General features: G+C 66.9%; 24 protein-coding genes, 3 long non-coding RNA genes and 3 other non-coding genes across 77 annotated transcripts in view; 15 read left to right on the top strand and 15 right to left on the bottom strand.

Annotated features, from left to right (window-relative positions):
• The window catches only part of RPL3L (ribosomal protein L3 like), a 5,951-nt gene extending 5,449 nt beyond the window's left edge, over positions 1-502 (bottom strand). The window contains exon 1 of one of the 2 annotated variants that reach the window (XR_016226326.1): positions 224-381. Coding sequence is in view for 1 of the 2 variants with exons in the window: in XM_017340190.4 (XP_017195679.1) it covers positions 224-346 (123 nt within the window). In the remaining variant the exon portion in view is untranslated. Of the gene's footprint in view, positions 1-223 lie in introns of both variants that reach the window. The other variant, XM_017340190.4, reaches the window with a different exon arrangement.
• A 2,362-nt stretch (positions 503-2,864) lies between these two features.
• NDUFB10 (NADH:ubiquinone oxidoreductase subunit B10) lies at positions 2,865-4,919 on the top strand. The gene is made up of 4 exons (XM_051830257.3): positions 2,865-3,088; positions 4,324-4,462; positions 4,549-4,688; positions 4,767-4,919. Exons 1-4 carry the CDS (start codon positions 2,941-2,943, stop codon positions 4,868-4,870), a joined length of 531 nt encoding a protein of 176 aa, XP_051686217.3. The 5' UTR covers positions 2,865-2,940; the 3' UTR covers positions 4,871-4,919.
• A 58-nt stretch (positions 4,920-4,977) lies between these two features.
• On the bottom strand, positions 4,978-6,711 carry RPS2 (ribosomal protein S2). The gene is made up of 7 exons (XM_051830255.3): positions 6,366-6,711; positions 6,197-6,286; positions 6,006-6,113; positions 5,595-5,768; positions 5,359-5,518; positions 5,174-5,265; positions 4,978-5,096 (listed from the first exon to the last, which is right to left on the bottom strand). The coding sequence occupies exons 1-7, from the start codon at positions 6,540-6,542 to the stop codon at positions 5,016-5,018; spliced, it is 882 nt and encodes a 293-aa protein (XP_051686215.1). The 5' UTR covers positions 6,543-6,711; the 3' UTR covers positions 4,978-5,015.
• LOC127486420 (small nucleolar RNA SNORA64/SNORA10 family) lies at positions 5,847-5,979 on the bottom strand. Its single transcript, XR_007913129.1, has one exon. It is a non-coding gene; the product is annotated as a small nucleolar RNA SNORA64/SNORA10 family (small nucleolar RNA).
• A 120-nt stretch (positions 6,712-6,831) lies between the features above and the next one.
• LOC149120660 (uncharacterized) lies at positions 6,832-7,821 on the top strand. The gene is made up of 2 exons (XR_016226327.1): positions 6,832-6,973; positions 7,193-7,821. It is a non-coding gene; the product is annotated as an uncharacterized LOC149120660 (long non-coding RNA).
• On the top strand, positions 7,011-7,136 carry LOC127486421 (small nucleolar RNA ACA64). Its single transcript, XR_007913130.3, has one exon. It is a non-coding gene; the product is annotated as a small nucleolar RNA ACA64 (small nucleolar RNA).
• Positions 7,822-8,230: 409 nt separating the features above from the next.
• RNF151 (ring finger protein 151) lies at positions 8,231-10,149 on the top strand. 2 transcript variants are annotated; one of them, XM_089321859.1, is made up of 4 exons: positions 8,231-8,448; positions 8,738-8,851; positions 9,058-9,154; positions 9,522-10,149. In XM_089321859.1, exons 1-4 carry the CDS (start codon positions 8,369-8,371, stop codon positions 10,002-10,004), a joined length of 774 nt encoding a protein of 257 aa, XP_089177985.1. In that variant the 5' UTR covers positions 8,231-8,368; the 3' UTR covers positions 10,005-10,149. The 2 variants fall into 2 exon arrangements, with proteins under 2 accessions (XP_089177985.1, XP_051686216.3); XM_051830256.3 differs by having other exon boundaries at positions 8,309-8,448; positions 8,706-8,851.
• A 1,768-nt stretch (positions 10,150-11,917) lies between these two features.
• Positions 11,918-19,577, top strand: TBL3 (transducin beta like 3). The gene is made up of 22 exons (XM_089321857.1): positions 11,918-12,102; positions 13,105-13,156; positions 13,802-13,897; positions 14,016-14,063; positions 14,148-14,289; positions 14,378-14,462; positions 14,553-14,723; positions 14,801-14,876; positions 15,031-15,124; positions 15,212-15,393; positions 15,468-15,609; positions 15,684-15,742; positions 16,055-16,158; positions 16,551-16,698; positions 16,859-17,089; positions 17,172-17,242; positions 17,322-17,478; positions 17,551-17,609; positions 17,709-17,812; positions 17,893-17,964; positions 18,046-18,204; positions 18,299-19,577. Exons 1-22 carry the CDS (start codon positions 12,062-12,064, stop codon positions 18,415-18,417), a joined length of 2,412 nt encoding a protein of 803 aa, XP_089177983.1. The 5' UTR covers positions 11,918-12,061; the 3' UTR covers positions 18,418-19,577.
• Positions 18,499-23,557, bottom strand: NOXO1 (NADPH oxidase organizer 1). 2 transcript variants are annotated; one of them, XM_051830250.3, is made up of 9 exons: positions 23,420-23,557; positions 20,756-21,019; positions 20,573-20,653; positions 20,366-20,441; positions 20,095-20,272; positions 19,786-19,967; positions 19,584-19,697; positions 18,921-19,038; positions 18,499-18,840 (listed from the first exon to the last, which is right to left on the bottom strand). In XM_051830250.3, the coding sequence occupies exons 2-9, from the start codon at positions 20,819-20,821 to the stop codon at positions 18,600-18,602; spliced, it is 1,056 nt and encodes a 351-aa protein (XP_051686210.1). In that variant the 5' UTR covers positions 20,822-21,019; positions 23,420-23,557; the 3' UTR covers positions 18,499-18,599. The 2 variants fall into 2 exon arrangements, with proteins under 2 accessions (XP_051686210.1, XP_051686213.1); XM_051830253.3 differs by lacking the exon at positions 23,420-23,557 and having other exon boundaries at positions 20,366-20,438; positions 20,756-20,965.
• GFER (growth factor, augmenter of liver regeneration) lies at positions 22,869-25,186 on the top strand. Of its 2 annotated transcripts, none has more exons than XM_051830245.3 (3): positions 22,869-23,259; positions 23,443-23,639; positions 24,530-25,186. In XM_051830245.3, the coding sequence occupies exons 1-3, from the start codon at positions 23,002-23,004 to the stop codon at positions 24,690-24,692; spliced, it is 618 nt and encodes a 205-aa protein (XP_051686205.1). In that variant the 5' UTR covers positions 22,869-23,001; the 3' UTR covers positions 24,693-25,186. The 2 variants fall into 2 exon arrangements, with proteins under 2 accessions (XP_051686205.1, XP_051686206.1); XM_051830246.3 differs by having other exon boundaries at positions 22,871-23,259; positions 23,476-23,639.
• Positions 25,187-29,976: 4,790 nt separating this feature from the next.
• Positions 29,977-33,256, top strand: SYNGR3 (synaptogyrin 3). The gene is made up of 4 exons (XM_051830242.3): positions 29,977-30,226; positions 31,294-31,531; positions 31,886-32,028; positions 32,109-33,256. The coding sequence occupies exons 1-4, from the start codon at positions 30,128-30,130 to the stop codon at positions 32,316-32,318; spliced, it is 690 nt and encodes a 229-aa protein (XP_051686202.1). The 5' UTR covers positions 29,977-30,127; the 3' UTR covers positions 32,319-33,256.
• Positions 33,257-43,805: 10,549 nt separating this feature from the next.
• On the bottom strand, positions 43,806-56,029 carry ZNF598 (zinc finger protein 598, E3 ubiquitin ligase). 3 transcript variants are annotated; one of them, XM_070064127.2, is made up of 12 exons: positions 55,732-56,029; positions 50,797-50,909; positions 49,529-49,658; positions 48,690-48,901; positions 47,927-48,144; positions 47,499-47,616; positions 47,034-47,221; positions 46,810-46,894; positions 45,991-46,727; positions 45,591-45,741; positions 45,333-45,483; positions 43,806-44,691 (listed from the first exon to the last, which is right to left on the bottom strand). In XM_070064127.2, the coding sequence occupies exons 1-12, from the start codon at positions 55,960-55,962 to the stop codon at positions 44,338-44,340; spliced, it is 2,688 nt and encodes an 895-aa protein (XP_069920228.2). In that variant the 5' UTR covers positions 55,963-56,029; the 3' UTR covers positions 43,806-44,337. The 3 variants fall into 3 exon arrangements, with proteins under 3 accessions (XP_069920228.2, XP_089177982.1, XP_069920229.2); XM_089321856.1 differs by having other exon boundaries at positions 45,591-45,690; XM_070064128.2 differs by having other exon boundaries at positions 47,508-47,616.
• A 1,616-nt stretch (positions 56,030-57,645) lies between these two features.
• NPW (neuropeptide W) lies at positions 57,646-61,805 on the top strand. Its single transcript, XM_089320835.1, has 3 exons — positions 57,646-57,765; positions 60,901-61,457; positions 61,608-61,805. Exons 1-3 carry the CDS (start codon positions 57,646-57,648, stop codon positions 61,693-61,695), a joined length of 765 nt encoding a protein of 254 aa, XP_089176961.1. The 3' UTR covers positions 61,696-61,805.
• A 4,344-nt stretch (positions 61,806-66,149) lies between these two features.
• On the top strand, positions 66,150-74,786 carry NHERF2 (NHERF family PDZ scaffold protein 2; the record flags this gene model as incomplete). Its single annotated transcript, NM_001082107.1, is given in 7 exon segments — positions 66,150-66,412; positions 68,100-68,300; positions 72,411-72,590; positions 72,880-73,033; positions 73,108-73,151; positions 73,807-74,467; positions 74,653-74,786. Coding segments are annotated over 6 exon segments (951 nt in total). The 3' UTR covers positions 73,966-74,467; positions 74,653-74,786.
• On the bottom strand, positions 74,238-80,622 carry NTHL1 (nth like DNA glycosylase 1). Of its 6 annotated transcripts, none has more exons than XM_051839528.3 (6): positions 80,458-80,622; positions 79,612-79,847; positions 78,217-78,387; positions 77,422-77,581; positions 75,613-75,758; positions 75,347-75,528 (listed from the first exon to the last, which is right to left on the bottom strand). In XM_051839528.3, the coding sequence occupies exons 1-6, from the start codon at positions 80,570-80,572 to the stop codon at positions 75,514-75,516; spliced, it is 843 nt and encodes a 280-aa protein (XP_051695488.1). In that variant the 5' UTR covers positions 80,573-80,622; the 3' UTR covers positions 75,347-75,513. The 6 variants fall into 6 exon arrangements, with proteins under 6 accessions (XP_051695484.1, XP_051695485.1, XP_051695488.1 ...); XM_051839527.2 differs by having other exon boundaries at positions 75,613-75,718; positions 80,458-80,619; XM_070064121.2 differs by having other exon boundaries at positions 75,613-75,718; positions 80,162-80,570.
• Positions 80,623-80,675: 53 nt separating this feature from the next.
• Positions 80,676-112,253, top strand: TSC2 (TSC complex subunit 2). Of its 6 annotated transcripts, XM_051839520.3 has the most exons (41): positions 80,676-81,222; positions 82,181-82,267; positions 83,558-83,668; positions 85,275-85,419; positions 85,974-86,091; positions 86,345-86,393; positions 86,643-86,768; positions 86,995-87,068; positions 88,213-88,339; positions 89,205-89,348; positions 90,046-90,183; positions 91,212-91,315; positions 91,913-91,994; positions 94,324-94,479; positions 94,811-94,927; positions 98,990-99,112; positions 99,708-99,814; positions 99,959-100,109; positions 100,564-100,686; positions 101,070-101,204; positions 102,344-102,533; positions 103,194-103,287; positions 103,370-103,472; positions 103,662-103,756; positions 104,661-104,789; positions 105,907-106,068; positions 106,192-106,347; positions 106,460-106,572; positions 106,931-107,143; positions 107,461-107,664; positions 108,131-108,199; positions 108,915-109,024; positions 109,272-109,777; positions 109,885-109,960; positions 110,070-110,156; positions 110,582-110,768; positions 110,956-111,095; positions 111,464-111,542; positions 111,649-111,740; positions 111,818-111,916; positions 112,039-112,253. In XM_051839520.3, exons 1-41 carry the CDS (start codon positions 81,085-81,087, stop codon positions 112,207-112,209), a joined length of 5,430 nt encoding a protein of 1,809 aa, XP_051695480.3. In that variant the 5' UTR covers positions 80,676-81,084; the 3' UTR covers positions 112,210-112,253. The 6 variants fall into 6 exon arrangements, 4 of the variants coding, with proteins under 4 accessions (XP_051695480.3, XP_051695482.3, XP_051695481.3 ...); XM_051839522.3 differs by lacking the exon at positions 104,661-104,789 and having other exon boundaries at positions 80,706-81,222; XM_051839521.3 differs by lacking the exon at positions 108,131-108,199 and having other exon boundaries at positions 80,706-81,222.
• PKD1 (polycystin 1, transient receptor potential channel interacting) lies at positions 112,250-156,962 on the bottom strand. Of its 5 annotated transcripts, none has more exons than XM_089321852.1 (46): positions 156,521-156,941; positions 139,056-139,127; positions 138,854-138,925; positions 138,528-138,697; positions 137,687-138,358; positions 137,388-137,571; positions 135,844-136,070; positions 135,524-135,639; positions 135,038-135,161; positions 134,569-134,816; positions 133,420-134,175; positions 132,467-132,598; positions 132,140-132,315; positions 131,824-131,957; positions 127,815-131,437; positions 127,465-127,614; positions 126,575-126,718; positions 126,216-126,495; positions 125,930-126,143; positions 125,698-125,857; positions 125,433-125,585; positions 124,780-124,924; positions 123,331-123,951; positions 122,988-123,144; positions 122,635-122,887; positions 122,333-122,528; positions 120,876-121,046; positions 120,660-120,803; positions 120,376-120,586; positions 120,150-120,276; positions 119,436-119,552; positions 119,293-119,342; positions 119,000-119,184; positions 118,843-118,933; positions 116,240-116,349; positions 115,963-116,165; positions 115,686-115,880; positions 115,390-115,607; positions 115,207-115,319; positions 114,936-115,080; positions 114,729-114,854; positions 114,403-114,577; positions 113,997-114,287; positions 113,783-113,917; positions 113,396-113,707; positions 112,250-113,318 (listed from the first exon to the last, which is right to left on the bottom strand). In XM_089321852.1, exons 1-46 carry the CDS (start codon positions 156,733-156,735, stop codon positions 112,899-112,901), a joined length of 12,933 nt encoding a protein of 4,310 aa, XP_089177978.1. In that variant the 5' UTR covers positions 156,736-156,941; the 3' UTR covers positions 112,250-112,898. The 5 variants fall into 5 exon arrangements, with proteins under 5 accessions (XP_089177978.1, XP_089177979.1, XP_089177977.1 ...); XM_051839518.3 differs by having other exon boundaries at positions 112,258-113,318; positions 115,390-115,529; XM_089321853.1 differs by having other exon boundaries at positions 119,293-119,552; positions 156,521-156,962.
• Positions 116,894-117,288, bottom strand: LOC149120659 (uncharacterized). Its single transcript, XR_016226325.1, has 2 exons — positions 117,193-117,288; positions 116,894-117,128 (listed from the first exon to the last, which is right to left on the bottom strand). It is a non-coding gene; the product is annotated as an uncharacterized LOC149120659 (long non-coding RNA).
• A 15,811-nt stretch (positions 156,963-172,773) lies between the features above and the next one.
• On the top strand, positions 172,774-176,116 carry RAB26 (RAB26, member RAS oncogene family). Of its 2 annotated transcripts, none has more exons than XM_017340382.4 (9): positions 172,774-173,148; positions 173,667-173,777; positions 174,911-174,952; positions 175,030-175,096; positions 175,186-175,238; positions 175,328-175,393; positions 175,477-175,533; positions 175,601-175,698; positions 175,781-176,116. In XM_017340382.4, exons 1-9 carry the CDS (start codon positions 172,954-172,956, stop codon positions 175,881-175,883), a joined length of 792 nt encoding a protein of 263 aa, XP_017195871.1. In that variant the 5' UTR covers positions 172,774-172,953; the 3' UTR covers positions 175,884-176,116. The 2 variants fall into 2 exon arrangements, with proteins under 2 accessions (XP_017195871.1, XP_002724256.1); XM_002724210.6 differs by having other exon boundaries at positions 172,777-173,148; positions 175,622-175,698.
• Positions 176,117-176,234: 118 nt separating this feature from the next.
• LOC149120658 (uncharacterized) lies at positions 176,235-176,673 on the bottom strand. The gene is made up of 2 exons (XR_016226322.1): positions 176,536-176,673; positions 176,235-176,339 (listed from the first exon to the last, which is right to left on the bottom strand). It is a non-coding gene; the product is annotated as an uncharacterized LOC149120658 (long non-coding RNA).
• On the bottom strand, positions 176,412-176,493 carry LOC127488861 (small nucleolar RNA SNORD60). The gene has a single exon (XR_007916722.1). It is a non-coding gene; the product is annotated as a small nucleolar RNA SNORD60 (small nucleolar RNA).
• A 315-nt stretch (positions 176,674-176,988) lies between the features above and the next one.
• On the top strand, positions 176,989-191,907 carry TRAF7 (TNF receptor associated factor 7). 6 transcript variants are annotated; one of them, XM_089321848.1, is made up of 22 exons: positions 176,996-177,148; positions 182,345-182,477; positions 182,601-182,658; positions 182,793-182,898; positions 183,808-183,899; positions 185,925-186,041; positions 186,522-186,614; positions 186,727-186,760; positions 187,079-187,262; positions 187,369-187,503; positions 187,698-187,915; positions 187,986-188,059; positions 188,202-188,250; positions 188,461-188,588; positions 188,684-188,766; positions 189,330-189,369; positions 189,509-189,625; positions 189,703-189,825; positions 189,945-190,064; positions 190,159-190,290; positions 190,379-190,498; positions 190,623-191,907. In XM_089321848.1, the coding sequence occupies exons 5-22, from the start codon at positions 183,897-183,899 to the stop codon at positions 190,635-190,637; spliced, it is 1,785 nt and encodes a 594-aa protein (XP_089177974.1). In that variant the 5' UTR covers positions 176,996-177,148; positions 182,345-182,477; positions 182,601-182,658; positions 182,793-182,898; positions 183,808-183,896; the 3' UTR covers positions 190,638-191,907. The 6 variants fall into 6 exon arrangements, 5 of the variants coding, with proteins under 5 accessions (XP_051695496.1, XP_051695492.1, XP_089177975.1 ...); XM_051839536.3 differs by lacking the exon at positions 182,793-182,898 and having other exon boundaries at positions 176,990-177,148; positions 187,369-187,497; XM_051839532.3 differs by lacking the exon at positions 182,793-182,898 and having other exon boundaries at positions 176,990-177,148.
• A 201-nt stretch (positions 191,908-192,108) lies between these two features.
• On the bottom strand, positions 192,109-206,457 carry CASKIN1 (CASK interacting protein 1). Of its 2 annotated transcripts, XM_070064119.2 has the most exons (20): positions 205,926-206,457; positions 201,737-201,788; positions 201,537-201,634; positions 201,231-201,376; positions 201,035-201,130; positions 200,797-200,927; positions 200,358-200,466; positions 200,169-200,277; positions 199,974-200,068; positions 199,760-199,877; positions 198,969-199,070; positions 198,814-198,902; positions 198,659-198,743; positions 198,464-198,555; positions 197,698-197,808; positions 197,522-197,623; positions 196,216-196,354; positions 193,372-195,366; positions 192,587-192,998; positions 192,109-192,372 (listed from the first exon to the last, which is right to left on the bottom strand). In XM_070064119.2, the coding sequence occupies exons 1-20, from the start codon at positions 206,017-206,019 to the stop codon at positions 192,273-192,275; spliced, it is 4,275 nt and encodes a 1,424-aa protein (XP_069920220.2). In that variant the 5' UTR covers positions 206,020-206,457; the 3' UTR covers positions 192,109-192,272. The 2 variants fall into 2 exon arrangements, with proteins under 2 accessions (XP_069920220.2, XP_089177973.1); XM_089321847.1 differs by lacking the exons at positions 197,522-197,623; positions 197,698-197,808.
• Positions 206,458-211,776: 5,319 nt separating this feature from the next.
• MLST8 (MTOR associated protein MLST8) lies at positions 211,777-215,406 on the top strand. Of its 4 annotated transcripts, none has more exons than XM_089321845.1 (9): positions 211,777-211,836; positions 212,270-212,452; positions 212,546-212,594; positions 212,737-212,841; positions 213,369-213,444; positions 213,537-213,689; positions 214,395-214,519; positions 214,630-214,793; positions 214,884-215,406. In XM_089321845.1, the coding sequence occupies exons 4-9, from the start codon at positions 212,795-212,797 to the stop codon at positions 215,000-215,002; spliced, it is 684 nt and encodes a 227-aa protein (XP_089177971.1). In that variant the 5' UTR covers positions 211,777-211,836; positions 212,270-212,452; positions 212,546-212,594; positions 212,737-212,794; the 3' UTR covers positions 215,003-215,406. The 4 variants fall into 4 exon arrangements, with proteins under 4 accessions (XP_089177971.1, XP_008252150.2, XP_089177970.1 ...); XM_008253928.5 differs by having other exon boundaries at positions 212,679-212,841; XM_089321844.1 differs by having other exon boundaries at positions 212,543-212,594.
• Positions 214,992-217,212, bottom strand: BRICD5 (BRICHOS domain containing 5). 4 transcript variants are annotated; one of them, XM_070064117.2, is made up of 6 exons: positions 216,611-216,780; positions 216,395-216,514; positions 216,082-216,234; positions 215,916-216,014; positions 215,551-215,704; positions 214,992-215,465 (listed from the first exon to the last, which is right to left on the bottom strand). In XM_070064117.2, the coding sequence occupies exons 1-6, from the start codon at positions 216,635-216,637 to the stop codon at positions 215,371-215,373; spliced, it is 648 nt and encodes a 215-aa protein (XP_069920218.2). In that variant the 5' UTR covers positions 216,638-216,780; the 3' UTR covers positions 214,992-215,370. The 4 variants fall into 4 exon arrangements, with proteins under 4 accessions (XP_069920218.2, XP_051692182.3, XP_089177968.1 ...); XM_051836222.3 differs by having other exon boundaries at positions 216,395-217,212; XM_089321842.1 differs by having other exon boundaries at positions 215,551-216,014.
• Positions 217,213-217,650: 438 nt separating this feature from the next.
• On the bottom strand, positions 217,651-219,971 carry PGP (phosphoglycolate phosphatase). Its single transcript, XM_051836215.3, has 2 exons — positions 219,233-219,971; positions 217,651-219,119 (listed from the first exon to the last, which is right to left on the bottom strand). Exons 1-2 carry the CDS (start codon positions 219,870-219,872, stop codon positions 218,794-218,796), a joined length of 966 nt encoding a protein of 321 aa, XP_051692175.1. The 5' UTR covers positions 219,873-219,971; the 3' UTR covers positions 217,651-218,793.
• A 3,883-nt stretch (positions 219,972-223,854) lies between these two features.
• On the top strand, positions 223,855-233,716 carry E4F1 (E4F transcription factor 1). 6 transcript variants are annotated; one of them, XR_016226317.1, is made up of 14 exons: positions 223,855-224,132; positions 227,563-227,714; positions 228,115-228,220; positions 230,190-230,383; positions 230,464-230,584; positions 230,712-230,849; positions 230,927-231,096; positions 231,363-231,581; positions 231,786-231,894; positions 232,030-232,221; positions 232,311-232,509; positions 232,588-232,736; positions 232,804-232,866; positions 232,941-233,716. XR_016226317.1 is itself a non-coding variant. In XM_051836210.3 (14 exons), the coding sequence occupies exons 1-14, from the start codon at positions 223,976-223,978 to the stop codon at positions 233,295-233,297; spliced, it is 2,352 nt and encodes a 783-aa protein (XP_051692170.3). In that variant the 5' UTR covers positions 223,859-223,975; the 3' UTR covers positions 233,298-233,716. The 6 variants fall into 6 exon arrangements, 2 of the variants coding, with proteins under 2 accessions (XP_051692170.3, XP_051692171.3); XR_016226318.1 differs by having other exon boundaries at positions 223,856-224,132; positions 231,789-231,894; XM_051836210.3 differs by having other exon boundaries at positions 223,859-224,132; positions 232,004-232,221.
• Positions 233,712-236,606, top strand: DNASE1L2 (deoxyribonuclease 1 like 2). 4 transcript variants are annotated; one of them, XM_051836219.3, is made up of 8 exons: positions 234,280-234,394; positions 234,583-234,743; positions 234,862-234,950; positions 235,043-235,126; positions 235,195-235,295; positions 235,374-235,486; positions 235,579-235,830; positions 236,028-236,606. In XM_051836219.3, exons 2-8 carry the CDS (start codon positions 234,600-234,602, stop codon positions 236,079-236,081), a joined length of 837 nt encoding a protein of 278 aa, XP_051692179.1. In that variant the 5' UTR covers positions 234,280-234,394; positions 234,583-234,599; the 3' UTR covers positions 236,082-236,606. The 4 variants fall into 4 exon arrangements, with proteins under 4 accessions (XP_069920217.1, XP_069920216.1, XP_051692179.1 ...); XM_070064116.2 differs by having other exon boundaries at positions 233,712-234,743; XM_008251976.5 differs by having other exon boundaries at positions 235,195-235,486.
• Positions 236,604-245,554, bottom strand: ECI1 (enoyl-CoA delta isomerase 1). Its single transcript, XM_051836223.3, has 7 exons — positions 245,408-245,554; positions 245,227-245,322; positions 240,156-240,283; positions 238,855-239,001; positions 238,416-238,537; positions 238,142-238,320; positions 236,604-236,834 (listed from the first exon to the last, which is right to left on the bottom strand). The coding sequence occupies exons 1-7, from the start codon at positions 245,457-245,459 to the stop codon at positions 236,668-236,670; spliced, it is 891 nt and encodes a 296-aa protein (XP_051692183.1). The 5' UTR covers positions 245,460-245,554; the 3' UTR covers positions 236,604-236,667.
• A 1,002-nt stretch (positions 245,555-246,556) lies between these two features.
• Positions 246,557-254,573, bottom strand: RNPS1 (RNA binding protein with serine rich domain 1). 7 transcript variants are annotated; one of them, XM_089321426.1, is made up of 10 exons: positions 253,950-254,573; positions 253,283-253,377; positions 252,302-252,391; positions 251,847-252,033; positions 251,489-251,644; positions 250,831-251,022; positions 250,516-250,618; positions 250,213-250,366; positions 247,677-247,818; positions 246,557-247,314 (listed from the first exon to the last, which is right to left on the bottom strand). In XM_089321426.1, exons 4-10 carry the CDS (start codon positions 251,915-251,917, stop codon positions 247,215-247,217), a joined length of 918 nt encoding a protein of 305 aa, XP_089177552.1. In that variant the 5' UTR covers positions 251,918-252,033; positions 252,302-252,391; positions 253,283-253,377; positions 253,950-254,573; the 3' UTR covers positions 246,557-247,214. The 7 variants fall into 7 exon arrangements, with proteins under 7 accessions (XP_089177552.1, XP_089177551.1, XP_069920214.1 ...); XM_089321425.1 differs by having other exon boundaries at positions 254,051-254,573; XM_070064113.2 differs by having other exon boundaries at positions 254,514-254,573.
• Positions 254,574-255,836: the final 1,263 nt, after the last annotated feature.

The following is a 255,836-nucleotide window of genomic DNA, read 5'->3' as shown; positions in this document are numbered from 1 at the left end:
GCCCCATCTTCTGGACACAGCCCACCTCGATAGGCCCACGCTGGGCACAGCAGGCGCACGCGTCCATCTCCTTGCCCTGCCTCCTCCGGCCTCCCATCCCCCACAGCCCTAAGAACTGTTCTCGCTGGGGAGAAGCCAGAAGCCCACCTGCCCTCCCCAGGAAGGCCAGCTTGCTCCAGCCCAGCCCCCACACCACCGCGGCCGCAGCCCCAGCCCCACTGACCATGGCGGCAGATCCCCGTGGTCGGGAAGGGGCCTCCCCTCCAGGCACCAGAGGTCGAGTGGCGGGGCCAGGACAGCAGCAGCCAGATCCCAGATTTAGCGCCTGGCAGGAGAGGCCAGTCATCCCCTGTACCCGTCACGGTCTCTGTGCCAGGAGCAGGCCGGGGAGGGGCCGCCGGGTGGGGGAGGGGGCGCCGTGTTGACAGCCCTGGGACTGGCTCCTCACAACCCTCCCGGGCACAACAGACTTGGCGTGCTGGCGGCTTCTCAGCACCAAAGCAGGGTCTGGGCCTTTCACTGACCAAAGGGGCCTGTCCTCGGGCTGGGAGACCGAGCTGGACACACAGCCGTGGAGAGGAAGGAGGACAGTGGGCTCTGCCCCCGGGGTCCCTGGGGTGGCACTCAGGAGCGAGACCCCTGGGCCGCACCAGGGCACTAGCACCCCCTGCTGTTCCAGCCTCCTGCTAGCGCATCCTGGAGACCCCTGCCTCCCACGTGGGAGACCCCATGGAGTTCTAGCTCCTGGCTCCCCCTGGCTCAGCCCTGGCTGTCCTGAGCACTTGGGGAGAGAATGAGATGGGAGATCCTGTTCTCTGTCTTGCTGCCTTTTAAGCAGGTGAAGATAAATAAATAAGCATTAAAAAAAAAAAAAGACCCCCGACCCTAAAAGCCCGAGACCCAGGAGTAACTGCACACACACTTTTTTTTTTAAAGATATATTTATTTATTCATTTGAAAGGCAGAGTTGAGAGAGAGAGAGATCAGTCTTCTATCAGCTGGTTCACCCCCTAATAGCTGTGACGGCCAGGGCTGGGCCAGGCTGAAGCCAGGAGCTTCTTCTGGGTCTCCCAGGTGGGTGCCGGGCCCAAGGACTTTGCCGAGTTCATTGTTTTCCCAGGTCATTAGCAGGGAGCTGCATCGGAAGTGGAGCATCCGGGACTCAAACCAGCGCCCTCATGGGCTGCAGTCAGCGCCTCCCCTCGCCTCAGTGCCGGCCAAGCCCGCACACATTTATGATGTAAATGTTGAGTTTAAGGGGAGGGCATTGGGCCTGGTGCCTGGGGTGCCATATCAGGGACACCCGGCTTCAAGCCACAGCTCCAACTCCTGATGCACACGTTGGAACACAGCAGGCGGAGACTCAGCGATTGGTCCTGCACCCACGTGGGAGGCCTGGATGGAGCTCCTGGCTCCTGGTGTCACTCCAGCCCAGCCCTGGCTGCTACAGGCATTTGATGAGTGATCCAACAAATGGGAGTCCTCTCTCTCTCTCTCTCTCTCTCAAATTAAAAATATGGGCTTCAGTTTTGACAAAGAGGAGATGATGCCTCTTAGCTTTCAGCTCGAAGCTTCTCCACTGCTAAGGTTCTGCAGCCGTGGGCGGAGTCTGCAGGAACTCCGGGTTTTGCGTGGTTAGATGCTAAGATTCGACGCCGATAAAATGCTAAGAATGTTGTCTGGGGTCTGTGTTTCCAAGAGCCCGTCACTGCAGACCTGGCGTTTCTGTGATTTTAAATTTTCTTTTTAATGGAAGTGTTGGTTTCTGTTTTAATATTCACTTATGGGGCCGGCGCTGTGGCACAGCAGGTTAATGCCCTGGCCTGAAGCGCTGGCATCCCAGATAGGTGCCAGTTCTAGTCCCGGCTGCTCCTCTTCCGATCCAGCTCCCCGCTATGGCCTGGCAAAGCAGTGGAAGATGGCCCAAGCCCTCGGGCCCCTGCACCCACGTGGGAGACCTGGAAGAAGCTCCTGGCTCCCGGCTTCGGATCGGCTCAGCTCCGGCCGTTGCGGCCACCTGGGGAGTGAATCAGCAGATGGAAGACCTCTCTCTCTCTCTGTCTCTACCTCTTTCTGTAACTCTGCCTTTCAAATACATAAGTAAAGATTTATTTTATTTATTTGAAAGGCAGAGTTACAGAGAGAGACACACAGAGATGTCTTCCATCCACCAGTTTACCCCCAAAATGGCTGTTGCAACAGCTGGGGCTGGGCCAGGCTGAAGCTAAGAGCCTGGAACTCCACCCAGGTCTCCCACGTGGGCGGCAGGGGCCCACACGCTGGCCCCGGCACCTGCTGCCTCTCAGGAGCGCTACCAGGGAGCCGGATCTGAAGCGGGCGGCTGGTCCACGCCGGCGGCTCGGGCAGCACCCTGCCGCGGTGCTGGAGCCGACCCTAGAGTCTCTGGGTCCCTAGAGTTGTGGCTCCGTGTTCCCATCCCCGGGCCCAGCCTCTGGGCGGGAGGGTCCAGCACCCGCCATGGACATCCGCCAGAGCCTGGGCCAGGTGTGGAGAGCGCAGAGGGTGACCCACAGGGCCGGGGCCGGCAGAGCTGACCGTCGTCCGTCAGGAGAGCTCCGAGCCCAGGTGCGAGCCGTCTTCCATGTGGGCCAGGGTCCTGAGGCCGGCCGCACGCTGTGCCCACGCAGGCCCGCGCGTGCAGGAGGGGTACCTGGAGGCGCAGGCGCTGGACATCCCGAGATCCCAGCGCCTGACCAGCACCCAGACCGGGGCGGGCAGGGAGGCTGTGCGTGCAGTGACGCCGAGAGCCCACGCGGGGGCGCGCTGCCGCGGGACGTGTCCGCGCGTGCGCCGAGCCGCGAACTCGGCGTCCCATGTGGCCCCGCGGCCGCGCGCGCGCAGGCGCAGCCGCCCTCGGCGTCCTCTGCAGCGGGCGTCCTCGGCCGCGGGTCGCGCGTTGCGCGGGAGCCTGCCGCCGCCATGCCGGACAGCTGGGACAAGGACGTGTACCCTGAGCCCCCGCGCCGCACGCCGGCGCCCTCGCCGCAGACCTCCCTGCCCAACCCCATCACCTACTTGACGAAGGCCTTCGACCTCCTCGTGGACCGGCCGGTGACCCTCGTGAGAGGTACCGGGCCTGGGCGCGCCCTGACGCCCCCGGAGACCCCCGGCCCTCACGGCGCCCCCGGGACCCCCGCCGCCGCCGCGCCGCCGGCTTCCGGTCTCCCTGGACCTGAGCGAGCGTCAGAGGCGGAGCCCCTGGCGCGCTGGACGCGGCGGACCCCGGGCTCCGGCCGGAGGGTCCCGGGCCAGCCCTTGGCCCTAGAGCAGAGGCTCCTGGGGGGCCTGGCCTGCCCGAGGTTCGCTGCTTGGGGCGACGTCTGCGGCCCAGCTCAGCCCGCGAGCAGATGGCAGACCTAGCGTCGCCGTCGTGGGAGCAGAGAGTGTGGTCTGTGTGTGCGGAGCGGGGTGTGTGTGTGAGGAGTGGGGTGTGTGTGTGTGTGAGGAGCGGGTGTGTGCGTCTGTACGTGCAGGTGTGTGTGCCCATCTGCGTGCAGGAGCGGGGTGTGTGTGTGTGTGTGTGTGTGTGAGGAGCAGGGTGTGTGTGTGTGTGCGGAGCGGGTGTGTGTGTGAGTGAGGAGGGGTGTGTGTGTGAGTGAGGAGGGGTGTGTGTGAGGAGCGGGGTGTGTGTGTGAGTGAGGAGGGGTGTGTGTGAGGAGCGGGGTGTGTGTGTGAGGAGTGGGGGGTGTGCGTCTGTACGTGCAGGTGTGTGTGCCCATCTGCGTGCAGGAGCGGGGTGTGTGTGTGTGTGTGTGTGAGGAGCAGGGTGTGTGTGTGTGTGAGGAGCGGGTGTGTGCGTCTGTACGTGCAGCTGTGTCTGTGCCCATCTGCGTGCAGGAGCGGGGTGCGTGTGTGTGTGAGGAGGGGTGTGTCTGTGTGTGAGGAGCGGGCTGTGTGCGTTTGTACATGCAGGTGTGTGTGCCCATCTGCGTGCAGGAGCGGGGTGTGTGTGTGTGTGTGTGTGTGTGTGAGGAGGAGGGTGTGTGTGCGTGTGTATATGAGGAGCGGGGGCGTGTCTATATGCAGGAGTGGGCTCTGTGTGCATGTATATATATCTATGAGCGGGGGCGTGTGCCCGCCTGTCGGGGTGCAGGAGCAGCACTGCCAAGCTGCTGGTTACTTGACCAGTGGGGTGCGGCTGAGGCCCAGGACTGAGACCCTTTAGTGCCTCTGTGCTGGCGGGGCTGGGGTCCCAGAGCACTGGGCGGGCGAGCAGGGCCGGGCCCTTGCCAGGATGGGCCCGTCATGGGGGCCAAGCGCCGGTGCGGGCAGGCTGTGGTGAGCGTGGGGCTCTCTCTGCAGAGTTCATAGAGCAGCAGCACGCCAAGAACCGCCACTACTACTACCACCGGCAGTACCGCCGCGTGCCCGACATCACCGAGTGCGAGGAGGGCGACATCACGTGCATATTCGAGGCCGAGATGCAGTGGAGGAGGGACTAGTGCGTGAGCGGCAGCCCTGGGCGCGGGAGGGCGGGCCCTGCCGCCGGCACAGGGAGGACGCTCGGCCCCTTGTGTTGTGTTTCAGCAAAGTGGACCAGGAGATCCTGAACATCGTCCAGGAGCGGCTCAAGGCCTGCCAGCAGCGCGAGGGGGAGAGCTACAAGCAGAACTGCGCCAAGGAGCTGGAGCAGTTCACCCAGGTGGCCAAGGCCTACCAGGACCGCTGTGAGTGCCCGCGGGGTCCGCTCGGGTCCCCTGGCCAGGACCCACCCTGCCCCCTCCTGACACCCCCTTTCCTTGCAGATCACGACCTGGGGGCCCATTACTCTGCCAGGAAGTGTCTGGCCAAGCAGAAGCAGAGGATGCTGGAGGAGAGGAGAGCCGCCCAGGAAACAGCGGCTGCCTGAGGCCGCCCTCGCGCCCGCCCGGGAATCAAATAAACGGACCGAACCCTGAGCTTGCAGTGTCGTTCATGCCCCCCCACCGCGCGTCAGTACAGGCACACACAAACACATGCAGGCTCCGTCCACTTTATTTCTCTCGTGTAAAAACCTATGTTGTGGCCACAGCTGGAGCCTGGGTCCTCTGCACGGACACCCTGGTGTGCGTCTTCACAAGGTGGTCGGTGAACTCCTGGAGAGAGACAGCCCGCTTGTAACCAGGCCCTCGCCCCGCCCCGCCCCCCCGCCGGTGCCCCCAGTGGGCTGTACCTGGTAGGGAGACTTGGTGAACACGGTCTCTTTCCAGAGGTCGGGGGTCAGGTAGCTGTAGGTCTTGGAGATGGCATCGAAGGTGGCCTTGGCTGGGGGACAGAGAACATCACAACTCTGGCCCGGCCCCGCCCCCAGGAGCGGCCCAGCACGGGGGGGGGGGGGGGGGCAGGGGGAGCACCCACCGAAGTTGCCGAGGGTGGCGGTGCAGCCCCGGGCCGAGGTGTAGCAGTCGTCAATGCCAGCCATCATGAGCAGCTTCTTGGGCACAGGGGCGGAGACGATCCCGGTGCCCCTGGGCGCGGGGATGAGGCGCACCAGCACAGAGCCACAGCGGCCGGTCACCTGGCAGAGGCCGGGCAGGTCAGGACCGCGGCAGCCGCGCCGCGCGGGGGCCCCCGCCAGCCCAGCCCCGGCCCACCTTGCACGGCACGGTGTGGGGCTTGCCGATCTTGTTCCCCCAGTAGCCTCGCCGCACGGGCACGATGGACAGCTTGGCCAGGATGATGGCCCCTCGGATGGCGGTGGCCACCTCCTTGGAGCACTTCACGCCCAGGCCGACGTGGCCGTTGTAGTCCCCGATGGCCACAAATGCCTGCGGACAGACCCCCGGGTGAGGCGGGCGCGGCGGCGGCGCGCGGCCCGGCGTCAGCCCTCCCCGCTCGCGCCCGCGGCTTGTCGCGCCCCCAAGGGCGGGAGAGGCCACCGGGAGGCCAGCCCCGGGTCCCCAGGGGGTCTTCTCTCTCTCTCCCCATTACGAAGGCCGCACGGGTGAGGCCGCTGCGACCACGCAGAGCTGGGAGAGGCCCCGCCCCGCGGCGCGGCGCCGCACCTTGAAGCGGGTCCGCTGGCCGGCCCGCGTCTGCTTCTGCACCGGCATGATCTTCAGCACCTCGTCCTTGAGGGCGGCGCCCAGGAAGAAGTCGATGATCTCGGACTCCTGCGGACACACGAGACCCGCGCTGCGGGCGCCAGGCCTGGGCCCGGGCCCCGGCCGCCCGCCCTCGCCCGGCCGCCCGCTACCTTGATGGGCAGGGAGAACAGGTAGATCTCCTCCAGGGACTTGATCTTCATGTCCTTAACCAGGCGGCCCAGCTTGGTGACCGGCAGCCACTGGGAGAGCAGGGGCGAGGTGAGGGGCCGCCCGCCCCGCGCCGCCCCAACCGCCCGCCCGCCGCCGGCGCGCACCCACCTCCTTGTCCTCCGCCTTGCCTCCGCGGGCGCCGCGGCCTCGGCCCCGGCCCCGACCCCGGCCGCGCCCGCGGCCTCGGATGCCGCTGCCGAAGCCTCCGCGGAAGCCGCCGCGGCCTCCCATTCCAGGGCCCCCGGGGCCTCCGGGCCCTCCTGCTGCACCGGCGTCATCCGCCATTTGCTGCGAGAAACGAGAAAACCCGGCAGTCAGGCGGGGCTGAGGCCGGGAAGGGGTCGCCCGGCACGCAGCGCAGGCGCAGGCGGCCGATGTCCGCCGATTCCCGCGCCCTCCTCGCGGGCCGCCGCCGCCAGGGCCTCACTCACGTGTTCTCTCGGAGAAGAAGAAGGAGCAGGATATCCGGGAGGCAGCTTTTATACCGCTCAAGCACCGCGAGATCTTCGCTGCCCTTGTTCCCGCCCCTCGGCCCCGGGCGGCCTGGGATTGGCTCCTCCGTGCCCAGCCCCCGGCGCAATGTGCGTGCGCCTGCGCGTTGCCGCCGAGCGCGGCCCGGGAATCTGAGTGGCGGGAAGAGCGCTATAAACGCGCGCGCCGTGGCCGGCCGCCTCTCTCGGGACTCCCGGGCGTGAGCTGGGCGCTGTCCCCTCGAGGTGGGTCCGGTGGGGGTCGGTGGTCCGGGAGGACGGCGCCGCTTGAAAATCGCCCCGGCCGTGGCCGTGGCCGCGGGTGAGATTCGGCGCCCACAGCCAGCGGGGCCTCCGCTCGCCGCCCACGGCTTCGGTGTGAGGCGGCGAAACCCAGGCCCCGACAGGCGCCGCGCGGCCGCTGGCCTGGCCGGCCGCTGACCGTGCCCTGTCCGCCCCCCGCAGGACGCCGGCGGAGGACCCTGTGCCGATGGCGACGACAGCGGAGACCCGCGGGGCCCGGGCGGGCCGCGAACGCCTCGGGCCGGGGTCTGCGGCGGAGACGGGAGCGAGCTGAGAGGCCTCCACGCGCCGGTTCCCTCCCCGGGTGGGTCTCCCACGCGGGGGTAGGCGCCGGCGCTGTGGCCTGAGGCGCTGGCTCCCACATGGGCGCCGGTTCGAGTCCCGGCCGCCCCACTCCCCATGCAGCTCCGCTGTGGCCTGGGCAAGCAGCGGAAGGTGGCCCGAGCCCCCGGGCCCCTGCCCCCGCGTGGGAGGCCCGGGAGAAGCTCCTGGCTCCGGATGCACGCGGCGAGGGAGGCCCTCTCACTCCGCCTCCGACCTGGACAGACCTGGGGCAGAGAGGGGGCCCGCTGCAGTGTGGAGGCGGTGGCCGGGGGCAGGGACAGTGGCTGTGGATGCAGCGGGGTCTCCGCGGTCCGCGCTGGACCTTGCCAGGGTGCGTAGAAGCGCCCTCACCAGGCGGCCGTCTCCCGAGGTGAGAGTTCGTGGGGTCTTCCAGATGCTACGTGCAGATGGCCCTTGGTACGGAACAGGTTTTTCCACGCAGTCTCAAATAAAGCCGTTCAACCTGTGTCCTGCGTGTTCTTGTGGCGCGTCATGGCGTCGTGCAGCCCCACCCCTGGGGGCAAGGAGGAGGCCTCGGGTGCCAGGGACCCTGGCCTGTCCGTCCGGGACCTCCCCTGGGCTGGTGTGAGCTAGGATGGGAACGTGAGGTCACGGCCCAGGGGCTCCTGTCCGGGGACAGCTCAGCACCCCAGGGTCTGGCCCGGAGAGACGTGCTAACTGCCAGGCTGCGGGTCTACCTCTACCCACGTGACTGGCACCGGCTGGGGGGGCGGCCTGTGGTGCCAGCACCAGTGGAGTCCCAGCCGCCCTGCTTCCTGTCTGGCCCCTGCTAATGCACCTGGGAACGCGGCCAGTGCCCCAGGACTTGGGCCCTGCCATCCACGTGGGAGACCATCTTAAAGGTTTAGGAGAGACCCCACGGGGGCTGGGGGGAGGGGAAGGCTCTGCTTCCCAGGGCACCGGCTGCGGCCCACCCCCACACAGGAGGCTGCACAGACCCGTCCCGGATGGCACAGGGGCTCTGATTGGCCTGAGCTGGACAATGCCACTGTGATGTCAGCAGACAGCAGCTGTGAAATACCTGCTCCCAGGCCCCGGGGGTCAGTGGAGCTGCCGTCCAGACACCAGTCATGGTAAGCCCAGCGCAGCTTAGCCGTGCAGGGGTAGGCCCCACTGCACTCGGGGTGCCTGGTGGGTTCCAGGCCCTCAGAGCAAAGGGAACCACAGAAAACTGGCTTGAACTCTGGGCCAGCTGCCCCCTTAAAGTCGGTTCCCCCAGGCCTTCTGCGGGGCTCTGTGAGGCCGCCCTCCCTGTCGGAAGCTTGCTGGTCTCCCCCTGGGGTGTGGGGTGGGGGATCCGATCCCGGTCCCAGCCGGCCCGGTTTTGCAGAGTGGCGGGTATGACCTCAACCTCTTCGCCAGCACTCCTGACTGCAGCTTCCTGTGCTCCGTCTGCCACGGAGTTCTTAAGAGGCCGGTGAGGTTGCCGTGCAGCCACATCTTCTGTAAGAAGTGCATCCTCCGGTGGCTAACCAGGTGCCACGGGTCCCTGGGGCTGGGGGGCAGGGTGGCCCGGAACCGGAGCTCACAGGCCCAACGGGCTGCGTTGCTCCTGCGCCCTGTAAGGTCCGCAGCCCCCGGCCCAGCCCTGTGATACCTGCTCCGGGGCTGGGGAGCGACCGCCGGAGGCCCCCGGCCCTTCCTAGCCACAGCTCACACGGCTGTGCCTCCGCCCCTTGCAGACAAAAGACCTGTCCGTGCTGCAGGAAGGAGGTGAAAAGGAAAAAGATGGTCCACGTGAATAAACTCCGCAGAGCCATAGGCCGCCTGCAGGTCAAGGTAGCCCACCCACCCTGCCGCGGGGAGGCACAGGCCAGGAGAGCCCCACCCTCGAAGGAGCCGGCGTGGCCCTGGGGGCATCAGACCCGGCTCCCTGTGTGGCGCCGGGCAAGTGCCCCAGCCTGTCTGAGCCCTTGTGTCCTCTGCTGCACCTGGTGCGCTGGCCATTACTCCCCAGCCCCCCGACTTTTACAGATGAGGGACAGCAAGCTCACTCACAGATGTCCCCGCTCCCCCTTCTCCGGGCCCTGGGATTCACCTGCCTGGCTTCCCACCACCACCTCAGTGAAGTCACAAAAGCTTGGGAGGCGGGACGGGGCCCTGGCCGGCAGGGCCCCACCTCACAGGGCGCTCTCCCTGCCCGCAGTGCAAGAACGCGGAGGCTGGCTGCCTGGTCACCTGCCCCCTGGCCCATCGCAGGGGGCACCAGGACTCATGCCCGTTTGAGCTGACGGCCTGCCCCAGGGAGGGCTGCGCCGCACGGGTGCCGCGTGGGGCCCTGGCTGAACACCAGCGGCACTGCCAGCAGAGCTCCCATCATCTCTGCCCCCTGGGCTGCGGGGCCACCCTGGGCCCGGCCGAGCGTGCCGGACACAACTGCTACCGGGAGCTGCGGGACGCCTGGAGCGAGCGCCAGGAGCGCAGCCGGACCCTGCTGCTGTGCCTGCTGCAGCGCGTGCGCCAGGTGCACCGCACCACCAACCTCATCCGCCGGCAGCTGGCCCAGCTGGGCAACTTCCTGGAGGAGGACGAGGCCCTGCTGGCCGGCACCCCGCAGGAGGCTGCGGCCACCCCGGAAGGCAGTGGGGGCGCGGGGCTGTGGAGGGCCCAGGGCCAAAGTGCCTTATAAACAGAGGGGTAAATAAACGTGGCGCCCAGGCCTGGCCCACCACACGGCCTCGTGACTCATCCCCCGCCCCGTCCCCTAGCCGAGCTCCGGGCACTCCGTCCCTCCTCCCTTGGTCCTCAAGTCCTCTGCCACCCGGGGTCTTGTGCGGGCAGGCCCCCTCACTGTCCTTGCAGAGGGGTGCCCGGGTCAGCCTCTCCCAGCCTCCTTCCTGAGTGGCCAGCCTCACAGCCCGGAGCAAGATGGCTGCTCACAACAGCACCCGGGCGGGCGGCCACTCCGCCCCGGCACCAGAGGTCTGTCTCCCACAGCCACCCCCGCCCTGGCACCAGAGGTCTGTCTCCTGCAGCCAGCGTGCCCCGGCAGGAGAGGTCTGTCTCGGTGCCATTTTCCGAGGCACTCTAGTGTTTTCCTCCCCTCCTGAGCCCCACGGGCGTCTGTGGACCTCCTGAGCACCAGACACCCCAGCCCCCGCCGGCGCGGGCTGGGCAGGGCCAGAAGCAGGGTTCAAGGTAGCCACAGGGGCCGTCCGTGACGCCTCCTCTAGCACCCCAGGTAAAGCTGCATCTTGGGGCCGCCGCCTACAGTGCCATCATCCCATATGGGCGCCGGTTCAACTCCCAGCTGCTCCACTTCCGATCCAGCTCTGCTGTGCCCTGGGAAAGCAGGAGAGGATGCCCAAGTACTTGGGCCGCTGCACCTGCATGGGAGACCTGAAGAAGCTCCTGGCTCAGCTCCAGCCATTGTGGCCAATTGGGGAGTGAACCAGCGGGTGGAAGACACCCCCCCCCCCCCGCCTTTCCTTCTCTCTCTGTAACTCTTTCAAATAAATAAATATTTTAAAAAGCCCTGCATTTCCTGGGTGCTGCCTTGTGGTGCAGTGGGCTAAGCTGCTGCCGCCGGTGATACCCCACATGGGCATGGGTAGAGCTCAGGATTCTGACCCAGCTCCCCGCTGATGCACCTGGAAAGCAGCTGAGGGGGGCTGGAGTGCATGGGCCCCCGCATCCTGTGGGAGACCCAGAAGAAGCTCCTGGCTCCTGGCTTTGGCCTGGCCCAGCCATTTGGAGAATGAACTAGCAGATGGAAGATATCACTTGCTCTCTCTCCTTCTCTCTACACTGCCTTTCAAGTAAATAAAATCCTGAATAAAAAGCAAAACAAAGCGGTACCTCCTGGGCCTGCGTTTGGCCTAATGACGCCTCTGTCCCACATGGGAGTATCCGGCTTCATAGCCGGTCTGACTCCAGCTTCCTGCTAATGTGCGCACTGGGAGGCAGCAGAGGATGGCCCGAGGACTTGGCTGCCTGCCACCTCTGTAGGAGACTCGGATGGGGCTCCTGGCTGCTGGCTTCGGCCTGGCCCAGCCCTGGCTGCTGTGGGCATTTGGGGAGTGAACCAGCAGATGCAAGGTCTCTGTCTCTCCTTCACTATGTCACTCTGCCTTTCCAATGAACCCAATAAATAATTTAAAAAAATAGACCAAGGGACTGGCGTTGCGGCACAGTGGGGAAAGCCACCACCTGTGATGCCAGCATCCCATACAGGCACTGGTTCATGTCCCGGCTGCTCCACTTCCAGTCCAGCTCCCTGCTGACGTGCCTGGGAAAAGCAGTGGAAGATGGCCCAAGCGCGTGGATCCCAGCTACCCATGTGGGAGACCCCGTAGGAGCTCCTGCCCCTTGGGGAAGGAACAAGCGGATAGAAGATCTCCATTTCTCTGTCTTTGTAACTCTGGGTTGCAAGTAAATTAAACACTCAAAAAATTAAAAATCCAAAAAAATATAAAATAAAAATAATATAGAATATAACGCCAGTCTAAACCCAGCGCCAGGGCAGCACCCAGGGAACTCAAAATCCCCACCCCTCCAGGCTGGACACGCCCCCTCCAGCTTCCGCCTCCCGGCGCAGCCGCCGCTGCCCACAGCAAAGATGGCGCCAAGCGCGCTGTGCCCACAAGCCGCCGAGGTCGCGGGTGGTGACGCCATCACCGAGCGCCGCGAGTGCGGCTTCCTCGCCAGTCTCTCACGCGGCGGCGGCGGCGTATCCCGGCAGGAGCGATGGAGGAGCCCGCGGCCGCAGTAGCTCGCTTCAAGGCCAAGTGAGTCCGCGTGGGCGCCTCCCGGGGAGCGGGCTGGGATCGCTGCGGGAGACTCCCGGGGCCCGGCGCAGCGCCGCCATAGGCGCCCTGGGGTCTGGGGCGCGGGGTCGTGGCTGAAGCTGCGGGCGGGATGGCGCCTGAGCCCCCGTGAGGCAGGCGCCGGGGTCCAGGAAGAGGAGCCCCTCGGCGGCTGGCCTGGGGTGCGGGCGGCGCGGGGGAAGGCGGGCAGGGGAGGGGGCGACGCGGTCGGCTCCGTCCCGGGCGGTCGCCGGGCTGAGTCCCAGAGCTGCTGTCCAGAGGAGACTGCGGCCGAGGGCCCGGCGGCCGGCCTGGAACTGACCGCTGCAGGAGGCTGGGAGGACGCCGGGGCCGGGCTCCGGGGTGTGGAGGATGGGGCTCCGGGCCCAGCAGGGGCCCCCAAGGACCCTGGTTGGAAGCAGCTGTGGGACCGCGGTGAATGTGGGGCAGCCCTGGCGGACGCCGGGAGCCAGGAGCTCCACCCGGCCTCGCGCATGGGTGCAGGGGCCCGAGCGTTCGAGCCGTCACTGCTTTCCCGGGCGGCGTCTTGGGGAGCTGGATCCGAGGGAGCAGCCACGACCTGAATCAGTGCTCGGACCGAGGCCAGCGCTGGCCACCAGCTCAGGTCTGGAAAGTCTGAGTTACAGAGGCAGGGGGAGAAGGAGATCTCCCATCTGCTGGGCCAGGCTGCAGCCGGGGCCCACACGCTTGGGCCATCTTCCGCCGCTTGTCCCAGGCCGTTAGCAGAGCGCTGGTTTGGAAATGGAGCAGCCGGGGCATGAACCGGCGCCGAAGACGGAGGCTTTCCCCACCAAGGGCCTCTGTGCCGGGGTAGCAGCCACACCCGGCACTCCTGGCTTTTTCTGGTTCCCCGGGAACTCCTCCAGGGCAGGGGCCTGTCGGCTTCACCCCTGGGCGTGCACCCAGCACAGGGCAGGGCGTGACCCGGGCGGTGACCCCTTGCTCCCTCCCCTCTCTCCCCAGCTACGCTGTCGAGCACAAGATTGAGCCGTTTTACAAGGGCGGGAAAGCACAGGTACCACCGGGAGGGGCACTCAGGGGAGGGGCACGCAGGGCTGGGGCGGGAAAGTACAGGTACCACCAGGAGGGGCACACAGGGCTGGGGCGGGAAGCACAGGTACCACCAGGAGGGGCACACAGGGCTGGGGCACGCAGGGGAGGGGCGGGAAGCACAGGTACCACCAGGAGGGGCACACAGGGCTGGGGCGGGAAAGTACAGGTACCACCAGGAGGGGCACGCAGGGGAGGGGCGGGAAAGTACAGGTACCACCAGGAGGGGCACGCAGGGCTGGGGCGGGAAAGTACAGGTACCACCAGGAGGGGCACGCAGGGCTGGGGCGGGAAAGTACAGGTACCACCAGGAGGGGCACGCAGGGCTGGGGCGGGAAAGTACAGGTACCACCAGGAGGGGCACGCAGGGCTGGGGCGGGAAGCACAGGTACCACCAGGAGGGGCACGCAGGGGAGGGGCACGCAGGGCTGGGGCGGGAAGCACAGGTCCCACCGGGAGGGGCACGCAGGGCTGGGGCGGGAAGCACAGGTCCCACCGGGAGGGGCACGCAGGGCTGGGGTGGGAAGCACAGGTACCCCTGGGAGGGGCACGCAGGGCTGGGGCTGGGCCGGCTGCTGTGTGTTGGCATTAAGGAAGCTCTGTGTTCCAGCTGGACCAGGCCGGCCGGCACCTCGTCTGTGTCTGCGGCAGCAGGGTCAATGTCCTAGACGTGGCCTCGGGAGCGGTGCTGCGGAGCCTGGAGCAGGTGAGGGCTGGCGGGGCGAACGGCCCGCTCCATGGCCCTCGGGGGACCTTGTGGTGCCCTGGGGCGTGGGGGCGGCGAGAAGGGCAGCCCAGCCTCACGGCTCTCCCCGTGCCCCTAGGAGGACCAAGAGGACATCACTGCCTTCGACCTGAGCCCCGACGATGAGGTGGGCAGGCAGGGCCGGGCGGGGGCGAGCCCCAGTGCCTCCCGCCTGCACTTGGACCCATGAGGGTGCCTCACTCTCCCCCAGGTACTGGTGACGGCCAGCCGGGCGCTGCTGCTGGCCCAGTGGGCCTGGCGAGAGGGCACGGTCACCCGCCTGTGGAAGGCGGTACACACGGCTCCTGTGGCTGCCATGGCCTTTGACCCCACCTCCACCCTGCTCGCCACAGGTAGGGCCGCAGCTGGGCCAGGGGCCAGTGGGCACGGGGCAGGGGCTGTGGGCGCATGGGCCCCATCACCGCAGACACGTTCCCACAGGTGGCTGCGACGGCGCGGTGCGTGTCTGGGACATCGTGCGGCACTACGGGACACACCACTTCCGGGGCTCCCCCGGGGTCGTGCAGTGAGTGGGCGCCGCGGCGGGCAGGCGGGCAGAGGCCCCGGGCTCCGGGTAACACTGCTCACCTGTCCCCACCCGCACCCCGGCCTGCAGCTTGGTGGCCTTCCACCCGGACTCTGCCCGCCTGCTCCTCTTCTCCTCGGCTGCGGACGCCGCCGTCCGCGTGTGGTCCCTGCAGGACCGGGCGTGCCTGGCCGTGCTGGCTGCCCACTACAGCACCGTCACCTCGCTGGCCTTCAGCACGGACGGCCACAGCATGCTCAGGTCAGCAGCAGGACTGGGAGGCCCGGGTGGGGGGAGCCGGGCGGGGGGAGCCGGGACTGAGGCGGCCGTCTCCCTAGCTCTGGCCGCGACAAGATCTGCGTCCTCTGGGACCTCCGGAAGCTTCAGGTCACGAAGACAGTGCCGGTGTTTGAGGTGGGGCGCCTGCGGGGGGCTGGGGAGGGGGCCGGGCGGGGGGTGCCTGTGCGGGCGGCTGGGGAGGGGGCCGGGCGGGGGGGTGCCTCTGCGGGCAGCTGGGGAGGGGGCCGGGCAGCAGCGGGGGGCGCCCCCTGACAGACTTTGTCCCCAGAGCGTGGAGGCTGCCGTGCTGCTACCAGAGGAGCCGGCGCCAGACCTGGGTGTGACGTCCCCGGGCCTGCACTTCCTGACAGCCGGTGACCAAGGCACGTGGGCCAGGGCTGAGGTTGGGTGGCACAGGGCTGGGGAGGCCCGTGGGCCTGTGGGTCCCAGCAGCCCCGCTCCTCACGCAGGTGCACTGCGTGTGTGGGAGGCAGCTTCCGGGCGGTGTGTGTACACCCAGCCGCGGCCGCCAGGCCCCGGGCGGGAGCTGACGCACTGCGCCCTGGCCCGCGCCGCCGGCCTGCTGCTGAGCGTCACGGCGGACCACAACCTGCTGCTCTACGACGTGCGCTGCCTGCGGCTGCAGAAGCAGGTGAGTGCCCGCCCGCCTGCCCGTCGGGCTGCGGCGTGGGAGCCTGGCCCGGCCTCACTGCTGCCGCCCCCTAGTTCGCTGGGTACAGCGAGGAGGTGCTGGACGTGCGATTCCTCGGGCCTGACGACTCCCACATCGTCGTGGCTTCCAACAGCCCCTGCCTGAAGGTGTTCGAGCTGCAGTCGTCCGCCTGCCAGATCCTCCCCGGCCACACAGGCAAGTGCCGCCCGCTGGCCCTCGAGTGCCCCGCACTGCTGGGACGGCTGCTGACGCACTTCCTGCTCCCCCAGACACCGTCCTGGCCCTGGATGTGTTCCGGAAGGGGAGGCTCTTTGCCAGCTGCGCCAAGGTGAGGCACTTGGAGGGAGAGGTGCGGGGGCACTGGCCCTCCCGGGTGGTGATGCCAAGGCCACAGGCCCCCGGCCCAGCCCTCCCCTCAATCCCCCCCTCCAGGATCAGTACTTGGAGGGAGAGGTGCGGGGGCACTGGCCCTCCCGGGTGGTGATGCCAAGGCCACAGGCCCCCGGCCCAGCCCTCCCCTCAATCCCCCCCTCCAGGATCAGTACTTGGAGGGAGAGGTGCGGGGGCACTGGCCCTCCCGGGTGGTGATGCCAAGGCCGCAGGCCCCCGGCCCAGCCCTCCCCTCAATCCCCCCCTCCAGGATCAGAGCATCCGCATCTGGAGGATGAACAAGGCCGGCCAGGTGGCCTGCGTGGCGCAGGGCTCGGGGCACACGCACAGCGTCGGCGCCATCTGCTGTTCTAGGTAGTGGGCCCGGGCGCGTCCAGGGGTGTCAGCGAGGCGAGGCCTTGGCCTGTCCCCGGGGCCCGGCTCAGGCAGAGGGCGACAGGGAGAGTGATGGCTTTGAGCCCGCTTGTGGCAGCTCTGGCCCAGGCACGTGGGACAGCAGGAGCCGCAAGAGCCTTCAGGCACTTCGGAAGACACAGGGGCTCACCGTCCGGGGCTCACCGTCGGGTGGGGAGGCCACCTCCCTCGGGGCGGGGGTGGGGTCTGCAGGTGTGAGGACACTGGGGGTGGGCAGCACAGGCAGAGGAGCTTGGACCCGGAGGCATCGGGAGTCCCGGCCCAGGGTCTGTGGTGCACGGGGGCCAAGGCTGGCCAGGCCTCAGCAGTCTCCCCTCCCCGTCGGGCTGCAGGCTGAAGGAGTCCTTCCTGGTGACCGGCAGCCAGGACTGCACCGTGAAGCTGTGGCCCCTGCCCAGGCCCCTGCTGTCCAAGAGCACAGCCCCAGACAGCGGCCCTGTCGTCCTCCACGCCCAGACCACGCAGCGCGGCCATGACAAGGTGACTGACGTGGCTGCCAGGGTGGGCTGTGTCCGAGCCCTCGCCGGGTGGGCTGTGTCCAAGCCCTCGCCGGGGTGGGCAGTGTCCGAGCCCTCGCCGGGTGGGCTGTGTCCGAGCCCTCGCCGGGTGGGGTGTGAGTGCTGCCCGCTCTCATCACCAGGACATCAACAGCGTGGCCGTCGCTCCCAATGACAAGCTGATGGCCACAGGCTCACAGGACCGCACGGCCAAGCTCTGGGCCCTGCCACAGTGCCAGCTGCTGGGCGTCTTTGCAGGCCACCGGCGTGGCCTCTGGTGTGTCCAGTTCTCCCCCATGGACCAGGTGCTGGCCACGGCCTCGGCCGACGGCACCATCAAGCTCTGGTCATTGCAGGACTTCAGCTGCCTCAAGGTTAGCAGCGGCTCCCAGGCCCTGTGCAGGCCCCGCCCCGGCCTGCCCCCCCCACTGATGCCTCACCCTCCCCTCACCGCAGACATTCGAGGGGCACGACGCTTCCGTGCTGAAGGTGGCCTTCGTGAGCCGTGGCACACAGCTGCTGTCCAGGTGCGGGGGCTGGAGCAGGCAGGGGTGGCATGAGGCGGTGGGCAGGCCTGGGCACTGACCAGTCCCTGCTGCATCCCAGCGGCTCTGATGGGCTGCTGAAGCTGTGGACCATCAAGAACAACGAGTGCGTGCGGACGCTGGACGCCCACGAGGACAAGGTCTGGGGCCTGCACTGCAGCCGGCTGGACGACCGCGCCCTCACCGGAGCCAGCGACTCCCGCGTCATTCTCTGGAAGGTGGTGGGCCCAAGGGCGGGGCGTGGCGGGAGTGGGGTAGCCTGGGACCCATCTGACCCCAGCTGACTCTAGGATGTGACGGAGGCGGAGCAGGCAGAGGCGCAGGCCAAGCTGGAAGAGCAGGTGGTCAGGTGGGTGCCGGGCAGCAGCACCCCTGCTCGTGGTCAGGGGAGCGGCCTGGAGCAGCCTCAGCCCAGCACCGTCTGACCCTGTTCCCCCCCCACCCCCAGACAGCAGGAGCTGGACAACCTGCTCCATGAGCGGCGGTTCCTGCGGGCGCTGGGCCTTGCCATCTCCCTGGACCGGCCCCATACTGTGCTGACCGTCATCCAGGGTCAGTGCCCGCCCCGGGTGAGCCAGGGGCCAGAGCAGGCGCAGGGGCCCTCCAGGCGCTGACTCCTGTCCCCCCCGCAGCCATCCGGAAGGACCCCGAGGCCTGTGAGAAGCTGGAAGCCACAGTGCTCCGACTGCGGAGAGACCAGAGAGGTCCTGGGCCGACAGGCAGGGCGGGGGCGGGGGCGGGGGCGGTCCGGCAGGCAGGTAGGTGACCGGCCCTGTCGCCCACAGAGGCCCTGCTGCGATTCTGCGTCACGTGGAACACCAACTCCCGGCACTGCCACGAGGCGCAGGCCGTGCTGGGCGTGCTGCTGCGGCACGAGGCCCCCGAGGAGCTGCTGGCCTACGACGGCGTGCGGGCCGCGCTGGAGGCCCTGCTGCCCTACACAGGTGCTGAGCGCGGCCGGGGCGGGCCGGGGCGGGCCGGGGCAGGGTGGGGGCGGGCGAGAGGCACGGACCCCTCGACGCTCTCTGTCCTCCCCAGAGCGCCATTTCCAGCGGCTCAGCCGGACGCTGCAGGCGGCCACCTTCCTGGATTTCCTGTGGCACAACATGAAGCTGCCCACCCTCCCTGCTGCCCCCCCAGCCCTCTCGAATACATAGAGCTGGCGTGTCCATCTGGCCGTGTGTCTGGGCCCGCCTCCCCCAGGTCCCACAGGCCCTGCCCGGGGCACAACACAGGGCTTAGAGGAGGAGGCGCTGTATTTTGAGGGAACGGGGAATCACAGCTTCCTGGCTCTGCCAGCTAGGGGGCCCCCCACCCCTCCGCCAGCTCCCGGCCCCACTCAAGGGGCTCCCTGGCAGCCCAGGGCCCTGCGGGTGATGGTGCAGCAGCGGCTCTGGATGGCGCTCAGCCGTGGTCGGGTGGGCACCGCAGGCGGAGTGGCCCAGGCCTTGGGGGGTGCCGGGGAGCCGCGGGCCTCTGCTGTGTCCTCCCCGCCGTGGAGCCCGGGCCCACTCAGGAGCGCGCCCAGCCCTTCCTGCTGCAGCAACACCGCGGGCAAAAGACCTGTCTGGCCGGCATACCTGTGAGGGAGGCGGAGCCTGGTCAGGAGTTGGCCCGCCCCGCAGCAGGCTAGGCCAGGCCGAAGCCCCACCCCACGCACCTGCACAGCCACCAGCCGCGGTCCGACTTCTCCAGCACGCACACACGCGCCCCTGCAGGCACTGTCAGCTCATCCGCGCGGCTGCCCTCGAAGGCACGGGCAGCGTAGAACTGGGGCCCTGGCGGTGGGCATTGGGGTCAGTGCTAGGCCACAGAGACGCCCGCCTTTCCCGTTGCCCCTCTGTTCAGGGCCCCGTGAAGCCTGAGCACACGCCCCCAGACCCTCCAGCGCCCCTTGCCGCCTGCGCTTCCCCTGGCCCTCCCTTGCCCCTCACTGCCCAGCTAGGAGAGGAGGGTCAGAATCCTACCAGGGGCCAGCGCTGTGGTGCAGCGGGTTAATGCCCTGGCCTGCAGCACCGGCATCCCATATGGGCGCCGGTTCGAGACCCGGCTGCTCTACTTCCTGTCCAGCTCTCTGCTGTGGCCTGGGAAAGCAGTGGAAGATGGCCCAAGTGCTTGGGCCCCTGCACCCACATGGGGGACCCAGAGGAAGCTCCTGGCTCCTGGCTTTGGATCAGCACAGCTCTGGCCATTGCTGCCAATTGGAGAGTGAACCATCGGATGGAAGACTCACTCTCCCTCCCTCCCTCCCCCGCCCCCCCCCCCCCCCCCGTGTAACTGACTTTCAAGTAAAATAAATAAATCTTTTTTAAAAAAATCCTACCAGTGCTCCCCAGGGACAGGGCCCCCTCCTGGCCCGGGCTCAGGGCCACCTCTTCCAGGTAGGGAGCTGGAAACCAGGCTGTTTGCTGGTCCTCATTCGCCACCAGCCACCAGCCTGTGAACAAGAGGCAGGAGGGCGTCAGATCTCGGCCCACCGGGGTCCAGGGCAGCAAGGCCAGCGCCCTGACTGCTGGGGCCACTACCTGAGGGGTGTCGCAGCAGCACGTCCAGGCTGTCCTGGGCCCGCGCCTGGAAGGGCCTGCCCCGGGTGTCCTGGGTGTGGAAGGGCTGCAGGCAGTGCAGCCGCTGAACCTCCAGGCTGTGGATGGCAAGGCTGCCTGCGGGACGCGGCCTGGGCTCCTCGGGGGCCGGCAGGATCACCAGGCTGGCAAGGAGGGAGCCGGTGAGGGGGTGGGGACGGGCCCGCCACGCCCACAAGCCCACCGGTGGCTCCTCTTCCTCCACTAAGCCTCCCCCAGCGTCCGTAGGCCTCAGGGAGTTGGGTCCAGCACCTGCCAGGCGGCAACGAGGGCTCCAGGTCCAGGGGTTGTGGCGCAAAGAAGCCGGTGAGCGCTGGGCTCTGTGACACCCGCTCTGCGGCCGCCAGCAGCGTCCGGGTGTAGGTCTCCAGCAGCCGGAGGCGCGCCAGCCCGCGGCCAGTGCGTCCCCCTCTTGCTAACAGCGGTGCATCTGCAGGCACCAAGAGGATGCACTGTGGGGCCCACCCCAGGTCTTCCTGGCCCAAAAGCCTTTCCCCGCCCCACCCAGGACCCCAGGCCTGACCAGGAAGCTTGGGGAGAACACGGTCGCACTTCCGAAGCAGGCCCGCCTCCACCGGGAAGGTCTCCCTGAGGGTCTTCTGAGGACGAGAAGCGGGGTGTCTGTCCAGCTGCCCGGCCTCCAGGCAGGGCGTGGACCCCTCCCCAGGGTGACAGGGACGGGAAATCCAGGTGGAGGGTGAGGGAGGGAGACCCCATCAGGGTCGCTCACCTGGAGCCGCCTGAATTCATCCCAGCTCCTGCGCACCAAAGTGTCGCTGCCATCTGACCAGCGCACGGAGAAGGCAAACGTCTACGGGGGGTGGGGGGTGGTAGGGGGAGGTTGGGTGTGCCTGGGGCCCGGGCCAGGGGCATCCACTTACAAAGCCCTCGGGCTGGTAGGGGCGGGTCATACCTGGAGCCGCTCCATCTGCACCAAGGCTGCTGCGCGCACTGACACCGGGTGCCGGGGGACTGCCATGCCCGTGGCCGGCACGACTCAGGATGCTGGGGCAGGCAGGCAGCGGCTGAGGCTTCTGCGCTGCCAGCCGGAAGACTGGCCGAGTGGAATTCCCCGCGGACGCCCCAAGCCAAGTCCCCGGGAAGCCGCCCCGCCCCTGGGCCTTCTTCCGCGACCTGCAGGAGCCCGGCTGCGCAGGGCCAGGGGCCAGAGGCAGAGCTGGTGGAGAGAGGATGAGTCGCCCACCTGGAAGGGCCAGGCTGGGACTGCACCCGCCCAGGGCCCTCCCGAGTCTGGCCTTGGGCAGGGGGAGGAGAAGGAAGGGCTGTCTGAGGCCCACCTATCTGGGCTCACACACCCTGGGTAACCCTCCCCAGGGTGTGCCAACAGCTCCGGCTGTGAACTCACTGGCTGGACTCGGCAATTGCCGTCCAGAACCAATCGTTCAGTGCAACAGGGCTCTGGTGCTCCCTCTGGCTTAATCCTGGTGCCGAAGGAAGGACTTTGTGCCACCAAGTCGGAGCAGGAAGGTTGTGCTAAGTGAATACTCATGGGCTCACCCCAGGGGTTCACCCACAGTGGGGAGGCTGCATCTCCACAGTCCCTGTGGCCAGTGGCACTTGGGGGTGGTCACTGGGAATTCATGGTCTGTCACAGCTTCCGGCAAACCCACCTCTGGCATCAGGAGTGACCCCTTGCCCCTTCAGCCAGGGTCGGGGAGGGAGGCCCTGCACTGGCTGGACAGGGGGCTCACCCAGGGGCCCTACCTCTCTAGGCTGCGGCTTCCTTGTCCAAGCCACATCTAACCCTTGTGCCAGGTGCTTGTTCCTGGTGCCGTGTCAAGGTTGCCCCCCACCCCCCCAGGCCTCCAGGAAGCTGCCCTGCCTCAACAAAGATCCTTTGTGTGTCTGTCCCACCGGTTGCTCTCTAAAGCTGTCTGACCTTGCCGGTGCCAGCCCAGGCAGCCGAGGGGGCCCCAGGAGAGAAGCTGGAGGGAGGCCAGGTTTAATCAGATGGGGCTGGGAAGGATCCGGAGGCCCCCTGCGCCCACGCTGGCTCCACCCAGCTTCCGCTCTCTGGACCCCTACTCTGTTCCCTCACAGTTCAACTCCAGCCGTCACCCACCCCCATCCCTGGGGGGTTTGCTGGCCCCTGTGAAAGCCACTCTCCACGTCACCGCCAGGGGTAGCTTCACAAAACAGACATGGGATCAGGTCAGGGAGGCTGTGCCGGCCCCTGAAGGGCACCCCTAGTCCCCACCCCGCCCCCGTTCTGTGCTGTCCATGTCCCCCGGCCCTGGGCTCCCAGACCCTCCCTCTCTGCCTGCGGTCACCCGGCCCTGCGTGGGCCCTACCACTGCTTGTAGGAACACTGACAGGTGTGGCTTTGGTTTGTCACTGTGCTGAACACCGCACGGAGTGACGGTCAGGGGCACTTTTGCTTCTTGTCCGGCCCGGTGCCGGGAACAGAGCGCGGCCCGGACATCCACGGAAGGACCGCGGGGAGGCGGGCGCCCCGTTGCCAGGGCGCCGGTCGCCGGGGAGGGACCGCGGCCCCGGGGTCCCAGGGAACGCTCTGTGCGGTCACGCCGGCCCCGCGCCGCACGCGCCGTTGCCAAGGCCCCGGGGGGCCAGCCTCGGGCGCGCCCCCCGCTGCGGGCACAGAGCCCGGCCGCGGGCACGCAGGAAGGTGCCAGCGGAGCGATGGGGGCGTCGCGGGCCGCCACCCGCACTGCGACCCAGCCTCAGCCCGAGTCCGCCGCGCGGCCGCGGCGCACCTTCCACAACACGCTGCTCTTCTACTGGAGGAAGCGCGAGCGCCGCCACGGACGGCGCCCGGCGAGCGCGGCGGGCCGGGGGGCGAGGCCCAGGGGCACCCGCAGCGCCCGGGCCTCCGGCGCCGCCCCCGCGCCGGCCCGGGCCCCCGGCCCGGCCCCCGCCGAGGCCCGGCCCTCCAGCCCCGCCGCGGCCAGCGCCCCGGCCTCCGGCCCCGCCCCGCCCCGGGCCCGGACCCCGGCCGCCGGCCCCGCCTCCGCGCCGGGCCCCGCCCCGGACCCCGGCCCGGCCCCGCCCCCCGCGCCCGCGGCGCGCGCCCCCGGCTCCTGCGGCCGCGCGCTGGCGGCGGCGCGCGCGCTGGCCTGGAGGCCGACCTGGAGGCCCCTCTGGCGGCCGAGCTGGCCCGGCAGGCGCTGCGCGGGCAAGATGGCGGCGCCCGGGGAGCCGGGGCGCTCGTACCGCGGGAGCCTCTTCTCCTTCCTGCCGGGCGGCGCGCGCCCCGAGGTGATGGACGACCTGGCGACGGACGCGCGGGGCCGGGGCGCGGGGCGGAGGGACGCCGCGGGCACTGCCGCCGCAGGCCAGCCGCCGGCCCCGGCCCCGCAGCGCGCCGAGGACGCCGCGCAGAGGCGGCCCTGCCGGGCCTGCGTGGACTTCAAGGCGTGGATGCGAACGCAGCAGAAGGTGCCGGCGCCCGCCCGACCTCCCCGCCCTTGGCTTCCGCGCGCCTCGGCCGCCCCGCTCAGCCGCGCGCGGGCCGGAAGCGCCGCAGGACCTGTGTGCAGAGCTGGGGCGGAGGAAGGGGGTGGCCGGTGGGCCTCCGTGTCGGGGAGCGCTAACTGACCCTTAGTCGGCCTACTTCTGCAGCGGGACACGAAGCTTAGAGAGGATTGTCCACAGGACCGCGAGGAGCTGGGCCGCCACAGCTGGGCGCTGCTGCACACCCTGGCCGCCTACTACCCGGACCTGCCCACCCCGGAGCAGCAGCAGGACATGGCCCAGTTCATCCATTTGTTCTCCAAGTTTTATCCGTGTGAGGAGTGTGCGGAAGACATCAGAAAGAGGTGAGCCGCGCTCGCCCGTGGAGCCGGGGCCCGCACTGCCTGCTGATGTCACAGAGCGGGGCAGAGACCATGGCCGCCCGGGCTCTGCGGCTCGCCCCGGAGGGCCGGCTGCCCTTTGCCCTAGGACTGGGGGCAGGCTAGGGAGAGCTGCACTTTGCCCGACTGTCGATGCTGATTGCTCTTTTTATTATTTGAAACAAACAAACAGAGAGAGACAGGTCTTCCATTTGCTGGTTCACTCTTCATGGCTTCAGCTGCCCGCGCTGGGCCAAGCTGGAGCCAGGAACTTCATCCCAGCCTCCCATGGGGGTGCAGGGGCCCGGGCACTTGGGTCGTTCTCCGCTGCTGTTCCCAGGGAGCTGGAGCAGAAGTGGAGCGCCCAGGACTGGGCCAGCGCCCACGTGGGATGCTGGCGTTGCAGGCCGTGGCTTAGGCCTTGCGCCCTGCCGGCCCCCGATTGCTGGTTTGAAAGCCTGGGAACCCACTGCTTTTCCTCACTGAGATGCCCGGGAGCTGTGTTAGGCATCTCCGGGCCGGACGTGTGGGGGCAGCCACGACAGTTAGAACCAGGCAGCCCTGGCTTGACTGGTTCACCAAGGCCTCCCTGGGGTGCTAAGGAGCGGTCCGCTCTGTGCCGGCTCCGCCCCGGCTGCACCTGCCTGGGGCCAGGGGCACAGGTGAGTGTTCCTGATTTCACGAGACTGTAAAGTGGCTGCCTCGTGCCCCGGTGCCTTGCCCTGGGCTCTGCAGGGTCCACCCTGGGGAACGCCCATCTCCGGACGCAGGAGGACGCCCCCCGGTGCCGCTGGCTGCAGTGCCTCTCTCTCCTCCCGCGGCGAGGCGCCGGCAGGGCCGGGGCCACCTCCCCCTTTTGTGTCGCCCCTACTCAGGATCCACAGGAACCAGCCGGACACCCGCACCCGCGCGTGCCTCAGCCAGTGGCTGTGCCGCCTGCACAACGAGGTGAACCGCAAGCTGGGCAAGCCCGAGTTTGACTGCTCACAAGTGGACGAGCGCTGGCGCGACGGCTGGAGGGACGGCTCCTGCGACTAGAGGGGCGGCCGCGGCAGAGGGGCGGGCCGCTCATTAAAGTGCGTCAGAGCCACAGCTGTCGCGTCTTCGTTGGGTGGTCCCAGGACACTGCCCTTCCGAAAGGAAGCTGCCCCCTGCGGGCACTCCAGCGGCCGGCCTCCTCTTCAGCGGGGGGCCTGGGCAGGGGTGTGCAGGGGAGGGAGGCAGGAAGGAGCGTCTCGTCGTCCAGGATGGCAGCCCGCGAGAGGCCGGGGCTCCCTCTTCCTGCCCCGTGAGGCCCGGCTGTGCCTCTCCCTGAGCAGTGCCGTGGCCCCAGTGGCTCTGTGCCGTTGCCACTTGGGGAGTGAGGCCTGGGCCTGAGTACTCCGTTGGGCCCAGCCCCATGGGGAAGTCTGGGGCGGAGTTTTTCCTGAGGTCGCCCAGCGTGCTGCCACGCCCCGCCTGGCACGGGCCCTCTGAAGGTGTGCCAGGACGGTGCCGGGCTCAGAGACCAGAATAAAGTGCTGGACAAGAGACTTGGACCTGGTTCTGGTGTGCTTTGTGCTCAGCTCTGCCCTCCTGTCTGGGGTCTGACCCCGCAGGGGCATGGAGAGGATGCCCGTGCAGGCGGCCACCGTGTTGCCGTGGCCTGGGTGTTCCAGTAGACAGGGAGGCCGATGGCTGCAGCGGAAGGGTCCGCTCTAACGGGGAGGGAGCGGGGCGTGCAGGGTTCAAGACCCCAGCAGATGTGGCTTTCACTCCCGGCTTCGGCAACAGGCAGCCAAGGTCTGGAGCCAAGGAGTGGCGTGGAGCGATGTGACCCAGGTGGCTGAGGTGGCCCCCAGCAGCACGCAAGGAACATAGACATGCTTATTTATTTAGCGTTTAATGATTTGTTTATTTGAAATGCAGAGTTACAGAGGAAGAGACAGAAATCTTCCATCCACTGGTTCACTTTCCAGGTGGCTGTAACAGCTGGGGGCTAGACCAGGCTGAAGCCAGGAACCTGGAGCTCCATCCGGGTCTCCCACACGGATGCAGGGCCCAAGCACTTGGGCCATCGTCTGCTGCTTTCCCAGGCCATTAGCAGGGAGTTAGACGCAGAGCAGCCAGGACTCGAACCGGCACTCATGTGGGATGCCGGCATCTCAGGTGGTAGCTTAACCCTCTTATCACAATGCTGGCCCCTCGTTTAAGGTTTATTTATTTGAAAGAGTGACACATGGGAGAGACAGTGATCTTCCATCTACTGATTCATTCCCCAAATGACCACAACAGTTGAGCCTGGGGCAGGCCAAAGCCAGGGGCTGGAACTCCATCTGGGCTCCCATGTGAGCCATCATCCACTGCTTCCCGGGAGGTTAGCTGGATCAGAAGTGAGTAGCTGAGGCCGGCACTGTGGCAGAGTGGGTCCCGGCTGCTCGACTTCCAATCCAGCTCTCTGCTGTGGCCTGGGAAGCAGTGGAGGATGGCCCAAGTCCTCGGGCCCCTGCATCTGTGTGGGAGACCCGGAAGCTCCTCACCTGGCTTTGGGTCGGCCTAGCTCCAGCTGTTGTGGCCATTTGGGGAGTGAACCAGCACATGGAAGACTTCTCTTTCTGTCTGTCTCTGCCTTTCAAATAAATTAAAAAAAAAAAAAAAAATGGAGTAGCTGGGACTCAAACTGGTTCTGTTATGGGATTATGGCATCGCAGGGGGCTGCTGTACCTTAACCTGGCCCTTGATTTATTTTTCTCTCTACAAGACAGAGGGGGCTGGCACTGTGGCACAATGGGTTAAGCCACTGCTGTGACACCGGCACAGTGTCAGGGCTGGTTGGAGTCCCGGTTGCTCTGCCAGGCCAGCCTCCTGCTCACGCATCTGGGGAGGGATGATGCTCACGTACTTGCGTCCCCATCACCCCTGTGGAGACCCGGCTGGAGTTCCTGGCCTGTCCCTGCCTGGTGTGGTCACTTGGCGAGTGAACTAGTGTATGAGAGATTGTCTCGATGAAGGTCTGTCAAAGAAATATTTTCAAGAAACGGGGGCCAGCGTTGTGGCATAGTGGGTAAAGCCATCTCCCCGGGCTCTGGTTCGAGTCCCCTGCTCCACTTCTGATCCAGCTCCCTGCTAATGTGCCTGGGAAAGCAGCAGGAGGTGGCACAGGCACTGGGCCCTGCACCTACATGGGAGACTAATGGAAGCGCCTGGCTCCTGGCTTCAGCCTGGCCCAGCTCTGGCCATTGCAGCTATTTGAGGAGTGAACTAGCAGATGAAAGATTGCTCTCTCTCTCTCTCTCTCTCTCTCTCTGTCTCCCTCTCTCTAACTCTGCTTTTCAAATAATAAAAAAAAAATCTTATAAAACAGAGACACACACCAGAGAGATCTGTCCCCAGGTTCACTCCCCAAATGCCCATAAGAGCTGAGGCTGGGCCAGGCTGAAGCCAGGAGCCTTGGACTCAACATGGCTTTCTCAGGGGGGTGGCAGGGACCCACGTACTTGAGCCAGCACCTCTGCCTCTCCAGGCTGTGAGCAGGAAGCTGGGTCACGAGTCGGCGCTGGAACCCAGGCCCTGTGTGTGGGATTCAGAAATCCTGCCATGGACAGGTTTCCAGGCAGAGCCAGAGAATTCTCAGGGCAAGAAAGGAACCAAAGGGGGCCGGCGCTGTGGCGCAGTAGGTTAATCCTCCGCCTGCGGCGCTGGCATCCCGTGTGGGCGCCAGTTCTAGTCCCGGCTGTCCTTCCACTCCAGCCCTCTGCTATGGCCTGGGAAAGCAGTGGAAGATGGCCCAAGTGCTTGGGCCCCTGTACTCACATGGGAGATCTGTAAGAAGCTCCTGGCTCCTGGCTTTGGATCGGCGCAGCTCCAGCCGTTGCCGCCATTTGGAGAGTGAACCAACGGAAGGAAGACCTCTCTCTGTCTCTCCCTCTTTCTGTATTTGTAACTCTCACATAAATAAGTAAAATATTTTAAAAAAAGGAACCAAAGAAGTGGGGGTGGGTGGGGTGGGGTTGTACTAGGCCTAGAGAGGGCAGAGGCTCTGAGCGTAGTGCGTCTGGGCCGACCTGAGCCTGGCTACTGGGCCCCCTCTGCTCCACCCAGTTCTGCCTGTTCCTGGGCCTCGGCTCCCACTGGAATAGCCCAGCAAGCCCCGGCCCTGCATTCCTACCGCGCCCCCCTCCCTAAGCTTACAGTGCCGCAGCGCCTCCACGCAGGTGGCCCACGGCCGGCGCTGCTGTCCTCTGCCAGGGGTTGCCCCGAGGGGCCGAGCGGCACAGATGAGACATCTCACCGCCTAGTAAGACTTCACATCACCTTGGGCTCTTCCAGGGATCTAGGAACAGACCCAGGATGAATGGAGGTCTCTGGCCTGAGCTGTCAGCACAGAGACCCAGGGAGAACCCCAGAGCATTGCCCCACAGGTCAGAGGTCAAGCCAAAGGAGGGGGCCCATGGCACCGGGGACACAAGGAGACATGTCTGGGTGGGGGGCTGCTGTGGCAGACTTGTCACTGAACAGCCCTGGGTTTCGGTGGGGCTGTGAGTTGGACCCCAATGAGGGTGGACAACGCGAGTGTGTGGCCTGCGTTTGTGACGCCATCCAGCTCCCTGCTAATGGCCTGGGAAAGGCAGTGGAGGATGGCCCAGGTGCCACCCATGTGGGAGACCCGGATGAAGCTCCTGGCTTCAACCTGGCCCAGAGGGGTCAAGAGCCGTGTGTGTGTGTGTTTAAAGGTAAGTCAGAGAGGTCTTCCACCCACTGGTTCTCTCCCCAGATGGCCGCAATAGCCGGGCTGGGCCCAAGCTGGAGGCAGGAGCCAGCAGCGCCTTCCCGGGCTGCCCTCACCCTACCTGGCGGGAACCCGAGGACTTGAGCCATCGCTGCTCCCAGGAAGCTGGAGTCAGACATGGAGCTGACCGGTCGGCGCCGCGGCTCACTAGGCTAATCCTCCGCCTAGCGGCGCCGGCACACCGGGTTCTAGTCCCCCCAGTAGGGGCGCCGGATTCTGTCCCGGTTGCCCCTCTTCCAGGCCAGCTCTCTGCTGTGGCCAGGGAGTGCAGTGGAGGATGGCCCAGGTGCTTGGGTCCTGCACCCCATGGGAGACCAGGAAAAGCACCTGGCTCCTGCCATCGGATCAGCGCGGTGCGCCGGCCGCAGCGCGCCGGCCGCCGCGGCCATTGGAGGGTGAACCAATGGCAAAGGAAGACCTTTCTCTCTGTCTCTCTCTCTCTCACTGTCCACTCTGCCTTTAAAAAAAAAAAAAAAAAAGACATGGAGCTGGGCCTGGGCCCCACACCGACGTGGATGTGGGTGTCTTCACCACTAAGCCAAACACTTGCCCCTGTTTGGGATTTATTTAAAAGGCAGGTGGACAGCGATGTCGTCTGTCCACTGGCTCACTCCTCAACTGCCCACGACAGCTGGGGCGGAGCCAGGCTGAAGCCAGAAGCCAGGAACCCCATCTAGGTCTCCCACACACGTGGGGGGTCACCCGAGCCTCCCAGGCACATTAGCAGGAAGCCGGGCTGTGAAGAGGAGCAGGCGGGGGTCAGCCAGGCATGCCAAGGGGTGGCTGAACCTGCCTCTCACTGTCCGCCCCTCCCCCATTTATCTCTAACAAGGTGCAGCATGTCTGGGTATTAATGCAAATGATCAAGGCTTAGGGGGCTTCAGACGGCCACAGCAGGTTTCCCAGGGCGGGGCGGGGGTCTCTGTCCCTCCACCCACACAGCGGGCACCGCGGGTACTCCATCGAGTTCTACCTCTTCACGTAATGCCTTTACCAAGGCACTCCTGGACGGGGTAAGAGCAGCCCGACCCGCACGTCTGTGAAGTGATGGGCATTCCCGTGGCCACCACACGCAGGCTTCCTACACCCAGCGGCCTGGCCTGGGAAGGACCCCAGGGAAGGGGCCCTGTCACTGGGGCTGGGGTCCGGGCACCGGCCAGCTGGACACCGGCCTGGCCTGTGATGCCGCTCCCCTCCTCGGCTCGGGGAGCAGCCATAAAGCACACGCGAGCCACAGAAGGCCGTGCCCCGTTACCCACAGGGCTGGCTGCCGCAGGCTCTGCCCCCTGGCCGAACGCCCCCGCGGGCGGAGCCCACCTCCCCAGCTTCTGGGGGAGCGGCCGCGGTGCAGGGGGAGTCACGGAAAGGGGCCCCTCTCCGCCCAGCTCCCTGCCTCCGCTCAGGGCATACCCTCGGAGCCCCCTGGGTCTGCCCGGAGACGCGGGGTCGCCCAGGTGAGGGGGGGTGGGCGGGGCCAGAGCACGCGAGCCTTCCGGCCTCTCACGCGCGGACCCTGCGGGGGGCGCTGGCTCGGCCCCGCCCCGCGCGCCCCCGCCGCGGCCGGCGCGCGCTCCCGGGAGGCGGCGGCGGCGGCGGCAGCAGCACCGGTAGCATCGGCAGCAGCCCCCGGCGGCCTCGGGCGGGGCCGGCCGGACGGACAAACGGACAGAGGGTGCCGCGGACGCGCGGCCCGCCGGGGCCGGCCATGGAGGGCGCCTCGTTTGGCGCGGGTCGCGCGGGGGCTGCCCTGGACCCCGTGAGCTTCGCGCGGCGGCCCCAGACCCTGCTGAGGGTCGCGTCCTGGGTGAGTCGCCCCGGCCTCGGGTCCCGCGGCGCACCCGCGCCCCACCGCTCCCCAGCCCCTCGCCCCCCGGCCCCTCAACCGCATCCTTGCCGGCCCCTCCCCCGCCGGCCGCAGGTTGGGGTGACGTCACCGGGCTGGGCGCGCCCACCTGCGGTGGGGGAGGGGCGGGCGGCGAGAGAGAGGGACCTTGAGAGGTCACCGCCGGTCGCCCCTTCCCACCCCCCGGCTCCCCCTGGGGTCTGACGCGCTCTCCGTGCTCCCAGTCCTCCCGACCTGGTAGCGGGCACGGGGGTGGGATTTTCGGAGGGGCTGGGCGCCGAGCCCCGGCGCGAGGAGGGGGCTACGGGAGCCGAGAGGTACGGAGCAGCGCCGCCCCCCCCCCCCGCCCGCTCGCGTCCTCCAGGCTCCTTGGAAGGGAGCCGCTCTCCCACCCCCGTCCAGGTGCGAGGTGAGGGAGGGGCGACTGTGCGTGGGAGGGCTTCCTGGAGGCGGTGTGGGAGCGCCAGGTTGGGGGCGGCCTCGGGGGCACCCCCAGGACCGGCGCCGCTGCAGCCGCACCTCCGGCCAGGGTGGAGGAGGGCGGTGGCCGCGCTGGGAGAAGGGGCGGGGTCTTCCGTGGCAGCGACCCTGGCCAGACCCAGCTCGGGCACCGGTGGGCCACTCTCGGGGGCCCGTGCCCCGGGCTCCGGCGTCCCTAGCTGGGCTGGACAGGAGCGATGAGGCTGGGACTGGAGCGGGGCTTTGCTGCGGACTCGGGCGGCCCCGCGCGGGGGTCGCTCGCAGCTGGGGGGCGGCCGGTGCCCGGGAACGGTGGTCACGCTCGGGCGGGGCCCTCCCTCAGCGGGCGGGGCTGCGTGGACGCGCCCCTCCCCGGCGCCGCAGCCCTTGAGTTCCGGATCAAGGTGACAGCTTCGGTCCGCACCGTCGGGAGTGGCCGTGGAGCGGGGGCCCCGGGAGTGCCCGCGTCTAAGGGGGTCTGCAAGGACTCCGCGAGCGGGCGCTTGCCCGGCGGCGCAGTGGCGGCGGCCGGGGAGGGCGCGGGCCCTGACGCCGCCCACTGCCCGCAGGTGTTCTCCATCGCCGTCTTCGGGCCCATCATCAACGAGGGCTACGTGAACGCGGACAGCGGCCCGGAGCTGCGCTGTGTCTTCAACGGCAACGCAGGCGCCTGCCGCTTCGGGGTGGTGCTTGGCCTCGGGGCCTTCCTCGCCTGCGCCGCCTTCCTGTTCCTGGACGCGCGCTTCCAGCAGATCAGCAGCGTCCGAGACCGCCGTCGGGCCGTGCTGCTGGACCTGGGCTTCTCAGGTGGGCGGGGCCCTCGGGGCGGGGCCGGGGCGGGGCCTCGATGGGAGGCGGGGTCGGGCCCTGGAGTACGGAGCGCCTCTCGCGGCTAGGGGCGGGGCCGGGGCGGGGCCTCGCGGAGGGGGCGCGCGCCGCGCCTGGGGGCGGGGCCGGGGCGGGGCCTCGCGGAGGGCGCAAGCGCCGCTCCGGGCGCCGGGGCGGGGCCGGGGCGGGGCCTCGAGGAGGGGGCGCGCGCCGCGCCTGGGGGCGGGGCCTGGCCGGGCGAGGCTCCTCAGGTGGGAGCGCTGCGAGCGCGCGTCGCGGGGCGCCGGTGAGGCGCGCTCGTTTCGCCGCTGACGGCCGCCGCCGCCGCCTCAGGTCTCTGGGCCTTCCTGTGGTTCGTGGGCTTCTGCTTCCTCACCAACCAGTGGCAGCGCACGGCGCCCGGGCCCGGCACGGCGCAGGCGGGGGACGCGGCGCGGGCCGCCATCGCCTTCAGCTTCTTCTCCATCCTCAGCTGGGTGAGTGCGGCCCGGGACGGCGGGCGGGCGGGCGGCCGGGCCGCCTCGGGCCGCCCCCGGCTGACCCCGCTCCCTGCTAGGTGGCGCTCACCGTGAAGGCCCTGCAGCGGTTCCGCCTGGGCACCGACATGTCGCTCTTCGCCACCGAACAGCTGGGCGCCGGGCCGGGCCAGGCCTACCCCGGCTACCCGGTGGGCAGCGGCGTGGAGGGCACCGAGACCTACCAGAGCCCGCCTTTCACCGAGACCCTGGACACCAGCCCCAAAGGCTACCAGGTGCCCGCCTACTAGGGGGCGGCAGGTGGGGCCCCGGGCTCCAAAGCCACCCCGCCCACGCAGGCTCCAAGGGCTCCGGGACACCCCTCGGGTCCTTGCTGCGCAGCCCACTGTGGGCCCTCCGCGGCCGAGAGGGAGTGGCCTCTGGGGTGCCCGGGCTGTCCCCAGGCCTGAGGTCCCGAGGCGGCGGCGGCGGCGGCACAGCCCAGGGCACGCGCGCTGCTGCCTGGAGTGGACGCCCCTCCCGGGCCGGCTCGCCAGGGGCTCGCTGCCCGCTCTGCTGCCAAGTGCAGGGGCTGCCCAGGTCCAGGGGCAGGGACAGCGCCCCTCCCAGGGCCAGGCGTGGCGGCCGCTGGCCCACCTCCCGCGTCCCCGTCATGGTGGTCTGTTGTCTGCAGCCCCCCTGCGTTTGCTCTCAGGCTGGCTTGTGCAGCCCGGCCCTGCCAGTGCTGGGACTGTGCCCCGATCTGCAGGTGTCACCCCGTCGTGCCCCCGGGCTCTCCCTCTGTAGCCCTGCCCAAGGCCCTGCCCCGGCCTGGTCCTTCCCTGAGGCCGTGCCTGGGGCCAGGCCAGGCAAGCCCCTGTGAGCGGAGATGCGCGAGGCTCCCTCTGTCCAGGGACCCCCAGGGGCGGCCGGTCCACGCTCACCTCCCTGCCTTGGCTTCCCGGACGAACCCCTCCCCCCACCCGTAGCCAACCACCCGTGCATCGCTCGAAGCTGGCTTTTCGCGTTAAGTCCGGCCCCCAGTGTGGTTGCCACGTGTCATTACGGACAGTCGAGTGACAGCCCCTGTGCACTGTAGCGTAGACCAGTTAGGTGTGGATTCACGTGACCATGTTTACAGTTTTGTACATATCCCCGCCCCCTGACAGCGTCCGTGATGGTGTACTCCCTGTGTCCGTGTTCTGACCACGACTTCTTTACAATAAAGACTGTAAATGAGTTGACCGTGCCCGGTCCTGGAAATCATTTTCACCCCAGGAAGGGCCGAGGGGTGGCGCTGAGAGGTGCCGGGGCCCAGAATTCAGGAGGGCTCAGGGAGATGGAAGCCAGGCCAACTCCCGGGGTCTGGGGGTCTCGTCCACGAGCCCCCACCACCCAGCACAGTGATCTGGGTAAAAACTGCGCCTCTCAGAACAGGCTCACAGGGCCGGCACCTGCATAGCGGGTACAGCTGCCGCCTGTAGCACCAGCGTCCCATATGGGCACTGATTCCGGTCCCGGCTGCTCCACGTCCGAGCCAGCTCCCTGCTAACGCACCTGGAAAGCAGCGGACGACGGCCCAGCTCCCTGGGTCCCTGCCACCGACGTGGGAGACCCGGATGAAGCTCCTGGCTTCCGCCTGGCCCGATCCCAAGCCTTGTGGCATGAACCAGAGGATGGAAGATTGTCTCTCTGTCTTTCTCTCTTTCTCTATAACTCTGACTTTCAAATAAGTAAATAAATCTTTTTTAAAGATATTTTATTTATTTAAGAGGCAGCGTTACAGAGAGAGAGGCGGAGAGAGAGTGGAGTCTTCCATCTGCTGGTTCACTCCCCAGATGGCTGCAATGGGTGGAGCTGCACCGATCCAGAGCCAGGAGCTTCCTCCAGGTCTCCCACATGGGTGCAGGGGCCCAAGGACTTGGCCGTCTTCTACTGCTTTCCCAGGCTGGAGCTGAAGTGGAGCAGCCGGGTCTAGAACCAGCGCCCGTATGGGATGCCAGCGCTGCAGGTGGCAGCTTTACCTGCTAAGCCACGTGCCGGCCCCGTAAATAAATCTTAAAAAAAAAAAAAAAAGGCTCCAAATGGAGTGACGCTCACCGCTTCTGCCCTTTTCTATAAGGAATGCCTTGTGGACCCAGGGTCCTCTTTGAAAGTGGGTTCCTGGGGTGTGGGCAGCGGGCTAGGCCACCACTTGTGACGCCAGCATCCCATAGCAGAGTGCAGGTTCGAGTCCTGGCTGCTCTGCCTCCAATTCCGCTTGCTGTAGTGTGACTGAGAAAGCAGAGGAGGGACTCCCGGCGTCAGCCTGAACCAGTCCTTGATGTAGATCCTTTAAAAACAAATTGCATTTGAAAGGCAGAGTTACCAAGAGAGGCAGAGACAGAGGTCTTCCATCCGCTGGTTCACTCCCCAGTGCCGCAGTGGCCGGAGCTGGGCTGATCCGGAGCCAGGAGCCAGGAGCTTCCTCCGGGTCTCCCACGCGGGTGCAGGGCCCAAGGACTCGGGCCTCCTCCACTGCTTTCCCAGGAGCATTAGCAGGGAGCTGGATCGGGAGGGCAGCAGCTGGGACTCGAGCCAGTGGCCGTATAGGGTGCTGGTGCCACAGAGGTGGCCCTGGAACGTGGCTTCTTACGGCTCGGGCTTTGCTGCATTTCCACTCTGTCCTGCCGGCCAGGAGTTTGTCTGCGTTCACAGTACCTGACTATACACGTCTCTGTGATCCCCGGGAATCTGCCACTGCGGTCCAGTGGCCTTAATCCCTCAGAATACCAGCCAGCCAGCCTTTGTCTGTTTCCGAAGTGTTTTAGCCACCTTAACAGAAATTGCACCCGTTAGATAAAAATAGTTCCTCATTCTGTCCCTAAATTGCCTGTTCTAGACAGTTCCTGTAAGTGCAATCATAGGATGTCTTTCGTTCTTTGACCCAGTAAAATGGTTCCACGTTCCTGCGGGCTGTAGCACATGTCAGTGCCTCGTCCTCTTGGCCAAATGCTGTTGCATGCTCTGTCCATCCGCTCACCTGTTGCCAGACACTGCCGGCTGTGATAACCAAGGCCCCTGTGGACATGGGCAGACAAGTGTCTGAGTTCCAGCTTTCCTTTTTTCTAAAAAAAATTCCTTATTTTTAAGATTTTATTTATTGGGCCGGCGCCGCGGCTCACTAGGCTAATCCTCCGCCTAGTGGCGCCGGCACACCGGGTTCTAGTCCCGGTTGGGGCGCCGGATTCTGTCCCGGTTGCCCCTCTTCCAGGCCAGCTCTCTGCTGTGGCCAGGGAGTGCAGTGGAGGATGGCCCAGGTGCTTGGGCCCTGCACCCCATGGGAGACCAGGAAAAGCACCTGGCTCCTGGCTCCTGCCATCAGATCAGCGCGGTGCGCCGGCCGCAGCGTGCTGGCCGCAGCGTGCAGGCCGCGGCGGCCATTGGAGGGTGAACCAACGGCAAAGGAAGACCTTTCTCTCTGTCTCTCTCTCTCACTGTCCACTCTGCCTGTCAAAAAATAAAAAAAATAAATAAAAAGATTTTATTTATTGGGCCGGCGCTATGGCGCAGTGGGTTAACGCCCTGGCCTAAAGCACTGGCATCCCATATGGGTGCCAGTTCAAGTCCCGGCTGCTCCACTTCCGATCCAGCTCCCTGCTATGGCCTGGGAAAGCAGTAGAAGATGGCCCAAGTGCTTGGGACCCTGCACCTGCGTGGGAGACCCGGAAGAAGCTCCTGGCTCCTGGCTTCAGATGGGTGCAGCTCCAGCTGTTGCGGCCAACTGGGGAGTGAACCAGCAGATGGAAGACTTCTCTCTCTCTCTGCTTCTCCTCTCTCTGTGTAACTCTGACTTACAAATAAAATCTTAAAAAAAAAAGATTTTATTTGAAATAATTAGAGAGGGGGAGTCAGAGAGGTCTTCCATCCGCTGGTTCACTCCACAAAAGGCTGCAACAGCCGGAGCTGCACCGATCTGGAGCCAGGAGCCAGGAGCTTCTTCTGGGTCTCCCAAGCATTTGGGCCATCTGCTGCTGCTTTCCCAGGTGCATCAGCCAGAAGCCGGATCAGAAGAGGAGCAGCGGGGACTTGAACCGGCGCCCATTTGGGATGCTGCACTGCAGGCAGCGGCCTCCGTTTTTAATTTTCAAAGTCAGAGTCAGACAGGGCTAGAAGGCAGAGATCTTCCATCGCTGGCTCTCCGAATGGCTGCAGCAGCTGGGGCTGGGCCAGGCTGGGCCGAGCCAGGGACTCAATGCACGTCTCCATGTGGGCGACAGGAGCCCAAGCACTTGACCGTCAGCTGCTGGCTCCCAGGGTGCACGGCCGAGACACCCAGGGCTTTTGCTCTGGGCGCAGTGTTTCAAGGTTGTCTTCACCGCCACACCGAGCACCTGGCCCTCGTTCCGCTGCTTTTTGTGCACACCTAGGAGGGAGTTGCTGGGTCACTCCGTAGCGTGTGGGCCTATGCTAACATGTGGAGGAAACTGCGGCCATTGAGAACGGGTCATTTGTGTGCACAGTGTGTTGCTCGCCTGTCTGGCGTGTGACGTCACACTTAGAGTTGTGTGCACACGGGTCTGGTTGCCTGTCCCTGCCACCTCCCCGGGGCTGGGGATGTGGGTGTTCACAGCATTTGCTGCTGCTGGCAGTGCACAGGGAGTTTCTGTTTGCTGTGGGCTGATGTGTCTAGAATATTCCAGAAGGATCATGCTTGTCGTGGGCTCTTTGTTTTTTTTTTTTTTTGTTTTTTTTTTTTTTTGAGACCTTCCATCTATTGGTTCACGCCCCAGAGGCCTCAGAGCAGCCTGGGCTGGGCCAGGCAGAAGCCAAGAACAGGGAACTCAATTTGGGTCTCCCACATGAGTGGCAGGAACCAAAGGACTTGAGACACTGTCACCCCTGGGTGCTAGAATTAGCAGCACTGTGGGTGAAGCCTCCACTTGCAACACTGGCATCCTCTGTGGGTGCCGGTTCGAGTCCCGGCCGCTGCACTCGTGAGCCAGCGAACGCACTGGGAAAGCAGCAGCAGGTGGCCCAGGTGCTTGGGAGGCCCAGAAGCAGCGCCTGGCGCCTGGCTGCCGCCACTGCGGCCGTTTCGGGAATGAGTCAGCAGGTGGAGACCTTCTGTCTGTCCCTCCGTCTGCCTGCAACTCAGCCTCTCTCATAAATAAATAACCTTTTAAAAGACAAAGCTTCAAAAATCAATCAATAAAATAAATGTTATGAAGTGGAGGAGGGACTTGGGACAGGTGTGGACGTTGCAAGCCGCATCTCAATGCTGTCCGAATGTCTGTGCCCTGGGTTTTCACTGTTCTCCTTTATTTGTATCATTTGTTTAAGATTTATTTATCCACTTGAAAGAGTGACAGAGGATGAGAGAGAGAGATCTTCTACCCACTGGTTCATTCTGCTGATGGCCACAGTTGCCAAGGCTGGGCCAGGCCACAGCCAGGAGCCAGAAGCTTCTTCCAGGTCTCCCATGCAAGTAGCAAGGGCCTAGGCGCTGGGGCCGTCCCCCGCTGTCTTCCCAGGCCATGAGCAGGGAGCTGCACTGGAAGTGGAGCAGCCGGGACTCGAATTGGGTGGTGGCCCCCTAATTGAGGCTTGTTAGTGATGATTAGGAGACAGGGGGACACGCCCACAGCACGCTCAGGTCACACAAGGGTTGGAGGTGTGTGGGGAGGGAGGGAGGGGCCCACGGGCATCAGGTCTCCCTTGGAGTCTGATTGGTGGCTTCAGAGCCACAGCCTGAGTTCCAGGCACAGCCTTTTTTTATTATTATTTTTTTTAAGATTTAGTTATTTGTTTGAAAGAATTACACAGAGAAAGGCACAAAAAAGGGAGATCTATGCGCTGGTCACTCCCCAGACGGCCACAACAGCCGGGCTGGGCCAGGCCAAAGCTGGAGCCCGCATGGGTGCAGGGGCCCGAGGACCTGCATCATCTTCCAATGCTTTCCCAGGCCACAGCAGAACTGGGTCGGAAGTGGAGCAGCCGGGACTCAAACTGGTGCCCTTAGGGTGTGCCGGCATTGCAGGCAGTGACTTTACCTGCTACGCCACGTGCCAGCACCTCCAGGTCAGTCTTGAGAGGGGTCACCACAGTCTCTGCCCGTTTCCTGTGACAATGGGGTCAGCAGGTCAGGCAGGCAGGCCGCACCCAGCCAGCGCACAGGGAAGTGCCGGCAGAAACAGGTGCAGAAGGCGGAGGTGGGGATGAGCACACTTAAGAATGAGGGCGGGCAGGACACTGGGTCAAGGGTGACCGCGCCCTGCCCCCGGTATGCGGAAGTCCCACTGGTGCTGGGAACCTAAGCCTGAGCTTCCACCACAGCTCCCGTCTGTCCCCTCTCCAGCCGCGGAGCTCGGGGCCCGCCTCCTCCCCAGTTCTTGGTGCTGACTTCACAGGTTGGCCTGCCTGGCTGTTGTCACCTGCAGAGGGCAGTGTGGTACAGTGGTCAGAACACCGCACGGGCCCAGAGGGCCCCGTGTGAGTGTTACCTCCTGGCTCCTTGACTGGGTATCGGATCCTGATCTATGAATGAACCAAGTGTTAGCAGCTACTATTTCTTTTTTCATTTCTTTGAAGATTTATTTATTTATTTTGAAAGTGTTACACAGAGAGAGAAGGAGAGGCAGAGAGAGAGGTAGGTCTTCTATCCGCTGGCTCACTCCCCAGATGGCTGCAACAGCTGGAGCTGCACCAATCCGAAGCCAGGAGCCAGGAGCTTCCTCCAGGTCTCCCACGCAGGTGCAGGGACCCAAGGACTTGGGCCATCCTCCACTGCTTTCCCAGGCCATAGCAGAGAGCTGGGTTGGAAGAGGAGCGGCCGGGTCTCGAACTGGTGCCCATATGGGATGCCGGTGCTTCAGGCCACGGCATTAATCTGCTGAGATATGGGTCTGGACTCCCTTTTTTTTTTTTTTTTTCATTTAAAAAAAAACTTTTGAAACCTCTTTTTTATTTTAATTTTTTTAAAATTTATTTATTTGAAAGGCAGAGTTACAGAGAGGCAGGGTCCGAGAGAGAGAGAGGTCTTCCATCCACACTGGTTCACTCTCCAAATGGCTGCAGTGGCCGGAGCTGGGCAGATCTGAAGCAGGAGCCAGGAGTTTCTTCTGGGTCTCCCACACAGGTACAGGGGCCCAAGGACTTGGGCCATCTTCTACTGCTTTCCCAGGTCATAGCAGAGAGCTGGATCAGAAGAGGAGCAGCCGGGACTTGAACCGGCACCCATATGGGATGGCGGCACTGCAGGCAGCAGCTTTACCCGCTACACCAGTGCTGGCCCTGAAACCTCTTTTTAAGGACTCACTTCATTTGCTTATTATTTGTCTGGAAGAAATCTCCCATTTGCTTGATCCACTCTCATAATATCCACAGTGGAAGGGCTGGGCTTGACCAAAGCCGGGAGCCCGGAGCTCCATCCAGTCTCCCACGTGGGTCGCAAGGGCCCAAGTACTTGAGCCACCCTTGCACACTGGCAGGAAGCGGGATTGGAGGTGGGGTAGCCGGGACTCAGACTGGCACGGATACAGGTGCAGGCTCAGTGGCCCCATCCACCTCGCTGGTGCGGGGCTGTTTCCCTAGTCACGTGTGTGTGTGTGTGTGTGTCTTGGCGTGTTTCTGAGTCCTTTTGGTTTCATCTGTGAGTTGTATTTCATACCTGTCATTCACGTGTCTCGTACCTGTCGGTCACATGTCTCAGACCTGTCGTTCACGTGTCTCATACCTGTCGGTCACGTGTCTCAGACCTATCGTGCACGTGTCTCATACCTGTCGTGCACATGTCTTGCGTTCACTTGTGGTGTACTTGGACCTCCTGGGTCTGAGTGTTACCAAGGCGGCAGCTCTGTCACCTCTGTCACCTCTGTCATCGCTGACGCCACCCTTGCAGACCTCAGCCTCACGACTGGATACTTCTGGTCCAAGATCATTCCTAACTCCGTGATCATCACCAAGACATTGTCATGCTTTTTACTTTATAAATATTTAATTCCTTTTTTTAAGATGTATTTTAGGATCTAGCACTGTGGCGTAGCAGGTAAAGCCACCACCTGCAGTGCTGAGATCCCATATGGGTGTCAGTTCAAGTCCCGGCTGCTCCACTTCCCGTCCAGCTCTCTGCTGTCGCCTGGGAAGGCAGTAGAAGATGGCCCAGGTCCTTGGGCCCCCGCACCTGCGTGGGAGACCTGGAGGAAGCTTCTGGCTCCTGGCTCCTGATCAGCTTAGCTCCGGCCACTGCAGTAAATTGAGGAGTGAACCAGCGGATGGAAGACCTCTCTCTCTCTCTCTCTCTCTCTGCCTCTTCTCTCTCTGTGTAACTATGAGTTACAGAGAGCAGAGGGGAGAGAGAGAGAAAGATCTTCCATCGGCTGGTTCACTCCTCAAATGGTTACAAGGGCCAGGCTGAAGCCAGAAGCCAGGAGCTCCTTCTGGGCACCTGGGCCGTCTTCTGCTGCTTTCCCAGGTGCATTAGCAGGGAGCTGGATGGGAAGCAGGGTAGGTGGGTCTCGAACCAGTGCTCCTAGGGATGTCGGCATCGCAGGTGGCAGTTGATCCCACTGCACTACAACACTGGCCCCTGTTTAGTTTGTTTTATTTAAACATTTTTTGGAAACAATTTTAGATCCACAGGAATTTGGAGGAAAAGTAAAAGCACAGTGCGCTCCATATGGGGACCTCTGGCACCGCGGCAGTACGCTCGAGCCCACCGTGCACAGACCTCGGCGAAACCTGCCTGCCCTGTGGGCGCCGTGTGCACACGTGTGTACGTGCCGTGTGCTCGCTGCCTGCAGTGGCTCCTACAGCTGCAGCCACTTCCACATCACAGAGCTGTCCCACGAGCCCCCTCTGCCAATCACTCGTTTGTCTCATGTCTGCAACCGTGTGGTTCAAGAACGGCACACAGGGCCCAGTGCTGTGGTGCAGCGGGCCAGAGCCCCAGCCTGGGGTGCCGGCATCCCATATGGGCGCTGGTTCGAGTCCCCGCTGCTCCACTCCTGATCCAGGTCTCTGCTGGTGCCTGGAAGGCCGTGGAGGATGGCCGAGTCCTTGGGCCCCACACGGGGAGACCTGCAGGAAGCTCCTGGCTCCTGGTTTGAGACTGGCTGAGGTCTGGCCATTTGGGGAGTGGACCAGCAGATGGCAGACCTCTCTGCCTACCTCTCTGTAGCTCTTTTTTTTTTTTTTTTTTTTTTTTTTGACAGGCAGAGTGGACAGTGAGAGAGAGAGACAGAGAGAAAGGTCTTCCTTTTGCCGTTGGTTCACCCTCCAATGGCCACCATGGCCGGCGCACTGCAGCCGGCGCACCGCGCTGATCCGAAGCCAGGAGCCAGGTGCTTCTCCTTGTCTCCCATGCTTGTGCAGGGCCCAAGGACCTGGGCCATCCTCCACTGCACTCCCGGGCCACAGCAGAGAGCTGGCCTGGAAGAGGGGCAACCGGGACAGAACCCGGTGTGCCGGCGATGGCCCTCTCTGTAGCTCTTGCAAATGAATACTATAAGCCTTTAAAAAAAAACCAAAACCACCGTGTAGGTGGAGCCGCTCGGAAGCCTCATGCTGCCGGCTGCCACCCGCCTGGCTGGTTTGCTGCGTCGTCCCCCGCCGGTCTAGCAGTCCACCCTGTTGGGGGCATTTCGGCTGCGATTGTCGGTGGAGCTGCCCTGGCGCCCAAGGACGGCCTCCCAGCGGGGTGAGTGTGCATGTCTGCGGCACTGGGCTTACGCTGAGCCCGTGTTTGGGTGTAAGAAACAGCCAGCCGTTTGGCAGTGTGTCTCCCTCCTCTGAGCAGGGTTCTGATGGACGGGCTGTGGGTACTGCAGTGTTGTCACCCTGCGCCCGGGACACCGTTGATGCCGGGGTGTGCACCACATGCGCGCCCGCACTCCCTTCCTGAGCTTTGAAGTTGGAGGTCTTTGAACTTAGCATCGCTGTTATCACACTCGTGAGTCCCTGCAAGGACAGCCAGTCGCTCTGGCCCCAGGAATCCAGTGGGCGTCTCTGCTCGCACACTGGAGTGTCGAGGGGGTCGGCAGTGTACCAGCAGAGATGCCTGCCTCGGGCCGGCTCGCACCCCGCGGCTCCCGCGGCTCGCACCCCGCGGCTCTCGCGGCAGAAGCGATGCTGTGTTCTTCCCGGTCCTCTCCGTGATGCCTGGTCACCCGTCACTGGGGACGTCGAGTTTGATTGATTAAGATGAGGTCCAGCAGGACTCTCCGTTTGCAGGTCACCCTTTGCCCCTCTAACCGGGGAGTGCTTTGTGGAATGGTCTTCCAGGTCTCCTAGTACTTACGCATTTACACCGTGGGTTTGTGAATTCCTGCTTCACACGTGGCTGTCATGCATTGCTGTCAACGTTTTTTACTCATTGTGTAAAATGCGCATAACGGGGCCGACACTGTGGCGCAGCAGGTTAAAGCCCTGGCCTGCAGTGCCAGCGTCCCGTATGGGCGCCAGTTCAAGTCCCGGCTGCTCCACTTCCCATCCAGCTCCCTGCTGATGTACCTGGGAAACAGCAGATGATGACCCAAGTCCTTGGGCCCCTCCCCCACGTGAGAGATGTGGAAAAAGCTCCCGGCCCCTGGCTTTGGCCTGGGCCAGCCCTGGTCATTGTGGCCATTTGGGGAGTGAACCAGTGGATGGAAGACCTGTCTCTCCTCTCTCTCTGTGACTCTTTCAAATAAATAAAATCTTAAAAATAAAAAAATCCATCTTGAAAAGACACGCACGTAACAAAACTTACTTAATTTACTTCTTTGTCCGCTGGTCCACTCTCCAGATGGTCCCGAGCTGGCCAAGCTGAAGCCAGGATTTCCATGTGAATCTCCCATGTGGGTGGCAGGGGCCAAGCGCTTGCACCGTCACCTGTTGCCATCCCAGATGCACCAGCAGGAAGCTGGACTGGAGGCGGAGTAGCCAGGACTTCATTATTTTTTAAAATTTATTTATTTGAAAGAGTTACAGAGGAGAGGCGAGAGAGAGAGGTCTTCCATCCACTGGTTCACTCCCCAAATGGCCACAACAGCCGAGGCTGGGCCACGCTGAAGTCAGGAGCCAGGAGCTTCTTCCGGGTCTCCCACACGGGTGCAGGAGCCCAAGGACTTGGGCCGTCCTCCACTTCCCAGGCCACAGCACAGAGCTGGATCAGGAGAGGTGTGGCCAGGACCCAAACAAGTAGGCCGTCCTCCACTCTTCCCCAGGTGCATCAGCAGGGAGCTGGATGGAAGCGAAGCAGCCGGGACTCCAGCCAGCGCCCACGTGGGATGCGGGTGCTGCAGGCAGTGGCTCTACCCACGGCACGCAGCGCTGGCCCCAGTAGCCAGGCACTCAGATACAGGCTGTGGGCATCCCAGCCCCTCTTCCGCTCACTCTAGGAACCATCTTGTGTTCTCTGCCTTCTGGGGACATGGCCCTTGGGTTGACCACTTCTGCTCTTTGTGTTTGGAACAGAATGGGGCGACCCAGGGTCTGGTCCCCTCCCCCTTACCTTCCTGGGGTACTGCGGCTCTGCCCTCTTGCTGGGGTGCGTCTCCAGTGGCCCATCTCTTGCTCTGTGGATGTGGACATTCTCAAAGGAGGGGTTCACTGGACACAGGTGCCCAGCACAGTGTGACTGTCCCCAGAGGCTTGGCCATGGCTACTAGGGCCTGGGTTTGGCTGCTGCTTCCCGCCAGCCCACCACGGCTGCCCGGCTGTCCCTCCTGGGCCTTCCTCCACACCAGTGCCGCCTGGCCAGCTGCCGAGCTGCACTGTGATGCATGTCCACACCCTGGCGTCAGGATACACGGCACGCAGAGCTCAGGACACCAGCGACGTGCAGTATTGCAAAATAAATTTATTTGAAGATAAACTGTCTTATAAAAGGTCAGAGGCAATTTGAGATCCCAGATTCAGCTTGTCTCATAAAAAGATTCAACTTCAAGTAGCACAATTTCATGTCTGGTTTTAATCCTGAACATTCCAGAATCACAGAACAGCCACCTGTTTGCACGACACACTCAACACCGGGCTCCAGCACCAGCGGATCCACAGCTTTGGCTTTGGGGGTTTCAGGCTGCAGCCCGATGCGGGGGAGCCTAGACGGGACTGCCGTGGCCTCGGCGGTGACCGGTACAGTCTGGGCCTCGGCCTCTCCCGCACGCCCAATCGCACGTGAATCCAAACCAAGCCGGCCTGGTACTGAGGTGGGTGGAGCCTCCGTGGGACCTGTGCTGATGGCAGAGCGGACCTGGCAATGCCCTGGCAGGGGGACGAGAGGCCTGCCGGCCAGCCTCTCCACGGCCTTGCCTGGCTGCCGGGAGGAAGGGAGGCCAACGGTGGGACAGCGCCTGCCCACGCTGGCGGGAGCTACGTGATGACCCTGGCGATGGCCTGCAGGGAGGGGAAGTCGTCGTCCCGGGCGGCGTGCAGCGCCTGGTGGCTGCTCACGTCGCCCTGCGCCAGCACCTGCTGGCAGGTGGGGCACACGCAGCAGTCCAGGCCCGCCTGCTGGGTGCTGGCCTGCCACGCGCTCTTCTTGTTCTTCTTGGACTTGGCGCCGGGAGGCCTCTCGCGGCTGCGGAAGTCTGCGTGCGCAGACAGCAGCTCCTGCTGCTTGGCCGTGTCCGGCAGCAGCACCAGCAGCTCATTGAAGATCTTCTGGAAGTTCTCCCCCAGCAGGTCCCGGCAGCTCTTGTAATACTGGGCTGCGGACACCATGCCCTGCCAGGGGGAGCCAGGCTGACTCAGGCCCAGGCCCGCCTCCCCTCTCCCCCCACAGCCGCCCCCCGCCCAGCCCCGCCTCACCTGTATGAACTACCTCTCCCCCAGCCACCCCCCTCACCTGTCTGAATCCCTGCTCCCCCAGCCTCCCCATGCTGTACCCACCTGTCTGAAGTCCCCTCCCCCAGCTGCCCCATGCCCACCTCTCCTGACTCCCCCTCCCCCAGCCACCCCACGCCCTGCCTCACCTGTCTGAAATCCCCCTCCCCCAGCTGCCTCACGCCCACCTCTCCTGGCTCCCCCTCCCCCAGCCTCCCCACGCCCTACCTCACCTGTCTGAAGTCCCCTCCCCCAGCTGCCCCACACCCCTCTCCTGACTCCCCTCCCCCAGCTGCCCCATGCCCACCTCTCCTGACCCCCCTCCCCCAGCCGCCCCACGCCCACCTCTCCTGACCCCCCTCCCCCAGCCGCCCCACGCCCCTCACCTGTCTGACTCCCCTCCCCCAGCTGCCCCACGCCCACCTCTCCTGACTCCCCCTCCCCTAGCCACCCCACGCCCACCTCTCCTGACCCCCCTCCCCCAGCCGCCCCACGCCCCTCACCTGTCTGACCCCCTCCCCCAGCCGCCCCACGCCCCTCACCTGTCTGAACTCCCCAGAGTGGTTCTTGAACTTGCTGAAGCGGGCCTCGTCACTCTGCAGGAAGTCCTTGATGGACTGGATGAGCTGCAGGTTCCTTTCTCGGAAGTTCTCGGGCACCAGGTAAGCCCGTGGTGTGGGTGTCAGCCTGGGTCTGGGGTCAGGAGGTGAGGAGGTGGACTTCAGCCTTTGGGGCTGCCCAAGGGAAGGGCACCCTTCTACTGGCCCCCAAGGCAGGAGACCGGGCAACCGCCCACTTACGCTTTCATGGTGGTGGCCGGGCCAGGGACGCAGGGTAGGTGGGGGCCGGGCAGGAGGCCGGAGAAGCCGGGTGGTGGTTTGCTGACGGGGGGCGCCAGGCCTGGGGGGGGCGGGGGCAGGGTGCTCTTTAGGAGCAGTGCGCTGTTGAAGCCTGCAGGAGCGAGAGACCCAACACGTTGCCCACGGGCCGGGCCCAGTGCAGGGCAAGCCTCGGCCCGCGCACTCGGGGGCCGTCTGCTCGGGAAGGTGCTAGCGTGTCGCTCTCACAGATAGCAGGTGACACAGAGCGGTTACGTGGTGGCCTTGGTGACTGACCCGGCTCAGGCCGCCCTGTCCACCCTTCGCCCAAGGCCAGCCCCTTTCCTGATACCCAAGACAAGGACGAGTGGGAGACGTGTACCTGGGGGAGGGGGTGTCCTGGAGGGGCAGGGGCCTCCGAGTGCCGGGAAGTCCTCCTGGGGCGTGGGGCAGGGGAGGGGTCCCAGGGGCCGTGGGAGCCCAGGGGGCTCCTTGGGGGTGCTCCGTGCCGGGGCCGGCCCCTCAGCGTGTCCGTTGACGACAGTCACCGGCCCTTCGGCTCCGCTGCCAGGGCCTTCCAGGGCCTGCTCGGCCGCAGGGGGCTCTGCACTGCCGTCGGGGGGCAGTGGTGGGGGCGAGGCGGCAGCGGGCTTCTCACAGCCCACTTTCTTCTTCTTGCCGAGCTTGGTGGCGGTGGGCCCCCGCAGGGCCGCGACAGGGACGGTGGCGGGCGTGCTCCGCAGCTCCTGGGCGGTGACGCCACCGCCCTCCTCCTCCTCCACGCACGGCGCGCCACCCCTTCGGCCGCCCCGGCTCCCCTTCCCAGCCTTCCTTGGGGGCTGGCTGCCCCCACCAGCAGCCTGCGCCCCCTTCTTGCCGCAGCTGCTGTTCCAGGCAGAGAGGAGGCTGGGGGGCGCGGCACTGGGCTTGGCCACCGAGGACACCAGGGCGGGGAAGTCCTCCTCCTGAAAGGCCTTCTTGCCCCTGGCGGGGGCCGGGTACGCCAGCGCCAGCCCCACCGAGCCCGACGCTGCCGCCCCGGAGCAGGCGCAAGAGCTGGAGGCACTCAGACTGGGGAAGTCTTCGTCCTTGAGCTTGGGCGTGGGTGGCGGGAGCGAGCTGAGTCCAGGGAGGGGAGAGCGGTCAGCAGCTCCCCAGGCCTGCCCAGGTGCCCCAGAGCCTCGCCCAGCCCCCCACCTACCTCGGCGGGGCGGCCCCTGGGGCTGGCCCTGCAGCTGGGAAGGCTTCTTGGCTGACGGCACCGTTGGCTGAGGCTTCCTTGGGGCCTGCAAGACAGGAGAGCGAGGGGCACCGGGCAGGCCCCTGGGAGAATCGATGGACGTAAGTGCCCGTCGCCCCGTGAGGCCCTCCGGTCGGTGTGGTCCCTGGAACCGGGCAGAGCCGCAGGCAGAGCGGCTGGCTCACCTGGGCCTTCCCCCTGAGGCCGGGGCAGGCGGCGGGCGCCGCGGGGCTCCTCCTGGCCCCGAGCAGCCGCCTCCTCCTTCTTGGCCCTGCCGCCTTCCTCCCGGTCCTCGCTCCTGCGGTGCTCCTCCTGCTGCTGCACAGCCACCGAGGCCCGGAGGGCGGCCGCGACTTCCCGGTCCTCTTCCTCCCTGGACAGGAAATCCGGCCTCAGGCGGGGCCAGGGCCTGGGGCCAGTCCTGTGTGTGCCTGCCCGCTGGTGCCCTGGCACCGCGATCCCCAGTAGCTCGGCCCCCCTCACCCACCCAACCCCTAGTCAGGCGGACACAAGCAGGAAGAGGAAGACCTGCTCCCCGGGGAGCCTGCTCAGCACCCGAAGCTCTGGCCAGCGCCTCAGCCCTGTGCCTAGTCCCGACTCCACCTTGGGGGAGGAGCTAGGAGAAGTCAGAGGCACGCACATCCTCCCACCTCTTGTACCTCCAGCTTCCTCGGCGGCTCTGCTGGGCTCCGCGCCCACCGGCCCGGCCTGCTCGGCCCTGGCGGTTGTACCTGTCCACCTCCTCGTAGTCCTCGCCACTGACGACCCCTGTGGCCAGCACACAGCCTGTCACTGCCCTGCACCTGGGGAGGGCAGTGGGCCTCGCCCACATGACCTGCGACCCAAGTCCCAGAGCAGCACGGTGGGAGAGGAAGGGCGACCCACTGTCCCGACTCAGGCCGCGGCCTGATGCCAGACGCCACCGCAGCAAGCAACGCCAGGCCGGCGCTGGTCCCACGGCCGACGGGCGGGGCTCAGGTACCTCCTGCGGCCCCGCGAAGCCGTGGGGACTGGGACCTGGCTCTGGGGCATCCAGAACAGGGACCCTGCGGGCCCGTGCCCCGGGCGCCCAGCTCACCGTCGCTGCGGCGGGCGTGCCGCGGCGCATAGCTGAACTGCAGGTCGATCTGGCGGTTCTGGCGGGCCTCGGCGCGGCTGCGGCTGTGGCAGGCCGTCCTGTGTGCCTTGAGGTCGATCTCGGTGCGGAAGGCGTGGGTGAACTGCTCCGCGCTGCAGCGGCCCTCCTCGCACAGGAAGTGCTGCTCCCGGAAGTGCTCCCGCAGATACGCGTAGTCGCTGCGGGACAGACGTGCGGTGCACGGACGCCATCAGTGTCCCCCCCCGCCTACAGTAGTCCCCTGTCAGCGTCCCCCCACCTGTGGTAGTCCTGCCCCATCAGTGTCCCCCCCACCTGTAGTAGTCCTGCCCCATCAGTGTCCCCCCACCTGTAGTAGTCCCCTGTCAGCGTCCCCCCCACCTGTAGTAGTCCTGCCCCATAGTGTCCCCCCACCTGTAGTAGTCCCGCCCTGTGGTGTCCCCCACCTGCAGTAGTCCTGCCCCGTCAGTGTCCCCCACCTGTAGTAGTCCTGCCCCATCAGTGTCCCCCCACCTGTAGTAGTCCTGCGCCCCCTGGCGTCCCCCACCTGTAGTAGTCCCACCCCTGGCGTCCCCCACCTGTAGTAGTCCCACCCCTGGCGTCCCCCACCTGTAGTAGTCCCGCCCTGTGGTGTCCCCCACCTGCAGTAGTCCTGCCCCGTCAGTGTCCCCCACCTGTAGTAGTCCCACCCCTGGCGTCCCCCACCTGCAGTAGTCCCGCCCCTGGCGTCCCCCCCCCCGCCCACCTGTAGTAGTCCTGCGCTCCGTCGGCGTCGCAGAAGTGGCAGAAGTAGTGGTCACGGCGCAGGTGCTTGAGCAGCTCGTCGTTGTCCAGGTAGCGCTCGTCACAGAACTTGCAGAGCGGGTGCCCGCGGTGGGACGTGTCGTCGGGGTCCCCCTGCATGCGGTGCCGGGCCAGGTCCTTGCGCGAGTACCACTTGCGCTCGTACGTGAAGATCTGCAGGACAAGGAGCAGGTCCTGATGGCTGTGGCGCCAGCTGTGCTGTGGAGGAACCATGGAGCCCACACGGCCACCGGGGGCCCAACCCGAGCTACCCCGGGCCACCCCCCCAACCCATGGGGTCCCTGGTGGGCCGCTCCCCCACAACCCGGGGTCCTGGTGGGCCGGGCCACCCCGCTCCCCCACATCCCGGGCCCTCCCCGCTCCCCCCCACATCCCGGGGTCCCTGGGTGGCCGGGTCTCCCCACTCCCCCACATCCCAGGTCCCTAGGGGGCCCTCCCCGCTCCCCCACATCCCGGGGTCCCTCCCCGCTCCCCCCACATCCCGGGGTCCCTCCCCGCTCCCCCCACATCCCGGGGCCCTGGTGGGCCAGGCCACCCCGCTCCCCACATCCCGGGGTCCGGGGGGCCCTCCCCGCTCCCCCACATCCCAGGTCCCGGGGGGCCAGGCCACCCCGCTCCCCACATCCCGGGGCCCTCCCCACTCCCCCACATCCCGGGGTCCCGGGGGGCCGGGTCTCCCCACTCCCCCACATCCTGGGGGGCCCTCCCCACTCCCCACATCCCGGGGGGCTGGGTCTCCCCACTCCCCCCCCCACGGGGTCCCGGGGGGGGCGGGTGCACCTTGAGGTGCTGCAGGCACAGCTTGCAGCAGAAGAGCTCGTGCTGTCGCCGCATGTGCTGCTCCAGGTCCCCGAAGAGGCCGAAGGGCGGCCGCTCAGGGCACCGCGGGCACTCGTGCTGCAGCAGCTGCCTGGGGAGACACCGAGAGCCGCCTGCTGTGCCAGACATCGGCGCCGCTGCCCGCGGCCCGAGCCAGAGGCCAGCAAGGCTGAGAGGCGGGGTCTGACCTGCTGGCCCAGCCCGGAGCCAGCGAGCTCCCGCCCCACAATGCACCTGCCACCTCACTGCCACCCCAGGAGGGTGCCGCAGCGCCCCCGGGAAGGAGGCAGCCCTCGGGCACCCACGGTTGGTCTCTGGAGCCCCGAGAATGGATCCCCGGCACCCGCCCTGCCATCATTTCCCTCGGGGCCATGGGAGTGCAGGAGGTGAGGAAGGGAGGAGGGGTGTGCCCGGCAGAGGTGGGGGAGGAGAGGAGGGGTGTGTCCCAGCAGAGGTGCGGGAGGAGAGGAAGGGTGTGCCCCAGCAGAGGTGGGGGAGGAGAGGAGGGGTGTGCCCCAGCAGAGGTGGGGGAGGAGAGGAGGGGTGTGCCCCAGCAGAGGTGGGGGAGGAGAGGAGGGGTGTGCCCCAGCAGAGGTGGGGGAGGAGAGGAGGGGTGTGCCCCGGCAGAGGTGGGGGAGGAGAGGAGGGGTGTGCCCCGGCAGAGGTGGGGGAGGGGAGGAGGGGTGTGCCCTGGCAGAGGTGGGGGAGGGGAGGAGGGGTGTGCCCCGGCAGAGGTGGGGGAGGGGAGGAGGGGTGTGCCCCGGCAGAGGTGCGGGGGGGGGGAGGAGGGGTGTGCCCCAGCAGAGGTGGGGGAGGAGAGGAGGGGTGTGCCCCGGCAGAGGTGTGGGAGGAGAGGAGGGGTGTGCCCCGGCAGAGGTGCGGGAGGGGAGGAGAGGTGTGCCCGGCAGAGGTGCGGCAGGGGAGGAGGGGTGTGCCCCGGCAGAGGTGGGGGAGGGGAGGAGGGGTGTGCCCCGGCAGAGGTGCGGCAGGGGAGGAGGGGTGTATCCCGGCAGAGGTGCGGGAGGAGAGGAGGGTGTGTCCCGGCAGAGGTGCGGCAGGGGAGGAGGGGTGCCCGGCAGCGGCGGGCAGGGGAGGAGGGGTGCCCGGCAGCGGCGGGGAGGGGAGGGGTGTGCCCGGCAGCGGCGGGCAGGGGAGGAGGGGTGTATCCCGGCAGAGGTGGGGGAGGGGAGGGGTGTGCCCGGCAGCGGCGGGGAGGGAGAGGCCCTCACCTGTACAAGGCAAACACCTTCCCATCCGCAAAGTAGATGTCGTACTTCTTCTCGTGCTGCAGCTGCTGCAGGGGGATGGTGGCGAAGGCCGGAAGCTTCCTCCCAAAGACCACCTGGAGGGAGGCACGCGGGCAGTGAGCAGGCGGCCGCAGCGGCACGCTGAGAGGCGGCACGTGGGGCAGGGGCCTGGCACCGGCTCCCCGAGCAGGTGTGGGCAGGGGTCTGGCGCCAGGCTCCCCCGGGAGTCCTCACCCAGGACACCTCCGCACGGGCTGCTGGACGGAGCCGCAATGCCCCGCCTCTCCACCAGGGGGCAGCAGGCCACATGGCACAGTGGCCGCAGTGCCTGGCCTCAGCCACACCCTGGAAGCAGGCGGGGCCGATCGGCGGGCGGGGCTCCGACCACTTTCCTGAGGGGCAGCAGGACGCGTTCCAGGACACACGAGGGGTCTCCGGTCAGCCCCTCCCCGTGCCTCCGCGAGGTCACAGGCCCGGCATCTGCGCTCAGCAGGCCCCTCAGGGGTGTCCAGCACCTGCTAGAGCCTGGCTCTCACACAGCCCTCCCTGCAGGCCCTGAGCGTGCGTGACAGCCAGGTGGCCAGACCCCTGTCCCGGCGCCCGGCAGGCCCTCGGGCACGCCCCCCAGGTCAGGCCCCCCAGGGCTGCCTCCCCTCCCCACCTCCCTGAACCCTGCAGCCTGTCACAGGCTTGCTCAGCCTGCTCGGTGCTCCCAGGTCTCACCAGCACGCCCGGGGGCGTCCTTGCTTGGAAAGGTCGCATCGACGTGCCCCCGGGACCGTGGGCTTCGCTGAGGAGGCTGTGTGGAGCCAGCACGACCAAGGACTTGGGCCAGCAAAGGCCTGGCCCACCCATACTCCCGGTCCCTGGTGGGCACGCTGTTCCCACGCCTGGGGCCAGGACGGGTGGCAGGCTGGAGGCCGGCCCCGCCACACCCATCCTGAGCCCAGGCTGGAAGAGCGTGGCCCAGGGGTCTCCCGGCCCCTCCCTCCGTACCCCATCACACAGCGAGCGCTGGGGCCGTGCTCCCGGGAGGGTCTCAAGTGGGGGTCTTGGCTCCCCCCAAAGGTGCAGTGACAGAGGGCATTGTTCCTGTGGACGCCTCGCAGCCCCCACAGGCCCCGGCTGCTCCCCGGCTGGGACCTCCGTCCCAGGCCCCAGACTGGGCTGGTCTCTGCACGGTCTCTCAGGCGGCTGCCGGACAGAGCCCCCTCCCTGCTGGAAGGCCAGGGCCACGCCCCGCCGCAGCTGCCAGGCAGCCGGGGAGCAGCCGCGGGAACCCCCCACAGCCGCCAGCCAGGAGGAGCAGCTTCCTTCCCCGGAGGGAGCCCTGGCCAGGGACGCCCCCGTCCCTTCCGCCGTGGCTGCCCTGGAGACTGGCGGGCTGCAGGGAGGAGCCCCAGCTTCTCCCCCACACAGTGTGGCCAGCCTCCACTCAGGCCGGCCAAGGGACCAGAGGCCTGGGACAAGGCAGGGGCAGGAGGGCTGACAGCACCCACGTGGAGGGGGCGGGACCAGGGCACGGAGGCCCCGGGGGCAGCATGGGAGGAGGGAGAAGCCAGCAGCACGTGCTGGCACAGGCCAGGAGGGGTGGCCCCACCAGGCACCTCTGAACCAGGCTGGGAACGGGGGAGGGCGGACACTGGGTCCGCTCGTGAAGGGACAGGAAAGTGGCCGCGGGCACCACAGTCCCTAGGCCCAGCATGCTGGGACGGCTACACAGGCCAGGGCAGGAACTGCTAACTGTGGTGGGTGGAGGCCGTGGGAGACAGGAAGCCCCACCCCTCCCCAAACAGGTAGACCCCGGGAGCCGATGACCGGGCAGCAGTACAGCTGGTGTGGCCAGTGTCCCTGTCCCTAGCGGAGGGGAGGCCAGCGGGTAGATAAGGGCAAGCAGCAGGCCGTGGCGGCCCCTCCCCCCCTCCTTAGGGAGGCTGGGCTGAGGACAGGCACTGGGGGGGTGGGCGACAGCTCCAGGCCACCCCAGCCAGAGGGCCATGGCCCATGGACAGGCACACAGGCCCAGGGCAGGTGAGTCAGCAGGTGACTGAAGGGGAGGGACACCCCTGGGGTCCCCAGGAGCAGGAGTGTGGGGGTGGCCTGGGGCCTTGTGTCCCCACACACTGGGAGTACTCAACAGAGCTGGTCCCAGCTCCCAGGGAGCTCAGAGAGGGGCAGGGCAGGGCTGACCCCAGCCAGGGCCGACCCCAGCACGGGCCACAGCCGTGGGTCAGAGGGAGGGAGACCTGACTGGGCCAGCCCTCGCCTCTGGACCTGGACCTGGGGCAGCCAGGCCCCCTGATGCTTTCCCTGCACTTCCTGCATGGGCGGCCTGCAGCCCAACAGGCCAGGACCAGGTGGGCAGTGAGACTCCAGTGGCACAAAGGCCTAGAACAGAGAGTGAGGGGCTCCACCGGCCGTGCCCCCAAGCCCAGGGTCGCCACTGTCCCCATCGGCTGTGCCCACTTGGCTCCACCCCCAGCACTGGCGGGGGCCTGGCTCTGCACCTGACCGGCAGCTGCAGCCACTCCCAGTCCCGGCCTGCAGCCTGGAGGGAAGGGCCAGGGGCACAGACCAGGCCAACAGAGCCCACCTGCTGCTCCCAATGCGCGCAACTGCGTCCCACGAGGGAGGACACGGATGGGACAGGTTTGGGGCCGAAGGTCACTGTGGGACTTTCGGAGCAGGTATGTGACCCAAGGATTCAGCAGGGACAGGAAGGGCCAGGGTGGAGCTTCAAGTTCAGGAGTGGGAGGCAAACAGGATGGATGGAGAGGGACGGAGAGCACCCAGCACAGTGGGCAGCAGCATCTCACCAAGCAGCAGGCCCTAGGATCCACCCCCTGCTGCCCAGAACCACCCTGGCCAGCACCAAACCACACCCGAGCCACAGCCTGCTGACGGCTCACGCCCACAGCCTCTCCACAGGGCCCTCCGAGGCCGTGCGGTCCAGCAAGAACAGACTACACAGCCACACACTGGTGGACGCCCGGCAGGCAGGGCCCCGTCTGTAAGGACCTCCACGGCACCGCCCGCCAGGGCCCCATCTCTAAGGATCTGCACCGCGCCGTCCACATGGGTGGACGCCCGGCAGGCCTGAGCCCCGTCTGTAAGGACGTCCACGGCACCATCCCACTAGGGCCCCATCTCTGAGGACCTGCACTGCACTGTCTACGTGGGTAGATGCCCGGCAGGCCCGGGCCCCATCTGTAAGGACGTCCACGGCACCGTCCCGCCAGGGCCCCGTCTGTAAGGACATCCACGGCACCATCCACGTGGGTGGACGCCCGGCAGGCCCGGGCCCCGTCTGTAAGGACGTCCACGGCACCGTCCTGCCCGGGCCCCATCTGTAAGGACGTCCACGGCACCGGCCTGCCCGGGCCCCGTCTGTAAGGACGTCCACGGCACCGGCCTGCCCGGGCCCTGTCTGTACGGACGTCCATGGCACTGTCCTGCCCGGGCCCTGTCTGTACGGACGTCCACGGCACTGTCCTGCCCGGGCCCTGTCTGTAAGGACGTCCATGGCACCGGCCTGCCCGGGCCCTGTCTGTAAGGACGTCCACGGCACCGTCCTGCCCGGGCCCCGTCTGTAAGGACGTCCACGGCACTGTCCTGCCCGGGCCCTGTCTGTAAGGATGTCCACAGCACCATCCATGTGGTGGACGCCCAGCAGGCCTGGGCCCCGTCTGTAAGGACGTCCACGGCACCGGCCTGCCCGGGCCCCGTCTGTAAGGACGTCCACGGCACCGGCCTGCCCGGGCCCTGTCTGTAAGGACGTCCACAGCACCATCCATGTGGGTGGATGCCCAGCAGGCCTGGGCCCCATCTGTAAGGACGTCCACGGCACCGGCCTGCCCGGGCCCCGTCTGTAAGGACGTCCACGGCACTGTCCTGCCCGGGCCCCGTCTGTAAGGACGTCCACGGCACTGTCCTGCCCGGGCCCTGTCTGTACGGACGTCCACGGCACTGTCCTGCCCGGGCCCTGTCTGTACGGACGTCCACGGCACTGTCCTGCCCGGGCCCCGTCTGTAAGGACGTCCACGGCACCGGCCTGCCGGAAGGAAGCTACAGGTGCACCGAGACAGCCGGCCGCTGGAGTTCCAGCGTGCAGCTTGCGAGGCTGGCCAGCAGGGCAGGCTCCGGCAAGCACAGCACGGCGTCCCCGGCCACTCCTGCGCCCCAGCCTCCCCAGGCCCGAGTCCCGTCCCACTGCGTTGCCGACTGACCGCACAGACAAAGGCTTTTTCCCTGGAGGGCCCAGAGCGAGTGGCCACGAAATGACCCTGAAATCGCAGCCTCCCTGCGGCTCCCCGGACGTGAAGAACGTGTTCGCCAGCCACGCCGGTCCTGGCAGATGTCACCGGCCAAAGCCTTCCCCGAGCACACCAGGGGCATTTCACAACTGTGGACGCAAACACCTCCAAGGGCAGCAGCCGGGGCGGCCCAGCTCGAAGAGTCGCAACCGGCCCTCCACGCTGGCGGGGAGGAGGGGCGCCTGCGACACCCCCACAGCGGGAGCGCCAGCCGGACCTCCGCCCCGCGGGCAGGTCCGAGCGCGAGTATGCGCAGGGTCACCCCCGGGGCCCGGGTGCAAATGCCCAGGGCGTAACCGTCGGCGTCCATCAGACTGCCCCGCCGCGGACGGGCGGGTCACGGCGTCCTCGAGCCCCCCGTGCCCCTGCCCCCGGCTCGGCAGGCACTCCCGGGCCCCCCAGGCTCCGGCCCCGCCGGGGCGGCCCCTCTCCCTCGGCTCGGCCACCTCCCAGCTGCCCCGCGGGCGGCCCCACCAGGCCTCCCTGAGAAGCCGGCGCCGCCAGGCCAGCGAGCGGACAGCAGACAGGCAAAGTCCCCTTCCGGCCGTCGGCGAGCGGCCGCGCCCCTGCGCCCGCCCGGCCCCCGACGCGCGGCGCGCCGCACCTGGCGCAGCTCCTCGCGGCACACGGCGCAGTAGCGCTGCTCACACAGCACCCGCATCTTGGTGGAGCAGCGGTAGCACACCGGGTGGTCGCAGCGGCCCAGCGCCGTGGCCTCCAGGTCCCCGCAGCACAGCACGCAGCTCCCGCCGCCCCGCTCGGGCGCCGCCGCCGCCGCCGCCGCCTCCACGGCCGCACGCCGCCCCTCGGCGCCCGCCGCCGCCGCCGCCGCCATGGTCCGGGCTCCGGCCCCCTCCGGCCGGCGCGGCACGGCCTGGCCTCCCGGCGGGCCCGCCCCTTCCGGACGACGTCACCGGCCCGCCCGGCAACGGCCCCGCCCGGCGGAAGTGGGCGCCGCGGCTTCCGCCCCGGCCGGGCGCTGGCCGGAGGGGGCCGGGCGCCGGCGCGCCAGACCGAGCCTGAGGTTCCGAGGCCCGGGCCGGCGCGAGCTGCAGAGGCGCAGCGGGCAGTGCTGGTGTTGTGGTCGTGGTCCGGGGGTCGCCCGTTGCCCCTCCGAGGTTTGGCCGGACGTCCTGTCGGAGAGGACCCCACGAGGCGCCAGGGGCCCGGGAGGCCGGGCGCGCCCGGGGACCCCTGGGCCTGCCCCGCGGGGACCTGCCGCAGGTCTGAGTCCTCCCAGACAAGGGGCAGCATCGGAGCGGGAACGAGCCCCGGCAGCGCGGGGCCCCCAGTCCCGCCGTCCCTGCCCAGGTCCTCGGTGCAGAGCAGGGCCACGCCGGAGGGCCGTGGAGGAACGCGCAAAGCTGCCCCTGTGCCCGCAGAGCGCAGGCCACTGGGGGAAGAGAGACTTCGCAGTGAGGGAAGAAGGCAGGGGAGGGGACTCCTTTCACGGAGGATCCTAGGGCCCCCCAGGTGGGCTGCAGCCGGCGAGGGCGCGGCAGTGGAGTCCCCGCGCCGGGCTGGTGGGCGGGAGGCTGGGGTTTTCTGCTGGAGGAACAGCCCTCCCACCAGGGAATGCAGAGTCCCCGCGGCCAGGCCCCAGCATTCGGCAAGCTGCATGGCCGGGGTGAACCAGTCGGCGTGGAGCTCCAGCCCTGGGGAAAGCGTGAGGAACCAGGGACCCAGGCGGGCAGCCGAGTGCACAGGGAAGCCTGGGGCTGCACGGACGGTCACGGCAAAGCCGGCCACTCCGGGGCCGAGGAGCTGTGCCCGGGACAAGTCCCGAGCTCAGAACTGGCCCTCAGGTCCGAGGGACAGCACCGCGGCGCCTGCACCGGTCAGCCCAGCTTCCTGCCAGTATGCATGGCGCTCCCGGCAGGGCAGTGAAGACCTCTGTCTCACTCTGCCTTTCGGAGAAGTGAGCTTTTTGAGCAGAAAGCAGGGGCCGGCGCTGTGGCTTGGCGGTTAAAGCTGCCACCTGCAGCACTGGTGTCCCATGTGGGTGCCGGTTCCAGTCCCAGCTGCTCCACTTCCTGTCCAGCTCCCTGCTATGGCCTGGGGAAGCAGCGGAAGACAGCCCAAGTGCTTGGGCCCCTGCACCCGCATGGGAGACCCAGTTGAAGCTCCTGGCTTCAGCCTGGCTCAGCCCCAGCTGTTGCAGCCATTTGGGGAGTGAACCTGCAGGGACCCAAAGACTTGGGCCGTCCTCCGCTGCTTTTGCAGGCACATTAGCAGGGAGCTGGGTCAGAACTGGAGCAGCCAGGACGGGCACCGGCGCCCATGTGATGTCAGTGTCACAGGCGGCTTAACCCACCGTGCCACAATGCCGGCCCAGCACACGCGTCTTGTGTCAACGGGTCCCAACCAGGGAAAGGGGCCCTTGTGGGGAGCCGTGAAATGCCAGGGCGCCGGAGATAAAGATGCCGAAAGCTCGCTGATGTCTCTCAGAGCGATGTTTAAAAACAGAATTCGTCTACAGAGACGCCAACAAAGACAAATGAGGCAGCTGTCAGTGAGGATGGAGCCCGTGCCCGGCAGAGTGCCGATCGATGTGTTTATCAACGGTGTTCAGTCTGGCGACGGGGGGCGGGAGGAGCCCTCGGCGTCTCCCAGAACAGGAACCGCCATTCACAGCAAGGTCGGGGCTCAGCCCGGGTGCCTTTGCCCCCAGGAGAGAGGTGCAAGAGTCTGGAGACGTCTGTGGCTGGCAGAGCATCCCACGGTGTCCAAAATGGGTCTCGAGGCACTGGAGGGGGGCTGCCTTCCTTCCTGGTGGCACCGGACGCTTCCCAACTCCTCCCCCCGCAGCCCCTCCGACCTCGGGCGTCTCCTCAGCCTCCCTCCCAGCGCCCCCTCCGGCTTTGCCGCCCTCTTCCACACTTAACATCCAAGGCTGCACCTGGGTTGTCAGGCCGACCTGCTGCCGTCCGAGTCCGCTGGCCGGCAACCTTAGCCTTCGTCTCTCCTTGCCACGCAGCACGGATGGCCGCAGGTGGCGGTGCTGGGGGAGGGCTGCTCTCCTGCTCCCACAAATCTGCTGAGCAGCCCGCAATGCACAGGACGCCCCCCAAGCAGCAGAGAGAACGTCTGATGGAAGGTGTTGGCGATGGTTCTGTTGGGGCTTCTGGCCAGGAGGGGCAACGGCGCCGCCCGGAGGCCTGGGCCGAGAATCTGAGCGCATGGAAGCCCCGTGAAGCATGTGGGCTGGGAGGGGCCTGCGTGGCTGCAGCTCCAGCCCACACCCCTGCTCCCGCGGCTGCAGCGCCGGGCCGGCCACCGTGCGGGCTCATGACTGCTTCCTGTCACCCGTGTGGGAGACCCGCGGTCTGTCTCTGCCTCTCAGGTTCAGCCCCTCACCTGGCCCGGCCACTGTGGGTATCGGGAGTGCGCAGGTGGGTAGGAGATTGTCTCTCCCTGTCAATCTACCTTTTGAATCAATCAGTATGAAGCTATTTAAAAGTGGAAGCCCATCCCAGAAGCAGCAGCGAGACGTGCTGGAAGCAGCCGCAGGACTGGGTAATGGGACTGCATTTGATGGGTGACGCCTGTCGCTCGGTGGGCGTCTGGCAGAGAGGTGACACTGCCCGGGACGCCTGCACCGTGTCAGCTCTCGATGCCGTCTCTGGGCAGCAGGCGCCGGCCAGGTAGCGCGATCCCTGCCGTTGCATTCCCAGCTCCCAGCTGTGGCCTAGCCCAGCCCCAGCCATTTCGGGCGTTTGGGAAGTGGGCCGGCGATGGCGAGCTCTCTGTATCTGTCCAGTTTCTGTCTCTCAGCATCCTGGAGGCGGCATTGTGGTGCGGTGGGTTAAGCCACTGCGATGCTGGCATCCCTCACTGGAGGGCGACTGAGTCCCGGCTGCCCCCCTTCCTGTCCAGCTCCCTGCTAATGCGCCTGGGAAGCCAGTGGAAGACGGCCCAAGTGCTGGGCCCTGCACCCACGCGGAGACCAGGTTGGAGTCCCTGGCTCCTGGCTCTGGTTTGGTCCAGCCCCAGGTGTTGCAGCCATTTGGGGATGAACCAAGCTCGCTCGCTCGCTCCCTCCCTCCCTCCCTCTCCCCCCCCTTCTGTCACTGTGCTTTCAAATGAACCAAATGAGCAAACTTAAAAAAAAAAAAAAAAAAAAAAAAAACACTGAGAAAGCGAGCGCTCTGTGCTGATGGGTTCTCAACCTCTTCCTGCATTTTGGGTCAGGACACCCCTGGTTGGGGGTGGGGGCTCTCTGGGCTGAGACTGGGCGGGGAAGAGAGCTGGGAGCCCCCGGGAGCCCCCAGCAGTGCTGTGTGCTGCTCCCAGGCCCTGGGCTTCCCGCCCCCACAGGCAGCCCGGTGTCTGTGCACGTGGCCTTCACCACCCCCCCCCCCATCCTGTTTTGCGTTCAGGGCAGCAGCAGCCCTAAGCCAGACCCTGGAACCAGCCTGGTACCTCAGCTCCACCCCCCCCCCCCGCCAGCCCTCGCGAAGTTTGTCCCTGCCGCTTCTCCCTCCACCCCAGGGCCCTCCCCCAGCACACACCACGGCTGGTCCACCTGCAAGGGGGCTTCCTCCCTCGCTGGCGGGCTGCAGTCCAGGGCGGCACCTCCGTCTGGCAGCCCCAGGGGACAGCAGAGAGTGGCCTGGCTCCAGCGGCGGTGCCGCCGCCCACCACACGCTCCAGGTGGCTCTCCAGGTGGAGGGGCCCCCCGGGAGTGCAGCGGGGGCGGCATTCCGTGCGGGCCCCCGGTCCCCGCGGTCCTCCAGCCTCTCAGTTGGCTCCGGCTGCACCTGCTCCACACCCCCGCCTCTGCCCCCCCCATCCAAATGTTCTGAGGGCTGGGAGGCAGGGAGCGTCCTGGACACGTGCCTTGGCTGCGCACCTACTGCGTGCCAGGCACAGGGCCAAGACCCAGGCCCACAGGTCGGAGTGGGGGGCCGCTGTGACCCCGCCAGCTGCTCACTCACCCTGTGTGGCCCTTGAGGGGGGCGGTGGCTGCCAGGCCCAGCAGGGGTCTGGGACCTCTTAGCTCTGACCTCCAGGGTGGGATTCAGATCAGTAACAGCACAACTCAAGGCACCCCGTGGGGGCCGAAACAAGACCCCCGACAAGCAGGGTCAGGAGATCCCTGAAGCAGGCAGCCGAGGACAGAGGAGGGCACTCCCGGGAGGTGGCCAGCTGGACAAAGCGGCCTCAGCGAGGGGAGGGGGCCGGGCTGAGGTGCGAGGAGGGGCTGCAGCTTTGTGCCAGAGGCCCTGGGGCCGGCTCAGCGGCTGGGGGAGGCCCGTGGGGCCGCACGCATTGAATCCAGGCATCAGCCTCCTGCAGCGGTCACATACGCTGGGGTGGAAGAGGACAGGGCAGCCCTGGGGAGGAGCCCTCAGAGAGACCCTGACCAGGGGCCCGGAGCCCACGCAGCTCTGCCGCCCCACCTGGACACCAGCTTCCCAGCGCTGCCCAGCCGGGCCACACCTGCGGGAGCGCGCGGCCAGCCAGGGGTCTCCCTTTGCTGCTACCCTCGCATCCCTGGGTCCTGAGCCCCATGGTCTCTGGACTTCCTGGCACTCCCACCGCCCGGCGCGGGAGGGGGCTAGGCTTCCCAGACAGGCCGGCAGGACGCCCCCAGGGGAGCCTCAAGACCACTTCCAGCCAGAGGCCGGCTGGGCTCTGCGCTGGCAGCCGGCGCCCCCCCGCCCCCCCGCAGCAGCCGGGGCTGACTCTGCCGCATCCCTCCTGCCACCTCGGAGGAGCCCCGCGGGCACCGCGGGGGCGGCCCGGGGGCGGGGCCACCGAACCGTTATAGCTGGGCCCACGGGGGACCGCCACGCGCCTCCAGCCTCCCGCGCTTCGGCTCCCGACGCCCGGACCCCGCCGCGCGCCGGACCCAGCCGCGTTGGTTGCTGGCCCGCCCCGCCGGGCGGCCGTCGACGCTAGAGCCCTGGCGCGGGGCCAGGGAGTGCGGGGCCCGGAGCGGGGGCCTCCGGCGAGCCGGCCGCTGCTGGCGCTGGCCCTGGCGCTGCTCCTGCTGCCGCTGCCCGCCGGCGCCTGGTACAAGCACGTGGCGAGTCCCCGCTACCACACGGTGGGCCGCGCCGCCGGCCTGCTCATGGGGCTGCGCCGCTCGCCCTACGTGTGGCGCCGTGCGCTGCGCGCGGCCGCTGGCACCCCGGCCTGGGACGCCTTCGCCCCGGGCGCCGCGGCGCGCGACGCCCTCCTCCTGCGTTTCCCGGGGCTTTGGGAGCCGTGGGAGGCGCCACGCCGGAGCTTCACAGCTGGGCGCCCCGTGCGTGCGCCCCGCAGCCCGCCCGCCCTCGAGTGGCGGCCGGGGCCCCGCTCCCCCAGCGCAGCGGACCCAGCCAGGTACGCGGGGGGGTGGAGCGGTGCGGGAAAGGTCGGACCGCCGCGAGCGAGGGCGTCCCGGGAGGTCTGGGCCCGGGGCCCGCGTCCCACCCTCGGGCACAGCGGAGGTCGCCCGGCCCCCTCCCCACGGTGCTGCCCTATTCTTTCTAGACCCTTCGGAGAGACGGATCGCGCCCCGCCGCCGTATCCGCAGCGAATCCCCCTCGCCGGCCCCCGCCTGGCCCGCGGACAGCTGTGAGCCTCCCGGGCCGCGACGCCCCCGCGCCTGCCCCGAGAAGAGCTGCCGCGGCGTCGGCCGAGCCGGGCCGCGTGGTCAATAAAACCCGCCTGGCCGCTGCGCCCCCGCGAGTGACCCCTCTGCGCTGTGTACTTTGCCGTCCAGCTTCGCGCCGCAAACAGCCGTGCCCACGCCCTGGCAAATGTCAGGAGGCCTCTCCGTGACCGGGAGACCGGGAGGGGGCCCTCAGCAGCCCCAGCGAACTGTCCGTCGGGGGGGGGGGTCATTCCGGGATGAGGTCACTGGTCCCCGGGGTGTGGACTCCTAGGAGGGCAGGAGCGGGACAGACCCTGTGCCCTGCCCCAATCCAGGGATGTACAGGAAGGGGGAGAGAGGGAGGGAGCTCGTACCCGCCCAGCTGGACCCCCACCCCAGCCCACGGGAACGCCCTGCACATCTCCCAGCATGCATTCCAGTTCTGGGTCTCCTGGGGACCCCCGCCCCCTGCTCCAGCCAACGCGTCCACCACCACCACGCTCTCCTGGGGATGGGGGAGAGCCTCCCAGTCCCCCCCCCATTCCTGTTCTCCTGCAGCGCCCCCAACACGGGCTCTGCCATCCTGAATACCTGGGGTCTCCTCCGGCTGTCAGCTGGGCACTGTCTGGGCCCCTCCACTCTCTCGCTTCCTCTGGGACCCTCCGACTCCCACAGCCGCGCAGGACCTCAGGCCACAGGGGGGCTGTGCCCTGGCGTCCCGGGCCCTCCCCTGCAGTGTTGCATGGTCTCCCCTTGGGGCCAGGGAGGTGGGGTGGCCCCAGGTGTGCCCCACTAGGCTGGCTGCAGGAGGGCCCTGGGGAGCCAGCTTGGCTCTCCCCGGCAGCGCGACCCATCTCAGTCCTCCCCTTCACGCGGCCCCTCCCCTCATCGCCTGGATTCCGCCCCGCGCCTCAGCTCTGGAGCCGGGGAAGGCGTGGTCACTGGACCCTCAGCTGGACCCCTGCCCCCAGCTCTCACCCAGTCTGACTCTGAGCCTTGTCCACCCAGAAGCTCTGTGGTGCGGGCGTACCCCGGCCCCCTCCCTGCTCTCTGCTGCAGCTCCGGGTGGGTTCCAGGACAGCGTGGTGCTGCCCCCATAAGCAGGGCTCCAAAGTTCCCTCTCCCAGGCCGACATGCACGGAACTCCCCTTTCCTGTGTCTCGGATGGGTCCCCAGTGCTCACCAGTGCCTTGTGCCAAGTGGCCTCCTCCCGCTGGGGGAGGGGCCCGGATCTGCATCCGGGACCAGGTTCAAGGTGGACCCTGGGAGCCAGCTAGGAGCTTGAGGGAACTTGACTTCTCTGCCTACCACTCCCCGTGGCACACCCCATGACGGTAGCATAACCAGCCCCAGGGCGCCGGCCGACCGCAGTCCCCACCCCGCGGGACAGGGCCGGACAGGTCCAAAGCAGAGGCAAACCCTCGGACAGCGCAAGCCACGTACAGCCGCCAGGTGGCGCTGCGCGGCCGCTGTTCCGGGCTAGGGGCGGGGCCGGCCTGGGGAGGCGGGCCGGGCCCCTGCACCCTCCCCGGTCCAGGCTCCGAGTCCGTGTCCCGCCCTTTCGCGGCCGAGTTTGTGTTCCTTGGGCTTCCGTCGCTCTTGTCCCACCTGCCTGCTCCGGCAGCCCGAGGGGGTTGGCCCAAAGGGAGTCATTAGGGAGGCAGCGCCTGGCCCGGAAGCTCTGGGCTATCCCGGACCGCAGACGGAAGGCTCCGCCCTCTGCGGGGTCCCCCAGGCCTGTGTGCACCCCCAGCCCCCAGCCCGGGGTCGACGAATCACTCGGGCCTTGCAGGAAGCCTGCAGCCCACTGTGGGAGGGGGGGCGGGGGGGGCGTCTCCAGGGCTCGCTCTCCACCTCTTTCTTGGTCACCCCACTCCCACCCCACAGAACCCGCAAAACAGAGCCCACCCTCCCAATGGTGCTGGCCCTCCAGCCTTGCCACCCCTCCCAGATACACCAACAGTGGGGCCTGTGCCTGCCACACCCCTGTGTGCCCGGGGTCAGCCTCCCAGCGGGGGCGGGGGAGAGTCGCCCTCCCTGGCCCTGCTGTCCCAGGGCCCCCTCATGCTGTCCCTGTCCCCTCTGGGGTCCCTCCTGCTGGGTCTCTCCTGGAGGCCTCCACAGAGTCCGTGGCTGTCACCCACCCCGCAGGGGAGCCCACGCCCTTCCCTTAATCAGCACTCACTGCGGGTCCCGAGCTGCTGCCTCGGTTCTCAGTGACAGGCAGCCCAGTCCTGGGCATGGGGGGGCGGTGACAGGCAGCCGAGTCCTGGGCTTGGAGGGGGGGGGCGGTGACAGGCAGCCCAGTCCTGGGCATGGGGGGGGCGGTGACAGGCAGCCCAGTCCTGGGCCTGGGGGGGGGAGCGCTGACAGGCAGCCCAGTCCTGGGCTTGGAGGGGGGGGCTGTGACAGGCAGCCCAGTCCTGGGCATGGGGGGGCGCTGACAGGCAGCCCAGTCCTGGGCATGGGGGGGGCGGTGACAGGCAGCCCAGTCCTGGGCATGTGGGGGGGCAGTGCTGTGACAGGCAGCCCAGTCCTGGGCATGGGGGGGCAGTGACAGGCAGCCCAGTCCTGGGCATGTGGGGGGGGCGGTGACAGGCAGCCCAGTCCTGGGCCTGGGGGGGGGCTGTGACAGGCAGCCGAGTCCTGGGCACGGCGGGTGGCGACAGGCAGCTGAGTCTGGGGCCACGGTGGGTGGTGGTGGTCTGCCTTAGGGAGGTGGGACCAGGGCCTTCTGTGAGCGGAGTTGAGGGGTTCAGGCATGCAACAGCGCTAAGTAGCAAGGTTTGCTGGGGACAGGGCGTCCGTCCGCACGGCAGGGAGAGAGCGGGCGCGTGCCTGGTCACTCACACTGGGGGCAGCAAGGCTGCTCGGGGGAACGGGGAGCCTGGCAGGCAGCCGAGTGCAGGACCTTGGTTCCCACGGACGGGTCCAGTTTTCCCCCGCCCCCGCCTCTCTCTCTACCCCCTCCCCCTTCTCTCCAGGTTTGGGGAGCCCTCGGGAGGTTCCCCTAGGGGCCTGCCTTGGAGGAAGGCCTGAGGGTTACTGCTGGGCGGCGGGCGGATTGCCCGGGGAGCGTCCCCTGGGGCAGGGCTCTAACACACACCCAGGCTCATTTCTAACTTCCCACCTAACACTTCCTCACCCCTCAAACAATGTGGCCACAAAGCTACAGCCTGGCAGGTACTGGGCGCTGCGGGGTGGGGGCACACGGTGGGCGCAGGGTCCAGGGTGCCAGCTGCAGCTGGACAGGCGGGTGGTCAGCCCAAGGCACCGACCCTCAAGACCTGCAGAGGTGGGGGTGGGGGCACCCACGATGCCACGAGCTCGTGGAGGTGGGCACCCAGGGGGCCACGGTGTGGGTGGGGGCTGGAGAGCCCAGGCCAAGAGAACTGGAGACGGGAGAGCAAGGGGTGAGGACTGGGGCCCACCTGGGAACTGTCTGGACTGCTGCGCCCCACCCCTGGGGCAGGCTCGGGCAGGGGTCCCTGCTGGGCTGGCGCGGGGCAGGCCAGGCCGCCTCAGGCCTCAGCCGTGAAGGCTGCAGGCTTGGGCCGCACAGCCCTGGGCCTGGGGGAGGGGTGCTTCCCTCTGTGCCAGTAAAACTGCACCTGGAGAGGCCTGGCCAGGCAAAGTGCTGCTGGCGGTTGTCAGCCGCAGGGCAGGGGAGGCGTGGCAGAGGCTGGGGGCAGGTGCCAGAGACCTCGGCTCAGGTGTGCCGGTGCTGACCACAGAGTACAGAGGCCGAAGTCCCGGGGCAGGAGGCCAGCCCCCGACCGACCCTGCAGCCTGGGACTCCGGGGTCTGCCGGGGCCTGGGGTAGGCCTCAGCCAAGTGCGAGAATGGAGGGCCGACCTCTAAGGAGCCCACGGGCACACAAAGCCCACCCTGTCACTACGGCCTCCAGGGGCCTCCAGGCAGGTCGTGGGGCTCTGTGCAGGGCAGCCCTGGCTGCGGGAGGGTCCCGGGGGTGAGGGCAGTGGCTGGGGAGCAGGTGAACCGTGCGGGTGGGCAAAGGACCGCCCAGGGAGGGCAGGCAGGGCCTCACTCCGGGGCCTCCCTGGGGGTTCTGCCTGGGGCCACTGTCTCCCACCTGGCCCCCAGCTCAGGAGCCGGCTCTAGGCCCTGCACAGGAAGCCAGAAGCGCTGGCACCAACGTGCTGCCAGACACAGGGGTTCCCCGGCCCTGAAGCCTCCCCTCCAGAGCCCCTCGGGCAGCTGGGGCCGGGAGGCAGGGCCAGGCCAGCGCGTCGTGGACCCGGGGCGGGGGCGGCCGGGCGGCGGGGGCGGGGAAGGGGCGGGCGCGGGGGCGGTGCCCCAGCCCGAGCCGGAGCCCGAGCCGGAGCCCGAGCCCGAGCCCGAGGCGACTGGAGCCGAGCGAGCGCAACGCCGAGGCGGCCGCCCGTCCCCCGCGCCGCCCCCGCGCTCCGGCCTGCGGGCCCCGTAGCGCCGTGGCCAGCCCGCGGCCGGCCGGTGGTCAGCGGGCGCCATGGCCGCGCCGGAGCCGTTGCGGCCGCGCCTGTGCCGCCTGGTGCGTGGCGAGCAGGGCTACGGCTTCCACCTGCATGGCGAGAAGGGCCGCCGTGGGCAGTTCATCCGGCGCGTGGAGCCCGGCTCCCCCGCCGAGGCGGCCGCGCTGCGCGCGGGGGACCGCCTGGTCGAGGTGAACGGCGTCAACGTGGAAGGCGAGACGCACCACCAGGTGGGTGCCGCGCTGCGCCCCGGCTGGCTGGGCGCTGCCTGCGGGTGGCGGGCCCCGCACCTCCCCCGCGACGCTCAGCCCCGCACCGCAGCGCGGGGGAAGGCGTTCTGGCAGGGAGGGGCCGCACTGCGGCTCCAAGCCGGCCCGAGGCCCCCTCCCCCCGCCTGGCTCCAGCCTGTGTGTCGGTGAACCCGGGTGCTTCCTGAGCCTGTGGGACTGTGTGACCGCGCAAGGCCTCCGGGGTCCTGCCCGTGTGGGTGCCAGCAGCCAGGCCCCTGCGCGTCTGGGCGGTGTAGACCGGCCAGTGTGTCTGCAGCCGGGGTGCCTGGATCCGGTGCGAGTTGGCAGTCCCTGGTGGCACATTCCATAGCTGCTGCGACCCTCACCCTCCTCGGGGCGCTGTGGCCACTGCCCCCTGCTCCTGCAGCTGGAGAGGGTAGGGCCTCTTCCCTTGCAGGCTGTAACCCCTGGGATGTCCGTCTCCCGCTGGCCAGGGACTCACCTCAGATCCTGGCCAGAGTCCAGCCTCCCTCCGGACCGGCTGCTCCGGCTGCTCCGTGTCCCTCACAGCACCGCTGAGCCTGTGGCCTGTCTACGTGGCCAGTACTGGGCCTAGGGGTTAGCAGACAGCTGAGCCACTGGCCGGGCTTCCCGGGGTCCCCTAGCCTCTGTCTTCCAGCGAGACTGGAAGCTGGGTAGAGCGGTGCTGTGTGCTGAAGTGCAGTGGGGGTCAGGGCCACAGGTGGGGGAGGCAGGGCTGGCAGAGCTGGCACCCCGCCTCTGTGTGACAGCCATGGCCATCCTCGCTCCAGCTGCACCTGCTGTTCCGGGCCCCTGGGCACTTGTCTGAGAACTTCACACCCAGCCCCAGCCCCAGGAGGTGCGGCCGGGACTCTGCTTTACAAATATGGAAACTGAGGCTTGGAGCTTCAGTTTGGGTCACAAGTCGGGGAGCAGGGCCGGGCGAGGACGGGCCTGGCTCGCTCCCCCTGTTGCTTGACAGCATCTGGGGAGCTGGGCAGCAGGTGGGAGCCTTCTGCTCCGCTCTTCCACAGGCCGAGGGCCATAGTGGGCACTGCCCTCTCCCTGCTGGCACACGCTGGCACCCTGTGTGCTCCCAGACACACAGCGCCTGGAACGCCGCACCTGTGCCACGGGCAGACCTGCCCCTCTCCCCGCTGTCCTCCTTACCCGACCGTGTGCGGGGGCCTGAGCGGGAACCCAGCTCTCAGCTGTCCGCAGGCCCAGCAGGAGTGGGTCTGTGGTCTGCAGGCAGACGGTCTGTGTCTAGGGCAGGTTGAGATTCCCGTGAGAAAGTTGAAAGCAAGCGAACATGCACAGCCAAACTAACACCCGACAGCACCTCCCGCCTCCAACCCGGGCTGGAAGGCAGACTTGGAAACAGATGGTGCGCACACACGAGCGTGTGCACACGCACGGGCAGACCGAGCCCCTGAAGCTCATTCAGTGCCGTCTTGGTCACCTCCACCCTGGGCTGAGAGCAGCTCAGGGCTGGCTGTGTCAGGGAGCCGGGGGCGGGGGGCGGAGCCGGCGGGGCCAGCCGCCCACCCCTGGCAGCCTGGCTGCCTGTCTGCCTGCCAGCCCAGGCCATCCCGGAGTGGTGCCACCGTCCACGTGCTGCCCGGGCTGCCGGCCGCTGACCTGCCCCCGTCCCTGCCTGCCCCAGGTGGTGCAGAGGATCAAGGCTGTCGAAGGGGAGACCCGGCTGCTGGTAGTGGACAAGGAGACGGACGAGGAGCTGCGCCGGCGGCAGCTCACCTGCACCGAGGACATGGCCCAGCGAGGGCTCCCGCCCGCCCACGACCCCTGGGAGCCAAAGCCGGACTGGGCACGTGCAGGCAGCCTGAGCTCTGACGCTGGCCAGAAGGTACGGCAGCCTCTGCCCGTGCGGCCACCCTGGCCTCTTGACAAGTCTTCACCCCGCCCCGGCTGCCTTCTGGGTCCCTCTTCTCTCAGTCCGAGTTCCTAACTGGGGGTAGACAGGGCAGCTCGGCCCCCTTCCCGGCTCGCTCTCTGTCCCTGCCCTTAGCCTGGCCCAGGGCGATGAGGCCCTTCCTGCCCGGTGGGCGGAGTCACCGGACCCTGGGAAGGAGCGAGCCTGGCCCCTCAGCAGCGTCTGCGTCTCTGTCTGTTTGTCTGGTCTGAGTGTAGGGTGAAGCCCTCGGAGAGAGCTGGCCCCAGCAGCTGCTGTGCGCAGCCTGGTTCAGGAAGCTTCTAGGGCGAGCCCACCCTTCCCCCAGTCTTCAGCAAAGACCCCCCAGCCGCAGGAGGGGTGGGGACCTGGAAGTAACCCTGCGGGGCAAGCATGTGAGCCCTGGGGAAGAGCCGTCTCCTACCTCTTTGGTTGACCACATCCCTTGGGGGGTTCCGCCTAGGGGTTCCCCAGATTCCGCTTTGAGAACCCCCGGCCTGGGGGCAGTGGAGGTATTGGGCCTAACGTGTGGGGTGGGCGGGGGCCTTCACGTGGACCTTTTTCCTTTCCCACCCTCTCCCACCACAGCTGGCTGCGCTGTGAGCTGGGCCCCGGGGGGCCCGTCCTGGGCGGGCTGGCGCTCCCGGTGGGACTCCTTGTCCTGGGCAAGGCCTGGCCTGGGAGCCCACGGGACACTCTTGGCCTTCCGAGAGGTCAGGGCCGCAGGTGCTGAGCCCTGGAGCCTGGACTTTTGCCCCAGGGCCACGAGGGCCAGAGTCTCTGCAGGGAGCCCTGGCCCGGCTGCCTTGCGGGAGGGCCCCCGGGCTGAGGCCTGGAGCCGCAGTCTTTCTCAGGCACCCCTCCCTGTCCCAGGAGGAAGCCCCCCCACCCCGCTGCATTTGTCCATTGATTTAGACACAAACGGCCCGGTTCACCTTCCTGTGGAAAAATCCGCCCAGGGTGGGGTGGCCCTGGTGCCCCGGGTCGCGCCTTCCCCTCCGCTCCTTGGAGCTCTGGGGGCTGCAGGAAGCCCTAGGAGCGGCTTCCTCTGGCGATTCTTGGAGGAACGAGGCGGGCCCCGGCTGGCAGGTCCTTCTGTGCCAACCGGGCTGGCCTCGGGGACAGGGCCAGGAGGCCGGGGGCAGGGTCCCCCCAGCAGGAGGTGCTGGGCTCACTGTGACCTCCAGGAGCAAGGCTCAGGCCTCCCAGGGCTGGGTGTGGGGGGTCCTGGCCTGAGGGCAGCTGGCCGGCCAGTGCCCACCCGCAGGGACAGGGACTGGAGAGTGCCCGCTCTGCTGCAGCAAGGGGCCCACGGCCGGTGCCCCGTGTCCGGGGAGGGCCGCTCTCGCCCTCTCTGCCCTTCAGCGTCGGGACGACGGGAGGTGGGCAGGGGGATGACGGCTGCGGCAGCCCCTCCCCCTGGGGGCTGTGAGGGCCTCGTCAGTGGTGACTCAGCCCTGGGCCACACCGGGCTGGGGTGGCTGCAGCTGCAGTGCAGCTGATCCCAGCCATGACGACAGGGACAGCCCCCACACCACGACAGGGCAGCCAGCTGTGCCAGCCCCAGCCTGTGCCCCCAGCCACCCCGCACTGGGAGGGCCTTGGGGGGAAAAGGGCAAGGGGCTGGTGCTTCTGAGGAGGGTGCGGCGTCTGCACCTGGGCCCCTGCCCCCCCCCCCCGAGGCATGGCGGGGCTGCCCTGGGCTCTGGGGCCGGGTCCTCTCCCTGGCCCCCGTCTTCCCAGCCTTGGGTCTCGGAGCAGGGCGGGGCCTCCCAGCCGCTTCCTTCCTTCCTTTCCCGGGACGGAAACTGAGCTGGGTGGGGGGCGCCCGGCTGGAGCCTCACTCAGCAGGAGAGGGGGCTCGGGCACCACCCTGCTCCCCAAAGTGACTCAGCCCCCAGGTCCCCACCCATCCCCCCGGGAGCCTGGGTCACAGTGGGAGGGAGATAAGTGGGGTGGCAGCCGGCTGTCCCCAGAGCTTCGGTCACTCCAGCTGGACACCCGCTGCCTGCCACCTCCGTCCCGCCTCTCATGGCCCGCTCCGGCAGTGCCACACCGCCCGCCCCTGTCCCGGGAGCCCCTCCACGGAGCCCCTGTCGGGGGCTTGTGCAGGTCAGGTGGGGCTGGGGATGGCAGGACGGCGGGGGCCCCCCGGGCCTGGCTTAGCCCCACAGCATAGGGAGAGGGGACGGAGCGGGTGGCAGGGGGGACCTCGGGGGAACCGCTGGCCCCTGACAACAATGCTGGCCTTTCTCTGCCAGGGCTGGTGAGTCACCACGGGGGGCAGCATGGCTCCCGGACACCCCCATGCCAGCCTCTGTGTGTGCTGGGGTTTGCGCGGCTCTGCAGCTGACTGGCCGGGAGCCCATGGGAGCCGGAGGGCCTGGCGGGAGGCTGCAGGCGGCAGGAAGCGCGTGGAGCTGGGGCAGGGAGCAGGAATGCGAGCAACGCGGCCTCGCGTGGGCTGCGGCGGTGGCTCCGTGCCCCACCGCTGGACGCTCTCTGCTGAGTCCGGAACCCCTGGGCCCTGCTGGTAGCCGGGGGACTTAGGCCGCAGTTAGGAGCAACCCTCAGCCTGTGCCGTGAGAGCCGGCTCTTCTGGACTCCGGCAGAGGCCGTGGCCCGGTGGCCCCAGATGCCTGCCAAGTCCTGCTTCCCATCTGGGGGCCTCTTGAAGTCCCGCCCTGCGGGCCACGGTGGAGGGCGTGGGAAAGGCCTGGCGGGCCGGCACGGCCAGCTCGTGGTGACTGTGCGTGCCTGGGGGCCGTGTTTACCCGTGCTGCACACACGTCTTGTCTCTGTGACCACGTGATGACCTCTGTGACCTGGGCCTGTGTCCCCCGCCAGGCACGGCCACGCTCCACGTGACTGGGTCCTGTCTCTGCTGTTCCTGTCCCTCGGCTGGGCTCCACGTGTCTGTTTGTCTGAGAGGCTGACCTCTGTGGGGAGGTCCCTGGCTCTTGTCCAAAGCCCTGCACCTGGGCCCGGGCCCCCGAAGGTCTCCCCCACCCCAGTCGGCACGTGTGCCGCTGTGGAGCCAGGGCTGTGAGGTGCAGAGGACGCGGGCTGGGCAGGGGAGGGTGTTCCAGACCCGTGGGGGAGACCCAGCCTGCCTGGCCGGCAGACGTGTTTGTACTGAGCCGGGCAGGTGCCTGCGGACATGGGCTCCTTCCAGACTGAGGGTTTGCGGTGAGCTTGGGGGCCTGGAGGCCAGAGTGGTCAGCGAGTGATCCAAACTGCAGGGGTCGGGCGCCTGAGACCAGAGCTTGCCCCCGAGGTCTGAGAGTTCTTCCCGCGCTGTCCCCAGCCCCAGCCTGGCCCAGGGTCCCTGGGTGACGGGGAGGAGGGGCCCCGTGAGCGCCCTGGCCCCAGTCACCTGCACACGCCCCGGGCACTCCCGGAAACCCGAGCTGCCACTCACCTGCTCATTGCGGCTACGGCCACGTGTAATTGGGCACCAGTGGCCGCTGGCCTTTCAGCACTGCAGTCGCTGGCCGGCCGGGGCCCGGTGGGGGACACTGGGCCTGGCCCTGAGTTTGGCCCCTTGGTTCGGAGCCCTCCTGCAGGATGCCAGAGGTAAAGTGAGGTAGGGTCCCCTGGGCAGCGGAGGGGGTCCATCGGGGGCACCATGAGGCCTTCAGGGTGTCCGGCGGGGGGGAGCCAGGCCCTGATCTCCGTCCGGCCCAGCCCTTTCTCTCGGGTCCCCTGGAACGGGGTCGGCGGGGCTGCAGATTGCCTGGGATCTGAACGCTGACACGGGGCAGAGGTGTGGGGCGTAGGGGCGGCAGGAGGGGAGTGCACAGGTGGACCTGGGGCCCGGCGCCCCAGGAGCTGTGAAGGGAGGCAGGTCAGCGGCTGGTCTCACACGCCCGGCCCGTGCCACGCCCGGCCTGTGTGCACGGAGCCCCGAGGCCCCCGTGAAGCAGGACTGGACGTGGGGGCTCCGTCACAGGCAGCCTCAGCAGGAGCCGTCCCCTCCCCTGCGGCCGCCGGAGGCACTACAGTGAGTGTGTGGCCCAGGCAGGCTGGCGGCAGAGCCTGAGCCAGCGTCCCCTGCACGTGCAGGACGTCAACGGGCCCCCAAGGGAGCTGCGTCCTAGGCTCTGCCACCTGCGAAAGGGACCCCAGGGCTACGGGTTCAACCTGCACAGTGACAAGTCCCGGCCCGGCCAATACATCCGCTCCGTGGACCCCGGCTCTCCGGCCGCCCACTCCGGGCTCTGCGCCCAGGATCGGCTCATTGAGGTACGAAGCCCAGAGGCTTTGGGGTGCCGGGTGCCCGTGTGTGTGCCTCCCCGCGTGTGTCTGCAGGGATTTGCCCTCAGCCCTGTGAGGGAGGGTATCGGTGCCCTTGTCTGTGTCCGGCCCCGGGCCCCTGCTGGAGGGAGCTGCCGGGAACCTGAGCGGGCGCCCGCTCCTCTCCAGGCCTTGGCTGGTGGTGGCTTTGATGAATATTTGATGCCACACCTGGCGGGGCCACGTGGGGGCTGGCTGGGCCCCTCGGGCTGCTGACCTGTGGGGATGCTGGCGGCAGGTGAACGGGCAGAATGTGGAGGGGCTGCGCCACGCCGAGGTGGTGGCCAGGATCAAGGCCAAGGAGGACGAGGCCCGGCTGCTGCTGGTGGACCCCGAGACGGACGAGTACTTCAAGCGGCTGCGGGTCACGCCCACCGAGGAGCACGTGGAAGGTGGGCGGCGGCCCCGGGCACGGGGAGGGGCGTGTGTGGGGGCCAGAGCAGCCACAGACATGCTGTCCCCACAGGTCCACTGCCATCACCAATCACCAATGGGACCAGCCCTGCCCAGGTGAGAGGCTGGGCCCACGAGGCCGCAGGGGCACCTCTGGGGGTCCTCTCCCCGGCAGTCTCTGTCCTTGGATGGGGGTGGGCGTGAGACCGAGCTCTGACCCATCCGTCTGTCAGGCCCAGCTTTAATGCTATTCTGGGCCACACACGGTGGGCAGAGGCCTGGGGTCCTGGTGCCCCTGCCCTGTCTCCTACCCCACCGGCACTCCCTGGCTGTTGAGTGCCCCAGGTCAGGATGCCAGGCTCCCCAGGGCCGGCCAGCTGTCTGGGCACTGCTGGGCACCCCGTGTCCTGCCCGGCTGGGCCCGCAGAGTAGCAGAGCCGTGGTGCCCGTGGCTGAGAGGAGCGGCAGATGCAGCTGTGGTGTGCGTGGGAGCGTCTGTGTGCACCTGCGGCTCCCCAGGTGGGAACCCGGAGCACAGCCTGCCCTTGGTTTCCTAGCTCAATGGGGGTTCTGTACGCTCCTCCGGAAGCAGCCTGCCCGGCTCAGACAAGGACACCGAGGGAACCAGACGCCCTCCCGGCTCCACTGTGGTGCTCACACACACGGGGGGCCGGAGGCCTTGGGCAGCGGGGGCCACCACCTCCGGCCCCGCCCCACCGGTGTCCCCAGCCGGCGCGGTCGAGGGTTCACTTTTGCTTCCTGCCCACCCCAGGATGCCAGTGCGTGGAAGCGAGACCCCTTCCAGGAGAGCGGCCTGCACCTGAGCCCCACGGCGGCTGAGGCCAAGGAGAAGGCGCGAGCCACGCGCGTCAACAAGCGGGCACCGCAGATGGACTGGAACCGGAAGCGTGAGATCTTCAGCAACTTCTGAGCCCCCACCGCCTGCTCACCGGACCTGGGCCTGCCGAGTGCCCCACGCCTCAGTGGACTGGGGGGTGGGCCCACCGCCACCCAGAAACCAACCGTGCCCCCGTGAGCCCTCACCCCGCCCCTCCCACCCACTGGGTGCTGGGGACCAGGCAGCTGCTCCTAGTTGGGTGGGGAGAGACCCAGAGAGGCCGGGACCCAGAAAGATAACGCAGAGACCGAGAGAGAGAGAGAGAGAGAGAGAGAGAGAGAGAGAGAGAGAGAGGGGTTTGGTATGGGGGCAGGGCACGGCCCACGGGGCCAGGGCCTTTGCTGTGGGCCCAGGCCTGCTGACTGAAAGGAATTTGCGTTTTTGCTTTTTTTTTCCCAAAAAGATCTTCAGCTGCACACATGTTTCCACTTAATACCAGAGCCCCCTCCCCCGCTCCCTCGGGACAGGCTCTCTAAATAATTGCAATAAAACAAACCTTTCTCTGCAAACCAGTTCCTCCCCACCCCCTCGGCAGGCCTTCCAGAGTCCTGGGGGCTTCCCGGACACAGCCAGCCGGGGGAGCCGCCCCTCTGCCCCAACCCTGCGCTCCCTGGTGGGGGCCGTCGCTAGGCCTGGGGCCCAGGCTGGAGGATCCCCTCTCCCGCGGAGCAGCCTCTGGACAGGCCCTTCGTCTTGCTCCGCAGCTCCCACAGCTCCCAGGCCTGGGCACGGGGGCACGCCAGTCGCCCACCCCTCCCCGAGCCCTGGGCCCTGCCTCGTGCCTGCCTGGCACCCACCGCTGCAGAGTGGCAGATGCCTCTGCCTGTCCTCCCACCCCTGAACCCCCGAACCGACCGACCAGCACTGCTGTCTGCCTTGTAAGCCATAGCGCATGCGCGCCCTCGGAATAAACAGGCCTGCCTTGGACCTGCCACCGTCCTGTGTGTGCCTTCAGCAGGGGGCGGGGCGTGGAGGAACGGAGCCATTCCTGGGGGCAGCCTGGCTGGGGCGGCTGTGTGTGGGGCTTCGGGGAACCAGGTCCCCTCTCCTCCTGGCCGCACCCTCCGGGGGAGTCCAGCCTCCAGGTGGGCCCAGCGAGGCCACGATGCCACTTTGGAAACGTGGGGGTGGGGGTCCGGGAAGTCTTAGGGCTGAGAGGTTGCTGGGCTGCAGCCCCCGCGGTGGGAGGGGAGAGCCAGGGGTTCAGATCCCCAGCCAGTGGCCCAGAGGCTGCCTCCCCCCATTTCCTCCCTGCAGGTTCTCTGCCCGCACTCCCTGCCCACTGCAGACTCAGCGCGGGCCGTCCTGTCCCCACCCTGGCCTCCATGGCTACCCCCTCCGGACACGGGTGCGTCCACGTGACACGTGCACACACGGCTCCTGGCCCTGCAGACAGAAGTCGCCAGGCCCCAGATACAAACAACCCCCACGCTTTATTAAACAGGCGGTGGCTCCCAGGCGAAGGCACTTCACACGCGGCCCCGGGCAGCCGGGCACAGGGTCTGGTTGAGGCAGGACTGGCAGCGGGGGTGGACGGGCAGGCAGGTCTGCTGGCCGAAGCCCACCAGCAGCCCGTTGATCTCACTCCACAGCTCTCTACGGAGACAAAAGCTGGGTGAGCTCCGAGGGGGGGACCCACGGTGGACCCCACTCCCCCAGCTGCCCCTGCCCCAGCCGCACCTGGGCAGCCAGCTCTCCAGGGCGGCACGGGTCTGCTCTGGGGACTTGGTCGCCTCTTTGGTCCACCGCAGGCGGTTGGCGATTCTGTGCACGTGTGTGTCCACTGCTGCTTGGGGGTGGGGTGGGGTGACCAGGGCGCCCTGGCCCTGTTCATAGCCCTGAGGGCTGGTCCCGAGGAGGCTGAGCCCAGGGTCTGGGTCCCCCACCCCGCTGCCCGGGCCCCCGGAGCTGCACGGCCCTCGTTGCTGCTCTCAGCCACCCCAGGAACCGCTGACTACATCCGGGGAGGGGCAGCCCCACTCCCACCACGCTGGAGCCCGGCGGGGCAGTGCTGGGGGCGTGCGTGCGTCTGTCTCTTCGGGACTGACTCACTCCCCCTAGCGTGGCACCCACTGAGGGGTTGGGGTCTTTCCCTTAGCAGGGAGTAAGGGGACAGCGTCTCTGCTCTGTGCTCTCCTTCCAACAGCAGGAACAGCCTGCTTGGCTGAGTGCTGGCTCGCGGCCGAGGCCGCAGTGGGAAGTCTCGGGCCCTCGCCCACCTCACAAGGTCCTCGCTCCCCAGCTCCCAGCCTCCCCGGGAAGGAGGCCCTCGCCCAGGAAGGGCCTTGCCCTGCTTCTCACTGCCTCACTTCCCGGCCCAGCACTGGCTGTGGGCACCCAGCGGACGAGGTCACTGCCCGCACAGCCACTCCACCAGGGCCAGGGCAGAGGGCAGGGCCAGGCCAGCGGCAGCCGCCACCCCGCTGGGCTTTGAGCCCTGCTCCCGTCCTCTGGCCTCCCCGAGGACCTAGCGTGGGTGCCTGTTGACCGGCGCCTCCTCCCTCTCCGGCTAGGCCGCCCTGGCCAGCTGCAGTCCTGGCCCTGCCCCTGCCCCTGCCCTGTTGTTTGCCACAGCAAAGGCCCATCCTCGCGCCAGCTCCCTCCCTCACGGCTAAGTGTCTGGGAAAACGTACCATCGTGCGGGTTACCCTCAGGGCCCGGCACCCCAGGCCCCTCCTCTGTGATACAGGGGTGACCCCCTGACGGCCAGCTGAGGCCCACCGTGTGCGGCTGCTGAGGGACACTGTTGGGCCTGCTTTGTGGCTACAGCTCAGAGAGGCCGAGTGTCCTGTCTGAAGCTGCCCAGCCAGGAGGGGCAGAGTTCCACCCTGCAGACCCCCCGGGAGGGTGACGTCCCTACTCCCGGGTCTGTGGTGCCTGCTGCTCCCAAGGCGCCCCCACCAGGCCACAGGCAGGGGCCCTCCCTCCCCCCCAGACCAGCCTGGCCGGCGCGCAGCGCTCCTGGGACACGGGCGGCCGAGGACAGCTGCCCGGGGAAGCTCAGGTGTCTGCCGAGACAGTCTGGAGAGGCAGCAACGTGGGGCGTCCCAGTGGGGGAGGGGCCCCGCTCTGCCCCTGGTGGGGCAGCCGCCAGCTCAGAGCCGAGGCCTTCAGTCCAGCGGCCTGCTAGTGGGGTTCCTACCTCTCTCTGGGCCCCTGTGGGAGTTCCAGAGGAGGAGTCCGGGGGGAAGGGCACAGGGAGTCAGGGTCGAGGCTGTGTGGCCCCAGCAGCCCCGATTCCTCTGGGCAAAGCTCTGAGGAAGAAGCAGCCTCGCCCCGAGCCCAGGGGTCTGTGGGAGATGGCTCATCCTGCCCCCGCCCCGCCCCCACTCTGCCTGCCTCGCCCCTGCCTCTAGCCCCTGGCCTCTGGGCTTTGTTGTGAATGTGGTGGCTAGAATCTAGCTCAGGGTCACAAGGAACCCCGACGGCAGTCAGCGAGCCTGGCGCCGGTGCCAGCCCCGGCCCGCATCACGGGCCTGCGCTACTCACCGATGCCCGACACGGTGCCCCAGGCAACAGCCATGGCCAGGTGTGCCATCTTGGGCCCAACCCCCGGCAGTGCCACCAGTTCTGCCACGGAGGCTGGGATGTCCCCGCCGTAGCGCTGCTGCAGGATGGCGCTGGTCTGCTTGATGTACCTCACCTTGCTCTGAAAGACGGAGCGGAGAGGACGCCGCTCAGCGGCCGGGAGCTGCCCGGCACCTGCCCAGGACACAGGCAGAGCCACCTGCTTGCCTCGCCCTCTCCACTGGGCAGCAGGAGCCCACGGAAGCCTGGGGCAGCGCCACAAGGCTGGCCCGGCCCTCGCCTCCCACCTGAGGCCCAAACACGTCTGTGCGTGTGGGGTCTGGCTCCGGCCCCCGTGCCCCGTCATCCCCCAGAGGCCGGGCAGGCCGGCCGCCCCAGGAGCGGGGCTCAGGAAGGAAGGCTGGAGCCCGGGGATCCCCCGCCAGCCACTGGAGCCAGCAGGGCGGTTCCCATCCTGTGCTGAGCGGACAAGGCTATTTAAAGCCCATCTGAGAGCCTCCGGCCCACGCAGCGCCAGTGCCAGCGCCAAGGGATGCAGCCCCACCCGCCGCCCGGTGCTCCGCAGAGTAGGGGGGCAGCTGCAGGGAGCCGTGGAGTAAACACACGGCACAGGGCGGTGGGCGGGTCGACGAAGGGAGGGGGAGCAAACAGGAAGGGCCAAGGAGGGACAGGGAGGTCCAGCCCCTGTGGCCAGAGATGCCGCAGCCACCCGCACCGCATCTCTCTGGCCGTGCCGAGGCCCCGGGCCGGGCTCACCCTCCAGAAGCCCACGGGGTAGATGAGCCGGCCCAGCGTGTCGTCGTCCATCTGCAGGACGCTGTCGAGGGTCAGGCCCCGGGCCCGCAGCCGCTGCATGGCGCCCGCCGTGACCTGGTCTTTGGTCTGGCTGGATAGCATCAGCGACAGCAGCACCTGGTACCTGCGCACCTGTTACACGGGGACAGAGGCCGCGGTGGCAGCAGGACTGGGTGCTCACCCGGTCCCACTGCTGCCTGGCACCCTGGGCCACCCATCCGCTCGAGCCAACAGGACGTGGGGGGGCCGAGGCCTGTTTGGGACCTGCAACATGGGGACGGCGAGGGGCTGGCCTTGCGGGGTCAGCAGGAGATAAATCGTCACCGTGCTTAGCGTCCGGCACGGGCCACTCTGCAACAGCTGCCATTTAGCACTACTGCTTTTTTTTAAAAATTTATTTGGGCCGGCACCGCGGCTCACTAGGCTAATCCTCCGCCTAGCGGCGCCGGCACACCGGGTTCTAGTCCCGGTTGGGGCGCCGGATTCTGTCCCGGTTGCCCCTCTTCCAGGCCAGCCCTCTGCTGTGGCCAGGGAGTGCAGTGGAGGATGGCCCAGGTGCTTGGGCCCTGCACCCCATGGGAGACCAGGAAAAGCACCTGGCTCCTGGCTCCTGCCATCGGATCAGCGCGGTGCGCCGGCCGCAGCGCGCCGGCCGCGGCGGCCATTGGAGGGTGAACCAACGGCAAAGGAAGACCTTTCTCTCTGTCTCTCTCTCTCACTGTCCACTCTGCCTGTCAAAAAAAAAAAAATTTATTTGAAAGGCAGAGTTACACCGAGCAAGTGGGAGGAGACAGAGAGGTCTTCCATCTGCTGGTTCCCTCCCCAAATGCCCGCCATGGCTGGAGCTGGGCCAGTTGGACGCCAGGAGCCAGGAGCTTCAGGAGGGTCTCCCGCGTGGGTGCAGGGGCCCAGCACCCGGGCCGTCCTCCGCTGCCTTCCCAGGCCCATTAGCAGGGAGCTGGACCGGAACGGAGCAGCCGGGGACTTGAGCCAGCGCCCGTGTGGGATGCTAGCATCGCGGCTTCACCCGTCACACCAGCACTGGGCTCTGGCACTAGGTGCCGATCGCTTTGTTGACATTCTCATTTTACAAACAAGCAGACGGAGGCTCCGAGGGGCAGGTACCCCGCTTCCTGCTGCAGGGCAGGGATGGGGGCTCAGGTTGTTCTGGCCCCCCCCCCCGTTACTGGAGGGCTCTGAGGAGCAGGGCAGCATGCCCAAGCCACGGGTCCCGCAGCCCTGCTGAGTGGCCAGAGAGGCCAGCCACTGCCCAGTCCCCCAAGGTGAGGCTGGCAGGGAGGGGCTGCCCTTGCAGGAGGGGCCGGGGGCGCCAGGGGAGCAGGGGGTGTTGCTTACCTTTGGGGGGGCGCTGGCGTCGTAACAGTGCTCCACCCCCAGCTGGTCCACGGGGGCATCCCTCCCGCTCCTCATGACGCGGACGTTGGCCAGCTGCTGCCGCCAGTTCTCTGGCTCCCAGCTGGGCGCGGGCAGGGGCTCGGCCCCCACATCTCGCTCACCCTCCGAGGCCTCGTAAGCCACCTGCAGTCTCCGTGCCTTCCGCTGGCGCTTCCCGAGGCTGCGGCTTCTCCCTTCTGCAAACAGGCCCACTCAGTGCTCCAGTGGGGCAAACAGGCCCAGTCAGTCCCCCAGTGGGGCCTGGGGGGTGGACAGAGGCTGCCCCCTGCTCTCTGGTCCCCAAGTGTTCACGCAGCAGCCTTCCACCGCGCACGGCTCTTGGGGCTGCCCTGCTCTGCACGCCGCGGCAGTCCACCTCCCTAATGGCCCCTGACAGAGTTTGGGGCGTCAGCACCCGGGGAACCTTGCGGGTCCCCAGCGTACCCCTGCACTGCATCTCAGGCCTCTCTCCTTCCCAACACTGCCGTGGCTCCCCCCCGGCCCTCCTCACCCGCCTGCTCCGCACTCCAGCCGTTCCTCCCGCCCGGGGTGTGTGTGGGGTCCTTGGCTGCCTATGGACACCCCGCTGCGGCGGGATGGGACAGGTGCGCGGGCACCGGTCCTCAGCGGCTGAGAGAGAAGCAGCGGGGGCGCCCGGCCGGCTCACGGGAGCCCACGCGGAGCGGGCCGGGGACGGCTGCGGGCTCAGCCCCGGCAGGAGAGCCGCAGCGCGGGAACTCGGGCCGGGGCGGCAGCCTGCCGCCTCCCCGCCCCGCCTCCCGAGCGCCGCCCGGGGCGCGGCGCTACCTGCCGCTGCTTCTCCGCTCCGGGGCGGCGGGGGCCCGTCCCCGCCGTCCAGCGGCCCTGGCCCGGGCCCCCGGCTCCGGCTGCGCGTCACCATCCTCGCGCCCAGCGCGTGCATGCCGGGTCCCCGCGTCCGCAGCGCGCCGCCGGTGCGCGCCCAGAACTACAACTCCCAGCACGCCCCGCGCGCGCACGGGCCGCCGTCCCGAGGCCGGAAGTGCGGGTGGCGCTTCCGGCGGGCGTCTGGGGCTCTGGGTGCGCGCTCCGCTCCCAGCCCGGCCTCCCCGGCGCGCGGCGGCTGCGGCGCCGGCACCGTGTGGTCCGGCGGGGACGCGGGGCGCGGACCTCGCAGCGCCTGGGGCCCGGGCCCCGGCCGCGCCCTCCTCAGCCTCGCCCGGAGTTGCGTCCCCGCTCCGCCTGGGGGACCCCGGGCCCCGCTGCCGCGGGCACCGAGGTGGGCGGCCGTGCCCGAGCAGGCTTGACCGGCAGGCCGGTTTGTGGCCGGCCCCGTCTCCCCGCGGACCCCCTCGGGCAGGCGGGACAGAGACCCCGGGTGTGCGCGGCTGGCGGTCGGCGCCCCCACGCGCGCTTGCTCTGCGCAGGGGAGCCCTCCGCGGAGGCCCGCTCGCCATGGCCAAGCCGACGAGCAAGGACTCCGGCCTCAAGGAGAAGTTCAAGATACTGCTGGGGCTGGGGACCCCGAGGCCGAGCCCCAGGTCCGCGGAGGGCAGGCAGACCGAGTTCGTCATCACCGCCGAGATCCTGAGGGTGAGCGAGCCGGCGCGCGTGGGGCCGGGGTCTCGGCGTGCGATGCGGGTGCCGAGGCTGCATGTGGGCCGGCCGTGGGAGAGGTGGCAGGGGAGCAAGCGGAGCCCGCGTCAGCTGAGGACAGGGTGGGAGTGTGTGGTCCCGCGGAGGGAGGCCGGCCGCGCCGAGGCCGAACCCCGAGGGCCTGGGGTACCCGCGTCCCTTGCTGGGAGGTGTCCAGGCCGGGCGGGGCCGCGGCCACAGCAGAGGAGGGGGCGCTCGGTGCGGCGTTCGCCGAGGGGGTGAGGAGAACGTTCAGGAGTTAGTGGACGCGGTTGCAGACGGTGGGGATGCGTCTTTAAAGAATGGTTTAAAAAGGTGGAATTGGAGGTTCTTCGCGCTGGGTCACTCCCCAGATAGCTGCTATGGCCAGGGCAGGGCCAGGCCAAAGCCAGGAGCTCCATCCGGGTCTCCCACCTGGGCGCAGGGGCCCATCCGGGTCTCCCACCTGGGTGCAGGGGCCCAGCCACTTGGGCGGTCTCCTGCTGCTCTCCCAGGCCATCAGCAGGGAGCTGGATTGACGTGCAGCAGCTGGGGTTTAAACCGGCGGCCGTTTGGATGCCAGTGTTAAAGCTGTCTGGCCCCGCGTGTTTCTGTTTTTTAATTAAAGATTTATTGGAAAGGCAGAGCAGCAGAGGGAGAGGGCAAGATCTTCCTCCACTGGTTCAAAATGCAAATGGTTACAACAGCCAGGCTGCAGCCCAGAGTCCTGGCCCCCCACTGGACTGTAAGGGCCCGAACCCTCGGCCAGCTTCTGCCTTCCCAGGTGCAGCTTAACCCAGCCAACTGCTGTGCCACGGTGCCTGCCCCTGTTGTGTGAGTTTTGTCTCAAGAAGTTGCCCACGCTCAGGAAAGACCTGCCGAAGGCTCCCGCCTGTCCTCGAGTGGTCTGCGACGCGCTGGTTTCTTCTTTCTCCAGGAGCTGAGTGTCGACTGTGGCCTCAACAATCGCATCCGGGTCATAGGGCAGATCTGCGAAGTCGCCAAGACGAAGAAGTTCGAAGAGGTGGGTTTGTCTCCGCTGGGCTACGGGAGTCATGTACGCTGCCTAAAGCCGAGTTGAGGCACTGGCTTTGCCAACGACCACTCGGTGCTGCCCCGTGGTGGGCAGGTGTAACTCGGCTTTGCCAACGTCCACTTGGCGCTGCCCCGTGGTGGGCAGGTGTAACTCGGCTTTGCCAACGACCACTCGTTGCTGCCCCGTGGTGGGCAGGTGTAGTTCGGCTTTGCCAACGACCACTCGGTGCTGCCCCGTGGTGGGCAGGTGTAGCTCGGCTTTGCCAGCGTCCACTCGGCGCTGCCCTGTGGTGGGCAGGTGTAGCTCGGCTGAGTGCTGGGAACCTGTGTGGGGTTGAAGCAGAGATTGGGCTCTGCCAGCGAGGGGTGTGGTTTCACAGGGTTGGTGCCTTCTGGGAGGGGTGGCTGTGGCTGGCTGTCGGCGCCGGGTGCCCTCCCAGGTACAGGCAGGCTGCCCTCGGGCGGCTGCACCCTCTCCCGGTGTGCTGTGCGCAGAGCCGCCGTCAGCCTGGGGGTGCCGGGGTGCTCCGCCCCGGCCTCTCCCACCTCACGGGGGTCTGCTGAAGGAAGAGGGGCGTGGCTGTCTCGGCTGAGCTGAGCGTCGCGCTGCACACCAGCAAGGATGGGTGTGGGAAGTGGGCTCGCAGGAGCCCGGGGCGGCCTCAGCCCGCAGCAGTGGGAGTGCCGTGAGCAGGACAGGGGAGCTGAGAGGTGGGTGTTCCGCGCTGGCCGGGCAGTGTCCAGAAGGCCATGGCTGTCTTGTCCCCCTCCGAAGGAGGGCAGGCCTGGAGGCGCGAGGCGTCTGGCTGAGGTGGAGGAGCAGTGCAGGCGGCCCTGCCTGGGGGGCTCAGACACTGGCAGCGTAGGCAGTCCTGGCAGGTCTAGGGACAGTAATGGGCTCCCCGCAGGCTGGGGGGGTCCGTGGGAGGCAGTAGCTGCCCGGAGCTCTTCCTGGGCAGGCCAGAGTCTTGGGGTGGCATGGTGGCGTTCAGGCAGAGTCCTGACCCTGGTCCCCGATGCTCTGCGGAGCCGGCTGGGTTAGCGAGGGCAGCGTCCCTGGCTGCCTGCCGTGCCCCCCTTGCTCCCAAGCCTTCTTGGTTTGAAGGGACCTGAGCCTCCCCTGCTGTGGGGGGGCACGTGGGCTGTGAGCCTCGCGGGGGAGCAAGTTCCACGGCGGATGACCCCGTTGTTTGCTCTGTCCCTTGCTGGTGGGACTGTCCTCGTGCTGTGGGGCCGGGGTTCTCGGAGCCACAGCCTTACTGTCTCTGTGCTGCCGCAGCACGCCGTGGAAGCCCTGTGGAAGGCCGTGGCTGACCTGCTGCAGCCAGAGCGGCCTCCGGAAGCCCGGCACGCGGTGCTGGCCCTGCTGAGAGCCATCGTGCAGGGGCAGGTGAGCGGGGGCAGGTGTGGGGAGGCCCTGGGCACGCAGGGGAGGTGTGGGGAGGGCCTTGGGGCATGCAGGGGAGGTGTGGGGGAGGCCCTCAGCACGCAGGGGCAGGGGCAGGTGTGGAGTTGGCCATGGGGCACACGGGGCAGGTGTGGGGTTGGCCTTGGGGCACGCAGGGGCAGGTGTGGGGAGGGCCTTGGAGCACGCAGGGGAGGTGTGGGGAGGGCCTTGGGGCACGCAGGGGAGGTGTGGGGTTGGCCTTGGGACACGCAGGGGCAGGTGTGGGGAGGGCCTTGGGGCACGCAGGGGAGGTGTGAGAAGGGCCATGGGGCACGCAGGGGAGGTGTGGGGAGGGCCTTGGGGCACGCAGGGGAGGTGTGGGGTTGGCCTTGGGGCACGCAGGGGCAGGTGTGGGGAGGGCCTTGGGGCACGCAGGGGCAGGTGTGGGGAGGGCCATGGGGCAAGCAGGGGCAGGAGTGGGGTTGGCCTTGGGGCATGTAGGGGCAGGAGTGGAATTGGCCTTGGGGCACGCAGGGGCAGGGGCAGGAGTGGGGTTGGCCATGGGGCATGCAGGGGCAGGAGTGGGGTTGGCCATGGGGCACGCAGGGGCAGGAGTGGGGAGGGCCTTGGGGCACGCAGGGGAGGTGTGGGGGAGGCCCTCAGCACGCAGGGGCAGGGGCAGGAGTGGGGTTGGCCATGGGGCACGCAGGGGCAGGTGTGGGGTTGGCCTTGGGGCATGCAGGGGCAGGGCAGGAGTGGGGTTGGCCTTGGGGCACGCAGGGGCAGGGGCAGGAGTGGGGTTGGCCTTGGGGCATGCAGGGGAGGTGTGGGGTTGGCCTTGGGGCGTGCTGTGGTGGAATCGATGAAGACACCTGCAGATCTGGTGGTTAATGGACTCTGGAGTGAGATTACCTGGTGTCACTGCTGGTGTCTGTGTCCCTGTGTGGGTGTCCTGGTGTCCCTGTGTCCCTGTGTGAGTGTCCTGGTGTCCCTGTGTGGGTATCCTGGTGTCACTGTCTCTGTGTCCCTGTGTGCATGTCCTGGTGTCACTACTGGTGTCTCTGTGACCCTATGCGTGTCCTGGTGTCACTGCAGGTGTCTGTGTCCCTGTGTGGGTGTCCTGGTGTCCCTGTCTCTGTGTCCCTGTGTGGGTGTCCTGGTGTCCCTGTGTGCGTGTCCTGGTGTCTGTGGGACCCTGTGCGTGTCCCTGCAGCCCCTGAGCTAATGCTCGCCTGTAGGGGGACGGTGGTCCTACCTTCCTCCTTGCCGTGCTCTGGGGATTAACGAGGGCATCCGTGCAGAGTGAGTGGCGCTGGACATGGCTGTTGATACCTTGGTCCTGCTGCCTGTCCCCAGCCAGGGCCACTCCTCCACACGGCAGCAGCCCTACTGGTTCCCGCCGCCCCGGAACCCTGTCGACCGTCCCTGTCCCTGCCTGGAACGCGCCTGCCCAGGGGCTGCATGGAGAGGCCCGGCCACCCTGCTGCGGCACAGCGGTGCTCAGCACACCCACTCTGCAGGGTGTTCCTGTGGGAAGGGGAGGCTCAGGGCCAGAGTCTGGACGTCCCGGTAGCTGTGGGCGCAGGTGACCCCGTGTTTTTTCCTCCAGGGGGAGCACTTGGGGGCCCTCAGAGCCCTGTTCTTCAGGGTCATCAAGGATTACCCCTCCAACGAGGACCTGCACGAGAGGCTGGAGGTGTTCAAGGCACTCACGGACAACGGGAGACACATCGCCTACCTGGAGGAGGAGCTGGGTGGGTGCCGCGTCGGCGGTGGTCTCGGGCCTTGGGGGTTGGATGCACTCCTGGGAGTCTCCTGGGAGCTGAGGGTGCAGGGTCCGGGATTTTCTGCAGATACGCTGGGCTGGGGTCTCTGGGCTGGTGGAGGGCTGAGCCTGTCGTGCGCAGAGGACGCTGCCACGGGGTCTCCCCCAGGCCAGACTTCAGCCTTCCAGGCTCCCTCCCCGACCTTCCTCACGAGAGGTCTGAGTGGGGTCAGCTGTTGTGCTGTCCGGAGAGGGACAGCGGCAGTGCAGGGCAGGCAGGTTGGCGAGCCCCGGTCAGGCTCAGCCCGGCGGGTATGTGTGGCTCCCTGGTTGCGACCCCTGGTGACATTGCTGCCGCAGCACCACATCCCTGCCATCGCTCTTGGGCCTGGGAGCTGGTGGCTTCCAGTGTCCCTGCGGTTGGCCTGCTTGGGCTCAGCGGTGCCTCCGTGGCCCTGTGCTGGCCTCCGTCGCTGGGAGGACCACGTGGGAAGGGGAAGTGTAGGTGTGGCTCCCCACAGCCACCCTGGTCTTCTCCCCCAGCCGAGTTTGTGCTGCAGTGGATGGACGTGGGCTTGTCCTCGGAGTTCCTCCTCGTGCTGGTGAACTTGGTCAAGTTCAACAGCTGTTACCTGGACGAATACATCGCCTCCATGGTTCAGTAAGAAAGACTGTAAACAAAGTTGCTTTCCCGGCAGTAGGGGGCTCTGCAGGAAGTGGATGTAACCATCTCCCGGGTAAAATGTTACCAGACGGCCTCATGTTCTCAGAACATGCTGGGGGGAGGGCCGGGGCTGTCTCCCTTCTGTACACCTGCACCAGACAGACCCCAGATGCTTGTGCGGGACCGGGACCCCGGCGTGGAGGGGCCACGTGTTCCAGACTGTCACTCAGGCTATCGGGCTTCCCCACAGCATGATCTGCCTGCTCTGCATCCGGACGGCGTCCTCTGTCGACATAGAGGTCAGTGGCCTCCCTCCCCAGGGCCACGTCCTTTGCACCCTCTTGGGCAGTGTGGCCATGAGCAGGCCCCTTGGCCTCTCTGAGCCAGGAGTCTCCCTACCAGGTTGACTGGTGGCCTTTGTGCTGGGTGACCGCTCAGGTCAGGGTGGAACATCTGGTGTGAGACGTCACTGGCCTGAGGGGCATGGGAGAGCCCGGGCATGTCGCCTCCCTGTGGGCAGCAGGACTGGTGTGGACCCCCCCCCCCAGGTCTCCCTGCAGGTGCTGGACGCCGTGGTCTGCTACAACTGCCTGCCGGCCGAGAGCCTCCCACTGTTCATCGTCACCCTGTGCCGCACTGTGAACGTCAAGGAGCTCTGTGAGCCCTGCTGGAAGGTGAGTCCCCGCCCCGGGCCAGCCTGTCCCACCTCCACTGCTGGTTGTCGGGGCCGGGCAGTGGCGTCTGTTTCCCAGGCGTCTGTTTTGAGGTCAGGGCTTTCGGGAAGGAGGGTTGAGAGCCCGCTGTCTGTGCAGGGAGGGGGCAGTGGTGGGCGAGGAGGGCTGGGGCTGCCTGCTTGGAGCTGGGCTCTGCCAGTGCCTGTGACGTGTGTTCTGTCCGCAGCTGATGCGCAACCTCCTGGGCACCCACCTGGGCCACAGCGCCGTCTACAACATGTGCCGTCTCATGGAGGACAGGCGAGTGGGCAGCGCCAGGAGCAGCCTGGCCTGTGTGCGCCGTGCCTGGTGGGGGCAGCCCTGGGGTTTCCTGTTCTTTTTGGGTGGCCCATCCGGGATCTCTGACCAAAGCAAGGCCGTGTCCTGCACGTGTCACCTCCATCCTCTCCTCCTGCCAGTCCAATCAGAGGATCCAAAACTGAACTCAAGCCCCCTCGCCTGCCCGCGTGCCGCCCGCGGGCTCCCACCGTTACCTGTCACAGGCCACACTCCGGTCCCGCGTGCCGCCCGCGGGCTCCCACCGTTACCCTGTCACAGGCCACACTCCGGTCCCGCGTGCCGCCCGCGGGCTCCCACCGTTACCCTGTCACAGGCCACACTCAGGTCCCGCGTGCCGCCCGCGGGCTCCCACCGTTACCCTGTCACAGGCCACACTCCGGTCCCGCGTGCCGCCCGCGGGCTCCCACCGTTACCTGTCACAGGCCACACTCCGGTCGCTACCCCACAGCCGGGCTCTGCCCTGGGAGGTGCCTCAGACTCGCGCCTGCTGTGTCCGCACCTGCACCCCTGAGCCCTCACGTCGTGCCGCCCGCCCTGTGCGCACTCCTGCTCCTCCACGCAGCCGCTGAGCGGAGCCCTCCTCACTTGGAGCTGACTGTTGTCTTTGGCCGGCAGCGCAGCAGTCAGTGCCCTCGGGACAGAGGCGTCCCCGTGGGCCTGTGGCCCTGGTGGTCCTGCCTGCTTTAGCCCAGTGGGCCTCTCCGTCCCCACCTGCTCTTGCCTGAATGTTCTTCCCGCCTCGCCAAGCTCCCCCGAGTGTCCTCGGGTCTTGGTGTGGCTCTCGTGGCCTGTGGCTCTTCCTCGGAGCCCGAGTGGAGGTTCAGCACGTTGTTCTGCCTCCTTGACTGGCGCATGTGCCTCTGGGCCTCTGCTCTGGTTCACCCTCACTGCCTGGTGTGGCCCCTGCCTGTGGCCTGGGCGGCAGTGATTGGTGCCTGGAGGAGTCAGGCGGTCACTGCTGCCTCTGCCCCACAAGCACAGGGACGCCCAGCGGTGCTGCCGGGAGCCCAGGTGTGTCCTGGGGCCCCACGGCCGCGTCACACGTGGGGCAGCTGGCAGGGTGGGGGACTTGGCTCATTGCAGTCTCTGTGGGGCTCACTTGCAGAACCTACATGGAGGACGCCCCACTGCTGCGAGGGGCTGTGTTCTTTGTGGGCATGGCCCTCTGGGGAGCCCACCGCCTCTACTCGCTCAAGAACTCGCCGACGTCTGTCCTGCCGTCCTTTTACGAGGTAATGTGGTTTCCTGGCTGTGGTGAGCTGGTGAGAAGGGGCCTCCCAGGCCCATCCAGCCGCAGCTCAGCCATGTCCCTGGTCAGTCGCTTCTCACCGGGGCTGCGGTGGGGCCACCGAGACGTGGTCTCGGCCAGCGTGCTGCCCGGCACGTTCGGCCTCCTGCGCGTCGGCCTGGGACTGTGTAGGCTCCCGGGCAGCTCTTCCGGGTTGGCTTTAAAGGTTGAACGGCAGAGCGGCTCTGCTGGTTCACCCCTCGGTCAGCTGCAGCAGCAGGGCTGGGCCAGGCTGAAGCTGGGAGGCAGGAGCCCCGTCTGGGTCTCAGAGAGCGGCTGCCTCCCAGGCGGCTCAGGGCGCTGGGTCGGAAGTGGAGCAGCGGGGTCGCGCTGGCCCTCCCGTGCGGGTGCGCGGCCTAACCTGCTGTCCACGTTCACTCTGAGTGACAGCACTCCCTTCCTCAGTGTGCGCACACGGCAGAGTCCCTGCCGGCGTGTGCCGTGGCTCGTGTGCCGGGCTGTCACGTCACCCTCTGGTCAGCCAAGAGCAGCTGTACAGGCCGCGTGCCCTGGGTTACGCAGAGGCCCTGCCCCCATGTGCTCTGTGCCCCTCATCGGGCAGGGGCTCACTCAGAGCTTGGGTGGGGGTGCCAGCACACCGGCGCTGGGATGCCTGGGGACCACCCTGGAGCTGTACGGAGACACCCTCGGCTCCTCTAAGCCCGCTCCGTACCCGTGGTATGTGTGTGGTAGGCAGTGCCTGCCCGGGCACCTGCTCCGTGCCGGGGCTCTGTGTGTGACACGTGGCTGCTGGGGCTCTCTGTGAGGGACACGTGGCTGACCCTGGGCGCCCGGGCCTCCTGTTCCAGGCCATGACCTGTCCCAATGAGGTGGTGTCCTATGAGGTCGTCCTGTCCGTAAGCAGGCTCATCAAGAAGTACAGGAAGGAGCTGCAGGCCGTGACGTGGGACCTTCTGCTGGACATCGTTGAGCGCCTGCTGCAGCAGCTCCAGGTGCGGCGGGGCCAAGGCCCGGACCCCAGGCACATGGGGTCTCCCACCTGTGCGTCTGGGCCTGCTTCGGGGGCTCTGCCTACAGGGCTGTGCATTCTGCCTTCTGATGGGTCTTGGTGGTGCCCCTGTCTTCCTGGGACACAGATCCGGTGTTTGCAGCTGAGCCCCATGGTTGGTTCTTGGCCCAGATAGGAGTGTGGGGTCCTGGAGACAGCTTCAGGGCGCCCGGAGTGCCGGCCCTGATCTCGGCGAGACTGGACGGTGGTGTTAGCCAAGGAGGAGGCCCAGCCGGCCACGCAGGGGCTGGACGCCGACCCGCTTGGCATCTAGCTCATGGCCTAGGGCCTGGCCTCCTCACAGGGGCCTGGGCCAGGCGACGGGAGGGCAACCAGGCCAGTGGAAGGGAGGGCCGGGCCCTGGGCTAGACCATGCCACTGATAGGCTGGCAAGTGGTGCCTGGGCTTCAGAGGCAGGCCTCGCCCAGGGCCCCTAGGAGGCGTTGGGCCTGGGGCAGGAGTAAAGGGGTCAGTCTCGCTGCTCTTGGCCTTCTCCCTGTTCCCCTCCTGGGCCTGGGCACATGGGCACAGCCAAGACTCCCTGAGCAAGGGGCAGGCAGCATGGTGGAGAGGGCCTGTGGGTCCAGGTGGGTCCTGGGGCCATGGACGGAGACGTGTGTGATGGGTCCTTGGTCTTGTAGAGCCTGGACAGCCCGGAGCTCAGGACCATCGTCCACGACCTTCTGACCACGGTGGAGGAGCTGTGTGACCAGAATGAGTTCCATGGCTCCCAGGAGAGATACTTCGAGCTGGTGGAGAGATGTGCAGACCAGAGACCCGTGAGCTCCCCCAGCCCCCACCCCGTGCCTCTGCTGCCTTGGGGTCAGTCCAAGAGGGGGGTCTCGGGCTGTGTGGAGGGCCCTCCTAGGAGCTCTCGCGACTGCTCAGCTCACCCGGGCCTGATTGTCACTCCTGACTATGTGGAGCAAGGTTCCACCAGGCCCCCTGGGCACTGGTTTTCCCACCAGGCCCCCTGGACACTGATTCTCCCCCATGTCCTGTGGAGGCCGGCTTTTCCCTGGGCCCCATGGACGCTGGCTCTGCTGTGTCCTGTGGAGGCTGGCTCTTCTCTGGGCCCCATGGGCACTGTCTCTGCTGTGTCCCGTGTACACTGGCTCTCCCCTGGGCCCCCTGGACGCTGTCTCTGCTGTGTCCCGTGGACACTGTCTCTGCTGTGTCCCGTGTACACTGGCTCTGCTGTGTCCCCTGGACACTGTCTCTGCTGTGTCCTGTGGACACTGTCTCTGTTGTGTCCCGTGTACACTGGCTCTCCCCTGGGCCCCCTGGACACTGTCTCTGCTGTGTCCCGTGGACGCTGGCTCTGCTGTGTCCCGTGTACACTGGCTCTGCTGTGTCCTGTGGACGCTGGCTCTGCTGTGTCCTGTGGACGCTGGCCCTGTCGTGTGTCCCGTGGACGCTGGCTCTGCTGTGTCCCGTGGACGCTGGCTCTGCTGTGTCCCGTGGACGCTGTCTCTGCTGTGTCCCGTGGACGCTGGCTCTCCCCTGGGCCCCCTGGACACTGTCTCTGCTGTGTCCCGTGTACACTGGCTCTGCTGTGTCCTGTGGACGCTGGCTCTGCTGTGTCCCGTGGACACTGGCTCTCCACCACTTCCCGTAGACCCTGGCCCTGTCGCGTGTCCCGTGGACGCTGGCTCTCACGGCGGCATCCGTCTCTGCAGGAATGCTCAGCCTGATGCTGGGCTTCTCCAGTGGCCAGGGCGCCTCCGTCCCTGTGTACCCGCCGCGGGAGCTGCTCTCAGCGGCTGAACCAGGCAGTTGTCAACACAGCCTGTTCTTTTTCTCACAGGAGTCCTCCCTCTTGAATTTAGTCTCCTACAGAGCTCAGTCAATTCACCCAGCAAAGGACGGCTGGATTCAGAACCTGCAGCTGCTGATGGAGCGGTTCTTCAGGTATTGGGTCTCCTGGGCCCGGCGCCTCGGCCCGCCCTGCGTCTCTGTTCTCTGAGCCCTGCCCGGGGGCCGGGTCTCGGGACCCGCCCTGAGTCAGGGCCTTCCTTGCTGGCTCTTACTGTTTCTTTTAGAATTTGTATTTCTTTGCGGGTCAGAGCACGCCGGCCGCCGTTTGCTCCCCGACCCTGGTGTTTGGGCCTGGGCTGGCTGTGAAGCCGGGAGGGGGGACCTCAGGTCAGGTCGCCGCGTGGGGAGCAGGGATGTAGAGCTGCAGTTTGTCAGGCTGCGCTTTGGCTGGAAGCCGGAGTCTGGAGCCGGAGCCGGCATGGAGCCGGCACTCGGACAGGGGACGTGGCCGTCAGGTGCCGGGCCAAACGCCTGCCCCACCTTGCTGCTCCCTGAAACTGGGTCTCGTGAGTTCTTGGTAGCCGGTGTCTGCCGAGCTGGCGGCAGGGCTGGGGCGGGGCTGGAAGGACAGCAGGCCGGGGCGCACGGGGGAGTCCAGGGCCAGGCCTGCCCTGCGCAGGCTGGGGGAGGGCTGCCGAGGCTGCTGCGGGCGGAGGTGTGCCCCGTAGCCACGGGCCTGCCGTTCCCCAGGAACGAGACCCGCAGTGCCGTGCGCATCAAGGTGCTGGACGTGCTGTCCTTCGTGCTGCTCATCAACAGGCAGTTCTACGAGGTGAGCACCCGGCTTCTGCTCCCCACCCCGGCTTCTGCTCCCACCCCGGGCTTCTGCCCCCCACCCCGGCTTCTGCTCCCCACCCCGGCTTCTGCCCCCACCCCGGCTTCTGCCCCCACCCCGGCTTCTGCCCCCACCCCGGGCTTCTGCCCCCCACCCCGGCTTCTGCCCCCCACCCCGGCTTCTGCCCCCCACCCCGGCTTCTGCCCCCACCCCGGGCTTCTGCTCCCCACCCCGGGTTCTGCCCCCACCCCGGGTTCTGCCCCCACCCCGGCTTCTGCCCCCCACCCCGGGCTTCTGCCCCCACCCCGGGCTTCTGCCCCCCACCCCGGCTTCTGCCCCCCACCCCGGCTTCTGCCCCCACCCCGGGCTTCTGCTCCCCACCCCGGGCTTCTGCTCCCCACCCCGGGCTTCTGCTCCCCACCCCGGGTTCTGCCCCCACCCCGGCTTCTGCCCCCACCCGGGCTTCTGCCCCCCACCCCGGCTTCTGCCCCCACCCCGGCTTCTGCCCCCACCCCGGGTTCTGCTCTCGGACGGCCGGGGCCCCGCGCACCCCCTGCTGGGCTTCCAGCCACGTCTGTCCTGTGCTGCCTTACCCGTGGTGCCCCTGCCAGGCGCCCTGGGGACCCAGGACACAGGTGCCTCACACGGTGCTGCTCCCGGGCTACAGTCTCGGGCAGGGCTCCTTCCTCTTGCTGTTGTCCCCCCCCCCCGCCCCTGTGCGCCTGGATCTGCTCCGCCACTGATGGCCGTGGCCAGTTTGTCCCCCGGCCTGCCCTTTGTGAGGTCTGTGCACAGCCTGCCCCATGCCCTTCCCCCTGCCCCCCCCCCCCCCCCCCAGGCCTGCTTGCCCCAGCCTTGCCTGTCTGCTCCCTTCTTCCTGGTGCTGCTGTGCCCGCCTCTGTCTCCTGCGACTCCACCCTCAGGAAGCAGAGCTCAGGGATGTTCGTTCCTCCCAGGAGGCCCCTCTGGCTGGCTGGTTCCTCATCTGGGTTGGGCTCTTTCTTTTTTTTATAAGATTGATTGATTTGAGAGACAGAGGTCTTCATCTGCTGGGTCACTCCCCAGATGTCACATAGGCCAGAGGTGCACCCATCCAAAGCCAGGAGCCAGGAGCCGCTTCCTGTCTCCCGTGCAGGTGCAGCCCATCCTCTACTGCTTTCCCAGGCCGTGGTGGAAAACTGGGTTGGAAGTAGAGCAGCTGGGACTCAAACTGGCACCCTAGGGGGTGCTGGCACTGCAGGCGGCGGCTTTTACCCGCTACGCCACAGCGCCGGCCTGCCGGGTTGGTCGTGTCCTGCTCTCTGCTCCTGTGGCACTTCTCACCTGCTTCCGTCACACTGTGTGCGCATAACGCAGGTGCCCGTGCGGCCCTCAGCGTAGGAGGCACTGACAGTGACGCCGAGCGCAGAGCATCAGGGACGTTGCCGGGCTCCATCTTTGTGCCATCACTGCTGTACCGTGGGGTGGCAGGTGCTCTGGGGCAGGATGCTGGGGTCCTGAGTGAGGGCTGGTGGTGTGGCTGACGCACACGTATGTACACACCTGCGCACTTGCACACACACGCACACACAAACACACTTGTGCCTGTGCACACACATGCACACACAAGCACAGACACATACACTCATGCACACATATACTAGCACACGTAAACACACTTACATATACCTGTGCACACGCTTACACAGACACGTAAACTCATGCACACATATACTAGCACACGTAAACACAGACTTACATATACCTGTGCACACGCTTACACAGACACGTAAACACTCATGCACACATATACTAGCACACGTAAACAGACTTACATATACCTGTGCACACATACGCTTACACAAGCACACACACGTAAACACTCATGCACACATATACTAACATAAACACACACACCACACATAAACGTGCACACATGCATACATACACATGTACACACACTTAAACACCACACAAACACGTGCACACACATAACTTACACATGTATGCACATGGACACATGCACACATACGCATTTATGTGTGCACAAGCAAGCACTCACACATGCAGATGCACATGCGTGCACAAACACGCACGTACACATGCACACACTAACACACACGAGTGCACACATTTACATGCACACAATACAGTATACATACACACGAGTGTACACGTTAACACATGCATTTACATGCACACACATAACACATACATATGGGTGCACACATTAACACATACATGCACACACACATGCACTCGGTGCCCACGACGTGGGGTCTCGAAGGCCTTGGCTGCTGCTGGGTCACTGAAAGGCGCCCACCTTCCTGCCCCGTGCCCTGTGCAGGAGGAGCTGATCAACACGGTGGTCATCTCCCAGCTCTCCCACATCCCCGAGGATAACGACCACCAGGTCCGGAAGCTGGCCACCCAGCTGCTGGTGGACCTGGCCGAAGGCTGCCACACTCACCACTTCAACAGCCTGCTGGACGTCATTGAGAAAGTGAGCGCTGCCGGGGTGCTGGGGCTCCTGTAGACAGCGGCCTGGGGTGGCCCTCCTCGGGGCGCTGTGTGCCGCGGTGCCTCATCCCAGCAGAGGTGGGCGGTGTCAGACCCTCGCCCGGCTGCCTGCTGCACAGCTTGTGCCCTTCCCCAGGGCCTCGGGAGCTGGGGGACAGTGGCGTCCACGCAGCAGCAGCATGGCGGTTGGTGGACGGTCACTGTGGTACGCTTGGGCTTCTGAGAAGTGCAGGAGGCGTGTTCGTGGGAGGCGGCACTGGCTCCTGCTGCCGCAGGGGGCTGGTGGCTGAGGACTCCACCCGTTCTCTCTGAAGGTGACGGCCCGCTCCCTCTCTCCACCTCCTGAGCTGGACGAGAGGGGCGCGGCTGCCTACTCGGCCTCCCTGGAGGACGTGAAGACTGCGGTCCTGGGGCTCCTGGTCATCCTTCAGGTGAGGCCCTGCGCAGGTGGCCTCTGCCGGGGCCTGGTGGCCAGTGCTGCTGGGGCTGCTCTCTGGCGAGGTGGGGATGTCCCAGGGGTCGTGATGGTTACGGTGGGCAGCCTGGGTGTGTCCTCACTCCCCCAGTTACAGGGGACAGGGAACAGGGACGAGGCTTCCTGTGTCGGAGCTGCGCCTCAGCAGATGAGGCGGGAGAGGGCCCCGTGCTCCCCACCCCCACCCCACTGCTGGGATGGTGTTCACACTCTGCACCCTCACACTGGATAACCCGGTGTGGTCCAGGAGAGGGCCCCGTGCTCCCCACCCCACCCCACCCCACCCTACTGCTGGGATGGTGTTCACACACTGCACCCTCACACTGGATAACCCGGTGTGGTCCAGGAGAGGGGCCCCCGTGCCCAGAACTCGGGTCTCCTGTGTGGAAGGCGGGAGCGCAATCCTGAGCCGTGTGCCCCTCCCGGGTCTGTGTCAGTGGGAAGCTGAGGTCAGCCAGGGCAGCGGCTACGGCGGGGTGCTGGCTTCGTGCCTGTTCCCTGCGGTGAGACCCGCACGGACCCCCCTGAGGCCAGCCCTGCTGACCCCAGGACCTTCTGCCAGCCCCGCTCTTAAAGGCCTGCTGGTTCTCAGCCTCACTGCGCTAGGAGCAGGTCTCTGAGGCCTGAACCGTGGTGTTGGGGTGCACTCAAACCACAGGCCTCCCCACTGCCCACTCCCCAGCCCCCCGTAGCCGCTAACCCGTCTCGTGTGCTTGTTCTGGGAGCTCGCGAAAGAATGCAGCACGTGGCCTTTGCCCCTGACCTTCCCAGGAGCTGGGCGGTCGGTCCTGCTGCTTAGTGACCCACGCGCCGTGTGCAGACGGGCTGTGAAGACACTGCGGGGACGCTCACGCACGGAGCTGTGGCTGCATTGGGCGTGGCCCGTCTGCGCCTGCTGTCCTGAGCAGCTGCCACACTCGCCATGCCACAGCTGGGGGTTCCGGCCTCGGGAGTTGTCCTCGACGGCACGTGGCCAGCCTCGTGGCCATTCCATCCCGGTGTGCTGTCTGTCTCCCCGAAGGCCGACGGCCTCCACACTTCCCCGGGGGTGTGGCTGCCCGTGTCTGCGGAAATGGCTGCTCGGCCCCCCCCCCTTTTAAAAATATTTATTTATTTGAAAGTTACAGAGAGGGGTGGGGAGACACAGAGCTTCCAGCTGTTAGATCATTCCTTAGAGGGCTGCAACGGCCCAGGCTGGGCTAGGCTGAAGCCAGGAGCTTGTTCTAGGTCCCCATGTTGGTGGTAGGGACCCGAGCCACTTGGGCCATCCTCCACTGCCTCCCCAGGCCATGAGTGGGGAGCTGGACTGGAGGTGGAGCAGCCGAGATGTGAACTGGTGCCCTTGGGGGATGCCAGCACCGCAGGTGGTGCTTTGACCTTCGTGCCTCAACGGCCCCGGCCTCTTCTCATTTTTAATTGGCCTTTATTACTTTATCATTGACTTGGCAGAGTTCTCTGTGTCTGATACAAGTCTCACATAGGGCAGTTTGTAGCTGTTTTCTCGTCCTCAGGACTGGTTCCATAGCCTCATTCTCAGTTCTCCCAGGACCTCGTCCCCTCACATCTGCAGGTCCCCTCTGCCTGGCTGGCTGGTGGGTGGGGCTTTCCCTCTGATCACTGCACCTTGGTCCCTGGCCTTCAGTGTCGGGCCTGGGGAAAGTGTGGTGTTGGAGTCTGCCGGCCCGACGCCGGGCGCTGGACGGGCTCCTGTGCTCCCGTGCGTGGAGGACGTTGATTTCCGGGCATGGACAATGGAAAGTGTCTGGTGATGGCCCCTCCCGGGTGTGTCTGGCCCGAGAGCCGTGTGTTGTTCGCTGCCGTGCCTGCGGGAGCCTCGGCTGGGCTGTGGGACCCCGTGGCGTGGGTGCACGGACAGCTCCTGAGTCTGGAGAGGGCAGGAGAGACGTGTGGCTGCCTGACCCTGACGGGGAAACCGAGCCCCAGGGCCGGAGCGTGGGGCCTCCAGACGGCGCTGTCCTTGCGGAGGCCCGGGCCCCAGCCTGAGCCTGCTCGTTCTTTTTCTCACGCCCCTCCCCCATCTCTTCTGTTTGCATTTTTAATTTATGTATTTCAGAGGCAGAGAAAGAGCAGAGTTCCCAAAGGCCTGCGAAGAGCAGGGCTTGGCCAGGCAGAAGCTGGCAGCCAGGAATTCAGTCGTGGTGTCCCCTGCGGGACCCTGGCCCCGAGTGGTCGAAGCGTCACTGTGGCCTCTCGGGGACAGCCAGGGAGCGGCGTCACACCTGACTGTGCAGACGTGGGACGCGGGCACCTTACCCTGCCTGCCAGACACCAGGCCAGACACCCACCCTGCTGCCTTCCTTTCTGTTTTTAAGAGATTTTGTTTATTTCTCTGAAAAGCAAAGTGATGGAGAGACAGAGTGAACTCCCAGATGGCCACAACAGCCAGGAGCTGACAGCTCCTTCTGGGTCTCCCATGTGGGCCGTCCTCTGCTGCCTTCCCAGGCACATTAGCAGGGAGCTGGATGGCAAGTGGAGCAGATGTGAGACACCAGTCCCCGTGTTCTGAGTGGTGGCTCAGCCCGTGGTGCCGCAGCACCGGCCTCCTGTGTTTTTTGTTTGTTTATTTGTTTTAATATTTAAAAAGGACTATATTTGTTAAAAACAAAACACCTGGTGCTGGCATTGTGACGCAGTGGGTTCAGCCTCTGCCTGAGCTCCCAGCGTCCTGTGTCATGGTGCCGGTTTCAGTCCCGGCTCTCTGCTTCCCACCCGGCTCCTTGCTAATAGCGCCTGGGGAAGATGACCCAAGTGCACGGACCCTGCACCCACGTGGGAGACCGGGTGGAGTACAAGCGCCTGGCTGTGGTCTCCCCGGTCACTGGGGCCTTCTGGGAGTGAACCAGCTGATGGAAGACTTCGCTCTGTCTGCCTTTCACATATGGAATTTTTTTTAAGATTTTTATTTATTTGTGAGGTAGAGTTGCAGACAGTGAGAGGGAGAGGCCTTCCATCCACTGGCTCACTCTCCAAATGGGCACAGCACCCAAAGCTGCGCCAATCCGAAGCTGGGAGCCAGGAGCTTCTTCCAGGTCTCCTACATGAGTGCAGGGGCCCAAGCATCTGGGCCATCCTCCGCTGGTTTTCCAGGCCATAGAAGAGAGCTGGGACTCGAACCGGCGCCTGTGTGGGATGCCAGCACCACAGGCTGAGACTGAACACACTGGCCTGTGACCTCTTTAAAAAAAAAAATGAAATGGGGGCCGTTGCTGTGGCATGGCAGCATAGGGGCGCTGGCTCGAGTCCCGGCTGCTCCTCTTCCGGTCCAGCCCTCTGCTGTGGCCTGGGGAAGCAGGAGAAGGTGGCCCAGTGCTTGGGCCCTGCAGCCGCGTGGGAGACCTGGAGGAAGCTCCTGGCTTGATTGGTGCAGCTCCGGCTGTTGTGGCTGTTACATGGGAAGAGAACCAGCGCATGGAGGACCTGTCTCCCTTTGCCTCCGCTACTCTGCCTTTTAAATAAATAAGTGAATCTTTTAAAGACAGTTTTCTAAAAATACAATAAAATGTGTTTAAAATCGAGTAGGTAGATCTCAAGAAAAAGCTCGTAATGCAGCGAAGGTTGAACTTGCTCTTTGCAGCTTAGCTGTTTCCTGCGTCGCAGCCGAGTCCTGGGCTGCCCGTGGCCTCTGTGTTGCCCTGTGTGTGACAGACTGCATTTCGGTTTTGTCAACCAGAGGACGAAGGACTCTGTGCTGTGATGGTTGTGAGACGAAGCAGCTTTGGGTGTTCGTCATTTTCTACCTCTGAGCTTCAGAGACCACGAAGGGTCCCTGCTGCAGCCCGGGCCGGCGGCCGTACCTGCCGCACACATGCCCTTGGTCTTGCCAGGACAAGATGGGTGCGGGCTCCCGGACGGGGTGGCCCAGGCTCTGGGGGAGCAGTCCCTGCAGGGCAAAGCCCCCTGCTGTGCCTCTGTTGGTCCAGCGCACGGGTACCGGGCCCCTCCCTGGTGTCGCCCGATTCCCCTGCTGGGTGATGCCTCCTGTCCCCTCTGTCTGCAGACCAAGCTGTACACCCTGCCGGCCAGCCACGCCACTCGTGTGTACGAGACGCTCGTCAGCCACCTGCAGCTGCACTACAAGCACAACTACACCCTGCCCATCGCCAGCAGCATCCGGCTGCAGGTAGGACGGCCGGGACGGCCCGCGCCACAGCTGCTCAGGCTCAGGTGTGCTGTCGGGGGCTGGGGGTGTGGTGGTGACTGTGTCTGTTCCCTCCTGGCACTGGTCGGAGTGGTCCCCCAGCACCTGAGGCTGGTCACTGAGTCACGTGGTAGCCTGGGTGAGGTTGGGGAACGGGGTGCCCTGACTTCCAGGGTGCACGCTCCTGGTGTGTGGAAGCCGCGGAGACCTGTAGCTGAGCCGAGCTCGCGCTCTGGATGCCGGCACCAGGCCCAGAAGGTCCCGGGCAGAGCGTGGCTTCCTGGCATTTGGGACTGCAGCGAGGACGCCAGAGGTGTGGGCTGGCCTCTCCTGATCCCCGAGACAGGCCCAGCTCTGTGCGTCGGCACAGCCACACGGGCTCTGAGGGAGGAGGCTGTGGGTGCCAGCCTGGGAGTCAGGGCTTCGGGTGTGGCCGGGACAGAGCCCGCCGGCTGCAGGGCACGGCTGTGCGGTGGGAGGCCTTTGCACACAGCAGGGCCAGGACGCTTGGGCCCGAGACGTGGGGGCCGCCGCCCGCTCCTGGCCCTGCTGGCTGCCACAGCTCTGCTCTCTGCAGGCATTCGACTTCCTGCTGCTGCTGCGCGCCGACTCCCTGCACCGCCTGGGCCTGCCCAACAAGGATGGGGTGGTGCGGTTCAGCCCGTACTGCCTCTGCGACTACATGTGCGTGCTCGGGGCAGCAGCAGGTGCTGAGCGGGTGGCTGTGAGCGGGATGGTTCCAGGAAGGATCCGGTGGCTGCCCGCGCTCGCGGAGGCCTGTGCCAGCCCTGCGCAGGGAGGCCGCCTCAGCTGCTTCTCCCTCCACAGCGAGCCGGAGCGGAGCTCTGAGAAGAAGGCCAGCGGCCCCCTTTCCCCTCCCACCGGGCCGCCTGGCCCTGCACACGCAGGCCCCGCTGTGCGGCTTGGCTACCTGCCCTACTCCCTGCTCTTCGGCCTCCTCCTGCAGTGCCTGAAGCAGGTGAGGCGGGCCTGTCCCTGGCGCTGTGCCGGGTCGTGCCGGGTGAGCCCACTTCTCGGCCCCTGCACTCAGCACCTGGGGGGTGGCGGGAGGCCCAGCTGGCGCAGGCACGGGGCTGAGGATGTGCCGCTCAGCCGGGCCTTGCCGCAGGGTGCCGGGGCCGGGAGGCGTTCCTGGCACCTGCTCCTCAAAGGGGGCGGGAGCAGGGTTGCTGCAGAGACAGGCCGGGGCGAGGGCCACGAGTAGGCAGCAGCCTGTGGGGTCGTGGCTGCGGGGAGAGGCAGGGCCTGGATCCTGGGGGTGCCAGGCGCTGGCCCGCGCCGAGCCCGCGGCGCCCTGCCCTCTGCTCGGCTGTCCTGGCCCGGGCGTGCTGGAGCTGCCACGCGGCTGGGAGGCGGCAGACGGCCCGCGCCGAGCCCGCAGCGCCCTGCCCTCTGCGACCCCGTCCCTGCAGGAGACGGACTGGAAGGTGCTGAAGCTGGTGCTCAGCAAGCTGCCCGAGTCTCTGCGCTATAAGGTGCTCGTCTTCACCTCCCCCTGCAGCCTCGACCAGCTGTCTTCCGCGCTCTGCTCCATGGTAACCTGGCAGGGAGGCGCTGGCGGGGTGCGCGGGAGGCAGTAGCGCAGCTCCTGCAGAGGGGCGGCCCCGGGGCGTTGGGCGAGACCTGAGGACTGCTGGCCCCATGCAGCGCAGAGTGCGCACCCAGGGCTGTGGGGTGGCCAGAAACGCACCAGGGCCGCAGCCCTCTCCAGCTCAGTCGGGCAGCTCCTGAGAGTGGGCCTTGTTTCTCCCTCTCCCTGGCTGAGGCCTCCAAGATGTTCGAGTCTCAGCCAGTCCTCACCCCCACGTGTCTCCCACAACCTCGAAAAGGCAGGGGTGCAGGTGGGAAGGCTGCCCAGCACCCTTTGGCCTCCCGGTGTGCAGTCGCTGGCAGGCCCCATGGCTGCTCTCGACGTCAGCTTTCAGGCCCAAAGACCCTGGAGCGGCTCCGGGGCACTCCAGAAGGCTTCTGCAGGACCGACCTGCACCTGGCTGTGGTCCCAGTGCTCACGGCGTTGATCTCCTACCATAACTACCTGGACAAGAGCAAGCAGGTGGGGGGCATGGGGGGCGTGGGGGGCGTGGCGGGGGGGGGCACAGGTGGCCCTGTGGTGGCTGGGGTCTGGACGCTCGGCCTGCAGTCGCACGCTCACCGTCTTCATAAGCTGTCCGCTGGGCCAGGGTGAGGGCCGTCGGCCTGCCCTGCCCTGCCCTGCCCAACGTTGCAGGGCTCTGCGTGCTGCCCGTGGGCCTCTCTCCCGCTCCGCGGCTGCTCTTTGCTCTAGGAGAGGCACTGCCTGCCGCCCTGCTGCAGCTGTGGGACAGGTGCCCACGCTGCCGTTGAGACAGGACTGGCGGGCTGTGGCCCCGGCTCTCGGCTCCCCCCACCCTGGCCCCCAGAGCGCGCAGCTGGTGACACCCTCCCCTCCCCCTGCTCTCGCGCACGCACTCACAGCTCCCCGCATCCGAGGTCAGGCACCTGCTCCGTCCAGCCTGTGTGGACCTCATGCTGAGCTGCCTGAAGGGAAAGCCCCTCCTCTGGGGCTGGCCATGCTGGGGTGAGGGTCCCTGAGGGGTGAGGCTGGCTTCCTGGGCCATCAGTGCCGTGGCCCGAGCCGCCGCACCGGGGGACGCTATCCAGGTCGCTGCGGGACCCGTGGCCTTCACGCACCATGGGTGGCCGTGAGCCCAGCATGTCCGTGCCAGGTTGGGCTGGGGAGCTGGACCCTGCTGCCCAGGGGGGCAGGGGCAGGAAGCCCATGTTCAGGGCCCTTTCTAAGCCTTGGCCCCCGTCCTCCGTGGAGAATTCCTGAGTGGGGACGGGCTGGCCCTGCGGAGGCCCTGTGGCTGGGGCACGTCCACTTGGACCCGAGGTGTCCTGATTTTTTAAATTATTTTACTTGAAAGGCTGAGAGAGATGTTCCACCTGCTAGTTCACTCCCCAAGTGGCCACCACGGCTGGGCCTGGGCCAGGCCAAAGCCAGGAGCCAACAAGCTCCGTCCCGGTCCCCCACATGGGTGTCAGGGCCCAGGTACTTGTGCGGTGTTCTGAGGTCCCAGGGCACTAGCGGGGAGCTGGACTGGGAGTGGAGTGGCTGGGACTCAGGCCTGTGCTCCAACAGGGGCCGCTGGCGGCGCAGGCGGCGGCCCCGCCCACTGCAGCCGGCGCCGGGCCTGTGTCTGTTTCCAACAGCGGGAGATGGTGTACTGCCTGGAGCAAGGGCTGATCCACCGCTGTGCCGGCCAGTGCGTGGTGGCCCTGGCCGTGTGCAGCGTGGAGATGCCCGACATCATCATCAAGGCCCTGCCCGTCCTGGTGGTGAAGCTCACGCACATCTCCGCCACAGCCAGCATGGCCGTCCCACTGCTGGAGTTCCTGTCCAGTGAGTATCTGCGGGCCGGGGGCAGGTGCGTGCGGGCGCCCTGGAGACGGGGACTGTGCCTTGCCCGAGGTGCGCCTGCTGCTCCCCGCCTTGTGTCCCCGGGCCACTGGGGCACCTGGTTGCGCTGCCTTCCGTTGCCTTGGCACCGCTGCCCTGAATGCCTGCCTTCCCGGCCTTCCACGCCAGAGCACCTTGCCAGCCTGGGCCTTGTGCCCGGCTGGGCCCCTCTGCCTTCAGGCACGCCCCAACCTTGTGTGTGGGAGCATGGGGCTGTGCTGACCGCCCTGCCCCTGCCTGCCCGCCACTTGCTGGCGGAGAGCCTGAAAGAACAGCGCAGTCAGCACTTTGTGCAGGGCCAGAGAGGGTCGGCACGTGGGCACTGTGGCAGGAGGTTTTTATTGGGTTTGCAGCTTTCTAAAGACTTGGGCCCTGGAGCTCCTAGGTCAGGCTGGCCGGGGATCTCTGGTTTGTCAGAGCCTAGAAAGGACACGAGGCTGGGGTTGGGAAGGGCGTGCACTGGGCCGTTGTTTCCGTCCCTCCCTCCGTGGTTGCTCCCTCTGGGCCAGGGCGGCTGTGCCCTGTTGCCCGCGTGGAGAAAGGCAGCGCGGGGCCCTGTGCCAGCCGGCCTGGCCCCGCGCCGACCGTCCTGTGCCGCCGCAGCTCTGGCCCGGCTGCCGCACCTCTACAGGAACTTCGCCGCAGAGCAGTACGCCAGCGTGTTCGCCATCTCGCTGCCCTACACCAACCCCTCCAAGTAAGCGAGACGTGGGGCTCGGCTCTGGCTGGGCTGCGTCCCTGGGGCGGGACTGAGGCCGCTGCGCCCCGCACTGCCGCAGGTTCAACCAGTACATCGTGTGCCTGGCCCACCACGTGATCGCCATGTGGTTCATCAGGTGTCGCCTGCCCTTCCGCAAGGACTTCGTCCCCTACATCACCAAGGTGGGCCAGTGGAGGCCCCCATTAGGGCCGGGACCTGCTGTGCCTGTGGCTGGGGTGTGGGGTGACTGGGGTAGGGGCTGGGGGGCTGTGCTGTGCCTGCAGAGCCCAGGGCTCAGCTTGCCGTGGAGGTGGGCGCGGGAGCTGCCCCCTCGTCCTGGGCGCCTCCCAGCTCGGCTCTGCCCTGCGCAGGGCCTGCGCTCCAATGTGCTGATGTCTTTTGATGACACCCCTGAGAAGGACAGCTTCAGAGCGCGGAGCACCAGCCTCAACGAGCGGCCCAAAAGGTTTGGGGTCTGCTGGGGGCCCGGGCTGGGACCTGGAGCGGTGTGGTGTGTGCAGGAGCTGGGGCTGCGGGTCACTCCCAGGCCAGTCCAGAGACGTGGGGCCCAGGGCTGAGGGCTGGCCCGGGGGGCTGAGAGAGACTAGCGCTGGCCGCACTAGGGCGCCCCGGCTGTGCCGTGAGTACAGACTGTCTGCCCTAGGGATCAGGTGCAGGCTGTGTCGGGGCCGCTGTGGCTGCGCAGACCCCTTCCCAGGCCCCTCCCGCTAGGCTGCCCCCTCCCGCAGAGCTTGCGCCCTCCCCGTCACAGCCGCTTCTGCTGGTCCGGAGAAGCCACGCTGGGCCTCTGGGTTCTCATTTGCATTCGTGGACCGCTGCCCCCAGCCCCGCCTTCCCGCCTCCCCGCCCCAGCTTGTCTCCCTCGGGGAAGGCGGCATTTTCCAGGGTGACCTGAGCTCACGAGCCTCTCCAAGCCCCCAGTGGCTGGGGGCCAGAGCTCGGCCGTCGGTGAGCCTGGTGTTGGGCTCCCGGCTTGTTGTGCGGTGTCCGGGCCTCAGTGCCTCCGCGCCCCTGAGCTGGGCGGCTCCGCCTGCTGTGGGTGGGCGGGAGGCCTGGTCGGCACAGCCTGGAATCTGCCGCGCAGCAGCCCCGCGTTGACTTTGCACGAAGGTCCTTTGTTGTGGTCTCACGCGTGCAGGCTCGCCTTCCGTCGTGTTGACGAGATGTATCTCATGCGTTTTGTTTTCTGTCTCCTCCCCGCTAACTGCCCTGTGGCCTGGCTCTGTTCATGCACCCGTGGGATCCATCTCCACCCTGTGGCCGGGGACCCTTCCTCACCTCCCGTGGCTGCTTCCCCTTTCCGGGAGCTGGGCTCTCTGGGGCTGGGGGCTTCCTTCCTCACCTGGTAGTCTGAGGATAGCCCGAGCCCCCAGACCAGGCTTGGCCCACTCTCCACCCGTGGACGAGTGCAAGGGGAGCCCCGCCGCCGAGGCCTTCCGGTGCCGCAGCGTCAGTGTGTCTGAACATGGGGTCCGCAGGTAGCCGGGCGTGCGAGGGTGGGGGGCGCAGACCCTGCGCTTGGCCCCGTGAGCGCCGGGGTGGCGGTGCATGGGGCTGCTTGCATGTCCTGTCGCCTGCCTGCGCCGCCCTGGCTGGGGTTGGGGACGAGCCCGGCACTGGGCCCAGGTGAGCCTGGAGGCGAGGGGAGGGAAGGTTGCATTCTGTCACGGGGGGGGGGGGGGGCGGCTGCGGGCTGCAGGGGCCTCTGACGGGGGCTCTGCCTGGGCGGCTGCTCGGAGAAGGCTGGAGGGCGCAGCTCTACACACCCCAGCCGGGGTGAGCGGGCGGGGGCGGGGGCCGCTCCTGGGCCCGCTGTTTTGTTCTCCAGCTGGCTTCCTTCTGGACTTTTCTGGAGTCCTTCCGTTACAGCTGAAGGAACAAGGGGCTTTTCTGTAGGAAAGGGGCCGGCCTGGAGCAACCCAGGACCCCTGAGGGGTGGGCCGGGGTCTAGGGCACCAGCCCTGCTTGGTGCCACCAGCCGGGGTGGGTGCAGGTGGAGGTTCTTGGGTGCTGGCTTCTCTGCCGCCACCTGCCTGCCCGTCCAGGCCACCCTAGCGTCTGTGTCCTCAGCCGGCCTCTGAGACCCAGCTCCTGGTGATGCCTGCTGGTGTGGTGGGCTGGGAGATGGGGAGGGACTGTCCGGGCCCTCCCAGCTGTTCCCAGCGGGTTCTTCATCCTGAGCAAGTGCCGCAGGGGGCTGTGCAGGCGTGTCAGGAGTAAACCCACGGAAGCCCTTCCCTTGGGCCCGAGTGTGCAGCCGAGAAGCTGGGTCCAGGCTGAGGGGGTGGGCGGTGGCCCTATGGGCAGAATGCAATCTCCATCCGTCCTGGCCCTGGGAGCCCCTGCCGCCACCCTGCCTAGCTCCTGTGGGCTCTGGTTGAGGGGACGTCCTGTGGTGCTGCAACCAGGAGATTGGGGTCTTCGCCAGCAGGCGGGTCCCCTGCGTCTGCAGGCTGTGGCTCAGCTGGCCGCCCGCCCCCGTGGGGTCCTGAGCGAGGCCCTCCCAGTTGTGCATGTGTTGAGCTTTAGCCCTGGTGGTAGGCGGCTCTGCCCAGCCCTGCCTCGTGCCTGAGCCTGGCCACGGCCCTCCCGCAGGATCCAGACGTCGCTCACCAGCGCCAGCCTGGGGTCCGCAGATGAGAACTCCATGGCCCAGGCTGACGACAACTTGAAAAACCTCCACCTGGAGCTCACAGAAACCTGCCTGGACATGATGGCCCGATACGTGTTCTCCAACTTCACGGCCGTGCCCAAGAGGTAGGCGCCCGCTGCAGAGCGAGGCCACGCTCGGTCTCCGCGGGGAGCGAGGGCGGTCGGGCTGGCCCTCCCCGTCTGGGAGCCCCGGGCACCGGCACCGGCACCGCCGTCCTGTGCTTTCAGGTCCCCCGTCGGAGAGTTCCTCCTGGCCGGCGGCAGGACCAAAACCTGGCTGGTGGGGAACAAGCTCGTCACGGTGACGACAAGCGTGGGGACTGGGACCCGGTCCCTGCTGGGCCTGGATTCCGGGGAGCTGCAGGGCGGCGGCCCAGAGTTGAGGTGACCGCACCGCCCCTCCCTCCCTGACTGTCCTGAGCCCAGCGGGCGGGGCTCTGCACCTGGCAGCCCTGGGGGACTCCCTCACCCTGTGCCTGGGCCCTTCTGTCCCCAGCTCTGACCCTGGCGTGCACTTGAGACAGACAAAGGAGGCACCGGCCAAGCTGGAGTCCCAGGCCGGGCAGCAGGTGTCCCGTGGGGCCCGGGACCGCGTCCGTTCCATGTCGGGTGAGCCTCAGCTCCACGGTGTCTCATGTAGGCGCCCAGCACCCACCACCTGCTTCTGTCCTGCTCCTGCGCTTCAGGAAAGCCGAAGTGAGGGCTCTCAGGCTGCGAGGTAGGGCAGCGCCTCCACAGAGCCCCTCGGCGCCGGTGCTTCCTGTTTGCCTCGGCCCAGCTCTGCCTGGAGTTCTTCTGGGCACGCTTAGCTGGGCCGTGGTCCGGCTGGGGGCAGGTCTGGGGCCCCTCCCACTGCCCTGGGCCTGTGGAGGCCAGCCAGCCCGGCCAGTGCCGCCACGGCCTTGGGCGGAGTGGCCAGCTCTGTCCCTGGCAGGTGGGGTCATCTGCCTCCCACCCTTCTCCTCAGGAGGCCACGGCCTTCGGGTCGGTGCCCTGGACCCACCGACCTCCCACTTCCCCGGCAGCCCGTCTGCTCCGGGAACACAGGCTGCGCCAGCTGCGAAGCCTGACAGGGCCTCAGCAGGCACCCAGGGCCCAGCACAGGAGAGGACGAACCTGGCCGCCTACGTGCCTCTGCTGACCCAGGGCTGGGCTGAGATCTTGGTCCGCAGGCCCACAGGTACGCAGAGGTAGATGCAGAGTGGTCTCCCAGGGGCTTCTGGGAGGCGGCTTTAAACCAAGCCTGCAGAGGTGGGCGGGGGCCTCCCCTCTCAGGTCCTGTCTTCCCATCGTGGGGTCCTGGGGGCTAGGGCTTGAGCACACGAACTTGGAGGGGCTGCCCCTCGGCCCTCACAGAGCAGAGCCCCCGCCCAGGAGGTGCTGTGGGTGTGGTGGGTGCCAGGGCCTGGGCCTGGGCCTGGAGCCAGGCTGCCGGGCGGGGCTGTCTGGGGGGTGGAGGCTCCTGTCTGAGGCCTGAGGCCACTGCCCGCTCCCCAGGGAACACAAGCTGGCTGATGAGCCTGGAGAACCCGCTGAGCCCCTTCTCGTCCGACATCAACAACATGCCCCTGCAGGAGCTGTCCAACGCCCTCATGGCGGCCGAGCGCTTCAAGGAGCATCGCGACACCGCCCTGTACAAGTCGCTGTCCGTGCCGGCCGCCAGCACAGCCAGGCCCCCTCCTCTCCCTCGCTCTAACACAGGTGGGCGAGGACCCCCGCTCCCGGGTCTCCCACAGCGTCTGCCTGGGAGGACGCCATGCTGTGGCCGACATTTGGAAACTGGCTCTCACCCTCTCCCCTAGCTGCAGCTGCCCACTGGGGGGCGCCAGGGGTGGCCTTCGGTGCTGGCCGCCGACTGCCGTGGGTCCCGCTTGGGTTTCGGTTGGGCTGCCCGAGCCTGCCTGTCGGCCGCCCCGCCCTGGGGCCAGCGTGGAGCCTCCTGGGAGGCCAGGATGCTAGTGAGGAGTGGGGAGGTCCTGCCTCCCCCAGGTCCGAGCCAGGAGCCCGCCCGCCGCCCGGGACGCCGCCCGGGACGCCGCCCGGGACGCCGCCCGGGACGCCGCGGGCCCTCTCCTCTCCAGGCTCGGGTCTGCAGGCTCGGGTGGCGCCCTCTGCTGGGCTGCGCAGGCTCGCGCTGAGCCGGCTGCGTGCGGGCTTTCCCTTGCAGTGGCCTCTCTGTCCTCCCTGTGCCCGTCCAGCTGCCAGGGGAAGCTGCACAGGAGCATTTCCTGGGCAGGTACTCGTGCGTCCAGGAGCGCGGTGCTTGCTGCGAGCCCGCTCGGCCTGGGGCCGGCCTCCCCCCGGGCCTGGCCCCCGCTTCGCCAGCCCCGCCCCGCCCCCTTGACACGGCGCCCTCCGAGGCTGAGCTCCGTTCGGGAGCCATACCTCGCCTCTGTGGAGGTCTCGGGCTTGGGTGGCCCCAGTCTGGGGACACTGGCCACGCCGCAGGCGCTGGGGGTGGCAGCCGCCCTTGCCTCGCTCCGCCCACGCCCTGTGAACCCACTCTGGGCTGCATCCGCCCTGTCCGCAGGGGCGGGGCGCGGGCTGCTCCCCCTCAGTTGCCGCTCCCCCCCCCCCCCCCCCCCGCGCCCCTGACGCTGGCATGGACGCACTGCTTTGGGACGTTGCGCCCCCTCTGGCGTGCCGGGCTGTGGCCTGCCTTGGATTTGGAGGCGAGCTCTGCTGCTAGGAACGGGTCCCGAGCCTGTGTGCGCGTAGGGGGCCCCGTCGGCATTTGCGTGGTGCCCGGGGGCCGGTGCCCTGCTCTGCCTGGGCTGAGGCCTCAGGTGGGGTTCCTGCCTGCGGAGGCCCCAGGGCCCGTGCAGCCGTGGCTTGTGTTGGGGTCGCCCTGGCCCGCGGCGGCCTCTGCTCCTCTGGGAGGGAAGCTGGTGCGATGAGCACGTGTGCGCTGGGCTCGGCCTGGCCCCCAGCAGCCCGTGTGCTCCCCCCAGACTCGGCAGTGGTGCTGGAGGAGGGCGGTGCAGGAGAGGCCTCCGGGCTGGCGGAGCCCCCAGAGCTGGAGGACCAGGGGCACTGCGGGCGTGCCGGTGCCTACAGCAGGGTGAGTGAGGGGGCAGGGCAGGGCCTCCACCCACGCCTCCCCACGGCCCCGGCTTGCTCTGCGCTCGGTGTGTCCCCGCTGCTCCGAGAAGTGGCATCCCACACTGCAGCCTGGGGTCCTCGGCGCCCTTCTGGGGGTCGCCAGGTGTCCACGGATCGGTGTGGGGCTCTGGCTGGGGTGGGGTGCCCGGTGGGGGTGGGGGCCCTGCCGGCCTGACCAGGGCTCTCCCCGGGGTGGTCCCTTCCAGTCGTCTTCAGCATCTAGCCAGGAGGAGAAGCTGCACGCGGAGGATCTGGCTGCTGGGGGCGTCCCCATCGAGCGGGCCGTGTCCTCTGCGGGCGGCCGGCCCTCGGTGGACCTGTCCTTCCAGCCCTCGCAGCCCCTGAGCAAGTCCAGTTCCTCCCCTGAGCTGCAGACCCTGCAGGACATCCTGGGGGACCCTGGGGACAAGGTGGACGTGGGCCGGCTCAGTCCTGAGGCCAAGGCCCGGTCACAGTCGGGGCTTCTGGATGGAGACGGTGCTGCCTGGGCAGCTGCTGACGAGGAGCCCCAGGGCCTGGGCCCAGCGCAGCCTGAGGGTGCCCTGGCCTCCGGCTCACCCCGCTCGCCCGGCGGCCTCCGGCCCCGAGGATACACCATCTCCGATTCCGCCCCGTCGCGCAGGGGCCGGCGGGCAGACAGGGTGGAGAGGGACACCTTCAAGAGCAGAGCCGCGGCCACCAACGCCGAGAAAGTAGCCGGCATCAACCCCAGGTGCGGGAGCTTGGGCCCTGGGCACCCCTGGCAGAGCTGGCTGGAGCCAGGGCGCAGGGTGCGGCTGGCACTGCCCGCGCCCCAGGCAGCGTCCCCTCTCGCCGCAGCTTCGTGTTCCTGCAGCTCTACCACTCGCCCTTCTTTGGCGACGACTCCAACAAGCCCATCCTGCTGCCCAACGAGGTATGCGCCCAGGGGGGCTGGCGGGGGGAGGGGCGGCCCGGGGTGGGAGGGCTGGCGGGGGGGGGGGCGCCTCTGCCCTGGGCTCAGGCGGGACACTCTGTGGCTGCAGTCCTTCGAGCGCTCGGTGCAGCTCCTGGACCAGATTCCGTCCTACGACACGCACAAGATCGCCGTGCTGTATGTGGGAGAGGGCCAGGTGAGGCTGCCAGGGAACCTGGGCCTCACGCTTCCCGGAGGCAGCCCTGCACGACCCTGAGCCCCAGGGCCCTCCTTCAGACGGGCGGTGAGGACAGGGCAGGCGTGCCGAGGTGCCGCTGGTGCGGGCTGTGCGGGGCGGGGCCTCTGGAGGAGTGGCAGGTGCAGAGCCCGCGGGGTGGGCGGTTCTGAGCAGGCTCTGGAAGCAGCGCCTGGCTGCTGCTGGCAGACCCGACGGGGTGGCCGTGGTGGTTCCAGCAGGTGGGCGTCCTGGTGGGGCTCTGGGTGGCAGAGCAGATGAGGTGAATGGGAGTGATGCCAGCGGCAGCTCGAGTGAGGTGGCCGTGCCGAGTGGGGGCGGCAGTGACGCAGGCTCAGAGAGGCCTGCAGACCCTGGCGGCCACGTGGGCCCCGCGCTCTCTGCAGAGCAACAGCGAGCTGGCCATCCTGTCCAACGAGCACGGCTCCTACCGGTACGCGGAGTTCCTGACGGGGCTCGGCAAGCTCATCGAACTCAAGGACTGCCAGCCCGACAAGGTGTACCTGGGCGGCCTGGACGTGTGCGGCGAGGACGGCCAGTTCACCTACTGCTGGCACGACGACATCATGCAAGGTCGCTGGCCAGGGACCTGGGGCCCGAGGCAGGCCGGGGCAGCGGTCAGGGTGGCGGAGAGGACCTGCCAGCCGGGACAGTGCTGCGGGAGGCTGGAGAAGCCGAGGGGTGCCTGGGGAGGGGCCCAGGGGTGTGGCGGAGCCCCTGCCCGGCTGCCCCACCCACGCTGGCCTTGCCCACCCCACAGCCGTCTTCCACATCGCCACCCTGATGCCCACCAAGGACGTGGACAAGCACCGCTGTGACAAGAAGCGCCACCTGGGCAACGACTTCGTCTCCATCGTCTACAACGACTCTGGCGAGGACTTCAAGCTGGGCACCATCAGAGTGAGGGAGGGTAGCCCCTGTCCCCTGGAGCACGAGCCTGCGCCTCCTTCGGGCGTGGCTGTGGCCTTGGTGTCGGCACAGAATGGCTCCTGTGCCACCATGGCCCGGCTGAGCCCCTCCCGGGGTCATCTCACCACTACTGGTGACCCCAGTCCCCCGCATGTCCTGGGCAAGGGGTCACGTGGGCAGCAGGCAGGCTCAGGGGACCGGCCAGAGCAGTGCTTGTCCCCTCTGCAGTGGCACGAGGGCTGAGGGGGTCTGTGACGAGGGGACCTAGGGGTGGTGGCTGAGCCCCGTCGTGGCGTCTGGGCTGTGTCAGGGAGTGTGGGCGCAGAGGCAGTGACAGCGTCCACCTCCTGTCTGGGCAGGGCCAGTTCAACTTTGTGCACGTGATCATCACGCCACTGGACTACGAGTGCAACCTTGTGTCCCTGCAGTGCAGGAAGGGTGAGGCCCGGGGCGGGCAGGGCCAGCCCCCTGCACCCACTGAGCACGCGCTCCAGACGTGGAGGGCCTGGTGGACGCCAGCCCCCGCTGAGTGCTCTCTCCCCAGACATGGAAGGCCTGGTGGACACCAGCATGGCCAAGATCGTGTCTGACCGCAACCTCCCGTTCGTGGCCCGCCAGATGGCCCTGCATGCGAACGTGAGTGGGGGCAGCGTCTGGTGGGAGGGTGGCCACGGTGCCTCCAGGTGGGGGCTCAGGCTGTGCTCCGCCCCCAGATGGCCTCGCAGGTGCACCACAGCCGCTCCAACCCCACCGACATCTACCCCTCCAAGTGGATCGCCCGGCTGCGGCACATCAAGCGGCTTCGCCAGCGGGTAGGGAGAGCGAGGCCTCCCCGGGGCGGGGCGGGGTGGGTAGGGAGAGCGAGGCCTCCCCGGGGCAGGGCGAGGCGGGGCGGGGCCCGGGATTGCGCTGCAGCCGTCTCCCCTTGCCCCAGATCCGCGAGGCGGCCCAGTACTCCAACTCCAGCCTGCCGGTGCTGCACACGCACACGCCCGCCCACGCCAAGGCCCCAGCCCAGGCCCCGGCCGAGCCGGCGCCCCCCTACGAGACGGGCCAGCGCAAGCGCCTCCTCTCCTCCGTGGATGACTTCACGGAGTTCGTGTGAGGCCAGGGCAGCACAGTGAATAAAGCAGGCAGACGCCGGCAGCAGTCAGAGCTTCTTTATTTGACTTTGTCTGCCTGGGGATGGGGGGCGGCTGACGCCAGGCGCCCCTGGGCTGCACTTTCTCAAGGGGCGTCACACACCCCCTTCCCAGCCCTGGGAGCCAGCCCCAGGGAGGGGTCTTCCCATGACCACCCTGGGAGGTGCCGTGTCCAGGCCCCCGCCCCCTCCAGGGCCTGACACCAGCAGGTCTGGGGGCGCAGCAGTGTCAGCCATCATTGTCCAGCACCTGCCCAGGGCCAGACTCGGATCCAAGAGGCAGCCATGGCCCCCACTGCCCTAGTGGACACTAGTGACATACAAAAATACACACATTTGACACCGTATAAATTACTGACAGGTGGCAGCCGAGGAGGGCCCTGCGCAGGGCCCACGGGCAATAACTTAGGGGAGGCAACAGGAAGTGCAGGCCAGCCCTCGCCCCGCGCGGGAGCCGGGCCCAGCCCGCTGGACCTGAGGACGCACATGGGCAATAAATTAGCGTGGCAGAGGCGGGCACTCCCCCAGTCCAATACTGCTGTGCCCTCCCGCGCGCGGCGGGCGGGACCTCTGTAAAGTGCAGGCGCTCACGGCTCCCCACAGCCCTCGAAGGCGGCAGAAGGTAATACTGAGCGGTGCCCCTGGCCCAGGGGCTAAGTGCTGCTGGGGTGGACCTTGTGGGCCCGAAGGGAGGGCCTGCGGGGGCCTGCAAGGCCGTCCCTGCCCCGGCTGGCCCGGGCGGGCTGTGGGGGAGGGAAGGGTGGGAGCCCGCGGCCGCGCAGGCTCTGCAGCTGCTGCTCCAGTTGGAACACGTCCTCCGTGGCCTGGTTGAGCCGGTCAAACTGAGCGAGCAGGGCCTCGAACACCAGGTGCAGCCGCGAGGGCTCCGGCTCAGCCCGGGCCCCGGCGCGGCCCAGGCCGCTGCTCAGTGCGTCCAGCTGGCTGGAGGAGGTGGAGGGGTGGGAGGCTTCGGAGCCGGCGCTGGGCGGGCGCGCGTCCGGGGAGGACTTGGAGCCCCTGGACGAGCGGGAGGGCAGCGGCTCCATCCCCTCGAAGCGGACTTTGTGGCGGAACTGGGGGCGGCACAGGGGCTCGTCAGTCCGGCTGCGCCCGGGGCGCGTCCCTCTCCCCCCCACTGGGCCGTACCCACCTCCTTGACCTTGCTGACGCCCAGCCAGAGGCGCAGCCGGCGCAGCAGCAGCTCCGCCATTTCGTAGTCCTGGGGCTCCCAGGCCGGCCGGTACAGCTCGCCCCGCAGCCCGTGGTAGCGCCAGCGCAGCACGACGGCCCCCAGGCTCAGCGCGCCCCACAGCCGCAGGGCCCAGAGCCCCACGCACAGCAGCGGCGCCAGGTGCCAGGCCTCGGCCGGGCACAGCGAGGGCGCCCCGGCCCCAGCCCCGGGGCACAGCACCAAGAGGGCACCCGCCGCGCTCCGAAGGGACTGTGCGCAGGACGACACGAGCTGCGGGGCAGAGCGGGCGTGAGGACCTCGCGGGCCCCGCCCGGCCGCCCGTTCCGCCCCCCAGCCCGCACCTACCAGCATGGCCAGCTGCGTGTAGGCCACGCCCAGCACGGCCAGGCCCAGGGTGGCTCCCGCGAGTTCCGGCAGGGCCCGGCACAGCGTCTTGCCGAAAATGGACCACTGGCGCACGAAGCGCAACTGCTGGGCCGCCTGTGGGCAGGGCGTGTGAGGCTGGGGCCCGCGCCCCGCCCACCCCCACCACGCCGCCCCGCCGCGGCCCGGCGCGCACCTTGACCGAGAGCAGGAAGAGCAGCGAGGCGGCCAGGCCCCGCGCCGCGGCGCTCAGCTGCGCCACCTGGTCGAAGCTGATGAAGCGGCGCAGGCGGCCGCGCACGAAGAGGGCCCACTGGCGGTCAGCGGCGCCCAGCTGAGCCAGACGCACCAGCCCCGTGGCCGCCGTCAGTGCCACCAGCAGCCACCTGGCCCAGGCCCCGGGCCGCACTGCGCGCGCGCGCCCCTCCTTGCGCCAGGCGTGGGCCTCGGCCACCGAGAAGTAGAGCGCGAACAGCAGCAGGCACACCTGCGGGGGGGGGGGGGGTCAGCGCTGGGGGCGGGGTCGAGGGCAGGCAGGCGGGGGCGGGCAGGCCGAGGGCGGGGTCAGCGCTGGGGGCGGGGCGGGGCGGGGCGGGCCTCACCGAGGTGAGCAGAGGCAGCGACAGGCCCGCGCTGAGGCGCCGCAGCGCGAACGGGCGCACGCTGAGCGCAGCCAGGGCGCGGCCGGCCGCGGGGAACTCGAGGCGCAGGGTGACGGCGGCGTGCAGCCCCACGGCCGGGCTGTAGTGCGTGAGCTCCACGAACACGGCGCGGCTCCTGCACAGAGGCCGGGTCAGCGGGGCCGGGTCAGCGGGGCCGGGTCAGCGGGGCCGGGTCAGCGGGGCCGGGTCAGCGGGGGCGGGGGCGGGGCCCGGGGCCGGGTCAGCGGGGGCGGGGGCGGGGCGGGGCGGGCCGGCGGGCGGCCCACCTGTTGTCCAGCCAGTTGTGCAGCCGCAGGAAGCCCAGCCGCGCGCGGCTCTCCTCCAGGCTCAGGCCCAGCTCCTGCACGTAGCCCCCGCTGTCGTACACGGCGCAGTGGCCCCAGGACCAGGTGCTGGGGAGGAGCACGGGCAGCTGGAGCCGGGGCAGGCGAGCCAGGGCCCGCACCCGAGGGACGCCGGGACCCCCTGCTCACCCCAGCAGGTCAGGCGCCGAGTAGGCCCAGGCGGCCGAGCCGTTGGGGGCTGCGCTCTCCCAGCCCACGCCGAAGTCGCTGGTGCTGAAGCCCCCCGCGGCCGCGCACCGGTGCAGCCCCGCGCTGCGGGCGTCCGGGCAGAGCGCTGGAAGGCAGGCCGGGGAGGTCACAGCCCCACGTGCCCGGGCTGCCGTGCCCCCAGCCCAGAGCGGGCACCGGCGTCCCCTCGGGTTTCGGAGTGCGCGGGGCGGGGCGGGGCGGGGCGGCTCACCTTCCTGTAGCCGCACCTGCCGCAGCCGCGGCGGCCCCAGCTCGGGGCTGGACCGGTTCCCGTGCACGTAGGGGAGCAGCACGTGGGACATCCACGGCCAGAACTCCTCAGACCTGCGCCCCGGACAGGAGTCAGAGCCAGCGCCCGGCTCCCCCACCCGGTGGGCCCCCAGCCCGTCCCTACCGGCCGATGGCCAGGAAGGCCCCGCTGTCCAGCTCCTGCTTGATGGCGCTCTGCAGGCGGTAGGCGTGGCCGTGGGCGGAGGCGTCGCCGTAGTTGGCCAGCAGTGTCACCAGCAGGAACAGCATGTACACCAGGAGGCTCTGGGGACGGGGCCCTGCGGTCAGCCCCACCCGGCCACGGCACCCGGCGCTGCCCCCACCTTGGGCAGACACAGGCCACTGAGGGAGACAAGGCAGCAGCTGGGCAGGCTCGGGCGGGGCGGAGCTCGGCACAGAGGCTGGGGGCGGGGCGCTCACCCGCAGCATGCCGTGCAGCCTCTTGACCTTGCGGGCTTCCTCTTTGGCCAGGAAGAGCGCGAAGCCGTGGGGAGGGCGCACGCGGGGCACGCGCTCGCTCACGGGCGTCACGGCCGGGCTCTCCACCAGGCTGTCGTCCTCGTCGGGGTGCAGCCGCTTGGCCACCAGCGAGAAGTACAGGGCTTCCAGCAGGACCTGGGGGCGGGGGCGGCGTCAGAGCGGCCAGCAGGCGCCAGAGGCCGCGGCCCCGCCCCGGCAGCCCCGGTGGCCGGCTCACCTTGAGCGGCTCCCAGCCGAGGAACGAGGCCAGGAAGCTGGAGCTGCTGGACAGGAGCCACATGACGCTGACGCTCGGGGGGAAGCCGGCACCGAGCCACCCCGAGACGCCCACGGCCACGGCCACCAGGAGCAGGCTGAGCCCGTGGGCCAGGGGTGCGCACCAGGCCGGCAGCAGTCGCCTCCGCAGACCCGGGCTCAGGCCTGGAGAAGCAGAGACGTGACTGGCGGGCGAGCCACAGGCAAGGGCGAGGAAGGCGCCCAGCACCCCCGCGCACCTGCCCCGGGGAGCGGAGCCGCCGGGCGCTGTTCCCGGGCCGCGTCCGGGCTGGGCGGCCGCTTCTCCAGCCTCTGCAGCGGCAGCGCCTCCGTCTTCTCGGCGGCAGACCTGCGGCACAGCCAGGGCTCAGTTCGCTTCCCGTGGGCCCCCCGGCCCGGCCTTGCCGCCTCCCCACCTGCGGACGGTCCACACGGAGGCCGTGTGCCGTGGCCTGGCTCCCGGGGGAGCCGCCGGCTGGCGGGCACTGCCGGCTGTCTGCCGAGGCGGGAGGGGGAATCAGTGGATGAGTGGGCGGGACTTCCTTCCTCCAAACGGACTTTTCTGGGTGTAAAAGTGGCTGACCGGCACAGTGAGCATTCCTGTCAGGACCCCCACCCCCGTGTGTCTACACCACACAGCTGGATGCACTCACTCCTTGCTGGGGCCCCTGGTCTTTCTGAGCTGTCTACACTGCGGCAAACCCAGCACCAGAGCTGAGGCCGGCTTCCCACCGGACTCAGCAGCGAGAGAGCAAAGATGGACAGACAGACGGACAGACAGACGGACAGACTGCCTCCTGAGGGGGCACCTGCAGGGGAGGCCAGGGACGGTCCAGGCAGGAGGATGATGTGGCTGGAGTAGGCGGGGACAGAGAGCAGGTGGGGACATGGGCGGGGACCCAGGAGGTGGGGACAGACACAGGAGGCGGGGACAGACACAGGAGGCGGGGACAGAAGAGCAGGTAGGGACACAGGAGGCGGGGACAGACACAGGAGGCGGGGACAGAAGAGCAGGTAGGGACACGGGCGGGGACAGACAGGAGGAGGGGACAGAGCAGGTGGGGACACGGGCGGGGACAGAGGAGGCGGGGACAGACAGGAGGCGGGGACAGAAGAGCAGGTGGGGACCTGGGCGGGGACAGACACAGGAGGCGGGGACACAGGAGGTGGGGACAGAAGAGCAGGTGGGGACACGGGCGGGGACACAGGAGGTGGGGACAGACACAGCAGGGGGGACATGGGCGGGGACACAGGAGGCGGGGACAGACACAGGAGGCGGAGACAGACAGGAGGCGGGGACAGAAGAGCAGGTGGGGACATGGGCGGGGACAGAAGAGCAGGTAGGGACCTGGGTGGGGACACAGGAGGCGGGGACAGACACAGGAGGCGGGGACATGGGCGGGGACACAGGAGGTGGGGACACAGGAGGCGGGGACAGACACAGGAGGCGGGGACAGACACAGGAGGCGGGGACAGAAGAGCAGGTGGGGACCCGGGCGGCAGCAGCTGCAGCCAGGAGCAGCACCAGCTCTGAGCGACGGGGACCTTGCAAGCCCCTGGGAGAGACGATGCAGACGGTCACAGTGACCCCTCCTGGTGTCTTGGGCAGCCACTCACTGGGCCTGAGCCGCCACGGCCACCCCGAGCGCGAGGTTTCCGGCAGAGCGCGGAGGGCCACAGGGACTCGCAGGGGGTGGATCTGCATGTGAGCTGGGGGCAGCTTCTTCGAGAAGAGGCCTGGCGTCCAGGGTCTGTGCAGTGGGGGAGGCTGCTGCCCGTGACGCCGCCAACCCACACTGGAGCGCCAGGTCAAGTCCTAGCAGCTCCCGCCCATGCACCTGCGGGACCAGAACACGGCCCAGAGCTCCTGGGGCCCTGCCGCCCGCATGGAGTGCCTGGCTCCTGACTTTGGCCTGGCCCAGTCCTGGCCATTATGGCCATTTGGGGATTGAGCCAGTAGATGGAAGACCTCTGTCCCTCCCCCACCCACAACTCTGCCTTTCAAAGAGATAAAACAAATCTTTAACAAAAAAGGTAATTGTGTAGCAGTGCCTCAGTATCTGGGGGATTGCATCCAAGACAACCAGCAGGTACCAAAATTCATGGACATTCCAGTCCCTTACATAACATGATGCAATATTTACAAATTACCCAGAGACATTCTCCCATATTATTTATATGTTTTTCCCAAAGAAACCTTTTATTTCAGGGAAAAAAAAAAAAAAAGGTAATTGTATACAAATCTGCTACTCAATTGGAAAACAGCCCCTCAAAAAAACTGGGAAACTCTTAAAAGTGCATGGGGCTGGCACTGTGGTGTAGCAGGTGGGCACCGGTTCAAGACCGGGCTGCTCCACTTCCGATCCAGCTCTCTGCTGTGGCCTGGGAAAGCAGTAGAAGATGGCCAAGTGCTTGGGTCCCTGCACCCACGTGGGAGACCTGGAAGAAGCTCCTGGCTCCTGGCTTCAGATCAGCACAGCTCTGGCTGTTGCGGCCAATTGGGGAGTGAACCATCGGACAGAAGCCCTCTCCCTCTCTCCCTCTCTCCCCTCTCTCTCTCCTCTCTCTCTCCTCTCTCCCCCTCCTTCTCTGTGTAACTCTGACCTTCAATAAATAAATCTTTAAAAAAAAAACCGCGAAATCACCACAACGGCGTAAGAGCCAGCCTGCCCACGACCTCCCGCTGCTCTGAGAAGAGGTGTGATGCCCCCTGCCTCCTACGGCCCTCGGGCCCCCATGCCCTGGCCGCCTCCCCCAGGGCAGGTTCCAGAGCGCTGGGTGAGGCCCTGCCCCAGGCTCCCTGCTGCCCCTCCCTCCAAGGCCCCCGGAGCCACACACTTACAAGCCAGCGAGCAGGTCGGTGTCCAGCCGTGTGTCCTGGGCGGGGGTCAGGCTGCCCCCTGCGGCCAGCACCTGCCCCACCAGCTCTCCGTCTAGAGGGGATAGGACACGTGAGGCAGGCCCGGCTCTGGGCCTCCCCTCTCGCCGCCCCCACTCACCTGCTGCCGACAGGTACTTGGCGGGGGAGCAGGGGCTGACCAGGGACACGCCGTCCTCCTCGGGGCCCGGCACACGGCCGGGGCGCGCCCTTGCCAACCGCTGCAGGGTGCTGCCCACGATGGATGAGTCACTCAGCAGGTCTGGCCAACTGAAGGTCCCCTCGCTGGATGGCCAGCACCCCAGGCTGCAGGTGACACGCACGGTCAGCCGGGGGGCTGGGCAGGCCCACGACACCCCCACACGACTCCCCAGCAGCTCCCCCAGGGCTCACGGCTCCTCCAGGGAACGCCACCTGCTCGCGTCATCCAGAAACGAGTCACTTTTCATTTGTCCGGCAAAGGCCTGTGCAAGAGCAGAGAGCGCTTCCAAGTCTGGCTGGCCCAGGCAGCCGCCCCTCCAGCCCCAGCCCGTTCCTGGCCCTGGCCCGGCCCGCACCTCAGCCCGCAGACCGGCGAGTGTGAGCAGGGCACTGTCCAGCACGGACGAGTCCAGACAGCTGTCCACTTCCAGCACCGGCTGGCTGGTCGCCGTGAGGCCTGGGCCCCCAGCCACCTGCAGGACAGGGCAGGCGCTCAGCCGGCGGGCGGCAGAGGAACGAGGAGCCCACGCCCGTGCTGAGAGAATGTTCTAGATTGGCCAGATGTGTTTTTTGTCTGCCCTGTCCATTACGGCAGCTCCTACCCACGTGGTGGCACTGAGCACTGGAGACGTGGCTGGTGTAACTAAACGTGTTTTTGGTTTGATTAAAGTTAAGCAGGCTCCTGCTGTGGCATAGCGGGTACAGCTGCCGCCTGCAGGGCTGGCGTCCCACATGGGCGCTGGTTCGAGTCCCGGCTGCTCCTCTTCCCATCCAGCTCTCCGCTATGGCTTGGGAAAGTGCTTGGGCCCCTGCACCTGCACCCGGCCTCCCCGGCCTCCCGGGCTGGCGGCTCCTCGGGTCACGGATCCAACCTCTTCACCGCCACACCTGCTGGGGCCCGGGCCTCCTGCCCACCGTCCTGACATGGCGACCACCCCGATCCTGTCCCCGCCTCCCCCAGCGAGCGCCGTGGGCCCCTCCTCCCGGGTTGGGTCTGTCCAGCCCACGCCTGACGCCACGGGGGGCGGGCAGCGCAGCCCCCGAGGGGGAGCGGCCCCAGCCCCGCCCACCTTGCTCCGGGACATGCGGAAGAGGAAGAGGACGAGCAGGTACACGGGGTACACGATGACGCTGGAGACCAGGCCGACGGCAACCGTGCCGACGCTCAGCGGCACCACCCTGGACACAGGCCCTGTGCTGGACGGCAGGAAAGAGACCCGGGCCAGGGTAGGCCGGGAGGGGCGGGAGGAGCCGGGCTGGGCAGAGGGGAGTCACCCTGCCCCCACAGGCACCCACCTGTGGGCAGTGTCCCCCACGGCCCCGTACCACACGGCGTTGGCCCCCAGGAACAGGCAGACCAGGAGGGCGCAGCAGGTGGCCCTCTGCACACGGGTGAAGCGGCTGCGGGGCGGCCGGTCCCAGATGGACAGCCAGATGTGCTTGTCGAAGAACCCACGCTGCAGCTCGGCCACCAGGAGGCGCCGGAACTGCCACAGGGCCGCGTCACCTGGGGAGAGGCGTGGCTGCAGCAGGGGCGCGCCGCCCCTACCCGCCCCGCCCGCCGGCCGGCCGGGCCTTACTCGCCGCCAACACCTCCTTCTCCACCAGGCCCCCGTTGGCCTCCGCCTCCACCGACAGCCAGTCGTTGACCAGGAAGACGGTGCTGCGGGCGCTCTGCAGGTCCCGGACGATGACATGTTGCAGGAACCAGGCGGGGCTGAGCCCTGCAGGGGCGAGGGCCGAGGTCAGGGCCCAGGTCGGGCCGCGGCGGGCCCGCGGGGGCCCCCGGCACGCACCTTTGTTGTCATGCCACACGCGGATTTTCCAGACGCTGCCCAGGCTGTGCGGCGTGGCGATCTGGAAGATGTCCAGGCTGTTGCGGTGGAAGGCTCTGTCCCCGTCCAGGTGCCGGTGGCCGCTCCGGCTGTCCGCCCCGTACAGCATGATGCCCACGTGGGCCGTGGTGCCTGGGGGACGCCGGCTGTGAGCCCTCACTCACCAAGGTCAGGCGGTCTGCTTGGCCAGCGCTGGGCGCCACCGCGTGCAGCAGCCCCTGTGACGGGCTCCATCCCAGGAGCGGGGCGCTGACCAGAGCTGTGCGCCCCAGAGGCGGGCTTGCCAGGCACCGCCGCCAGAGCGCTCCCGCCGGGTGGGGTGCGGCTGTGTGGCCGCCTCTCCTTGGGAGAAGCCCACAGGTGTCAGCAGGGGAAACCAGGGGAAGGCCCGGCGCCCCCACTCCACACAGGCCCCACAGGCACACGGCTGAGTCGGCGCCCCCACTCCCACTCGCGCACGGCTGAGTCGGCATTCCCCACACTGGCGCACGTCCCTGGGTACTGGTAAGCAACGCTAGCTGACTTTCAGTGTTTGGAAATAAACTTGAAAGAGGTGAAAAGCTCCCATCACGAGGGTCACTCCCCAGGTGCTCACGAGGGCCAGGCCTGGGCCCCAGGGGACTCCGCCCAGGCTGCCCACATGGGAGGCAGGGACACAACTACTCCCTCCGTCAGCTACAGGACGCTGCAAGTGGGAGCGCGCCGAGCACAGAGCCCAGGCACACGGGCCACATGGCACACAGCCCACATGGCACACGGCACCTGGGAGATGTGGCACACCAGCACACGGGTCACATGGCACACGGCACCTGGGAGACGTGGCACACGGGTCAATGGCACACCGGCACATGGGCCACATGGCACACGGCACATGGGAGACGTGGCACACGGGTCAATGGCACACCAGCACATGGGCCACATGGCACACTGGCACATGGGAGACATGGCACACGGCACATGGGAGACGTGGCACACCAGCACATGGGCCACATGGCACACTGGCACATGGGAGACATGGCACACGGCACATGGGAGACGTGGCACACCAGCACATGGGCCACATGGCACACTGGCACATGGGAGACATGGCACACGGCACATGGGCCACATGGCACACCAGCACATGGGAGACATGGCACACGGCACGTGGGAGACGTGGGTGCCTTGGGCAAACCTCAGCTCTCAGAACAGCCTGCCCACGTGGCCCACGTGCCGGTCAAGCCCGCTGTGGCAGGGCTGGTGCAGCCGGGGCGGTGGGTCCGTCTGCTCTGGGAGCCAGGGCGCCTGTGCTGACGGCTTCATGCCCTCTCAGGAGTGAGGGAGGGGCGTGCAGCCGCCGCCTCTCAGCGCTGGCTGGGCCCACTGGTTTCCCTGCTCAGGGGCGTGGCCAGACAGCACGGGGTGGGGGCCGCTCTCACCTGAGCCCCTGCCCCAGCCGGTCTTGACCAGAATCTCATACTTGAAGCGGCCCCTCTTCCCGCAGAAGGGGATGACGCGGACCCGGCTGACGTCCAGCTGGTCCAGCTTGTGCAGGATCACAGCCATGACGGCGTAGGCCACCAGGCACACGGCGCAGGTCAGCACGATGACGTAGTTCACGCCCACGGCCAGCTCCTGGGAGGACAGGCCCGTCGGGTCCTCACCCCCCCCCCACCGGAACAGCACCCAGGACAGCTCTCCCCTCCACCGCGGGGCGGGGCCGTGGAACAGGGCGACCCACCGGGAAGGTGAAGTGCACGTGGCTGGGGGGCACGAAGAGGCTGGCGCCGAAGGCGGTGAGGTGGCGGGTGAGGCACACGGCCTGGCTGGGCGAGGTCTCCTCCAGCGGCACGAGCCCCTCCGTCTTCCACGCCATGTCCTCCTCACTGAAGTACTGGCACAGGGACGTGTAGAGGCCCACGGACACCTCCAGCGCGGACCAGTGGAAGTGACTGGTCAGGTTCAGGTAGTAGCTCCCGCTGGGCGCTCCGGTCCTGGGCCGGGACGGGGGCGTCACGGCCCGACCCCGGCAGCCCCGGCCTCACGCGCCAGGCACCCCTGCCGCTGCCCGCCGCCCCGGCCCGAGGCGCTCACCCGGGGGCGATGAAGAAGGTGTAGGGCCTGTGGTCCGCGCCCTGCAGCAGCTCCGGGCTGATCCTCCTGCTGGCCGAGCAGTTGTGCTCGTGGGGCAGGGGCGCCGAGTGCAGGTAAGCGGCCAGGTACGGCTCTGGCTCCTCCGCCAGGTAGCGGCCTGGGAGGGCGGGGCCGCGTCAGCCCCCTTGCAGGCCACCCCTCCCCGCCACAGGGCCCAGGACATCGCGGGAGCAGGGGCCCCCCAGGGTCCCAGGACACGGGCGGCAGCTTCTGCGAGGACACACGCTTCCCCGGGGCGAGGCGGGGGAGGGGAGGCCCACCGCGGCCCCCGCGCGGCACCCACCGTTCAGCACCGTGTACGTGAGCTGCAGGTGCAGGCCCGCCTCGGGGTTGGTGCTGTCCAGGGTGACCACGGCGCTGACCGAGGCCCGGGGCGGGACGATGGCGGAGCCCGCGGGTGCGCGGGGGCCCCAGGAGGCCTGGTCCGAGTTGTTGGGCACTTTCACGGTGATGGCGCGCTCTGAGGCCAGCCGCTCGATGGGGATGTGTGTGCCGGCCTGGGTCTGGAAGGCCATGGACGCGACTTTGGTGGACACGGTGTAGTTGCTGATGTAGCCGAACGGGAAGGGGTTGGAGTCCACCAGGAACATGAGCTGCACCACGTCGCCGAGCGGCGCCAGGGCCCCGCTGAAGGCCTCGGGGATGGAGAAGTGGCAGCCGGGGCCCGAGGCGTTGCCGTAGCACAGCAGGCTCCGCGGGTCCGAGCGCTTGCCCTGCGCCACGATCTCCTCGCCCGCCAGCGTCAGCGGCTCCTCGTTGAGCACGCGGGAGCGCATGAGGATGCCCATGAGGGCCGACGACAGGTTGTAGGCTTTGGACGCCACCATCACGGCGGGCGGCTCCACCCCCAGCTCCGAGAGCTGTGGGCCCTGCATGTCCAAGCTGGCCAGGTGGATGAGGTCACCTGGACACGGGCAGAGGTTAGGGGGGCAGGGAGGCAGGGCAGGACCAGTGCAGGGGGAGGGGCAGGGCAGGACCAGTGCGGGGGGGGGAGAGGCAGGGCAGGACCAGTGTGTGTGGGGGGAGAGGCAGGCGGGGGGGCAGGGGAGGATGGGGGAGGCAGGGAGGATGGGGAGAGGCAGGGCAGGACCAGTGAGGGGGGTAGGAGTCAGGGAAGGATGGGGGAGGCAGGAAGGACAGGAGAGGGGCAGGGCAGGACCAGTGTGTGGGGGGGGAGAGGCAGGCGGGGGGGGCAGGGGAGGATGGGGGAGGCAGGGAGGACAGGGGAGGGGCAGGGCCAGTGCAGGACCAGTGGGTGGGGGAGAAGCAGGCGGGGGGGCAGGGGAGGATGGGGGAGGGGCATGGGAGGCCAGAAGGAGGCAGGGAGGATGGGGAGAGGCAGGGCAGGACCAGTGGGGGGGTGGGGGAGAGGCAGGTGGGGGGGCAGGGGAGGACAGAAGGAGGCAGGGAGGACAGGAGAGAGGCAAGGCAGGACCAGTGCGGGGGGGAGGGGCGGGGAGCACGGGGTGGGGGAGAGGCAGGCGGGGGGAGGGGAGGATGGGGGAGGCAGGGAGGGGCAGGGCAGGGCAGGACCAGTGCGGGGGGGCAGGTGGGGGAGGCGGGGGGATGGGGGAGGGGCAGGGCAGGACCAGTGGGGGGGTGGGGGAGAGGCAGGTGGGGGGGCAGGGGAGGACAGGGGAGGCAGGGAGGGGCAGGGCAGGACCGGTGCGGGGGGAGGGGCGGGCAGGGAGCACGGGGGGGGGGGGGGGGGAGGCAGGGCCCCGCCCCGCACCTGTGATGTTGAGGATGCTGTCGGCGATGGCGGTGGGCGTGCCGGTGCCCGGGGTGGTCTCGGCCTGCAGGATGCGCATCATGGCCTCCAGCTTGTGCAGCGTCCGCTTCAGGCAGGAGCGACACACCAGCTCCCTGCGCGACACCTGCGGAGCAGCGCCGCGTCCACCCCTCACCGCGTGGTCCCCGCCCAGGCCGCAGGCGCCACCCCTCATGCCAGCGCAGCGTCCCCGCCCAGAGCTCTGCCGGCCCCGAGCCACGCCAAGTGGCCACGGTTTTCCCGGGGCCCATGAGCCGCAGAGTAGCGGCCACCCAGGACGCCTCTTCACTCAGCCCTAGGCAAGGCGGGTGCTGGGCCCAGCCACACGAGGCCACAGGAGCCACGTGGCACAGGTCACCCCCAGCTGGAGGGCTGCCCGCCTGAGCCTCTTGGCCGGCCCTGCGGCCCCTCGGGCACGCCAACGCCCTGGTCTGCACCTCGGCGGCCGGGCCAGAGGTGAGCCACGTCGGGGGTGAGAGCCAGCGCGGGCCCAGCAGGGAGGCGCAGAGCGGCCTCTGCCTGCCACCCGGGTGCCCCCACGCCCTGGGCCCCTGCTGGGCTCACAGCAGGGGAAGCCCGCCTTGCCCCGCCCCCGCGCCGGGCCCCGCCCCTACCGTGCACTGGGCCAGCGCCGCCGCAACCTGCTGGATGTCGTCCACCGTGTTGACGCGCAGGGAGACCAGGGTCTCCGTTATGTTCTTCCGCACCTGGGCCCGCAGCTGCTGCTCCTGCTCCGCCCCCGCGGCCCCGTCCGCGGCCTGCTCGTGCTGGGCGGGCAGTGGGCACACAGCATCAGGAGCTGGCGCAGGGCGGGGAGCGGGCCGTGCACGCCGGGCACGCGGGGGCTGCGGCAGGCCGGCGCGCGGGGGCTGCACTGACCTCGTTCAGCACGGTGACCAGGGCCAGCGAGTACTCGATGACGTGCTGGGGGTCGGCCTGCCGCAGCAGCCCGGGCAGCACGGTGGCCGTGAGGCCGTGCAGCCAGGCTGTGAGCCCCGGGGAGCTGCCGTCCGGCTCGGGCAGGGAGATGACCAGAGACCTGGAGGGGCGGCGGCCGGGCGTGAGCAGGCGGGCGGGGGCCCGCGCCCGCGCCCCGGCAGAGCCAGCTCACCTGTTGAGGGCGACCACGGCGGCGCCCAGCTGGTCTTGCACCACCACCGCCAGGCCCACGTGGAAGTGCGGCCGGAAGCCGGGCGGCAGCACGGCCGCGTAGGCGGACAGGCTGCCCTTGTAGACGCAGAACTCCTCGCAGTGGCCCTGGCGACAGCGGCGCAGCAGCAGCGCGTACACCAGCGGCGCGCCCGCGTCCTCGGCGTCCCGCCACCCTGCGGGCGGCACCGTCACCCAGAGCCCCGCGCGCCGCCCCCGCCCCCCCCCCGCCGCGGGCGCGCGCTCACCTGTGCATTCGAAGTGCACCTTGGTGGTGAGCGCGCGCACGGCGTCCTGCGGGAAGAGGCGGCAGGCGCCCCCGAGCGGCGGGCGGTTGGGGGCGAGCCGGAGGGAGGCGCAGCCCTCCTCCTCGCCCGAGCGGCCCAGCACCGTGAGCGTGAACGTGTAACCCTCGCCGTCCCGCAGCGCGCCGCGCCGCACCACCAGCCGCATGCCCGCGCTGCCGGTGGACGTGGTCGTCTCGTCCAGCACCAGCGTCTGGTTGCTGAAGGTGCGTGCCGCCCAGCGCTGCGGGGACAGCCGGGCGCCTGAGCGCGAGCGCGCAGCCGGGCCCCGCCCGCCGCGCCCCGCCGCGCCCCGCACTCACCCCTCGCTTGGAGCCCCGGCTGCAGTTGTAGCAGCGGCCCTCCAGGTACACGTAGGAGCTGCGGCTCACTTCGTAAACCGCCTGCGCCTTGCAGGACACGCACTCCAAGGACACGATGGGCACTCGGCCGCTGCGGATCAGCACCTGGCGGGGGCGGGGTTCCCGGTCAGGCCTCCGCCTCTGCCCACGTGGCCGGGCTGCGCCCCAGCGGGAAAGCGGCGCCCCTGGCGGGGCTCCCGCTCCACGTCCGGTGCCTGCCCGGACAGTGGTGACGCAGGCCTGCAGGAGGCAAGAGCCACAGCTGCGCAGACCTCCAGAGCCATCTCGGGCTCCCGCGCCCTTCTGCACAAGGCCCCTCTGGGTAGGGCCCTCCCAGGCAGGTCAGCAGAGGAAGGCCTGGTGCAGCAGGGGACAGACCCGGCCCAGGTCAGCCGACAGCAGCCACAGTGGCTGCCAGGGGGCCGGGGCCACGGCACGGCGCTGCCGACCCTCCTGGCCCAGGGGGCTGGGGTCACCGCACGGCACTGCCGACCCTCCTGGCCCAGGGGGCCGGGGTCACCGCACGGCGCTGCTGGCCCTCCTGGGTACAACAGTGCAGGGGAGCGCGCAGACAAGACCAGGGCACAGGGACAGGGGCCAGCGGCCGTCTGGGGTGGGACGGGGTGCGGCTGTCAGGACACAGCTGCTTTCGCCAACACCAGAGCCGGTGCGTTCCACATGCAGCCGAGTTGATACCCAGACAAGCAACGTGAACGCCGATGTTTTGCTAATAGAATTGAAGTCGAAATCAGGTGCGACTGGACACAGCCTCTTAGGGGAAGAGGGGGGCAGTGGTGGTGCTGAGCTCTGTGCATGGACACAGGACCCCACGGCGTTGGGGCAGCACCCACCGTCTGGCTGGTGGCCTCCTCCCTCCGGCCTGCCTTCCACACGGTGAGGTTGAAGGTGTATTCCACGCCGGCTTCCAGGCGCTCCCGGGGGATGGTGACCACGCTGCTCCCCCGTGGCCCAAAGTTCAGTGTGCACCCGCCAGCCTCACTCTGCACATGACAAGCAGGGCGGGGAGGTGGTGAGGGCCCGGGCGGCCTTGGAGCGGAGCCTGGCCGACAAGAGCCACAGAGGTCCCCCCGCCCATGCTGGGGCCAAACCCAAGAAGCCAGAGGCCAGGCCCCCTCCAGGCTCGCCGGACGTGGGGCACGTGACAAAGGGGTAGGGCAGGTGGCCCGACGGCACGGCTTACCTGTGTCGAGGCCACGCAGGCCCAGTGGCAGCTCAGGGGCGTCTGGTCACCTTCCTCCAGGTTAGGGTCATAGGACTCACTTCCATCCAGCACCAGGTCCTGCGTGTCTGACCACACGCGATACGAACCGCCCTCGATGATGGGCACCAGGCGCTCGGGGGCCACAGTCACGTTGGCCTGGATGCTGCGTGCCAGTGGCGTGTCCCCAAACGACACCACGAACACAAAGCAGTAGTGGCCCACGGGCAGCGCCAGCCGTGGCACCACCAGCTGGGGCCGGCTCACGTCCACGCCAGGCAGGGCCACGCGAGCCCCATGGCCCAGCCGCTGGCAGCTGGCAGTGCGGTACACCTCCCAGCGGTACTCGGTCTGGTAGGTGACGCAGTCGCGCAGGTCCACGTGCGCCTCCAGGTAGTTGCGCTGGGAGCGCCGCATGAGGACCTGCAGGGGCAGGGCCACGTCCACCTCGGGCTCCCTGCAGGCCAGCACCTGGACGGTCACCGTGGCCTGCGCCACAAAGAAGCTCACCAGGTTGGAGGCGTTCACCTCCACGCGGTAGTCCCCAGGCTGCGAGTAGCGGTGGTCGGCCCAGGGCTCTTCCGTGTCCTGCACAGGAGTGCCGTCCCCAAAGGCCCAGCGGTAGGCCACGCGCCGGGGGCTGGGGCGCGTGGCGGCCTCGAAGCGGGCGGAGCGGTTGGTGAAGCAGCGGCCGCCGCGCAGCGCCACGTGCTGGATGGCGTCCTGGACCTCCACGGCCAGCGTGAGGTTCACGCCGCCCAGCTCGTTGAAGGCGCGCACGTGGACCTCCAGCAGCCCTGCGGCCACGGGGGTGTAGGTGACATCGCGGCCCGCCAGGATGACCAGCGAGTCACCCTGGACCTTCTGCAGGGAGAAGTACCAGGCGTAGGCGACGCGGGAGCCGCGCAGCACCCGCGCCGTGAAGTTCCGCTCGGCGCCTGTGGGGATGCCTGGCTCACAGCAGTTGGGCACCTGCAGCCCACCGACGGGCTCCAACACCGAGACGCGCACCTGCGCCTGGGCCCGGCTCACGTGGTTCTCGGCCTGTACGCTCACCACGTGGTCCCCAACCCAGGAAAAGCTGCGGGAAAAATAGGGCCCGGGAAGCACCTCGGGGCCAGCTCCGTCGACCTGCAGGCGGAAGGTGACGGCCGAGCCGGCAGCCAGCAGGATCTGAAAGTGGACCGGCTGCCCGGGAGCCACCACCTCGCGGCTGGCCCACAGTACCAGGCCCGCGACAGGCTCCTCCACCGTGAGGTTGTGCACGGCTAGGGCCCAGCTGACCATGTTGGAGGCGTTGAGCTGGACAGAGAAGGTGCCGGCGTCAGGGAAGCCCACGGCGACATACTGGCCACGCTTGCTGCCGCCGGGCACAGCCCAGCACCAGCTCACGTTGGTGCCCGAGGCCAGCTGCCCCCAGAAGGGCACGGTGGAGCCAGCGGGCACGAAGCTGCCGTCCAGGCCGCCAGTCTCAATGGTGAGGCCGCTCACAGGCACCTGCACAGCCACCTCAACGGTGGCATTGGCCGAGCCCAGCTGATTCCCCGCAGTGACCGCGACAAGGTGCAGGCCAGAGGTGGCAAAGGCATGGGTTGTGGACGGCGTGAGCGTCTCCCAGCTCAGCTCTTCCCCCAGGGACCATGTGTAAACAACACCACTGCCACCGGCCAGCTCAGCACTGAGGGTGACGCTCGCATTGACGGCAGCCGGGTTGGGGCAGGCGGCCACGGTCAGCCACCCCACGGGCTCCACGAAGGCCACAGTGCGGTTGGCCAGGGCACTGCCTAGCATGTTGGCAGCTCGCAGCTGGACGTGGTAGGTGCCGGGCTCGAGTGCGGTGAGCGAGAAGCACTTGCCGCTGCCGGTGAGGGGCGGGCCGCCCTCCCGCTGGGCAGTCCAGCTGTAGGAGATGTTGGTGCCCTCTCTCACCGTGGCCTGCAGCTGCAGCGTGTGGTTGGTGGGGAAGCAGCAGGCGCCAGCGCCGCCCACCACCTGCAGCCCCACGATGAGCTGCTGCACGTAGATGAAGATGCTGTCCTGCGTGGCGCCCACCTCGTTCTCCGCCGTGACGATGATGTTGAAGGTGCCCACCGAGCGGAAGGTGTAGGAGATGGTGGGGCCCCCGGGGATGGGCGTGCAGCGGTCACACAGCACCCAGGAGTAGCGCACGTCGCTGCCCGCCTCCAGCGAGGTGCTGAAGTTCACGCTGCTGTTGAGTGGCACCGCGGTGCGGCTGGCGCTGACGCTCAGGCCCCGGACGCGCCGCTTCACCGTGACGTTGAGCTGGGACTCGCCGCGGCTCACCTCGTTCCAGGCGGCAACCCTGACGGTGAAGTCGCCGGTGCGGTTGTAGGCGTGGGTGACCTCCGGGCCCTCGAGCCAGGCCCCGTCCCCCAGCTCCCACAGGTAGGAGGCCGGGTGCCCACGGCCCACGGCCGAGAACAGGTAGGGCTTCTGCAGCTCCAGCGCGCGGGAGCCGTTGACCCTGACGCCTGTGAGCACCACGGGCGCCTGCACCTCCACGAGCGCCGAGTCGTTGGCGGCCGACACGTTGTTGGACACGGTGACAGTCACCAGGTAGGAGCCCGGCTCTCGGTAAGTGAACGTCGCGTCAGGGCCCCCAGCACGGGCAGGGGCAGCAGGCTCGGCGCCCGAGTCCCAGGAGTAGCGGTAGGGGAACGGGGGCCAGGCGTGCGCCGCCAGGCGGGCCTCCTCCCCAGGCCGCACACACTGCCTCCGGGGCTGCAGGGTGACGTTGCCCAGCTCGGGCTCCACGCAGACGCTGGTGAAGTAGTGCGCCTTGTTCACGCGGCTCGACAGCACCAGCGCCAGGGGGAACGTGCCGCTCCGCGGGAAGCTGTGCGTCACCGTCGGCCGCCCCCGGATGCTCGTGTTCGAGGAGCCGTCGCCGAAGGTCCAGTCGAAGAGGTAGCAGGCGGGGTCGCCGGTGACGTGGGCCGTCAGCTGGGCGGCAGGCTGCGCGGGGATGCAGCCGGAGGGCTCGATGTGCAGCACCTCCAGGACGAAGACCTGCACGGGCAGCGACTGCGCCAGGCGGCCCGCGGGGCTGGCCGCACCCACAGTCACCGTGTAGTTCTGCGCCCGCAGGTACACGTGCTGCACCTGGGCCTCGGGACCCGTGAACACCGTGCCGTCCCCCATGTCGAACGTCCAGGTGACGTTGTCGCCGGCCTCCACCGTGGCGCTGACCAGGGCGGGGGCGCCCTGCTCCACAGCTGGGCTGAGGCGCACGCTCAGGCCACGCAGCTCCTCCAGGACAAGCACGTCGGCGCACGCCGCCACGCTGCTCACCGTGTTGTTGAGCTCCAGGCAGACGCGGTAGCTGCCCCTCGAGGCATAGGTGTGGTTAACCGCCGGCCGGCTCTGTGCCAGGACAGCGGAGCCGTCCCCGAAGTCCCATGAGTACAGGATGCCACCAGGTGGGGGTGGCGGGTGTGGAAAGAAGGTGACGGGCCGGCCAGCCACCAAGACACCGCTGCTCATGCCCACCGCCACTGCGGGCAGCGTGGTGCGCACGCTCACCGGCACCTGCTGCGTCAGGTTCTCGAAGGTGTTGGACACCAGCACGGTCAGGTTGTACTCGCCTGTGGGGACACCAGAGCCCCTGCCTGGCGCCCGGTGCCAAGCAGAGGGTGCCCGTCCGCAGTGCACGCGTGGCTCAGCCCACACACCCCACACCCAGCCCAGGAGCTCCTGCAGGACACAGCCAGACCCAGTGTCCAGGGGGAGGAGGAGGCGGGCAAGACCAGTCCTGGGCCAGCAAAGGGCAAGATCAAAAGGTCACTTCCCCGCTCTCGTCTCCAAAAACGCTCGAGAGCGGGGACGACCAGCGCGGTTTCCGGCTGACAAACTCAGATCAGGGCCTCTGGGCCCCTCCCTGCCCTCTTCCACCCGGGGAGGCGGCTGCGCCACCCAGCCAGGCCTGGCACGCGTGAGCGGGGCTGTCCCTTGGGGAGTACCTGCCCCTCACCTGGACTGGTGTAAACGTGTGTGGCGTTGTGCTCCACCAGCACCTGGGCCACGGTGGGGTCTGGGACCTGGAAGGACTCATCGTATGGAGGCTTGAACTGGCCCAGCACCTGCTCCCCGTCCCCAAAGGTCCACCTGTCAGGGCAGTGGGCGGGCTGTCGGCTGGCTCCGGAGAGGCGGGGGCCCCACACAGCCTGCCCGACCAGGGACCCCCTGCACCCAGCACCTCTGACAGAGAAGGAGACAGCCTCAGAGAAGCAACCCCCCGGCTTGGGGTCCCACGGCCAAGGTCAGCGGCTGGGGGGCGGAGCACTCACAGGAAGGCCACCTCCACGGCCGAGTCCACCAGCACACTGGCCGTCAGCACCAGCGTGGTGTTGGGGGACAGCACGGCCGGCACCACAGACACCCGCAGGCCCCGCATCCTGTTCATCCGCTCCACGGTGACGTTGTAGTTCACGGTGACGTTGCTCACGTGGTTGGAGGCCGTGAGCTGCAGACAGAGGTCAGTGGGCGTGGGCGGGAGACGCCGCAAGCGCCTGCCTGCACTCACCCACGGCCGCGGCACGGTCCTCCAGGCAAAGCAAAGCAGAGCAGAGCGGGCAGAGGTGAGCGGCCCGAGCCCCCCCACGCCGGCCGCCTACCGAGAGCTTGAAGACGGCGGCGCTCTGGTAGATGACGTTGAAGGCCACGTTGTGGAAGGTCAGCGACTGCTTGTCGTCAATGGTCCAGCGGAACAGCACATCGGAGCCGGCCTCCACCACGGGGCTGTACCTCTAACCAGCGGGGAGGGTAGACGCCGCCTGATCCAGCAGGCCTGCTGACGGCCCCTGCCCACACTAGCCTGGACACGCCTACCCACAGGCCTGCCGATGGCCCCTGCCCACACCAGCCTGGACACGCCTTCCAGCAGGGCTGCACACCTGGCTGAACCACGACGCCCACATGGGGCAGGCACGGAGGTGCCCCAGGTCTGCTCTGGGCATGGGCTACACCCGGTGTGGGAATATCGATAACCCAGGTCAAGGTCAGGTCTCCAACCTCCAGCCACGTGGCCTTGGTTATGCCCTGCCTGTCCTGAACCTCAGTCTCCCCGTCTGTGAAGTGGGCATTATCAGCAGTGGGCACCATTTCAAGTCTTCAAAGCCAGATCCCAGGACTCCCCCGAGCCCCTCGGCGGACGGCTCAGGACTGAATATCTCCTGGGCAGCACACAGAGCAGGTTCCCTACAGCGAGGCCAGGGGCACAACGGCACAGGTCACGCCGAGGGCTGTCAGAAACGCCCTGAGCCCTGGTGCCCGGGGAGGTGCCTGTCCCCACGTGGCGGCAGCAGCAGGCAGCTTGCCACAGGACTCAGAACCCACTTCCTCTGGCACCAGTGCCGGGAATACCCGGGAATACCCGGGAACACAGCTGGACTCAGGGCCAGAGCACGGGGTCTTGTTTTGGAAACGTGGGAGGCGGGTGAAGGGCTCTCAGCTGACCCTGTGGTCACTAGAGACGAGGTGGCGGCCCGGGACTCAGCTGCCCCAAGTCCCAGCACAGGCCGCCCTCTGCATCTTGTCTGCAGTGGGTCGGGGCACAGGCCACACTCACCACCAGGACGCCCTGCAGGACACGGGCTTCGGGGCTGGGCGTGGCACGGAGGCCACGGATGGGCTCCTCCGCGGTCACCCGCAGGCTGAGGTTGGCCTGGCTGGCACCGTTCTCGGCCACAATCTCCACCACGTGCTCCCCCTCCCCGAGCGTGGGCAGCACCAACACCGAGAAGAGGGTGTCGTTGGTCTCCTGAGTGCAGGCAGGCACGAGGACGGCCGTGGCAGCGGGGCAGGCAGCCACGAAGGGGGCGCTGACGTTGCCCCCAGGCCAGCGAGCCGTGGCAGTGGCATTGGCACCAGAGTCCACCTGGAGCACCAAGGCTGAGCCACTGGTCGGCACGTAGAGGCGGCCGTCGTGGAGGGCGGGGTGGGCGACACGCAGTCCGGCCACTGGGGACACCACACTGAAGCTGCAGGACAGGTTGTGCCTGGACACGGAGTTGCCCACAGTGGCTCGGACCTCATAACGCCCGGGATGCTGCAGCCCAGGGTTGGGCCTCAGGCCCAGCAGTGGGGTGAGCTGTTCCGTGGCCGCAAGCAGCCACAGGGTGCAGGCGTGGCCGGCAGGTGCTCCCTCCAGCTGGGCGGGCAGGTGGGCCAGCCAGGTGGAGGCGTTGGTGGAGAGATACGGGGCCTCGGGGCCAGGGTGGCTGGGGGCCAGGGGGCAGTGCAGGAAGGCACCTGGGCCTGCGTCATGCTGCAGGCCAATGAGGTCACCAGGGAGCATGGGGACGTCCTGGCCGCTGAAGGTGACCTAGGACAGAGCAAGGTGGGGCTGGGTCACGGCCTCTGTCGGGGCCTAGAGGGGCCACTGCATGCAGGACCCCAGCCGGCTCCTCAGCATCACTGACCACGCTTCATGGGGGTTCCCCCCCACCCCCCCAACCCCGCTGCCGACCGACAGCCACGCACAGGGGAGGCATAGGGAGGGCGGCCCAGGCTGCGGAAGGCGCCAAGAGGTTGCTGAGAAGGGCAAAGGCCGGGAGACAGCATCTCAGCCTGGGGGAGGGGCTCGGGGGGCAAGCAGCGGCCGGGGGCTGTGCGGGGAACCCGCATGCGTGGCGGGTGAGAAGACCCGGCCTTGAGCAGCGGAGGGGCAGGGGCTGAGGAGCTGGCTGGTGGCAGAGACCTGGACTGGGACACACACCGAGTATTGCGCGGGAGGCCCCGCGGGCACGGAGAAGAGGAACTCCCTCCACAGCGTGTAGGTGGCCCCGGGGCGCCAGGGCCCCCACGTCGACCTGTTGGCACAGGCCTGAGGGTGGCAGGAGGTGCGCGGCCATTCGCAGACATGGGCTGCAGAGCAGTTGCATGCCCCGGATGGGCACCCGGGGGCCGGCTCCGTCCTGTTGTCCAAGGTCCCGCTCTGAGGCTCGCTGCCGTTTCCTGAGGCTCCTGAGGACAGGAAGACCGGCACCCGGACGACGCTTGCAGCCACGGCAGCGCCTCCGCCCCCGTGCCTCCTGGGTCCCACCCCTGCCACCAGGCCAGTGGGATGGCCGGGACCAGTCTGCAGACCTGCTCTCAGGCCGCCTCGAGGTGGAGGCCAGCAGACGTGAGAGAGTTCAGAGAGGCCACCCCGAGCCCCCGACTCCCACCGCCACTGGGAGCCCCACCTTCTCCCGAGGGCCGGTGCACCTGCAGCCGCAGCTGGGCGGGCTGCCTGAGCTCCTGCGTGCCAAACTCAGCGGTGGTGAGGAAGGCTCCACGGCTCAGGCTCAGGCCAGGGAACACCATGACCTGGTGGGGCAGAGGGGCTGCCTCAGCTCTGAGGGCCCCCTCCCCCCAGGCAGGGCTCCCCAGGCCCCAGCAGCTCAGGACAGGAAGAGAGGGCCCCCACGTGGCCACCATGGCCTCATTTCACGCCATCTGGGGGAAATCCCGGCCACAGCCACCCGTGAGCCACAGCCTCCCGTCAGCTTTTAGAACAGCTCACAGACGCTTAGACTTCCGGTGACACGACAAGGTGTCCTTCACCTTGGCGTCGTCTGTGCTCCTCACTGTATCCCGGGCACAGATGTCCTCAACAGCCAGACACAGGGCAGCAAGGGCAGGCAAGGCCCCCCAGCTCTGGGGTAGCGTGGGGAGGGTGGGGCGCCTACCTCCACGGGCTCCCGGGGGACAAGGAGGATTTTCTGTGGTGCCAGTGGCCTTGGGAGTCCCTGCAGGTCCCCACTGGGCATTCCCACGAGCAAGTTCTCAGCGTCCCGCACAGGGCCTGCAGGTGGTGAGCGTGCAGTGAGGCGCTGGTCCCAGGCCGAGAACGGCGGAGGGGTGGGGTGGGAGACCCAGGGCAGGACCCGCCTGGGGTCCGAGGCGCTGGCGGCTGCACCCCAGCCCCCCTGGTGCAGCCTCTGCCCAGGCCCGGAGCAGACCCTCGGCGAGCGCGAGCCCACGGGGACCCTGCCTGGCAGCCCCGCACCTCCAGGCCGCAGCTCGCAGACGTAGCTGTGTGGCGCAGAGCACAGGTCCGTGTTGCACTGCCCCGCGGGCCCGAGCCGCACGCAGTGCTCGGCGGTGGCCGGGTGCGGCTCCCCTGGCAGCCAGTTCTGGCAGCTCTCCAGGCTGAAGGCCTCGCCCTGAGGGGCCGAGCCTGCCTCCGCCTCTGTTCCCTCCACAGCGGAGAAGCCAATCCACACGTCCAGGCTCCTGAGGGCAGACAGCAGGGAACACAGGGAGCTCAGGGGGCTCCTCTGTGCCCCGCTGTGGCCAAGGGGCCCGGTCCCTGTCCTTGCTTTCCAGACAGGAACCTGAGGCTCGGGCACGTGAGCTGGTAGGCCCACAGCAACACCCACCACCCACCAGGCAGTGAGCACGCCACAGACTCCTTGCAGGCCCTGCCGCCAGCCTGACCCGGGCTCTCGCGCCCCACCTTCCAGTGCAGCACGTGGGGGCCAAGACACCCTCCTATCAGCTCCCAAACAGGCCACCCTGCGGCCAGAATCCTCCCTTAGGAGCGCCTTGCAGCCATGCGCGCGGCTCCTGGCGTGCAGGCAGATGGCACAGGCGCTGCTCAGGGGTGCGAGCGCGGGAGGGAGGGGCTGCCCAGGCCACGCTGGGGGCACAGGGGCTGCAGCCCCCGGCACCCAGCTCTGAGTGCTGCTACTGTCCACCAAACAACCCAGGTGAGGCCGGCCGGGGGGCTGGGGCTGCGGCCCCTTCAGACGCAGGCAGAATGTCCCTCACAAGCAGGCCGTCAGCCGTGGCTGGAAGGCCGTCTCCAGCCCCCCCGGCGTCCCCCCACTAATACCTCTGTGCTGCACGTGTGACCTTGCGGCCTGAGATCCCACCTTCAGGGATTCAGAGCTGGCAGGGGGAGGGGCTCTGAGCCCCAAGGAGGCGGGGTCTCCAGGAGACCCTCACTATATCTCTATGAGTCTCAGCCAATCAACGTACGTATGTGAAACCCCGTCCAATGGGCACCCCAACAGGATGACCCAGCGAACAGAGCAATGCCTTCAAAACCTGGACCCTCCCTGAGAGCCAGCGTCCGCCCGGGCACTCCGCCCGCTCGCCTCTCGACCAGACGCTTTCCCCAACGCTTCCAGTCGAGTCTCTGCCTCTTAGCAAATGTTCCGCTTTCTGTCCCCGTACAAAGCTGAGAAAAAGAGCCCAGGAGACCCTCCAGCACCCGCCCTCCCCTCCGTGACCGGGAACACTGGGGCAGGGCCTCACTGCTCTGGGCGGAAGTCTCGGCCCTTCCCAGCACATGGGCGTCCAGCAAGGTGGGGTCTGGCCCCCATCCCACCAACCTCATCATGGGTGACAAGAGGGGGACCTGGCCCAGAGCTGGGAAGACCAAGAAAGGGAGGAGAAGCGCTTGCGGCAGTGGGGTGTGCCGGTGCCCCCCTCCAGGAGGGCGGGCGGGCCCGGGAGAGGAGAGAAGTAGGCAGCGGGGTGGCCTCCGCGGTCACACCTGGACCCCCCTCCCCGCTCATGGCCTCCACGGGGGATGAGGGTGAGTACCTGGTAACCCGGGAGACCAGGAAGTGCTGGACGGCAGGGCTGTCCACCATGGCCAGGGCGGCCCCGGCCCAGGCCCGGCACTGCTCCTGTGCCCGCAGCCAGGGCGCCTTCTCCGCCACCAGGCGGTAGCAGTGCCCGTTGTCAGGGAAGACCTCAGTGTCCGAGGAGCAGAGCGGGTGCACCACTGGGGGCCGGCGGGCCATGGAGAGGGCGTCAGCGTGTGTCCAGGGCTGTGGAGCAGCCTCGCCCCCTCCCCCGGGCTCGCTGTAGGGGAAGGGCTCAGCAGGGAGGGCACCCACCTCGGGCCGGCTCCGCGCCGAGGGTCGTGATGCTGTAGGTGGCCGCAAGGCCGGAGCCACCGCGGTTCTGGAGCCCGAGAATGAGGCTCTCGTCACTGCGCACGGAGGACGGGCACACGAGCTCCAGGGCGGCGGGCGCTGCCTCTATCCACACCTCTGTCCCCAGCAGGGCCGAGCCGGCCCCCAAGGCCAGCACGGCCGTCACACGATAGCGCCCTGGTAGCAGGAAGCGGTGGGCGGCGGCAGGACCAGCTATGTCCATCTTGGGGGAGCCATCGCCAAAGTCCCAGCTTGTGGAGCGGACAGGGAGGGGAGCGGTGATGTGGAAAGCTGCGGGCTGGCCAGAGGCCAGGGGTCCACGGGGCCCCTCCAGGACCGCCCCCAGGGAGGCAGGGAAGACATGCTGCAGCAGGGTTGGGCCCCTGCAGGCGGGACTGGGGTCCAGATGGGGGCCGGAGCACCAGGACAGGCAGGCCGAGGAGCTGTTGAGGGGCTGGGCCGCCCCACACAGGCACTGGCCCTGCTGGGAGAGGGCAGCGAGGCCCTGGCCAGCGGAGAAGCAGAAGGCGCTGCAGGCCTCAGGGGTCAGCGGATCCTCGCGAGCAGTGGAGAAGACCACGGTCGCCACGGCGCCTGAGCTGTCGTCCGGGACGCAGGCGACATACTCCGCCCCTGCGAGAGCCGGCCAGGCCACTCAGCGCCTGGCTCCACAGCACTCGCAGGGCCCCCACCCCTGCGTGGGCCCTCCCGATCGCCCACTCCCGTCTCCTCTGGGCCTCCCGTCTGGCCCAAGTGCCAGCCGGCAGGGAAGAACACTGCAGCCCCACCCACGCGCACTCACCGCAGCCACCATCCAGCAAGGGCACGCTGAGGACAGGCCGGCCGGCCAGAGGCCCCGGCCCCGCACACATGGCCGCCTCGGGCTGGACCACGCGGACCCGCTGCTCCTCCAGCCAGGCTGGCAGCCACGCCAGGCCACAGTCACACTGCAACGGGTTCCTGCCCAGGTTTCTGCAGGGAGGGGCGCGTGTGGGGCTGTAGCTGGCTGTCCAGCCCTACAGGGCTCTAAGCAAACTGCCCCGGGGTCCGGGCTCCAATGTGGGAGGGGCCGGGGCCAGGTCAGGAGGGCAGAGGGGAGGGCAGGGCCCACCAAGGAAAACAACTCACATTTCACTTAAATTAAATAAATTAGCAAATACTCCTTCTTCTAACGTAGAAATCTTGTTGTTGCTTATGTCCCTGGGAGAGAGAGGAGAATTGGGCAGGGTTTTCGGGGAGCCCTGTAACCACACAGTGGTGAGGGGCTACCACTCCCCACCCTATCCCAGCCCACACCTGGGGAGAGGGCACAACAGGGATGGGAACTCACAGCTCTACGAGTGCAGACAGGTTGGCCAGGAGCCTGACGTCCAGAGCCTGGAGCAGGTTGTGGGAGACGTCCCTGGGGACCAGAGCAGCCACGGGTCAGGCCGGAGCCCCAGGACAGCACGCAGGCCGCCCCCTGAGCCCCAGGACAGCACACAGGCTGCCCCCTGAGCCCCAGGACAGCATGCAGGCCGCCCCCGGAGCCCCAGGACAGCACACAGGCTGCCCCCCAAGCCCCAGGACAGCACACAGGCTGCCCCCGGAGCCCCAGGACAGCACACAGGCTGCCCCAGAGCCCCCCAGGACAGCACACAGGCTGCCCCCTAAGCCCCCCAGAGCCCCAGGACAGCACACAGGCCGCCCCCTGAGCCCCGGAGCCCCAGGACAGCACACAGGCTGACCCCTGAGCCCCCCAGAGCCCCAGGACAGCACGCAGGCTGACCCCTGAGCCCCAGAGCCCCAGGACAGCATGCAGGCCTCCCCCGGAGCCCCCGGAGCCCCAGGACAGCACACAGGCTGCCCCCTGAGCCCCAGGACAGCACACAGGCTGCCCCCTGAGCCCCCCAGAGCCCCAGGACAGCACGCAGGCCGCCCCCCGAGCCCCGGAGCTCCCCAGCGTCTCCGAGCTGTGCCTGCCCCGAGTGCCTCACTACTGCAGACTGAACATGGGCCCTTCTGACCGAAGATCCAGATGAAGGCTCATCTGGAGAAACCAAGGAAGGACACAGCTGCGGTCCCTCAGCACGCTCACCCCACCTCGGGCTCACGCAGAGGGCCTGCAGATCGCGAAGACCCACCAATCCCAGGTGCCTGGAAGGCCCGGCCCCTCCCTCTCCCACACCACCAAGGCATGGCTCCACCCACCCTCCTCGTGCCGGTCAGCATGCACCAAGGCTGCCAGCTGGGGGGGTGGGAGCGGCGACCTGACGGAGGCACAGAGATCAGAGAAACGGGGAAAGGCCCCATGTTGAACTCCAAGTTTAACACCACCTCAATAGAACCCCCCCCACCGGGACCCCGGGACCCTGTGTCAGAGTACCTGGGTTTGAGCCCCAGGTCCCTGGTAATGCAGACCCAGCGTGTGGGGAGCCATTGCACGGCGCCCTAAAGATGGCGCCGGCTCCTTTCCCCCCCGGAAGGACTGGCGAGAAACAAACAACTCCTAATAAGGAGATGGCTGAGCTCCCTTCCGGCTTCCGCATTGCTGTACCAATCAATCCTTGCCCCTTGGCTGCTTTTGATTGGTGTGCTGATGGCTATAAGAGGGATGGGAGAGGGAAGGAGGCGGAAGAAGAAGCTTGTTCAAGGTTCCTGAATAAACTGCTTGAAGAAGAGTTCGGGTCGTGTCTTCCTTGCTGGTCGAGGGACGTGACAACTGGTGGCCCGTACGGGGAACCATCTCAAACGCGAACTCAGAACTTCCTGCAGTCAGGGCAGCGCTGGTAAGTCTCCCAGGAAAATAAGGTGGGGATCCGCGATAAGAGCGGGCAGTCCTGCGACAATAGCGGGAGGATAGCTCTGCGATTAAAGCAGAGGAAGTTCTGTGACAAAAGCAGAAGGAGCTCTGACCCGTGGCCAGGCAAAGAGTACAATATTTGACGGTGGGTAATTCACAGTCCCATCCAATTTTTCTGGCGCTGAATGCGCTGCTTTGAGAAAACGGTTTGAAACTTAAGCCTAGTACATTGCATAGGTTTTTACGGAACTGCGATACCATTGCACCCTGGTATGGGGTTTCGGGAAGCCTTACTATCCCTTCATGGGACAAACTAGGCAGGGATTTGGATTTTGCATTCGAACAGGGTAATCTCGAAAGGGGAGTGAGACCAATATGGAAGTTAGTGCGAGCATGCCTCGAGGATGAGCGGTATAGTGAAACTATTCTGAGCGGTCAAGCTGCCTTGGAGGAGCTTCAGGAAGAGCGCTCTGAGAGAGCTGCCAGTGAAAAAGGGAAAACTTTGAAGGATAGTCAGAAAAGAACTAGGAAAAAACTGTACCCCGATCTTTCCGAGTTGCGCAGCCCCTCCTCAGTAAGTAGTACTAGTGCAGAAAGTAGCTCAGAAAGCAGCAGTGAGTCTGAAGAGTGTGGCGATAACAAAGAGTCTGGTATAAAGCAAGTACGGGAATTGAATCGGCAAATGAGGATTTCCAAAAATTACAGCCACTGAGCCCTTACCGGGTGCTCCAAATATATTTACGGATGGGTCAAAAACAGGCTGTGGGGTTTATATGGTAGAGGGTAATGACCCGGTATTTCATCAGTTTCAGCCAGGCTCACCTCAAGTTGTGGAATTAAAAATAGTTATTGAAATCCTTAAGCAGTGCTCTTTTGCCTTTAACTTGTTGTCAGATTCCTTATATGTGGTGAACGCATTAAAGATATTGGAAACCGCAGGACCAATTAAACCTTCTAGCCCAATTGTATCCCTAATGTCAGGTGATTGCTCATTGTCTGGATGCATGGGCCGCCTGGGGGAGACCCCAGGTGCTAAAAACTGATAATGGCCTGGCCTATACATCTCAAACCTTTACCACCTTTTGCCAAAAAATGGAGGTTCAACTTGTCCATGGATTGCCATACAATCCTCAGGGTCAGGGCATAATTGAGCGAGCACACCGCACACTGAAAGAATATCTTTTAAAACAAAAAGGGGAACATGACAGGCCAGGAGAAAGAGAGAGGAAAAATTCCACAGGTATCTTGACCTAGAGAAAAGTCTTAATTCGATAACCCTTTCCAACTTGATGGGTTTTTCTCTTTACAGTTAATAAAAACTTAAGCAATGGGCTCATACGCTGATAATCAATTCTTTTCTGTGCTGCTGTAGCTAACTTATCTAATGAGAGTTTTCGTGTGTCTTGAAGGTTTCGCATTTTTCTATTGCCAGTATGAGTCTTGATTGGAAAAACTGCACCATGAAGCTGTTTACGTTATATCTTTAATGTTTGAGTGAGTACCTAACTTTGATCATATCTAGTCCACAGCCTTGGTTAAACGTACTAATTTTTGACTAAAATGGTTTGACTCTCTGATAGTTTAAATTCTAAACCGAGTCTTTCAACTTTGGGGCTTCCAGTCGGATCCCTGGAACTCTCAAAGGATGGGACTCTAAATTTGTTAAAGTAACAGCTGTTTGAGTCAATTCAAATTATACAAAGTGTATTAAAATGTAGTAAATGATGTCAAATCTATGTTGTATTCATGTTTTTGCTTTTCAGCTAAAGTAGTCTTATAAAAATGAGAGTAAATTCTGTGTATACAAGCCTTTATGTTGTTAACTCAAGTAAGCCAATACAGATTGGTTCAGAAAATTGGGTTAATGCAAACGCCCTTTGGTTCACTTGCTCAGTTTTATATTTACATGTCTTTGATATGCTTTAAACTTGTTTCTCTTAAGGATGAAGATCTTTTCAAAGTTGTAAATATGCACTAGTGACTGTTGCTGCCCAAGTGGTGTTATCCTTATGTTACTTAAAAGCATGGAAATGTAATTTTGACTTTTAATTCAGATAATGGTGTGGTATTCATTAATAGCTCAGTGTTTTAAGTTATCCAGGCATCGGTGCTAAGTAAAATATGGAAAACGTATTATGTGTACTTTTAACATCTTAAATTTGATAAGAGACTTTTAAGTTTGCCAGCATGTATTCTCATAGGTTGTCCATACATGATAATTCAAGACTGTAAAAGTAACTACAGGTATAAAGTTTCAGAAGGTGTGAGCAAGTCATGAAAAGTTGTAAAAAGTTTACGATTTTAAAACATTGTTTACAGAGTTTTCTATAAGTTAAATGTTAATGCCAAAATTACACTAACCTAAAGTTGAAGTCTGATCTTCTGTTATAACAATGGGATTTTTAAAATGTGTACTAATGTTATTAATTATCTGGAAATGGTCTCAATTGTAAATCTTAAAATCTGTTGTTGCAAAAACTGTAACGTCTCTTTTTAACAGTGTCTGCTTAATCAGTTACTCTGCCATTTCTAAAGTTAGGTCGTGTAAGCTCTTTTTAACTCTGTTAAATAGTTCTGAGTTATGTGATAATTTCATGTGCTAACTCTTATGTTCAAGGTTTTTGTATTTCTGGTTTACCTAAAAATTCATGTTCTGCCAAGTAAATGTGTACTCTACTGTCTGTTAAGTTATGATTGATAAAAAGTATTAAGTCTTAAAAAGTTATGTTAAATATTATGATCAGATCTGGTCTAAAAGTGTTAAAATCACCCTGACTAAATGTTAAGGAATTCTATTTTGACCAGATACTCTAAGTTCTCTTGGCACCTTTAACAGACTTTCTGAAAATCAAAGTTCTAAATTCTCTGGACTTTTGGTATCTCCAGAGGGCCCCTGGAGATGTCAAAAGATATATCTCTCATCTTGCAGAGATAATAACCAATCGGGCTGTTTAGATTAAAAGTGGTGCCAAGATGTGAAATGATGCTAAACTTCAGCTATAAACATGTTTCTTTCTAGCTGCTCCAGTCTCTGGCTCAGAAGCCAGATCCTTTAAAGAGGGACTGACAAAGTCTAAAAAGCGTCCCGTGGTCATGATTTGCATCACCTCAATGTCCAAACCTTAAGCTTTGGCAGATGGATGTTACCCATTTCTCTGAATTTGGTAAACTAAAATACATACATGTTTCTTTAGATACATGTTCAGGTTTTGTTTTTGCCACCCCACAATGCGGCGAGGCTGCCAAACATCTCTCATTGCCTTCAGGCCTTTGCTGTTCTAGGAACCCCTATACAGATAAAAACTAATAATGGCCCAGCGTATACTTCCAACTCTTTTAAGCACTTCTGTACTAACTTCCACATCTCTCATCACCAGGATTCTTTATAATCCCCAGGGACAAGGTATTGTGGAACGAGCACATGCCACATTAAAAAATTATTTACAAAAAATAAAAAAGGGGGAATACGGGACCATGGCATATTCCCCACAAAAATGGCTATCACATGCTCTTTTCATTTTAAATTTTCTAATACTGGATAATCAAGGGAAATCTGCAGCTCATCGTCACTGGCATCCTGAAACCAAAAGACAACAAGTCTATGTGAAGTGGAAAGACCCTCTAACTGCTCAATGGTATGGACCTGACCCTGTTTTAATATGGGGATGTGGACATGTTTCTATATTCTCGATGGTTACCTGAGCGACTGGTGGGCAAACAGACAATGTCACAAAGCAGCCCCTCGATCTTCATTATGATAACATTGCTGATTGGGATCGTTGCTGCAGCCGTTATAACCGCCATTTCCATTGCAGCTGTGGGCGCTACAACAGCTGCTACAGCGCTCACAGGGACAGTTCAAACTGCTAATACCCTGAATAATTTGACGGCCTCCGTGGCTGCTGCTTTGGATACTCAGACATCCTTAAATGTACATATAAAGGGAGGCTTGATGATTGTTAATCGGCGTGTGGATTTGGTACAGGAGCAGGTGGATACTCTCTGGCAGCTTGCTCAGCTAGGATGTGAGTGGAAATTTTCAGGGTTGTGTGTGACCTCTGTTCAGTACGATAACATGACTCAGGCAGCAAATTACTCTAAACAGTTGTCTCAGATGCTCTTGCAGAATTGGTCCGCAGAATTTGACTACACCTTGAAGCAACTGTGCCTTGCCGTGGTCACCATCAACTCCACATGTGTGGATGTCTCCTTCGCATCTGGATTGTCATCCTGGACCCGCACAGCCGTCTCCAACCTGAAGGAGTGGGTGGGACTTGGAGCTTTGACGGGTTGCTGTTACTTGTTGTGTTATTTTGCCTGTGGTGTTTGTGCAGGATGAGGACAGCTCATTGGCGGGAATTGGCCATGATAGCTCAAGCCTTTTATGCCCTTGAGGCTGGACAATCGCCGCAAGCATGGCTGGCCTTCCTTGAATGCTAGGCATGGGTGCAGGGTGCGAGGCAAAGCACTGCAGAGAGAACGAGCCATTACGTTCTCTGGAAGGCAAGTCTGTCTGCATGTGGGTTGGCATCCCAGATCCCACCCCCGCGAAAAGGATGCTGTTCCAGGTGGATGCCTGGCAGTGGGGGACAGACCCCTACCTTCTCCTGTAATCCTTAGATGCCTGGTTCTAAAACAAAAAGGGGGAACTGTGGGGAGCCATTGCACGGCGCCCTAAAGATGGCGCCGGCTCCTTTCCCCCCCGGAAGGACTGGCGAGAAACAAACAACTCCTAATAAGGAGATGGCTGAGCTCCCTTCTGGCTTCCACATTGCTGTACCAATCAATCCTTGCCACTTGGCTGCTTTTGATTGGTGTGCTGATGGCTATAAGAGGGATGGGAGAGGGAAGGAGGCGGAAGAAGAAGCTTGTTCAAGGTTCCTGAATAAACTGCTTGAAGAAGAGTTCGGGTCGTGTCTTCCTTGCTGGTCGAGGGACGCGACACCAGCGGGCAGTGATGATGGCTCAGGCAGCTGCGTCCCTACCACCCAGGTCAGCTCCAGCCTCAGCCCAGCCCCAGCCATCAAGGGCATTAGGGTGATGAACCACGCATCTGAGCACTTGTCCCTCTCAGAGACATAGCTTAAAACGTTATTTACGGTCGGCGCTGTGGCGCAGAGGGTTAATGCCCTGGCCTGAAGCGCTGGAGTCCCATATGGGCGCCAGTTCGAGTCCTGGCTGCTCCACTTCCGACCCAGCTCTCTGCTGTGGCCTGGGAAAGCAGTGGAAGATGGTGCAAGTCCTTGGGCCCCTGCACCCGCGTGGGAGACTTGGAGGAAGCTCCTGGCTTTGGATCAGCACAGCTCCAGCCATTGCAGCCAATTGGGGAGTGAACCATTGAATGGAAGACCTCTCTCTCTCTCCTCTCTGTGTATCTCTTTCAAATAAAATAAATTAAAAAAAAAAAAACCATTATTTATGTATTAGATGGGCAGAATAACAGGCAGAGAAGGAGAGATCTTACATTTGTGGGTTCACCCCACAAACGCCCACAACAGCCAGGGTTGGGTCAGGCCAAAGCCAGGAGCCCCACGTGGGGCTCCCACGTGTGTGGCAGGGGTCCAAGCACTTAGGCCACCTTCTGCTGTTTTCCAGGCAAAATAGCAGGGAGCTGGATCAGAAGCAGAGCAGTGGAGACTCAAATCACCCCTCCAGTATGGGAGGCAGTGGTTAAAAGTGACAGCTTTTGCCAGCGCCGCAGCTCACTAGGCTAATCCTCCACCTGCAGCACTGGCACACCGGGTTCTAGTCCCAGTTGGGGCGCCGGATTCTGTCCCGGTTGCTCCTCTTCCAGTCCAGCTCTCTGCTGTGGCCTGGGAAGGCAGCGTAGGATGGCCCAAGTGCTTGGGCCCTGCACCCCATGGGAGACCAGGAGAAGCACCTGGCTCCTGGCTTTGGATCGGCGCAGCACGCCGGCCATGGTGGCCATTTCGGGGCTGAACCAACGAAAAAGGAAGACCTTTCTGTCTGTCTCTAACTCTGCCTGTCAAAAAAAAAAAAAAAGTGACAGCTTTTAATGTTTAAATAAACAATGTTTAAAAATATAAGCAGTTACCAAAAGAAGTACAAATGGTCACAAACATGGGAAAACCAATCCAGTTTAGTAGCTGGAAAAACACCAATCACAGTCGTCGCTGCCGAGCCGTGAGCGTGTCAGAGAGCCGGTCCTGGGGCGGGGGCGTGGAGGGGCCGGCTGCATCCTGAGACAAGGCCACCGCCTGGTCCAGGCTCCTGTGCCTCCCGACGGCACAGCCCCGCTGCCCCTCCAGCCCTCAGTGGCTTTAGAACCCGCTGGCGGGGCCGGCGCATGACGCAGGTTAATCCTCTACCTGCAGTGGTCTCTGCTGTGGCCTGGGAGGGCAGTGGAGGATGGCCCAATCCTTGGGCCCTGCACCCACGTGGGAGACCTGGAAGAAGCTCCTGGCTTCGGATGGGTGCAGCTCTAGCTGTTGCGGCCATTGGGGAGTGAACCAGCGGATGGAAAACTTTGTCTCTCCCTGTCTGTAACTCTACCTCTCAAATAAATAAATTTTTAAAAATCTTAAAAAAAATAAAAAATGAAAAGAACCACTGGTGGAGGTGCAGGAGGGGCCCCGGCCATCCTGCCCTCTGTGCTGGGCATTCCTTCGGCTCCAGCAAGGCTGCGGGCGGCGGCCCTGTGCACCTCCCTGACTCAGTGGACGCTGCTGGGCCCCTCCAGACCTGCACGTCACTGTCGTGGTCTCCAAATCCAGGAGGCTGGGCCCCCACTCGCCACACTGCACTTGGGCCCTCCCAGCTGCCACCTCGACCCCCCTGAGCTCCCACGGCAGCCCGGCACCCGTCGGGCAGCTGGCCCTGTGCAGGGGGGCACCCGGGTTGCCTGAGGGGTCCAGGGGGCAGGACAAGGGACAGTGAAGGGCACCAGGAGCGCAGGGCCTGCACTCCACGCAGCAGCACTGGCTGCACACGAGGTCCACGTGGGATAGAACGCCAAGGCCTGCTCACAGAGCCTCTTGGCCCCGTGCGGAGCTGGGGGCTCCTCGTGGTGCGAGTTCTTCCCCACAGTTGTGGGGTAGACTTAGAGAACCCACGCCCGAAACACTGGAAGAGAAGAGGCCGTAGGGGCAGAGGGACACAGGGAGGAAGCCTCTGTCCCAACTAAGCCTGGCTTCTCCCTCGTTTCACCTATTAAAAGGACAGGTCTCTCCCAGCACTGGCCAAGGCCCTCACTACTGGACATCAGGGTAGGTGGGCCCACAGCCGGCTGCTCGGGTCTCCACACCACCCCAGAGGTGAGAAGGGACGGGCTAGCGGACGGGAGACCAGGGAAGAGCCACTTCCACAGATGGGTGAGGCAGCCAGGGGCCAGCGTGCCGACTGTGGCAGGCCACGGCTGTGCCATGAAAGATGTAAGCCCACAGCAGGGGCTCCCCAGGCAGCGGTGACAAGGGCAGCACAGCCCCTGCTGGGGCCTCCGGGAAGGTGGGCTGGGGAGCAGGCTCCTCTGGCCAGCGCGTGCACGGACTGACTTGGGAGGCTGGCACAGGCCCCTGGTCCCACCCACCTGTCACTCAGGGAGTTCACAGCCTGGACCCCAACATGGGAAGAAAGGAGAACAGGCCCCAAAGATGTTCTGCTATACCCCACTTTCTGAGAGATGTCCCCAGGTGACTGGGGGCGCTGACAGGAGGGTGAGGCGGAACCCTGCATGAGGGTCAGCCGCAGGGTCCCAGTGTCCTCCCCAGCACCTCCCAACTGAGGCCTGGGCCTAGCACACCCGGCTCCTTCCCCACCCACGGGGGCTTCTCCCTACCACTCACCTGAGAGGTTAGGAAAGTGGGGCCCACCCTCTGAGGCACCTGGACCCTACAGGGCCCCTCTAAGACCCAAGCAAGCAACTCCAGGGACTCCATGGCCAAGGCTGGGAGGCCAGACCAGGTCAGGGGGAGGCACTGAAGCTGGGGACCGCCCACCAGGGGAGACAGCAGGAGACGATGTATCAGTCGCCTCAGCCTGTCTGTGCCTGCCTTCAGCTCTCGGATGAGACCCAGAGCCACAGGGGACATCCCAGGCATGGCCTGTTCCCTCTCCTGCTCCAAGATGGGCAAACGCTTTGGGAGGGGTAACATCGCTTACACACTGGGGTGGTCACCTTCCACTAGCTCATTTGTCCTGGGGAGGGGCCCTCTGTGCTCCTGGGCTGCAGTAATGTCCCTGTGGAAGGCAGAGACCCTGCCTTGGCCCCCGTGCACCTCACAGGACTTGCTCGCACGTCCGGCTTTTAGCAGGAACGAGGAGGGGGCTTTCCCCCTTCCCACTCAGGGCTCAGCCCCCGACTAGTGGGAAGGACACGGAGGGGCTGAGAGCGGCGGGGGAACCCGGGGGAGCGGGCAGAGGCCCTGCACGTTCCCTGAGCACTGAGGGGCCCGAGACCCTCGTTCACCCTGCAGCCAAGCCGGGAGCCTGCCCCACAGGCGAGCAGCCGGCCCCCTCCCTGCCAGAACGGGGGGAAGCTCGGGTGCCGGCTCCCCAGTCCAGATGCCGGGCGGGGTCTGGGGGCTGGCCGGAGCCCCCAAGGAAACATCTGCACATTCCAGACGCGTGTGGTCAGCGGCGCGGGCGCATGCCAGGCCCGGCACCCCCACCCCGGCGCTGGCTGCAGCGCTGGAAACAAGCTTGGGGGACGGCTCCGAGGGGCCGCCCGCAGAGGTTATGTAACCGCGCGGCAGAGCCAGCCGCCTCCCTCTGCCAGGGCAGGACGGCGGCGGGAGGAGGCCTGCTCCCCTCCAGGGCCAGCCAGCCGGCTCCGTCCTCTGGGGAGGAAGCGGGCTCCCCTCAGCCCAGCGAGGGGGACGCCCCCAGACATGCCCCCTCCCGGGCCAGCCCAGGGCGGGGCAGGAGAGGCCACGGCCCGGCAGGCCCTTCCTGTCCGAGGAGCGGCAGCCGGAGCCAGTGCCGTCCCATCGCCCCGTCTGCTTTCACTCCTTCTATTTATGGCGACCGAGGCCGGCTTCCAGGGCCGGAAATGATGATGTTTAAATTAACGAATTCAAGTTCAGGAGAGAGCGAATCTGAAGAAAAACACGCCGGGCGTGCTGGGGGGAGGCGGGCAGGGGCAGGGTTCTGGCTATGCCCACCCTGCCTCTCCAAGAAGGGGAAAGGCCTGGCCAGCAACGCCGCAACGTCCCCCACACAGGGCCCAGCCAGAGGAGGGAGGCTGCAGGGGCTCAGGCCCCGGGATGCCTGCACGAGGGGCTGTGGCCTCGGGAGTCAGGCACAGAGGCCCCTCCCCATGACCGTGCTGGGTAGGCGTGTGTCCGCCCTCACAGAGCCCCTCACGGCACTGCACGCTCCCAGAGCTCAGGATGAGACGCCAGCGGCGACAAGGCCTGTCCAGGATCCTCCCGGGCCCACCGCAGGGGCAGGGAGGAGAGCTGAGGGAGTGGGGCAGCCCAGAAGGGGGTTCCGAGGACAGTGAGGGGGGCAGGGCAGGGCAAGGGGCAGCCAAGGAGGGGGCTCTGCAGCCCTGGCCCCCTCCAATCCACCTGCTGGTATCTGTGCAGGGCAGACCTGCGCCAGGACCAGGCCTCTCACAACCAGCACACGCCCAAGCCACACCAGCCCCGTCCTCTAGATGGGCACACTGAGGCTCAGGGACCCCACTCCCCCTCACAGCAGGGACACAGCCAGTGAGGACTCTGGGCACATGGCTGTCCACGGGCAGCAGAGCCCCACAGTGACAGAAGCACTGGTCCAGCCCACGGCCACGGCACGAACCCGCCTGACACCGGGCTCCAAAGCAGCAGGGAGGCTCTGCCCTGCCAAGGGCTGTGAGCCTGGCGCTGGCCTTTCTCAGTGCGGTGGCCAGGTGAGAAAGCTGGCTTCTACCTTTGGGGTAGTCCATCCCCTCGGGGCGCCTTCAGAGCCGGGGTGCCAGGGCCAGCCCTCGGGAGCCACAGGGAGAGAAAGGGCCCGCGGCCCCTCTCCATGGCTCTGGTGCCTGGGCACCCCTGGGCCCCTGGCAAAGACAGCTGCCAAGCCGTAGGGAACAGCGTGTTCCCAGAAAAGACATGAGCCGCATTTTCCAGCTGCGTCTCCTTGTGCAAGGAGAGGCGGCCCAGCCCAGCCACACAGCCGCCCGCGTGGGCCAGGCCCGGCCCCGAGTGAGCAGGCCGCCCCAACGCCGCCACCCAGACGGCAGCAAGAGACGCGGGATGTTTTCATTCCACAGCGCTAGGCGGCCGGCCCGGCTGGCTCCCGCTGCTGGCGCTGGCCACCGCAGAGTGTTCCGGAAAGGAAAATGTGTGTCTCCATCCAAAATGGCTTCCTCGGCTGAAACCAGACCCCGCCAGGCCTCCCTCAGGAGCCAGGGTCTCCTCGCCCACTCCCCAGGCAGCCCAGGGTGGGGGTTCCGGCAGGAGCAGAGCCGCCGCACGCCCAGGGAAGGCTGGCGGTGGCAGCCCAGCGAGCCAACCGGCTGCCGGGGCAGGCAGAGCAGACGGGGAGGGAGAAGGCTCCGACGGGAGCACCCAGGAGAGAGGCAGGGAGTCTGCAGAGAACCAGAGTGGGTAGACAGGCGAGCAGGCTGGGCACGACTTCCCCAACCAGCACCGACGGGCGGAGCGACACAGGGCGGGCGCGTGTCACAGCCAAGGCTCCCAGCAGGCCACGCAGAACCCCGAAGGGTGCCCCGGCACTGTCTGAGGTCCAAAGACCGGGGAAAAAAAGGGGTGACTCCTGGGTGCTGCTTCCATCTCGTGAACTCGGCATCAACACATTGCGTGAATGCGTCCGAGACACACGCTCAGGGAGACCCTGGTAAAAGCACACGCGGGGCGGCGCTGAGGTGTGGCAGACAAAGCCTCCACCTGCGACACGGGCATCCCACACGGGCTGCTCCACCTCCGACCCAGCTCCCTGCTGATGCGCCTGGGTGAGCGCTTGGGCCCCTGCACCCCCGTAGGAGACCCAGAAGAAGCTCCAGGCTCCTGGCTTCGGGTCTGGCCCAGCCCCCAGCCGGTGTGGCCATTAGGAAATGAACCAGCAGGTGAAAGATCTCTCTCTTCTCTCTCTGTAACCCTGCCTTTCAAATAAAGTATTTAAAAATCAATCTACACACACACACACACATACACAGGTAATCCACCACCCGCAACGCCAGGCAGCATCCGACCCGGATGCTCTACTCCTGAGCCTGCCCCCTACCATCCCTGGGAAAGCCGCGAGGAGGGGCCAAGTGCCTGGGCTCTTGCCACTCAGCTGGTAGACCCAGAGGAAGCTCCGGGCTCAGGCCGGGCACAGCCCTGGCTACTGCAGCCACCCGGGGAGTGAACCAGCAGAGGGAAGACCTCTCGCACTCTAACCCTGGCTCTCCTACAGCCCGAGGATGCCTGTGAAGCCAGCCCGGGACGGCAGGAAGACTTGGGGAGGCTGGGCCCCTGAGCTGGGTGTGGAGGGTGCACCAGAGTCCGTGCTGCAGCAGGCGCCGCCCCCCACGGCACCTCCCGCTCCCAGACTTCCCCGCTGTCTGCTCTGCAGAGGGCCGGCCCTACAGGTGCACCTCCTCGCGGCTGGTGCTTGGGGACAGCGAGGACAGATCGAGGGGGCCCCTTTAACAACGGTCAGTTACTGCAGCTGCCAGGGACGAGGTCCCACTGTAGGAGCGGCTGAGTGGTGCAGCCAGCGTCACCCACAGAGGAGCAGGGGTGAGTACCCTGGGCACCTGCTTTCGGGATGTCAGCCCGAAGACCAGGAAGGGGCAGGCAGGGCCCCGGGTCGGGAGCTCGTGGAAAGAACTGGGAGGAGACGCCCAGCACCAAGAGGCCTGCAGACACCCCCCCCCGCCACCCCGCCGCTGCACACTGGCGTCCACTCCACGGGCACTGAGAGAATCCCCTCTGCTGTGACCAGACAGGGACTACGGCAAGTGACCCAGCGCTGGAGCCCAGCTCCCCAGTCTGCGAGACGGGCCGAGAGCGGTCCCAGCTCCACGGCACGCGGGCGAGGCAGGGGTCTGTGAGGTCAAAGCCATTGGCGCTTGGCCGAGCCCAGCAGGCAGCAACTGCCAAGGGGTGCGTCTCCCTTCAAGTTGGGACGGAATTTACATATAAAATTCACCCGTTCAAAGCCCACAATTCACTGTTTCCAGCACACGTGTGTAAGATTGCACCTAATGCCAGAACATTTTTTTCTTTTCTTTAAAGATTTATTTACTTGAAAGGCAGAGTTAGAGAGGCAGAGAGAGAGAGAGAGAGAGAGAGGGAGAGGGAGAGAGAGAGGTCTTCCATTTACTGGTTCACTCCCCAAATGGCTGCAACAGCCAGAGTTGGACCAATCCGAAGCCAGGAGCCTGGAGCTTCCTCCGGGTCCCCGACGTGGGTGCAGGGACACAAGGACTTGGGCCATCTTCTACTGCTTTCCCAGCCACAGCAGAGAGCAGGACAGGAAGTGGAGCAGCCGGGACCCTAACCAGCGCCCATATGGCTCACTACGCCACAGCGCCAGCCCCCAGAACATCTTCATTACCCCACACCGCCTGGCCATCCCCCCCCCCCGACCGCAGGCAGCCTCCGGTGCTGTCTCTGCGGGCCTCGCCTGTCCTGGGCACGTCCCATCAGAGGAGTCCCCCACGTCTTCAGCTCGTCAGCACTGAGGCGCCGCCGGTGCTCCAGCCCTGCTCATGGGTTTGACGGCCACTGGTCGCGCAGACACGCTGGCTTCCCCCACCTGCTGGTGGACAGCTGGGCTGCTTCACCTCTGGTCAGCTGTGACTGGACAGCTAGGCACAAGCCTCCGTGGGACACTCTTCAGTTTCTCCCGGGCCGACACTCAGAGTGGACCGGCTGGGTCAGCTGCCGCCTCCAGGACTCGCTGCAGGAGCCCCCGATGCCCGCGGGGTCCACACCATTTCACACTGCACCAGCGGCACACACGGGCTCTGGTATCTCACGGTGGTCTTCACGTGCGTCTCCCCAAAAGCTAAGGCCTGCACCACCGCCCTGTGGTGCTGGCCACGTCTTCTCCGCAGACACGGCTGCCGGGCCCTGTGCGCCTTTCTCGGCGGCAGCGCCACGCTGCCCGAGCTCTGCACGTGTCCGACACGGGCGCTGGCTCTGACCCGCGGCCGCACCTCCTTGCTCGTCCCCACGGCCGATCTCGCGGCAGCGTGCTCAGGCCCTCCGGGCGCCACCGGCTCTGCAGTTTGCCTGTTCTCGCCCTAGAGTCCTGCGGGTGCCCACGGCCTCCCTGTGCTCCTCACGCCCCTCACAGGGGGACCGTGGATGAGGCTGGCATTGCTCCACACTGCGGGCAAGCTCGGGGTCGGTGACTGACCAGGGAGCTCACGGAGCCCCACGCAGGCACGCACCCGGTGGCGGCCTGAGAGCCCTCCCCGCACCTCTGCATACCAGCCACGCTGCTTCCCTCCCAGACCCTGACCACCGCCCGACCAGCTCCCCAACTCTAGAGGCCCCGCCTACTGCTCCTGTCACCTTGCCCCTAGAGACCCCACAGGACTGCCCCCTCTGGAGTCTCAGCACTGGGGGTCCTTCTGAGCCGGCCCCAAAGCAGTGCCCACCCCTCACCTGTGTCTTGTACTTGGGAGAATGCTTGCAGCTGTCAGTCTAACGCAGGTTCCCACTTGAAAACAGAGCCCCAGAGGGGCCAGGACCTGCCCCAGGGCGGGACCTCATAGACACTGGCCAAAGGCTGGGCACTCAGCGGCCAGATCCTCCCTCAGGTGGGGGCTCACGGGGGGGGGGGGGCAGAACAAGCCTCAGACCTCAGCGAGCTGGGAAGCAGGCGCCTGGAGACCCTGTGCTGCCCAGCCAGACCCAAGGCAGACATGGGGGTCTGCGCCTGCAGTCACCTTCCCCCAAACCCTACCTGGGGCAGACACCAGGGCTGAGCCTCCTCCCGCAGCCTCCCTGCACTCTCCCATCTTTTCGGGACACAGGGAGGGAGGGCCAAGCCCCAGAATTCCCAGCAAACAAAACAGGACCCAATACTTCAAGCCAGTGAAGCCAAGACTACTGAGCCCCCGGCACACGCCTTGTCCTGGACCAGAGACACAGAGAACATCCCCGGCCAAACCCACCAGCACCTGTCACCAAAGCAGTCTTCCAAGAGCAGCCAAGCCTGGGGCCCGGCACAGCTCAGACCTGGAGCTCTGCCTGGGACAGCTCCCTCCCACCGTGGGACAGTCTAATGGGCCCACAGCCTCGAAGCGTGGCTCTCCACCAACGTACCGGAAGCCGCCACAGCACCCAGAGGTGACAGCACAGAGCCCAGCGGCAGCCCGGGCCGCGGAGCCAGATTCCTCAGGAGACGGGAGGTCCCTACACCAACAGCCACGCCCAGACCATGCCGAGCGCCGGCTACGTGGGCCCTGACGGCAGCTCAGGAGGTGGAACGCGGGTGCGCTCCCGGCGCTGCGGGACTCAAGTAAACGGGCCGGGTGAGATCCCGTCCAAACCACAGGCAGGGAGGCTGTGGACGGTGAGGTCTCTACAGCTGCAAGCCCAGCACAGCAGGACACGCGGCCGGTAACGTCCCGCGTCTGAAGAATCCACCCCACCCCCCAGCACTGTCTGACCTGAGGCCCAGGCCATCACCCCGCCTCGCCTCGGGCCAGCCAGGGAGCCACAGATGGACGGTGACAGCACCAACCCTACTCAAGGCCTCAGACTTCCACGCTGTCCACAACCCCCGGGGAAGTCACAGCTCCGGGCTGTGAAGAGCACGGACATGCCCCCTGCCCACAGGAAGTCACCCTATGTCCCACGGCAGCCACCAAAACTCAGGACAGGGCCCAACGACGCGCACGCAGGCCACGGGCTCAGGTGCCACGGCTTTAGCTCCTGGACAGCTCCCAGGAGGCCAGCGCGGGACAGCACCAGGTGCTGGCAAGTGCCACCCCACCCCACCCCAGCACCAGGCCCAGCAGGGACAGAGGCACCCTGACCCCTCAGCAGCCACAGAGGGTGGGGCGGTCTGACGCAATTCTGCAGTGCTGTGGGCAGGCAGGCGGGCCGGTCCTCCGTCCTCACAGACCGGCTGCGCCACCAACGCCGGGGGTCAGGGCGCGGCCCAGTCACGGCTCCCGGCTCCCGGTGGCCCTGGAATCCCTGCTCCTCCCCACCCCACCCCCCCGGGACACAGTTCCCCTAGAGGCGGCCATGGCTGGGCTTACCCAGGACCACAGGGCCCCTCACCCCAGGGGATGCCAGGGGCCACAGCCCCGGCCAAGGAGCGGGCAGGACGGGCAGGCCCGAGACTGTCCCACGCACACCCCGGTGACGGCTGTCTGCACATATCAGCCACTCACAGCATCTCAACCCGCCCTGGGGCCTGGACACCTCCCAGCCCAAGCCCGCCTGCCCTGTGCCAGCTCAGACACCTAACCCCTTCCAGAAGGCGGCCCAGGGCCTCTGCAGGGTCTCAAAGCCCCACAGGGTCCAGGGTAAGGCCAGGACCCCGGCCCAGACACCCCTCGGGCTCCCCCTGAAGCTGCCACCTGGCCAGGTCCGGCCTCCGGCCCTCGGGCTCCCCCTGAAGCTGCCACCTGGCCAGGTCCAGCTCCGTGCCTTTGCGCCCACCTCCCAGCCCCTTCGGGGCCAGCTAGCCCTCGTCCTGTCACCTCAGGGAGGGGACGCACTCCCGGCAGCCCTGCGCTCCCCACTCCCCGGGCCTCCCGCCGCGCCCCGCTTCGCCCCCGGCCCGGGTCGGCTCCGTGAGCGGAGCCCGGGGGCGCTCGGCGGGGCGCGGCCGGGAAGGGGCCAGCAGTTGGAGGGAAACCGCTCGCGTTCGCGTCCCTCAGGGCCGCGCCGGCCGCGGCCCCAGGCTTTCCTTATTTAGCCGGCCGACGTCCCGAGCCGGCGCCTCTCCCTGGGAGCGGCCTGGCCCGCGTCCCTTCCCTTCCGGGGGCGGGCAGCGCGCCCACGCCCCTCGCGCCCCACGCGCGGCCCCGCGGCGATGCTCCCGCGGCCCGGCCGCCGGCGCCATGGCAACCCCGCCCGCGCCCGGGTACTCACAGGGCTGTGGCGTCTGCGGGGATGCGCAGCGCGGGCCCGAGCGTCCGCAGCCCGCGGCCCGAGCAGTTGACGCGGCAGGCGCCTCCGGGCTCCGGGCTGCACAGGCAGGGGGGCGCGCACGGCCCGCAGCCGCGCCCGGGGCCCCCCGCCAGCGACCCGAGCCACAGGCCCAGGCCCAGGGCCAGCGCCAGGCGGGCGGGCGCGGCGGGCGGCATCGTCAGGGCAGCGCGCGCATGGCCCCGGCCGGCCCCGAGGCCCGCCCGCGCGCCGGCGGCCGCGTTCAAGCGGGGCCCGCGGACGGCATGTCGGAGCGACGGGGCGAATCGGGCGGCGGCCGCGGCCTGTCTGCCTGCGCGACACCCTCGGCGCTCGGGGCCAGGCCGCGCTCCGGGTCGTCGGCCGCCCGCTAGCGCGCTCGCGCTGCAGTGCGGGCCCCGCCGCCGGCTCCTCCTCCTCCCGGCGCGGCGCGGCGCGGCGGAGGTGGGGCCGGCGTGGGCTCCGCCTCCGTCGCCGCGGGGCGGGGCCGGCGTCCGCAGGCTCCGCCTCCCACTCTGCGGAGTCGGGCTCGGGGGCGTGGCGTGGGGGCGTGGCTAGAAGCGAGGCCGCGCCCCACGCCGCAGACTCTGGCGAGGCGGGGCTCTGAAGGCTCCACCCACTGTGCTGCCCGATAGGCCGCCCCTGAGGTGGGCGTGGCGGCCTCGGGCTCCACCCCTGCGCTCTAGAGTCCGGGAGCGGTGCCGAGGTCCAGGCGCCGGGTGAGCCCCGGAGCGGGCGCCCCTTCCCGCGCGGGCGGCCGCGGCCCCTCCCGGCTGGGACCCCGCTTTGTGCGACCTGGGTGCGTGCGCCCAGGGCCTCTGAGCACCCAGACCCCAATAGGCGCGGACCTCTGCCGCAGCGCGCTCGCGCGGGGGTGGCATCTTGTCCCCGGGGTCGGGAGGGCACGCCTGGACCGGGCTCCTGCGAAGCCCGAGTGGGCGAGGGTCCTCGGAGCCCGCGCGCTCACGCTGAGTAATTGCGGCTCTAGCGGGAGCCCGCGGGGCATGGGCGCGCGCGGGCTGGACCACGCGAGTACGCGCTGCAAACGGGCTGGGAGCCGCACGTTGGGCGATCCCCTTACAGGAAGTACCCAAAACGGGCACCGCCGCCGTGGAGACCGGAAGTAGATTAGGGGCCGCGGGGACTTGGAGTCGGCGGTTTCTTTGGGGGGGGGCGAAGAATGTTCTGGAATTGCGAAGCGTTCGTGGCTGCACAGCCTCGCAGATAGCCCTAAACCCCTGAACTGTAAGGGTGAGAGTTTTGTGCCAAGTTTTAAAATAAACATGTTCTAGAATCGCGCCCACGCTGGCCTACAGGGCTCCTGTCCTGGGCGCCTGGGCAGGGGCTGTGTCCTGGGGGCCCTGGAGCCCAGCTCGCTCCTGCCAGCTGCCTCCCCCACCCCACCCCGCTTCGCCAGGGGTCCTGGGCCCAGCGCCCCCGCCCGGCACAGTTCTGCTTGCTTGGGCACGACCAGCCCTACCTGCCAGGGCTGAGCCACGGGCAGCTGCCCATCCAGCCGTCCAGCAGAGCCTGGGCCCTGCTTCCGACAGTGCCTCCAGGGCACAGGGCTCTCCCAGGCCATCCCCTCCCTCAACCCTGCCCCATGGCCAGTGCAGTGCTAAGCACGTGACCTGAACTGAGGGCTTGGTACAGAGCTGCACGCTGGCAGGCTGGAGGCAGGCAGGTGAGGGCACAGGCATGCACAGGGCTGGCATAGGTTTTCCCTTAATATAGGGGAAGGCCGGGACAGGCTTCCAGGCTCCGGGGCTGTGCCAGCCAGAGGCATGGGGGCTGGGGAGTGGGAGGTCTGGAGGGGACAGCTTGAGGGACAGAGGGGAGGGACCCCACGCCCTCCACGCATCTGTCCACAGTCATTCTTTGCCTTGCTGGGTTGGGTGCACGATGATTGTTCCCCAGGGAGAGGTTGGGGAATTGGCCCGGGCACACAGCAGTGAGTGGCAGGACAAGCTGGTAAGACGGGAGGCAGCCGTGCCAAGGGCAGGCATCGCCCAGGTCTACACTCGCATCTGAGAGGTGTCAGAGATAGAAATGGAAGGGAAGCGAACCATCCGGAAGTGAGGATTGACCTGCTACGCCATGGCACTAGCCCCTTAGGTTGTTGTTTTTTTTTTTGTTTGTTTGTTTGTTTGTTTTTAAGATTTATTTATTTTATTTGAAAGGCAGAGTTGAGAGAGAGAGAGAGAGAGAGAGAGAGAGAGAGAGAGAGGTCTTCCATTCAATAGTTCACTTACCAAATGGCTGCAACACCTGGACCTCGGCCAGTCAGGAGCCAGGAGCTTCTTCCCGGTCTCCCACAGGGGTGCAGGGCCCAAGAACCTGGGCCATCTTTGACTGCTTTCCCAGGCCACCGCAGAGAGCTGGATCAGAAGTGCAGCAGCTGGGTCTTGAACCAGCGCCCATGTGGGATGCCGGCACTGCAGGTGGCAGCTTTATCTGCTGCACCACAGTGGTGGTCCTGCCCCAAATGTCTAATTCTTGATTTACTAGACACATAAAGGCTTTTATTGACAGTGAGCCATGAGTATTAGTAGAAAAGAAAAGAGGCAACAAAAAACGAGGAGGGGCGGGTGCATGCTCCCCCCCCCCCGTAGAGATGCTGGTGGGAGGGGCGGGTGCATGCTCCCCCCCCCGTAGAGATGCTGGTGGGAGGGGCGGGCGCGTGCCCCCCCCCGTCGAGATGCTGGTGGGAGGGGCGGGCGCGTGCCCCCCCCGTCGAGATGCTGGTGGGAGGGGCGGGCGTGTGCCCCCCCCGTCGAGATGCTGGTGGGAGGGGCGGGCGCGTGCCCCCCCCGTAGAGATGCTGGTGGGAGGGGCGGGCGCGTGCCCCCCCCCGTAGAGATGCTGGTGGGAGGGGCGGGCGCGTGCCCCCCCCGTAGAGATGCTGGTGGGAGGGGCGGGCGTGTGCCCCCCCCCGTAGAGATGCTGGTGGGAGGGGCGGGCGTGTGCCCCCCCCCCCCGTAGAGATGCTGGTGGGAGGGGCGGGCGTGTGCCCCCCCCCGTAGAGATGCTGGTGGGAGGGGCGGGCGTGTGCCCCCCCCCCGTAGAGATGCTGGTGGGAGGGGCGGGCGTGTGCCCCCCCCCGTAGAGATGCTGGTGGGAGGGGCGGGCGCGTGCCCCCCCCCCGTAGAGATGCTGGTGGGAGGGGCGGGCGCGTGCCCCCCCACCCCGTAGAGATGCTGGTGGGAGGGGCGGGCGTGTGCCCCCCCCCTGTAGAGATGCTGGTGGGAGGGGCGGGCGTGTGCCCTGTAGAGATGCTGGTGGGAGGGGCGGGCGTGTGCCCCCCCCCTGTAGAGATGCTGGTGGGAGGGGCGGGCGTGTGCCCTGTAGAGATGTTGGTGGGAGGGGCGGGCGTGTGCCCTGTAGAGATGCTGGTGGGAGGGGCGGGCGTGTGCCCTGTAGAGATGTTGGTGGGAGGGGCGGGCGTGTGCCCTGTAGAGATGCTGGTGGGAGGGGCGGGCGTGTGCCCTGTAGAGATGCTGGTGGGAGGGGCGGGCGTGTGCCCTGTAGAGATGCTGGTGGGAGGGGCGGGCGTGTGCCCCCATCGAGATGCTGGTGGGAGGGGCGGGCGTGTGCCCTGTAGAGATGTTGGTGGGAGGGGCGGGCGTGTGCCCCCCTGTAGAGATGCTGGTGGGAGGGCGGGCGTGTGCCCCCCTGTAGAGATGCTGGTGGGAGGGGCGGGCGTGTGCCCTGTAGAGATGCTGGTGGGAGGGGCGGGCGTGTGCCCCCATCGAGATGCTGGTGGGAGGGGCGGGCGTGTGCCCCCCTGTAGAGATGCTGGTGGGAGGGGCGGGCGTGTGCCCTGTAGAGATGCTGGTGGGAGGGTGGGCGTGTGCCCCCCTGTAGAGATGCTGGTGGGAGGGGCGGGCGTGTGCCCTGTAGAGATGCTGGTGGGAGGGGCGGGCGTGTGCCCTGTAGAGATGCTGGTGGGAGGGGCGGGCGTGTGCCCCCCTGTAGAGATGCTGGTGGGAGGGGCGGGCGTGTGCCCCCACCGAGATGCTGGTGGGAGGGTGGGCGTGTGCCCCCCTGTAGAGATGCTGGTGGGAGGGGGCAGGCGTGCCCCCCCGCCCCGGGAGACGCGGGTCAGAAAGCTGTGTCTCAGGCCGAGGCCTCTGGCTCCTGCCTCTGGCTCCTCCTCCCGCCTCCTGCAGGTGCAGACCTGGCGGCAGCAGGTGCAGGCGCAGGTACCCGGCTTCCTGCCCCTGCGTGGGAGGCCAGCGTGGAGTTCCTGGCTCCTGACTTGGGTCTCCAAGCATGGGCAGGTTGGGAGTGAACTGGCTGATGGGAGTGCTCTCTGTGTGCCTCTAAAGTAAATAAGTTTGGGGGGGTGGTAAGAACCACACCAGTTCAGGAAGGTATTTTAAATATAGAAGCAAACCATTCAGACACCACTTGGCATGCCAGATCCTGTACTGGAGTGACTGGGTTCAAGGCCCAGCTCCACTGTTCATTCTCACGTCCTGCTGATGCACACCTTGGGAGGCGGTGGTGACGGCTCAAGTACAGGGGTCCCTGCCACCCACATGGGAGGCCCAAACTGGGTTCCAGCCTCCAGGCTTCTGCCCCAGCTGTCACAAGTGTTTGGGGAGTGAACCCGTGGATGGTCTCTTGGTCTGTCTCTTTGACTCTCTCAGATTTGCAGATAGAATACATTAATTAATTTCACAATTAAAATAATTTTAAAAAGAAACAACGGATCAGTATAGTCATCAAAACTAGCAAAATAAGCAGGCATAAAACCAAGCACTTGGGTAATCATAGTAAGTGGAAATTAGTTAAATTCTCTCGTAATAGGGAGAGTCCTCATATCGAGCAGAAACATCAAATCCAGGTAAAGTCTGTTTATAGGACAGGCATACACAACCCCGAAGGGCTAAGAATAGCGAGAGGAAAATGCAGACACAAGCAAGTTAGAGGTGTCAAAGAAACCGAACCTAGTGCATAAGGTGTCAAATGGAAGGTTTTTCACGTTAAAAAGAGGACACCCCGTGAGGAACATATGCTGAACCTCCGCCTTCTCAGAAACAGGACTGGGTGACTCTCAGTGGGACAGGAACCTGGCAAAGTCCCGGGAACAGCAGGGCAAACCTGGGACCTCAGGCGGCAGCGCCCCCTACAGGCCTCCTGGGTCCTCGCTGGCACCCCATCGGAATCCAGTCCAGCACCGAGGCTCCCCCAAGGGGACCTGAGCCCAGGGTCTCCCTTCCAACACAGAGTCAGGAGAGTGGCTCAGGGGCTCCTGGGACGAGGCTGCACACTCCTGCAGCCTCGAGATTGACAGGCAAAGATCAAAGCATCAAACACGTGCAGCTGCCGCCCACTCTGACCTCAGTGAAGCTGCTTGGCGTTTACTTCTCTTTTGTTGCCTTTTAAAGGTTTGCGTCGGGGCCCGCGCCGTGCGCACTAGGCTAATCCTCCGCCTGCGGCGCCGGCATCCCATATGGGCGCCGGATTCTGTCCCGGTTGCCCCTCTTCCAGGCCAGCTCTCTGCTGTGGCCAGGGAGTGCAGTGGAGGATGGCCCGGGTGCTTGGGCCCTGCACCCCATGGGAGACCAGGAGAAGCACCTGGCTGCTGGCTTTGGATCGGCGCGGTTCCGGCCATTGCAGCCAATTGGGGAGTGAACCAGCGGATGGAAGATATCTCTCTCTCTCTCTCTCTCCATTTCTCTGTGTGTTTAACTCTGAATTTCAAATAAATAAATATGGCCCGGTGCCATGGCGCAGTAGGTTAATCCTCCACTTGCTACGCCAGCATCCCATATGGGCGCCAGTTCTAGTCCTGCCTCGTCCTCTTCCAATCCAGCTCTCTGTGGCCTAGGAAAGCAATAGAGGGTGGCTCACGTCCTTGGGCCCCTGCACCCACATGGGAGACCAGGAAGAAGCTCCTGGCTCCTGGCTTTGGATAGGCACAGCTCTGGCTGTTGTGGCCATTTGGGGAGTGAACCAATGGAGGGAATACCTCTCTCTCTGTCTCTCCTCACTGTCTGTAACTCTACCTCTCAAGTAAATAAAATAAAATCTTCAAAATAAATAAAAATCTTTTAAAATTTATTTATTTGAAAGAGTTAAGAAGAAGGAGAGGCAGAGAGAGAGAGAGAGAGAGAGAGAGAGGTCTTCCATCCCCTGGTTCACTTCCCAAATGGCTGAAATGGTCAGGACTGGGCCAGGCCAGAGTCTGGAGTTTCTTCCGGGTCTCCCACGTGGGTGACTCGGGTCACCTTCCACTGCTCTCCCAGGTGCATCAGCCAGGACCTGGATCTGAAGTGCAGCACCCGGGACTCGAGCTGGCGCCATCCAGAAAGCCAGCGTCTCAGGCAGTGACTGCTGTGCCAGTGCTGAGCCCCGTCCAGGGGAAGTTAGGTATCCTCTTTAAACAACTCTGGGGCCAAACAAAAGCTTAAAAAGCAGATTATATAGAAACTACTATAATGAATATGCGTCATAGCAAGTCTGCAGGATGCAGTCAAGTTATGCATGAAGACGCTGGCGTGACGGCGCAGCAGGTAAAAGCTACCCCCTGCAGCGCCGGCATCCCAGATGGGCACCATTGTGTGTCCTGGCTGCTCCATGTCTGATCCAGTACCCTGCTAATTGTCTGGGAAGGCAGTGTAAGGTGGCCTAAGTGTTGGGGCCCCCGTATCCACATGGGAGACCCGGATGAAGCTCCCGGCTCCAAGCTTCGACCTGGCTCAGCCCCGGCCATTGCAGCCACTTGAGGAGTGAATAGGAGATGGAAGCTCTCTCTGTCTCTCCTTCCCTCCCCCTCTCTCTGCAACTCTGTCAATAAATAAATAAATAAGTCTTTCATGGAGAGAAACAAATAGCATTACTTGTTTTTTATTTTTTAAAGATTTATTTTATTTATTTTCAGCAGAGTTATGGGGGCAGAGTAGACACAGAGAGAGGTCTTCGATCCACTGGTTCACTCCCCAGACGGCCACAATGGCCAGGGCTGGGCCAGACCAAACCCAGGGCACCCATGTGGGATGTGGCAGCTTTACCCCGGGCCCTGACACCAGGCCAACATCACCTGCTTTTGTCAGGAAGCATGAAAAATCAAACCAACAGGTAAAACTAAGCACCCATTTCAACGTGCTAGAACAACTATAAACTAAACCCAAACAGAGTGGACGGAAGGAAGTTAGAAAGTGGAGAGTGGAAACCGCTGGGCGTGAGCACCATGGGTGAGCCAGCGCCTGGGAAACCCACACCCACATGGGTGCTGGCGCGAGTCCCGGGTACTCTGCCCTCTGATCCAGCTTCCTGCTAATGCAGCTCGCAAGGCAGCAGATGTGGCTCAAGAACATGGGTCCCTGCCACGCAGCGGGAGACCGGCGGAGTTCCCCGCTCCTGGCCTCTGCCTGGCCCAGCCCCGGCCATTGCGGCCGTCTGGGGAGTGAACCAGTGGGAGACCGGTGGAGTTCCCCGCTCCTGGCCTCTGCCTGGCCCAGCCCCGGCCATTGCGGCCGTCTGGGGAGTGAACCAGTGGATGGAAGGCATTTGGGGTGTGAACCAGAGGATGGATACTTCCTCTGTCTCTCCCCCTCTCCCTCTGTCTCTCTGCCTTTCTTATCAATCAATCAATTAATCTTTTTAAAAAAGCAAGACTGGAAATGATTCATAACATGAAGAGCTATTGTAAGACAGGACTATTCTTTTTTTTGCTTTCTTTCTTTTTTTCTTTCTTTTTCTTTTTTTTTTTTTTTTTTTTTTTTTTTTTTTTTTTTGGATAGACAGAGAGAGAGAGAGACAGAGAGAAAGGTCTTCCCTCCATTGGTTCACCCCCTAGATGGCTGCCACAGCCAGTGCACCGTGCTGATCCGAAGGCAGGAGCCAGGTGCTTCTCCTGGTCTCCCATGGGGTGCAGGGCCCAAGCACCTGGGCCATCCTCCACTGCATTACCAGGCCACAGCAGAGAGCTGGCCTGGAAGAGGGGCAACCGGGACAGAATCCGGCGCCCCGACCGGGACTAGAACCCGGGGTGCAGGCGCTGCAGGCAGAGGATTAGCCTAGTGAGCCGCGGTGCCAGCCATGACTATCGATTTTTTAGAAAACTTTCTGGCCAATGTGACTGAAAGAAGAGAGAAACGCACTCTGGAGTACTAAGATGAACAAGAAAGGTGTGGGGGTAAGGTGCTCTTTGGGGATCGGCACCCCAATCAGAGGGCCTGGGTTCAAGTCCCGGCTCCACTTCCAATTCCACCTTCCTGCCAATACTCACCCCAGGAGGCGGCGGGTGATGGCCCACGTACTTGGCAGCTTCCTACCAGCCGTGATGGAGACCCCGGTGGAGTTCTGGGCTCCTGGCTCAGCCTGGCTGTTACAGGCATGGAAGGAGTGACTCAAAGGATGGGAGACTTCTCTCTTGCTTTCTCCCCCTCAAATAAGTAAATAAATAAAAAGATTTTTAAAAGAACAAAGATTTATTCACAGAAACGAAAACATTAAGAAAGTGTAAGAGAGGGGCCGGTGCTGTGGTGTAGTGGGTGAAGCCGCCGCCTGCGGTGCTGGCATCCCATATGGGTGCCGGTTCGAGTCCTGGCTGCCCCATTTCCAATCCAGCTCTCTGCTGTAGCCTGGGAAAGCAGTAGAAGATGGCCCAAGTCCTTGGGACCCTGCACCCGCGTGAGGGACCCGGAAGAAGCTCCTGGCTCCTGGCTTTGGATCGGCATAGCTCTGGCCGTTGCGGCCATCTGGGGAGTGAACCAGTGGATAGACGACCTCTCTCTCTCTCTCTCTCTCTCTCTCTCTGCCTCTCCTTCTCTGTGTAACTGTGACTTTCAAGTAAAACAAATAAATCGTTAAGAAAAAAAGAAAAAGGAATTTACGAATGAAGACTCCAAAAAAAAGTATAAGAGAAAATTATGTGCAATTATTTGCCTAAATCTTCTATAAGGTTTACTTATTTAAAAAGCAGAGCGAGAGAGAGAGGGAAAGAGAGGTAGCTTCCATACTGGTTCATTCCTCGAGTGGCCACGAGTACGTGGCCCACGGCCCCGCCTTCCCAGGGGCACTGGCAGGAAGCCGGACGGGAGGCGGGGCAGCCAGGACTCGATCAGGGACTCCCCGACGGGATGCCAGCCTTGCAGACGGCTCCGCAGTGCTGACTGCTTTTCTAAACTTTCAGAATCTTATAGGGTGGTCACAAATGAAAAACCGCAACAGAGCAATAACAAAAGAGCTGGAAAGCGCATCGAAGTGCCCTCCGGGAAGCGCGGCTTCGTCCAGATCACTGCCCAGTGTGGCAGGGGGCCGGCTGCGGCCGAGCCTGCAGTCCCGCGACCGCGCAGAGGAGGGGGCGTGACGTCGGTGGAGGGGCGGCGCTGTGGGGGCTAACCGCTGCCTGCAGTGCCAGCCTCCCGGCCGCTCCACGTCCAATCCAGGGCTCTGCTGCGGCCTGGGAAAAGCGGCAGAAGATGGCCCAAGTCCCTGGGCCCCTGCACCCACGTGGGAGACCCGGAAGAAGCTCCCAGCTTCAGCCTGGCTCAGTCCCAGCCATTGCAGTCATTCAAATAAATAAATCTTCTTTAAAAGAAAGTTCCTGGAGAGAACCAAAAGACAAGTTTATTTCGTGCAAAGATTCTGAAGCCCAGGGTGGGCCTTGTGGCGCGGCAGGGCCAGGGCCAGTCCTGGCTTCTCCACTTCAGATCCAGCGAACGCCAACCCCCATTCCTGCTAACTTGCACCCGGGAGGCAGCAGGTGGCTGGGTCCCTGCTGCCCACGGAGGGCACTGGGCCTGAGCTCCCGCCTCCTGGGAGGCACTCCAGCAGATGGGAGCCCTCTGCCTGTGTGTCCGTCCCTTTCGGTCTGCGTTGCCTTTCAAATAAGTTAAGTAACACCTTTCAGTTTACCAGTCGAAGGTCCCGAGCTGGAGAGTGCTGAATGTTTTCAGGAAGATGTGCTGCCGGCCAGGTGGGGACAGAGCTGACTCCAGGTGTGTGGCCACAGCCAAGGAGAGCTGAGAGCCACCGAAGCTGGGAGAGGCACGCACCGGCTTCTCTCCGGAAGCCTCCCGAATTCACCCGGCCTGAGTCCTGGACGACTCGCGGTGCAGCAGGCCTCCCAGCTGGGCTGCTTCAGGTCGCCGCGCTGGTGGTGCCACAGCAGGAAGCCGAGACAAAGTGAGCACATGGCGGGTGGGGGCGGCGCTGTGGCGGAGCGGGTAAAGCCACCGCCTGCAGTGCCGGCATCCCATATGGATACCGGTTCAAGTCCCGGCTGCTCCACTCTGATCCAGCTCCCTGCAATGGTCCTTAGACCCCTGCACCCGTATGGGAGACCTGGAAGAAGCTCCCGGCTCCCGGCTTCCGGATCGGCGCAGCTCTGGCCGTTGTGACCATTTGGGGAGTGAACCAGTGGATGGAAGACCTCTCTCTTTCTCTCTCTCTGCCCCTCTGTAACTCTCCCTTTCAAATAAAATAAATATTTTTTTGAAAAAAAAAAAAAGATTTATTTATTTGAAAGGCAGAACAAGAGAGAGAAAAACAGAGATATTGATTTTCTGTTTGCTGTTCACTTCCCAAGCAGCCCCAAAGGCAGGTCTGGGCCAGGCTGAGGAGCCTGGAGCGCCATTCTGGTCTCCCACATGGGTGGCGGGAACCCCTGCCCTTGGGCCACATTCTGCTGCTTTCCCAGGAGCATTAGCGGGAAGCTGGGTCTGAATCGGAGCAGCCGGGATGCCAGCGCCGCAAGCGGCAGCTTAACCTGCCGTGCCACAGTGCCAGCCCCCTTCGGCACCACCTTCCCCTTCTGTGTTGCTGACAAACCCACCAATAGCACTTTTTAAAATAATTTATTTGACTTCCTGGCCTCGGTTCACTCCCTAGGCGTCCCCAACAGCTGGGGCTGGGCCAAGCCAAAGGCTGGGACTCAACCCAGGGCTCCCACAGTCGGGGCAGGGACCCAGTGTGTATGTTACCAGGAAGCCAAGCTTCTCAAACCCGGCACTGTGACGCGGGGCGCGTGGTCTTAACCGCCGCCCGAGAGCCCCCTCCTCCACAGGTGGTGTCGGCAATGAAGAAACGGGTGCAGTGAGGGGCTCTGCCCAGCCCGGGGCCGCTGGTGGCTGTTCGTGACATTGCTGACGCTGATGGTCCCGCGGGGCTCTGTCCTCTCACTCCATACTGGTCCTGAACCCTCCATAAGGTCACCCAGAGCCCACCCGGGGAGGCCCTGCCTTCCCCAGTGGCTTAGGGGCCCTAGCCCTAAGCCTGGCTCCTAAGCCAGCACTGCTGGCCTGGTCCTGGGCCACTGAGACTGACCAGCTCTCCTGTGGGTGCGGGACCGTGGAGGGAACTGCTCTCTGTCTCCCCCACGGAGCAGCCGGCCTGGAGCAGGGATGGACGCCCACCTGTTGCCACCTGCCCGCAAGGCTGAGTGGACTGCAGGGGGCGTCCTCCCCGGATCTGGGCTCCTGAGCCCTCCCCCGCCACACACACCTGGGTATCGGGACGCGCTCGGCTGACGTCAGCGGGGCTGGGGTGACTCAATCCCCCGGTGGAAGTCGCACACACCCGCCACTGCGGTTCCTCTGCCGTCTCCATGGCAACGCTCACGCGCGCTTCTCAGAACATAAGGTGTTTGCGCTGGAGGGGACTTCAGAGACCGGCTCCTCTGCCCCCTCATTTCACAGAAGCCCAGAGAGGGGACGGTGCGGGCCTAGGGCCGGGCTGGGGGCCCACGACCCTGCTGGCCCCGTGCCCACCCCGGCAGCAGATGGCGGCTTGACAGGGACACAGGCGTTGGTGGCCTTGCCACTGTCCCTGAAGCCCAGCCTAGATGTCTCTGGCTCAGCCATCGGGCTGGCCCTCAGGGCCTGGTAGGGCAGCGGCAGGCAGGCTGGGTTCTGTCCCAGCAAAGTCACAGGCTGAGCAGAGGCCCCAGGGAGCCATGGGAGCACAGCCAGGGAGGAGGACAGGCTCCGTGGGCGAGGTCAGACTCCTGCTCCTGCCCGCGCCCCCTCGTCCGAGGGACCCAGCTCTGTGGGTGAGCTCCTGCAGGGAGCAGGGGGACTTGGGCCAGGAGCCAGGGGGTCACTGTGGCTGGGGACTCGTGGCATACGTTGGTCCAGGACACGGAGGCCAGGCCCACAGAAGGATCAATAAGACCTGGTGCAGCTGGAGGCCACGGGTGCGCACAGCAGGGGCCAGGCTGTCAGAGGGGTCAGACTGAAGGAATGGAGGGTGAGGCCCCCAGGAGGCGGGCGCAGCCCTGCGGTCACCTCAGTCCTTTGGGTCCTCCTGTCCACCCCGCCCCCAGGGCCAGGAAAGCCAGCACTGCGCCCTAAGGTCCCTCCTGGAGCTCAGCCAACTCCAGAGCCTGCCTCGATGACCAGATCCCAAGACCCAGAGAACATGGACGTCCCCGGGCCCGGCCAAGGCCACCCCTCCTGGTCCCGGCTCTCCGGTTATTCACGGCCACGTAGCAAACACGCACCAGACTCTCAGGAACCTGCTCACCTCCAGGCTGTTTACAGGCACTGGGGGGGCTGGGCCATCCACCGCCGAGACCCCTTCTTCAATTACTGCTGCTAATTTATCTGCTTGAGAGACAGGCAGACAGCTCCCATCCTCTGGCTCATTCGCCAAACACCTGTGACGGCTGGGACTGTGCTTGGGGGCCAAGCCAGGGGGAAGTCAACCTAGGTCTCCCACACGAGTGGCAGGAGCCATCCCTCCGGCCCCCAGGGTCTGCATCATCAGGAAACTGGACCTGGGGGATGCGGGCGTCCTGATTGGCACCCAGGTCAGCAGGCCGAACACCTGTCCCAAGCCCTGGCTTCTCAATCCTGTGTCTGGTGACTCAGCTCCCCCGCACAGGGCTTCCCGGGTTTCTCCCAGCACGGCAGCTGGGTTCCGGACCACAGGAAGGTCTAGGTCGGGGGTGAAGGTGCTCACTACCGCCCATTCCCGTTGGTCAGAGCAGCACAGGGCCCTCTCCCTTTCTGGGAGAAGTAGTAAAGAATTTGCCCTCTAGGGCCGGCGTTGTGCCTTGGCAGGGAAAACTGCCGCCTGTGACGCCTGCATCCCATATGGGTGCCAGTTCGAGACCTGGCTCCTCCACTTCCAATCCAGCTCCCTGCTAATGCACTCGAGAAAGCAGCGAAAGATGGTCCAAGTGCTTGGGCCCCTGCACCCACATGGGAGACCCAGAAGAAGCTCCTGGCTCCTGGCTTTGGATCAGCACAGTGCACTGGCTGTGGCAGCCATCTAGGGGGTGAACCAATGGATGCAAGATTGATCTCTCTCTCTCTTTAAAGATTTATTTATTTGAAAGTCAGAGTTACACAGAGAGAAGGAGAGGCAGAGAGAGAGAGAGAGAGAGAGGTCTTCCATCTGCTGGTTCACTCCCCAGTTGGCCGAAATGGCCGGAGCTGTGCCGGTCCAAAGCCAGGAGCCAGGAGATTCTTCCGGGTCTCCCATGTGAGTGCAGGGGCCCAAGGACTTGGACCACCTTCCACTGCTTTCCCAGGCCACAGCAGAGAGCTGGATCAGAAGTAGAGCAGCCAGGACTCGAACCAGCGCCCATATGGGATGCCGGCACTGTAGGCGGTGGCTTTACCTGTTATGTCACAGCCTCAGTCTCTCTCTCAGTGTAATTCTGACTTTCAAATAAGGAAATAAATCTAAAAAGGAATTTGCTTCCTTAATCCCCCACAGCACCCCTGTCTGCCCTGTGACGCTCACCCTGCAGGCTGGGTCTTCTCTGTCCCCGCGAGCTTTTTCCTTAGATTTGTCTCCTGCCTGCAGGTCCCACCATCTACCCCTGCCCCGACCCCCCAGTGTTCCCGTAGCATAGCAGCACACACACACACACACACACACACACAGGGACATCAGCCAGGCTGTGACACACACACACACACACACACACACGGACATCAGCCAGGCTGTCTCACACACACACACACACACACACACAGGGACATCAGCCAGGCTGTCACACATACACACACACACACACACAGGGACATCAGCCAGGCTGTCACACACACACACACACACACACACACACACACACCCCTCAATGGCTCCTCACTTCCTGCTGAACAACTACCACAATCCCAGGCAGAGCAAGCCCGCCCCTCCCACCCTCCCAGCTGGGCGACCTCACAGGTGCCCACCTACCAGGTCCCTGCCTGCGCTGGCCAGCCCGTCCCCTCTCCCCTCTCCCCTTGGACTCCTGCTCAACCGCAGAAGCCCAGAGGCTTCCGTACAGCCTTGGTCTCGCCAGCTGACGACAGGGGTGGTACCTCTTGGCACCGCCAGGCACATTCTGCCTGAAGCCCCCGTTAGCAAGCACACGTCCTCCTGTGTGCCTCTCACCTCCCGACGGAGGGCGGAGGCCTGGAGCCAGCTGCGGAGGACACGGCCGTGACCACGACAAGCGGCTTCCTGCGCCCAGACAGCTTCCCTTCGCAGGGGAACAGATGGCAAGCAGAGGCAGGACTGGGGATTAGCAGGACTGCTGGAAGGCAAGGCAGAGGGGCTGCGTGCAGGCGCTCGGAGCGCCCCACGTCGAGAGGAGCCGGAAGCCTGCGTTTCTTATGGGGACTCGCTCCGTTTCAAGTGAGCTAGGGCAAAGCCTGTCTCTCGCGCTGCCTGAAGCTCCCCCTTCCCTGGCCTCCCACTGTCGCTCGCTGGCTTCCTTCTTCCCGCCTCCCACCAGTGACCCAGCGTGCCCTCCTTGCAGCCCCCGCCCCTGAGCACCCAAACTCCTCGCACTTCCCACGCACCTGGCCGGGTGCGCTCCCAAGCAGTGGCTGGTGGGAAGGTGTGGGCCCACCCACCCCCCGGGGTCCTGGGGCAGTGGCCGTCAATTTCAGAGGCCCTCGGTTGCCACCCTGGCCTCATGGGAGTGGGACGCCAGGAGTCCCCAAGGCCGCAGCAGTGGGGGCCCAACACCCCCACCCACCCCAGGCCCACTGCACATGCACCAGGTGACTGGCCTGGATGAGGCGGGGCCAGAGGAGCAAGGCAAGGTAGCAGGCCTGGGCGGGTGGGGGTGCAGGTTCCTAGAGAGAGTCTCCAGGCTGCTTCCAGCTGCAGGTCTCTGGGGGGTGAGCGTGGGTCAAACCCAACCCGGCACAGTTCAACGCCCTGGAGCCCGCGTTCCAGGGGCACGCCCGGCCCAGCCGCCTCCCAGACTGGTGACCCCGAGAGCTCCTGCTCCCATCGGCACACGGGGACTGCAGCGGCACCCCGCCCCCCAGGGTGGTTTGGCAAATGGCACAGCCTGGAACACCACAGTACTCCATGTGGGGTGGTGTTCCCCGCCTCTGCTGTGCGGGGCTGGGCCAGGCGCCCGGCCTCCCTCCATCTGTGCCCTCACAGGCCTCTGAGCCCGAGAAGCAGCTCAGTATTTGGGATATGGGCGCCGACAGCCGGGGAGAATCAGGCCCCAGAAGGCCAGGGGCCCTGGCCGCACCTGGCGCATCTCCAGGCACGGTCCCCAGAGGCACACCAAGAAGCTCCCTGTCCCAGGGCCATCCCCACCCCCGAGATGACCACTTTGGTCTCACTCTCTAGACCCAGGGCCGAGGTGGGGGTCCTGGGACAAGTGGGGGGTGTCAGGTGGGGGACCAGCTTGGGGCTTGGCAAATCAGCACTGGCCACCGTCCAGCCAGAAAGTGGGAGTTCGGGTTAGCTGCGGCCCCCCCATCTCCCCGCCCCATGGGAGGACGCCCTCCGAGCGCCTGCTGCTTGCTTTGACACCCCAGTTCCTTTCACACCCCCCCCCCCGCGGTCTCGGAGGCTGCAGCCCAGCCGGCAGAGGCGTGGGGAGAGCCCTGCGCTCCTGCGCTCCAAGGCGCGCGGGCCGCGTCTCGCCTGATACCCAGCTGAGCGCGGAGTGCTCACGCGCAGCCACGTCCAGGTGTCGGAGCCTCCTGGACTCACCTGACCTGCGGGGGCGGGAGAGGCAGCCTGTCAGTGCCCACCCACGCAGGGCCTCTGCTCCGCGCCCGCAGCTCGGGACAGGCCCAGGGGTGGGGGTTCACCGGGCTGGGGGCGGCGCACAGCGCGCTCAGCCGGGCCTACCGCTCCGCATCCCGGTCCAGGCGGCGCGGCGGGGGTCAGCCCGCAGGGAGCACCTGGGGGTAGGGCCCAGGTCTCCTGACCCGCCCCCGGGGCGGCCGGGCTCAGCTGCACGACCCCGCCCCTGCGCGGTCATTGGCTGCGGCGGTGGGGGGCCGGGCCTCAGTGGCTGCACAGCCCATGGGGTGGCGGAGGCGGGGCGGGAGCCGAGCGCCCGGGATGCCGCCGCCGCCGCCGCCGCCGCGGGACAGGTTCGGGTCCTGGTCCGGCTGGGCGCGCGCGGGGTAAGGGACGGCTCGGGGGCGCGGCGGCCGCAGCGTGAGCGCATCGAGCGCCTGCTCGCCATGTCCAGGAAGAAGACCTCCAAAAGCAAAGGGGCCAGCGTGGCGGCTGCCTCCGCAGTGCCCGCCACCAACGGGCCGCGGCCGGCGCGCCCTGGGACCGCACGCCCGGGTCCCAAGGCGCCGCCCAATGGGCCCCCGCAGCCCGGCCGGCCCTCGGTGGGCGGCGGTGGCGACTTCTACGACGTCGCCTTCAAGGTGAGCCAGGCACCCCCGCACGCAGGCGAACGCAGCAGGTGGCGCCCGGCCCCGAGCCAGGCGGGGAGGGGACCCGGGGAGTGCGAGTCGGCCTGAGCGGCTGACCACGCGCGCACTCACACAGCTGTCAGGGTCTGCCCCCCAACCCCAGGGAGCAGGGCTGCAGCGACAGGAGCCCGGCAGGTGCACCTGGGCATTTCCCATATGCTGCCTCCCCGCATACCCGGGGGCTGTGGATCACCTCCCCTTTGGCAGAGGTTCGTCGTCAGCGGGAAGCGCTGAGCACCCCCCCAGCACCCCCCAAGGCAGAGGCTGTGCGATCTTGGCAAGGGTGGGCAGGCCCATCTTGGGGTCCGGGGGACTTGAGGGGGTGGGGCGAGGGCCCGGCTCTCCATGTCCCCAGTGTTTGATTCCTCCTGAGCTTTGCTAGGATGGGTGCCCCTGGGGGCTGGGGCAGGAGAGCTGAGGCGGGCCACTGTCCCAGAGGGGTGGCGAGGGCCGTGTCCCTTCTGCCCCAGGTGATGCTGGTGGGGGACTCGGGCGTGGGGAAGACCTGCCTGCTCGTGCGCTTCAAGGACGGAGCCTTCCTGGCCGGGTCCTTCATCTCCACCGTCGGCATCGACTTCCGGGTGAGAGGCCGCATCCAGCCCCCACTGCCCTGGGCAGCTTGGGACCCCACGTGGGGTCCTGGCTGGGCCACCCCAGCCACCAGGCTGCCTGCCTTGACCCGTACTGTGGCTGACCGCTGCCTGTGCCAGGGCTGGCAGACCCTTGGGGCCAGACTCTGCCGTGGAGGTGGGTACTGGTGCTCCAGGGTGGCCCAAGTACCAGAGGCCAGCGTAGCCGCCAGACTGCCCACCCAAGTTCTGCAAGGCTGGTGGCTGTGGGGACCGCCCTGCACCCTGGCAGCACCCCCACCCTGCGCCTGCCAGTCTGGGTGCACGTGCCAAGGTGCTGGTGTTCTCAGCACATCCTGAATCTGCATTTTTCTCACCCTTTAATTAGACCCCGTCAGGAAGGCTGGGAGGAAAGGGGGGCTCCTGCGGCCCGGCGGGGAGTCCACAGCCCTCTGGGATGCAGCAAGGGGCGAGGTGCAGAGGGCCTGGCCCCGTTCTCAGCCCCCTCAGGGCCGTGGGGCCGGTGAGGATGTGAGGCTGTTTGGTGTGCACCCATTGCAGGGTGCCAGGAGGCGAGGTGTCCTCCCGGTACAGCAGATGGCTGCGCCTGGCTCCCCGGAGACCCAGAAGCACCCGGCAGCAGGAGCCGGGGGAGGAGCTGCAGGTTCCAGCTGCCCGGGGCCTGCGGGCAGAGGCCCCGCCCCTTCCCCGTGGACGGGCGCAAGCCTGGCTGCGGGAGGCCCCGCCCTCAGCCTGGGCCAGGTGTGGTTCTCAGCGCTTTAAACACAGCAGCTCCCCAGGCGCTGGAGGAGCCAAGGGACAGGAGCCCCGGCCACTGCCACTTGCAGATGACAGAAGCCAGTCACGGGCCTGGGGCCACGTCATGGGGGACTTCTAACCCAGCTGCCAATGGCTTTCAGCAGAGCTTGGCAGAGTGGGGCACTGGCCACGTTGCAGAGGAGGGCAGCCAGCACTGGCCTGAGGGTCTGGGGGATCAGGAGTGGGGGGCTTTCCAGGGCAGCAGTCTGTGGGCCCAGAACTGGCCATGACTGGTCAGAGGGCAGCAGCCAGCATGTCCAATGCTGGGGTGGAGCCAAGCAGAAGGGGCTCACCCGGGGGTGCTCACGTCCCCGGTTCTGTTTCAGAACAAAGCCCTGGACGTGGACGGCACCAAGGTGAAGCTGCAGGTGAGGTGGAGGCCAGTCGGGGCAAGGGACACGTGGTGGTGGTGGGGGGCGTGTGGCCTGACGCTGCCCGTCCGCAGATCTGGGACACTGCCGGCCAGGAGCGCTTCCGCAGCGTCACTCACGCCTACTACCGAGACGCCCATGGTGAGCCCGGGTACCGGGGTCCAGCTCCGGGGTGTGGGTGACCAGGAGCTGGTGGCGTGGGGATGACCGCACTGTCCCTCTGCTCCCAGCGCTGCTTTTGCTCTATGACATCACCAACAAGGCCTCCTTCAACAACATCCAGGTCAGGGTCCCCCTTCCCAGCCTGCAGGCTGAGGGCCCCCGGGTGGGGAGGGCCGGCCTGGGGACCCCAGCACCACCTCCCGCCCCCAGGCCTGGCTGGCCGAGATCCGGGAGCACGCCCAGCACGACGTGGTGCTCATGCTGCTGGCCAACAAGGTGAGCGCTCGGCTCAGACCCGGCAGCGTGGGGGGCGTGGGAGCCGTGGGCTGGCGTCACCAGCACCCCTGTGCCCGGCCCAGGTGGACTCTGCCCATGAGCGTGTGGTGAAGAGGGAGGACGGGGAGAAGCTGGCCAAGGTGAGTGAGGTCAGGGCAGGGCAGGGGCGAGGCGCCGGGCAGGCCGAGCGTCCAGGCCGCCCCCCAGGCCACCGCCCGCTGTTTGCAGGAGTACGGGCTGCCCTTCATGGAGACCAGCGCCAAGACCGGCCTCAACGTGGACTTGGCCTTCAGGGCCATTGCCAAGTAAGTGCAGGCGGCCCCACGACCCCCAGGCAGGGCCTGCCGCCCCGAGCGGCCCTGCAGCGTGCCCACCCCCGCTGTCCAGGGAGCTGAGGCAGCGCTGCATGAAGATGCCCGGCGAGCCGCGCTTCCGGCTGCACGACTACGTCAGGAGGGAGGGGCGCGGGGCCTCCTGCTGCAGACCCTGACCCCGACTTAGCCGCCGAGCTCCCGGAAGGCCGCACGGGCTCACCACGCGGGGCCATCGCTTCCGGGACCGGGCTTCCACGCGGGAGGGTCTCGGAGTGCCCGGCGCCCCGCGCGCGCCACGGCCGGCACAGGCGACGACGTGCGGGGCCCCGCCGGGCAGGTGTGCAGCCCCCCGCCGCTCTGTGGAGCGCACACCTGTCCCCAGCCCCAGCGAATAAAGCGGTTTTCTGCAGTGTCCGTCTCATCCATTGCGAGGTCCAGATCCTGGAGCCAGGCTCCGGGGCACCTGGCGTCGGCTTCCCGCCCCGCCCCCACGGCTGCGCAGGACTCGGAATAACGACACGCGGGAGGAGAGGGCTCGGCACCCTCGCTTTATTACCGGGCTACCCAGACACACGACACACGCCCGCCTTACCGCCGGGTCCCGCCACGTCCGCAGCCCGCTCCAGGCGACCCTGCAAATGCAACAGCGGCCGGGTTGAAGCCCCCCGCGCCCACCCGCCCACCCACCCACGGCGGCGCGGCTCGAGCCTCAGCTCCGCGAGGTAATCAGACTGCGCGTGCAGTTCTCATACGAGGTGTCAGAAATCAAAGGCCTCATCACAGGCTCGGCGCCGCCCCGCGCAAACCCCAGGCCCGGGCCGGCCTTACCTGCAGCGACGGCGCGCAGGGCACGGAGGGGGACCCCACGCCGGGGCCGGCGACCCCCTCCACTACCCGGAGAGACGCCCAGGCAGGCCCACAGACAGCAGGCAGCAGCCGACCGGCCTCGCTACCCAACCCCAAAAGAGCGGGTGCCGGCACGGCTCAAGCATTTATAGAAACTGCCCTCACCTCTGTGATTGGGCAACCTCGGCGGAAGTGCCCGCCTCCTCTCGCCGCTGATACGTCCCGCTCTTGTTTCCACCAATCCTGCCGCGGCATTTCTTTCGGAAGCGCTCGGACCGAGACCCGGAGCTCCGCCCCTTTGCGGAGGCTATTGAGCGCAATTGTGAGCGACGGGTGCCCACAGCCAGTCAGACTTCAGCCTGCAACATAGACAGATTCCGAACCTGCCAATCCCGCCCCGAGACAGCAGGGCCGCCGGAAGTCGTAGTTCCCGGAGCGCCGCGCGTCGGGCGGGGAGCCGGGGAACTACGAATCCCGGCGGGCATGGTGCTGGGGCGCTTCCGGCTGGCGCGCCTCGGCCCTTTCCCGGCCGGCGGCCGAGGGGGCAAGATGAAGCGGGAGGGTGGCACCGCCGTTGTCCGGCAGCTGCGGGCGGGTGAGTGTCCGCGCGGTGCGTCCGGCGCGGGGCCCGGGCCTGGGGCCGCGCGGCGGGGCGCGATCGGACGCGGCAGGGGCCGAGGCGACGGTCCGGCCTGGGGGGGGGGCGGGGCTGAGGAGGGCCGGGGTCCCGGCGTCCACCTGCCTGCTCGTCGCTCGCTGCACCGCCTCGTCTCTGTGTGTGCGTTCCCTCTTCCTGGGCGCTGGGCCCTGCTGTAGGCGCCCGGGAGGCTGCGGGGAGCGGGCCCCCATTCTGAGCCCCTCCTGCGCTGCGGGGTCCCCGCACCCGCGCTCGGGGACAGTTCGGGCCGGGTCGCTCTGTGCGTTGCAGGATGCGGGGCGGCACGCGTGACTTCCTGCTGCGAGCGACGACCCCCGCTCCCCGGAGTTGTGACAACAGAAATGTCCCCCCCGGGGGGTGGGCAGCCCGCCCGGAGCCCCTGGTTTAGAGAGAGGGGACCGAGAAGGGGCAGCGTCGCGCGGAGCCGTGGCGGCGTCCGGGAAGGGAGAGACAGGAAGCTGCGAGATGAGAACTGGGCGCTCCTGGACGCCGATGGAGATGCACCCGGGTCGGGGCTGGAGGCAGAGGCCACCCAGGCCGGCCCGATCCACGGGGCGCAGGGTGTGGACCTCACTGTTTACAGGCGGGCCCGGGGAGCTCAGACTCCCGCTGACCTGTGCAGGGGCGACCCCGGGGGCTCCCTGGGGAGGAGGCTGGGCCCTCCCCACGCGCACACACACAGGCCCCCTCTCCTGGGGCTGCCCAGCCCCAGCCCTGGCCTGGTGCGTGGCCGCCTGCTGCCTTGTTCCTTGTCCTTGGGCCTTTGCCTCCGGGATCCCTTCCCTGAGGGCCAGGGTGATGGGCCTGACCCAGCCCCCATGTCGTAACCCCGCCTCTGCCCTGTGCTCTCACTACAAAGCTCCTCCCGGAGTGCCAAGGTTCCCAAGTCCATCACCCGCACCCTGCAGGAAGCCGGAACCTCCCCGTGACGGGCGGCCGGCTGGGAGGGAAGGGCCCGCGGTGACGGGCGGCCGGCTGGGAGGGAAGGGCCCGCGGTCGGTACTGCAAGGGGCAACACCCACCGTGGCCCATGGAAATTGCCCTGGGGACCAGGGGGCCTCCCTGACCAGGCTGGCTGGGAAACGCCGGAGCCACGGGCAGCTGCGCCCTGGGTTCGGTTGCCCCCTGGCTGGGCGTGCAGCCGGCTGCGGTGTTCCGTGGGCATGTTGGTTTTCTGGCAGCACGGCAGGAAGCAGAGGGGTCAGCGGACGTCCCACCATCAGCTCCCAGAGAGCAGCTGCTGTCTGCAGGGTCCACGCCACAGCTCCTTCCAGACCGGGGGTGGGGTGGGGTGGGAGGTGTCCATCCCTAACCCCTTTGTAATGAGAGACCCACGGCACGGGCACACAGCTGTTGCTGCGGCCGGGGTGGGGCTGGAACCCAGGTCTGTCCCAGTCAGTGTGTGGCTGTGTACCTCACACCTCTCAGTGAGTGTGTGCACGTGTGTGACGTGTGTGGTGTGTGTCTTGCTCTGGACCTGGGTCCCCAACCAGGCCATCTGGCTCGTGCAGAGGGATACTCCACGATGCCCCCAGGGTGCTGGTCCCAGGGCAGAGGCATGTGGACGGTGCCACCAGATAGGGCAGGGGGAGGAACGGGCAGGGCACCCCGGGTGCGGGGAACTGGGGTTCCAGGCCCCAGGGAGGTGGTGTTCCGTGCCCAGCCTGGAACACGGTGGGTGGGCGTGGGCAGGGCTCTGTCCCCGTGCTTCCACTGTGTCTAGGCCTGGCCGGGGACGTGTGTGCCCCAGCGCTGCGCGGCAGCAAGGGGAGGGACGTGGCTCGGCAGCGTCTGCTGGCCCTTCCCGAGACAGCCAGGAGCAGGCTTCCCGGCTGCCCCTCCAGGAGCCCCTCTGTAGCTGCCCTAGCCCGGGCCAGGGCTCTGGCCACAGACAGCCACCACACACGGGGAAGGGACTAGGGTACCGACGCAGGCCTCCAGGGGACCGGGTGGGTGCAGCACAGGGCAGTGGGTTGAGGCTGGGCCTCCAGCAGGGGGAGCCGTGGAGGGGCTTGGGGGCCCCCGGGGTTGCAAGGAGGAGGCTGCGGTGGGGGCCAGTGTGGTTGTGGACGCTTGGACCGCGGAAGGCAGGCCAGCCTCAGACCCCGGCCGCCCAGCTCCTCCGGGCAGGGATGTCTGGGGGCCCAGCGCCACACCCAGGCTGTCTGGGATGGGGACATCAGGGGAAGTGCGTATGGCTGTGCTGTGGCCGCCGGGGCTGGGCGGTCTCCGTGTCCCCCGGGGCTGGCTCCTGGCAGTGAGACCAGCCGCTGACCTTCCACGACCCTGGCAGGCAGGGCCGAGCCCTCCCAGGACCCCCACCCGCCCTGAGCGGGGGCCCCTGGACTGCCCACTCCGCTGGCTGCCTAGTGAGACACTTGACCCGGGGCTCTTGCGGGTGTGTCCAAGGGAAAATGCGCGGGGACTTGCGGGGGTGCCTCGGCTGAGCACTGGGCTCCCCCCGGGGAGCTGCTAGGAGAAAGGGGTGGCCCCACCTCCCCAGGAGAGGCTAAGGCAGGTGTGGTGGGACAAATCCACACAACCTCTGATTCCCCCTGGGCAGTGAGCGCCCTGCAACCCCTCAGAAGTGGGCGTGGTGGACAAAGACCCCTGGGCCCGGCCCAGACGTCGGGGAGCAGAGCCCAGGTCCTGTTTGCACACTGCTGACCGTGACCCTCCCTCGGATGGGCACGCGGTCCTCGGACTTGCCGGGGTGGGGCGGTGTACCAGAGCTGACGGGGAGAGCGCTTTTCAGCCCTCTCTCCATCCCCTCGTGGGGTTTTCTGGGTTCGGGATGTGGGGGGCGCCCACTTCCCTCCAGCACCGGGGACCCTAGGCCAGGAGGCCCGTCTCTGCAGAAGTCTTGTTCTCAGCAGGCTACAGCACAGGGCCCGGGGGGGGCGGCCCCCACCCTCTGGGGGCCCAGGCAAGCTGCGTTCAGCCAGGCCCAGCCTCCCTGGTGTCCCGGCCAGCAGGAACGCTGAGCGTTGGATGTGCTTCCCAGGGTCTTGGGCCTGCTGCCTGGAGCCCAGAGGGAGGCTGTTATTGGGAAATCCAGCCCCTGGGGGCCAGGCCGCGAGATGCCTGGGGCTTCTTGCTCAATTCCGAGATGCTGGGGGGGGGTGCTGTGGGGGTGCGCTGGCCTCCTTCCCGGAGTCCCGCCCACCCAGCCCTGGCTGGGGCTGAGCACTGAACCCGTGTGAACCGGGAAACGGCTTCCCAGGCGGAGCTGGGTCCCCTCCCTCCTTCCCTGCTCAGCCCGGCTCTCCAGCACCGGCCAGTCCCCCACTGGCCCCGTCCTGCTTTGCGTGTGGCCCTGCGTGCCCGTCACACTCACCCCCACGCGGGGAGAAGTGGATGCCTGTTCTCCCGCCCCCTGCCTGCACTGCGCTCAGGCAGACCCACAGGGCTGCAGGCCGCCCGGGGTCCCGGCCCCCTATCCGGCTGTCACTCCCTGGAACTCAGCTGACCTTGTGGCCCTGGAAGCTTGGAGCAGATGGGTTTGCAAAAGCCAGGTCAGTGTGTCCCAGCGGCCTCCCTGTCGTCCCCTGCCCACGGGCGGTGGCAGGAGTCGGGCTCACCAGCACAGGCAGGGTGGTGAGCGCGGCCCTGGCCACTTCCTGGGAGCTTCCTGCTTAGTGAGGAGGCGCTGGGGCCGACGGGGGCTGGCCAGGGCGCGGCTTGTGCGCAGGCCACCTCCTCTGGTCCTGCACTGCGCACTGTGAGAGGACACTCCAAGAGCCCAGCTGGGGCTACCTGGAGCCCACCACGGAGTCACAGTTGGGCCCTGGCGTGTCAAGTGGGGTGGTCTGTTTGGTCCTGGCTGAGACTGGTGCCAATGGGCAGGAGGCAGCGGGTGCCGCGGAGCCCTGGGTAGGCCCTGGTGTGGCGGCTGCCCCAGATGCAGCAGGAGAACGTGGCTGGAGGAGGGAGGCCCCATCTTCCTGGACCTGAGGGCGCTCTGAGCCCGGTGACGGCCAGCTCCAGTCTGGAGGTGGTGGGTTTAGACCTGTGTCCCAGAGGCCGAGGGTGGGCGGGGCCGTGGGTCGGGATGGGTCATACTGGATGACCATACTGAATGACCCCGCAGTGGGTGGTGAATGCCATCTCCACAGCATGTGGACAAGGTGGACACTGTAGGGGGACCAGGTCAGGAGGGCGTGGTGGAGAAGGTGCCAGAACGCCTCGCCTTGTCAGCTCTCTCTGCACCGTCTGGCTCGGCCCAGGGCTTGGCAGGCATCCCCGGTGGGCCTGTCTGCAGCATGTTCCCTCTCCTGCCCCTTCGTGGTCCTGGTGGCCCCTGAGCTGAGGCCTGGGCTGCTGGGTGGGCTCCTGACGGCCATGCCACCCTCCAGACAAGCCAGTCGCAGCCATTGCTCAGGCTCTGGAGGGGGCGCCTGTCTGGACGGCAGGTGTCCCCACGGGTCATGCACCTGGACTCTGAGGCTGGGCACTGTCTGCAGTGGACGGCTCCGCCGCAGGACCCTGTGCTGGATGTGACCGCCTGGCTGTGTCTCCTTTGCTCTCAAATGTTGTATAGTGCGGTGCCGCTGAGCAGCGTGCCCCAGGCTCACCCCAGCCTGCCCTTCCAGGGACTGTGGGGCTGTCAGCGGCACTTGGATGGTTTCCATGTGCCTTCCCCCACCGCCTGCACCTGTGAACCCGAGGCCCGTGGTGGCCTGAGGAGGGTCTCCTGTGGCTCCGGCTCCCTCACCCCAGTAGTCCTGTAGGATACATCAGTGTCCCCGACATCCTGCAGCCCGGGGCTGGCCGGGTCTCATGTTACCTTGGCTGTTCGCCGTGAACCTGCATCCCGCTGTGTGTGCCGCACCTTTGGCTTACCCCAGTGTGCTGGCAGAGACCCCCACCAAGGCCCAGCTTTGGCCCTGGAGACATTTGGATGGACCCAGGACCGAGGGGAGCAGACAACATAGGTGGTGAAGCCCAGGGCCAGGTGCCGCTGTGGGCCCATCTGTATGCCTGGGGCCTGTGCAGCGGGGAAGGAAGGGGTGGGGGGGGAGGGGCTCTGCCCACTCTGGACCCGCCGAGCTCACGTCGCTGGTGGAAGCCTGCCCTGAGCCGGACCCACCCGCGTGGGCTCGCCCGGTCTCGGACTTTGTGCTCCACCCACAGGGGTCGCTGCCCGAAGGCCCTAGATGCCCCCACAGGGGTCGCTGCCCGAAGGCCCTAGATGCCGCTCTAGAGCATGACCTCGGGCAAGAGCGCCCGCTACAGCCGCTTCTCCACTCCGGACAGCACTGCTGGGGTAAGGGACGCCCCGGGGTGGGCACGCCAGCCTCCCCACCTGGCGGGCGCTGCAGGCGGGGCCTCCCTGGGTCCGCCCACATTCTCGCCTGGGCAAGGCGAGCACCCTCCGTTCTCTCTCCAGACCAGAATGGAAACGACCTTCGGGCCTGCCTTTTCAGCCGTCACCACTGTCGCGAAAGGTGAGCTGTGCACCCTGGCCCAGTCCTGCCAAGGCCTGGGGCCCCGGGCTGTCCGGTGTGTGCCTCGGGCTCTGCTGCGGCGGCCTGCGCCTGCCCCCTCCAGGGAGCGCTGCCCTGACTGCCTCCGTCCACAGGCGCAGTGTCCCTTGTTACCGCGACCCCAGGCTCATCCCCAGCCCCAGGCTCCCAGCCGGCCTCTGGAAGGGCGCGTCCTCAGAGCCCCAGGCCAGCCCCGTGCAGGCAAGCAGGTCGCAGGGAAGCGGCGGGCTGGGGCTTGCGGCCCCGGCTGCCAGCGAGCTTTGGGATCGCCCTCCGTGCCTTCCACTGGACAAAGCTGGCGCGGGACCCCTCGGCTCTTGGGACGCCCTCTTCTTCTTAGATGCTTTTCCTGAGGGATTAAGAAAGTGAAACATCACGATTCTGCCACCCAAGAAACCACTCCTCAGTCCTCCCCGCCCCCCCGCAGCGGCCACGGGGCACCTGTCAGGGCCTGCCTGGATGGCAGGCTGCCTCGTCCGGCCTCGTTACCGTGGGGAACCTGAGGCCCAGCCAGGCCTGGGACTTGGGGACATTTCCATCTGGCTGAGGGAGTGGGCCTCCCGCCCCTAGACCGCCACGGGCAGGCTGTGTCGGGGAAGCCCTGCCAGGGTGAGCTGGGAGGGGTAGGGGCAGAGCCGGTCCCCGCCTCCCACACCCGGGAAGTGGCGTGAGGACCCAGAGCCTCAGGACGCAGTGGCTGTGCCCTCGGCATCTGTGCCCAGCGTCCTCTGGGGACTGAGCCATCAGAGGGTTCACCGGGCAGGTTACCTTGGGCCCAGCCAGGAAGACGTCCCGAGGTCCTGCCACGTGTCCTGGGACCTGATGGCTCGGTGGCGGTGTCTCGGCTGGGACCCTATCAGCCTGGGGTGCTTGTAGAGCCCACGAGAGATGCCCTGGGGAGAGGCAGGGCTGGGGGAGCGTCCCGCCACAGGGGCAGCCGGTCCTGGCTTAACCTTGGGAAGCAACGCTTCCCCATCCCATCCCTGCCCCCTCTCCTCCCCATCACAGCCCTGGGGAGGGTCACGAGCTGGAGCCGGCCCCCAGGGCCCCGTGCCGGGCAGAGCAGACCCTGCGGCACTCCCCCACACCGCTGGCTTCTTCTCTCGGCAGCTGATGGAGCCAGCACGTACAAGCAGCACCGCAGGACGCCTTCCTCCTCCAGCACTCTGGCCTACTCCCCACGCGACGAAGAGGACAGCATGGTGGGTCCCCACCCTGCAGCAGCCCAGGAGCCAACTGAGCTGGGCAGGCAGAGGGCAGGGACAAGCGTCCAGGTCAGGGGAACAGTACACTGGACCCTCGGCTTGAGCGCAAGGTGCCAAGTCCACAAGACTACGGCTGGCGGGGGGGGCGGGGGCAGAGCGAGGGCGCCCGGGCGGAGGCCGTGGCACCCGCAGGCCAGGAGCAGGCGCGTCTGGCTTCAGCTTAAGAGATGGGGGAGCAGCAGAAGGTTCCTTCAGGAGGGCAACAAGATTTAAAAAACAAATCACGCTTGGGAGGCATCTTCCACTGAGTAGGAAGCAAGCGAGGTCCTGGGTGCAGGCGGGAAGTTGGGGGGTCCTGCTGAGGGGGGACGGCCACGGCAGTGGGGAGCGGCAGGTGGACCCGAGCTGGGCCTACCGGGAGCTAGAGGAGCCCCAGCCGCTGGCTGTGCGGGTGAGTGAGAGGTTCGGAGTGGTTGGGGCAGGCTGCTGGTGCAGAGCCCTGTGGCCAGGGTCACAGTGGCTGTTCCCTGCACCTGGGCCCCGGTGCTCACCGCTGGGCCTGCCTGGGGAAGCGCGGCCGACTCTGGGCCCCGGTGCTCACCGCTGGGCCTGCCTGGGGAAGCGCGGCCGACTCTGGGCCCCGGTGCTCACCGCTGGGCCTACCTGGGGAAGCGAGGCCGACTCTGGGCCCCGTGCTCACCGCTGGGCCTACCTGGGGAAGTGAGGCCGACTCTGGGCCCCGTGCTCACCGCTGGGCCTACCTGGGGAAGCGAGGCCGACTCTGGGCCCCGGTGCTCACCGCTGGGCCTACCTGGGGAAGCGCGGCCGACTCTGGGCCCCGGTGCTCACCGCTGGGCCTACCTGGGGAAGCGCGGCCGACTCTGGGCCCCGTGCTCACCGCTGCGTGTGGCGGCCCCTGCTGGTGGGGTCCAGCAGCTTCCCAGCCCTCCCTGCCTTTCTCAGCCCCGGCTGCTTCCCTCTCTAACAGGAAGGAAAAGGTTTTAGTGAACTGAAGGGCTCTGCAGGAGGCCCTAAGGACGGCTCAGATGTCCCGGTGCCCTGTCCCTGCAGACTGCACCCCAAGTTTTGCTGTTTGCCCACCGTGGGGGGCTGGGTCTCTATCCCGCCCCTGCCCAGGGCCGGCCCTGCACTTGGGGGTGGGAGCCCCAGCGGCCGATGGGGAGCGCAGGGCTGTGGCTGGGACGTTTGACTCACTTCCTCTGACTTTCCCTCTGTTCCTCACGTGCCTTTCCCTGGGAGGCGGGGGAGGGGACGCTGCCCGCGAGGGAGGAGGGAGGAGGGAGGCACGAGTCCCGCCCCCGCCCCCGCCCCCGGGCCTGGCTCTGCCTGCCTGGCTGGCTGAGCTTCACTTCCGGCTGGCAGGGAAGGGCCGGCTCCCGTGGCCCCTGGTTGAGAGGTGCAGCAGGGAGGCGTGGGCCCCAGGGGTGCTCAGCCGAAGCACGCGGGGCACGGGAGCGCCAGAGGGCGGGACCACGGGGAGCTTGGTTCTGGAAGCTTCTTTTGGAGGTCCCAGGCCCAGAGGGGAGGGAGGAACAGTGTCTGTCCCCTTCTCTCTTGACCTATGCAACTCCTGTGGCCCTCACCTCCCTCTAGGGAAGTGCGGCCATGGGTCCCTGCCTTCCCGTGGGCTTTGCCTGGGCCTGGTGTCCAGCCAGCACCCGGAGCCCCGCAGCCTCTCTGTGGCCAGCCTCCCGTCCCGCAGTCCAGGGGCTGTCAGAGGCCCCGGGATTGGCTGGTGGAGGTGCCCCTGCCGCGGCCCTCGTTCCCTCACGGGAAGCAGGAAGCAGCCCGAGCGTGTCCTGGTGGAATTGAATAGCAGGAAGTGTCCACTCGCACAAAGAGAGTTGGCAGTCCAGAGCGGGCAGCCTCGCACCAGGGGCTGGGCTGCCCCGGAGCGCGGAACCGGGCGCTGCACACCGCGGCTCCTGTGGTCAGTGCTGCCCTGCCCCGCGCTCAGCGCCCACGGGGAGCCCCTGGCGAGCCGCCTCTCCCTCCGCACAGCCCCCCATCAGCACGCCCCGCCGCTCTGACTCGGCCATCTCTGTCCGCTCCCTGCACTCCGAGTCCAGCATGTCCCTGCGCTCCACGTTCTCGCTGCCCGAGGAGGAGGAGGAGCCGGTAGGAGGGCCTTGCGGGGAGCTGTCGCTGGGCTGTGGGGGTGACCCTTCCTTGGGGTCTGCCCGGGCTCCTCACTGGGGCGTGTTGCAGGCACGAGGGCCCAGGCCGTCCCCAGCTCCCCGCTCAGAGCTGCTTCAGGACAAAGTGGGGCTTGGGGGGCCCTTGGGGACAGTGCACAGCTGGACCTGCTCCGTCCCCTCAGTCCCCTGCCCCCCCCCCCCGTCCCCAGCACAGGGGCCCTCCCCCTGCCCTCCCCTTCCTGGTCCCCAGCACAGAGGCCCTCCCCCTGCCCTCCCCTCCCTGGTCCCCAGCCTCCCCCTCCCCCTGCCTCCCCTCCCTGGTCTCCAGCCTCCCCCTCCCCCTGCCCTCCCCTCCCTGGTCCCCAGCCTCCCCTGCCCGCCTTCCCTGGTCCCCGCCTCACCCTCCCCTGCCCTCCCTCCCTGGCCCCCGCCTCACCCTCCCCTGCATCCCGGGTTCCAGGAGCCGCTGGTGTTTGCAGAGCAGCCCTCCGTGAAGCTGTGCTGCCAGCTGTGCTGCAGCGTGTTCAAGGACCCCGTGATCACCACGTGCGGGGTGAGGCCGGCTGCGCCCTCGCAGAGCCTGAGGCCCCGAACTCACCTGGCCGGGTGGGCACGGGTGGGGTGAGGCCCCGCTGCCGTTCTCCAAGTGTGCCTTGTCCCCACAGCACACGTTCTGTAGAAGATGTGCCCTGAAGTCAGGTAGGCGCCCCTGGCCCAGGCCCAGCTGCCCCGAGCTCCTGGATGCCCCCGTGCCACGGGCAGCATCTGGGCCCCAGGGCCTCTGCGGGGCCTAGGCTCCGCCCCTGCCCCGGTGGGCGTGGCCCTGGGCGCCCCTGGCAGAGGCCCCTGTGGCCCTACCAGCTGCTCCTGCCCCTTTGTCCCCCGCCCCTGCCTGGCCGCAGGGCGGCTGAGCGGCTCCCTCACCCCCTGCTCCTCCGGGGCTGGGATTGAGGCCCCCGGGGGCGGCTGGGCGGGCCGTGCGAGTCAGCCTGCCCCCAGCCTGCCCCCCTGCCCCAGAGAAGTGCCCCGTGGACCACGCCAAGCTGACGGTGGTGGTGAACAACATCGCGGTGGCCGAGCAGATCGGCGAGCTCTTCATCCACTGCCGGCACGGCTGCCGGGCGGTGGGGGCCGGGAAGCCCCCCGCCTTCGAGGTGGACCCCCGCGGGTGCCCCTTCACCATCAAGCTCAGCGCCCGCAAGTGAGTGGCCGGGCCCCGCCCCCGCCCCCGCCCCCGCCCCCGCCCCCGGGAGGCCTGCGCCTCCGCGTGGGGCCGCGGGCTCAGCCTCTGCCGGGCCCTCCCCCAGGGAGCACGAGAGCAGCTGCGACTACAGGCCCGTGCGGTGCCCCAACAACCCCGGCTGCCCCCCGCTCCTGACCATGCACCTGGAGGCCCACCTCAAGGAATGCGAGCACATCAAGTGTCCTCACTCCAAGTACGGGTGAGTGGGCGGGGGAGGGGGGCCGCTGTTCAGGATCAGGCAGGGTGTGGGGGCCCAGGCAGACCTGGCGGGGGGTCGCGGTGGGGGCAGCGGGCCCCGCAGCGGAGCATTCCGGGGGATTCTTGGGCCTGGCGCGGCAAGCGATGCGGGGTGTCTGGCCAGGTCGGCAGGGGGACAGCTGTCCTGTCCCCCAGATGCACGTTCATCGGGAACCAGGACACGTACGAGACGCACCTGGAGACGTGCCGCTTCGAGGGCCTGAAGGAGTTCCTGCAGCAGACGGACGACCGCTTCCACGAGATGCACGTGGCGCTGGCCCAGAAGGACCAGGAGATCGGCTTCCTGCGCTCCATGCTGGGCAAGCTCTCCGAGAGGGTGGACCAGCTGGAGAAGAGCCTGGAGCTCAAGTTCGGTGAGGGCCGGCCGGGCTCGGGGCGTGGCGCTGCTCCCGGCCCCCGTGACGCTCGGCTCCCACCCCTCAGATGTCCTGGATGAGAACCAGAGCAAGCTCAGCGAGGACCTCATGGAGTTCCGCAGGGACGCGTCCATGCTGAACGTGCGTGGGCCGGGGCGGCGGGGAGCCCCTCCCATGGGCCTCTGCCCCGCTAGGCGGGGTCAGGGGTCTGTGTCGGGGGAGGGCCGCTGCTGCCCTTGCCCACCCACCCAGCCTGCCCTCTGCCCGACTCTCGGTCTTGCAGGACGAGCTGTCCCACATCAATGCGCGGCTGAACATGGGCATCCTAGGATGTGAGTGCCCCTGCCGCTGCCCCCCTGCTGCCCCCCTGCTGCCCCGAGGCCCCCGGGCCCCTCCCCATCCCCGCCCCCGCCCCCCCTTCCCCGCCCCTGCCCCTCCCCGCCCCCACCCGCCCCTCCCCGTCCCCACCCCGCCCCTCCCGGTCCCGCCCCTCCCCGTCCCTGCCAGCTCCCCGTCTCACCGTCCCTGCCGTCTCCCCGCAGCCTACGACCCTCAGCAGATTTTCAAGTGCAAAGGGACCTTCGTGGGCCACCAGGGCCCCGTCTGGTGTCTCTGTGTCTACTCCATGGGTGACCTGCTCTTCAGCGGCTCCTCCGACAAGACTATCAAGGTCGGGGGTCCCGCCCCGGAGGCTGGGTGGGCGCTCCCGTCCACGGCTGCACCGTCTCTCTGGGGAGACTGGTGCCTCACTGCTGCCACCCTCAGGTGTGGGACACGTGCACCACCTACAAGTGCCAGAAGACCCTCGAGGGCCACGATGGCATCGTGCTGGCTCTCTGCATCCAGGGGTGAGTCCAGGCGCACGGTGCCGCTGGCCCTGGGGACAGGAGACCATGCTGCCCGCGGTGGGCCGGCAGCCTGAGCCTGTGCGGCTGAGTGTGCCGGGCTGTGCTGGGCCCCGGGGTGGCAGCGTGTGGGCTGCCGCACCTCTGAGCCGGGCGTGGCCCGATGCACCTACGGCAGCCAGAGGATGGGGGCAGGGGGAGGCAGGCTCAGCCTCAGGGCCTGGGGCTTGAGCCCCCTGTGGCCTCCACACCCCCAGGACGGTCTCTTCCCTAGACCTGCCCTCCTGCCCCCAAATCTGTGTGAGTGCGGGGGATGGAGGAGCAAGCAGGGCGGGGGCGGGCTTGACAGCCTGCAGCCCTGGGTCTCTTCAGTGCCAAAGGGCGGGTAATTACCGCCCAGCTCTGGCTGTCAGGCGCTTGCCAGGCAGGCACCAGGGCTGTGCGTGACTCCCCAGACTCCCACAGTGAGACCCTAGGAAAACAGAGACGGAGGCTGAGGGAGGCAGCAGGCCAAGCCGCTGGTTGGTGCCCGGTCAGCGCAGACACGGCTTCCCCTCCCCAACCAGGTGCAAACTCTACAGTGGCTCCGCAGACTGCACCATCATTGTGAGTGGGGCCTGCGGGTGGGCGGGCAGGTGGAGGCCGCCCAGGGCCAAGCTGGCCTCTGGGTGCCCAGGCACACGCACCCACTGCGCTGGCCGCAGGCTCCGGGCTCCGGGGCTAGCTCGGCGTCCCTTGCCCCCAGGTGTGGGACATCCAGAACCTGCAGAAGGTGAACACCATCCGGGCCCACGACAACCCCGTGTGCACCCTGGTCTCCTCCCACAACATGCTCTTCAGCGGCTCCCTGAAGGCCATCAAGGTACAGGCGAGGAGCCGTGTCCACGCGCAGCCCCCAGGCGCGGAGCACAGCCAGCCCACGCTCACGCCGTCCCGCAGGTCTGGGACATCGTGGGCACAGAGCTGAAGCTGAAGAAGGAGCTCACGGGCCTCAACCACTGGGTGCGGGCCCTGGTGGCTGCCCAGAGCTACCTGTACAGCGGCTCCTACCAGACAATCAAGGTGCGCCCGGCCGCCCCTCCCCGGGAAGGGTTGCCCAGGCCGGCACGGGGGCTCTGTCTGCTGCCCCTGGCCGTGCGCACCCTGCGTGGTGTCTGAGCCCAGGCCGTGTGCGCCCACAGATCTGGGACATCCGGACCCTGGACTGCATCCACGTCCTGCAGACGTCCGGGGGCAGCGTCTACTCAATCGCGGTGACGAATCACCACATCGTGTGCGGCACCTACGAGAACCTCATCCACGTGAGGCCGGGCGCCTGCAGGCAGGCCAGGCTCGGGTGCGCCTCCCGTGCCCGCACGCCCTGCCCCTGACCTGCCCGTGTCTGCCTCCCGTCAGGTGTGGGACATCGAGTCCAAGGAGCAGGTGCGGACCCTAACGGGCCATGTGGGCACCGTGTACGCCCTGGCGGTCATCTCCACACCAGACCAGACCAAAGTCTTCAGTGCGTCCTACGACCGGTCCCTCAGGGTGGGTGCTGGCCCAGGCATGGTGGGCGGTGGGGGGGAGAAGGGGTCAGCCAGGCTCCGGTCAGCCTTCATGTCCCCTGTGCCCCCAGGTCTGGAGCATGGACAACATGATCTGCACACAGACGCTGCTGCGTCACCAGGGAAGTGTGACGGCGCTGGCCGTGTCCCGGGGCCGGCTCTTCTCAGGGGCTGTGGACAGCACCGTGAAGGTAGGGCCTGTGGTCTTAGCTACACACAGGGACGCGGGGGCCGGGGTGGGGTGGGAGCAGCTGGCAGCCGAGGTACGTGGCGGCGGATGGCCCAGGGGTGCCTGAAACAGCCCTCTCTTTGCAGGTGTGGACTTGCTAACAGAAGCCAGGCCGGGCTGGGCTTCTTCTGGGCTGCTCTGGCGCTGTCCGAGCCAGGCTGGCCACATGGCGTGGGCTCTGGGTATCCGCCTGCCCTGGGGGACGGGGGACAGGCTCCGGCAGCCGGCAGCCTGCTCGCCCTGTGCTCCCGGCTGCCAGGACAGTGCCCAGGCCCCCCCTCCAGGTGCCAGGTACGACACTCCTCGGCCCACCCCACCCCGGGCACCCTGGGCCTTTTTACTCAGCTTTTCTACGGTTTCTAGGCTGTGCACAGATTTGATTACTCCCGACTGAAACAGAGGCTGCACTGACCACGGCTGTGCGCAGGGCCGGGGCCGGGCAGTCAGGGCACCTTCCCTCCCTGCGGCCTGGTGGCTCCTGTACCCCCCCGCCCCGTCCCCAAAGCCCCAGCCCCAAAGAGTGAGCCAGGCAGCTGCATTTCTGCTGTTTATTGACAGCCGACAGCCCAGATCTCCCTCCCCGCTTGCTGGAGGCCCAGCCTGGGCCACCCCCCAAGGAGAGGCCAGGTGGACATCGGGCAGTCGGGAAGGGCCCCCAGCACCCGGCTCCACCTCCGCCAGGCTCCTCCATCAGCCCCACACAACTGCTAGTTTCTGGCATTTTTTAAAATTTTTTTACGAAATGTCAAAGTTGTGCCCAACACTTGTGGATCAGCAAACGACAGAGGAGACCAGTCAGTACTGTGGGAGGGAGGGAAGGGGAGAGGGCGAGAAGGACCACACACACAGCCTTGGACGTGGAGCAGAAGCATCCGTGGGACGGGTGGGCTGCCTGCACAGGGCCCCCGGGGAGCCGGCACACCCTGACGCGACTGCCCACTGCTGCCACGCCAGCACCCAGGAACGAGCCCCTCCCGCGGTCCGCGTGGCGTGGCGTGGCGTGGCGAGGACAAGCCCATCAGTGAGCAAGGCACATCCTTCGAGTTCTGGGGACGCGGAGAAGTCACAAGAGGGGCAGGGGGAGCCCTGGGCGAGCACCCACCCCCGGGCCCGCCGCAAGCCCCGGTGTGTGCAGGTGCTAGGGGCCTGGTCATCCTGGCGGGGGAGGGGGACAGTGGACAGACGGGCCTGGGCCGGGAACAGCTTTGCGTCTCCAGTGAGATCAGTGTCCTTTCAGTTGGTAAATGGTTTTCTATAGAATCAATAATATTTCTTTCTTTAAATATATATTTGTTAAAGTTATACCTTTTTGTTTCTCTGGGGAAGTCTGCTTCAGCTCATTCCCAATAAATTAATACTCTCGATAGCTTATATTCTGGGTGCAGTCCTCTGGGCCGTGTGCTGCGCCCGGCGGCGGGCAGAGGGTCCCCAGCGGGCAGCTCTGTGCTGGGCCCAGGCCTGTGCTCTGCCTCAGTGGGGAGGGGCCGGCGTCCCGCACTTATTGCACAGGGAGCAGCAAGCGGACGGGCACCCAGGGGCAGCAGGGTCCCCCAGAGCCCTTGGAGCCCCCGGCGGGCGGGCCCCCTGCTGACGCCCCCGGGCCGGGCCGGCGTTGTGCTTGTGCGCGGGCTGAGCAGCCCGGCCGCCCGGCCCGGGGGAGCCCGTCCTGAGGTAAAGGTCAGTGTGCGGGGCCGGGCCGGGCGGCGCGGGCGGGCGGCCCGACGTGGACGGCCGGGTCACTCCAGCATGGCGTCCAGCTGGTCGGCCAGGTCGTCGAACATGCTCCCAATGTCGTCCAGGATGCTGCCGGTGCTCTTCTCCGCGGCGGCCGAGGGGCTGGGGGCGGGCCCGGGTCAGAGGGGGGCCCTGCCCGGCGCCCACCGCCCGCACTCACCGGGGCCCTGCCCATCCCGCCCGGCGCCGCCCACCGCCCACCGCCCGCCCGCACTCACCGGGGGCCCTGCCCAGCACGACCCACCGCCCACCGCCCACAGCCCACCGGGGCCCCGCCCGTCCCGCCCACCGCCCACCGCCCACCGCCCGCACTCACCGCGGGCCCTGCCCGTCCTCCTGCCGGATCTTCTCCTCCACCGCCTGCAGCGCGGCGGCCAGGCACGCGCTCGTCTCCTCCAGCTTCTGCCGGGCGCTCTCCCCCGGGGCGGCGCCGTCCGGCGCGGCGGGCATCGCGGCGGCGGCGGCGGCGGCGCGCGGGGGCTTGGCGGGCACGTGCAGCGCGGGCGCGCCGGGCGACGGGGGCCTGGCGGGGCCGGCGCTCAGCGAGGGCGGCGTGCTGGGCGGCTTGGCGAGGGCGCCCGGCGGCTGGCGCGCCGGCGAGGGCGCGGGCGACGGACTGGCGCTGCCCGACGGCAGCCCTGGCGCGGCCTTGGCCGGCTTGGGCGCCGTGGGCGGCGGCGGCGGCTTCGGCGACACCGGCGGCGGCGTGCCGTGGGCGCGCTTCACCTCTGCGGGGAGGATCACGCTGAGACCGGCGCGGGACACACCCGCGGCCGCGAGGAGGCGCGCGTCACGCGCAGACCTCGAACCGCGGCTTCCCGAGCCAGTTCCTGCCCCCGCCAGGTGTCTGCGGCAGCCTAAGGGACCCCTGGGAGGCTGGACGGCCTGGTGGCCTTGGCACATCCCCCGGGGCCTGAGGAATTCTGCCGGGGTAGGGGCCTCCAGCGGGCAAGGGGAGGAGCCCCGTGCACCTTGCACCCAGCCCGGCCCGCACAGGGGAAGCGGGTGAGGATGAAGGGGGAGCCTGGGGGCGCTCCCACCCCACCTGCTCTTCCTCAACTCCAAGACCACAGGGGAGGCAGGCAGGCCCCATGCACCTACCTGGGCTGCCAGGGCCTGGGAGCGGCACCTTCTTAGAGGACGGTGTGGGTGAGCCCTGGATCTTGGGCACAGGCTGGGCCAGGACGGGCTTGGGAGACACGGGTGGCTTGGCCAGCTTCCGGGCATCGCTGTCGGGAGGGGGCAGAGGGGGCAGGTGCACCAGGTCTGCGGGCGGTGGCTCGGCGGGCGGGGGCGGCGGGGGCAGCTCCGGGGCCCCAGCTTGCTCCGAGGCCGGGCGGCGCCGCACGGTGCCCATGCCGTCCTGGTACACGGACAGCGGCGGTGGGGGCGGCTCAGGCCCGGCCTCCCGCTCCTTGACCTTGGGCCGGCGCTTGACCGTGTCGGACTCCGTCAGAATGAACTGGCTCTGCTTGGCCCGGATGCGCCTCTTGAGCGTGGCGCTGGCCTCCACTCTGGTCAGAGGGGGGCCCTCGGCACTGGCCTCAGCCTTGGCCGGGCCGTGAGCCCGCTGCCGGGCAGCTGCATCCTCCACAGGGTGGCCTTGGTCGGTGGGCTCCCCCGGCCCCCGGCGGGCGGCGGCCAGGAGCCCGGTGACAGGCCCGCTGAGTGTGCGGCGCCGGTTCACCACCTCACCGTCAGGCCCGATGGCCTCTTTGTGCTTCACCGAGGCCAACACCGTAGCCACCCGGCCCGGCTCCGGACTGGCAGGGCGGGGTGTGGGGTGGCCCTCGGGAGGCCTGCGGGCAGCCCGGCCCCCACCCCCGATGGACGACAGCTCAAGCATGGCTGCGATGCTCTTCACGCTGCCTGCACTGCCCGTGTCCACACTGCCAGCCAAGTCGCTGGCCCGCCGGCGCTGCGCCCGGACCCCCAGCCCACCGTCCTCAGTCTCGGCCTCTGGCGCCTGCTCGTCCGCCAGGTTGGCGCTGGCCATGGCTGAGCTGGAGCGCTTGGGAGGTGGGGGTGGGGGCCCCTTCTTGCGGGGCCGCACGGCGAAAGACTGGCTGCGGTTGACGTTCTTGTCGGTGCCGGCAGGCGCCCTCACTGAGTGGCTGCGGCCCACGCGCCGCTGCACCGTGGCGTAGGGCCCCGCTGCGGCTGGCACCAGCAGCTCATCCCGCTCCGGCTCGCTGTCGGAGGCCGCGTAGCGATTCAGACTGTGGGCACGCTTCTTGGGGCGCTCCGGCTCTGCGTCGGCCTCGGGGGGCAGGCACAGCGTGGGGACCGCTGCCAGCACGGGTGGGGGTGTGGGCCCAGGAGCGGCCGGCCCTGCCTCGCCGTCCACAGGCTGGGGCAGCACGTAGGCAAAGCCACGGTGTGTGGGTGACTGGGGCAGCGAGCGGGGTGACATGGGGCGCTCCGTGGGTGGCAGCAGCTGTGGGGTGGGCTTCACCTTGGCTGTGGCTGGGGCTGGACCGTGAGGCCCCCCGAGGGCCTGGGGGGAGCCCGGCCGGGCTTTGGTAGGTGTCTGAGGGGGCGTGAAGGGGCTGGTGCCCGGCGGGAGCGCCTGCCGTGGCTTGCCCGGCACCGGGGGCACGCTGGCCCTCTTGACGCTGTGGCCATGGCGTCCCGGCCGGGCTTCCTTGGGCGGGGTGCTGGGGGCCGAGCCCTCGTCCAGCAGGTACTCCTGGCTGCGTGACATGGGGCTGCCAGGCCCCGGGGGCCCGTCGCCCAGCAGCTCCTGAGAGCTGCTCATGTGCCGGGCCCGTCCACCCAGGCCAGGCTCCGGCCGCGCGGCAGCCCTGGGGGTGGGCGGCAGGTGGTTGGAAGGCTTCTCGGAGGCAGTGGCCCCTGCCTCGGCCGGGCCCGTCATGGCCGCCTGCAGCTCCCCGCTGAGCTCGCTGTCCTGGAAAGTGCTCATCTTGGGGGAGCGGCAGTCCGCCGGGGCGGGCTCGGGCGGCGGCGACTCAATGGCCACGGCTTCGAGCGATGGCGGCGCCTTCCGGCGCAAGGGCCCCCCTTCGTACTTGGCCGATTCGGCCTTCTGCAGCTCTGCGAGTCTCCTCACGGCCAGCATCAGCTTCTTCTGGTGTCCTGAGGGGCCCAGGGGACAGGTCAGGTGGGCGGGAGGTGGGGGCAGTCAGGTGGACGGGGGAGGGGGGGCGGGTCAGGTGGGCGGGAGGTGGGGGCGGGTCAGGTTGATGGGAGGTGGGGGTGGGTCAGGTGGGCGGGAGGTGGGGGTGGGTCAGGTGGGCGGGAGGTGGGGGCAGTCAGATGGGCGGGAGGTGGGGGCAGTCAGGTGGAGGGGGGGCGGGTCAGGTGGGCGGGAGATGGGGGCGGGTCAGGTGGGCGGGAGGTGGGGTGGGTCAGGTGGGCGGGAGGTGGGGACGGGTCAGGTTGATGGGTGGGGGGAGCAGGTCAGGTGGGCGGGAGGTAGGGGCAGTCAGATGGGCGGGAGGTGGGGGCAGTCAGGTGGGCAGAAAGTGGGGGCGGGTCAGGTGGGCGGGGGGGCAGGTCAGGTTGATGGGGGGGAGAGGGTCAGGTTGATGGGAGGTGGGGGTGGGTCAGGTGGGCGGGAGGGGCGGGTCAGGTGGGCGGGAGGGGGGGCAGTCAGGTGGACGGGGGGGCAGGTCAGGTTGATGGGAGGTGGGGGCAGGTCAGGTGGGCGGGAGATGCGGGTGGTCAGGTGGGCGGGAGGGAGGCGGGTCAGGTGGACGGGGGGGCGGGTCAGGTTGATGGAAGGGAGGGTGGGTCAGGTGGGCGGGGGGGCGGGTCAGGTTGATGGGAGGGGGGCGGATCAGGTGGACGGGAGGTGGGGGCAGTCAGGTGGGTGGGAGATGGGGGCGGGTCAGGTTGATGGGAGGGGGAGCAGGTCATGTGGACGGGGGCAGTCAGGTGGGCGGGAGGGGGACGGGCCTGGGGGGGCCAGCGGCCGGGCCTCACCCAGCTTGGTGATGCCGATCTCCTGCAGGTCTTCCCAGGTGATGTCCGTGATGAAGTCGATGCTCTCGTAGCCGTTGTCCACCAGCACCTTGTAGTACTGGGCCAGGCCGATCATGGACAGCCACACGGCCAGGTTAGCCTGCGGAGCGGGGACACGGAGGGGCAGCCCGCGGCCCACGTCGGCCGCCCACACCCTGCCCCCCAGGCCGGGGCTGTTGAAGGGGGCGCTGGGTCAGCGGGCACAGACAGACAGGACAGACAGACAGGCCCAAGTGTCGCTGGCGGAGACAGTGTGGCCGCAGCCTCAGCAGGAGCCCAAGGGCGGCTTCCCAGCAGGGCCCCTGGGTCCTGGCGTGCACGCGCGCGCACGCACACACGCACACGCACGGGGGTGGGGGTGCAGGAGAAGGCGCCTCCTCGCCTGGCCACGGCCCTCAGAGGCGCACCCCACACACCGCAGACAGACACATGGCACCACGTAGGGAACAGGTAGACACAACCTGCACACTGCCACGGGCACGACACCCCTCCCGCGCCACACTCATGCTCTCCGCTCTCCCACTGCCACTCTGTGCACACGTGTCTCCACCAAGAACCACCCGGTCACTCCCTGGACAGCATCCGGGCGTCCACACTCGCAGCCAAACGCCAGCCGCTCCAACACTCTGCACACTGTGTCCGGCTAGGTGAGGCCACGGGGCTGGGCATGCTCCCGGGAGAGCTGCTGAGCTGCTGACTAAGTGACAGGGCAGGGGAGGGGGAGGGGGGCAAGTGCAGGCCACCTGCCAACACACCAGGGCCTGGGTGGCCCCTGGCACCTCTCTGGTCTGCAGAGGGGAGCCCGGAGCCCAGCGTGTGGCCCACAGCCAGCGTCGGTGGGCTGCGTCCGCCGCACCCAGAGCCTGTCCCACCGCAGGGCACCCCCTGAGCAGTGACAGCAGAGGCTGTGGTCTGCGCCGGCGTGGCCAGAAGTGAGGGGCCCCCGGACGGAGGCCGGCGCGTGTGCCCCGCGCACAGCTGCTACCGAGCACCCGAAGCCTACTGAGTGCACGTACGCCGGGCGTGTGGCCGGCAGGTGCCTGCCTGTGCGCAGGCACCTGGCACTGCCGCAGTCCCTCTGCTGGCTGGTGCGTGCGTCGTGGGCTGGGCCACACATGCAGGTGCCGGGGGTCTCTGTGGGAGCATGCGGGCGGGGAGGGGGGCACTTGCCTTGACAACCCCCAGACAGCGTCACCCCGCCCTCGCCCTCTCCCAGCCGTCTTGTCTGCCCGTCCTGGCCCGGCCACTGGGATGCGGGGGACCTTACGGGTTTGTGCTCCGGCAGCCAGTCGGGCACGCTCAGGCCACTGATCTCGGCTGTGATCTTCTTCCGGTGGCCTGGCTTGGTGACGCCGATGGCCGTGAGGTCCTGAGCAGAGGAGAGGTGCGTTAGGAGGAGGCCGGAGCAGCGTGTGGGACAGGACGCCAGTGTGGGGGGCCCACCTCAGGGGTCATGCGGCTGATGGTGGGCAGGTCGTAGCCGGCGCTGGTGAAGTTGGGGGCATAGAGCTGCAGCTGGAACGTGGCGAGCCACTGGCCGACCGCCTCGGCGCTCTGCAAGACACAGGCACCTGCTGCGGCCCCCGTCACCGGGCCTGCACCCAGCCACCACAGCGCCTGCTTATCCCTCGTGCACCGGTCCATCTGCAGCAGGACGCTCCTCGGACGCCGTCCCGGGTGCCGCCTCCTCGAGCGTCCTCTGCCTCTGGCCTCTTCCGTGAGCTCCAGCGGGGGGGTCCAGCTCCGTCCGTGCCACGGCCTCCCCGACCTCCCCTCCATTCCGTGGACACCCCCACCAGCTCCGTGTGGCCTCACAGGATGGGTCTCTGGGGAGAGGGGCCTTGGGCTGGGGGAGGCGGGCTCTATGCCCCTCCCCATGCAGGACTCAGCCAGCAGCTCCTGCCTCCCGGCTCGCAGGTGCACATGCACGCACACACACACACGCACGCACGCCTGCCCGGCTCTGCCACGCCTCTCCACACACAGGCACCCCACTCACTAACCGCACCTCCACACCTGTGCCCACGCTGCCTCACGCACGGCCTGCACAGTGGACAACACCGTTACACACGAGCATGTGCACACACACACGCACAGACAGACACAAGGACGGGGTCTGGCCTGTCAAGGCCCAGGCGGCCCCCGGGTGCTCGTCAGCCCTCAGCCCCACCCCTCCCGAGCCCCCTGGAGCTGGCCCGGGGCCCTGTACCTTGCCTTCCGACGCTGGCTCCAGCTTCTTGGGTGGCTGCTCCCCATACGCCTGCCCTGCAAGAGCCACTGGAGGCTGGGGCCGGGCTGCACCTGGGGGCGGGGGCGGGGCGGGGGCGAGGGTGTGGTTAGGGCTGCTCAGGGGTTGTCCCGCCCCATCCCGGGGCGGCCAGGGCGGCTGCATCCCGGCTGTCACCTGCAGAGCTCTCTGGAGGCTTGGCGGGGCTGTCTCCCGGGCTGGACTCCGACACTGGCTTCTGGGAAAGCACCGTGGCCAGGAGCTGGAACCCAGAGACCAGGCTCACGCGCGCTCCAGGACCCTCCCCCCGCCCGGGCCCCCACCCTACCCACCTTGACCCCTTCAGAGCCCGCGTGCAGGGCGTGGCCCCCGGCGCTCCGGCTCCCAGCCATGCCGCTCAGACTGCCGCTGCGGTCCCCGCCTGCCAGCACAGGAGACTCACGCCTTGTAGAAGCGCCGCCGCCCGCCTCCCGGGGCCCCCGCCTACCTGAGAGGGGCTTCCGCAGCACCCAGATCTCCTCGGGGGGCGCAGACGGCCCTGACGAGGAGCCTCCCTGCGGTGGGCTCGGTTCGCCGCTTGCCCGGGACCCTGCAGACCGAGCACAGGCACCCTGAGTCCCGGCCCAGGCAGGGGCCAGGCACACATCCGGGGGCCACACCACCGCATCCCCCTCCGCTGGCTGTCTCCGGGGAGTGCAGACACCCTCAGGAGACCCTGCCCTGCCCCGGAAACTTAAGGGCAGGAGAGTGGCCAAGGGGCCCAGGATCAGACTTCCTGCTAGTGGCCCCAGGGTGCGACCCTCCCTGCTGGGGTGGGTCAGGGCCCACATGAGTGCTGAGGACCCACACAACCAGAGGCCGGCACACTGCCCTGGCTCCCACCCTCGCCCCCACATCCCCATGAGCAGCACAAAGACCCCCACACCCCCCGGGGCTTCACGGCCTGGCCCCGCCTGCTCAGGCCACACTGGCCTCCCTGGCCCTGGCTCTCTGCCCCATCGAGCAGGCCTCTCCACTGTCTCTGCTCCCCACCCCCTGCCCCCTCAACCCCAGGTGGGCTTCTGGAGAATGGGAATGATGACCTCTGCCGGGGTCCCTGGCGTCCCTACCTGCCACTCAGAGTGGGGACACGGGACATGTGCTGTGTTTGGGGAGTGAACGGGGAACAGGTGTGAGGACACTGATGAGGGCCTGGCAGGGGCCGGCCCCCGGCCCCCCAGCACTGCCCCCCGCTCCGACACACCTGCTGCTCTGCTCCCAGGGCTGACCAGGACTTGCCTGCTCGCTTGACAATGGCCTCGCCCAGCGAGGACGGGAAGTAACCCACCCGGTCGTGGCCCGTCCGGTTGTCATGGATACAGCCCTTCCACCGGCCGTCCGCGTGCTGCTCCAGGACCTGGTCGGGGACAGAGGGGCGCTCAGGGAGTCCTGCCCTGGCTGCGGCAGGCGCGTGCTCTGGGCCGACCGTGCCAGCCTGTCCTTGTGCTCTCACCGTGATGATGTCGCCTGCCTTCACGTTGAGGCTGGTCAGGTCATAATTGTTGCAGTAATCCTTGGTGGCCCGGACCTGCAAGGCGGCCGAAGCCTCTGGGGTGCGGGGGAGAATACAGGAGGTGGGCCCCCAGTCCTGCAAGCTGCCCAGCCCAGGCCCTGCCGCCACACCCAGCTCCCAGCCTGCCGGGCCCACCTCTCAGCAGCTGTTTGATCTCCTTGCTGGCCTGGGACGTGGTGAACTGGTGGACGATGTCCAGGGCCGTCTGGCTGTAGGTGTTCCTCACGTGGGCATTGATCCCACTCTGCACGGTGGACAGGACCCTGCCTGTCAGGGGCCCTTTTGCCCCCCTGCCCGGCCCCAGCTCCCCCGGCCCCCACTCACATCCAGCAGCAGCCGCACCACCTCAGTCTTCCCGCAGAGGGCGGCCTCGTGCAGGGCCGTGCCGGACTTGGTCTGCCGGTTGATGTCGATGCCTGCTTGGAGCAGGAGTCTGGGGGGAGGCGGGAGAGGCCTCGGTGCCAGGTTGCTGGCCCTGCCCTGAGCTCTCACTACAACGGTACCGACACTGACCAAGGCCCTATCCAAGAGTCCGTCCCTCTGCTGACCCTTCCTGGTCCTTCTCTTGTCCACTCCCCGTGTAGGCCTAAAGCTGGGATCCCTGCTTTATGGGCAGGGAAACTGAGTCTTGGGGAAGTTAAGGGGGTGACCACTGCCAGCACCCGCAGCTCGACCGGAGGCCACACGGGAGGCCTGACCGTGCACCTGCCGTCTCCCCCCGCCAGGAGCAGGGGCCCCGAGGTTGGCCCCCCGCCGGCTGTACCTGATGATGTCGATGTGGCCGTTCTTGGCTGCCAGGTGCAGCGGGCTGGTGCCGTTCGGGTCGGTGGCATCGCCCGGCCGGGGCTCCAGCAGGGCCGCACACATGTTGCTGCTCAGGAGCAGCTGGACCACCTTGAAGGAGGGGTCAGGGTAGGGGGGCCCGGCTGGGGGTGCCCCACCTCCTCCCCCGGGCAAGGAGGAGGCAGGCAGGACCCTGCCAGCTTCCCGGGGAGACTCACCCCAACACGGCCGAACTCACAAGCCAGGTCCAGGGGCGTCTTCCCCGAGTTGTCCACCATGCACGGGTTGGACTGGTGCTGCAGCAGCATCTCAGACTGGGGGTCCCAGCGCCCGGTCAGGGCGGGGCATCCGCAGCCCGCAGCCCGCAGCCCGCAGCCCGCAGCCCCGCCCGCCCTGAGCCCCAGCGTGTCTCACCACGTCGTAGTGACCGTGCTGAGCCGCCAGGTGCAGTGGGATGTGGCCCTCGTCGGACGGCACGTTCACCGCTGAGCCCGCCTTCAGCACCAGCTTCATGGGCTCCTTCCGGCCCTGCCAGGCCGCGTAGTGCAGGGGCCGCATGCCTGGGGGCAGGCGGGGCCATGGGAGCTGGCCCAGCCCTGACCAGCACGCCAGTCCCATCAGGACCTGCCTCAGCCTCGATGGGGACCTTGGTCTCCGTGCAAGGGCCACGCAGGCCTCCGGGGCCCCTCCCCCCGCCACAGCGTCCCAGGCCAGTCTTGCCTTTGTTGTCCTTGATGTCCACGGCAGCCTGAGCCTCCAGCAGCAGGGTAATCAGTTCTGTGTTGCCATTCAGGGCCGCGTGGTGCAAGGCAGAGAAGCTGGGGGGGCACGGAGGACGGGGCTCGGAGGGGACCCAGGCACCTGGCCTTCCCTAGGGCTCCCGCCCAGTGCAGGCCGGCGCCACCTGGCTGAGAACTCACCCATCTGGGTCCTGGAAGTTGACGTTGATTTTCTTGGTGGAGCCGAGCAGCTCTGGGGTGGGAAGGAGATAGGGTAAGGGGGGGCTCCACCAGCCCCCCAGGAACCTGAGCGGCAGAGGGCACTGCCACCTCGCAGGGGGCCCACGGCTAGGTTTTCACTCTGCCAGCATCCGTCCGCCCATCCACGCGGCTCCAGCCAGCAGCTGTGCAGGCCTGGCCTCCTCCACACCGAGAGAATCCAGAGACGGAGACAAGGCTGGGCACTCACACAGCACACACGTGCGCTCGCACCGCCCCCCCCCCCCCCGGCGACGGCTGAGAACCTGCCGAGGTGGGAGGGAGAGCGCCAGCACAAGCTGTCTCTCAGAGGGACCCAGATGGCACCGGGGGTGGCCGGCGGGGCCGGAACACCCGGAAACGGGGTATTTCTATGGAAGCGCCGCATCTCCGTGGCGCAGCCTGGGCCAGGATGGGCCAGCCCCACCCCGGCAGTGCAGGCAGGGAGGCAGGCAAGTGAGCCCGGGCCTCTGGGTCACCCCACTGGAGTGGCCACCTGTCCACAAGGGCCACACTCAAGACGCAGGCTCAGACCCCAGGGCCCTCCACTCAGGGCCACCCCCATCCTGGCTTCCACCGACCGCTGGCCAGAGGGCGGCCCACCAATGCCCTCCCAGTGGGCTCGAGTCCACGCGGAGTCGGGCCAACCCCTGCCTGTCCAGGCTGCAGTTACATAACCCCTTTGTGGGTCAGCCACTCCTCTGTGAGGGGCGGTCTGGCAGGACAGAAACCCCTTTGTCCAGGCCCAGGACAGGGGTAGGGGCAGGGGCTCCGAGGCCAGAGCAGGCCTCCCCTGATGGCCCAGAGCCCCAGCTGCTCTGGCCCCAGTGCCAGCCACTGGACACGGGGTGAGGCCCCCTCAGGACCCCCGCAGACCTGAATGCCAGGCCTCACCCTGCCATGCCATAGCCCCATGGCCTTGGCCTTGGCCCCCTGCCTGAGCTGAGAAAGGCCACCAGGGCACTTCCTAGCCCGAGGCCGCGTGCAGCCCAGCACGTGTCAGGCTCGGCAAGCGCCAGTCGCTGATGCCGGCCACACGGGAGCCCCGACCCCGCCTCGGCCAGGGCGTCCTCATCAGCCTCCGGGCCCCACCCCCTGCACACACGGACTCTGCTGGTGCTGGTGTCCACCAGGGTTGGTGGCAACGCCACTTGTTCACATCACACCCCGTGTGCTGGTAAACTCTGGGCGCTCTTCCTTCCAGGGGCTCTCACGGCACACTCGGGGTCCTGACCATCCTCACCGCCCCACAGCCAGCCCTGGGCCAGGCCACCGCCTCACCTCACTCCAGCCCTGTGCTCCACACCCACCAGCCAGGCCCATGCCATGGGGGCAGAGGCTGAGGCTGGACGGTGGTTCTGCAGGACACGGGCCTCACACTCCCTCTGACCCCCTCGCCCTGACTCTGCGCCCCAGCTCTGGCTGCGCAGGCCACACCTGCTGGGGGCCTTCGCACACGTGGGGGGCTCCTCTCCCCCTGACTGTCCCCACGACTCGCTCCCTCACATCTGTCTGGATCCAGATGGACCCTGCTCAGACTTCCCCTCGAAAGCAGCTACTCCCTTCCGAGCTGTGTCCGGTGTCTCTCTCTCTCCTTTGCTTACTGTCCACCTTCATCCCTATGGAGAACACGGCTGTGCCTGGCTTTGCTCGCCGCCGTGTCCTGGGCGCCTAGAACGGTGCCTGCTGTGTGCTAGCACTTAGCAAGCTGGAGCCGGAACTGACACCCTCATTCCCCGCACTCCGTCCACTGCCGGGCTGTTCTGCAGGGGTGCGACCTGTGCGGTGGCTCCAAAGGGCCTCTTGCCCCGAAACGGTTCATGGGTGAGGGACCCTGCACCTGCATTCTGCGCGAAGACCTGCAAACGCTGCCCCCAGACCTCTCCAGTTCCTTGCCCGGGCTGCAGACGGGGTGCCCATCACATCCCTGCTCCAGGGCCTTCCCAGCATGCTCTGCTCCCAGGAACCTGCAGCTTCCTCCCCAAGTCTCCCCCATGCCTCCCTCCCAGCCACCGTGGGGCCAGGTGCACGCTGGAGACGGGCTGCAGACCAGTGCCCAAGAAAGTGACCCAGATCCCAGTGGGGCAGGGGGGTCTCCACCAGGAAGGGGACCACCCCCTGGAGGAGGGGTGCCTCACCAAGGTCATCTCTCGGCCCGCCCCGCCGACGCTGACGCAGGGCTCTGTGGGGGTCACTGGGTTCCAGGGAGGTGGGCTCTGGCAGGGCCAGGAGCTCCTCCCCCTCGCCAGGGGCGGGGACGCTGGGGCTGCACATCAGCAGGCCTACACCTCATTCCTGGTCTCCCCAGCCCCAACTGCTTTCCTGAGGCCCTGCCCGTCTCTGAGGTCAGGCACAAAGTCCAGGCCAGAGGGGTCTCCAGCTGGCCCCCGTGCTCCCTCCGGGGCATCCGCGGCCAGCCCCTCCCAGCCGCCTCTCGCAGGACAGCTGCCGAGTGCCCGGGGCGCCGAGGGAAGGGGCCGAGGACAGGAGGGGACCCCTCTGGACATCCTCCACCCCTGGCCTCAACTCCAGCTGCACTTCGCTGAATCGAAACGCATCTTACTCCAAAGCAGGCCAGCGTCGCCATGACAACCGAGCTAATTCCTGGAGGGATTTCTCCGTCTGATTTACTGCGCCCGCCCCTGTGAGTCAGAGTGCCGTCGTGGGGCCACGGCAGGTGTTTTCTCCTGCCCCAGAGGCCAGGCCAAGTCAGACACCCAGGCAGAGGGGACACAACGCCCGCCCGCCTCCCCCTGCTGGCCAGGACAGGCGGGAGGAGGAACCCTCCAGCACGAGGCCCTGGGCTCTCTGGTGGACGGACAGGAACCGTCCTGGTCGGCATTTGCTAAGTGCCTGGCCCTTCTTGTGCACCCTCAGACACAGGGACACACGCACCCCACCCTGCAGACCAGAACTCGGAGGCCCAGAGCTCCGGGTGGGGAGCTCTTTGCCCAAGGTCACACAAGCGCCAGGTGCAAACCCCCCCTCTCAGTTCCCCACCTGCTCTCAGGCTCAGGCTGCCCCCACCTGGACCCCCCTCCCCGGGTGTCCAGCCCCAGGGGGCAGCCCCTCCAGGCCCTTGGGACTCGAAAGGCAGGGCCAGCCTGCGCGTGCCTGTGAGGCACTGGTGCCCCCGTCTGACCACACTGGAGCCGGCAGGCAGCACAGCCCAGGGGATCCCCCACCCAGGGGGCAGTCCCAGTTCTCAGCACCCCCCCAGAGAGGGTGGCAGGGCCTCCCTGCGCTACTGCAGCCTGTGAGGCGCCCAGACCCACGTGCCGCCCTGCAGAGCCCGGCCGGTGCCCGCACAGGTGCCCTGACACACTGACACGCTCATACGTGCAGCTGCACACGGCTGGGCCACACGCCCATCCATCCATCTCCTGGCGCCCCCAGGGAGGCCTAGGGCTGAGCAGGGATGAGTGCCGGGATCAGGGTGCGCAGCGCTCCCAGCCCCTCCCTGGGGCCCCCACAGCGCGAGCCACGGGTGGCCAGCAGGGCCCCCACTCCCTCCAGGCCTCCTGTGCCGCCAAGGGAGCCAGGCAGAACCAGGGTGGACGCGTGAGGCCCCAGCCCCGCTCCCCCCCGCCCAGCTCCCCTTCCCTGGAGCCCAGCAGGCCCTGAGCCGGGCGACCTTGGGCCTCTGCTGCCCCAGCAGTAAATGGCCCCCCTCCGGCCATGCCTGGGCAGCCACACCCCCAGCACGGTCCTGCCCCCCCCATCCCTGCACAGCATGTTTTTAAACACGGGAGCCGGCGCAGCCCCCTCACCCCTGCCGCAAGGGCTCCCCCTCCCCGCTCTCCCAGGTGTGGGGGGGCATCCGCCTCGCCCTGGAAAGGCCCCGACAGCGGAGACCTGGGCCATTAGCCCCGCAGCCGGAGGGAGGGGGGGATGCGAACGCCCGCGCCGGCGGGGTGGGCGCCGCGGGGGCTCAGGGTGGCACCGAGGGCTCGGGTCGCGCCTCCGCCAGAGCCGGGGCCGGTGGGGGGCGCGGGCCGAGGGTCCCGGCGCCGCCGGCCCCGCCCCGCCCCCGGGGACCCCGCGGCCTCCCCGCCCCGCCCCGCCCGGCGCCGGCAGGGGTGGGGGTCTCGGCGCCGGGGACGGACGCCCGCGGCGCGCCCCCCGCACTCACTGGCCTTGCCGGGCCGCGGCCTCTGCAGCAGCCGCTGCGCGGTGCCCACGTCCTCCGCCTTCACCGCTTGCACCAGCTCCTGCTCCTTCCCCATGGCGCGGCGGGGCCGCAGCGGCGCGGCTGCGCTCGGCGGATCCGCGGCTCAGCGGCGGCGGCGGCCCCGCGGCTGCGGCCGCATCCTCCGCCGCCCGCCGCCTCCGCCGCCCGCCGCCCTGCGCCCCGCTCGGGCTCGGGCTCGGGCTCGGGCTCGGGCTCGGGCTCGGCGCGAAGGGGGCGGGGAGCGCGTCACGGGCGGGGGGCGGCCGGGGGCGGGGGCGGCGGCGGGCGCGGCACCGGGCACCGCCTCCCGGACGCCTGGGTCCCGCCGCGGCGGCCGCTGACCTCCGTCAGCCCGCGCCGGCCGCGCGCCCGGCTCCTTGGCTCCGCCCCTCCGGCGGCCCCTTCCCCCACGCCCCCTCCTCACGTGCGGGCCGGGCGCGGGGCCGGGGCCGGCGGCTGGCTGGGGGCTCCGCACGGAGCGCGGACTCGGCGGCGGCCGCGGAGCCCGCGCCTGGGCGAGGCTGCGGGACCCAGCAGGGAGGGGCTGCGCGGCAGTGGGCGGGCGCGGACGGGCGCGGGGACCCGGGCGCCCGGGCTGTCGGGCACTTCTGGCCGGCGCCTCCCCGTGGGAGGTGTGGCGGGACTGTGAAGAGGAATCCCCCAATAATGAATTCGGCGTCAGGAAACACGCGCCCCCACCCCCCAGTACATCTGCGGCCTCTGAGTGCTGTCCTCAGCAATCGGGGACGGCGTGGCCCCCAGGGCGACCCCCCGGCCGCGGAATTCGCGCTCCCAGCGCGTGCGATGTAGCCCTCCGTGTCCACTACCGAGGGGGCCCAGGCGGCCCGTCCTCAGCACAAATGGGGTCACAGCCCTGCCCCCTCTGCACCCTACCCGGGCCTGCCGCTCTCCAGCGTTAGGATTCCTGGCCCCCACGCTGGACAGCGCTGCTGGGCAGAGGCTAACCCCGTCCCCCACCCCCAGCTGGCCCGCCCCCCCCCCCGTCATCCGGGCACTCTAGGCTCAGAGTTGGGGTCTGGGCCCCAGCTCAGGCTCCAGTTCCTCGTTTAGCTCAGCACCCGCGCTGGCCAAGGCTGCTGGGCGTATGCGGTGAGGGTGGCACCTGTAGCGCAAGGCCTAACCCACGCCCTGTGGCCCCTGACAGCAAGGCGGCCGCAGCGCAGGGCAGGGAGGCAGCACTCTGTGGGGTTCCCCTGGAGGCCCGGGGAGCAAGCCTCAGTCTTCTGCCATGGGCTGGACTCCCAGAGTGGCCCGTATGTGCCAGGGCCCATCCCCCGACTCTATATAGAGACCCACTCCTGGGCACCTGCTGGGCCGGGCACCCTAGACAAGCTGAGGCACAGGAGCTAAGCGACCCTCCCCCACTGGGGTCCCCGAGTCCCAGGGTCTGCGCTTTCAGCCCATGTTGGCCTCTGGACTTGCTCTTCCCCCCAGAATAAGGAGACGGCCGCGTCCCAGTGCTCCAGGTGAGCGACCCTGGCCGTGCATCTCGATGTCTGACGGTTTCAGGTCACGCCAATAACCCGTTAAGTCAAGTACGCTGCAGCCTCCTGCCCTGACAAACACGGATCCGAGAGGCCAGCTGCAGATTCAGAATGCCTGGATTCCCCTGCCTGCAGCCGTCCGCAGCCCAGGGACCAGCACCCCTCAGTCCCTCCTTCTGCCTAGGACGGGCACCGGCTATGGGCCCACCTGTATAGCGACAGGCCTGGGACGAGCTTGGGGCGGTTTGGGCGGGGCTTCCTGGGTCCCAGGTATGTACACAGCGTGTGGCCTGGAAGGGGCACACGGATTGTCTCCGGGTGGGCTCCTGCTCACGGCCTCCCCAGGGGGAAGTGTGCAGGGAGGAGGGCCAGGGCCTGTTGAAGCAAAAGGCCACAAGGGGGTGTGCAAGTCCTGGCTCCCACACGCTCGCTGTCTGTCGACCAGCGACCTTCCAGCCTCCGGAAGATGGGCCAGTAGCTCTGCCCACAGCCCGGCGCCAATGCCGCTGGGGAGCCCACGTGCAGAGATGTGCATCTGCCTGGGGTCCCCCAGCCTGGGGGTAAGGGCAGTGCAGCAGGCAGCCACGGGGCTGGGGGTGTGGATGCAGCGGCGTGGGCCTGGGGCAGCCAGCCAGGAAGTCAGCGGGGAGGGGCCGCTGAGCTAGCAGAATCGCCCAGGCTCCGCCCCGCCCAGAGTGGAGCTGGCCGCCGCTTCACTGCAGCCTGGGCTGGCCTCCTTCCTGGATGTCCTGCCAGCCAGCCCGCAGCCCCTGCCTCTGCCCACCGGCTGTGCGCCTGCCCTCCCAGCCCCCAGAGCCCCAGGACCTGCCCGTTACTCGAGGAGGGAGACATGTGTCCCCAGGGGTTGCTGGAAGCGTGGGGGTGTGTCAGCTGCCGTGTTGTTCCTGTCACTCTTGGGGGTGCCGCCTCTGTCAGCGCTTCGCTGGCGCCTGGTGCACCAGAGAGGATCAACAACCATGCGCTCCTGTCCCCCGCTTCCCGCCCAGCAGGACTGGCAGGAGCTGCTCGGGCCAGGCGGGGACCTCGCCCCCCCATGCCACCCCCCCCCCCGAGAGTGTTCCCTGGCCCTCAGCCCCCACACCCCAAGCTGAGCCCCGCAGATAAAGGGATGCTCCCCACTCCAACATCTGGCGGCGCCTTGGCCCCGGCCGTCCGTCCTGCTTCAGACCCCCCTGCAGCGCTGGGCCTCCGGGGCCATGTCCTCCCCCGCTCTTCCCCAAAGCTCCCCTGAGCCTGGTGTGAAGCCCGCCTCCTGGGCCACAAGGGGCGAGGTCGGGGCGGGGCTGAGCCAGCAGCAGGACGGGCCCTGCCCGGAGCCACCTGCTCCAGGGGGTCCTGCAGCTCGGGGGCCGGTTTTCTCACCTCCACCGTGGGGGTGGCTGCTCGCATACTGCAGGCAGAACACCTGGCACAGCTTGGTGGCTCCTTGCAAAGCTGCAGCCGCCACTGCACTCCTAGAAACGCCCAAGAGAACCGCAAACATTGGGATACTCCCATGTGAATACTCACACCATTCACATCAACCCACGTGTCCATCAGCGGACGGACGGGCAACTCAACGGTGGCCACTCAGCCAGGGGAATGTGGCCCAGCTGCACAGGAACATGGCACCACCACGTTTCACAATCAGGGCCACATCCTGTTGCACTCCACCTGTGTGACACGTCTAGAAGATGGCGTGCTGGTGTCGCCTGGGGGCGTCAGGTGCTGAGAGCCAGGAGTGGGCATGTGTGGGGCATCGCAGGTGAGGAGGCACCGCCAGGGGTTTCCAGAGGAGGGGCGGCAGCATCGGAGACTGTGGGCACTCTGGCCCGGGCCTCGGGCAGCTACAGGGCCGGAAGGGCCAGGCCCAGGAGACTGGGTTCCCATGTGGGATGCTGGGGTTGCAGCCAGGGTCACAGCATCCCAACACCAGCCTCAGATCGCAAATTTTAGACGAACAAAACAGAACATCACCGGTGCCACGACTCACTAGGCTAATCCTCCACCTTGCGGCGCCGGCACACTGGGTTCTAGTCCCGGTCAGGGCGCCAGATTCTGTCCCGGTTGCCCCCCTTCCAGGCCAGCTCTCTGCTGTGGCCCGGGAGTGCAGTGGAGGATGGCCCAGGTGCTTGGGCCCTGCACCCCATGGGAGACCAGGAGAAGCACCTGGCTCCTGCCTTCAGATCAGCACGGTGCGCCGGCCACGGCGGCCATTGGAGGGTGAACCAACGGCAAAGGAAGACCTTTCTCTCTGTCTCTCTCTCTCTCACTGTCCACTCTGCCCGTCAAAAAAAAAAAAAAGAACGACAAACAAAGGCCACTGCCTGCGATGCCCGCATCCCACGCGGGCGCTGCTTCACCTCCCGGCTGCTCCACTTCCGATTCAGCTCCCTGCTGCTGCTCCTGGGACAGCCGCAGGAGGCGGCCCCTCTGGGGGGAGACCTGGATGAAGCTCCTGGCTTCCGGCTTCGGCCTGGCTCTGCCCTAGCCATCACGGCCATTTGGAGAGTGAACCAGCGATGGAAGATCTCCCCCCACCCCCTACCCCGGTAACTCTGCCTTTCAAATGAACACATTTAAAAAATAATACACTTCACAGTCTTTCTGAATTTTTAAAACTTATTTATGGGGAGAGCACAGCACACCACCCACCGGTCACTTCTCGAATGTCTGTGATCGCTGGACAGCGGGCCAGGAGCTGCTTCTGGGTCTCCCGTGCGGGTGCAGGGGCCCCAGGACTTGGGCCACCACCTGCTGCCTCTCAGGTGAGCACTGGCAGGAAGCCGGAGCCGGAACCGCGGCACTCTGATGCGGGAGCCAGCACCTCCAGGAGCACCACGGCACCCGCCCCCAAACCTGGGTTTCTGAAAGACCCTCTCCAAGGTGGGGGGCAACCAGGAGGGGGCAGAAGCGGGTGTTGTGGCAGGCGAGGTTGTGGGGGTGGGGGGTGGGCTCCAGGCAGAGCCGAGGCCAGGCCAGCAGTGAAGGTGGCCTGGGTCCCACCCAGCTGCGACACGCAGGGCCTGGCGGGGGGGTGGCCGCCCGGGCTGGGGGAGGGGCTGGCGTCTGGGGGACATCTGAGAGCCAACGCGCAGCAGGGAGGCTCGGAGGAGCTGGAGAGAGACAGACAGGGCGGGGGGGGGGGGGTTGGGGGGGTTTGGGAAGCCCTGCCGCTGGGGCTTGGTCCGTCCAGGGGAGAGTGGGTGCCCGGGCAAGGACAGAGGTGATGCCCACTTGCGGGCTCAGTGCTGCCAAGCGCAGAACAGAGCCAGGAAGGGGAGGGGAAGTATCTGGGTGGTCAGCCAGGGGACAGCAGAGCCTGGCGGGATTCTGAGAGCTGTGGGACACAAGGCAGACAGGATGGAGTTGAGAAGTGACGGGGCCGCCTGGAGCTGTCTGCAGCAGAGGGTTCTGGGGTTGCTGTGCGGTGTTCACAGGCTCAGGGCGCAGGACGGACCCTGGCCTGGCCGTGGAGCCGAGGGATGAGCTCACACCTTGCGTCCAAGCGCCGGGGTCTCAGGCCTGGTGCGGCTCGCGGTGCAGCCTCATGCCGACGCACAGCCTGGGACGGCTCCATCGCCTAGGTCCCAGCACCCCGCGGGTGGGGGATCCCGATCACGTCCTCGGCTCCCAGCTCCAGCTCGGCTCACCCGAGGCCGTTGTGGAATGCGAGTACTCTCTCTTTAATTGATTAATAAAAACTTTAATTAATTACAGATTGTAAAAGGCTAGGGGTAGGAAGGAGGCAGGGAAGGTACAAGAAGGAAGATTCCTGGGGACCCAGGCCTGGGGGGGATGGGGGGGAGCTGAAGCCACATACACCTGCTCTGAGGCTGGAGGGGACGGCGATCCGTCTACACCCGCTCCGAGGCTAGAGCGGACACAGGTGTCATGGAGCCAGCAGTGCAGAGGCTAGGGACGGAGAAGCCGGCGGAGGGGGCTCCTCGGCTGAGGACTGGACAGGTCTGCAAGGCCAGGACGAGGCGAGCAGAACCACGGATGCCCTGGCACATTTTACTCTCGTTTAATAACACGTCCATGCCTAAGCAAGCCTCACCAACAGAAAAACTACTCGTCCCAGCCTGCGCGGCGGAGGGCATGGGGACGCGACTGTCCCCTGGGCCAAGCTGGGACAGGCGCCGCCTTCAGAGCGCCGGGCGCCGCTGCGCTAAAGGGACTCCCCCGCCCCAGGACTTTGGTCTCGTCCCCACCCACCTCCACCGCCCCCCCCCCCGCGCCACCGGGCTCCATGGTCTCGCCTCAAGTGCCCATCGATAACTCTACGCTCGGCCTTGGCCTCGATCGATTCGCTCCAACTCCCCTCGCCGTCCTGGAGCACGGAGGAGTGCGGAGCCGCATGTAAGGTACGGAGGCCGTGGCGAGGCCTGGGAAGCGGCTTCTGGGTGGCCGGGAGAGCGTGGCTGGGGAGAAGGAGCCGGCAGGACGGGCCCACGGCGGCCGACGGAGCACGGGGCAGCCGGGGTCCGACCGGACTGCTCCCCCACCGCCATCGGACCCGGACACCGCCTGCTACGCATGCGCAGCCGCAGCGCTCGGCTCCCCCCCACCCCGGCTCGCCCTCCGCCCTGCGCACGCGCAGCCCGCCCCTGCGGCAGAGCGACGCCCTGGGCGTGACTGCCCCCTGCCGGCCCCAGGCGGGATGGCGTCCCAGCCGTGCTCGTGCGGCGGGGAGCGCGGCGCGCGTCCCCATCTCCCAGGTGGGAACGCGCCGCGCGGGCCCGTCACCCGCTCAGCACGCGTGGGCATGCCCTGAGTGCTTGCCGTGTGTGCCCTCAGATGCTCTGACCCTTGGCGCCAGCCTTCAGCCCTCGGGCCCGCGCAGGCCCCGCCATGAACACCTCCCCAGGCACGGTGGGCAGCGACCCCGTCATCTTGGCCACCGCCGGCTATGACCACACGGTGCGGTTCTGGCAGGCCCACAGCGGGATCTGCACCCGCACGGTGCAGCACCAGGACTCTGTATCCCCGCGGAGGGGGAGAGGGTGGCCGGGCGGGGTGGGAAGCCCAAGGCAGCTCTGGCCAGCTGTGCAGCCTCCTTGACAGAACCAGCAGGTGAACGCGCTGGAGATCACGCCCGACCGCAGCATGATCGCCGCTGCAGGTACTGGGACCCCTGACCTCTGACCCTGACTCCCGCGGGTCCTCCCCGGGCACAGGCGCACTCGAGTTCTGCTCGCGTCCCCAGGGTACCAGCACATCCGCATGTATGATCTCAACTCCAATAACCCCAACCCCATCATCAGCTACGACGGGGTCAACAAGAACATCGCGTCGGTGGGCTTCCACGAGGATGGCCGCTGGATGTACACGGGTGGAGAGGACTGCACGGCCCGGATCTGGGACCTCAGGTGCGGGGCGGGGGCGAGGCCCCGAGTGTGTGCAGAGCCCGAGAGGGGCGAGGCCTGGAGACCAGGCACAGCCCGAGAGGGGCGAGGCCCGGAGACCAGGCACAGCCTGAGAGGGGCGAGGCCCGGAGAGCGCGCAGAGCCCGAGCCGGTGTTCCGTGCAGCTGAGGGGAAGTGGGGAAAACGGAATCGGTGGATTGCATCACTGCCTTGCGTCCAAGGGGCCGGCTTTTTGTTTTCTTAGCTTTTTGTGTCTGAAAGGCACAGTGACACAGAGGGGGAGAGGCAGCGTCCATCCACTGGCTCCGCCCCACATGGCTGCAGCTGGGCCTGAGCAGGCCAGCGCCTGGAGTCAGGAGCTCCATCCTGGTCTCCCAGAGGCACTGGCAGGGAGCGGCCTGGGCTCGAAGCAGTGTTCCGGCACCGCAGGGGGAGCTTCAGTCGCTGGCCGCAACCCCAGCCCTAGGGGGCGCCTTTTAGTCCTCTCAGGCCGCGGCCATCGGCTGACGTGTGCGCGCCCCACCCCGCAGGTCCCGGAACCTGCAGTGCCAGCGGATCTTCCAGGTGAACGCACCCATTAACTGCGTGTGCCTGCACCCCAACCAGGTGAGGAGCGGCTGCCGGCAGGCTCCCGGGCCTGCAGGGCAGGGGTCCCGCCCGGCCTCACCTGCCCTGCCCTGCCCTGCCCTTCCCTGCAGGCGGAGCTCATCGTGGGCGACCAGAGCGGCGCTATACACATCTGGGACCTGAAGACGGACCACAACGAGCAGCTGATCCCCGAGCCCGAGGTCTCCATCACGTCTGCCCACATCGACCCCGACGCCAGCTACATGGCCGCCGTCAACAGCACCGTGAGTCCGCTGCGGGTGGCGGCTGGGGCAGCCCAGCTCCCCGTCCCGGGCCCTGCCGCCCACTCAGCCGCCACAGCCCAGGACCGCCCAAGTCTGGCCACTTCCCCGAGAGCCGCTGGCTCCCCAGCCACCCCCGTGGGCGCCAGGAGCAAGGCCCTGGCCCTGCTGGGCTCGCCGGCCTCCTCTGCTCCCTTTGCTTCGTGGAGACCCCAGCCCTGTGTCCCCAGACCTCCCTCCTCCTGGCCTCCTGCCTGCAGGCCAGTGGCATCCTTAAGGAGGTTGCGTGTGAGCCTCCCACTCACCCACAACCCCGGCCGAGGTCCCCGTGCGCGGACAGCCCCCAGGGTGGCCTCCCGTTCACCCGCACCCCCGGCCGAGGTCCCCGTGCATGGACGGCCCCCAGGGTGGCCTCCCGTTCACCCGCACCCCCGGCCGAGGTCCCCGTGCGCGGACGGCCCCCAGGGTGGCCTCAAGCTCACCCGCACCCCCGGCCGAGGTCCCCGTGCGCAGATGGCCCCCAGGGTGGCCTCCCGCTCACCCGCACCCCCGGCCGAGGTCCCCGTGTGCGGACGGTCCCCAGGGTGGCCTCCCGCTCACCCGCACCCCCGGCCGAGGTCCCCGTGCGCAGCTGGCCCCCAGGGTGGGTCCTGGCTCCGGGCTCAGCCTCCAGGGTGCGCTTCATTCTGCTTCCTGTGACTTCCCTAGGGAAACTGCTACGTGTGGAACCTGACGGGGGGCATCGGTGACGAGGTGACCCAGCTCATCCCCAAGACCAAGATCCCAGCGCACACGCGCTACGCCCTGCAGTGCCGCTTCAGCCCCGACTCCACGTGCGTGCCGCCTGCGGGCTGCGGGCCGTCGGGCCCACCTGGTGCATGGCAGGGGGCCCGGGCGGGAAGGGCGGCCGGGTGACACGCCCCGTGCGCCTCCTGCCCTCCAGGCTCCTGGCCACCTGCTCGGCTGACCAGACCTGCAAGATCTGGAGGACGTCCAACTTCTCCCTGATGACGGAGCTCAGCATCAAGAGCGGCAACCCCGGGGAGTCGTCCCGCGGCTGGATGTGGGGCTGCGCCTTCTCCGGGGACTCGCAGTACATCGTCACCGGTGAGCTGGCCGCCCGCCCCGCCGGGCCTGCCTCGGGCCGGGCTGGCCAGGCTGGGGCTGTGCCTGAGCCTCCCCCCTGCCTCCCCGCAGCTTCCTCTGACAACCTGGCCCGGCTCTGGTGTGTGGAGACTGGAGAGATTAAGAGAGAGTACGGCGGCCACCAGAAAGCTGTGGTCTGCTTGGCCTTCAATGACAGCGTGCTGGGCTAGCCTGTGCCTCCTGGGGACGGCCGCCGGCTGTGTGGCAGACCACGCAGGCTCGCCTCTGCCCACCCAGGCCGGCTGGACCCCCCGGCGGCTCGGTGCTGCCAGGCTGCTCCGAGGCGCTCGGCTCTCGGCCGCGGCCCCTGAGGCAGGCTGCACCTCACGGCTGGGCCCGGTGGCTCCGGGGGCTGGTGCGCACCCCCAAGCCAGTCCTCCCCGCCCTCCCGCTCCGGGCCCCCTTTCAAGCCCCGAGGCCACAGAGGAGAGTGGCCGCACTGCCAGGTGGGAGCTTTATTGGTGCGTTCCAGGCGGCCTCCGTGGTGGGAGGTGCCGGCGGCCCGTGGGGCGGGGGCCGGGCTGGCCAGGCCAGGGGCTTAGTCCGGGAGATAATAAAAGCAGACGGACACGCAGATGTGGCTTGGGAAGCAGATGTCCATGCAAAGGTAGATCAGCCGCTGCCTCTGGGGCCCTGGGGGGAGGGGCTCGTGAGTCCCGAGGGCCCGGCCGGCCCGGCCCGGCCACGGCCCCTCCACGCACAGCGCGTGCCGACTCACCCTCTGCCCGCCGGGCCCAGTAGATGGGGGTCTCTGCACAGAGGCGCTGCACCGCAGCCCCAACCTGGGTGGGGTCCACTGCACGGCTCCCGAGCACGGCCAGCAGCTCCTGGCTGCGGTGGGTGTCCTGGCCGGGGCTGCAAGACCCCTGGGCCTGCAGAGAAGGCTGTGGTGGGCCAGGGGTCGGGGTGCGGCCAGCTGCCCAGGCCCCGCCCCCAGCTCTTGTCAGCAGCCCCGCGAGGGGGAAGACAGAGCTTTCTGTTCTCTGAAACCGGAGCTTCCGCCGTCCCTGGGCACCTGGGGGCTGGGTGCAAAGGCCCGCACACAGGACCCTTTGTCGCCGGGACGGGTCGGGGGCTGCTCACCGACGTGTTCAGCAGCAGCTGCAGGGTCTCCCGGTCTCGAGCCTCCATCAGGCGGAGGAAGCAGGCCCCGTGCTCCGAGGGGCGGTAACACACGCAACCCTGGGGAAGCAGGTGGGTGAGGTGGGGCGCCCCCAGCACCTGGCACGACCCCTCCCCGCCCACTCACACTCTGCCCGTCGAACAGCACGGCCCAGCTCCTGTTGCTCTGCGGGGGCGTCACCACGATGGTGGCTGCGTTCCGGGCTGCGTCTGCCAGGGTGGTTTGGTTGGCCCTGGGCAGGGGGCTCGGGAGGGTCAGGCGGAGCACCTGCTGCAGTGGCTGGGGGGAAGCTGGAGTTGACTGGGCAGCCGGGGGCAGCCCCGACGGGCCCCCGGTGTCCCCTGGGTGCCTCCTCCCAGCCAGCGGGTCCTCTGGCTGCGTGCTCCAAGGCCCGCGCTCGCCCTCCCGCCGTCCCCACCCTGGTCCCGGGCGGGCTCACCTCTGGTGAAGTGTGGGCAAAGCCCAGGAGCCCCCCGGCCACAGCTCCCACGGTGGCCAGGGCCAGCAACAGCAGCAGGCCCGCAGCCCTCCAGCCCCGGTGCTGGGGCACGGTCTCCACCTGGAGGCACGCTGGCGTTAGAGACCAGGGCGCGGTTTGCTCGGGAGGGCAGGGGCTGTGGCGCGGCAGGCCCCGGGGGTGGTGGGAGCAGCTCACCCCGGCAGGCCCGCTCCCTTGCTCCATGCCACAGCCTCGCTGACAATGGCCGATTGTCTGCAGCCCCTTGGAGGAGTCGCCAGAGAAACCTCAGGGAGCGTACCCCTCCCCTCATGACCCCAGCGCCTCCTCCCGAGCTCCATATCTGATGTCCAGGCCGGAGCCAAGATGGCCCCTGCTCTCTCGACACCTGGCCCGGGAGGGCTGAGTGCCGGAGCAGCAGTGCACTTGTGGACCTGGGGCGCAGCCCGGCCTGGCCAGGACGCCTCTGCTGGGTGGACGTGAGGTCTCTGGGCCCTGGTCCCATCTAGACTCAGCTGGGCTCTGGGCCTGGCACAAGGGGAGCTCCGCCGAGGCGGGTGGGGCCTCCACCTGGGATGCTGGCATCCCACGTGGCTGCCCCACTTCCCATCCAGCTCCCTGCTGGTGGCCTGGGAAAGCACTGGAAGATGACCCAAGGGGGTTGGCCCCTGCCACCTGCCTGGAGGCCCAAATGAAGCTCTTGGAACCGCCTGGTCCAGCCCTGGCCATCGTGACCACTTGGGGAGTGAAGCAACAGATGGAAGATCTGTCTCCTTTCAAATAAATGCTTAAAAAAATATGCTGAACTATGACTAGTTTGGAACTGTGCAGCCTCAGCTAACAGGACGGGCTGACGGGGACCCCGCAGGGCACACAAAGCCACACGGGACGTGGATGGGCAGCCTGCCGGACCCTCCTGTGTGCCCTGGGAAGATTAGGTTGGCCTTGGTGTCCTGCCCGTACAGCTTGCTTAGCTCTGCCTCCCCCGCCGTCCTGGCCCCTGGCCTGCAGCCACGACTCGGCTGTGACGCGCGGCCAGTGTCCGCGCAGCTCCCCCCTGGCCCTTGGCCGCGCTGGGCTCCGTCTCGCTTTCCCTGACCCTTCAGCACCTGCTCCCCTGCAGGACGCTCAGGACACGGAGCTGCCGTGGTCAGCATTCCAGCTCTGGGGCTGGAACCTGCAGGGCCTTCCACTTTTAGCGCCCCCTCCCCCCAGCCTGGAAGGAACACCCGAGGCAGTGTGGCTGGAGAGTTTAATGTGCATTTGGCGTCACACAGCGCGGTGGGGCCGCGTGGCTCCCGGGCCACCCCCGGCAGAAGAGGAAGGTGTGGGTGAGGCGCCCCGACAGGCCTGCTCAATGTCCAGTCCCACCCTGAGCTGACCTCGCAGAGCCAGTGTCGGCACCACCGACCTCGCAGGCACGCACCCGGCCAGGAGACCAGGAGCGCGGCTCTGGACGCCCGTTACTGCTCTGAGAACTTGGCGGACAAGCGAAGGAACGTCGTGACCTGTGGCCGTGGAAGCCGCTGGGCGCAGGGCGAGGCACCGGGAAGGAGCTGACCACAAGGAACGGCTTCCTGGCCTCTGCCCGTGCCTGCCCCGCCACTCTGCTCACCCCCACCCCATGGCCACAAGCCCCGCCCCACCCCAGGGAATGGGAGGAGTGGGGGAGAGGGCACCCTGGGTGACAGGCATTCCTTGGCCAGCGCACGCCTTTAGCCACGGAGACTTCTTCGGTGGGCGCTTCCCTAAGGGACAGAGCACAGCTATTGATCAACACACTTGACTCGATTCCAACACAAGACAAACTTGTTCCAAAGTTAAAAAAAAAAAAAAGCTTTAGCTCCGCACAAGCTCCCGGCGGGACAGCTCAGGGTTCAGCCCGAGGCGTCCACACCCTCGGCCACGGGGCTCAGCAGGGTCTACAGGTCCACCACTCGGGCAGCCGAGGGCTGGGTGTGGGGAGCCGCAGCGGAACAGACACCTGTGACATCCAAGTGGTTTTCACAAAGGCAGCGGGGCGCGAGGGCCGCCCCTCCCACCCCACGCCCCCCTGCAGGTGCACAGCTGGTTCAGTCTGGACAGTCACGGCCACCAGCCCCTCCTCCCGCGGTCCTCCACGGGGGTCTTCATCCCTGAATGACGTTTTCCGTAAAACGCGGAGCTGACCTGAGCCTGCAGAAGCCCCGGCCCCGCAACGCCCGCCAAGCTTCACGCGGCTCTCGGAAGACAAGCCTGCCGGCCGGACGCCCACCTGCCAGGTTCGGAGCCGCCCGCGAGCTGGAGCGGAGCCCCACCTGCTCATCTGCTAACTGACGTCCATTTCTGCTTTTTTTTTTTTTTTTTTTTTTTTAATTCTGCAGACGAGTGACACTCAGCCTTTAACCTTGAAGGGCGGGCAAGAGGTCGGCTATGCTGTCCACGTAGAAGTCGGGGACCATCTTCTTCTTAGACACGCAGTCACTTTCCTGATTCCGCTTCACGTCCCCCAGCGTGGAGACGCCCGTGAGGGTGAGGATGGTCTTCAGGCCGCACGTGGCGCCCAGCAGGATGTCGGTGTCCAGGCGGTCGCCCACCATGACGGTGCGCTCCGGGTTGATGCCGTACTCCTCGGACACGCAGTCGAAGATGAAGCGGCTGGGCTTCCCTATGACGTCGGCCTGGCGCTGCGCGGCCATCTCCACGGCTCGGACCAGGCAGCCGGTACCTGCGGGACAAAGACGGAGCGGACGGGCGCGCCCCGGGTCAGAGCGGGGGTGGGGCGGTGGGCGCGGGGGTCGCCGCCCGCCCCGCCGCCTCCCGCCCCCGGGGCGCACGGACCCGCGATGAAGAGACCGTTCTCCAGCGGCAGCCGGTTGTCCATGTTGGTGCCCACGAGCAAGCAGCCGGGCTGCTGCAGGTAGCGCACGGCCTTGGTGAGCTTCATGTAGCTGAAGTGCGGGTCGAAGCCCACCACCACGGCGCGCACGCCGGGCTCCAGCGGCGCGGACAGCCAGTCGGCGGGGCCGTCGCCCTGCAGCGGCTCGGGCCCCACGCCCACGCTGGCGACGCCCACGGCCTCCAGCTCGGCGGCCAGGGCCGGGCTGCCCAGCACGTAGGCTTTGGGGGCCGGCGCGCCCGCCAGGCGCTGGCGCAGGTAGAGCGCGGTGCAGTAGGCCGTGCCGAAGACCTCCAGGCCGGCGCCGGGCCCCGCCGGGCCGCCGAAGCCCAGGCGCCGCAGCTTCTCGGCGTAGGCCGCGCGGGTCTTGCTGCTGTTGTTGGTGATGAAGCCCAGGCGCTTGCCGTGGGCCCGCAGCGCCTGCAGGGCCTCGGGCGCGCCGGGCACGGCCGTCTCGCCGCGCCACAGAACGCCGTCGCAGTCGAACAGCAGCGTGTCCACGTCGGCGAGCAGCGCCTGGGCCCGCTCGGCGCTCAGCCGCACGCACCGGGCGTCGTCGCCACCGGCCTCCGCCTCCGCCATGGTCGCCCGCCGCCACCGGCCGCCGCAGCCGCCGCCGCCGTCACCGGCCGCTCCTCGCAGCCGCCCGCCGCGGCGCCCGCCCCGCCCCCGGCGCGCTCATTGGCCCGGCGCCTCGCGGGCGCCGCTCATTGGCCTGCGGCTGCGCCAATCCGCCGGGGCCTCCCGCGGGCCAAGGGAGCGGCCCACCAACCGCCGCGGCCCTGCGCGGAGAGGCGGGCGGCCATTGGCTGCCGGGTCCGGGCCGCACCGATGATTGGCTGGCAGAGCGCCAACCGGCATTCGGAGCGGAGCGCTCACTGCGGAAACGCCGCGGGCCGGAGGGCCGGCGCAGGACTCAAGGCCGCTGCTCATTGGCGGCCTCAACACGGCGCGCCCATTGGAGGCGAGTGGTCAGCTTAGGTGACGGAGGCCCCTGATTGCGTGACCCCGGGCCAGGCCTGCTGCTGATTGGCGGCCGCCCTTCTCCTGGGCGGTGCTCTCCGCAGGAGCGCGGCGGGAGGGGCCGCGGTCCACGCGGGAGCCCGAGTCACGTCCGCACCTCGGCCGGGCGGGTGGCGCCCGGCCAGAGCCCACACCTTGGACGCGCTAGGACACGGTCGGTGCCAGCCCCGGGAGCCAAGCCGGGGCTGCCGTTCCCAGCAGGCCTGGTGCCGTCACTCACCTCCAGGCCTCTGCAGAAGGGAACCCTTGGACCGAAACTGCTCGCGAGAACCCGCAAACCCGAGGCAGGGGCACCTGGGGTCCAGGAGAGAGAGACCCTGCCTGGAACACGTCGCCATAGCCGTCCCCGGTCATTAGGGAGCGCCCGAATCTTAGCGTGCATCCCCGTGGACGTCCCACGTGTCGGGAACAAGGTGCAGGGTATTCCCAGCACTTCCAGAACGTTCCCTCCGGCCCCATCCAGGCCATACCGGCCACCACCTGCCCCCGGCTGCCTCTCGGGCTTCTGTCACGCCGGCGCTAGCCTTGCCGGCCTGGGCCGCCTTGTAAAAGACCATGCCACGCACACGGTCTGCAGAGAGCGAGCCCCTGAGGGCTGGCGTGCGCCCCAGTGGCCTGCAGGAGCTGTGCTGGGCCAGGCCGGACGACTCCAGAGTCGGGGAGCTCCATCCAGGTCTCCCACGAGGGTGGCAGGAAGTACTCTGCCTCCCTGCAAGGGGCCGGCCGCGGCGCCACGCACCCCGATGTGGGACGCTGGTGTCACATGCCTGCCCCCCTCGTGGGTGATTTGTTCTTTTTCTTGGGTGGTCACTGTAAGAATATAACTTTTGTTGGTCTATTCCCGGGTTAAATAAAACCTGTCCAACCAGGGGTAGTGGTGTGGCACCAGTGTGGTAAGTGGCCGCTTATGACACCGGCATCCCGTGTGGGAGCACTGGTTCAAGTCCCAGCTGCCCGGCTCCCAGTCCAATGCCTTGTTAATGTGCCTGGGAAAACAGCGGAAGAAGGCCCAGGTATTTGGGGTCCTGCCACTGGCGTGGGAGACCTGGTGGAGTTCCAGGCTCTTGGCTCCAGCCTGGCTGTTTCGGATGGAAAATCTCTTTCTCTCTCTGTCTCCCCTCTTTCTGTCTCTCCGCTTTTCAAATAAAGTTAAGTCTTTTTTTTTTTTTTTTTTTTTGGACAGGCAGAGTGGACAGTGAGAGAGAGAGACAGAGAGAAAGGTCTTCCTTTTGCCGTTGGTTCACCCTCCAATGGCCGCCGCAGCTGGCGCTCTGCGGCTAGCGCACTGCGCTGATCCGATGGCAGGAGCCAGGTGCTTCTCCTGGTCTCCCATGGGTGCAGGGCCCAAGCACTTGGGCCATCCTCCACTGCACTCCCGGGCCACAGCAGAGAGCTGGCCTGGAAGGGGGGCAACCGGGACAGAATTCGGTGCCCCGACTGGGACTAGAACCCGGTGTGCCGGCGCTGCTAGGTGGAGGATTAGCCTAGTGAGCCGCAGCGCCGGCCGAAAGTAAGTCTTTAGAAAAGAAAGCACACCCAGCCGAAAGACTGAGCAGCCATCAGACAGGATGTCGGGGCTGGGGCTGAGGGCAGTGCGGGCAGGAGGGCATCTGGGGGCGGGCTGGCCTCACGCCAGCTCCCGGCCACTCTGCCCTTTGGTGAGCTGCTGTTGGGCAGCCCCAGGACTCCCTGTCAGGGTGCCCTTTTCTGAACCCAGCGAGTAACCGCGCCGCAGCGCTGGCCTCCATCCGGCCGTCTCCCCCAGGCCAGCCTCACATCCACCCACACCCTGGCTGCCCTCTGCGTTTGAAACCCTTCCCGTCCATTCCTCTCCTGCTGGCCTGCTGGCTTCTGCATGGCCTGCCCCCCGCCCAGACCACAGGCCCTGGTCTCAGCCCCTCCTGTGTCTGCAGAACCTCTGAGGCCCTTCCTCCGAGGGGCAGCAGAAGGACCCTTCCGGGTCCGACTGCCATCCCTGGTTAAAGCCCCAGCCCATCCGGCCCCCCAACCTGCCTGCTGTCGTTTGAAGGTGGTTTGATTCCTCCGAACACAGCTGTTCGTCCCCTCTGAAACTCACGTTGGACCTTGTTTATTTTTTAAGATTTACCTATTACCAATTTATTTGGAGGCCAGAGTGACAGAGGGAGAGAGAGATCTTCCATCTGCTAGTTCACTTCCCAAATGGCCACATCAGCTATGGCTGGGCCAGCTGGAGCCAGGAGCCAGGAGCTTCCTCCAGGTCTCCCACGTGGGTGGCGGGAGGCCCAGGCACTGAGCCATCGCCTGCTGCCCCTGAGTTCCATCAGTGGGAAGGTGGAGCACGGTGGAGCATCGCGCTCCCAGAGGGGGTGCCGGTGTCAAGCGGCAGCTTAGCCCGCTGTGCCACCGCGCCGGCCTCGGGTTGGAGTTCAACCCCCACTAATCTGACTACAGTATTTACAGGCGGGCCTTTGGGAGGTGATTAGGATTAGATAAATTCCCTAGGGGGAGCTCCCACGGCTGAGGGAGAGAGGCCAGGACACAGCAGCACCATACCTCTGTCACATGGTGCCCTGTGCCCTCCTGGGACTCTGCCCCCAGGACGGCTGTCTCTAGCTGTGGCCCTTGACCTTGGAGCAGGACGGTAAGCCAAAAATAGATCTTCAATATACAGCAGAGAACGGCGTACGACCCGGCCGGCTGCACGGCCCTGCTCAGTGCCCCTCCCAGGCTGGGGCCGCGCTTCTGGGCCCTGGGTCCTGCCTCTGTCCTCCCGGGAGACTGGCCTTCCTGGAGGGGCCCTGGCCTGGCCCAGCGGAGAATCGCCGAGCTGGGAGAGCAAGCCCCGTGGGTTCCCACAGCCGGGGCCGCCCTCAGGCAAGGCGCCACCCGCTCTGCGCCTCATCCTTTCATCTTTCCAATGGCGCCTTAAATGAGCTGATCCCATCAAGCGCGCAGCTCCAGACAGCTAGCTAAGTATTACCTGGGAGAGACAGGTACGGGCCGGGCACGGATGTTCGGGGCGGCGCTGGTGGGAGGGAAAGAAGCCTGGTTCACCCGGCCGTGGGTGGACCAGGAGCACGAGCCCAGTGGCAGGCGACACCCGCAGCCCGGGCACAGCCGCGAGTGGGCTGATGGATGACGAGAACGTTCGGAAGCCCTCGGGGCTCTGTGAGCGCGCCCAGGGGTGCTGACCGTGAGCTTTCTGTGAATCGACCCCAGCTAAGAAACACGGAGCCGCCCAGGAGCCCTCTCCGGTGTGACCCCCCGAGGATGACGGGGTGTCGAGCACCCTACCCCTGGCCCGAGCTGACCCTTTGACCCGCCTGCCCTCCTCTCTCCAGGCTCGGAAGCCGGGCGCACCCTCCGCGGGTGTAACCCCAGCCCCGAGTTCCTCGGCTCTGGCCCCGCCCCGCCGCGCCAAGCCGCGCCCATTCGGGCGGTCTTTCCCCTGGCCCCGCCCCTCAGCCTATCAATGCGCTCCCACGCAAGCCCGGCCCCTCCTCGCCCTGGTTCCGCTCTACCCCTGCTCCCTGTGGGCCCCGCCCCCGTCCAGGCCCCGCCCCTCAGCCTGTCCGTCAACCCCGCTCGCCTCCCGTCGTGCCCTCACGCCGGCCTCGGAGCGGCCCGTTGTTATGACGACACGGTCGTAAATCCGCCATCTTCCTGCGGCGCGTTGCGACATGGAGGGCGCGATGGCAGTGCGGGTGACGGCCGCTCATACGGCAGAAGCCCGGGCCGAAGCCGGGAGGGAAGCGGGCGAGGGCGGGGTCGCGGCGGCGGCGGCGGCCTTGGCCCCCGGCGGCTTCCTCGGCCTTCCGGCGCCTTTCAGCGAGGAAGGTAACGGGGCTGGACAGGGCAGGGCGCGGCCGGAGTGCGGGCGGCTCAGCTGGGCTGGCGGAGGCCCGGATGGCCAGAGCCGCGGACGCGACAGACCCTCGCGGGCCCCGGGCCGCCGCTCCCCTCCCGGCCCTCACGGCCTCCCCTGCGGGGCGCGTTCGCAGTACTCACGGGCGGACGCCGCAGCCGCCGGCCCCGCACCCTCGTGCGGACCCCTCCCGCCGCACCTGACAGGCCGCCGGGGCGGGCCGCGCTGGGCGGAGACCCCGGGGCGGGGCCGCGGGGAGGAGCCCGCCCGGCGGGGGCCGCGACCTGCCCCTCGTGGCTCGGACCCGCCGGCGACCGCTGTCATTGCGCACCGGGGGGCCGGCGACCGCTGTCGTTGCGCACCGGGGGGCCGGCGACCGCTGTCGTTGCGCACCGGGGGGCCGGCGACCGCTGTCGTTGCGCACCGGGGGGCCGGCGACCCCGCTGTCGTTGCGCACCGGGGGGCCGGCGACCGCTGTCGTTGCGCACCGGGGGGGCCGGCGACCGCTGTCGTTGCGCACCGGGGGGCCGGCGACCGCTGTCATTGCGCACCGGGGGGCCGGCGACCGCTGTCTGTCGTTGCGCACCGGGGGGCCGGCGACCGCTGTCATTGCGCACCGGGGGGCCGGCGACCGCTGTCGTTGCGCACCGGGGGTCGGCGACCGCTGTCGTTGCGCACCGGGGGGCTGCCGCACAAGCCTCCCCCGCGCGCCGGCTGCCCCGGAGCCCACCCGAAAGGGCCACGTCCTCGACGCCCCCCAGCTGGGAGGGGGCGCTTCAAAAGTTCGTGGAAATTAAGTGATGTTTATTTTGGCGCAAAAACACTGAAATTCATGCCTAGTTTTTTTTTTTTTTTTTTTTTTTTTGACAGGCAGAGTGGACAGTGAGAGAGAGAGACAGAGAGAAAGGTCTTCCTTTGCCGTTGGTTCACCCTCCAATGGCCGCCGCGGCTGGCGCGCTGCGGCCGGCGCACCGCGCTGATCCGATGGCAGGAGCCAGGAGCCAGGTGCTTTTCCTGGTCTCCCATGGGGTGCAGGGCCCAAGCACCTGGGCCATCCTCCACTGCACTCCCTGGCCACAGCAGAGAGCTGGCCTGGAAGAGGGGCAACCGGGACAGAATCCGGTGCCCCGACCGGGACTAGAACCCGGTGTGCCGGCGCCGCTAGGCGGAGGATTAGCCTAGTGAGCCGCGGCGCCGGCCCATGCCTAGTTTTTTTTAATATGTATTTTCCATCAACTTTTTTTTAAGACCCTGCATATGTATGGATTTCAAGATTTTTGGTATCAAAATAAACATTCTTTTTTTAAAAAAAAAAAACTACTTATTTGAAAGGCAGAGTGACAGTGAGAGAGAGAGGGAGACAGAGAGAGAGAGATGGAGAGAGAGGGAGAGAGAGATGGAGAGAGAGGGAGGGAGAGAGAGAGAGGGAGATGGAGAGAGAGGGAGGGAGACGGAGACGGAGGGAGGGAGAGAGAGAGAGAGGGAGACAGAGAGAGAGAGATGGAGAGAGAGGGAGAGAGAGATGGAGAGAGAGGGAGGGAGAGAGAGAGAGGGAGATGGAGAGAGAGGGAGGGAGACGGAGACGGAGGGAGGGAGAGAGAGAGAGAGGGAGACAGAGAGAGAGAGAGAGAGAGGGAGACAGAGAGAGAGAGAGAGAGGGAGATGGAGAGAGGGAAGGAGAGAGAGAGGGAGGGAGACAGAGAGGGAGGGAGAGGTCTTCCATCGCTGATGAACTCCTGGCCGGGTCTGCACCAGGCGGGCGCCAGGAGCCGGAGCTCCATCCAGCCTCGCACACGGAGTCCGGCCCATCAGCAGGAAGCTGTGTGGCCTGGACTCCGGCACCCCGGGCGGCGCCTGACTGCTGCGCCGAGCCCCGTGTGGCTGCGGCACTTCGCGGGCCTTGTTGGGTCCCCCCCCCAGCAGCAGCAAGGCTGTGTGGCTCCTGCCTGGGCCCTGTGGCTCCCCTTGGGACTGCGCGCGTGCTGTGCCGGGAGCCGCGCTGGGGGCACCGCGGCTCCTTGGGGGCTCCGCTGGCTGTGGGACGCAGAGCCGGCCTCGGCTGCCTGGGTGTCCTGGGTGGTAATGGGACGAGGGCCATCTCTTCCTGATCCCCACAGGGCCCGTGGCGCTGTGGTTTCTTCCTCACCCCTCGTTCCGCCTTGCAGGGGGACCGTACCACACGGGCGGTGGGGCAGTGCCTGACTTGGGGCGGGCTGGGCTGGGCGTGTCTGCTTCTGGGGTGGGGGCTCCTTCCATGGCAACTCCAGGGCGCCGAGTCAGACGCAGGGAGCGGCCTGGGAGGGCCCCTCGGAGCGTGGTTTGTGACTGGACCATCCGGGGAGGGCCCCCCGTGGTGGCCTTGGGTGAGTAAGAGCAGTGGTTTGGCCCCTGGTTCATTAATGCAGCAAACATTCTGTGCACCAGACCCGGGCCTGACCTTGACCTGGGACTGAACTGTGAGGTGGAGAGAGCTGGCAGATTCAAGGGAGCAGAGGGGCAGCTTGCCCCGCGCCCACAGCGCTGTCTGGATTGACCCTGACCTCAGGGCAGCAGCCAGCCCCAGCACTCAGGGTTGACCGACCTTGAACCTGAAGCCATTGTCGAGGACGGGAGTGGTCCTCCCTGTTAGCCTGGGGTGACCCCTCGGGGAGCCCCACCTGGCGTCCAGGCTCGAGCAGGGGTGCTGTCGGAGGGGGCGTTAGTGAAGCCCCAAGCTGGTGAGAAGAGTGCTCGTCCAGCGCCGCGGCTCGCTAGGCTAATCCTCTGCCTGTGGCGCTCGCACCCTGGGTTCTAGTCCCGGTTGCTCCTCTTCCAGTCCAGCTCTCTGCTGTGGCCCGGGAGGGCAGTGGGGGATGGTCCAAGTGCTTGGGCCCTGTACCCGCATGGGAGACCAGGAGGAAGCACCTGGCTCCTGGCTTTGCATCGGTGCAGCACCGGCCATAGCAGCCATTAGGGGAGTGAACCAACGGAAAGAAGACCGTTGTCTCTGTCTCACTGTCTATAACTCTACCTGTTAAAAAAAAAAAAAAAAAAGTGGTCACAGACCAGGACCCGCTGCCCCCGTATTGGCCGACGCCCCTTGTCATCTGGGCCGGCCCACTTTGCGAGGCCCCCAAGGGCACATCCTTGCTGGGTCACGCCCCCTCTGAGGTTGGGCTTTGGGCCTGGCAGCCTCCGTGGATCTCTGCAGCGAAGCGTGAGGTCAGGGCCGCCCTGCTGGGTGCTGGTCTCCCTGGGGTGGACCTTGTCCTGCACACCTCCAGGGAGGGGCTGCCCCTGAGGTTAGGGCCCCCAGCAGCCTGGGGAGGGCCGGGCCGGAGCTCTGCTGCTCACTCGGGATGGGGCCCCCAGCCCCCGCCCCAGCCCCAGCCCCAGGCCCTGCTGACAGCACTTCGGTTGCAGATGAGGACGACGTGCACAGGTGCGGCCGCTGCCAGGCCGAGTTCACTGCCTTGGAGGACTTCGTGCAGCATAAAATCCAGAAGGCATGCCAGCGGCCCCCCCAGGAGGCCCTGCCGGCCACCCCTGCTGCCGCGGCGCTGCTGGGCCAGGAGGTGAGCGCCGCCCCGCCCTCCTGCGGCTGGCGTGGGTGACAGAGGGCAGGCGCCGTGCCACTGAGCGCCGAGGGCTGTTCTGTGCTGGCAGCCTGGGGAGGCCCAGCCTCTCAGCAGCCCCTGCCTGAGCCTGCACAGCTGGGGGATGGCCCCTCCTCTCTTGGGGTCTCAGGGTCTCTTTTGGGTCAAGGGCATCATGGTGGCTTTGTCTCGTGTGTTGCCCATGTGGTTCCCCAGGCTCCCACGAGCACAGTGTGGCCCTCTGGGTCTCGCCCGTGGTGCTGAGCCCCTGTGCCGTAGTCCTTGGGGCAATGAGAGCCCCACCCGCCCCCCTCACTGCCCCCTGCACTGCTGTGCACCAGAGGAGCCCGCAGCCACGTCCTCCCTGCCCCTCCCGCAGGTGGTGCCGGCGGCGACAGGCCCGGAGGAGCCCATCACCGTGGCACACATCGTGGTGGAGGCAGCGTCCCTGGCAGGAGACATCAGACATGCCCCTGACCTCGTGGGTAAGCCAGTGGTGTCCGTGCGTGGCCCCTGGGTGGCCCTGGGGCACCGCGGTCAGGGCAGAGGGACCTGTGCTGCCCATCCCTGCGCTCTCCTGAGAGCAGCCAGGGAGTGGGGGGACCAAGGCACTCCGCGCTGCGTCCCCTGTGACTGGACGGCCCCTGGGCACCTGTGGGCACACCCCATTTGTGCGCGATCACAAGTGGGTTGCTGCCTCCTGTCGGTCTCTCCCTGGCTGTCTGTTCCTCCTGGAATCTTTTTCACCTCTGTCAACCCTGGTTCCTGCTTCCCGCCTTCGGCAGCACCATCCGGGGCACCCCCAGCAGCTGGGGGGTCGGTGTGGTGTGAGTGGGTGTCCCACGGCGGCTGCTGCTGGCCCTGACTTGGCCTTCACCTCCGGCGCTCCCTCGTTCTGGCGTGGGGGCGGCGGCCGCTGTCTGCTGTTCACCGGGCTTTTATGAGCTCAGGATGACGCCGCTGAGCCTCCCGGAGGTGCTGGACAGTGGGGAGAGGTGGCGGGGTCTGCGCTGAGTCAGGCTCTCGTTAACGGGGTCACATGAGCAGAGCAGCCTGAGGTCTGGGCGGGGGCGGGGGGCAGCGGGGTAGGTGACTGGGCGTGCAGGTGCTGGACCAGGAAGCTGGCCGGGGCCTGGTGTGGCAGGAGGTTGGGAAGGGAATGGGTCGGGGCCAAGGCAGGTGGGTAGGAAGTAGGCTTGGGCAACAGGTCGGACTGGGCCTTGGGAAGGCCTGGGAGTGACTGGGCAGGAAGAGGGGGTGGAGGCCAGCCCTGGGCTTGGGAAGGGGTGCTGTGTGCAGGCACCTGTGCCGCCTGTCCCAGGGACAGGAGTGTTGTCCGTGGAGGTGGGGCCTGTGCCCTGGCCAACATGTGGCATGTGGTTTCTGGGGCAAGTAGCGTGTTTAGGACAGTGAGTTCCCTGGGTCCTGGCAGCATCTGTAGCTCCCACCCTCTGGCCAGCCAGGCCCCGGGGGCCCATCCCCGATGTCCGGGAGCTCCCAGCCCCTCCTGGGATGCAGGGTTCCTCTCTGGCGCCCCAAGTCCGTTCCGGGCCAGCTGGCCGGCTCAAGGCTGCTACCTGTGCTGCCTGGTGTGCTCAGAGCGGGGCGGTGGCTGTGGCAAGCTCGGCACGGCTGGTCAGAGGGGCAGCCGGGCACCGACCTCGAGGCCCTCTTGCCTCTTCCCTGGAGACAGACTTGTTTGCTGTCTGGGCCGCGTACCCTGGCCCCTGCCCCCTGCAGCAGGTCTCCCTCCTGGGGTGTCGCGTGTGGCGGCCAGCACAGCCCAGAGAGGCCTTAATTGCTTCTGAGTCACGGCTGCTCTCCTCTGTGTGAGGAGCGTGGATGTCAAAACAACGCGGCTGAGCCGGGAGGGCGCGGCCAAGCGGCTTCCCAGCTGTTTCCCACTTGGCATCGTTAACAGCAGAAAGCGTGACTGGTGCTACGGCGTCGCTGTGCGTGTCAGATCAGAACGCCCTGGGGGAGGCCACAGCCTCGTGTCTTCCATGGAGGGCGTCCACGCCCAGGCCTGCATCTGTAGCCTGCTCGCCTGCCCACTCCCTGGCGCCCAGCCGGTGGGCGAGCACGGGGCTTTTCTCTGGCACTGGTGGAAGTGAGTGCAGCGAGCCGGCTAGACGGCAGTGGGCTGAGCTGGCCTGTCCCGTCTGTGCCTGGGCACTGTCACCTCGACCCTCCTGTCCCCTTGGTACCCAGGGGCCGGGTGTCTGCTCGGGGTGGGCCCCTACTGCGTTCATTCTGGGGGCCCTGGCTCCATGGAGTCGCAAGGGGTGTCTCCCTCCCTTTCTAGTGGGGTGTGGAGAGGCTGAGCAGGTCCTGGCTGTCCCTTGGGGCCTCCTGGCAGCTAGCGAGTGCCAGACGCATCCTGGCCTTGGCTGGAGCTGCAGAGGACCCAGGTCTCCCTGGCAGATCCGGGCTCACGGGGACGCCTCTCCTCAGGTGGCGGGCACATCAAAGAGGTGATTGTGGCTGCCGAGGCGGAGCCAGGGGACAGCGCGATGGCAGAGGCCCCGGGCAGCCCGAGCCGTCGGGAGCTGAGTCTTGCTGGGGAGGGCGAGCAGGCCCAGGTCAGGCTGCTGGTGGACAAGGACGGCCGCTACGTGTGCATGCTGTGCCACAAGACCTTCAAGACGGTGAGCCCTGGGCCGTGGGCCAGCTGGGCCCCGCCTGCTCCCGCCAGGGAGGTGCCCTGAGCCTTGCCCCTCCCCCGCAGGGCAGCATCCTCAAGGCCCACATGGTCACCCACAGCAGCCGCAAGGACCACGAGTGCAAGCTCTGCGGGGCCTCCTTCCGGACCAAGGGCTCGCTCATCCGGCACCACCGCCGCCACACAGGTGAACGGGCTGGGGCCCGGGCCAGCACCGCCCAGCGCCCTGCCGGCTGGCCGCCTGTCCCGTGCCCCCGTGAGGTAGAGGCCCCCAGGCCTGCCTTCCGCTGGTCACCTGGCCGTTCCCTGCACAGATGAGCGCCCCTACAAGTGTGCTAAGTGCGGGAAGAGCTTCCGGGAGTCGGGTGCACTGACCCGGCACCTCAAGTCTCTGACCCCGTGCACGGAAAAGATCCGCTTCAGCATGGTCAGCAAGGAGGACGCGCCTGCAGGTCAGCGCGGGGGCGGCCGCGGGGCTCCCGCGTGCAGTGGGGCCGCGCGCCGGGCCTCACTCAGCTCTGCCTTGCAGGGTCCAGCACCTCCACCGTGGGGACGGCTGCACCGTCCTCAGTGACGGAGGAGCCTGTGGAGACGTCGCCCGTGATCCATCTGGTGACAGATGCCAAGGGCACCGTCATCCACGAAGTCCACGTCCAGATGCAGGAGCTGCCCTTGGGCATGAAGGCCTTGGCCCCAGAGGTGGGGGCAGGCCGGGAACCCTCCAGGGGAGGCGCCAGGCCTTGGTCGGGCACTGGTTCCAGCAGGACCACGAGACGCCGCACTCGTGTCGTTGTCCTGGGGGAAGCTCGCTGAAGAGCTGCCCGGAGCGGGGGAGGGGCAGGCCTCGGCTGGGTTCCACCCAGGGGCTGAGGGGCTCCAGGGGGCTCGTGCCTGGCATGGGTCTGCCTTGTGGGGGTGCTGTGGGCCAGGCTGCCTGGCCAGCCCCTGCCCCTTCTCTCCTGCAGCCCCCGGGCCCTGAGGAGCTTCCTGGTCCCGGCGAGGGCAGCCGGGAGAACCTGCTGCACCAGGCCATGCAGAACTCGGGCATTGTCCTCGAGCGGGTCGCTGGGGAGGAGGGGCCCTTGGACCCAGCCCCTCCCGCCAGGCCCAGTCCACAGCCCCTGGGAGACGGCCCCTCGGAACTGCCGCTGCTGGCGGTGGAGCAGATGGAGACAGTAGGGACAGTAGGTGCCTGTGTTCTTCCGGCCGCGGTGGGACTCGGGGTGGGGTGGGGGTGGGGCTGGACCGTGGCGGCCTGGTCACCACGCTGGCCTGGGCCACCAGCCGCTCTGTCCACTGCTCTGTATCCCTGACATGATGGAGCAGAGATGCAGGGGCCCATGGTGCAGCCTGCACTGGGTGCTGCAGGCCTGCCTGTGCTCCCCAAGCAGGTGGCCAGCGAGGCCTCAGCTGTGCCCAAGACCCACCCGTGCCCTCAGTGCAGTGAGACCTTCCCGACGGCAGCCACCCTGGAAGCCCACAAAAGGGGCCATGCAGGTGGGTGGAGGCCCCGGGCAGTGGGCGGCCTACAGGTGACCAGGTGGGCTCGGGGCGGCGGGGCAGACCTGTGGGTGACAGGCCCGGCTGATGGCACATGTGGCCCCAGGGCCAAGGCCGTTCACCTGCATGCAGTGTGGCAAGGCCTTCCCCAAGGCCTACCTGCTCAAGAAGCACCAGGAGGTGCACGTGCACGAGCGCCGCTTCCGCTGCGGGGACTGTGGGAAGCTGTACAAGACCATCGCCCACGTGCGCGGCCACCGGCGCGTCCACTCGGATGAGCGGCCCTACCCTTGTCCCGAGTGCGGCAAGCGCTACAAGACCAAGGTGGGCGTCTGGCCTCTGACCTTGCTGCCCAGCCCCCACCCTCGAGCCCCCGTGTCCCCCGGCCGCCCGCACTGACTGGGTCTCCACAGAATGCGCAGCAGGTGCACTTCCGGACACACCTGGAGGAGAAGCCGCACGTGTGCCAGTTCTGCAGCCGCGGCTTCCGGGAGAAGGGCTCTCTGGTGCGGCACGTGCGGCACCACACGGGCGAGAAGCCCTTCAAGTGCTACAAGTGCGGCCGCGGCTTTGCCGAGCACGGCACGCTCAACCGGCACCTGCGCACCAAAGGTTGGGGCGCCAGGCGGCGGCGGGGAGGGCGAGGAGGAGGGCCGGGTGCTGCCGAGCCCTGACCGAGCGCCCGCGCAGGGGGCTGCCTGCTGGAGGTGGAGGAGCTGCTGGTGTCGGAGGAGAGCCCCGCCGCCGCCGCCGCTGCCGCCGTCCTGGCCGAGGACCCGCACACCGTGCTGGTGGAGTTCTCCTCCGTGGTGGCCGACACCCAGGAGTACATCATTGAGGTGGGTGTGGGGCCGGAGGGGCCGGCGGGGCTTGGGGCAGCCCCGGCTGAACTCTGCCTCCGCGCAGGCCACCGCAGGGGACGCAGAGACCAGTGAAGCCACGGAGATCATCGAGGGCACCCAGACGGAGGTGCGGGGCAGGGTGGGGCGGGGCGGGGGCGGCTGGGCTCCCGGGCAGCCCCTCACTGAGCTGGGCCCCTGCAGGTGGACAGCCACATCATGAAAGTGGTGCAGCAGATCGTGCACCAGGCCAGCGCCGGGCACCAGATCATCGTGCAGAACGTGACCATGGACCAGGAGGCGGCGCTGGGTCCCGAGGCGGCTGCGGCAGACACCATCACCATCGCCACCCCCGAGAGCCTGACGGAACAGGTGGCCATGACGCTGGCTTCGGCCATCAGCGAGGGCACGGTGCTTGCAGCCCGCACGGGCGCAGGCGGCTCAGAACAGGCTACTGTGACCATGGTGTCCTCGGAGGACATCGAGATCCTGGAGCACGGCGGCGAGTTGGTCATCGCCTCGCCAGAGGGCCAGCTCGAGGTGCAGACGGTCATCGTGTAGCCTGGGGCTGCGCCTCCCGAGAGCTGGACCTGGGGTGGGCCCTGAGGTGCAGACGGTCACCGTCTAGCCTGGGCTGCGCCTCCCGAGCTGGGCCTGGGGTGGGCCCTGAGGTGCAGATGGTCACCGTCTAGCCTGGGCTGCGCCTCCCGAGCTGGGCCTGGGGTGGGCCCTGAGGTGCAGACGGGAGCCGTCTAGCCTGGGGCTGTGCCTCCCGAGCTGGGCCTGGGGTGGGCCCTGAGGTGCAGACGGTCACCGTCTAGCCTGGGGCTGCACCTCCCAAGCTGGGCCTGGGGTGGGCCCTGAGCTGTCCGCGCCTGCCCGGCCCAGTGCAGAGAAGACAGCCCAGAGGCCAGGCTCCTGGGCACAGTGGAGCAGTGTAAATAGTTTTTCTGTTGCTTTACAATAAAATGTGAAACCTTGCGGCCTGTGATGTTACTGCAGTGGCTGCCTTGGGGCCGGCAGCACCTGCCTGCCTGGGCCACTCTGCCCCGGGCCTCCCGCCAGCCCTGGCGGCGCCTCGGTGGTGTGTGGGCGTCGCTGGCATGCCGACAGGCAGCCTGTGCTGCCCTGCCCAAGCTGTGACCCCCGGCTTCCCCGGGCCTGCCGGGCTGGGTGGAAAGGGTCCTGGGGCTGCCGTGGCCGGGAGCTCCCAGCCTCAGCGTCTACGTGCGCGTTCTCAGTGGTGGGCACCGGTGTGGGGGCAGCGCGGCAGATGCTGGCTTCCCGGATTCCTCTGCCTTGTCCCCTGGAGGGGACCCACCTCAAGGAGCGGGCCCTGGCGGGTGGGGAGGACAGGGCCTGTGGGCATGGCGGACCCCCTACTCCAGGCTCAGGGCACCAGAGCTGGCTCAGGACAGACTGTCTCCTGCCCTTGGGGCTCTCCCTGGGAATGGGGGCCGGGAATCCCGGCACCATCTTGATGGAAGGGGTGGGACCGAGGGCAGCTGGCCCCTCCCTGTGCCAGGGCCAAGGCCTCAAATACCAGCTGGGCTCTGATGCCACAGCTGCTACGCCACACACAGGCCCCGGACAAGAAGCCTGACTCCCACTGGGACCAGGAGCCCTGAGCCTCGGGCACCACCTCATCAGCAAACCAGGTGAGTCCCGCAGGGCTGGCTTGGGCTGGGAAGAAGACAAACAGGGTCCTTCCCCTGGGGCCCTGGCTCCCAGCAGTGAGGGGGGCAGAGGGCCCTGGGCACCTCTCCCGGGAGTGCAGGGAGGACGCGCCTTCTGGCTGCCAGCGGGGACAGGGTGGCCGGAGCCCACTGAGCCGCGTCCCTCCCAGCCGTTCTGCTCCAGGCCATGGCCGGGCCCCGGGCCCTGCTGGCCTTGCTCTGGGCGCTGGCAGCCGTCGGGGCCACGGCTCTGCGCATCGGAGCCTTCAACATCCAGAGTTTTGGCGACAGCAAAGTGTCGGACCCGGCCTGCGGCAGTGTCATCGCCCAGGTGAGGCCGGAGGCGGCGGGTGGGGTTTCGGGACGGGATGAGGATGCAGCTGGGATCCGCGGGCGGGCGGGCGGGTTGTGACCGTGTGTAACCCCGCACCTGCCGGCTCCTCCCCCAGATCCTGGCTGGGTATGACGTGGCCCTGGTGCAGGAGGTGCGGGACCCGGACCTGAGTGCCGTGTCCGCGCTCATGGAGCAGATCCACAGGTGCGGCGGGCAGGGCCCCGCGTCGCGCCCCCCGCCCAGGTGCCCAGGTCTCGGCTCGGTGCCCTGACGGGGCCTGGCCCGTGTCTCGGCAGCGTGTCCAAGCATGAGTACGGCTTTGTGAGCAGCAAGCCGCTGGGCCGGGACCAGTACAAGGAGATGTACCTGTTTGTCTACAGGTGAGGGGCCGCGGGCAGGGGGCTGGGCTGGAGGGGTCGGTCAGCGCGACACCCTCCTCTGCTCCCAGGAAGGACGCGGTGTCCGTGGTGGACACGTACCAGTACCCAGACCCGGAGGACGCCTTCAGCCGAGAGCCTTTCGTGGTCAAGTTCTCGGCCCCTGGCTCCGGTGAGGCTGGCTCTGCCCCCAGGTCCCTGCCCCCAGACCCCGGCGTCAAGGCTGACGTGCCCACCCTGCACCCCGCAGCTGCCCGGGAGCTGGTGCTGATCCCGCTGCACGCCGCCCCGCACCAGGCCGTGGCCGAGATCGACGCCCTCTACGACGTGTACCTGGACGTGATTGACAAGTGGGGCTCGGACGTAAGCCCCCCGTCCCTCAGTCCCGGGCTCTGTGGGCACGCCCTGGGGGCCTGAGCCCTGCCGGGTGGCAGACTCAGAGCCGGTGCCCGCAGGACATGCTGTTTCTGGGCGACTTCAACGCCGACTGCAGCTACGTGCGGGCGCAGGACTGGGCCTCCATCCGCCTGCGCAGCAGCGAGGTCTTCAAGTGGCTCATCCCGGACAGCGCGGACACCACCGTGGGCAACTCGGACTGCGCCTACGACCGCATCGTGGCCTGCGGCGCCCGCCTGCGCAGGAGCCTGAAGCCCCAATCGGCCACCGTGCACGACTTCCAAGAGGAATTCGGCCTGGACCAGACCCAGGTATGTCCCGCGGGGCAGGCATGCAGGAGGGGCCCCCGGGCTCACCTGGCCTCCCCCCACCCTCCACTCCTGCTCGTGGCCACAGACCCCCAGGGGCTGGTCCCTCTGTGGGCCCCGGCTTTCCCAGGCAGGGCCACAGGGGAGGGCAGACTGCCTTGCCACAGTCCCTGAGGCGCCAACCCCTCCCTGCCCTCCAGGCTCTGGCCATCAGCGACCACTTTCCTGTGGAGGTGACCCTCAAGTCCCGCTGACAGCAGGCCTGGCCGGGGCAGGCCACCTGCAGACTCAGGCCAAGAGGAAGGGGCCCCGGTGAGGCTGTGGGGCAGGGCCAGCTGGGTGTGGGCCAGCGAGGGGCCCTCGGCGGTGCTCAGTACACAAGCCAGCTGCGGCCGGGTCAGCTCCAGGCCTGTGTGTCCTTTCTCAGGGCCGGCCCCTCCAGGGCACAGCCTTCGTGCAGCCCAGCCCCTCAAGGACGTCTCCTGTCCCAGGGCCGGGGGAGGCCGCCTGCCGGCCCTCCTTACACAGGTGTAAGTGAGCCAAGTGCGGCCAGCACAGCGGGGGGCCGACGCCCCAGGCCAGCTTCCTGGGCTGTGCTCGCCCACTCCCGCGGGACCCTCGGGTACTCGTATCCGGGCCCTGTCCACCCCACAGTGGCAACATCGCCGAGGTCCAGCCGACGCTGCCCTCCCCTGGGTGGTGGGGTTGGGGGGTGCTGGGCTACAGGGAACAGAGACTCTTAGCCAAGGTCAACAAAATAAAGGACTGGAGGCATCTTACACTGAAAGCCACCTTGTTTAAAACCTCGGGGCCAGGCGCCGGCTCGGGGCCAGGGCAGCCTCAGCCCTTCTTCTGTCTGAGCCTCTTCAAGTAGGCTTGCAGCGACTTCTGGATGGAGTCTCGGGACACGAAGCTGACGAAGTTCTGGACGTCGGCGTCGCGCTGCCGGAGCAGGTGGTCCGCCGTGGCCTTGCGCATCAGCCTCTTGGTCAGCTGCCGCGCGTGCTCTAAAGAAAGAGGGTCCACCTGGGTCCCAGCCAGATGGGGGGCCCGCCCCGTCCACACTCTGGGGGCAGCGTGGAAGCCCAGGACAGCCACCAGGAGACAGGCACAGTCAGCTGACCCACCGCCTCCCACTGCCTCCACAAACAGGCTACTTATAGACACCGCTTTTTAATCCTGTTTCTATGGAATCATGTTATTGACAGCATTCCTTCTAATTTTTTTTAAATGTTTGTTTATTTGAAAGAGAGAGGGAGAGGTCTTCCATCTGCTGGTTGACTCCCCACATGGCTGCAACGGCCGGAGCTCGGCCAGGCTGAAACCAGGTCACTCCGGGTCCCCCACGTGGGTGCAGGGCCCCAGCGCTTGGCCGTCCTCTGCTGCCTTCCCAGGCCACAGCAGGGAGCTGGATTGGAAGTGGAGCAGCTGGGACTTGAACTGGCGCCCGTACAGGATGGCAGAGCTGCAGACGGTGGCTTTGCCCGCTGTGCCCTGGCCCCGGCCCCTTGAGAGCTAAGGGCAGCAAGCAAGCAGCATTTGTCCAGCTGCAGGAGCCAGGGGCCCAGGCTGCGCCCCGCGGGCGTCTCTGCAGGGCCGGCCCAGTCCGCTGCTCCACTTCCCATGCCATTCTCTGCTGCCGCACCCCCCTGGGAGACCAGGACCGAGCTCCTGGCGCCGCCTGGGGCCAGCCCTGGCTACTGTGGCCATTTGGGGAGCGAATCAGTGGGTGGAAGATTCTCTCTCTCTGCCTTTCAAAAAAACCATCTTTGTTACGACATGAAGAAATTCTGTGAAAGCCCCGTCTCCACTCCCGTAAAGCCTGCGGGCACCCGCGCGTTTCGGCGCCTGATCTGCGCCCCGCACGGCTCCATCCGGCTCTTTCCGGACAGGTTTGTGGTCTTTGTCCATCTGACCTGCCCGGCTTCTACTGCCAGACACGCAGCTCCCCGGCCGTCTCTGCGGCCGGCTGAGGTGCAGCGCGTCCTCCAAGCACGTGTGCATCCCCTGACCGCCTGTCTAGACCCGGTCAGTGTGGCTCCGTTTGGACAAAGTCTCTACAGGGCAAACAGGTGGAGACCATCACCCGAAGTGCACCAGCAGGCGCTTCTACGGGAAGGGGGAGGGAGAGACACACAGGGACAGAGGCAGGCCTGGGGCGGGCAGAGGCGTGTCCACAGCTCGCCTTTGGAGCCGTGGCCGCCGCAGCTGTGAGACCCAGCTTCTGTGCCTGGAAGCCGCCCGCTTGGTGGCCCGGGGTTGGGGACAGTCCTGGGCCGTCTCCCTCTGCTGGGGACCCGCGGCTGCCCCTCACCTGGAATGGCCATCCACTGGGCCATCACTGAGAGCGCCGTGCTCTGCACCTGGTCCTCGGGCACCACGCGGTCCACCAGGCCCACCCTGAGGGCCTCCGCCGGCGGGAACAGCAGCCCCAGCTGCAGGGCCTGCTCTGCGACCCGGTGCCCGACGGTGTTCACGAGGGTGTCTTTGAACCTGGGACACACACACACAGGCTCACCTGGGCCCTGGGCTCCCCGGAGGGTCAGTGCAGCACGGGGGGCACGTGGCACCAGCGCGGCCAGCCTTACCAGAAGGGGGCGACGATGCCCAGCTGCGTCTCGTTCAGCCCGATGGTGTACTTGGGGTTGTCCGCCATGACGCGGTAGTCGCAGGTGAGGGCCATCAGGCAGCCTCCAGCCGGGCAGGCTCCCTGCAGGAGGAGCGGCCTGCTCTGCGGGGCCTGCGCCCGCACCAGCCCGAGGGGAGGGGGCGGGGCGGGGTGGGCCCAGGCAGCCCTGCTTCCTCCTGCCTCCTGCCTGGCCACAGCGAGGCTTCCAAAGCGTGCACCCACTGCCCGCCCGCTCCCTGTCCCCGAGACCCCGGGGCCCGCTCCCACCCGCCGTGCTCGTCAGCAGTGCCCCTGAACACCCCCATCCCTTGGGGACCTTCCCAGGGCAGAATCACGCTCCCCACCCACCAGGGCGGTCTCCCAGTGAGCTACGGAGGACACCCAGGGAGGGGACTCACGTTGATGGCGGCAACCAGCACCAGGTTAGACAGGTAGAGCCGCAGCCACAGCTCCTGCACAGCCTTCCAGTACTCGGCGTAGTGGGCAGGGTTCCTCCCGCACATCTCCGTCAGGTCCAGGCCAGCCGAGAAGACGCTGGGGCAGTCCTAGGGGCGTGGCCCGGGTCAGGCACCCGTCAGGGCCCACCTCCTGGCTGGCCTCGCCCCACTAGGGCCAAGGGAGCCCACGGTGCACAGGGGACAGCAGGATTAGGGCCAGGGCCCCAGAGTGACAGGTGCTCCCCCAGGAGCCCGAAGCTGGGGCCCCAGTCTCCCTCGACTTCCCAGAACTCTCTCCAGCCAAGCCGGGGAAGAGAACAGGTGCTGCTCCGGGATGCCTGCAGCCGCTCTGCGCACCTGAGCACACCCAGGCAGCAAGCGCAGGTGCAGCGGGCACGCCTGGCACAGCCAGCCACGGGGTCCGACTGCCCAAAGGCTCAGGCAAGCTGCAGGCCGTGCAGGCCAGGAGCAGGGGGCACGCTGCGAGGACGCCGGTCCAACACGGCTCCCAGGGACGCTGAGGGAGCAGCGGGCAGGCAAAGGGTTCCACCAGGACGGTGATGCTCACCAGGGGTCAGCACAAACTCCCAGGACACAGCCGAGACGGCTCATGGCCGCCATGCGGAAAGCCCGCAGGTGGGTCCTGCAGGCCGCCACGGGCCCTGGGCAGGCGGCAAAGGCCCTGTTCCCTCTGTGTGCTGTGCGGGCTCCCCGTGTGTGGGACAGGGGACGGGGGCACCGCTGTCCACTCCCCGTCCTGACGGGCTCCCTCTCTGCTCTGTGACTTAAAAACACCCAGTGGAGGGGGGAGCAGCAGTCACTCCAAATCCAGCGGCTGCCGGCGGGACACGGCGCCGGCCATCCCATGCCCGCACTGACTCTCGTGCTGAACTTCGCCGCGCCGTTCCGGCAGCCCCGGCCCTTTGGGAACACAGACCAGGGACCTCCTCGTGCCACGCGTCGGCTGCAGAAGCCCCCACATCCCAGCTCCGGAGGACAGCAGGGCAAAGCAGGAACCGGGCCAGAGCAGGGCTGTGGGCCAGGCGAGCGCCATGAGCCTGCCCTCGCGTGCACACAGGGCCTCTGAAGGTCATCAGGGAGGCCGCACGGCGGGACAGTGTGCTTGTGAGGGACACCACGGCCACCAGAGGTGGGGGCGTGGCCTGGGGACAGGTGTGCCTCGGGCACGGTGGCACGGCGCGCCCCTGGGTGACGGCAGCGTGGGGACCAGCTCGCACTGTGCTCTGGGCCCGGGCACCCACCGAGGTGAGGACGACGCCCCGGAAGCCCTTGTCATTCTCCAGCTTCTCCAGGCTGATGACGAACTCCGTGAGGAACTGCAGGCTGAGGCTGTTCACGGGGGGGTTCTTGAATCTCATCACGGCGACCCCTAAGTGGAAGCGCGAGGAAGGAGGCTCACACCCAGCACAGGAGCGGGAGGGACAGACAGCGAGGCGGCTCTTCCACCACCGGCGCACTCCCCACACGACTGCCAGGCCGGGGCGGGGAGCCAGGAGCCCCAGCCTGGTCCTGCCGCCTTGCCAGGCACGGAGCAGCTCTGTGTGCTCCTCGCACGGGCGCTCTGCCGTGGGACGCCGACGTCCCGGGCGCCGGCCCCTGGCTGCGAGGTTCCTGGGCACAGAGGGCGAGGTCCCTGCAGTAAGCGCCCTCGGGATGTGAGGGCCCTCAGGCAGCCCCTCTGCCCCCGCCTCACAGCACGGGGACGGCGTGTGAACACGCACACACTGTCCTGCTGTGACGAGGGAGACACGGACACGAGGCCGCCGGCACCTGCTCCTCCCCACTCGCCCGTAACAGCCGGGACTTGATCGGGCCGCAGCTGGCAGCTGAATCCAACCGCTCCAGCCGGGCCGTCACCGCTGCGGCTGGGCTCCGGACGCAGGCACTCTGGTGAGGGACGCGGGGTCCCAACAGCTGACACGCAAGGCCAACCACTTGCCCCGTTCAGAAACAAACACACACGGGCCGCTGCTGTGGTGCAGCCGGTAGAGCCACTGCCTGCGGTGCTGGCATCCCATGTGGGTGCAGGTTCGAGTCCTGGCTGCTCCCCTTCTGACCCAGCTTCCTGAGATGGCCTGGGAAAGCAGCAGCAGATGGCCCGAGTGCTTGGGCCCCTGCACCCGCATGGGAGACCTGGAGAAAGCTCCTGTCTGTCCCAGCTCTGGCCATTTTGGCCACTTGAGGAGTGAACCAGAAGATGGAAGATCTCTCTCTGTCTCTTCCTCTTTGTAACTCTGCCTTTCAAATACATTTTTTAAAAAATATTTATTTAGGCCGGCGCCGTGGTTCACTAGGCTAATCCTCTGCCTGCGGCACCAGCACACTGGGTTCTAGTCCCTGTCAGGGTGCCAGATTCTGTCCCGGTCGTTCCTCTTCCAGGCCAGCTCTCTGCTGTGGCCAGGGAGTGCAGTGGAGGATGGCCCAGGTGCTTGGGCCCTGCACCCCATGGGAGACCAGGAGGAAGCACCTGGCTCCTGGCTTCGGATCAGCGCGGTGCGCCAGCCGCAGCGGCCATTGGAGGGTGAACCAATGGAAAAAGAAAGACCTTTCTCTCTGTCTCTCTCTCTCACTGTCCACTCTGCCTGTCAAAAAATTTATTTATTTATTTATTTGAAAGGCAGAGTTAACAGAGAGCCAGAGAGGGAGACAGACAGACAGACAGACAGAGGTCTTCCATTTTGCTGGTTCACTCCTCAACTGGCCGCAACGGCCGAGCGGCGCTGATCCGAAGCCAGGAGCCAGGAGCCTCTTCCGGGTCTCCCACGTGAGTGCAGGGTCCCAAGGACCTGGGCCATCTTCTACTGCTTTCCCAGGCCACAGCAGAGAGCTGGATAGGAAGAGAAGCAGCCGGGACTCGAACCGGTGCCCAAATGGGATGCCAGCACTGCAGGCAGCGGCTTTACCCGCTACACCACAGCGCCGGGCCCTCAAATATTTCTTAAAAAATCAAACACACGACACAAAAACACAAAACCAGGAGCTCAATCCGGCCTCCCACGTGGATGGCAGGAGCCCACGCCCTGGGCCACCTGCTCTGCCTTCCCAGGCCCATCAGCGGAAGCTGGATGCAAAGTGGAGCAGCCGAGGCTCCAACCAGCGCTCACGCGGGATGCTGGCGCCCCCAGATGGTGGCTTAACCGGCTGCACCACAATGCCGGGGGCCGCACCCACAAGGCCTCACAAGGGCCCAGACCCTGTAGGTGCCACTCGGAGAGCCTGCCTCGCCCCTCACCCCAGCGTGTGTGCAGGCCCTGCAGCCGCGGCAGGCGTGGCCCTGGCTGGCCCTGGGCCTCAGGCTGCTTCCAGCCCATCCTCACGGGAGCCCGCCTGCAGCCCAAGGCTCCGCGTCCTGCCCCACAGCACCTGTCTCCTCGGAGATCTTTGGGAAGGCGAGACACTGCCAAGGAGAGCCGGGAGACGGGGCGGAAGCCGCTGCGGACTCTGGGGGTGGGGACCAGCGTGTGGCTGACCTGGGGGGTGGGGACCAGTGCATGGCTGACCTGGGGGGTGGGGACCAGCGTGTGGCTGACCTGGGGGTGGGGGTGGGGGGATGGGGACCAGCGTGTGGCTGACCTGGGGGTGGGGGTGGGGACCAGCGCGTGGCTGACCTGGGGGTGGGGGTGGGGACCAGCGCGTGGCTGACCTGGGGGTGGGGGTGGGGACCAGCATGTGGCTGACCTGGTGGTGGGAGTGGGGGTGGGGACCAGTGCGTGGCTGACCTGGGGGTGGGGGTGGGGACCAGTGCATGGCTGACCTGGGGGTGGGGGTGGGGATGGGGGTGGGGGTGGGTCCAGTGCGTCACCCGCCCCCGCAGAGGCAGGCAGGAATGATCGGGTTTGGGGTTAAAACAGGCCAGCTCTTGTTAATGCTGAAAAGCAGGCTCCTCTCCCCTCCCAGTGAGCACACAACAAAGCGTCAGAGTAAGTCACAGAATCAGCCAAACGACATCCCACAGGCTCCACGGCTTCCTCACCCAGCGCCCGCCCGCCTTCCTCACCTTCCTCACCCTCCTCACCCAGCGCCCGCCAAGCCCTCAGCAGCAGAGAATCAGGCCAAAGTTCAGCCACGCCCCCAGCGCCATCAGAGCACCTGCTGGTCCTCGCCCCAGGGCCTGACAGAAGCCAAGGCCACCGGCACAAAGAAACGGGTGCCCTGCGTCACTACAGAAACCAGAGGTGGCCCGAGGCGCTGACCCCTGAGAAAAACAAACAGCAGGCAACGGGAGCCTGCGTCCCCCGGAACCCAGCGTGCTGAGGGCCAGGCGAAGTCAGGAACCATGGCGGCGGTGGACGGAGGGACAAGACAGAAAACCCAGAGGCTGCCAGAGCCCAGGACAGACCAGGGCCGAAGCCCCGCCCCGCCCCTTCTTAGGAAACAGGGTCCTGTCAATCAGCAGCAGGCATCGGTTGCAATGGTTCAGGTGCTGCTTGGGGCCGGGACCCTGCATCTCAGGGTGCCTGGTTTGAGTCCCACCTCTGCTTTGGATCCAGATTCCTGCTAACGCACGTCCTGGAAGGTGGCCGTGGTGGCCCAAGTCCCCAGCCTCCCACCATCCGTGTGGGAGAACCAGACGGGGTTCCAGCTCTTGGCTTCCCCCACCCCCCAGACAGATCTGTCACTCAAACAAAATGGGAAAGGGGGCGGGGGGAGGTGTGCGTGAAGCAGGCGAACCCCTGTGGCTAAACTAGCCGTGAAATTCATTTAAAAAGACATAAGTGAGGTGGCCTGGGATCCATGATGCCTGGAGTCCTTACCCGAGGTGAAGGACAGGTAAGAAGCCACCAGGAGCCGGAGGAGGCCGGGAGGGAGCCCTACCGTGGGCTGTGATGCTTGCCAGCAGCCCCGGGCACCAGGGCGGGCACCGTCCTCAACAGGAGCCAAGCAGCCCTGCAGAGGGTTTGCTCAGACCCCGTGGCCGAGGACGTCGGCTGCGGGTCTCCCGCACCTGCAGGCCTCCTGCCAAGCCGCCCACCCGCTGGACACCCGGCCTGGCCTTGACCGGCTGCCCCGCAGAGGCAGCTGCCTGCCGCCAGTTCTGTTCGTTAGGAGTGAAAGCCCGACCTTGGCCTGATGGAGCCCTCTCCACCGTCCACCCCGAGCCCGAGCACACGGGCTCAGCCGAGGATTCCGCCTCTTCTGAAGGGACAGCTGGCAGTGTCCCCACAGTCCCCGTCCGCGTCACTCTGTCCTTGTCGACACGGTCAGTTCTCCCCTGTCCTTCCCTTGAGTCCCAAGTCCTGTGTCCTCGTGGGAGTAGGCACTGGTCTTATTTCTTCAGGAGAGAAATCTCAGACAAAAAGACCGTGCAAGGCCCAACCCTGGTGGTGAATATGGCTCAGCTCGCTGACTGCAGACCAACAGCCTTCAACGCCCGGCCTGCAGTGCAGCCTCGGAGACGCCTGCCCTGGTGGGCCCCGTGGCCTTTCCCGGGCCCAGCGGTCTCTGCCTGCTCCACACACCCTCCCCTGGGAACGAGAGCTGGTACTTGACGGCAAACGGGCAGACTGGCACCTGGCTACAGGTGCACCCAGGGCAGACGCCTCAGGAAAGCGATGGGCCTGGAGCGAAGGACACCTGCCTCTCATGGGGAGGGGCTGGGCTCACCGCCTGCGCAGGCAGAGCTGGGGGCTCTGAGAGTGGGGTCCCTGTCACTCGTGGGGCTTCAGCCCCCAGCCCAGTCCTGGCTGCTGCCGGCATTTGGGACATGGAGCCAGTTCTCTCGCTCGCGTGTATTTAACAACTGCTGAAGTCCCGGAAGCAAGCTCCCTGACCTGGCTCGGAAGCTGACCGGGCAGTGGCAGAAGGGGGCACACCGGGGCAAAGGTCACGAGGTTAGAGGTGAACCTGAGCAGGACGCACTGTTCTTTCAAGGACATAGCCGAGCAGAACCGAAAACCGGCTTCAGGGCAGGAAACAGGTCTCTCCACGCTTCGCCCCCGCCTGGAGCTGCCCCCGGCCCGCCTGCCCCCTGCCCGTGAGCCCCGGAAGCCGCCACTGCCACCGCACTTCGGCCATTCCGGGGCGGGGTCCCGCCGAGGGCGCCTCGCAGGAAGCGGAATTCAGCCGACTCCATCTCGGCCACAGACGCGGCTTCTGCATCACGCACGCTCCCACGTCTGCCTGACGCGCGCACACGCTCGAATCCGCCCCACGACCCGGGCGCTCGCGGCCTGGCGCAGGGCCGGGGCGGGCCGCCCGAGGAGTCGGAACTGCGGCTCCCCGCCCCCGCCTCGGCGTCCCTCCCACGTCCGCCGCGCCCCCGTCCCCACACCGAGCCGCCGGCACCCTGGGGCCCCCGCGCGCCCCGCTCACCTGCGGCCGGGTCCGGCTCCACCAGCACCCGCTGGCTCGAGAAGCGCCGCGCGCCGTCCCCGCCGCCGCCGGCCGCCCGGCGCGCCAGCCCGGCTCCTGCGAACGCGGAGGGAGGCGCGTCAGCCCCGGCCGTCGGCCCCGCGGCCCCCCGGCCCCGCGCCCCCCGGCGCCGGCCACGCACCCGCGAGGAGCAGGGCGCGCACGGGACCGCGCGCCCCCGCCGCCAGCGCCATCTTGGCCGGACCGTGCCTGGGTCTCGCGCCCCTGTGCGGCCTCGCTCCCAGGGGCGGGGCTCGGCGCCCCTCCCTCCCGCAGCCCCGCCCCCGGCCGCCGCCAGTGACTTGAACCCCTCCCCAGAGACCCCGCCTGGGGCTCTGGCTTTGGGGTCAAGCTCCTTCCCGGTAAGGCGGAGCCCCAGGAGGAAGAGGGGTGTGCAGGGCGTAGGCCCTTTGTCCACCCGCTCCTAGGGAAGGACCACCATGCGGGGACTGGCCAGGGATGCCCCTGGGCGCCCTGCAGGGCTGTAAACACCCCAGGAGGCCTGAGGGAGGCTGCCCGGTGTCTGCTGGGCAGCATGGCCTGGGGGTTGAGAACAGACCACCCAGCGTGTCCATGGCAGGGGTAGGGGGGCAGGCTATCGCAGAGCCGCGGTGGCACTGCTCATCACCACCTGCTGCTTCCAACTCTCTGGAAACCCCGCAAGGGCACAACAGAACTGGCCACGTGTGGAGGCAGGGCGAGGAGGGAGCAGTGGGCGGCGAGGCCGGTCAGCACTGGCCACGTGTGGAGGCAGGGCGAGGGGGTGAGGAGGGAGCAGTGGGCAGGGAGGCCGGTCAGCGCTGGCCACGTGTGGAGGCAGGGCGAGGGGGCTAGGCCGGTCAGCGCTGGCCACGTGTGGAGGCAGGGCGAGGGGGCTAGGCCAGTCAGCGCTGGCCACTCGTCGAGGCAGGGCGAGAGGGAGCAGTGGGCAGGGAGGCCGGTCAGCACTGGCCATGTGTCGAGGCAGGGCGAGGGGGCGAGGAGGGAGCAGTGGGCGGCGAGGCCGGTCAGCACTGGCCATGCATTGAGGCAGGGTGAGGGGGCTAGGCCGGTCAGCGCTGGCCACCAGCACTACTCCAGCAGTTCCAGTGCCTCCCCATGGTGCAAACCCATCTCTGAAGTGGACGCAGTGCACAAACTCTGGTCAGGTGGAGTAGGAAGCTCCCAGATGCCGGCCGTGGACACACCCCTTCCTCCTGGGCGCCCCCTCGGGACCCCGGGCCCCACAGGCCACCCGGCAAGCTGCTGTGGGGACCAGGGGCAGGGGCGAGGCAGTAAGACCAGACCAGTCTGAGTTCTAACCTGGGTTTATTCAACACAATTCTCCCATCTACACAACAAAGCACAAACACAACAGGTATCTAAAACACTACAAAGTTACAAAACTCAAAACAGGAATTTGATAGTACTGACTGTACACTAAAAGCCGAAGAGCAATGTACACGTTGCCAAGGTAACCAGCAGGCCCACCCTGAGTGGCAGGTGCCAATGGGGGTTTCCATGACGACCCTGCAGAGCGGGCTCTCGGCTCACGCGGGACCTGGAGGGCGTGCATGAGTATGGGGAGACAGAGCCACTCGTGGCCACCCTCCGGCCCAACAGGAGCTGATGTAGGACAGCTGTGCCCAGCAAGGGTGAGCAGGCTACGGCCTGGCCCAGGCCACCTGTGGGAGGGTCAGTGCACTCCCAGGCGGAGCTGCGTTGTACCAGGAGCCTCGCTCGTCCCTGCCGAAGGGACTCTTGGGAACCAGGAACGGGTGACTTTGGAGGGCACAACCCCACACCAGCAGGGCTGCAGCCAGACGACCTGCAGAGACGTCTCCACTGCGGCCTCTGAGCCTGCCTGAGTGAGGAATTCCCTTTCCTGCCGATCCTTTTCCGGCTAGGAAAGCGACAAAACTGAGGAGGATGGGACACAAGTTACAGGGCACGAGTTTCGCTGGCTCTGCTTATCGGGAGGAGTTGGAGCTGGAGCGGCTCCTGTGGCGGCGGCGGCCGGGAGAGCGGGATCTCCGGCGCACGGGAGACCTGCGCCTCGGGGAGCGAGACCTGTGGGAGGAGGAGACAAGCCAGACTGGCAGCAGCCCAGGACAGGCGCTGCAGGGCGGGCCGCCCCCTCTCGGGAGCTCTGCTCTCTGCGCTTCCCCGGGGCTCTCAGGGAAGGCCAGGAAGGCGGGACGTGGCCTCTGCCCAGGGACTCCCCCTTCTCAGTTCAGAAAGGCAGCAGCCCACAGCTGGTCACAGGACCCGGAAGTCTCCGGGGGAGGTCCTGCCACACCACTGCTCAGACTGAGAACAGCATCTGTCCTGGCTGCGACTGCTTTCTGCTACTGCAGCAGTGGACGGCCCCAGTCCCTGCGGCACACGAGGGTCGCAATCAAACACAATCAAAGTGGCCCGAACGGAATTACCTTCTCCGCATCCGCGGGGGTGACCGGCGCCACATAGGAGGCGGTGGGAGCATTCTCCTGGGAGGACTGAACCGCCGAGGGGGCGGCCGGGGCCAGGGGGCCAGCACAGCAGTAGCGGTGATCTCCTGGCCATCGATCTGTCCTGTTGAAGCAAAGGCAGAGTCAGAGCATCGAGCACGCACCTACCCTAGGCGAGGCACAGCGGACGGGACGCAGGGTCCGCACGTCCTAGCTGACGACCCCTCAGAAGTACAGGCACAGCTCAGCCAGCACCCAGGGATGGGACTCAGCCCTGGGGAGAGAAGTGACAGGCGACCACGGGGCCTCAGGGCTCAGTGGGGCTTTCTTGGCAGGGCATGAAGGTGCTGTGGGGAATTGAGAGGCCCGGAGAAGCACCTGTTAGGAGGCTCCTGCAGCCCTGAGGCTGTGGCATCAGAGGGGGGAGGTGCATGGGGATAGCACGGAGACACCACGTGTGGGCAGTGTGCTGGGCAAGCAGTGAAGGGAGGCAGGGAGGACGGAGGCCCCGGGGACCCAGGGGAACAAAGGGCAAAGGGAATGGAGGCAGCCGCGCGCCCCAGGTGCTGCCCCGGGCTAACTCAGGAACTGGACTTGCGTTCACAGCGCACTCAGAGGCCCAACTTCAGCAAACTCAGCCTTAGGCGGCCTCTGGCTCACAGCCAAGCCAGCCCCAGGGCAAGGGCTGCAGCGACAGCAAAGACCACCCTCCTCCAGTCCCCTGCTGGAGGCAGTGGGCACCCACTCCATCTGAGGGCGCACACACAGCCCCACCCTCCCCAGTCTCAAACGCTAGCCAACTGCAGACTCTGAAGCGAAGAGGCAAATCACAAGGCCAGAAGCAGGTGGGAGCGACACAGTTCACACGGAGTTCCCAGAACACTCCAGAGGGATTCAAGTCAACTGAAAGAGAAGCTGGCTAAGTACTGGGAGAACTTAATACCCAAAGGCGATTTTTCACAGAAACTGGGAAGCTACTCAGGCGTTCCCTCTCCTCCCTGTGGGCTGCCGAACTCAGCCCCAGCCCGACTACAGCAAGCAGGAAGCTGGGCAGAGGCAAGCCCGGCATTCCTTACCGTGCCGACTGAAAGGCAACACAAAAATGGTCATCTACAACTACTCATGTGCTGTGAAGACCGCTCCGGGCCGGCGCCACGGCTCACTTGGCTAATCCTCCGCCTGCGGCGCTGGCACACTGGGTTCTAGTCCCGGTCGGGGCGCCGGTTCTGTCCCAGTCGCTACTCTTCCTGTCCAGCTCTCTGCTGTGGCCCGGGAGTGCAGTGGAGGATGGCCCAAGTGCTTGGGTCCTGCACCCGCATGGGAGACCAGGAGAAGCACCTGGCTCCTGGCTTCAGATCAGCGCGGTACGCCAGCCGCAGCAGCCATTGGAGGGTGAACCAACGGCAAAGGAAGACCTTTCTCTCTGTCTCTCTCTCTCACTGTCCACTCTGCCTGTCAAACAAACAAACAAAAACCAAACCAAACAAAAAAACACACACACACTCCACTCGGGGCCGGTGCTGTGGTGTAGCGGGTAAAGCCACCCCTCGCAGTGCCGGCACCCTCCATAAGGGTTCAAGACTCAGCCGCTGCACTTCCGATCCAGCTCTCTATGGCCTGAGAAAGCAGAAGATGGCCCAAATCCTTGGGCCCCTGCACCTGCGTGGGAAGACCAGGAAAAAGCTCCTGGCTTCACATGGGCCCACCTCCGGCCGTTGTGGCCAACTGGGGAGTGAACCAGAGGATGGAAGACCTCTCTCCGCACCTCTCCTCCTCTGTGTAATTCTTTCAAATAAATAAATCTTAAAAAAAAAAAAAAAAAAAAAAAAAAAGCAAGCAACACACTCTGCTCCACACAAACAGCTCTACACATCACAAGCAGCTGAAGGCCACAAGTATTTAAGAGTAAGTTTTGTGATTTCAGCAAACCTACCACTCAACAAAGGAATCCTAAAAATACTGGCAAACAAAAAAATGACTCAGAAGCAATGAAAAGGAAATAAAAAGCCCAACAGGGGCTGGACTATGGCGGAGAGGTTTGTGAAACCACAGCCTACAACCTCCAGCATCCCACACAGTTGCCAGTTCAGTCTCGGCTGCTCCACTTCCAACCCAGTTCTCTGCCAACACGCCCGGGAAAGCAGCAGATGGTGGCCAAGTACTTGGGCCCCTGCTTCCCCACGGGCGACCAGGATGGAGTCCCTGGGTCCTGGCCCGGCCCTGGCTGCTGTGGCTGAGGAGTCAAACAGCACATGGGAGACCTCGCTTTTTCTCTGTGCCTGTCTCTCAAATAAATAAATCTTAAAAGAATGAGAAAAGCCAAGCATATCTGTATAGCCTGTCTGATATTTAAGCTTTTAACAGAAAGTTCCCTAAAATGCTGATACACTCATATTGTGGGATGTTTTTCCAAACCAAGTGTGCCACAAAAACATGTTTCTGGTAAGCACACCCGCACTGGAACCCCAGAGCTCCCAGGAGGGCTCAGAGGCCGGAGCGCGCCAGCAGGGCCACCGACCTCCGTCCATGTGCTTCAGTGCCTTCTCGGCCTCGTCCGGGTTCTCAAACTCCACATAGGCGTAGCCTTTGGACAGGTGGGGGTGCATCCTGTCCACAGGCATGTCAATCATTTTAATCTTCCCATAGGTGGAAAATATCTCCATGATGTGGTCCTGGAGGAAAGAAAGCTCATTCAACCACCCATTACTTCATCCTGCGATCAGCCTCCGAGGCCTGTGTAATACTCGGGAGTCAGCCAGAGCTCTGCCGAGCCCCGCACCCCCGCACACCCCACGGTCCCGCCTGGCTCCGGGACCCTCACCTTGGTCACGTTCCTGGTGAGCCTCCCAATGTGCACTTTGGTGGGTTTAGGGGACGGGCTCCGTCTTTTCCTCTCCTTTTCATCTCTTTTAGGGGGTTTGGATCTGAGTGAGGAAGACAATGAAACACCACAAGAAACAATTCCTGTCAATTCAAAACGCACTGGACTCCCTTTAGTGGAAGTTACCTGCGTACCCAACACTTTCTAAGGAAACTCTGCTACCAGTGTATGCATGTCACCCCGGCTTACAGCCTATCGGGACAGAAACACTCGGTGCGTTTACCGCCCGGCCGGCACGCGGGCTGGCCTACTCACTTGGAGCGCGAGCGCCGTCTGTTGTCGTGCCTGCGCCGGGAGGGGCTCGGGGAGCCAGAGGAGCTGCTGGAGCTGGAGCTGCGGGAGGAGCTGGAGCTGCCGGAGCGGCTGGACGCCGAGGAGGAGCTGGAGCCGCTGCTGGAGCCCGTGCTGGTGCTGGAGCCCGAGCTGGAGCTGGAGCTGGAGCGAGACCTGAGGCAGGACACCAAGGGTCACCCCCGCAACAGGCGGGAGCTGCTCCTCCACCAGACCCCGGGCGTCTGCACGCTTGCGCTCTCCCGCCTGGGGGAGGCGCCCCCTGCCCAAGCGCCTGGAGGCAGGCAAAGGGACCCGGCCACTTTCCGCCTGCACAGAAGCCTCTCCCGCTGAGGCCCTCGGCGCAGCCAGAGCCGCCAGCTCTGCCCGGGAGGCCGCTGCTCACTGACTTGGGCCGGTTTCCAACCACCAGGATAAGCTCCCGACCGGGCAGTGTGCGCACACGGCAGCGCAGGACACGCCGCACGCAACACCACTCTCCCTGCCATCACAGAAAGGAGAAAGGCCGTCCCTCCGTACACCCAGAGCAGACCCTGAGCGGCCTGGCACCGGGGTCTCCGGCACCAGCGTGCAGGTGCGTGTGGAGAGGCGGCTGTGGCTGCCGCCGGCCGGCCCGCCCCACCTGGTGCTGCTGCTGCCGCTGGAAGCGCTGCGCCGCTTCCGCGCCTTGTCCCGGCCGCGGTCCTTCTCACTGGACTCCTTGGTGGCCCCTTTATCTTTGGAGCGGTCCTTGGACTTCTCGTCAGAGCGGTCTTTGCGCTTGGTAGGAGAGGGAGCCCTGCACGGTGAGGAAGAGTGTGAGAGCGCTTGCTCCTCCGAGCAGGCCCTGAAACAGCACACCCAGAAGAGGGGGTCCGGGAGACTAGAGACCCCGGTGCCCGAGCACTCCGGTGGGCCGCACTCTCCTCTTCCCCTCTCTCAGGGTCCCTAGCGGTGAGCACCCCCGATGTAGCACTAGAAAAATCTGGCAGGAGGATTACCTAGTGCTGGACTTTTTATTATTTTCTTTGACTCCTAGCAAGCTCTTCTTTTTCACTCCTGATAAATCCATCCTCCCTTCTGAGGTGTTCAAAGCGGCAATGGCGGCCTCACTTATCTGAGCTCTCACTTCTAACTCGACTCTGAGAAACGGTCCCTAATCGATTGCAATTTACGCCAAAGAGCAGCCTAATAACAAGATAAAAGGATGTAGAGAGTGAACGAATTGGCAAGGCAACAAATTCACTTTGCAGTACAAAGCTGAGCACACACGAAGGCAGTCAGGAACACAGCAAGCAGCAGGTACCCACAGGACCAGGGCATGCGGGGCAGCCACCACTTCCCCACGGGGCACAGGTCAAGCCGGCACCCAGCTCCTCCCTGAGGCGGCGGGTGGTCCCCGTCGCTTTATCCTAGAGTTTCGTTAAGGGTGACGGGCCCTCAGCAGCACACTCACGAGGAGGACAGGGAAGCCTAACGCGAGTGTGGCTGGCGGATCAGGCCTCGTCTCTGCTGTGGTTCCCCTCCAGGACACACTGGATTACGACTGGAGACAAACATCGTTTCAGAAGTGGTTGGTATCAGCACCGAAACATTTACTACCCAAGCACGAACACTTAGAGAGTAGTGAAAGCGATTCTCAAGTTGTCAATAGCAAACTGTAGTGCTAAGCACGACGCGTGCAGGGGGAAGATTCGCACGAGGCTGTGATTTAAAGAAAAAACGAGATGGTGGCTCCACACGCGCCAAGAAACCCAACAGAGGGACCGCAGAGCCCCAGTGGTGGCTACTGAGCATTAAACATTACTTCAATTTTTCTGTACGGTTAGAACTTTTAAAAAGACGCAAGTGTGTATGCGGGGGGAAGCTGACACTTGAAACTGGGCGAGATGCTCACTTCATTTAAGGGCTGGCCAGGTGCCTGACGCCAGCACACGGTGAGCAGTCACGTTAACCAGTTACTCAAAACCGCTCATCTCGCACCCAGGCTTTCCACGAGGTTCTGCACAACCGCGTGACCTGTGAGCAGGTGCGGCTGCTCGTTCCACCGCACACCGCGCGGCCGCAGCCCCGCAGCTGGGCAGGCGCTTCCACGTGATGCCGATCCACGTTCTGACCCAGGAAATACGAGGGCTGGCTGTGGACACTCCAACGAGCGGCAGAGGATCCCCGGGCAGCTCCTTGCCAAGGCTGCTCTCTTCAGAATGGCTGCCTCCAAACCATAAGGGACCACGGACACCCGGTCAGGCTGGTGTCCTGGGACAACCCCTGGGTGTAACTCAGCCAAGAGCCCCGGCCTCGCTGTGGACCCTCAGCAGCCACTGTCCTCTCTAAGGCCTCTGGTCGCCAGTTTGTTACCAGCAATGCGGTGACAACAACCCCCCTTCCAGCATTTTCAAAGGCAGTAACCAATGAACTCACGAAACAGACCCCGCACCTGGTTGAGGCCCAACAGAAGTAACATGAAAAGGGGTTTCCAGAGGCTCTCCTCCCCGCACCGGGAGCCTCAGAAAGGTCATGGAAAATACCTATCTGCAAAGAACATGCGTAGATTTCATTTTTTTGCACCAAAATCTATCTTTTAACTCCCCTTTCCATGAATTTTCCGAAGTTCCACACACTCCCAATTCCTGAATTCAACAGTGTCCGTGGGCCCCACCGTGGGATCACTCGGGGCAGCACGGCCACTACCGAGCGCGCCAGGAGTAACCTGGAACTGCCTTGTAGCGCCGTCACAAACCAGGTAAATCCACTTAGAAAACACTGGACACCCCACACCCAGCGGGAACTGCATTTCCCTTTTTCCCCTCCGAGTCGTCCTTTGAACCCCAGCCCGGGCTGGCTGCGCCGCGGGCCCCGTGAGCAGCGGCCACCTCGCTGGCCAGGGCGGCGACCCCCGCCCCGCCCCGCCCCGCCCGAGGACGAGCCCCGGTGCCCTCCCGAGGACGAGCCCCGGTGCCCTCCGGGAACAAGCCCCGCCGGTGTCCTCGGGACGAACACCGAAGAGCCACGGGGGGCGCGCTCGCTGTGCCGGGCGCGGTCGGCAGCTAGAAAGCAAAGGTTGAGGTTCTCTGTCCACACAAGTCCAGGGCCCGGCGCGGGACCTTGGTGACCGCCCCCGTCCTCCGGAAGGTGCGCGTCCAACAGCCAGAGAGAGGAGAGAACAGTTAGTCACGTCTCGAGCAGAAGGGGCCCCTCCCCGCACCGGAGCTGGGCCTCACGCACGGTCCACGCCAACAGCACGGCGGCAGGCGGCCCCGCGCCGCGCCGGCCCGACCTCGCCACGGCGCCGGGACCCGCCGGCAGCGCTGGAGCCGCCCCTCGGGCAGCGCGCGCCGCCTTCCCGGGCGTCCCACACAGCGGCCCCGCCGCCCCCGGCGCTCGCAGGGAGGGCCCGGCTCCCCAGCCCGCAGGAGCGCCGCCGCGGAGCGGACCCAGCCGGGCGGCTCTTCCGTCGGCGGCGGCCCCGACCACTTCCGGGCCGCGGCCTCGACGCCTCCCACTCCGCCGCCCCGGGCCACATTCTTTCTTTCCGAGTTCCGTGCCGCGCCGCCCGGCCGCCGCGCCATCGCGGGGCTGAGAAGCCGGCTGGCTGCACGATGCGACCCTCCCGGCCTGGCGGGCGGCCCCCGCAGCTCGGATGCGGTCGGATTCCGCCCCCAACTTACATCTTCCCGCCGCCGCCACCTCCTCCCGCTCTCCTCAGCCGCCGAGGCCGGCGCTTTTCTGTCGTCAGAGCGAAGGCGCGGGAACGTGCCGCCGTGCGGCGCACAGCGATGACGCAAACGCCTCAGCCAATGGGCGCGAGCTGCGGAGCGTTCGGGGCAGCGGACGTGGGTGGGGAGCGCCGTGAGGGTCGCTGGCTGTGTCTCCCCGGTCAAGAGGGCTCTCGGCCTTGGGCAGCCCCTTTCCGGAGCTCCCGGAGCGGGCATGGCGACTTGCCGGGGCCCCGGGGCCGGCACGGACGGGGCTGACGAGGCCGCGCCTCTGCGAGCGCGTGCGCACTGGGGGCGGCGGGTCTTCTCGCCCGGGGGTCTTCTGGGCGGTAGCCTCTCCAAGGCCGGCCTAGAGGGCTCGGAGGGATGGGCCGGCGCAGGACGTGGGTTAGTGCGGTCAAACCCCACTGCTGCAGAGGGAGCGGCGGGCGCGAAGGCCCGGGAGGCGCGGTCGGAGCCGCCTGGCAGGAGCGGCGGGTGGGGAGGGCTGGGGAGGGGGCTTCTGTGGGATTGCGGAAGGAAGGACGGCGCCCTCGCCCCAGCTGGCAGCCAGGAGGGCTGGGGGGAGCAGCGGGTGCAAGCCAGGGCCTTGGAGAAAGCAACCAGCGGGCAGTCGGAGAGGCAGCCCGGGTGCGGGAGGGTGGGGGGAGCGCTAGAGCGGTCGGGGTCTGCGGGCGCGTGAGACTCCCTTCCCCATCCAGGAGGGTCCCCCTGCCCTCACCCTTCACCTGGAGCCGAGGGGGGGCAGCGGTCGGGGTCTGCGGGCGCGTGAGACTCCCTTCCCCATCCAGGAGGGTCCCCCTGCCCTCACCCTTCACCTGGAGCCGAGGGGGGGCAGCGGTCGGGGTCTGCGGGCGCGTGAGACTCCCTTCCCCATCCAGGAGGGTCCCCCTGCCCTCACCCTTCACCGGGGGCCGAGGGGGGCAGCGGTCGGGGTCTGTGGGCGCGTGAGACTCCCTTCCCCATCCAGGAGGGTCCCCCTGCCCTCACCCTTCACCTGGGGCCGAGGTGGGCAGCGGTCGGGGTCTGCGGGCGCGTGAGACTCCCCCATCCAGGAGGGTCACCCTGCCCTCACCCTTCACCCGGGGCCGAGGGGGGCAGCGGTCGGGGTCTGCCGGCTCATGAGACTCCCTTCCCCATCCAGGAGGGTCACCCTGCCCTCACCCTTCACCTGGGGCCGAGGGGGGCAGCGGTCAGGGTCTGCGGCGCATGAGACTCCCTTCCCCATCCAGGAGGGTCACCCTGCCCTCACCCTTCACCCGGGGCCGAGGGGGG

Source organism: Oryctolagus cuniculus, chromosome 19 (assembly GCF_051225735.1).
Source record: "Oryctolagus cuniculus isolate XC-2025 breed Fujian yellow rabbit chromosome 19, ASM5122573v1, whole genome shotgun sequence".
Lineage (NCBI taxonomy): Eukaryota > Metazoa > Chordata > Mammalia > Lagomorpha > Leporidae > Oryctolagus > Oryctolagus cuniculus.
This window is presented reverse-complemented; position numbering and strand designations above follow the sequence as displayed.

Excerpts from the sequence above, each read along its gene's own strand:
- NDUFB10 (XM_051830257.3), top strand. The coding sequence starts at position 2,941 with ATGCCGGACAGCTGGGACAAGGACGTGTACCCTGAGCCCCCGCGCCGC. Across the intron at positions 4,463-4,548 it reads ATGCAGTGGAGGAGGGACTA|CAAAGTGGACCAGGAGATCC; the intron begins GTGCGTGAGCGG and ends GTTGTGTTTCAG. Across the intron at positions 4,689-4,766 it reads CAAGGCCTACCAGGACCGCT|ATCACGACCTGGGGGCCCAT; the intron begins GTGAGTGCCCGC and ends CTTTCCTTGCAG.
- RPS2 (XM_051830255.3), bottom strand. The coding sequence starts at position 6,542 with ATGGCGGATGACGCCGGTGCAGCAGGAGGGCCCGGAGGCCCCGGGGGC. Across the intron at positions 5,519-5,594 it reads CCCACACCGTGCCGTGCAAG|GTGACCGGCCGCTGTGGCTC; the intron begins GTGGGCCGGGGC and ends GGCCTCTGCCAG. Across the intron at positions 5,097-5,173 it reads TCACCAAGTCTCCCTACCAG|GAGTTCACCGACCACCTTGT; the intron begins GTACAGCCCACT and ends GTCTCTCTCCAG.
- RNF151 (XM_089321859.1), top strand. The coding sequence starts at position 8,369 with ATGTCAGCAGACAGCAGCTGTGAAATACCTGCTCCCAGGCCCCGGGGG. Across the intron at positions 8,449-8,737 it reads CCGTCCAGACACCAGTCATG|CACTCCTGACTGCAGCTTCC; the intron begins GTAAGCCCAGCG and ends CCTCTTCGCCAG. Across the intron at positions 9,155-9,521 it reads TAGGCCGCCTGCAGGTCAAG|TGCAAGAACGCGGAGGCTGG; the intron begins GTAGCCCACCCA and ends CCCTGCCCGCAG.
- TBL3 (XM_089321857.1), top strand. The coding sequence starts at position 12,062 with ATGGAGGAGCCCGCGGCCGCAGTAGCTCGCTTCAAGGCCAA. Across the intron at positions 16,159-16,550 it reads GGCGCCATCTGCTGTTCTAG|GCTGAAGGAGTCCTTCCTGG; the intron begins GTAGTGGGCCCG and ends GTCGGGCTGCAG. Across the intron at positions 17,610-17,708 it reads CTGGAAGAGCAGGTGGTCAG|ACAGCAGGAGCTGGACAACC; the intron begins GTGGGTGCCGGG and ends CCCCACCCCCAG.
- NOXO1 (XM_051830250.3), bottom strand. The coding sequence starts at position 20,821 with ATGGCAGTCCCCCGGCACCCGGTGTCAGTGCGCGCAGCAGCCTTGGTG. Across the intron at positions 20,442-20,572 it reads ATGAATTCAGGCGGCTCCAG|AAGACCCTCAGGGAGACCTT; the intron begins GTGAGCGACCCT and ends TCTCGTCCTCAG. Across the intron at positions 20,273-20,365 it reads TGTTCTCCCCAAGCTTCCTG|ATGCACCGCTGTTAGCAAGA; the intron begins GTCAGGCCTGGG and ends TGGTGCCTGCAG.
- GFER (XM_051830245.3), top strand. The coding sequence starts at position 23,002 with ATGGCGGCGCCCGGGGAGCCGGGGCGCTCGTACCGCGGGAGCCTCTTC. Across the intron at positions 23,260-23,442 it reads GGATGCGAACGCAGCAGAAG|CGGGACACGAAGCTTAGAGA; the intron begins GTGCCGGCGCCC and ends CTACTTCTGCAG. Across the intron at positions 23,640-24,529 it reads GCGGAAGACATCAGAAAGAG|GATCCACAGGAACCAGCCGG; the intron begins GTGAGCCGCGCT and ends GCCCCTACTCAG.
- SYNGR3 (XM_051830242.3), top strand. The coding sequence starts at position 30,128 with ATGGAGGGCGCCTCGTTTGGCGCGGGTCGCGCGGGGGCTGCCCTGGAC. Across the intron at positions 30,227-31,293 it reads TGCTGAGGGTCGCGTCCTGG|GTGTTCTCCATCGCCGTCTT; the intron begins GTGAGTCGCCCC and ends CACTGCCCGCAG. Across the intron at positions 31,532-31,885 it reads GCTGGACCTGGGCTTCTCAG|GTCTCTGGGCCTTCCTGTGG; the intron begins GTGGGCGGGGCC and ends CCGCCGCCTCAG.
- ZNF598 (XM_070064127.2), bottom strand. The coding sequence starts at position 55,962 with ATGGCGGCGGCGGCGGCGGCGGGCGCCGAGGGGCGGCGTGCGGCCGTG. Across the intron at positions 47,617-47,926 it reads GCACGCCCGCCGCAGCGACG|GGGTCGTCAGTGGCGAGGAC; the intron begins GTGAGCTGGGCG and ends TGCTGGCCACAG. Across the intron at positions 45,742-45,990 it reads CAGGACACCCCCTCCCCCAG|GCTTCAACAGCGCACTGCTC; the intron begins GTACACGTCTCC and ends TCGCTCCTGCAG.
- NPW (XM_089320835.1), top strand. The coding sequence starts at position 57,646 with ATGGAGCCCGTGCCCGGCAGAGTGCCGATCGATGTGTTTATCAACGGT. Across the intron at positions 57,766-60,900 it reads GAACCGCCATTCACAGCAAG|CTGGGCCCACGGGGGACCGC; the intron begins GTCGGGGCTCAG and ends GAACCGTTATAG. Across the intron at positions 61,458-61,607 it reads AGCGCAGCGGACCCAGCCAG|ACCCTTCGGAGAGACGGATC; the intron begins GTACGCGGGGGG and ends TATTCTTTCTAG.
- NTHL1 (XM_051839524.3), bottom strand. The coding sequence starts at position 80,572 with ATGCACGCGCTGGGCGCGAGGATGGTGACGCGCAGCCGGAGCCGGGGG. Across the intron at positions 78,388-79,611 it reads ACGCCAGCGCCCCCCCAAAG|GTGCGCAGGTACCAGGTGCT; the intron begins GTAAGCAACACC and ends CCCGTGTAACAG. Across the intron at positions 77,582-78,216 it reads ACCCCGTGGGCTTCTGGAGG|AGCAAGGTGAGGTACATCAA; the intron begins GTGAGCCCGGCC and ends TCCGTCTTTCAG.
- TSC2 (XM_051839520.3), top strand. The coding sequence starts at position 81,085 with ATGGCCAAGCCGACGAGCAAGGACTCCGGCCTCAAGGAGAAGTTCAAG. Across the intron at positions 91,316-91,912 it reads CTGATGGAGCGGTTCTTCAG|GAACGAGACCCGCAGTGCCG; the intron begins GTATTGGGTCTC and ends GCCGTTCCCCAG. Across the intron at positions 107,665-108,130 it reads TCTCCCTCGCTCTAACACAG|TGGCCTCTCTGTCCTCCCTG; the intron begins GTGGGCGAGGAC and ends TTTCCCTTGCAG.
- PKD1 (XM_089321853.1), bottom strand. The coding sequence starts at position 156,735 with ATGCCGCCCGCCGCGCCCGCCCGCCTGGCGCTGGCCCTGGGCCTGGGC. Across the intron at positions 138,359-138,527 it reads CTTGCTGGATGGTGGCTGCG|GGGCGGAGTATGTCGCCTGC; the intron begins GTGAGTGCGCGT and ends CGGCTCTCGCAG. Across the intron at positions 123,145-123,330 it reads CACGTACACGGTGCTGAACG|GCCGCTACCTGGCGGAGGAG; the intron begins GTGGGTGCCGCG and ends CCGCCCTCCCAG.
- RAB26 (XM_017340382.4), top strand. The coding sequence starts at position 172,954 with ATGTCCAGGAAGAAGACCTCCAAAAGCAAAGGGGCCAGCGTGGCGGCT. Across the intron at positions 175,097-175,185 it reads CTACTACCGAGACGCCCATG|CGCTGCTTTTGCTCTATGAC; the intron begins GTGAGCCCGGGT and ends CTCTGCTCCCAG. Across the intron at positions 175,699-175,780 it reads GCCTTCAGGGCCATTGCCAA|GGAGCTGAGGCAGCGCTGCA; the intron begins GTAAGTGCAGGC and ends CCCGCTGTCCAG.
- TRAF7 (XM_051839532.3), top strand. The coding sequence starts at position 182,418 with ATGACCTCGGGCAAGAGCGCCCGCTACAGCCGCTTCTCCACTCCGGAC. Across the intron at positions 186,615-186,726 it reads CCGTGATCACCACGTGCGGG|CACACGTTCTGTAGAAGATG; the intron begins GTGAGGCCGGCT and ends TTGTCCCCACAG. Across the intron at positions 188,589-188,683 it reads CCTCCGACAAGACTATCAAG|GTGTGGGACACGTGCACCAC; the intron begins GTCGGGGGTCCC and ends TGCCACCCTCAG.
- CASKIN1 (XM_070064119.2), bottom strand. The coding sequence starts at position 206,019 with ATGGGGAAGGAGCAGGAGCTGGTGCAAGCGGTGAAGGCGGAGGACGTG. Across the intron at positions 198,744-198,813 it reads CGGGCTCTGAAGGGGTCAAG|CTCCTGGCCACGGTGCTTTC; the intron begins GTGGGTAGGGTG and ends TCTGGGTTCCAG. Across the intron at positions 192,999-193,371 it reads CCCAGGCCCTGGCAGCCCAG|AGGTGAAGCGCGCCCACGGC; the intron begins GTAGGTGCATGG and ends TCCTCCCCGCAG.
- MLST8 (XM_008253927.5), top strand. The coding sequence starts at position 212,324 with ATGAACACCTCCCCAGGCACGGTGGGCAGCGACCCCGTCATCTTGGCC. Across the intron at positions 212,453-212,542 it reads CGGTGCAGCACCAGGACTCT|CAGGTGAACGCGCTGGAGAT; the intron begins GTATCCCCGCGG and ends TGACAGAACCAG. Across the intron at positions 213,690-214,394 it reads TGGCCGCCGTCAACAGCACC|GGAAACTGCTACGTGTGGAA; the intron begins GTGAGTCCGCTG and ends TGACTTCCCTAG.
- BRICD5 (XM_089321841.1), bottom strand. The coding sequence starts at position 216,637 with ATGGAGCAAGGGAGCGGGCCTGCCGGGGTGAGCTGCTCCCACCACCCC. Across the intron at positions 216,015-216,081 it reads TGCTGTTCGACGGGCAGAGT|GGTTGCGTGTGTTACCGCCC; the intron begins GTGAGTGGGCGG and ends CTGCTTCCCCAG. Across the intron at positions 215,466-215,550 it reads CTGGGCCCGGCGGGCAGAGG|GGCCCCAGAGGCAGCGGCTG; the intron begins GTGAGTCGGCAC and ends CCCTCCCCCCAG.
- PGP (XM_051836215.3), bottom strand. The coding sequence starts at position 219,872 with ATGGCGGAGGCGGAGGCCGGTGGCGACGACGCCCGGTGCGTGCGGCTG. Across the intron at positions 219,120-219,232 it reads GAACGGTCTCTTCATCGCGG|GTACCGGCTGCCTGGTCCGA; the intron begins GTCCGTGCGCCC and ends TTTGTCCCGCAG.
- E4F1 (XM_051836210.3), top strand. The coding sequence starts at position 223,976 with ATGGAGGGCGCGATGGCAGTGCGGGTGACGGCCGCTCATACGGCAGAA. Across the intron at positions 230,384-230,463 it reads GCCACAAGACCTTCAAGACG|GGCAGCATCCTCAAGGCCCA; the intron begins GTGAGCCCTGGG and ends CCTCCCCCGCAG. Across the intron at positions 232,737-232,803 it reads CCCAGGAGTACATCATTGAG|GCCACCGCAGGGGACGCAGA; the intron begins GTGGGTGTGGGG and ends GCCTCCGCGCAG.
- DNASE1L2 (XM_070064115.2), top strand. The coding sequence starts at position 234,600 with ATGGCCGGGCCCCGGGCCCTGCTGGCCTTGCTCTGGGCGCTGGCAGCC. Across the intron at positions 234,951-235,042 it reads CTCATGGAGCAGATCCACAG|CGTGTCCAAGCATGAGTACG; the intron begins GTGCGGCGGGCA and ends GTGTCTCGGCAG. Across the intron at positions 235,831-236,027 it reads TCGGCCTGGACCAGACCCAG|GCTCTGGCCATCAGCGACCA; the intron begins GTATGTCCCGCG and ends CCTGCCCTCCAG.
- ECI1 (XM_051836223.3), bottom strand. The coding sequence starts at position 245,459 with ATGGCGCTGGCGGCGGGGGCGCGCGGTCCCGTGCGCGCCCTGCTCCTC. Across the intron at positions 245,323-245,407 it reads GCGCGCCCTGCTCCTCGCGG|GAGCCGGGCTGGCGCGCCGG; the intron begins GTGCGTGGCCGG and ends CCGCGTTCGCAG. Across the intron at positions 240,284-245,226 it reads GGAGCCGGACCCGGCCGCAG|GGGTCGCCGTGATGAGATTC; the intron begins GTGAGCGGGGCG and ends GCTTCCACTTAG.
- RNPS1 (XM_089321426.1), bottom strand. The coding sequence starts at position 251,917 with ATGGATTTATCAGGAGTGAAAAAGAAGAGCTTGCTAGGAGTCAAAGAA. Across the intron at positions 251,645-251,846 it reads AATAAAAAGTCCAGCACTAG|GGCTCCCTCTCCTACCAAGC; the intron begins GTAATCCTCCTG and ends CTCACCGTGCAG. Across the intron at positions 247,315-247,676 it reads CCCCCGCGGATGCGGAGAAG|GTCTCGCTCCCCGAGGCGCA; the intron begins GTAATTCCGTTC and ends CTCCTCCCACAG.